Source organism: Pan troglodytes, chromosome 19 (genome assembly GCF_028858775.2).
Source record: "Pan troglodytes isolate AG18354 chromosome 19, NHGRI_mPanTro3-v2.0_pri, whole genome shotgun sequence".
NCBI lineage: Eukaryota > Metazoa > Chordata > Mammalia > Primates > Hominidae > Pan > Pan troglodytes.
Window position 1 is genome coordinate 95730671 of NC_072417.2, and position 252796 is coordinate 95983466.

Consider the following 252796-nt stretch of genomic DNA (forward strand, 5'->3'; position numbering starts at 1 on the left):
ACTGATTCTTTCTTCTGCTGTGATTTCTGAATTTTAGATACTGTACTTTTAAAGTTATAAAATGTCCATTTGACCCTTGTGAGAAAGAAACTCATCCGTCCAAATCCAAAGAACTGACTCAGGGACCTGGAGAACAGCGAAAGCGAGGCTTTTAATGACGGCAAGATCGGGTGTCTGGTGGGCAGGCACACCCAGCAGTTTCAACAAGCAATTTATCCCCTAGTGCACAGATCTCTCCCCCGGTTCCTCATAGGCTGAGTACTCTGGGGTCACAGTCTTCCCGCATGTCGCCTATTGGTTGTTGGGCAGGGGCTGTAGGGCGCAGGTCCCTCCCCAGCTTCCTCATAGGCTGAGTACTAGGGGATCACAGTCTTCCTGCATGTCGCCTATTGGTTGTTGGGCAGGGGCTGCAGGGTGCAGGTCCCTCCCCAGGTTCCTCATAGGCTGAGTACTCTCGGGTCACAATCTTCCCGGATGTCGCCTATTGGTTGTTGGGCAGGTGCTGTAGGTGTTTTCTTCAGGGTTGTCCTGCTGCATTTTGTTGCAGCCCACAATGCATTGCAATCCTAGTTAGCTCAGGGGCTCTTTAAGTATTTGACTTATGACCTAAGTAGCTGGGCAGGCTGATAAGAATAGATCAAACCAGCTATTTTGCAGGCTAGTAAAATTTCATCTTAAACTTCTTTGATTTGGGTGAGGGCAACTAAGAGGGGGTTAAAAGGGGAGTGGATGAGGCCGACAAGCAGGCATCCACTATCCAAGCTGGGGCCTAGTATATCCTGTTCTTCTGTAGTTTGCTGACCTAAGCCGATTCAAGGCACACTGTCTTGGAAATGGACCACTGTATACATTATTTCCTTCACCCTTTAAAAAATTTTTTTAGAAATAGAAATGGAGGGTCTCATTATGTTGCCCAGGCTGGTCTCAAACTTCTAGACTCGAGTGATCCTCCTGCCTCAGTTTTCAAAAGTACTGGGATTGGCCAGGTGCGGTGGCTCATGCCTGTAATCCCAGCACTTTGGGAGGCCAAGGTGGGCAGATCACGAGGTCAGGAGTTCAAGACCAGCCTGGCCAAGATAGTGAAAGCCCATCTCTACTAAAAATATAAAAATTAGGCTGAGAGCGGTGGTGGGCACCTGTAATCCCAGCACTTTGGGAGGCCGAGGCGGGCGGATCACGAGGTCAGGAGATCGAGACCACCCTGGCTAACACAGTGAAACCCCGTCTCTACTAAAAATACAAAAAATTAGCCAGGCACGGTGGTGGGCACCTGTAGTCCCAGCTACTCGGGAGGCTGAGGCAGGAGAATGGCGTGAACCCGGGAGGCAGAGCTTGCAGTGAGCTGAGATTGCGCCACTGCACTCCAGCCTGGGCGACCAGCGAGACTCCGTCTCAAAAAAATATATATATATAAAAATTAGTTGGGTGTGGTGGTGGGCACCTGTAATCCCAGTCACTCGGGAGGCTGAGGCAGAGAATTGCTTGAACCTGGGAGGTGGAGGTTGCAGTGAGCCAAGATCACGCCACTGCACTCCAGCCTGGGCGACAGAGCGAGACTCCACCTCAAAAAAAAAAAAAAAAGTGCTGGGATTACAGGTGTTAGCCACAGTGCCCAGCCTGGGAATTTCTAATAAAAGAGTCAAATGGGGTTGGGCGTAGTGGCTGGGCAACATGGTGAAACTTGTCTCTACAAAAAATACAAAAATTAGCCAAGTGTAGTGTAGCGGTGCATGTCTGTAGTCCCAGCTACTCGGGAGGTAGGAGAATTGCTTGAGTGTAGGAAGTCAAAGAAAGCTGCGGTGAGCCACGATCACACCCCTGCACTCCAGCCTGGGCGAGCCTAGGCTAGACCTTAGAGCGAGACCCTGTCTCAAATAAAGAAAGAAATACATTCCCATTTTCTGGTGAAAATTTCCATCTTTTCATGCATGTTGCCCAGGTTCTTCTGCTTGCTTTACTATATTTTAACAGTTTTTGTAAAACAGAAACTCCTGGTCTGCTAATTCCAATACTTGTGTCACATATGGACCTGCTTCTATTGGCTATGTTTCCCCATCAATTACGGATCACATAAGATATGAAGCAGCAAGGAAACAATAATCAGATTATTATTTCCTTGCTGAAGCATTTTATACATAGCAACTGTCAAAGTCCAAATATACAGACAAATCTTTAAGTTTAATGTTTAATTTTAGGAAGAATTTCAATTAGGTATGTTCACGAACAAAAGAAAATTGGGATTCTTTTGGAAAGAGAAACGTTATCTATTGCTTTGAAAGAAAGCCCGTTGGCACTGGTAGTTCTGGGGAGCTGGCAAGCTCAGGCGAGTGGCCTCAGTGGTAAAACCAGCACTGGAGGCCAGGCACGGTGGCTCACGCCTGTAATCCTAGCACTTTGGGAGGCTGAGGTGGGCAGATCACCTGAGCTCAGGAGTTCGAGACCTACCTGGCCAACATGATGAAACCCCGTCTACTAAAAACACAAAAATTAGCTGGGTGTGGTGGTGGGTGCCTGTAATCCCAGCTACTTGGGAGGCTGAGGCAGGAGAATTGCTTGAGCCTGGGAAGTGGAGGTTGCAGTGAGCCGAGGTTGCAGTGAGCCAAGATCGCACCACTGCACTCCAGCCCGGGTGAAAGAGTGAGACCCCATCTCAAATAAATAAATAAATAAATAAATAAATAAATAATAAAAAATAAAACAAAAAACCGGTGTTAGTGTCAGGGCAGGTCGTTTCAGCAGCTACTCGGTGAACTGGCTCAGGTGACAGCAGATCGTTTCGGCAGCTGGCTTGCGGGAAATTTAATTCTTGGAGCAGGCATTCTGGGTCCTGAGTGCTTTTCCCCAGCCCCAGCCCCTAGACTCCAGCTTAGTAATCAGCTCTCACAGAACCATCACGTCGGAGGCAGCCTTCCACCCCCTTTCCTCCCGCACACAGGCAGGATGAGCTGCTCCCCTTTCGGGTCGGAAGCTGCAGCTGCAGTTGGTTTCAGTTCGGCTGTTTTCAGCTCACAGAGAATGAACTGTCTTATTGTGTGACCCTTGCTCCGTCCAGCGGACGCTTGGAGACCAGAGGGACTTTTCCCGCCCTCTCCAGCCCAGCCTCGCCTCCCCAGCACGTGGCAAACGTCCCATGGAGGGGACTGGTGGGCATCTGGGGCTCCCCCGGATCCAGCTCATTGCAGGAGCCTCTCGGCCATTCACACTTGGCCACCTCCTCTCCCCCAGCAGAACCCCTTCAGCTTTAGGGGCCGGTCCACGGCCTCAGGCAGCAGATGAGCCCCGGGCGGAGTGGAGTGGGCGAGGCCAGCTCCTCGCTGGGGGCCCTTTAGACCCCGTGTTCACAGCTCTCCAGCTCTCCTCTAGCCTAATTTATTAATGTTCTGTGTCTTTTTCTTTCAGGGGTTCAGCATGAGTGAAGGCCCACATCCTACCTCCGAGCAGCAAGTGAAACCGAGTGGGGGCCAGCACCCAGCTCAGGGGCTCGAGGGTGAGGCTGTGGGGTCCTTCCTCCTACCCCGCGGAGCCCTGCAGCTCCCAGCGTCACTTCCGTGGATGTGGCCACCACGAGTCCCTGCCGAGGCCTGGAGAGGCTGCGTGGGCTTCGAAGAGCATCTGTGGGAGACCCGCAACAGGGGCGGGGGTCGTCAAGGACCCCAAAGAGCCCGTCCCCGCCTGGGCGGGTGACTCCCTCCCTCCCCTAACCTCCTTTCTATGACCCTCTCGGGGTTTAGGGGTGTTCCTGCCCCCCACCTGCGCGCGGGCGGGTCCAGGGCTTGGTGGACACGGAGAATCCCAGGCTCCGTGCCCTGAAAACACGGGCGTGAGGGGCGCTGGGGTGAACGCTGGAGGCGGAGAACCCAAGAGGGGCTGCGGGGTCAGCCTCGGGGCAGCCGGGCTGGAGGCAGCTTCGCTCCGCAGACGCAGACGCGAGACCCGCCTGGGACCCTCCGCCGACCCCGCTGCGGCCCCGCGCCCCCCGCGTCTTCCCGGCGCCGCGCGGTCAGCGCCGCCCCCTAGACACCCGGCGCCGTCCTCTCCGCGCGCCTGCTGCCCGCTGGGGTTATTTTAATACCGGGCCCTGGCGCGGGGCCGCGGCGCATTCCCAGCTGGCGGCGGGCAGGTGGCGGCGGCGCAGAGACCCGGCGCGGGGCGCGGTGCGCGGCTTTGGTGGCGGGACTGGCGGGCGCCCCTGCCGTGTGCCTTGGAAGCCGAGGCCACCGCGGAGCCCCTCGCGCCCCCTCTGCGCTGGGACAGGGGAGCGCGCCTCGGAAAGTTCCCCGCGGCCCCGCTGCGCGAGGAGTTTGGAGCCGCGAGCGGCTGCCCCCACGCGCGACCCCAGGCTCGGCGGGCGGGTCCGGCCGCTCAGTGACCGGAGGCAGGTGGGTCCTCCGTGGGTGACCGGGAGCGCGCGGGGACTGCCGGGTCTGTGCCCTTCGGGGCCCTCCGCAGGGCTGGGCCGGGGTTTCGCGGTGGGAACCCACCCTGGGCGAGGGGAGCGGGGTCCAGCGAGGCGGCTTCTCCCGTGCCGTGGAACTTTCGGCCCCTCCCCTTCCCTCCTAGCGACCCTGGAGCAATCCTAGCGGCCCGGCGGCCGCTGTCCCCCTGCCCGTGACTCGGGCTCGCGCACAATTGGGGAGCCCGGTGCCCCCTCGGCTTCTGCGCCGTCCCCTGGGTGAGGGCTCTGGAAATGCCCCGGGTGGGGGCAGCAAGGGGGTGAGGGTCCTCTGGACAGACGGAGCTGGGAGCTGCTCGGCCTGGTGGGAAAGGGCGGACAGGGCACATTTCCAGGCCCTGGAAGGCCCCCAGCGCCCCCACCTGTTGACAACTCCCCACCCCAGCCAAGACTGCTCCCTGCGCAGCCATGAGTGTTCGGCCTAAATTCAGCGTGGCTCGTGGAATCAGGCAGCCTCCTGTGTCTTGTTTCTTCAGCCCACCACCATCCAGGCTGCTGACCCCAGCGGCGACTCCTTCACTGGCTTCATGTCACAGTTTGCCTGCCCCGTCCACTGGGGACATTTGAGCTGTTTCCAGCTTCTTAGGAGTCAAGCTGCCGTGAACTTTCGCACGCTTGTCATTTTCTGGACCTTGGCAGCCCTTTATCTAAGGTACTAACCCGAGAGTGGAATTGCCGGGTGAGAAGGTATAGCCGGTCAGCTCTGCAAATCGTGCCAATGGTTTTCCAAAGCGGCGGCACAGTCCAGGTTCCCAGCAACAGGAAACGGCAGGGCCAGCTCCTCCGCAGCCCCCACGCCTGTTGACAAGGATGTCTGCCTTTTCACGCGTTCATCCTTGTCAGCACGCAGGGGCTCCTGTGGCCCTGACTGGCATTTCCCTGCTTGTTGGCTGCGTGGGTGTCCTTTTCAGGGAGTCCCCGGTCACGGTTTTGGTCTCTTTTTTTCAAATGGGTTGTTTGTCTTTTCCTTACTAATTTGCAGTTCTTCCCTATATTTTTCTCACCAGCTTTTTGTCTATGTTTCTTCTTTTTTTTTTTCTCTGAGACAAAGTCTCACTTTGTTGCCCAGGCTGGAGTGCAGTGGCACAATCTCAATCTTGGCTCACTGCAACCTCCACCTCCCGAGTTCAAACAATTCTCCTGCCTCAGCCTCCCGAGTAGTTGGGATTACAGGCGTGCGCCACCATGCCCGACTAATTTTTGTATTTTTAGTATAGACGGGGTTTCGAGATGTTGGCCAGGCTGGTTTCGAACTCCTGACCTCAGGTGATCCACTTGCCTTGGCCTCCTAAAGTGCTGGGATTACAGGCGTGAGCCACCGCAACCAGCCTGATATATGTTTTCTGATGATCTCTTAGCCTGTGGCTTATGATTTCGCTCTCTTGGTAAAGTTCTTAATTTTAATGAAACCCATTTGCTCAGTCTTTTATTGAAAGTATTTTTTGTTCATTTTTTAAGAAATATTTTCCCATCCAAGGTCACGCCAGTATTCCCATTTTCTTCCAGAACCTCGACTGACTGATTTAACCTTTCACACTTAGGCCTGCAATCCATCTTGAATTCGTTTCCCTGTATGAGAAATGGAGATTGCAGAGGTCTTCCTCTCCTTACCTTACATGTTTTTCTATTTGGACTTTTAAAGTCAGTAGCTACTAGTTTTGCAATCTGAAGAAAACATTTTTTTAAATGTACAAGTCAAATACATATGAGAAAGGACTCAGGAGTAAGTGGGCCCCACCTGTGCATAGACAAGAAAGTGAGGCCTGGGGGGGCGCACTGGGCAGAGCCCAGGACTCCCAGTTCTGTCCACTGCCGACCTCTGCCCCAGGGGCTGCCCTCCTGTGTTCCGGCTTTCAGAAAAGCCCAGTCCATCCCAGAGGCCATGGGACCTACAGTGAGGGGGGGGCAGGGGTCCTGCTGGGGCATGCGGGGGTCGGGGAGGGGGGTTGGGGCAGCTCGTCTGGTGGCTCTCGAGTCCTCCTGCAGAGCTGGTGGCTTCCAGAGAGTCCCGGGAGTCGGAGGGCACTGGGGAGCCCACGTGACTCTGTGGGAACGAGGCCATCACAGTGGCCTCGTGGGAGCGGAAGGCGTTGCCTGATTTGCTTCTTTCCCCACAGGCTGAGCTGGTTGACCACAGGGGCCCCCGCCCCATCTCGGGGAGTGGCCACCCAGCCCTGAGCCCGTCGTGAGGGGTCAGAGATGGCACTGACCCCCGAGTCCCCGAGCAGCTTCCCTGGGCTGGCCACGACCGGCAGCTCTGTGCCGGAGCCGCCTGGCGGCCCCAACGCAACCCTCAACAGCTCCTGGGCCAGCCCGACCGAGCCCAGCTCCCTGGAGGACCTGGTGGCCACGGGCGCCATTGGGACTCTGCTGTCGGCCATGGGCGTGGTGGGCGTGGTGGGCAACGCCTACACGCTGGTGGTCACCTGCCGCTCCCTGCGTGCGGTGGCCTCCATGTACGTCTACGTGGTCAACCTGGCGCTGGCCGACCTGCTGTACCTGCTCAGCATCCCCTTCATCGTGGCCACCTACGTCACCAAGGAGTGGCACTTCGGGGACGTGGGCTGCCGCGTGCTCTTCAGCCTGGACTTCCTGACCATGCACGCCAGCATCTTCACGCTGACCGTCATGAGCAGCGAGCGCTACGCTGCGGTGCTGCGGCCGCTGGACACCGTGCAGCGCCCCAAGGGCTACCGCAAGCTGCTGGCGCTGGGCACCTGGCTGCTGGCGCTGCTGCTGACGCTGCCCGTGATGCTGGCCATGCGGCTGGTGCGCCGGGGTCCCAAGAGCCTGTGCCTGCCCGCCTGGGGCCCGCGCGCCCACCGCGCCTACCTGACGCTGCTCTTCGCCACCAGCATCGCGGGGCCTGGGCTGCTCATCGGGCTGCTCTACGCGCGCCTGGCCCGCGCCTACCGCCGCTCGCAGCGCGCCTCCTTCAAGCGGGCCCGGCGGCCGGGGGCGCGCGCGCTGCGCCTGGTGCTGGGCATCGTGCTGCTCTTCTGGGCCTGCTTCCTGCCCTTCTGGCTGTGGCAGCTGCTCGCCCAGTACCACCAGGCCCCGCTGGCGCCGCGGACGGCGCGCATCGTCAACTACCTGACCACCTGCCTCACCTACGGCAACAGCTGCGCCAACCCCTTCCTCTACACGCTGCTCACCAGGAACTACCGCGACCACCTGCGCGGCCGCGTGCGGGGCCCGGGCAGCGGGGGAGGCCGGGGGCCCGTTCCCTCCCTGCAGCCCCGCGCCCGCTTCCAGCGCTGTTCGGGCCGCTCCCTGTCTTCCTGCAGCCCACAGCCCACTGAGAGCCTTGTGCTGGCCCCAGCGGCCCCGGCCCGACCTGCGCCCGAGGGTCCCAGGGCCCCGGCCTGAGCACGCGGAGGGGCGGCTGGAGTCCAGGCGGGGACGCCGCAAAGCCCCAGCCACTCCCGGGAGCCCCTCCACAGAGCCCCCCCACAACTCCCAAATCACAGGCCCTGCCCCTCCTCCGTCCCCTTCTGGAAAGATCCTGCTCGCTTCCCCTCAGCGCCCTTCCCGTGATGCCCAGAAGCGCCCACCCGCCTCCCTGAGGGTCTCCAGGAGGCTCCAGCGCAGTCCCGGCTTCTGGAGACCATGGCTTCGTCACAGAGGGCAGCAGGCGCCAGTGCCCGGCCCGTGTGGAGACCATAGCGAGGCTGCCGCCCCCGGGACCCTCCTCCTCTCAGCCAGCGGCCCTGTGACTCCCGTCCCTGCCTGTGTGGCTCCATCCCTTGTGGCTTTGCCACTGGAACAATCAACCCTGAGCTGGCTTCCGTGTCCTGCCTCGGCGCGGAGGACGCCACGTCTGAGGGGTGGGAGGATCGGCCGGCAGGATCCCCAGGACGACAACGGCAGCTCAAGGGGGAGGCTGTGGGTCTGGCTGGGGTGGGGGGTGCACCTGCCTTTGAGGCCTGTGCAGGCGGCTGGTCTGGCACCTGACGTGGGGCGGGGAAGGTGGCCAGGAGAGGAGGCTCCGGCTGAGGGGTGGAGCAGGGAAGGCACTGCCCAGCAGAGGCCTGAGGCTTCGGGTGCAGAAGGCAAGAGGACAAGGTCACTGGCTGCACCTACAGGCCTCCTGGCCTCTCATCCACGTCTGGCTCAGGTCTGATCAGAAAGGGAATCCAGGTCCCACCTCACAGTAGCATTGGCAGTCTCTGCCCCACTCACCCCTCACTGCTTCCTGGACAGACTTCCTGCCCCAGCTCCCAGCTTAGCCAACCATCTTCTCTGGCGACTGCCCCCCTCCAGCCCCCAGCCCGGCCCCGGACCCTGCACGGCCTCCCCCAGCCTGGCCTCCCCTCCCCATGGCCATGCCCAGACTACCAGCCCCTTGGGGCTCCATCTGAACACTGGGGCAAGGGTCATGCCCGCTTGGTCCCTCCAGTGCCCGCCCCTCAGTGGAGTGAGCACAGCTCTGCTGGCAGGACTGTGGCCGGCGTCGGGAATAAGCATGCAGTGCTCTCCCCAGGGCCTCCCGGAAGAGGGGCAATGCTTGCAGTTCCCCCCTGGAGTTACGAAAGTGCTCTGGAACTAGACGCTGGTGACTGGGCGACGCTGTGAACGAGCCAGTGCCACAGAACTGTGCACCTGAATGTGTGAGTTCTGTCGTGGGTGTTTAAAAACAAAAGGATCCCACTCCCCGACCTTGTCCCTCTGTTAAAATTGAAATAGAGACTGATGTACGTCCCACTCCTGAATACATGTAAAATGGATACAAAAATATCTTCCATGAAAACGGTTTGTAATCTGTAGATTGTAATCTGGGATTTGTAATCTTGGAGATGTCTTAGATGTAAAATCCCATCTTTGGGTTGGGGGTTTTTTGCTTTCTCCAAATAAATCTGATCTTTAAAATTCAAAAAAAAAAAAAAAAAGAAAGAAAGAAAGAAAAGAAGGCCAGGCACGGTGGCTCACATGCCTATAATCCCAGCACTTTGGGAGGCCGAGGCGGGTGTATCACAAGTTCAGGAGTTCAAGACCAGCCTGTCCAAGATGGTGAAACCCCATCTCTACTAAAAATACAACAAAATTAGCCAGGCGCAGTGGCAGGTGCCTGCAATCCCAGCTACTCAGGAGGCTGAAGCAGGAGAATCGCTTGAACCTGGGCAGCGAGGTTGCAATGAGCCGAGATCGTGCCATTGCACTCCAGCCTGGGCAACAGAGACTCTGTCTTAAAAAAAAAAGAAAGAAAGAAAGAAAGAAAAGAAAAGAAAAAAATAAACAGCGATTTGCTGGTAAAATCACCCGGGGAGCAGGCAGCTCTGCGGAGGGTGGGACAGGGCTGATGACACCCCTTCCAGAGGCTCCCAGGAGCCACCCGAGCCATGCGTCCTTGCAGGGGTGCACCTGCCTTTGAGGCCTGTGTAGGCGGCTGGTCTCTTGAGGCATCCTCGCAGCTTCTCTGATGCAGAAGGAGAGCTTTGGGGGTTGGAGGTGCTTTCTCTTTCCCAACCGAAGCCTGATTCCTAAAGCTGCTGTCTTTGTAGAGAAGCAAAATCAAAATTAAACATCTGACAGCCAGAGCTGGTCCCTGGCTTGGTGGTTCCAGCTGGCACTGTCCTCGCCTGACACGCAGACTCTCGGCGGCAGCCCAGACGGCGGGGCACAGGACATGGGGAGACTCCACGCTTAACCTCTTGCCCACCGCCTTCCGGTCTGCTCGCGCCAACACGGCTTCTGCGCTGAGCACCTGCATGTGGCACGGGGCCCAGGGTGGTGACCGGCAGTGACTGCCTCACAGCAGCTGCTCACTGCTCCTGGCCCCCCGCTTTTCCAGGAGACCCCCCACTTCCGTGGAAGGCCCCCCACATCTCCAGAGCCAAGAAGCTCCAAAAGGGAATTTCTGGAGCAACATGGTCCCATCCATGACCCCCTGACTCCAAGTCAGAACACAGCTGAAGACTCGAGTCCCAGGAGGGGCCCTGCAGCCCCACGACCCAGAGAAGACCACCCCAGAGCCACCCTCCACCCAACTCAGCGGGCGACCTGCTGTCCCCAAGGGGCACGGAGTGGGTCCCCTCCTCCCACCTGGGTTTGGAGAGGGCGGGTAGCCCCCATGATGTGAGGCACAGTTGCTGGAGGTGACCATGCAAGCATCTACAACCACGTGTGTCCTCCACGGATGTCAGCACGGGGCTGATGCGGACAGAGTTCCCCAGAAAGGCAGAGCTTCAGGGCAGGGCTGGGTAACATGAAGAAAAGGGTGGCACGGGCACGCGTGTGCATGTGAGCGTGGGCTGCGGGAAACCCCTGGACAAAGGAGAAAGCAAAACAAGGGGTGAATGATTCAGGGACAGGAGAGAAATTAAATAAAACCTAAGTAATGGGACAACTGGGTGCAGTGGTTCACGCCTGTAATCCCAGCACTTTGGGAAGCCGAGGCGGGCAGATCACAAGGTCAGGAGATCGAGACCATCCTGGCTAACACGGTGAAACCCCGTCTCTACTAAAAATACAAAAAATTAGCTGGGCGTGGTGGCGGGCGCCTGTAGTCCCAGCTACTCCGGAGGCTGAGGCAGGAGAATGGCATGAACCCGGAAGGTGGAGCTTGCAGTGAGCCGAGATTGCGCCACTGCACTCCAGCCTGGGTGACAGAGCGAGACTCCATCTCAAAAAAAAAAAAAAAAAAAAAAATCTAAGTAACGGACTCTGAGAAACCGGAGCAGGTAGAGGCTGGGAAAGGAAACCTGGAGACCTGGGCGCTAAAACAAAGCACTCGCTGAAAGGTTGGCAGATTGATCCGCAGTTCCTCCGGGAGGAGCACATGGTTCCGGGAGGGAGTCCCCCAGCCCTGATCCCCTCTCTCCTTTCCAACGCCTCTTATTAAAGAACCGTGAAGATGCAGAGGTGGGCACACACAGCACAGTGCACCCCAGATCACAAGCGGGATGTTCTCTTCGGTGCCCGCTTCCCCTGCCTGGGTGTGGATGGGGCAGCAGTGGGCACCCCTGTGCAACCCCCAGCCCCGGCCCCGTCCTCATCAACACATCATCCAGTCACCATGAGCCGTGTCTGCGCATCCCCCCGCCCGCTGGCGACCCTGCAGCGCACCTGCCTTCCACCCAGGGGGCCTCCATAAGCAATGACGTCAGTGACAAGTAGCTCTGTAAGCAGCAGCACCGGCCCCCTGCCTCCCGGAACACACATGGTCCCACACACCACTGCAGACTCACACCCACTCAAACTCACACACACCACTGCAGACTCACACCCACTCACACACCACTGCAGACTCACCACTCACACACACCACTACAGACTCACACCCACTCACACACACACCACTGCAGACTCACACCCACTCACACTCACACACACACCACTGCAGACTAACACCCACTCACACACACCACTGCAGACTCACACCTGCTCTCACACACCACTGCACTCACACCCACTCACACACACCACTGCAGACTCACACCCACTCACACTCACACACACACCACTGCAGACTAACACCCACTCACACACACCACTGCAGACTCACACCTGCTCTCACACACCACTGCACTCACACCCACTCACACACACCACTGCAGACTCACACCCGCTCACTCACACACTGCAGACTCACACCCACTCACACACACCACTGCAGACTCACACCTGCTCTCACACACCACTGCACTCACACCCACTCACACACACCACTGCACTCACACCCACTCTCACACACCACTGCAGACTAACACCCACTCACACACACCACTGCAGACTCACACCTGCTCTCACACACCACTGCACTCACACCCACTCACACACACCACTGCAGACTCACACCCGCTCACTCACACACTGCAGACTCACACCCACTCACACACACACCACTGCAGACTCATGCCCACACCCACAGCTGGGCCCTGCCCTGCCAAGCCTCCATTGTTGCAGGGTCCCCGGAGCCCGTCAGGCCTGGCAGCTGCTCTGTGTCTCGTTCTCTCTTCTGCACATTTCCTAAGCACCAAAGGGCTCTGCCAAGAACCCTCTGGCAGGGGGTGCAGCCCAGGCAGCGTTCTGTCCCGGGGAAAGGGCACTGAGGACAGCACCCTCAAATCCAGATGGAATTTTATATGTAAATGCCGGGTATAAAGTCATAATCAGTGAAGAGGAAGTAGCAGTGAATGTATTCTAAAATGAGAAGCAGGGGCTGGGCGCGGGGGCGCATGCCGGTAATCCCAGCACTTTGGGAGGCTGAGGCGGGTGGATCACCTGAGGTCAGGAGTTTGAGACCAGCCTGGCCAACATGGTGAAACCCCGTCTCTACCAAAACACAAAATACAAAGATTAGCCGGGTGTGGTGGCGCACGCCTGTAATCCCAACACTTTGGGAGGCCGAGGCAGGCGGATCACCTGAGGTCAGGAGTTTGAGACCAGCCTGGCCAACATGGTGAAACCCTGTCTCTACTAAAAATACGAAAAAAATTAGCAGGGCATCGTGGCGTGTGCCTGTAATCCCAGCTACTCGGGAGGAGGAGGGAAGAGAATCGCTTGAACCTGGGAGGCAGAGGTTGCAGTGAGCCAAGATCACGCCATTGCATTGCACTCCAGCCTGGGCGACAGAGCAAGACTCCGTCTCCAAAAAAAAAAAAAAAAAAAAGAAGAAGAAGCATAAAGGTTATTGAAAGATTATTGAAAGTATGACCTAGACACGGTGAGAAATGTGATTTCAGGAGTCAGAATTCCGATGCAGAAAGGACGACTCAACACCAAACGCAGAAACCGCGCAGGATGGAGCCCCTGGCTCTGCTGTAACTCTCTCTCCAGCCATTTCACTTCTAGGATTTTATCTGAAATTTTAAATTCAGACGTGGATCAAGACGTATGCACAAAGGTGCTCGCTTCAGCATTACTTTAAAAACCACAGGCACCGCGGAATTTTCCACGGTTGGTAAATAGATTATGACGTGAGCAGTGGAGGATTTTGTGTATCTTCAGAGAATAGCAAAGGTCCGTTCCAAAGTGTCCTTAACGATCCAAGGCATGACGGCCAATGAGGAAAGCTGGAAAGTGAAACCGAGTGACCTAATCCAGGTTTCATTTGAAACAAATAAGAATGTGTGTGTGGATGTGTGGTGAGTGTGGCATTTCGAGTGTGGCTTGTGAGACTGCGACCCTGTGTCATGTGCACACGTGGCTGTGTAGGCGCGTGGCGTGTGTGTGACTGGGACCCTGTGTCGTGTGCACCCGTGGCTGTGTAGGCGCGTGGCGTGTGTGTGACTGGGACCCTGTGTCGTGTGCACCCGTGGCTGTGTAGGCGCGTGGCGTGTGTGTGACTGGGACCCTGTGTCGTGTGCACCCGTGGCTGTGTAGGCGCGTGGCGTGTGTGTGACTGGGACCCTGTGTCGTGTGCACCCGTGGCTGTGTAGGCGCGTGGCGTGTGTGTGACTGGGACCCTGTGTCGTGTGCACCCGTGGCTGTGTAGGCGCGTGGCGTGTGTGTGACTGGGACCCTGTGTCGTGTGCACCCGTGGCTGTGTAGGCGCGTGGCGTGTGTGTGACTGGGACCCTGTGTCGTGTGCACCCGTGGCTGTGTAGGCGCGTGGCGTGTGTGTGACTGGGACCCTGTGTCGTGTGCACCCGTGGCTGTGTAGGCGCGTGGCGTGTGTGTGACTGGGACCCTGTGTCGTGTGCACCCGTGGCTGTGTAGGCGCGTGGCGTGTGTGTGACTGGGACCCTGTGTCGTGTGCACCCGTGGCTGTGTAGGCGCGTGGCGTGTGTGTGACTGGGACCCTGTGTCGTGTGCACCCGTGGCTGTGTAGGCGCGTGGCGTGTGTGTGACTGGGACCCTGTGTCGTGTGCACCCGTGGCTGTGTAGGCGCGTGGCGTGTGTGTGACTGGGACCCTGTGTCGTGTGCACCCGTGGCTGTGTAGGCGCGTGGCGTGTGTGTGACTGGGACCCTGTGTCGTGTGCACCCGTGGCTGTGTAGGCGTGTGGCGTGTGTGTGACTGGGACCCTGTGTCGTGTGCACAGGTGGCTGTGTAGGCGTGTGGCGTGTGTGTGACTGGGACCCTGTGTCATGTGCACAGGTGGCTGTGTAGGCATGTGCGGGTGCATGCGTGTGCATGTATGCTTCAAGGCTTCACAGGGACACTTTAAAATAGCAACAGTGGGCCGGGCACAGTGGCTCATGCCTGTAATCTCAGCACGTTGGGAGGCCAAGGCGGGCAGATCATGAGGTCAGGAGTTCGAGACCAGCCTAGCCAACATGGTGAAACCCCATCTCTACTAAAAATACAAAAATTAGCCAGGTGCGGTGGCGGGCACCTGTAACCCCAGCTACTCAGGAGTCTGAGGCAGGAGGATCACTTGAACCCGGGAGGCAGAGATTGCAGTGAGCTGAGATCACATCACTGCACTCCAGCCTGGGCGACAGAGTGAGACTCCCATCTCAAAAAAAAAAAAAAAAAAAAAAAAAAAAAAAAGCAACAGTGTTAGCCCTTGGTGGGGAATTTTAGGTAGGTTTTTTTTTGTTTTTTGTTTTTTTACTTTTTATACTTTTGAGTCTTTTCCAGATTTCTCCCAAAAGGTATACGCAGCTTTAAAATCAGGATTGTTACTAAATTTTTTTAAGATGGGGTCTTGCTCTGTTGCCCAGGCTGGAGTGCAGTGGTGTGATCTCAGCTCACTGCAGCCTCCGCCTCCCAGGTTCAGGTGATCCTCCCACCTCAGCCTCCTGAGCAGCTGGGATTACAGGCACGCGCCACCACACCCGGCTAATTTTTGTATTTTTTGTAGAGACAAGGGTCTCCCTATGTTGCCCAGGCTGGTCTCAAACTCCTGGGCTCAAGTGATCCGCCCACCTCAGCCTCCCAAAGTGCTGGGATTCCAGGCGTGAGCCACCACGCCTGGTCTATTAAAAAGTTTGAATGTCTGAGGCCTTCACGGTTGCCTCAAACGTAGCCAGGCCTGGGGTCGGTGAGTGCTGTGCGTCTCCTGCACACGGGGCTGTCGGGCGCCTGCCTTGGAGGAGGAGGACATGGCACGTGAGAGGCCTGCAGCTGGGGAGGTCAGAGCTGGGCCCAGGCCTGCGTGTCCATCTACGCGTTGCCCCCCGTCCCCTGGGCCACCCCTGGAGGCCCTTCTCCTCCTCTCCCCTCCTCCCCTCCCACCCCAGGCCCTGCCCTTCCCTGGCACCCAACTCCCTTACTCAGACCTCATCCAGCCCCACCCTGAGCCAGGCGTGGGGGTCCCGGGGCTCCAAGCCACCAGGCTGTGTGGACAGCCCCTCTCCTCAGGAGTCGCCGTGGCCACCCCAGCTGTGTCCAGGGCTGGAGTCAGAGCCCGCTCAGGTAGGAGGGACACGGCGCCAGGGGCCGGTCGGGGGCGGCGACAGTGGAGCGCATGGCACAACCCACCACTATAGGGGTCGAGTGCCCCGCTGGGGATTTCAGCAAAAGTCCTTTCCGCCCTGAAAGCAAGAGTAAGACCCCGGCTCTAACAGGTCCTAGTTGACGTTGTCCATGGCTGGCTGCCCCCAGCACCACAGCTCTGCTGTGCCCACGGCCCCGACCACTGCCAGGCTCCCCTGGACCCTCCCTGCCATGTCCCTCCACCCCCCACAACGCCCCCTGGACCCTCCCCACAAGGCTCCCCACCCCCGCTGCAAGGCCCCCTGGACCCTCCCCACGAGGCTGCATCCCTGCTGCAGGCCGTTGGCAGGTGTTGCTGGTTCCAGCATTCCTTACAAATGGGAGCCTGCAGCCTGCGGTCCTGCATGTCCGGACTCCAGTAGTTTGCAGCACAGCTGCCTCCCTTCTGCTGCCGGGGCCTGGCCGAGGGATCGCTGCCGCTGCCGAGGGGCGGCAGTCTGGGTCCAGCGCTGGGTGGGCAGTCGCTAAGGAAGTTTCTGTGAACGCTGCTGCCTCAGCCTCTGCTTTCGTTTGCCCTGGGTAGAACCCAGGGGCGGAATCACTGGGCAGGTGGAAGCTGTCTCGCTGTCTCCCTGTTCCCCAAAGCAGCTTCAGCCATGCCGCGGACACTCACCAGCAAGGGACCGGCCCTCCCGTTGCCCCCCTGCAAGCACCTGGAATTTACTGGATATTAGGTGCACTTGGGAAAGGCATTTCTTTTCATAAAAGGCGACTGAAAATCCCTTTGTGAGACACTGACTGTGCTGGATCGGAGGTTTTGTAAATTTGGGTTTGGCCTATGGGGTAGATGGTACGGCCTGTGCTGGAGAGGCCTTTGCTGTGTGGGGTGTGCAGCTCCCCTGGAAGGCCCTGGGCAGTTGAGCAGCCGGGATGGGGCCCCCCCTGCATCAGGATAGGGGCTGGGTTCCAGCACTGTCATATCCCCCCACCATGCCCACCCCTGCTACCCTCCACCCACACCCCCAGCTGCTTCAGCCCAGAGCAAAAATGGCAAGGGAGAAGGTGTCCTGGACAGGCCTCGGCCCGAGAACAAGGCAGCAGGTGGCCCATGCCTGGGGGGCGAAGGAACGCATGAATGAACTGTGTTCCCGGCTGGGGGTGGATGTCTGGCGGCAGGTGCCTGGCGGCGGGTGATTGGTTTGCCAGGCACCCTCACAGACTGCCCCACATCTGGTCTGTCTCCAGGCGGCTCTGGCGTGGCTGGGGTTTGGTTTCTGATCGTCGCTCCCTGACCAGGGCTGCTGCAGGGCAGTGGGGGTGGACGCCACGTTCCCCAAACTGGCCTCAAGTTCAAAGGGGCTTTTTCAGACACCCCCAGGTCCCACCTTCCCGCCTTCCCAATAGTGAGCGTGGGGACATGGTCTTCTGGGGTCCACGGCGGGGAGGGTGGGGTGCACCGGCGCGTGGACACAGGGGTCTCAAGGCCCCAAGCTGCACTTCACATGAGTTATTCCTCAACAAAGAAGCACCTGCCATTTAGAGCTGCTGAACTCCCAGGCATTCCAGGAACAGTGTGCTTCAGGAAGTGGGTCGCACCTCCAGCCAGCAGGCTCCGCTGTTTACCTGCCCGGGCGCTCTCTGCTGTGGGAGGCCGTCCCCGTGGAATGGACCTCAAAGCGGCCCGCCGCTGCGGGTGGCAGCAGTGACTGCGCTTGCGGGGTGAGGCGGCCCTGGCCGGGGAGGATGGCTGGAGCTGCTTGGCAAAGACTTGCGCTCTTCCTGCCCTGAACCTGCACAGCATCACAGGTGCGCTCCTGGCCACCTGGAGGGTCAGCCCCGGGAGGTGGCAGGGTGCACGGGCCCCTTTCTGCCCCTAGGAAAGCACTTGGTGCAACCCATGCTGTCTGGCACCTTCCCTCATCACTCACAAGGGCAGGTTTTTCCATCTGAATTCCAGACAGATGACAGTCCCAGCTGGAAGCGAGGCTGCCAAGGCCAACAGCCAGGCTGTTCCAGACTCCGGCTTTTCTCAGGCCAAGTGCCCAGCCCCATGCAGGGGTCAGGGGAGGCCAGTTCTCCTGGGACTGACCCAGGGCCCAGAGGCGTCGCGTGCCCCAAGCCACCGGGACAGGTGCACAGGCTGGCACTGGCCCAAGGCTGGGTAGCTCTGGTCTGTCACTTTTGCCCACCTGCAGCCAAGGAGACCCAGGCTGGGAGGGCCTGGGGAGCGAGTGAGGTCACAGCAGGACACAGCCCCAACAGTCAGCAGCCTGGAGACTCCAGTCCAAGCCCCAGCCCCCTCTGCCCTCCCCGCATGGGGCCCCTGCAGACCCCACTGCCAGCTAGGCCTGGGATCTTCCTGTCACCTCCAGCCAGCCCAACGGGACCTCCTGGCAAGCCTCCCCCCCACCCCCGCTTCCCTGAAGCCCACAGCAACCCACAGGCCGAGCGGCCTGGGCTGTTGGGTATTTCATGGCCCTGACGGGAGCCCCCTTGGCAGAGCCCACCACTGGGCTGCTCTCCGACCGAGTGCTCTCCTGTTTCACAGCTAAGGGACCTCGGCTCGAAGAACCACCCAGGCCGCGCCTGGGGCCCAGTGCTGGAAATCCCGGGAGTGGACACATGCAGGTGCCTGGGACTGACAGGTCCTCGCAGGACGTCGGGCCGGGCTCCGTCCGTCCAGGTGGCCTCCAGCACCCCACAGCGTGATTAAAAACACAGAGCTGTGTCTCACCCCAGAACTAGGAGTTGGCGGGAAACTGGAGCCGCTGCCCCCCCGCCCTTCAGCCAAACCTGGCCACCCTGAGCCAAAATTCCTCCCGGGGGCTGGGAGTCAGGCCGGGGCTGGGCCTGGGGCCTGATGGGGACGGGGTGTCTCTGTCCCAGGCTCTCCTCCCCATCCTCCCTCCGCCTTCCCCTGGCCTGTAGTGATGGGGAGGGGCTGTCTCTGTCCCAGGCTCTCCTCCCCCATCCTCCCTCCGCCTTCCCCCGGCCTCTGGTGATGGGGAGGGGCTGTCTCTGTCCCAGGCTCTCCTCTCTGTCCTCCCTCCGCCTTCCCCTGGCCTCTAGTGATGGGGAGTGGCTGTCTCTGTCCCAGGCTCTCCTCCCCATCCTCCCTCCGCCTTCCCCTGGGCAGCTGGGGGCCAGAAGCCTTCTCCCTGGGACGCTAAGAGGCAGTCCCGGGGGGTGTGGGTTCAGGGGTGGAGGGAGGGGCCCAAGGAGAGGCAGGAGCCAGCGTACCCACCTCACCATGGGCAGGACTCCAGGGCCAGCGGGCGAGAGCACGGGAAGGGGGCTGGGCGGACAGCGAGGTAGGGATGCCAGCAAGTTCTGACCCGGGCTGAGGGGTCTGGGCTCCCCTCTGAGGACTGCATGCTCCAGAGCCCTGAACACGGCGTGGCCACCCAGGGAGGGCCCAGAGCAGGGAGGCGGCCACACACGCCAGCCGAAATGAAGATGCAGGGCAGGACTGGCTAGCAGGAGGGCCTGGGTGCGGGGTCCCAGGGCCGAGGGGCACGTGGGGACAGTGAGCCTGGCCTGGCCTCACAAGGGGCTACGGGGGAAGGAAAGCCCAGGTAGGGTCTGTCAGGGGCCCGAGCACCCACCCTGGTCTCCAGCCACAGACGCTCCCCGGAGCACCCGCCCTGGTCTCCAGCCACAGACCCTCCCCGGAGCACCCGCCCTGGTCTCCAGCCACAGACCCTCCCCTGCCCTCTAGGCAGGGCATGCTGGCAGGCGGGGTGGGGCAAGCCCCCAAGGGTGAGCCGCCGGAGGTTCTGCTGGGAGCCTGGGGTCCGTGAGGGAGCGGCTGCTGCCTGGCATTGCCCTAAACCGGCCAGGACCTGATCCCCACCCTACGCTGGGGCTGGGAGCAGACAGGAAGGACAGAGACACACGGAGAAGGGGCCCAGACCATGCAGAAAGAAGGTGTGTCTTGGCAGGGTGTGGCCGGCTCCCGGGACGCTAGACAGGAGCCACGGGGCCCCTTCCTGGGGAGGAAGGTGCAGCCATGCAAAGTGAGTCCAGGAGACGGCGAGGGGCCTGACCCGCTCTTCTCCTGAAACTCGGATATTTCCAGTATGTGTCTGGCGTCCCCAGAATGACACGGAGATGGACTGGCTTGCGGGGGACCCCACGCCCTCTTCCCCAACACGAGGAGCCTCGGGATCCATTTTCACTGCTGCAGGCACAGGGGCCTCCTCAGCCCCTCCTCATCTGCTGTTCCTGTTTCGTCCTCTTCCTGCCTCGTGCTTTGTTGATGTTCCGCAAATTATTTAGATGTGTAAATGGAATAAATGGAAAATAACTCTCATTGCTCCCAGCTGGCCTAGCTCCGTCCCTCACCCACCTGCCTTGGGGGCCAGGAGGCTCTAAGATGTGAGGACGCTGGACAGAGATCAGACAGAGGCTAGACAGAAACAGCAGCCAGAGGGGTACAGAGAGCAGGAAAGAGACTGGACAGAGATGGACAGACACAAGACAGAGGGGACAGAAGGGGACAGAAACTGGACAGAGATGGACAGAGGGGACAGAGGGGGACAAAGATGGACAGAGACAAGACAGGGGACAGGGGGACGGAGACTGGACAGAGATGGAGACAAGACGGGACAGAGGAGGACAGAGATGGACAGAGACTGGACAGAAACAAGACAGGGGGGTGGGGTACAGAGACTGGACAGGGGACAGAGGAGGACAGAGACAAGACAGAGGGGACAGAGACCGGACAGAGAGGAACAGAAAATGCATGGGCCGGCCAGGTGAGGGGCAATGCTTGGGCACCCCCAGATCACAGGGCGAGGACCAGTACTGGGCAGTGCCACGGTGTGACAGACAGAGTGACGTGCAGGTCAGGGACAGCGTCCAGTGTGGACGGAGCCTTCCTGATGCCTGAGCCACCCCTGAGCTCGCGGGGCCACCCTCTGGCCGCGGGTCCTCCAGCTCCCCAGCCCAGAGCTGTCCAGCAGCGAGCGCTGACCTGGGAGACGTGCCAGGTGGCGAGTGGGCGTGGCACACACCGCTGGTGTCTCAGGCCCTTGGCTCCCATCTCGGTGATAAGCACAGCAGGGCTGGGCAGAGCCGGGCCAAGGTCCCCATCAAGAGAGAAGGTGGAGGGAGCAGAGGCCACCACGCTCCACTCCAGGGCTGTGACCATGGGGGGGTGAGAGGTGGCTGCCATGTGGGTTCCTGGCAGTGACCCACACACCACGCAGAGTCAGCTCCAGGCTGGCCGTGGTGACGAGTCTTCCGGGATGGGACCAATGATGGGAGGGTCACGCCCGTTTCCCTTCCTTTGAAAACGAGTCTCCCATACATAAAAATGGACGGCTTTCCTTGCTCACCCTGTGGCCTCACAGGCCCCGGCCACACACCCACACGGCACCAAGGCCCTCCCGGCCTCGGCCCTGCAGAAAGCCGGAGACCTCCCGGAACCCTCCCCGGAACCCCTCCCCGGAACCCTCCCCGGAGCCCCTCCCCAGAATCCCTCCCCGGAACCCTCCCCGTAACCCCTCCCCGGAAACCCCCCACCCACTTCACCGTCGTGGCCTCTGCTTTCGTGGCTTCCTCCCCTTCATTCGTGAGAACTCGGGACATGTACACGGAGCTTTCCGCACAACTCAAGAAACCCAGCCTTGGGGCTCTGTACTCCCCAGGCTGACATACGGCGACCTCGTGTTTCGGCTTTGCTTTCGCAATGCACGGCTGTGCGCTCGGGCCTGGCTCTGGTGGCTGCCGCGTCTTGGAGACTGTCCACGCAGGTAGCAGGGACAGGGCCACCGCCAGGCCAGGAGCACGGACGGAAGCAGGAAACGTCTCCCTTCCCGACAGCAGGACTCGCCCTCTTAGATTCTTTATTTTGAAAGGAATAATCATCTTTGACTTTAATGAAACACTTTTACTTAAAAATAGATCACTTATCAGAGGACACACCTGAGACTCCAGTTCCTCCCTGGAACCTTCTAGCGGAACCAATCACCCCTCGTGGCTCCTGGAACAGCCTCACGTCGGCCACACCCGACACTTTCATCAGGTTCACGAGCACTTCTTGGGCAAAGCCCAGGGTGTGAGGATTCACTGCTGTGCCCACGTGTTTTCCCACCTTTTTATTTTTTAAAAATGCCCAGGCTTCAATGATAAATTTTTTTTTGAGACAGTATCTTGCTGTCTCCCAGGCTGGAGTGCAGTGGAGCCGTCACAGCTCACTGTAGCCTCGACCTCCTGGGCTCAAGCAGTCGTCCTGCCTCAGCTCCAAGTAGCTGGGACCACAGGAGCACGCTGCCACGCCCAGCTACATTTTTAAAAAGTTTCTTGTACAGACAGCATCTCACTATGTGGCACAGATGGGTCTCCAACTCCTGGGCTCAAGTGATCTTCCTACCTTGGCCTCCCAAAGTGCTGGGATTACCAGCATGAGCCATATGTTCCCACTTCAGAAGGAAATTCTTCATTCTGGCTAACACGGTGAAATCCCATCTCTACTAAAAATACAAAAAAAATTAGCCGGGCATGGTGGTGGGCGCCTGTAGTCCCAGCTACTCGGGAGGCTGAGGCAGGAGAATGGTGTGAACCCAGGAGGTGGAGCTTGCAGTGAGCCGAGATTGCGCCACTGCACTCCAGCCTGGGTGACAGAGTTAGACTCCGTCTCAAAAAAAAAAAAGAAGGAAATTCTTGCTTTTGCCCAAATATATTTCTTTGTCCAAGTACCTCTGTGATTATCATGAATAGTATAAGTAGCCAAGAATGAAAATCAAACTAATAATTTACTTATTTCAAAAGCACTTTAACCCATAACAAACCCAACACCCACTTTCTTCAAATGCATTTATCCTTTAGACGTGGCGAGAAGCCGGCGACATCATCATTTACTCCAAGGTGACAGGATCAGGTTTCCATGCAGCATTTTCCACCTGCCCCGACCATGACCACAGCCACGGACCCTCCGGAAAGTCAAGACTGGGAGAAGCTCAAGGGAGGCCCAGGCTCAGGCGACTTCCCACCCACGATGGGGCCCACCGGCCCGACCCGGAGAGCGTCCGTGAAGCAGCCGGCCCCGCAAGGACGGCTTTGGCCACCAACCGGAGATGGGCCTCATCCTCCCAGATCCATGGAGTCCTTCAGAATCATGCCTCGCTCCAGTGTCCCATGTCAGAGGCCATGGGAGGGCGCGGGAGCCTCAGGGTTCCTGCCCCATCTGCCCAGAGCCCGCAGCCCTGACCAAGGAGGGTTCCCCATACACGGGCAGAAGCTGTGGACCCAGGGAGCCTATCCCACGCCGTCCTCCGCATGTGGCCCGTGGTGCAGGAGGGGCCCTGGGCAAACCGAGGTGCGGCCCCCAAGTCCCCCGTACCCAGGGGTCACCATGCCTCAGGTGGCCTCACGCCCGCTCCTTCCCAGGGGTCACCATGCCTCAGCTGGCCTCACGCCCGCTCCTTCCCAGGGGTCACCATGCCTCAGCTGGCCTCACGCCCGCTCCTTCCCAGGGGTCACCGTGCCTCAGCTGGCCTCACGCCCGCTCCTTCCCAGGGGTCACTGTGCCTCAGCTGGCCTCACGCCCGCTCCTTCCCAGGGGTCACCGTGCCTCAGCTGGCCTCACGCCCGCTCCTTCCCAGGGGTCACTGTGCCTCAGCTGGCCTCACGCCCGCTCCTTCCCAGGGGTCACCGTGCCTCAGCTGGCCTCACGCCTGCTCATTCCCAGGGGTCACCATGCCTCAGCTGGCCTCACGCCCGCTCATTCCCAGGGCCCAATAACGCTGCCCTTTCTTTATCAACCCCCAGAGCAGCTCCTGGGCCACAGGTGGGGCCTCCTCCAGCCAGAGGCACCTGTGCCAGGGGCTGGGGAACATGGATCTATGCCAGACAGGCTGAGAGAGGAGGGACCGAGGCAGGAGGGGCTGAGGGAGGAGGGGCCCAGGGCTCTCCCCAGGCAGCTGGGTCAGGGCATCCAGGCGAGCCCGGCTTCAACACCACTCGGTGGGCAGCCGTCCCCCTCCCGGGAAGGTGCCCAAAGCCTTGGACAGTCACCTCGAGGTGACTGTGGGCAGAAACTGGGCTTGGCCTGCCCTCCCTGCCAGCCACCCCACCCAGGCCTCTCCACAGCTCGTCTATTTGGGGCTTCTCTGACCACCACTTTATTTTTATATTTTTAAGATGGAGTCTCACTCTGTCACCCAGGCTGGAGTGTAGTGGCACGATCTCGGCTCACTGCAACCTCTTCCCCCTGGGTTCAAGCGATTCTCCTGCCTCAGCCTCCCCAGTAGCTGGGATTATAGGCTTGCGCCACCACGCCTGGCTAATTTGTTTTTGTATTTTTAGTAGAGACGGGGTTTTGCCATGTTGGCCAGGCTGGTCTTGAACTCCTGACCTCAAGTGATTCTCCTGCCTCGGCCTCCCGCAGTGCTGAGATTACAGGTGTGAGCCACCGCGCCCAGCCTGACCATCAGTTTAATGCCTGACCATCAGTTTAATGCCAGGGCAAAGGGGGAGGAGACGACCTACCCTCAACCCAGCAGAAGGCCCATGGGAGCCGGCACAGCGACGCCAAGAGCCTCCTTGGTGAGGACACTCGGACCCTGGCCCTCGGGATGCTGGCTGCTGACAGGGCCAAGCCTGGTGTGGTGGGGCCGTGGCCCACGGTGATTTGTGGGCCAGCAGCATTGGGGGTGCACGCAGGGCTGTGGGAACGGCAGATGTTCACCTCCACCTGAATCCAGCAGAACTCCCACCCACCCCAAAGGACCCCGTTGCTGCCTCCAGAGCCGCCACTCACGGACCCTTCTCCAAAGCTGCTGCGGTTTGCTGATGCCGAGACCCCGAACAGAAGCTGCTGGCCCCACGTTTGTCCCCATTTATGGCTGATGCTTTAGCCAGTCTTTGATGGGCCGGGGGGTTGCTGAACCTCGACGAGGCCTGGGTGGATGAGTCCCGTCCGTTCACAGATGGGGACTTGTGCCCCGTCCTGCTGGGTCCCTTTCCTGAGGGAGGAGCTGGCCTCCACCTCAGGCTCCCAGGCCTACAGCCCAAGCACACATGATGCTGGAGAAGTGAAAAGCTGGTTCCCTTCATTTACTCACGGATGAAAAGATTAACATGTCAGCAAATCAAAATCAGAGAATTCCTAAGGCACTCTGTGCAACGGGAGCGGGTGGACGTGGGGGCGGGCGCACGACTGGTGCGGCTGCCTCCACACGGGCCCTCCTGAAGTTACCTTGGCCCAGCTGCCGGCTACGGGAACGCTGGGTCCTCGATGCCATGGTCGGGGTTGCAGCTGAAGGCGATGGTGATGGCGTAACGGGTGCCCCAGTGGACCTTTTCCACGCGGTGTAGGTTCTCGGACCCCGAGGTGAAGAAGGAGACGTGACCTGGGAGAGGAGAAGAGAGAGAGGTGGCCATAGAGCCACACCCACGGCCACAGCCTTCAGAGGGTCTGCGGTCACCTGAAAGAGCAACTATAACCAATCAACACAACCAACCAGGCAGGCTGGAGAAATTGCCCCTCTGGGAACTGCTTCTGCAGGAAGCAGGAGGAGCTGGAGAAACAAACCCAGCAATGCTCAGGGGCCCTGTGGCGGAGGAGGGGCCCCCCGGGGCCAGCAGGGACTCTGTGGTGGGCGGGACAGAGGAAGGAGCTGCAGACGAGGCCACCACTGGCTCCAGGCACCCCAGGTCATCTGATCTCCCGAGCTCCAGGCATTTGATCTCCTCAGCTCTCATGGGCCTTCCAGGTCTGACGCTTTAGGATCTTATTTCTAATCACAGGTTGAGAACAAAAACCAAGCCCTGGGGGTGTTCTAACAAAGAATCAGGAAAGACAAGTCAAGATAAAACATCCAACTCGCAAACACCTCTCCGGCTCCCTTCAAGGGGTGATGGAGATGACGTCTGAACAGGCAGCTTCCACCGCAGCAACCAGGGCCCGGGGCCTGAGAGGTCCTGGAGGCAGGGGCCTATCTCAAGAGACGCCAGTTCATTTGTCTTCACACTGAAGTGGCGCTGCCTACCCCACCGTAGAGTTCTGTGGTAAAGCGTTCACCGCCGGACACAGCCATCGACCGTCACCAAGCGGGAAGCAAGGGGCGTTGAGACCCAGAGGACACCACGCTCCCCCACGTGGCTCCTGACGTCCTGTGACAGTTTCATTCCCCTTCAGAGGTTTCCACTGGAAACGCAATTCCTTCCTTTCACATTTGCAAACGTCACTCGATCTTTGAAAGGGGAGAGAAGTCCATCCCGGGTGTGCAGGGCATTCTAGCTTCAAGAGGGAGTCAGTCGTACTGTGCCTGGAAATATCGGAGCAAAAGAAATCACGTGGATGCAATGGTCACCTCTTAATGGAGGCCGGGAAGCGCCCTGGGATGCAGGCAAGGCAGCCGATCTTTCCCGGACCGTGTGGGCCACCTCCAGATAGGCAGGACACGTCCTTTTCCAGGTCGGCTGGAGTCAGGGCACCTTCTGACCTTACACTTTTAAAGGACACATTGTCCTTGGTTTCTTCCAGCTTCAATCGAGCCTGAGACATCGGCACCAAGCAGGAGGGCCCAGCGGCTCGCGCCATTTGGGACCTCAGTCGCCCATGCTCGTCCACACTCTCTGCTCTCCACTGCTGGCAGACATGGTTCTCAGGAGGCTGCCAGCATTCAGTAAAAGGGTCTCCTCTGGCCCTCTGGTGTTTCTGCACATCTTGCAAACAGAGGCACCAAAGGACAGGGGGAAGGATGGAGGACAGCTGAGCCTCGTGAGCTGTGGGAGGACAGGAAACCACCCACCATCCACACTACTGAAGGCTTAGACGGAGATGAGATCAATACGGGGCCAGAAAAGGACTTTTTTTTTTTTTTTTAGACAGTCTCGCTCTGTTGCCCAGGCTGGACTGCAGCGGCATGATCTTGGCTCACTGCAAGCTCTGCCTCCTGGGTTCACGCCGTTCTCCTGCCTCAGCCTCCCTAGTAGCTGGGACTACAGGCGCCCGCCACCATGCCCAGCTAATTTTTTTGTACTTCTAGTAGAGATGTGGTTTCACCGTGTTAGCCAGGATGGTCTCGATCTCCTGACCTCATGACCCGCCCGTCTTGGCCTCCCAAAGTGCTGGGACTACATGCGTGAGCCACCACGCCCAGCCTAAGATGCACTTTCTTTAGTAAATGACTATTAGATTATCACCTGCTTCCTTAAAGCAGGACTCAGCACGGCAACCAAGGAATCAACAATAAGCAATGACGGCAACCAAGGAATCAACAATAAGCAATGCTCTCAGCTTCCAGAATCGCATGTGTCTCTCCCCTCTCGGGCGGGTGGTGAGTCCCCGGAGGACACCTGACTCCAGCCTTCGCACCAGCAGCTTCACTGGCTCTCGGTCCATTAACTTCTTGGAACCCACAAGACATCACCCGGAAACAAAAACATCCTGGGGACACAGGATAGGGATTGTGTGGTAAAGGGTTGACTCCAGGGGCCTGGGCGGTGCACACCCTACACCCTCCAGAGAGAGGCCTGGCCTTTGCCCCGGCTCCCAGGGGGGACCTCTGAGCCCTCAGAACATCCTGCCTGATAGGAGAACCTCTGTTTACTGGGGACCTAGGGCCACACGAGATGGTCCACACTGACAGTGTCACTTATGGTGGGACGTGGGCCACAGAGCAGCAGCTCAATATCCAGAGGGGCTGGGGACAGAGGCCAGCCGTGCCTGCACCACCAGCCCCCCAGTAAAAACCTGGACACCAAGGCTCGGCCGAGCATCCCTGGTCAGTGACACCCCCGAATATCATCACACATCACTACTGGAGAACTAAGAGCTGTTGACCCAACTCCGGGAGAAGACAGTGGGAAGCTCACACCTGGTCACTCCTCAACCTGCCCCACGGCCTCTCCCCTTGCTGGATTGTTTTTTGTTTTTGTTTTTGTTTAGACAGGGTTTGGTTCTGTTTCTCAGGCTGGAATGCAGTATGCAATGGTAGGATCTTGGCTCACTGCAACCTCCTCCTCCCAGGCTCAAGCAATCCTCCCATCTCAGCCTCCTGAGTAGCTGGGACTATAGGTGCACGCCACCACACCCGGCTGCTTTTTGTATTTTTTGTAGAGACGGGGTTTTGCCATCTTGGCCAGGCTGGTCTTGAACTCCCGAGCTCAAACGATCCGCCTGCCTCGGCCTTGCAAGTGCTGGGATTACAGGTGTGAGCCGCCCCACCCGGCCCCCTTGGTGGATTTTAATCCATTTCTTTTCACTGTAATAAACTACAGCCAAGGGTATAATGGCTTTGCTGAGTTCTGTGAGTCCCAACAGTGAGTCACTGGACCTAAGGGTGGTCTTGGGAACCCCCGAACACAGGACTCTGCCTTCCTCGATAAAGTTGCCCTACAAAGAAAACTAGCATTTGCCACTCATGGTAAGAACTGCGACACGGCCGGGCGCGGTGGCTCACGCCTGTCATCCCAGCACTTTGGGAGGCCGAGGCGGGTGGATCACGAGGTCAGGAGATTGAGACCATTCTGACTAACATGGTGAAACCCCGTCTCTACTAAAAATACAAACAATTAGCCGGGCGTGGTGGTGGGCACCTGTAGTCCCAGCTACTCGGGAGGCTGAGGCAGGAGAATGGCGTGAATCCGGGAGGCGGAGCTTGCAGTGAGCCGAGATCGCACCACTGCACTCCAGCCTGGGCGACAGAGCAAGACTCCGTCTCAAAAGAAAAAAAAAAGTCTCCAAATCACAGGTAAACACATAGATACACACAATTAGACAGATGTACAACATCGAATCACAGGTAAACACATAGATACAATTAGATATATGACATCAATCACGTAAACACACAGATACACACAATTAGACACGTATAACATCAAATCAGGTAAACACATAGATACACACAATTAGATGTACGACATCAAATCACAGGTAAACACATAGATAACACACAGATGTACAACATCACAGGTAAACACAGATACACACAATTAGACAGATGTATGACATCAAATCACAGGTAAACACATAGATACAATCAGACAGATGTACAACATCAAATTGCAGGTAAACACATAGATACAATTAGATGTACAACATCAAATCACAGGTAAACACACAGATACACAATCAGATGTATGACATCAAATCACAGGGAAACACATAGATACAATTAGACAGATGTACGACATCAAATCGCAGGTAAACACATAGATACACACAATTAGACAGATGTACAACATAAAATCACAGGTAAACACATAGATACACACAATTAGACAGATGTACGACATCAAATCACAGGGAAACACACAGATACACACAATCAGACAGATGTACGACATCAAATCACAGGGAAACAGATACACACAATTAGACAGATGTATGACATCAAATCACAGGTAAACACATAGATACAATTAGACATATGTATGACATCAAATCACAGGTAAACACATAGATACACACAATTAGACAGACACATGCAGGAGACAGGTTGTTTTAATTATCTGAAAGAAGATCGTGATACAAAATGTTTGACTCAAGTATTTATCATGCTTAAAATGACTAAGATCAAAATATGCTAAAAAGTTGTGTAATTTCGAGTCCCAGGAGGCTTCAGCTGCTTGACTTCTCAAGAAAACGCCTGTCTTGTGCTCTGTGAGTTTTTCATTTTCCCACAAAACTGCTGTGACTGGGACTTCTGGGGTGAGGGCAGACAGGCTGGGCTCTTGCTTGCAGAGGCTGGACGTCCAAACCCTTCCCCTAATGCAGAGATGACTCAGAACGACTGACATGAAGGCAGAGCGAGGCCAGGACGCAGTCAGGCCAAACGCCCCCAGTCCACACCAGGGGAGACTGTGCCCAGGGCTGCGGCACACACGGCCTGAAGCCGGCTGCAAGGAGTGGGCTTGGCCAGCCACTGGCTACAGCAGGAACTGTCCAGCCTGTGGTCAGGGAGCAGCTGAGGGAGGCAGGATGGCAGGAAGTGGCCGGGCAGCTCAGGCCACCTGCCACAGGTGGTCGTGGAAAGAGAGTCCCTCAAACTGAGCTTGCAAACTGAAGTCGTAAACTAACCTGAGAAAGGCAAGTACAAATAACAGGAATCTCAAAATAAACAAGCTGGAGATCTTAAAAGAGATAAAAGAAAAAAGTCCTGACTGTCACACAGTCCCTGGTCTGACTGAGCGGCCAGGCAGGAGGAACACCCGTGCTGAGAGGCCACCCCATAGGTGAGGGCAGTGCCCTGGGGACGGGTGAGGCAGCAGGGGGTGAGGGCAGTGCCCTGGGGACGGGTGAGGTAGTGGGGGGTGAGGGCAGTGCCCTGGGGACGGGTGAGGCAGCGGGGGGTGAGGGCAGTGCCCTGGAGACGGGTGAGGCAGTGGGGGGTGAGGGCAGTGCCCTGGGGACGGGTGAGGCAGCGGTGGGTGGATGGCGCTGGCACAGTCCAGAGGGCTCCCAGGCCTATGCGAGTTTCGGCTGCATCTGGGGTCAGGGCCGTGGGCTCCACCTGAGGAGGCCCCTAACAGGGGTTCCCCACTCCCCACACCCTCCCACCCCAGGATCTGGGCTTGTGTTACCCACAAGTTCAAGGAGCAGAGGACGACTGTCCGCTCAGCAAATGCTCACTGGCACTGCTGTGTCTGCAGCAGGCTGGGCATGGCTGGGGCTCTGGGGCTCTGGGACTGCAAGGTCCAGCGTGATGGGTTCTGAAGCCGGCACCGCAGAGCCACCCGGTGAGGTTCCAGCCACCAGCGAGGAGGGCACTCGGTCACCGACACTGGGCTGGGGCCTCGTCTAATCTTAGGTTGCGAGTCTCTGAGAAGGGTACAGAGGTGAACGCACTCCAGAGAGGGAGGGAGGGAGACCCTGACCGCCAAGGTGACACACACCAGGGAGGGAAATGGATGGTGCCTGTCAAGGTGACACACACCAGGGCGTGGAGGGGGGCTCTGCCGCTGACTGACAGTGACCTCAGACATGTGGCCCCATAGACACCGGCCTCCTGGGTGTTGGGACTGGCGCTAGACCTGGGAATCACTCAGCACCGGCCCGGCACACAGCAGGTGCTCCGTGAACTCAGCCTCGCTCCCAGGGACACACCCCCCACACCCACGGTGCTTGCCTGAGCCGGGAGCCCCACGCCCAGGCCCCGCTCGCGCCTCCTACCAGCTCTCGGCTCCACCGTCTTGTTGGCACCCTCCTCCATGAACACGAACCGCCCTCCGCCGAAGTCCTCCAGGTAGTTGGAGAGGTACAGCAGCGAGGTGTAGTCGAAGGAGCCGTAGGTCACCTGAGGGCAGAGCCGGGAGGAGGGGGCAGAATGGGCTCTCAGCATGCGACCAGGGCAGGTGCTGCTTCTCTCTCTTATTTTTTGTTTATTTATTTTTTGAGACAGAGTCTTGCTCCATCGCCCAGGCTGGAGTGCAGTGATGCGATCTTGGCTCACTGCAATCTCCACCTCCCAGGTTCAAGCAATTCTCCTGCCTCAGCCTCCCGAGTAGCTGGGGCTACAGGCACCCACCACCACACCCAGCTAATTTTGTATTTTTAGTAGAGACAGGGTTTCACCTTGTTGGTCAGGTTGGTCTCAAACTCTTGATCTCAGGTGATCCACCCACCTTGGCCTCCCAAAGTGCTGGGATTACGGGCATGAGCCACTGAACCCAGCCTCTTTTTTTTTTTTTTAATAGGGTATTGCTTTTTTTACAGACAGCATCACTCAGGCTGTAGTGCAGTCACAGCACTGTCATTGCTTACCATAACCTTGAACTCCTGGCTTTAAACAATCCTCCTGCCTCAGCATCCCGGGTAGCCAGGACCACAGGCGCACGCCACTACAACCAGCTAATTTTTTCTTTTCTTTTTTTTTTTTTGTAGAGATGGCATCAGTCCACCCACTTTGGCCTCCCGGGTGCTGGGATTAGAGGCATGAGCCACTGTGCCTGGCTGATTTTTGTATTTTTTGTAGAGGTTGGGGCGGGGTGGTGGGGGCGGGGGGGGCGGGTCTCGCTATGATGCCCAGGCTGGTCTCAAACTCCTGGCCCCAAGTGATCCTCCCGCCTCAGCCTCCCGGGTGCTGGGATTACGCGCGTGAGTCACCAACATCTGTGCTTCTTATTTTCCAGAAGGTAAATTAACAACATGTGTCGGCCCCATTAATGAGGCCATTTGTTCCTTTGCAACTTTAAAAACCCTCTGCAGAGTCTCCAGCCTCATGCATTGTTGCCCAGGATTTCCCGTAAGCTCAAATGTTGGAGCAGCCGTGTTCCAGCAAAGGCTGCGGGCAGCAGGCCAGCCAGCAGGGTGTGCACGCTGGGCTGGTCCCCCAGTGCCAGCCTCGCTGCCCACACATGGGAACCAGAGGCAGCGGTGGACGCGCTTTTCTCCTTTCTTCAGAAATGGAGCAATCCCAAACTTTTTAAAACTTGTAATAAAATGCAGAACCTAAGATTTACCAGCTTAACTGTGTCTTCACTGTTTTTAAGCACAGTTCAGTGATGTTAAGCACATTCCCAACGCTGTGCAGCCACCGCACCGTCCTCTCCAGAACATCTCATCCTCCCGGGCCGAAGCTCCGTCCCCAGGAAGCACTGACTCCCCACGCCCCCCAGTCCTGCCCTCTCCATTCCGCTTTCTGTCTCTGTGAACCTGGCGACTCTAGGGTCCCCACGGACGTGGGATCAGGCAGGATCTGTCCCTCCGTGACTGGCTTACTTCACTCAGGGGTCGCAGCACTCAGCTTCCATTCCAGAACCCAGCTGGGGCCACGCCCTGGGGGTGAAAGGTGCAGCTGCCAGGACACCGGCTGCAAAGGGGAGGGCGCGTCTCACCCAGCTCAGCTGTCATAAGCACACCCAGAGCATGGAGGGAAAGAGACACTCTGGGGAGGGAAGGGGGATGGAGCCGCACCAGCGCAGAACTGGACACCCACTGTGCGGGCGCTGAGCTAGGTACATCACACACAACAGAGCCTCTGTGCAGTGGAGAGAGCCCAGGCTTGAAGGCAGACACCGGGCCCCCAACCTGGGCAAGGTGGCCTCCTCTGAGTCCTCCTGGGAAGGAGAGCAGGATCACGCTGGGGCCCAGCCCCCAGTCCGTCCCGCCAATATCCACCTCACATAATCCGCTGTAAGGAAGCCCAGTCTCAGGTGGTGCCCTGGGCGGTGGGTCAAGCTCCCTCCCCCCTGCCCCTCCCAGCTGCCAGGAGGCCCCTTGGGCTCAGCTCCCGTGGGCTTTGCCCCCTCCAGGCCTCACGGATGCCCCCCGGAGTCCCCCCTTAAAAGCTTCCCAAACACAAGTCAGTGACAGGCTCTGATTCTGGGGAGACCAGAGTAAGACAGACGTCAAGTGAGCAAAGCCGCGTGCGGACTGCACTGCCTTCTGTAAAAAGGAAACCACACCAGGGTCCATGATCTGACAGCCACAGCTGCCTTATGTTATGCAATGGCAAGAAGGAACAATTGCCAAAACTGTTTTAAATGTGATTCTTTACAACTGACAGAATGCGGTATTCTTATGCATTCGTTTTTATACACACAGAGAAATTCAAGAAGGAACTCTGAGATCTCAGGACTGTGGTTACCTGTAGGTGAGGGGGTTACTGGTTTGCCTTTATTTATATACATATATATATATATGACTTTTAAATCTTGTAGGATGCATTACTTATTCAAATATTCAAATTTTGATGCATGATTTATTCAAAACTAAATTTAAAATAAAGTACACTGGCCAGAAGTCATAGCAAAATAGCTCCCCACAGAACAACACGAAAATCACCCAGGTTTCTAAACAGTTCTGTTTCACTGAAGTAAAGTCTCTGCTAATTAGAAAAACACTGATCTTCAGACGCCACTTTGGTTTCCTGATGAGCAGACAAAATTCGGTCGGGGGCCATGGAAGGAGCCGGGAGCGACCGGACCAGGGCGAATCCGCTGTCTGTGCCGGCGGAAGGCCGGTGAGTGCCGTGCAGTCGTGAAAAAGGAAGTGGTTAAAGTGGTTACGGCAAAGCGGTGGCGCCGGCTGCTCCCGACACTGCAGCCCGAGAGGGAGAGAGGAGGACTGAAGGCAGTCCCAGGCCTTGGGTTCCTTCGCTGTTCCTGTTCCCTTGGGTTTACCTTTTTTTTTTTTTTTTTAGATGGAATCTCGCTCTGTCACCCAGGCTGGAGTGCAGTGGCGTGATCTCGGCTCACTGCAACCTCCACCTCCCGGGTTCATGCCATTCTCCTGCCTCAGCCTCCCGAGTAGCTGGGACTACAGGCGCCTGCCACCACGCCCGGCTAATTTTTTGTATTTTTAGTAGAGACAGGGTTTCACTGTGTTAGCCAGGATGGTCTCGATCTCGTGACCTCATGATCCACCCGCTTCGGCCTCCCAAAGTGCTGGGATTACAGGTGTGAGTCACCGCACCCGGCCCTGGGTTTACCATTTTAATGCCAAGTAGCAGAGCGCCAAGATGGCAGATGCTGATTGCAGATTATAACTGCAATCTCTGTCTCCTTCTGATTACAACTGAAACTGCACAGAGTGCACTTTGGGAGGCAGAGGCAGGTGGATCACCTGAGGTCAGGAGTTCGAGACTAGCCTGGCTAACATGGTGAAACCCCGTCTCTACTAAAAATACAAAAATTAGCTGGCCGCGGTGGCACGCACCTGTAATCCCAGCTACTCAGGAGGCTGAGGCAGGAGAATGGCTTGAACCTGGGAGGCAGAGGTTGCAGTGAGCTGAGATCGCGCCACAGCACTCCAGCCTGGGTGGCAGAGCAAGACTCCATCTCAAAAAAAAAAAAAAAAAAAGACTGCCCTTGAAGAATAATTTAGTAACAAATGTCACACGGCACAGAAAGCTGGTCATCTAACTGCCATTCCTTCCTCTGTCACAGCAGGCACGGTGGGGCAGCAAGAGTCCTAATCTCCCCAGCCATGTGCTTTCTGGCTTTAACCTTCTATTTGAGCTTCAGCTCCAGGGCTCACAGTGCCACTCAACCACTTCCATTCAGGTTGACTGTATGAAGGGAACTCATGGCTTCTACACCATAAAAATCAACCTTAAAGAATTACTATAATACCATTCTTTGTATTAGCTGTGCTTTACTTTTATCTTCTAAAATCTTTTATTAAGGGCCAGGTGCGGTGGCTTACACCTGTAATCCCAGCACTTTGGGAGGCCGAGGCAGGTGGATTGCTTGAGGTCAGGAGTTTGAGGCCCGCCTGGCCAACATGGTGAAACCCTGTCTCTAATAAAAATACAAAAATTAGCTGGGCGTGGTGGTGCATGCCTGTAGTCCCAGCTACTTGGGAGGCTGAGGCAGGAGAACCGCTTGAACCCAGGAGGCAGAGGTTGTAGTAAGCCAAGATCACACAACTGCACTCCAACCTGGGCAACAGAAGAAGACTGTCTCAAAAAAAAAAAAAAGAAAGAAAGAAAGAAAGAAAAGGCTGGGCATGGTAGCTCACGCTTGTAATCCCAGCACTTTGGGAGGCCAAGGTGGGCAGATCACCTGAGGTCAGGAGTTTAAGAGCAGCCTGACCAATACAATGAAACCACATCTCTACTAAAAATACAAAAATTAGCCGAGCGTGGTGGCATGTGCCTGTAATCCCAGTTACTTGGGAGGCTGAGACAGGAGAATCACTTGAACCCAAGAGGTGGAGGTTGCAGTGAGCCGAAATCGCACCATTGCACTCCAGCCTGGGCATCAAGAGTGAAACTCCATCTTAAAAAAAAAAAAAGAAAGAAAAGAAATGAGATGGGTAATGGCTCTCGCCTGTAATCCCAGCACCTTGGGAGGCCGAGGCGGGAGGATTGCTTCAGCCCAGGAGGTCAGGCCAGCCTGGGCAGCATAGTGAGACCCTGTGTCTACAAAAATAGAAAAATGAGCCAGGCATCGGGCCACGCACCTGTGGTCCCAGCTATAGTCTCAGTCCCAGGCTGAGGCAGCAGGATGGCTTGAGCCTGGGAGGTCAAAGTTGCAGTAAGCCATGACTGCACACCTGCACTCCAGCCTGGGTGACAGAGTGAAGCTGTAACTCAAAAGAAATAAAAGAAAGAAAGATAGAAAGTGGTAAAAGAAGGCTCCCAGAGACAACACAGAGACCTGGGCCACAGAGAGCATGAGTGGCTGAGCAGAGACCATCTGCCGTAAGAGGTTAAGCATCAGTCTGTTAATAAATAACAATGGGGTAACCACAGGCCGTGTGGGCCGGGTTCTCCACTTCTTCTTGTCACCATCAAATGAGAAATTTTATTTCTCCAACTCCATCAGTGAGATTGAGGGTGTGCCCTGAAACCTCAGAGAGGAAGACATCTAAATGCTTACACCCACCGGGCATGGTGGCTCACACCTGTAATCCCAGCACTTTGGGGGGCCGAGGAAGGAGGATTGCCTGAGCTCAGGATTTTGAGACTATCCTGGCCAACATGGTGAAACCTCGTCTCTACTAAAAATACAAAAATTAGCGGGGCCTGGTGGGGCGTGCCTGTAGTCCCAGCTACTCGGGAGGCTGAGGCAGGAGAATCGCCTGAACCCGGGAGGCAGAGGTTGCAGTGAGCCGAATCGCGCCACTGCACTCCAGCCTGGGCGACAGAGCGAGACTCTGTCTCAACCAATCAATCCTAACACCATGCACACAGCAGGCGGATGCTGCAAAAGACAGCCCTGTGGTAGGTAGCCCCAGGCCACGGGAGAACAGGCCTCACCTTGACCACATGCGCGCTCACCCTGCCCACATGCGCGCTCACCCTGCCCACGTGCGCACTCACCCTGCCCACGTGCGCACTCACCCTGCCCACGGGCACGCTCACCTTGTCCACGGGCACGCTCACCCTGCCCACGGGCGCGCTCACCTTGTCCACGTGCGCATGCCAGTACTCGTCGTGCGCCGTCCGCGCTTCCGTGCTGTTTATGCGGGAGAAGAAGGTGGGCTTGGTCAGATGCAGCGAGGACGCGCTGATGCCGAAAGCCTCAGCAATGGTGAGCTGGACCTTCTGCCGCACCTCCCTGTAGAGGACACAATAGCTGTCAGCGCAGCCCCAGGCAGGAGGGGACGCTCGTGGGTCCCAACCCGTGGGCGGCAGGAAAGGAACCAGCCTTCGTACGGCTCCGGACCCGCGGGGCGGGGGCTCCCAAGCACACCGGGAACAGATACCGGCTCCGCCTGGGAACGACGCGGCCCACAGCCCACGCGCAGAGCAGCCAGAGGCAGGCGCAAGACCACAGCAGCAGGACTGGGGAGGCAGAAGGGCGCCTGCAGGACCAACGCTGGGGAGGCTGGTGTGGAGTCAGGCCCCAGATGCCAGAGCCTCCAGGCTTCACTTGCAGGGCCTGGAGCCCAGCCTCCTATTCAGCAACGAAGAGGCTGCTGTCCCCCAACGTGAGTGTGCGGGGTGCGTGGACGTGGGGAGAGGGGAGTGGGTGTCGAGCCTGCTAAGTGTGGATGGGGTGTCTGTACTGGGGACAAAGGGACTCTCACTCAGAAGACCCCACGTGCCAGGCCAGAGCAGCTCTGAAATGGATGTCTGGGTGGGCATGGGCCCATGTGGGGGGCTCGAGGGGGGCACTCGTGTGTCCTGGGATGGTTGCGTGACTCTTAGCTCCTTTGCCCTCATCTCAACCTGGGCTCCTCCAGCAGAATTTTTTCTTTTTTTCTTTTTTTTTTTTTTGAGATGAGACTTGTTCTGTCACCCAGGCTGGAGTGCAGTGGTGCAATCTCAGCTCACTGCAACCTCCACCTCCGGGGTTTAAGCAATTCTCCTGCCTCAGCCTCCTGGGTAGCTGGGATTACAGGCACCCGCCACCACACCCAACTAATTTTTGTACTTTTAGTAAAGATGGGGTTTCACCATGTTGGCTAGGCTGGTCTCGAACTCCTGACCTCAGGTGATCCACCCGCCTCGCCTCCCAAAGTGCTGGGATTACAGGCATGAGACACCGCACCCAGCCTCATCTGGCAGAATTTTAAAAACTGGGCTGATTTTACACAGCAGAAAACAAGAGGTTCTGACCAGGATGCAGCCACAGGATTCCAGATCTGTTTCACCGACCCGGGAGCATCCTGGCCACGCTGGGCCTGCCCCGGCCTTTGCTCCATGAGAACTCACTTCTGCGGGCCTGGCCCTGGCCCCTGGGCCTCTCCGTGGGGCCTCCCCGGACCGGCCAGCTCTGCCACACCCCTCAGCCCCAGGCCACCCCGCCTGCGAACCCCCACCCGCCTCACTCCTCCTTACCGGTATAACCGGAAGTCCTCCTCTGAGAAGATGTTCTGCATTTTATCCCCGAAGTATCTGTGAGAAAAGGAGTATTCACAACGGTCACAACACTTCATTAATCTGTTGTTCATCTCCTTTCAGTTCAGCCATTCCTCAAGTCCCCGAAAATCAACTCACACACTCAGAGCAACTCCATTTCCACAATGATAACTGCTATAAAGAAGGAGCCGGGCCGGGCGCGGTGGCTCATGCCTGTAATCCCAGCACTCTGGGAGGCCGAGGCAGGTGGATCACCTGAGGTCAGGAATTCGAGACCATCCTGGCCAACATGGCACAACCCCATCTCTACTAAAAATACAAAACTTAGCTGGGCGTGGTGGTGCGTGCCTGTAACCCCAGCTACTCAGGAGGCCGAGGCAGGTGGATCACCTGAGGTCAGGAATTCGAGACCATCCTGGCCAACATGGCACAACCCCATCTCTACTAAAAATACAAAAATTAGCTGGGCGTGGTGGTGTGTGCCTGTAATCCCAGCTACTCAGGAGGCTGAGATGGGAAAATTGCTTGAACCCAGGAGGCAGAGTCAAATGAGTCGAAATTGCGCCACTGCACTCCAGCCTAGGCGACAGAGCAAGATTCCATCTCAAAATTATAATAATAATAATAAAAACAAGGAGCCAGCCGGGAGCGGGACCCAGGGCTAATGCATGAGGCTGACACGGATCCACGCAGGGAGGGTCTCTTTGCTCTCCTGGCCCCTCATGGAGCGTCAAAGGCCCCGTTGGATTCTTGGGAGCTGCTCCTGGGAGCCTCCCACCTCTGCTGCCTCTTGCTCCCATCCCTTCTGTCCCTGGGCCCACAAAAACACCAGATTCCCCTAAAGCTTCATGAACAAGCCCCCTGCCCACAGGCTGTGGAGAGTCCACACCTCCCAGCTCTTGCGTCCCAAAGAACCAGGAAGGACCCGGCCAACATCACAGCCACTGAGGCCCTGAGGCTGCACCGAGCCGGATCCCCCCTCACATGTCCACATGTCCACATGTCCATGGCTAAGAGGCACGGAGCCGCTCACTCGGCTTTCAGAGCCAGCACTGAGGTCACGCTGCAGCACTCACCTGTACAGGTTCACAAAGTGCTTCCCGACAGACAGGGCCCCTGAGTGCAAGTCCAGAATGGATGCCTGGAAAAGACGTTCTGGAGTAAAGCGTGCAGCCGCAGCAATGGCAATGGCTGTTAAAAGTCATGGATGGTAAATGCGAGTTTCCAAGGTCTGGCCAGCACACACCTCAGGTTTTTTTTTTTTTTTTTTTTTTGTAAAAAGGATCTTACTCTGTTGCCCAGGCTAGGGTGCAGTGGGACAAACTCAGCTCATTGCAGCCTCAATATTCCGGGCTCCAGGCCAAACAATCCTCCCACCCTCTGCCTCCCAAGTAAAGGTGCTTGCCACCACACCCGGCTAATTTTTCTATTTTTTGTAGAGATGTGGTCTCACTATATTACCTAGGCTGGTCTCGAACTCCGGGGCTCAAGTGATCCTCCCACCTCAGCCTCCCAAAGTACTGGGATTACAGGCATTAGCCACTGCACCCAGCCTCAACCCAGGACTTTCTTAAAATCCTCCCAGACCGGCCAGACGTGGTGGCTCACACCTGCAATCCCAGCACTTTGGGAGGCTGAGACAGGTGGATTGCTTGAGGCCAGGAGTTCAAAACCAGCCTGGCTAATATGGTGAAACCCCATATCTACTAAAAATACAAAATTAGCTGGGCATGGTGGCGGGCTGTAATCCCAGCTGTAGCTGGGACACCTACAGAGATAGCCTCCCAAGTAGCTGTAATCCCAGCTACTTGGGAGGCTGAGGCAGGAGAATCACTTGAATCTGGGAGGCGGAGGTTGCAGTGAGCCGAGATCGCGCCACTGCACCCCAGCCTGGGCTACAAGAGCGAAACTCCATCTCAAAAAAAAAAAAAATCTTCCTGGACCAAACACTTTTGTTCCCTGTGACCTAAAGGATGGTGGCGCGTGTGGGCTATTTTTAGTCTGGAGCCATCTCCGTGCAGCTCCGTGCCAGTCAGTCATGTGTCCCTGTGGGCAAGTGTTGACTTCTCTCGAGTAAACGCCTCACAGCGGTGCTCCCACCTTGGCCTCCTGGGCGGCTGGCACCACAGTGCGCGGCACGCCAAGCCTGAGTCATCACTTTGTAAGCCACTGCTGAAGTGTTTCCTGCCCGACCACCCACCTCTCAGTCCTTCCCTACGTCCTCAGAGGAAGAGGCTTCCAGCCCACGTTAGTCATCCCACCTGTGACCCCAGAGGAGCCCCACTGCTGCCCCTTCCTCATCGCCACAGCCACTGGCCCTGCGGCACTAACCTAGCTTGGGCCCGCTGAACGGTAACTGAACCCAAAGCAGCGGCAGCGGCCCAGCCAGCTCCATGCAGGACAACTTCCCATGTGAACGTGGAGGAGCTGTGAAACAGAAACCCACTCACTCACAGATCTTTAACAAATAGCCCCCGAACTGAACCAAACCAAACTGAAATAAAGGGAGGAACTTAGGCCGGGCACGGTGGTTCACGCCTGTAATCCCAGCACTTTGTGGGGGTCAAGGCAGGTGGGTCACCTGAGCTCTGGAGTTCAAGACCAGCCTGGCCAACATGGTGAAACCTCGTCTCTATTTAAAATGCAAAAATTAGCTGGGCATCATGGCACATGCCTGTAGTCCCAGCTACTCAGGAGGCTAAGGCAGAAGAATGGCTTGAACCCAGGAGTTGGAGGTTGCAGTGAGCGGAGATCGCCCCATTGCACTCCAGCCTGGGCAACAGAGCGAGACTCTGTCTCAAAAAAAGAAGAAAAAAAGGAACTTAATTTTCAGAATTCAAGAGAAAAGAGTTTGCAGAAAAAAGTCACACAGACCATCACAGAAATACTTTGAAATTCTCGAAGAGTCTATAAATTAATTTTCTAGAAGTTTCAAATATGCAGAAAGACTCAAGTCTATTCAGTGATTATAATTCAAAGCGATCACCAAATAAACAGAGAGAAACAGATCTTCAGACAATTCCACACACCGAGCAAGAAAACAACCCTGAGGAAACCACATGGGAATTGGAGCTAACACCAGCTGCACCAGACTGACTCCCAGCCACTGCCCATCAGGAGGGCGAGGCCACGGCCAGCGGTGGCTCCATGATCCCTGCGGCTGCGGTAACACAAACCGGGGCTTTAAAACAACACAAGTTTATTCTCTCACAGTTCTAGAGCCCAGGAGTCTAAAATCGAGGTGTGGGAGGGGCCCTGCTCCCTCCCAGGGCTCCAGGGGAGGTCCTGCCCGCCTCTTCCATGGCCGCACTGCTCCCATCTCTGCCTCCATCATCACAGGACCTTTTCCTCCTCCCTCTCAAATCTCCTCCTGCCTCTGTCTCCTATAGGCACTTGCCATTGGATTTAGGACCCTAAATCTGGGATGATGTCATCTTGAGATCCTTAAGTTAATTACATCTGCAAAGGTCCCTTTTCCAAATCAGATCATGTCCACGGGCTCCAGGTGAACACATTATCCGAGGCCACTAGCTGACCCCCTGCAGCCTCACATGGGACGACAGCCCCACAGGGCGTCCATGGAGGCGTCCAGCTCGGAAGTTGCAGGATGCGTCGCAGCGTGTCTGTCCCACGGAGGCCCTGCTGTTTCCCGGCAGCTCCACGGGCTCTCCTGTGTCCAGCACGCGCAGCCGTCTCCTCGCTGGGCTCCCACCCCGCTCCCTTGCCGGCTCCCTGCTTCCGACCCCCTCTATCCCCCAGTGTGAACTGGAGCCAGGCAGGCTGTGACATGCCATGAATAGATGGCCACGCACATCTAAGGACACACTCTTCCCAACGAGGGGACGCCGCATGGGTTTCAGTCAGGCGCAGCTGCTGCGGCTGGTGCTGAGAAACACCACGGCAGGCCCCACCCACATTTGGGGGCACGCAGGGAACCCTGCATGTCTGTGCCTTCCCCTTCCCATCCAAGTGAGAGCAAAGTTAACGGGTAAAAAAAGGGGGGCAGGGACTACATTCAACTCACCCCTCCGTCAGATCCTCCCAGGGAGAGCCCCTTTTCAGCTATGCTGTAGGGAGAAAATAATTCAGAATTTAGTTGCTAGAATAGTCTATAATGTATAATCTAGGCAAACATCAATCAGCAAAATTAATGCAATGTTAGTGGGTCCTGCCTGTTTAATGTTTATGATGTAAACAAATGTTTAGACCAAAGGACTCAACTTTCAAAGTTCAGTGCATAAGCGACAATACTGCCATCGTTGTCTTGTCAATATTTGACTCAGCTTAGAAACGACTGGGCTTCAGCACCTTGGGAGGCCAAGGCGGGTGGATCACGAGGTCAGGAGTTCCAGACCAGCCTGGCCAACATGGTGAAACCTCGTCTCAACTAAAAATACAAAAATTAGCCAGCTGTGATGGCAGGTGCCTGTAATCCCAGCTACTCTGGAGGCTGAGCCAGGAGAATCGCTTGAACCCAGAAGGCAGAGGTTGCAGTGAGCCAAGATCGCGCCACTGCACTCCAGCCTGGACAACAAAGCAAGACTCTGTCAAGAAAGAAAGAAAAAGAGAGAGAGAGAGAGAGAGAAAGGGAGGGCTGGGCTTAATCTCTCATCTTCAACATCGAAAGCCACCTGGGCCAAGCTCAGGAGCCTGGGGAGCATCTAGGGGAGGGCCCACTGCTCCCCATCTCTCCTGGAACCCCAGGCAGGTGGGGGAAGCTTTGAGATTCACCAGCTCAGGAGATAGGGGCCCTGACCATGGTGGGAGAAAGACACCCACACGCCAGCTGTGCTGGACCACAGAGGACCACCCTGAGCTGCCACAGGTGCTGGGAGCTGCCTGTGGACACCAAGTGGGGACACGCCGGTGCCTCAGTCAGACAGCAGTAACCCCACTGGAGCTAGGCAGCAGTAACCCTGCGTGGAGCTAGGCAGCATCCTCGGGGGCAGGCTCCCTGGGGAGAATCTCAGGGCAGGGCACGTGGCCCAGGGCTGCACACCATTCCACATGCTTATCGTCTCAACAAGTGGTTGGAAAATCAAAACTTTCTTTTAAGATCTCAGTAAGAAAAGTCCAGCACCAGTAGCCTCTGAGTGGCATCCTGTGCTGCCACAAGTCATAGCCAGGTGGGCTGACGGGCTCCCTGGAGGCAGTTTCAGAGCAGACACTGAGCGGTCATTGAGCAGTGTCCCGGAGGCTCCGTGGGGAGCATGGGGCACTCAGCAGCAGCCCCCAGAGGCGGCCACAACCCCTGCAGAGGAACCTGGGCCTCTGGGTACTCTCCCAGCTACTGCTTCGCTGAGGGCCATGGTCTCCTCTCCTGAAATCGGAAAATCTGAGCTTGGCCCTTGAAAGCACATAATTCTTTTTTTTTTTTTTTTTTTTTTTGAGATGGAGTCTCACTCTGTCACCCAGGCTGGAATGCAATGGCTCAATCTCGGCTCACTGCAATCCCTGCCTCTCAGGTTCAAGCAATTCTCCTGTCTCAGCCTCCTGAGTAGCTGGGATTACAGGTGTGTGCCATCACACTCGGCTAATTTTTCATATTTTAGTAGAGACAGGGGTTTCACCATGTTGCCCAGGCTGGTGTCAATCTCCTGAGCTCAGGCAATCCACCCGCCTTGGCCTCCCCAAGTGCTAGGATTACAGGCATGAGCCACCGCACCCAGCCTGGAAATTCTTATAAAATTATAATAAAATCTTTTTTTTTTTTTGGAGATAGAATCTCGCTCTGTCGCCCAGGATGGAGTGCAGTGGTGCAGTCTTGGCTCACTGCAACCTCTGCCTCCCGGGTTCCAGCGATTCTCCTGCCTCAGCCTCCTGAGTAGCTGGGACTACAGGCACATGCCACCACACCCAGCTAATTTATTGTATTTTAGTAGAGACAGGGTTTCACCATGTTGCCCAGGCTGGTCTCGAACTCCTGAACTCAGGCAATCTACCCGCCTCAGCCTCCCCAAGTGCTGGGATTACAGGCGTGAGCCACCACGCCTGGCAATAAAATCCTTAAAACCACTTTATTACTAACAATGCTCTGCTTCCCGCCCTGGCCCCACTCCACGTGTGTTTGTTTAAATCCCACCGTGCTCAGGGACAGGCGGTTACCTGCGAATCCGCTCCGCTTCCTCCCTGGTGATGACAACATCGGTGACACCTCTGCCGCACTTTCGGGGAGTGCAGCCTGTGAAGGGACAGCCAGGGTGAGACGCAGTTTCCAAGGCCACCAGCGCATGCCCTTCCAGGGAATCAGGGCCAGAGCCAGCTAATACGCCCGGTCAAATGTGAATTTCAGACACACACAACCACAGCTCTCCAGGGTGCATGCGCTTTGTGTGGTGCATCTGGAGTTCACGTCTCACTGGGCCACCTTGGCTTCCAGTGGCTCCAACTGGAGATTTAATCCAGAGGCACCTGTTGCTGCCCCAAACCCTGGGAAAGTCACAGAAACCCCAGACACGGCGTCAACAGCATTCCTGAACCATCACTGACTGCAGGTCCAGACACCCACAGGCACCATCAGAAAACCCTTCTGAGACCAGAGCAGAAAACCCTCCTGAGACCGCCAGAGAGAAAAACCCTCCTGAGACCACCAGGGAGGAAAACCCTCCTGAGACCACCAGAGGGGGGAACCCTCCTGAGACCACCAGAGCAGAAAACCCTCCTGAGACCACCAGAGAGGAAGACCCTCCTGGGACCACTGGCGCAGAGAACCCTCCTGAGACCGCCAGAGAGGAAAACCCTCCTGAGACCACCAGAGAGGAAGACCCTCCTGGGACCACTGGAGCAGAAAACCCTCCTGAGACCACCAGAGTGGAGCTTGTGGGTCTAGTCCCAGTCCTTCCCCAGGGCACAGCGAACTGCTCCCCACATCCCCCTGTCTCTCCCCGTACCTTGGTGACCTGCGGAGGCTGAGAGGGAAGAGGAAGCAGCAGCTCAAATGGGGGTCAGGGTGGTCAGGGCAGGGGCAGGGTCGTTGGGACAGGAGCAACATGGTCGGGGCAGGGGCATGGTTATCGGGGCAGGGGCATGGTTATCGGGGCAGGGGCATGGTTATCGGGGCAGGGGCAAGGTGGTTTGGGGCAGCGGCAGTGTCGTTGGGACAGGATCAGAGTGGACAGGAGTCAGGGTCATTGGGGCAGAGGAAGGGTGGACAGGGCAGGGGCAGGGTGGTCAGACAGGGTTAGGGTGTTTGGGGCAGGGTGGTCGGGGCAGGGGCAGGGTGGTCGAGGCAGCATCGCACAGATGCACAAGGTACAGCAGAGTGTCGGAGAGGGGCCCAGGGACCCGCCCCTGTGGTTTGGTACGAAGTGCAGCTGGCTTCATGCGCTGGAAAGGCGTCAGGCCATGCCTGACTGATCAGACAGCAGCCCACAAGCACCAGGACACGGGGCAAACCGGGACTCCACAATATGCTTTTCCTCCCTCTCCCTACATCCTGCCTAAAAAGCCAGCCCTGAGCCTGGACGTGGAGCATCCCTCCCGGGACCATGGGAATAAAAGCCTCGCACTCAGTGCTGAGCGCCAGCATCAGGGGCTTGGACCCAGGGATCACAAGGCACCGAGATGACCTTGGTTCCTTTCTCTGGGCCTTGTGCCAGGAGATAAACAGAGCTCCACTTGGCTGAATATCAGGGAAGGGGGGCTGTAGTTACATGTGGTTAAATGATCTAATGGACATAGGTGTTGTATTTCAAAAACAAAAAGTCATTTTATGCTTTTTTATAAGGTTTACCCCACAAAACACGAGGACACAGGAAAGCGGAAAGCAAACAGCAAATGCAATGAGAGCCACATAGGCCCGTGGCGCAGCCTCTGTACTAGCAAAGAGAATCACTAGAGGGAAGAGAGGGTCCCCCGCGGCACAGGAGCGACTCGGCAGGAAGGGGAAGGGGCAGCAGACAGCAGACAGCATCGCCCCATGACACACGTGGCAACCAAAGCACAGACGCTGCTGGGTCCATGCTCAGTGGAGGTTCTGACGCCCCTTTCCATAGCCGGTGGGTGAAGGAGACAGAAGCTGGTGATGAGAATTTGTGCACACGAGCGTGGGTCAGGAGAAATACCCACAACATTGTGAAAAGGGACCAAAAATCCCACGCATTTCCAAATCTTTTAAATTTCCAAGTAATTCATGAGTTAAAAAACAATAATAATAAAAATTAGAGGCCAGGCGCAGTGGCTCATGCCTGTAACCCCAGGGCCTTAGGAGGCCAAGGCAGGTGGATCACCTGAGGTCAGGAGTTTGAGATCAGCCTGGGCAACACAGGCAAAACACCGTCTCTACTAAAATTACAAAAATTAGCCAGACATGGTGGCAGGTGCCTGTAGTCCCAGCTACTCAGGAGGCTGAGGCAGGAGAATCACTTCAACCCAAGAGGCCTGGCGGAGGTTGCAGTGAGCCGAGATCATGCCACTGCACTCCAGCCTGGGCAACACAGTGAGTGACACTCTGTCCAAAAAAAAAAAAAAAAAGAAGAAAGAAAGAGAAAGAAAATACATCAAACCATTTGTTTTATTGTAAAACATATACAACATAGAATTTACCATTTTAGCCAAGTTTTTTAAAAAGTGCGGTGTGGTGGCATCGGGCACAATAGCATCGTGCAGCCGTCACTAGCACCACCTCCAGAACTTTTCCGCCTCCCACAGGTGAAACCCCAAATCTATTAAACATGGACTTCCATCCTCCCTCCCTCATTCCAGCTTTTTTCTTTTTTGGCAGGGGCTCAGGATCTCGCTCTGTCACCCAGGCTGGAGTGCGGTGGCACATTCTAGGTTCACTGCAGCCCTGACCTCCCGACCTCCCAACCTCCTGGGTTCAAGTGATTCTTCCACCTCTGCCTCCTGAGCTGGGGTTACAGGCGTGCACCACCACACCTGGCCCATTTTTTATTTTGTAGAGATGGGGTCTCACTGTGTTTCCCAGTCTGGTCTTGAACTCTTGGCCTCAAGCGATCCTCCTGCCTGGGCCTCCCAAAGTGCTGGGATTGAGGATAAGCCACTGCTCCAGGCCATTGAAACTATTTTTAATGTCGATAAATTATTAATGATAACATGAAAAATTGCTGCTCCATGCTAGCATTCAAAAAAGAGTTTTGGAAAGCTGGGATGTTAGAGAGAGAACTTCTGCTAAGAAAGAGAGAGCACCCACAACAACACACAACAGAAACACGTTCATTTTCTTGACTCCGAGGCGGTCCCGTCCCTCCCTGCGGCGCGGCTGGGACCACGTTCACGTGCGTCACAACGGCGCCCCTTTGTGGAAGAACTTGGCAATCTTTTCTTGGTTCAAGTGCAAAGCATTGAATTGAATTTTTAAAACCTGAATTCTGCCTCAAAAACCCAGGGGCGCATGCTGGACTTTTAAAACTAAGAATATATCCAGGTGGCATGGAATGTTCAAGAAAACAGAAGCGACAGGAGGCCTACAGGGGGTGTGCGGTGGCCGGCCCGGTCAGACCTGCTCCGAGGCCGTGCGCTCTCCAAGGTGCTGAACCCCGGCCCGGCCAACCGCAGCGCTGCTCCAGGCTCTGGGCTGCCCTGGAACCACCACCTCCCGCATCTCTCAGGCCCAGGCAGAACGGGAGCGGGGGAGGGGAGCTGGGGCACAGGACGGCAGAAGGGCTGCTGGTCGTTTCTTGTTACATTTTCCCCAACATTCTCTGACTCTACCACATTCTCCAGTCAAAAAATCTTTCTGGTTTTGACTTTCTCATCCCTATCTTTCCAAGGCAAACCATCTCCTCCGCTAGACCGCACAGCTTACTAAAACGCCAACCGTGGCCGGGCAGTGATGGGCAGGGCCCGAAACACCTGCACTCCCAGTCAGATGTGGACTAGCCAGCCTGCAGGAGGGGAGAGGTTGTCTGCTACCCCCAAGCATACCACATCCAACCCAATTCCCACCCCTTCGTCGCAGCCAATGTCCTTTAACCACACTGAGTCTCATTTTAAAGTGTTGCTTTCCTGAACTACCTTCGAACCTGCGGTGACTGTCGTAGTCCTCAGAGCAGGGCACCTCGATGAATCTCCCTGCCACGACCTCGCCACGGCGGGCCAGGACCTCTGCGACCCCGTCGTCGGCCCCCAAGCTGCTCCAGAGCAGGAGTGCGGTGAGCACAAGGCCGGCCCCCAGGCCCGCGGTCCTTAGCCACGGCCTCTGCCACAGCCTCTGCACCTCCCGCGGGGCTCGGTCCTTCTTGGTGCTGAGAAGAGAAAACAGGCCACGTCACCCAAACACGGAGTGAGGCCAGAGAAAACGCTCCCCGATCATCAAAGTGCATGCACCATGACCCGGCCTTCACTCACACCTCACCCCTGAAACGAGGGCTTCCTGCCTGGGGCCAGCGCTGTCCACTCAGGAAACACGGACTCTTCCCTCCCTTTCCCTTCAGGGATCTCCAATACACACTAACTGCCTTCTGAGCCTGGGAGTTTGAGAAATATTGCAATAGAGACTCATGAGTTTTAAGCAGAAGAAAAAAAAAAAGCCAGACATGCTCCTTATAAAAGCCACTTCAGACCCGGCGCAGTGGCTTATGCCTGTAATCCCAGCACTTGGGGAGGCCAAGGCAGGCAGATCACCTGAGGTCAGGGTATCGAGACCAGCCTGACCAACATGGTGAAACCCTGTCTCTACTAAATACAAAAAAAAAAAAATTAACCGGGTGTGGTGGCACATGCCTGTAGTCCCTGCTATTCAAGAGGCTGAGGCAGGAGAATCATTTGAACCCGGGAGGTGGAGGTTGCAGTGACCCAAGATTGTGCCATTGCACTCCAGCCTGGGCAACGAGAGCAAAACTCCATCTCAATAAATAAACAAACAAACAAACAAACACACACCACTTTAATGTGAGATGTTTCACAACAAAATAAGGATGTTTAAAAGGGTTTACTTAGCAAAATGGGACAGGATGGGGTGCCCTGTGGTGCAGCTGCTCTAGGACAGGCTGGTAGTGATGGGGGCCTCCACACAGGGATGAACACTAAGGACGGGGACCACTGGAGGAAGGTTGTTTCCAGGGTGGGGCGGAGGTGAGCCCCCTACAGCTCAGGTTATTCCATCAGGGCCGCACTCCCTCCCCTCCTGTAAAATAAGCTTCTCGTCTGTTCCAAGGAGCAGGTATTGGGCCTGTCCCAACAATGATAAGAGAGGGGCTTTGGACACATGTATTTCCAAAACTTGAATAGAGACTCATTTAAGGCATATTAGGACAATATTTCTTTTATTTTTTTATTTTTATTTATTTATTTATTTTTGAGACAGCGTTTCACTCTTGTTGCCCAGGCTGGAGTGCAATGGCACGAGCTTGGCTCACTGCAACCTCTGCCTCCTGGGCTCAAGCAATTCTCCTGCCCCAGCCTCCTAAGTAGCTAGGATTACAGGCGTGCACCACCACCCCCAGGTATTTTTTTGTATTTTTAATAATAGAGACGGGGTTTCACCACGTTGGTCAGGCTGGTCTCGAACTCCTGACCTCAAGTAATCTAACCGCCTCAGCCTCCCAAGGTGCTGCAATTACAGGCAAGCACCACCAGGCTCAGCCTCAAAAGTCTATATTTCTATATTAACCATTCAGTGCTGACAAAAACTGTTACTCGGTATTTCAGAAAATGTACAAGCTTACTGGAAATTTTTAAAATGTATTAATTAAATAACTTCTCATATTACTATTGAAGGAAATAGATACATGTATGTTTATACTTGAAATATTCTTTTGGAGAGATTTGGTTTTTGGGAGAAGGTAGAATACTTATAAATCATCACTAGGTCATTCATTTGTAAAATTATAGCTGCAAGCTAGTCTGATGGTAGTGGATCCCCAGAACTTATTAACCTTAGTGTCACCAATGTTGGTATACAACCCCCCACAGCTAAATTTGACTGGCTTTTAAAAAATGATAGCTGTGGCCAGGTGCAGTGGCTCACGCCTGTAATCCCAGCACTTTGGGAGGCCGAGGCGGGTGGATTGCTTGAGGTCGAGAGTTCGAGACCAGCCTGGCCAACATGGTGAAACCCCATCTCTACTAAAAATACAAAAATTACCCGGGCATGGTGGCGGGCGCCTGTAATCCCAGCTACTTGGGAGGCTGAGGCAGGAGAATCTCTTGAACCCGGGAGGCGGAGGTTGCAGTGAGCCGAGATTGCGCCACTGCACTCCAGCCTGGGCAACAGAGCGAGCCTCTGTCTAAAAAAAAAAAAAATATATATATATATATAGTATATATATATATAGTATATATATATATAGTATATATATATATAGTATATATATATATAGTATATATATATATAGTATATATATATATAGTATATATATAGTATATATATATATAGTATATATATAGTATATATATATATAGTATATATATATATAGTATATATATATATAGTGTGTATATATATAGTATATATATATAGTGTGTATATAGTATATATATATATATATGTGTATATATATATAGTATATATATATATAGTATATATATATATATATATATATATATAGCTGTGAACTAGCATGAGGCATTTAAGATCCTATCTAGTAGACTCCAAAAGCAGCTGAGATGAAAAAGGGATAAAAATCTCAAGAACAAACTATGAGGTTTAAAAGTTATTGCAGTCTATCCAAACCTGAGGTGTCCTCCTGATATTTCTAAACTGACGACTTCAATGTGCAAATCGTCAATAGAGGGGAATTGGGCACTCCCCAAAAGAGCAAAATATTAATATCAAGCAAGCGAGAAGCTGTATTCTGCACGTTAGAGGCTCCTTCACTAATACCTGCAAACCAATGATCACCTGTAACATTTTAAAATCCTAAAACTAAGCCATTCCTCCATGGCACCCGATCCTCTAGAATTCCACGGGGAAAGCAGGTTTCGTGGTTTAAAAGTGAAGGCGGAGGCACGCTCCTGGCTCAGGCGGACTTTCCAGGCTGCTGGGTGGGTTATTCCACGGGACAGCGACAGCCAAACGGCAGGTTCCCGGAGCAGCAGCAGCAGCTCATCAGGCTGGGAGCAAAGCCCCCTTCTCTTTCTCTTGCCCCTCTGGGATAGGTGGGCCTCTGCCGTCGGCTACCGCGGCTCCCGCACGCACCTGCCCTGCTCCCAGCATGGGCTGCGGTAGACCCCGCCCCCCGCGGCAGACCACGCCCCCACCCCCACCCCCCGGTCGGGCCAGGCCCCGCCCCATCAGCCCCAGTCCCGCCCACTCCATGGCCCTGTCCGCCGCCGCAGCGCGCGCCCTTCCCCTCCTCACCGCTACCTGCTCCGGTTCCGGCGCTCGGCCGCTCCGTTGCCCTCGGGCGCCTTGCTTGCGGCCCTCCGCTGAGGCGCCATCGGACCAGGCCGCCGCGGAGCCGGGCCGGACGCGGGCGCCAGGCCCGGGGACGAACGCCGTAACAGGGAGCGCGAGGCAGGCACGGCGCAGGGACGCGGGTGCGACGCGCTCGGCCATCGGCCCCTGGGCTGGCAGCCAGGCCCGAGCAATCGGCGGCCGAGCGGGGCGGGGCTCAGAGCGGAGGCGGTGGCCGCGAGGGCGGGGCGGCCGGGCCTGGCTGCGCCCCCGGACCTCGCGGGACCGCGGCGGCGCAGGTGAGGTGCGGGTGCGGCTCTGGCTCTGCGCGCTAGGCCGGGCGGCTCCTGGCTGGAAGCGTTTCCCCCGCGCCAGTACCTGAAGAGGGACGGCCGGGCTCCCGAGCGACGCCTCCCAGCGTGGCTGTCCCGCAGCGGCGATGCGGGGCTGCTGAGAGAGGCTCGCACCGAGCCTGTGGGTGAAAATTGTGTGTAACTGGTCGTATGTACAAACTGAAAGTGCTTGGTGTCCGTGTGCACCACCGGCCTGCCCTGCTGTGTGACAGAGCCCTTAGGGTCAGCAGCCTCCGAACCCCTGCACGGAACCAGGGGTTGGATTACTGAACTGAGTCTGTCTCACATGCAAAGCTTTCCTTTCCTTTTCTCACCCAATCCTTTGTGCTTTCATAGTAGATAGGAAAAATAAATTAAAAATACATAAATTTTACCCTTCCCCAGCTGCTTCGTTATCCCTTGGATGCCGCCTTTATTCAATATAATACTACTGTCAGCTCTGATGCACTTGGGGGCTTTTTCAAAATTATCAGCTTACCTTAAATCCTAGGCAGTTTTCTCCAACCTGGAGTCAGTTTTGCAGTTTCTTCCTCTTTATAATCAAGCTGATCTGAGCTCTAGAAATGCAAATTAGTTTTAATATTACCTAAAATTAGGATACATTTCCTACAGAAGCATCATATTGTGCGGCCTGATAAGAAAATGTGTAGAGGCTTCTGCCCGACTGTTTTCACTAGCATAGTACATCTAGTTTAACAAGGTCTTTAAAACAAGGTTGTTTGGCAGTTATTTGTGTTATTATAGATCATAACCATCTTATAAACAAACCAGTGCTGTTTTGTTTTAGCAACAAATCACACATAGCAGAGGTCTCTATATCTTAACATGGAGGTAGACTTCCGGTTCATTTTCATGTTAGCAAAATGAGTTTCCTCCAAGTTAATCTATCAAAACTGGCCAGTATCAGAACTGAAACTGAAAGTATAAGGAGAAAGGCAAAGGGAGAAGCTTCTGCCCCTGTTGATAACTCTTGATTTTCTCCACTAGGAAGAAGTCCCCAAGGAGACTTCGCCGTAGGAGTTCACAGGAAATATTGAAATGTCAGGTTCCACGCCATTTCAGATGAGATTAGTTCATTTAGACCTTAAAGGAGCTCCACCAAAGGTCTCGTACCTCTCAGAGGTAAGGACTCCCTTTTACCTCTAGAGCATTACTTTTTGCCTTGGCTTCATTCTTTAAAGTTTTGAGCAGTGTTCTGTGGAAATGGGTACCTAGAACACAACCACAGGGTTCTCGGTGGAGCAAGATGGTGGCAGCAGCATTGATTTTGAATTTCCTCCATAGCCTCTCACAAAAACAGAACAACCAGGATGACAAAAGGGAAAAAAAAAAAAGACAGAGAACAAAAGAAACTCACAGCTTCTTTCTTGTGGGTTGAAGTGTATCTTTCCAAAAAGATATGTTCAAGTCTTAACCCCTGGGACCTGTGAATGAGACCTTATTTGGAAATAGGATCTTTGCAGATGTAATCAAAATAAGATGAAGTTGTACTAGAATACGGTGAACCCTAATCCAGTGATTGGCATCCCTATGAGGAGAGGGAAATTTAGAGCCTGAGACACACGGAGGGAAGGCAGTGTGAAGACCCAGGAGGATGCCCCGCGGTGCCAGCAGCCAAGATGGTCATGACGCGCCACGAACCCTGGGATGCCGAGGACAGCTGACGATCACCAGAAGCTAGAGAGAAGCAAGGAAGGGTCCTCCTCTTCAGCCTTCAGGGAGAGCTGGGTCTGCTGACACCTGGATTTTGGACTTAGGGCCTCCAGAACTGTGAGAGAATAAATTTCTGTTGTGTCAAGCCACCCAGTTGTTTGTTTGTTTTTTGAGACGGAGTCTCACTCTGTCATCCAGGCTGGAGTACAATGGCGCAGTCTCGGCTTACTGCAACCTCCACCTCCCGGGTTCAAGCAATTCTCCTGCCTCAGCCTCTGGAATAGCTGGGATTACAGGTGCCTGCCACCATGCCTGGCTAATTTTTGTATTTTTAGTAGAGACGGGGTTTCACCACGTTGGCCAGGCTGGTCTCGAACTGCTGACCTCGTGATCCACCCGCCTCAGCCTCCCAAAGTGCTAGGATTACAGGTGTGAGCCACCGCACCCGGCCAAGCCACCCAGTTTATGGTCATTTATTACAGCAGCCCTAGAAAACTAAGACACTCTTCAACAAAATTAGGTATCAGGGTGTCCCCGTGGATCCCAAACTACAAGTGGGTGGGACCAAACCACAGACAGAATAACACCTGTATGGGGTTAGCGGCCAAGCAGGAGGTAACAGAGGAAAGAGGGAAACTCCAACAGTGCTATGACCAGAGGACCCAGAAAATAGCCTCAAAAGTAAGTAAAGGTCTCCCATAGCGAGAAGCGGGGCAGAGTTTTAATGGCTCCCGTCTGAGATTGAGTGCAAAGAGACTTAAAGGAGGGTGCAGGGGAGGCCGAGGCTGCAAGGCTGTCAGAAATACCTAATGAAACATCCAGGAGGGTGCAGGGGAGGCCCAAGGCTGCAAAACTCTCAGAAATACGTAACAAAACTTCCTTCCAGAGGAACAGCGCCCCCCACTAAGGACAAAACAGGGAAAGCATCCACATTGAACTGGGCAGGAACAGCGAAGGGAAAGGTCCCGGGGAAAGGCGTCCAGAAGAGGTGGAGGTCAAAAAACACTGCAGGAGCAGCTACACAGAGCCTGCGGTTTCTAATACCGCGTGGCAGCAGTAGAGGAGGGGGCCTTGAGGCTGGCCTGTCACCCTTGCAAACACAAGAGCCTGTTCTTAAAAATGAGCAACAGGCTGGCCGTGGTGGCTCACGTCTGTAATCCAGGCACTTTGGGAGGCCAAGACAGACAGATCACCTGAGGTCAGGAGCTTGTGACCAGCCTGGGCAACATGGAGAAACCCCGTCTCTACTAAGAATACAAAAATTAGCGAGGCATGGTGACACATGCCTGTAGTCCCAGCTACTTGGGAGTCTGAAGCAGGAGAATTGCTTGAACTCAGGAGGCAGAGGTTGCAGTGAGCCAAGATTGCGCCACTGCACTCCAGCCAAGGTGACAGAGCAAGACACCATCTCAAAAAAAGAAAAAAGAAAAAAAGAAGCAAAAAAGAGTGTTGTTTAACATACAAAGATAGGTAAGAAAAAAGAAGGCCAGGCACAGTGACTCACGCCTGTAATCCCAGCACTTTGGGAGGCCGAGGAAGGTGGATCACAAGGTCAGGAGTTCAAGACCATCCTGGCTAACACAGTGTCTCTACTAAAAATACCAAAAATTAGCCCCGTGTGGTGGCATGCGCCTGTAATCCTGCTACTCGAGAGGCTGAGGCAGGAGAATCACTTGAACCTGGGAGGTGGAGGTTGCAGTGAGCCGAGATTGTGCCACTGCGTTCCAGCCTGGGTGAGAAGAGTGAGACTCTGTCTCAAAAAAAAAAAAAAAGAAAAAAGAAGATGATCTGAATAGCATTGCAGCAGTGAAGGTGCTCCAGACACACAGGCCCACCCAGCAGGAAACACTGTTCCATAATATTTCATAACAAGATAAAAGATACTCAGAAGATGACAGAAGCTGTGAAAGAACAGCATAAATCAGAAATAGAAAAGCCCAGGCCAGGCTCAGCGGCTCGCAACTATAATCCCACCTACTTGGGAGGCTGAGGCACGAGAATCACCTGAACCTGGGTGGTGGAGGTTGCAGTGAGCCGAGATCGTGCCACTGCACTCCAGCCTGGGCGATAGAGCAAGACTCAGTCTAAAAAAAAAAAAAGACAAACCCAGAAATGTGGTAATTAGACAAAAGGAGGTTGTAAAAAATTGCCTGTGGAGCTCAGAATGAATTATAAGGAGAAAACAATGTTTTTAATGAAGACTAAACTATAAGAAGTGTAAAAGTGAGTAGACACCATGGAAAGTGCAGTATTTGGAAACAGATGACAGAAAAGATAAAAGCAAACAGATGAAAAGGCGTTCTGACAAATTGAATATGGCAAAGAAGACTGAACTTACATACAGCTGATGAAGAGGCGTTTTGACTTGGGCCAGGCGCGGTGGCTCACGCCTATAATCCCAGCACTTTAGGAGGCCGAGGAGGGTGGATCACCTGAGGTCAGGAGTTCAAGACCAGCCTGACCAACATGGTGAAACCCTGTCTCTACTAAAAATACAAAAATTAGCCAGGCGTGGTGGCAGGTGCCTGTAATCCCAGCTACTCGGGAGACTGAGGCAGGAGAATTGCTTGAACCCGGGAGGCGGAGGTTGCAGTGAGCTGAGATCGTACCACTGCACTCCATCCTGGGGGACAAGAGCAAAACTCCATCTCAAAAAAAAAAAGAAAGGAAAGGCGTTCTGACAATTGAATATAGGCAAAGAAGATCCAACTTACACACAGCTGGAGTCCCTGTTTCCGTCATCTGTTGCTGCGTGACAGATCTCCCCAAACTTGAGGTCCCCATTCATCACCCCTTGTGTTTCTGTGGGTTGGCTGCGTGGTTCTGCTTTTCTGACCGAGGTGCCCTCAGGTGGTCACAGCCCCGTAACATCTAGAAACATCTGATGGTCCGCGTGGCCTTCCACGTCCGGCAGTTCATCCCAACTGTCAGCTGGGGCTCCTTAGTTCTCCTGCATGTGTGTCATCCAGGAGGCCTAGCATGTGCCTGTAGTCCCAGCTCCTTGGAAGGCTGAGGCTGGAGGATCACTTGAGCCCAGGAGTTGGGTGCTGCAGCGAGCCATGATCATGCCAGCACACTCCAGCCTGGGCAACAGAGTGAGACCCCATCTGTTAAAAAAAAGAGAGAGGCCGGGCACAGTGGCTCACACCTGTAATCCCAGCATTTTGGAAGGCCGAGGGGCAGATTACCTGAGGTCAGGAGTTCGAGACCAGCCTGGCCAACATGGTGAAACCCCGTCTCTACTAAAAATACAAAAATTAGCTGGGCATCGGGGCGGGCGCCTGTAATCCCAGCTACTCGGGAGGCTGGGGCAGGAGAATCGCTTGAACCCGGGAGGCAGAGGTTGCAACGAGCCAAGATCACGCCACTCCACTCCAGCCTGGGCGAGAGAGCGAGACTCTATCTCAAAAAAAAAAAAAAAGAAGAAAGACAAGGAAGTGAAGAGGAGAATAAGGGGGAAGGGACCCCATGAGTACAGACCAGGAACGAATGAGTTCTGCACCCCTCTCTCACCTCCCCCAGGTGCTGACCCCAACCCTTCAGAGCCCTGCTCCCCCTGCCCCAGCTCCTCCTGCCCCGTCCCCCATGCCTTGCCATTCTCCTTCAGCCTGGCTGCCCTGTCCCCCGTGCCTTGCCGGTGCCCCTCAGCCTGGCTGCCTTGCTGGGCCGCCGTGCATGAAGAGCTGCTTCTTGGTGGCTCCCTGCTGGCCGGACCCGTCCCTCCCAAGCTGAGCCACCAGCGCGTTGAGTAGCAGCCCTGTTTCATAGCATATCTCCCCTTCTGTGCAAAATAGTCACTGGAACGGGGAGTTTCATTTGGCATAACGTAAAGTACACATTCCGGATTTAAGGTTCCCAGGAGAAATAGAAGTAGCAACTCCCACAGTCTCCACAGGCTGAAAGGGAAGGCGTCTCCCCGCTGTGGACTTGCCACATCGTGCTCCAGCAGCCACTTCTTCCTAACCCCTCCCTGTTTACCCCCCAGATTTTTCCTCTGTTCCGTGCACTAGGTGCAAACGGCCTCCTCATTGAGTATGAAGACATGTTTCCCTACGAGGGCCCTCTGAGGCTGCTGAGGGCCAAGTACGCCTACAGGTAACACTGCCCGTGGCAGGTACAGGGGCGCGGCGTGAAAGCGGGGAAGGGGGGGTTCCGCAGGGCAGGAGGAGCAGCAACCTGGAGGTGCGGGTGGAACAGTCAGGAACTGAACAGTGGTGGGTACATTCCTTTTTTGTCTTTTTAAATTCATCTCTTTAATTGTATGAAAACAAAGTTTCATTTCAAACATTCACTGGAGAGAATTTTGAAACATTTAAAGGGAAAGTAAGCATCAGCAGCGCCCCCTACAGGGAAGAGCTGCAGTTCCTGTCTCTGTCCTGCAGGCGTTTCTTCTGTTGATGGGAAGGTTTGGAGAAGGCTGGGCTAGAGAAGGCTAGAGAAGGCTGGAGAAGGCTAGAGAAAGCTGGAGAAGGCTAGAGAAAGCTGGAGAAGGCTGGACTACAGAAGGTTAGAGAAGGCTAGAGAAGGTTAGAGAAGGCCAGAGAAGGCTGGGCTAGAGAAGGCCGGAGGAGGCTGGAGGAGGCCAGAGAAGGCTGGAGAAGGCTGGGCTAGAGAAGGCTGGAGAAGGCTGAGCTAGAGGAGGCTGGAGAAGGCTGGAGGAGGCTGGGCTAGAGGTTAGAGAAGGCTAGATAAGGTTAGAGAAGGCCAGAGAAGGCTGGGCTAGAGAAGGCTGGAGGAGGCCAGGGAAGGTCAGAGGAGGCTGGAGGAGGCCGGAGGAGGCTGGGCTAGAGAAGGCTGAAGGAGGCTGGAGGAGGCTGGAGAAGGCTAGAGAAGGCTGGAGAAGGCTGGGCTACAGAAGGTTAGAGAAGGCTAGAGAAGGTTGGAGAAGGCCAGAGAAGGCTGGGCTAGAGAAGGCCGGAGGAGGCTGGAGGAGGCCAGAGAAGGCTGGGCTAGAGAAGGCTGGAGAAGGCTGAGCTAGAGGAGGCTGGAGAAGGCTGGAGGAGGCTGGAGAAGGCTGGAGGGGGCTGGAGAAGGCTGGAGAAGGCTGGGCTAGAGGTTAGAGAAGGCTAGATAAGGTTAGAGAAGGCCAGAGAAGGCTGGGCTAGAGAAGGCTGGAGGAGGCCAGGGAAGGTCGGAGGAGGCCGGAGGAGGCTGGAGGAGGCCGGAGGAGGCTGGGCTAGAGGAGGCTGGAGAAGGCTGAGCTAGAGAAGGCTGGAGGATGCTGGAGGAGGCCTCCGCGCAGGGAGGGGCTGCTCTTCAGGCCACAGTTGAGCCTTGAGTTAGAGAAGAGAAGAATTAAAGGGGAGAGAATCAAAATCAATAAAATCAGGTGTGGTGGAGATGGGAGGCCCCTGCTTAATGCTAAAATCACAGGTCTCTGTGAAAATCAATAACGGCCCCAAAGATAAATGCGCAATGGACATTAACTGGCCAATCCCAAAGGAAGAAACAAAAAAGGCCAATAAGCATATAAGAAAATGTGAAGGCCAGGAGCAGTGGCTCACGCCTGTAATCCCAGCACTTTGGGAGGCCGAGGTGGGCGGATCACTTGAGCTCAGGAGTTCGAGACCAGCCTGGGCAACATGGTGAAACCCCATCTCTACATAAAATGCAAAAAATAGCCATGGATAATGGCATGGGGCTGTAGTCCAAGCTACTCAGGAGGCTGAGATAGGAGGATGGCTTGAGCCTGGTGTTAGGTTTTTTAAAGGGAAGGCGAGGGTTAAAGAAAGACAGAGAGAGAGAGGGCAGCTCTACAGCAACAGAGGTATAGTGCAGAAACCTACAGAGGTGGGGGACCAACTTAATGCCAGAGCCCACCGCCGCTTACAGGCTGGGGTACTTACAGGCCTGGACGGGAGGGGTTTGGGCAGTAGGGCTTCTGCCTGGGAAGATGTTGAGAGATGTTCCCATGATGAGGCAGTTGGGTCCTTGTTCCCAGCAGAATACGATCAGGATGTTCCTTCAGCTGGGCCTTTGCCCGGCAAGGTATGTTCGGGATGTTCCTGGGCCGTGTGGTCAGGATGTTGGGCAGGATGTTCCTCACAGCCCAAACCCCGTGGAATGTTTCACTTCAACCTGGGTCTGGAAAACGGCAGGGGGCTTACAAAATGGTGCAGTTTGGATTAACACCCAGGAGCCAGAGGCTGCAGTGAGCTGAGATGGCGCCACTGCACTCCAGCCTGGGCAACAGAGCCAGAGCCTGTCTCAAAAAAAAAGGAAAGAAAGAAAGAAAATGTTAAACCCTCATAGTACTCAAATCAAAGAAACTAAATCAACAATGCAACACCATCCTGGCTACCAAACTGGTAAGCCTTTTTTAAAAATTATAAGACTCGGGCTGGGCGCTGTGGCTCACGCCTGTAATCCCAGCACTTTGGGAGGCTGAGGCAGGCGGATCATGAAGTCAGGAGTTTGAGACCAGCCTGACCAACATGGCAAAATCCTGTCTCTACCAAAAAAAATACAAAAATTAGCTGGGCGTGGCCAGGCGCGGTGGCTTAACGCCTGTAATCCCAGCACTTTGGGAGGCCGACACAGGCGGATCACAAGATCAGGAGATCGAGACCATCCTGGCTAACACAGGTGAAACCCCGTCTCTACTAAAAATATAAAAAATTAGCCAGGCATAGTGGTGGGCACCTGTAGTCCCAGCTACTCGGGAGGCTGAGGCAGGAGAATGGCGGGAACCCAGGAGGCAGAGCTTGCAGTGAGCTGAGATTGCGCCACTGCGCTCCAGCCTGGGCGACAGAGCTAGACTCCGTCTCAAAAAAAAAAAAAAAAAAAAATTAGCTGGGTGTGGTGGTGCGCACCTGTAATCCCAGCTACTCAGGAGGCTGAGGAAGGAGAATTGCATGAACTCAGGAGGCAGAAGTTGCAGTGAGCCGAGATCACGCCACTGCACTCCAGTCTGGGTGACAGAGCAAGACTCTGTCTCAAAATAATAATAAAATAAATGAAAAATTGTAAAGACTCTGTGTTGATGAGAATGAGAAAGAGGAAAACTACCTGCTGATGAACATAACATGACATCTGTTCTGGAAGGACTTCGGTTCCATGTGTCAAAACTCCAAAATGCCTGCACCCCATGCAGCCCACATGTGGTTAGACCAGAAGTGATGAACGGTGAGCCAGGGTGTTGGCCTGCAATGAGATAATCAGGTGCGATGAGATGATCAGGTGCGATGAGATGATCAAGTGCGATGACATGATCAGGGGTTTGCATTTTCTTCATACTCTTCTAGTTTTCTTCCTACAGTGAAGACATTTTGTCTTTTGATGTGAAAAAGTAAAGTACCAGGGTTCCTTCGAAGCTTGAAACAGGAATGTTTAAAGACTTTATGTAACTCATAAATCTATAGAACGGATTAGCCTAAAATGGTTCAAACACATACAAAAACTAGAAATAGCTTTTTTTTAGATAAATTCATAAATGACAGCTCATGTACAGCTTGTGAAAAACGAAGAGGTCGACCCGGGACAGTCAGCCCTTCCCAGGATGTGGCCCTTCTGCAGAGGACGTGCGCCCCAGGATTGTTTCAGGTTGAGGGCCCTGTGGTGGACCTGCCCTCGGGCAGCTGCTGACCCGGCTCTGGATGGAGTGTGGCTCCTTCTGTAGCATTTTTATTTTTTTTTGAGACAGAGTCTTGTTCTGTCTCCCAGGCTGGAGTGCAGTGGTGCGATCTTGGCTCACCGCGAACTCTGCCTCCCGGGTTCAAGTGATTCTCCTGCCTCAGCCTCCCGAGTAGCTGGGATTACAGGTACATACCACCAGGCCTGGCTAATTTTTGTATTTTTAGTAGATACGGGGTTTCATCATGTTGGCCAGGCTGGTCTCGAACTCCTGACCTCAAGTGGTCTGCTGGCCTTGGACTCCCAAAGTGCTGAGATTACAGGCGTGAGCCACTGTGCCTGGCCTTGAGTAGTTTCTTGTAAAATGTGATGACTTCATTCTCTTGTCGTGGGTTGAAAAGCGAACCATTACTTGAGGACGTGCTAGAACATCATCTTCCCAAATTTTGGAGCAGGCACCTTTCCAGAAATCAGGATACCTGTCAAGCTTTGTGGAGTTTAGGGCCTTACTGTTTCCCAAGAGCCCCCCAGGGCCTGATGAGGAAGGGCTGGGGGGGGGGGTGGACGTCACGTGCTGCTCACGTGACCCTCTCTCTATGAATTTTGTCTCTCCAGCCCCTCTGAAATCAAAGAGATCTTGCATCTGGCTGGACTCAATGAGCTGGAGGTGATTCCCTTGGTGCAGACATTTGGACACATGGAGGTGAGTGGCAGAAATGGAAGTTACCTGGTGCCAGGTGTGGGGTCCAGGGGCTGCAGGCTGGGCCAGGCTTGTGCCCAGGGGTGGGTGCAGCGGGCCCGTGGTTGGGGTGCAGGCAGCGCAGCTCAGCACAACATGGAAAGGCCTTTGGTCTAGGAAGTCCCTGCCTGACTCGGCCAGAGCTGCAGGTTGGGGCTGCCTGTCTGCCTGAGGAATGGAAGGAAAGAGCCAGAAAAGGGGTCCTGGAGGCTGGGAGGCAGTTTCCTTTTTAACTTGTATTCATCAGAATATTATTATGTGAGGTAAAATACAGTATTAGGGAAAGAAAAGGTGCTTTTCAGGCCAGGTGCGGTGGCTCACACCAGTAGTAATCCCAGCACTTTGGGAGGCCGAGGCTGGTGGATCACCTGAGGTCAGGAGTTCGAGACCAGCCTGACCAACATGGCGAAACCCCGTCTCTACTAAAAATACAAAAATTAGCCAGGCATGGTGGCGGGCACCTATAGTCCCAGCTGCTCGGGAGGCTGGGGCAGGAGAATCACTTGAACGCAGGAGGCAGAGGTTGCCGTGAGCCAAGATCGCGCCACTGCACTCCAGCCTGGGTGACAGAGCAAGACTCCGTCTCAAAAAATATATATATACACATAATTCTTTTTCCTGTCTGCATCAAACAGGAAGTGATGCGGCATTAACCACCACACCGATTTAATGGCTCTTAGGTTCCATTTATTTCTCTAACAGATACACCATTCTGGCTTCTATTTCCACACACCGCGGGAAAGAAGGTTGTTTTCACTTACACATGTCGGTGTTCTGGGCGTGCCACCGGAGTTCCTTCCCACAGCTCGGTCCTCCAGCCTTTCTAGTTGATTCTCTCCATCGTACTCTGCTCTGGGACCTGGCCTGCGCTCTTAGCCTCCTGCCACCTCTCCACAGAATGTCTCTGCCAAGGCCACCAGGGTCCTCCAGGTCACTGAGTCCAGGGACGGTTTTAGTCCTTTCCTGCTGGGCCCCTCGGTAGCTTCTGGCATCCCCAGCCGCTCTCCTGAGCCCCACACTTTCTGGCTTCCCTCTGCCTCTGACTGCACCTCCTCGATATCCATTTGCATTTGTCTCTCTGTAGCTGGCGGTCCCCAGGGCTCCTCTCGGTCCCTGTCCCCACCTCCCACTCTCTCTCTAGATGGTGCCATTTCTGCTCCTGCTTTCTCTTTGTCCTCCTCTTCGTCTTCCTCTTCCTCTTCTGTCTGCACCTCAGCAACTCCAGACCTCCTGGGTTACAGACCCTCATCCCCAGCTGCCTGCTGGTCGCTTCCATTGAGGGCCCTCCTCCAGCCTCTGGTGTGCAAACCAGAAGCAGACGAGCCACAGTCAGCACCACCACCCGCCACGCCCTGACCCATGTTGGTCCTGCTGCTGCTCCTCCTCCTCTTCCTCTGTCATGCAGGCACCACCCCTGTCTAAACCACTACGGACTCACCATGAAACTCTCCTAACGGGTCCCCCAGGGCCACTCTGCCCCTCCGTGCCCCTCTCCCCACCACAGCAAGTCACAGCACAGCCCTGACCACTCACACTCGCCATCTCCTCAAAGGACACTGCTGTCAGGGCAGAAGTGATCGCCACAAACCAGGTGGCTTAAGACAACAGAAATGTTCTCTCAGTCCTGGAGACCAGACATCCAAAATCAGCGTGTCAAAGGGTTGGTTTCTTACTGAGGAAGACCCTCCATGTGTACATTTACTATTAGTATACCCTTTTTGTGTGTTTGTTTTTGAGACAGGGTCTCACTCTGTTTCCCAGGCTGGAGTGTAGTGGTGCAGTCTTGGCTCACTACAACCTCTGCTTCCGAGTTCAAGTGATTCTCCTGCCTCAGCCTCCTGAGCACCTGAGATTACAGGTGCACCCCACCACGCCCGGCTAACTTTTTATCTTTTTATTAGAGATGAGGTTTCAAGATGTTGGCCAAGCTAGTCTCAAACTCCTGGCCTCAGGCGATCCGCCTGCCTCGGCCTCTCAAAGTACTGGGATTACAGGCGTGAGCCACGGCGCCCAGCCCAGTATACCCTCTTGGTATACTAGAAATAACTGCTCAGGTGTTTTGCCCATTTTTTTTTCAACTTGAGTTTTTAAAGTTCTTTATATGTTCTAGATGCAAGTCCTCTGATGGTATGTAATTTGCAGGTATTCTCCCCCAGTGTAGAGCTTACATGCTTCTGATGTCATTTCTAAAAACTCTTTGTGATCACCAGATCACAAAGATTTTTCTTGTATTTTCTTCTAAAGTTTAACTTGTATGCATTTTTCATTTAGATCTATGATCCATTTTTAGTTTGGTATTTTTATTCTTTCTCCAGAACCCTTGAACATCCAAGTTATTTGTCTTGAGTCACAGACTCACTCTGTCACCCAGGCTGGAGCGCGTGGTACAATCACAGCTCACTGCAGCCCTGAGCTTCTGGGCTCAAGCTTCTGGGCTCAAGCACCTCAGCCTCCTGAGTAGCAGGGACCACAGGTGCGTGCCACCATACCCGGCCAGTTTTTTTATTATTTGCAGATACCAGGTCCCACTATGTTGCCCAGACTGGTCTCGAACCCCTGGCCTCAAACAGTTCTCCCACCTCAGCCTCTCGGAGTGCTGGGATTATAGGCATGAGCCATTGCACCTGGCCCCATTTTGAGTTAATTTTTTTTTGTTCATTTTCCTTTTTGTGAAGAGTGGGGTCTCACTATGTTGCTGGGCTGGTCTCAAACTTCTGGGCTCAGGTGATCTTCCCGCCTCTGCCTCCCTAAGTGCTAATTTTTTTTTTTTTTTTTTTTGAGACAGAGTTTCACTCTGTCACCCAGGCTGGAGTGCAGCGGCGTGATCTCAGCTCACTACAAACTCCACATTCCAAGTAGCTTCAGCCTCCCGAGTAGCTGGGATTACAGCGCCCGCCACCACACCCAGCTAATTTTTGTCTTCTTAGTAGAGACGGGGTTTTGCCAGGTTGGCCAAACTGATCTCGTCGAACTCCTGACCTGAAGTGATCTGCCCGCTTCGGCCTCCCAAAGTGCTGGGACTACAGGCATGAGCCACCATGCCCGGCCTCCTTTCATTCTTACAATATATTCATAGTAGTTTTCTTGAAATATTTGATAAATTCTGCATGTGGGCCCTGAGAGTCAGAGTCTGTGAACTGGATCCTACTTTCCAGTTCATTTGCACATCTCAAAATTTTTGGTTGAGAACTGAACATTTCAGTGAATACATTATAGCAAAGCTGAATGTTTACTCTTTTCCCCAGTGGCTGATGGTGGTCTTTTATTGTTTTCTAGCAAATGGCCTGCATTTAACCTGCAGGACCTGCCCCCGGCTGTGTGCACTCACTGATGTCTGTGCTGAGATTTTTTGGTTCTTATTTTTACGTTTTAGCCTGGCTTCCTAGGGTCATCCCTCTGTCTTCATAGTTGGTGGTCAGCCAAGGGTTTGGGCAGAGGTTGTGCTCCCACACCTTGAGCCCACAGGCCTCCTCCCCTTGCCACGGGGCTGTGTGTGGGCGGTGGGGGGTGCATCCCTAGGTTGGCGCAGTTCCCACCTGGCCCTCACAGGTCCCTGCACGTGTGTGTGGCCCCCATCAGCCAGGCCTGAGGAGAGTGTGCAGCACCATCTGGCTTTCTGTTTCCAGGGTCACCCATTAAATCTGCAGCCAGTCTTGGCTCTCCCCAGCAGGGACTGCACCCTCTGGCAAGCGGAAGACAGGGCCTCTTCTCCAGTTGCTGCTTCTACTGACAGCGCCCCCACAAGGGGTGGGTTTTTAACCCAGCCTCAAGTTAAGTCTGCCCCTTTGGCAGCAAAGCTGTGGTTTCCACAGTGAGGGGGAAGGGGGCAGTGAGTAACCCTAGGCCGAGGCCACAGAGTGTCTGTTCTTATGCAAAGTTAGAGTGGTCTTTCATAGATAAACATTTTTCTGTTTTTTTCTTTTCAGAGACAGGGTCTCACTCTGTCGCCCAGGCTGGAGTGCAGTGGTGTGATCATGGCTCACTACAGCCTCAACTTCCTAGGCTCCAGTGATCTTCCCGCTTCAGCCTCCCAAGCAGCTGGACCACAGGCAGGTGCCACCACACCTGGCCACTTTTTTTTCTTAAACCGATTTGGTTTTTAAAAAATGTATGGCTGGGTGCAGTGGCTCACGCCTGTAATCCCAGCACTTTGGGAGGCCAAGGTGGGCAGATCACAAGGTCAGGAGATCGAGACCATCCTGGCTAACACGGTGAAACCCTGTCTCTACTAAAACAAAATACAAAAATTAGCCAGGTGTGGTGGCGGGCGCCTGTAGTCCCAGCTACTCGGGAGGCTGAGGCAGGAGAATGGTGTGAACCTGGGAGGCAGAGCTTGTAGTGAGCTGAGATCATGCCACTGCACTCCAGACTGGGCGGCAGAGCGAGACTCCATCTCAAAAAAAAAAAAAAAACATTTTATATATATATATATATATATATATATGTATTTAGTCTGGGCGTGGTGGTTCACGCCTGTAATCCCAGCACTTTGGGAGGCCAAGGAAGGCGAATCACTTGTGGTCAGGAGTTCAAGACCAGCCTGGCCAACATAGCGAAACGCCATCTCTGCTAAAAATACAAAAATTAGCCAGGCGTGGTGGCACATGCCTGTAATCCCCAGCTACTGGGAGGGCTGAGGCGGGAGGATCACTTGAACCTGGGAGGCAGAGGTTGCAGTGAGCCGAGATTGTGCCACTGCACTCCAGCCTGGGCAACAAAGCGAGATTCCATGGGGTTTCACCAGTTGTCCAGGCTGGTCTCAAATTCCTGAGTTCAAACATTCTACCCACCTCAGCCCCCACAAGGTGCTGGGATTACAGGACTGAGACTCTTTGCCTGGCCTAATTTTTTTGTATTATCTGTAGATTTGAAACAGAAGCCCCAGGTGGGCAGAAGGAGATCAGTCCAGCTCCTCCGCCCCCAACGCGAACTTCTCTGTCTCTCCGCAGTTTGTGCTGAAGCACACGGCCTTCGCCCACCTGCGGGAGGTGGGCTCCTTCCCCTGCACCCTGAACCCCCACGAGGCAGAGTCCCTGGCGCTGGTGGGCGCCATGATTGACCAGGTCCTGGAGCTACACCCAGGCGCCCAGCGGCTGCACGTCGGGTGTGATGAGGTGGGTACTGTCACCCCAGCTCTGCGCAGGACACTCTCCCCTATCATGGCTTGTCCTTTTAAATAGGAAAATATTCCAGGCACTGAGGCCTAGAGACAGGCTTGTTCCCCTCAGGGCGCCCCATCCAACATCTTCTCCGGGTGGATGGGCGGCCTGGCACGGGACAGCCTGCGGAGCCCGAGGGAGGCACCCTCGTGTCAGACGCGTCCAACATCTTCTCCGGGTGGATGGGCGGCCTGGCACGGGACAGCCTGCAGAGCCCGAGGGAGGCACCCTCGTGTCAGACGAGACCACCCCGGGCGGCTGGGCTGGCGGAAGCCTGTGGGTGATGGGCAGGTTCACGCCCCAGGACCAGCAGTGAGCATAAGTCAGGGTGTAACTCGAGGGACACCCTTTTGTTGCTGAGAGGAAGGAAGTTCTGCATTTGGACCCTGAAACACCCAATGGAAAAGGTGGTCCCCAGGGGGTGCCAGAGATGTGCCCCCTCCAACCCAGTGAGCCCCCACCCTTGCCCCTCCTGCCACTCACTGGACTCCAACTCAGTCAGGGCCTGGGCAGGATGCGGAACTGAAAGGGGCGGGGTTGGTGCCCACGGGGCTGGGAGGTTCTGCAGGGCTGTGGCTCACAGGGAACCCAAGCTGAACATTTTAGCCCCAGAAGTTTCCTTTTTTTGAAGGAAACCTGAGTGTGTAAAATACACATAAGCTTTACCATTCTAACCATTTTAAAATATAGGCTGGGTGTGGTGGCTCACGCCTGTAATCCCAGCACTTTGGGAGACCAAAGTGGGTGGATCACCTGAGGTCAGGTGTTTGAGACCAGTTTGGCCAATGTGGTGAAACCCCGTCTCTACTAAAAATACAAAAATCAGCCGGGCGTGATGGCGGGCGCCTGTAATCCCAGCTACTCAGGAGGCTGAGGCACGAGAATCGCTTGAACCCAGGAGGTGAAGGTTGCAGTGAGCTGAGATCACGCCACTGCATACCAGCCTGGGCAACAGAGTGAGACTCCGGCTCTAAATAAATAAGTAAATAAATAAATAGGCCAGGCACGGTGGCTCACACTTGTGATCCCAGCACTTTGGGAGGCTGAGGCAGGTGGATCACCTGAGATCAGGAGTTCAAGATCAGCCTGGCCAACATGGTGAAACCCCGTCTCTACTAAAAATACAAAATTAGCCAGGTGTGGTGGCGGGCGCCTGTAATCCCAGCTACTCAGGAGACTGAGGCAGGAGAATCACTTGAACCCAGGAGGTGGAGGTTGCTGTGAGCCGAGATTGAGATTGTGCCACTGCACTCCAGCCTGGGCAACAGAGCAAGACCCTGTCTCCAAAATAAATAAATAAGTATAAACGTCAGCACCTCTTCCAGACATTCATGGTGTGGGCGATCACCCCAGGGCAAGCCCCGCACCCACCCCCAGGCCCTGGCGACCACGGTCTGCTTCCTATCTCGGTGGATTTGCCCGTCTGGGCATTCCACGGGTACCGAGTCACACAGTGTATGACCTGTGCTCCTCCGGGCTGTCGGCTGCCAGAGCTTGGCTGTCTGCTGAAGCCGAGCCGTGTTCATGGTGGGGGATGCTGCCCTATGCTGGTCCATCATGGGGGATGGACCCCTGTGGTCTTTGCTTTGTCGGCTATGAGAAGAGCTGCTGTGAACATTCACAGGAAACCTTGAGTAGAAGTTCAGGGCTCAGTGAGGAAGACAGGGACACGCTGGGGGTGGTAAGCAAAGGCTCCGAGCCCCTCCCTGGCCTCCTCCCCACAGGCAGCGGCCCCTCTCCTTCAGGGCATGGCGTGAACCCCGGACCCTCCCACCGGTGTGCACGGCTGCCAAGGCAACCCCGTCCTGCTCCTTCCTTGCAGGTCTATTACCTCGGAGAGGGGGAGGCCTCGCGCCGGTGGCTACAGCAAGAGCAGAACAGCACGGGGAAGTTGTGCCTGTCACACATGCGGGCGGTGGCCAGCCGCGTGAAGGCCCGGCGCCCCAGCGTGACACCCCTGGTGTGGGACGACATGCTCCCAGACCTGCCTGAGGACCAGCTCGCAGGTCGGCCAACAGGGCGGGGGAGGGGGTGGGCCACTGAACTGCCCAAGACCTGCGGCTTCAAAGAAAGCAGGTGCTGTAGGAAGTGGGCCCCGGGGTGAGCCCCAGCCCCGCACAGACCCGCCCCAACCACCCCCTGCATCCCCTTGACGCCAGGCCTGAGTCGTTTCCCTAGAAGCTGTGGAGGTTTGGGCAGGAGAGCACAGGCCTGCCTGGTGGCCCAGAGGGCTTGGGAGTGTCCAGCACTCGCAGCAGCCTCCTCCAAGGCCATCCCTGCTGGGACTGGGGGCCGAGGTTCCCGCTGGCTGCTGCTCCAGCCCCTGGGCCCTGCTCACTCTGCCTGAGGCTTTGGGACGAGCTGCTGAGCGCCTTTCTGGGCCAAGAGGTGGTACTCAGACACCTGGCCTGGTTCCACACAGAGCCCCGAGGCTCAGTGAGCTCCACAGCAGAGCTGGGAGCCAGGGTGTCCTAGGGCCGTGCCGGCCTGGCAGCTCCCACCCATGCATGGCCACATAGATGACTTAGAGTGACCTCCATTCAGCCGCGTGCTCCAGCTGTGCCTGTGGCTCATGGCCTGGTAGAGCAGCAGTGGGAGCATGGTCGCTCCAGCGGGCGCTGGCTTGGAAAGGCACTGTGTGTGGTTGTGGCATTCATTGTCAAAACCCAGCACGGTGCCAAGTCTGTCTTAAAAAGGTATCTGTGCTCACACTTTCAAGCAAAACGAGAACAGGTGGGTCCGAGGGGCTGAGAGTGTGGTCCAGGTGTCTCACCAACCTCACGTCCACTCTGTCTGCAGCGTCCGGGGTGCCGCAGCTGGTGGAGCCGGTGCTCTGGGACTACACGGCCGACCTGGATGTGCACGGCAAGGGTCAGTGCCAAGTTGTGGGGGGTGTGTTGTTGTGGCCATGTGCCTGGGAAGGCCATCCCTGGCCCTGTGACCCTGCAGCCGGAACTGCCCAGCCTGAAGCCTGCACGGGTAGAGGCCAGGGCACAGCCCCGGCAGACCCCAGCCCATGGCGCCTCGGGACGGCCACCGTGCACCGGTGCCTCACCTCCCTGTTCCACCAGTGTTTTCCTAGTGAGCAGGTGAACCAGGGGCCACGTACGCTCTGGAGTCTCCCCGACTGGGACCCGGGCCGGCCACATACACTCTGGAGTCTCCTATACTGAGACCCGGGCCTGGCTGTCTCAGGCGGCTCCCATGTCAGCTCTGGGTACAGCCCTGGGAGGCGTGTCCGGGGCCGTGTTGGCCGCCTCCCCGGGAGCCACTCACCTGTTTGCTTTCTCACCCAGTCCTCCTCATGCAGAAGTACCGGCGGTGCGGCTTTCCGCGGCTGTGGGCAGCCAGTGCCTTCAAGGGTGCCACGGGGCCCAGCCAGGCCGTGCCCCCTGTTGAGCACCACCTCAGGAACCATGTGCAGTGGCTGCAGGTGGCGGGCAGCGGGCCCACGGACTCACTGCAGGGCATCATCCTGACCGGCTGGCAGAGGTAAGTCCTGGCCATTCTGTCCTCAGAGGGTCCAGGGCAGCTCTGGTGGCCACCACGTCGGCCTGTCCAGCGTCCGCCAAGGGCCTTCCCAGGTTGGTCAAAGGGGAAGCAGCCCGGGCCTCCAAGAGGAGCTGCAGAAACAGCCACGTGGGGTTGGGCCCTGCAGGCCAGAGCGGCCGCTGAGGGACGCTGCTCCCGTGTTCAGGGTCATGAACACGTGGCCCCCAGCCCCCATGCTGCCCATGTGCGCCGTACCTGAGGCTGTGTGTGTGTGTGTGTGTGTGTGTGTGTGTGTGTGTGTGTCTTGCTTGTGGCACGAGGAGGGGTTTCGGTTCTTTCAGGATTTCACTCTGTTGCTAGAAATGCCGTCTCAATTCGGACCCCATGAGAAGGTTCTTGGGTCTCACACAGGAAAGAATTCAAGGCCGAGTGCAGTGAGGGAGGGTCACCGAAAGGTGCCCAGTGACAGAGGTGGGGCCCTCAGAAGGCCAGCATAGGCGTGCCCAGCTCTGTTTTCCGTTTTTCTCATATCAGGGTCTTGTCTACGTAAACACTAAGCTGTGCTACCTGTGGGTGGGCCAATAGTGTGACAGAATTTATTACTCTAGGGGCTGAGTGCGGTGGCTCAAGCCTGTTATCCCAGCACTCTGGGAGGCTGAGACGGGTGGATCACCTGAGGTCCGGAGTTCGTGACCAGCCTGGCCAACGTGGTGAAACCCCATCTCTACTAAAGATACAAAAATTAGCCTGGCGTGGTGGCACGCGCCTATGATCCTAGCTACTCTGGAGGCTGAGGCAGGAGAATCACTTGAACCCAGGAGGCGGAGGTTGCAGTGAGCCAAGATCACACCGCTGCACTCCAGCCTGGGTGACAGAGCAAAACTCTGTCTCAAAAAAAAAAAAAAAAAATGTATTACTCTATGATTTAAAGAAAACTGTCCTGGACATTTCAGTGTGTAGCCTATGGAAGCCTAACTCTGGTGACCTAGAAGGCACATGCTGTTGTGGGTGTGGGGATGCCAGGACTGTCGGCTGTTGTAGGAGTGGCCCCTGCAGGTATCTAAGCACTTCCTCAGCTGTAAAACTCCTGTGACTGTGGGTCCTGCCTGGCAAGAATGGGCCTTGTTAGTCCCATGAAGGAGCTGGGCCTCCGTGGCATCACCCTGGCGCTCCCAGGCCCCTGCTCCCCTGACGACACTGTGAAAAGCAGAGCTAAGATGAACCCCTGGTCGCCGGCCAAGTCCTGACCTCGGGTCTCGTCTCAAGTTAGAGGGTTGGGGGGCAGGTGGCGCAGGTGATGTGGGCCAGGCGAACGGCTGGAGGCCAGACCCACCAGGGGCCCCGTGCCCTCACCCACAAAGCTCAGATTGAGATGGAGTCAAGAATTTCATGGTGGGGACCGCAGAGCCTGGTGGGCCAGCCTGCTAGAGGGGCAGCTCACAGCCACCATGCATGTCCGGAGCTGGCAGCGGCTCTGCAGAAGCTTCTAGATAGTTCCCTCTGTCCTATTGGGATACAGCTCTGTCTGCATAAACCAGGATCGTCCATAGAGCGGGGCGAGGCTCCTCCTCCCCCAGAGCAGCGGCGCATCCTTCAGGCGAGCCTGGGGCTGTGGCGTCAGGCATTGCCCAGCCTTCGCCTGTGCTCACACCTGGAGCAGCGTCTGTCACCCACCTCACAGCTGAAGAAACTGAGGCACGGGCAGGTGGAGGCACCCTACCCAGCAGTGGGAAGCCCAGGCCAGGCCAAGGCCCCCCAGCCCTCGCTTGGGACAGATGCTGCCCCTGACCTGCTGCCTGCCACGCCTGATCTCTCGCCCTCCTCATGGGGCCTTGGGGAAAAGCTGCCACCCCCACCAGCCAGACAGGAGGCAGCCGAGGGAGAGGGTGGGGCAGGAGGGGCCCGGAGGCCCTAGGAGGGGGGCGTCAAGGGCAGCCCCCAGAAGCAGGAGCCCTTTTCTCAGAGGCCAGAGGTGCTGGGGGGAGGGACAACGACCGGCCACCCACCCAAGGTCCACCCAGAGTTCCCATGGCTCCGGAGAGCATCACAGCAAGGAATCCCCACGCTCTTCACTTGTCCGGTTTCTAGAACGGAGTTGACGTGAGAGCCCTGCCGCACAGAACCTGTCTTGGAAACCCTGGGCCCCATGGGTTGAGGGGGTCGGGCTGCCCCCAGCGCTGATGTAGCCTAAGGCCCTGGAACAACAGCAGGGACGTCCGAAGTCAGGGCGCCTGCGTCAGGCTGCTGGGGGCGGGCTGCGGAGCTGAGCGCCCCTCTCATGGACCCAGGTACGACCACTACTCTGTGCTGTGCGAGCTGCTGCCCGCAGGAGTCCCGTCCCTGGCCGCCTGCCTGCAGTTGCTTCTACGCGGTATGTCTGGTCTGGCCACCCCAAGCCCCACCGGCCCCTCCCCGAAAGACCCGGAGGGCAGGAGGCCAAGCACCCAGTGCTCCAACCACCCTGCTGGACTGTGGTGGTCCTCACAGTCGGAGGATGGTCTCACCGCCCCAGCTCAGCCACCCACCTGCCCTGAAGTCCACCCAGGCTGGGCCTGTGTCCGGGTCTCCAGGCCTAAGCCCAAAGCAGGCTGGAGAGTGACGCGGGAAGCACCCCTCAGACACAGTGAATCCGCAGAAATGCACGCAGGTCGGAGGTGGGGAGCGGCTCCACCTTTGCTGCACACACGTCCTGCCCACCTGGCTGAGCAGGTGTGGGGCTCAGGTGCTCGGCCCTGGAAGGCCCCGCACCCTGGACCCAGCACTCACACTTCCAGGTCTCCTGAGGGAGCAGCGGGACCCATAGGCAGGGGCAGGCACCGGGGAACCCCTCGGGGTCGGCAGGGGGCTTGGCCAGAGGAGCTGTGTGTGTGGAAACTCGCAGGCCACACAGGAAATTAGCGACTGCGTGGTGCTGACGCAGAAAGAAAAATGGCCGAGACGCGCGGAGAGCGGGACCCGCAGGCGCGGTGGCCCAGGGACGGGGACACGGCCGGTGAGAGGACGCAGAATGAGATCAGATTGACTTCTCAGTTGCTGACTCTCAACTGCTTAGAAAGGGGCAGAAACAATAAAAACAGACACCCATGTGCCCCACACTAAAGAGCTGTGTTAATATTGACAGTATTTGCAGTGTCCCTTGCCCACGGCCCCATCCGCCACCCCTGTGACTGGGGCACTTCCCTCCTGCCCTCTGGCCATCAGCCTCTTGCAGCAAGCATTTCCATGAACACCAAGTCGGAGATTCGTCCACGCTGGTGCCTGCAGGCCTCATGGGTTTGTTTTGGGTGCTCTAGAATATTCCATCGATTGTGTAAAACACAGTGGCAAACTCTGCATGAGCCCTGGACACCTGTGTGGGTTGAGCTGTGCCCAGCAGGAAGAGCCACTTGCTGTCTGGGTGTTGCTGCTGGCAACACAGTCTTACTTCTGTTTTCTGATTTTTAAAATAAGGAACGTATTTCACGTGTTTAAAGAGAAGCAGCAGGCCCATTTGCCCCCAGGTCCCCTTGGGGCCGGCACACGCGGGGCTGGGCCTGGCCAGTGGCTCTCCATTGCCGCCCACCCACTGCCCCAGTACCTAGGCCTGCAGGTCCCAATGTAGCCCCCTCCCCTCCTCCAGAGGCCCCTCCAACCGCCCCGCTCATTTGTGATTTCAGGAGGATTTGATGAAGATGTCAAAGCGAAAGTGGAGAACCTTCTCGGGATTTCCAGCCTGGAAATAACGGACCCTGTTAGGCAAGCACCCTGCAGCCCTCCCTGTCCCCTTCTTCCCCTCCCCTTCCCCCACCCGTGGAGACAGCTGTTCTCAGCAGGGCTCTCCGCAGGGAGGGGGCCGGCTCTTTCCCTGGCAGCAACATCCTTGCCCTTGTCACACAAGTCAGCCTCCATCTGCGCAGCTCTGTGGACGCGCTGCTGGAGGGCAACAGGTGAGCGTGTGGGTTAGGGGCAGGTGTGGGTGAGCGGGCAGGCATGGGGCGGGTGCAGGTGAGGGGGCAGGTGTGGGTGGGAGGCAGGTGCGGGTGAGGGGCAGGTGCAGGTGAGCGGGCAGGCATGGGGCAGGTGCGGGTGAACAGGCAGGTGTGAGCGTGCAGGTGTGGGTGAGGGGGCAGGTGCGGGTGAGGGGCAGGTGCGGGTGAGGGGCAGGTGCGGGTGAGGGGCAGGTGCAGGTGAGCAGGCAGGCATGGGGCAGGTGCGGGTGAGGGGCAGGTGCGGGTGAGGGGCAGGTGCGGCTGAGGGGCAGGTGCGGGTAAGCGGGAAGGCATGGGGCAGGTGTGGGTGGGAGGCAGGTGTGGGTGAGGGGGGTAGGGGCAGGTTCACAAGTCCCCCCACTCCCAGGCACAGGAGGAGGCAGCCTCATCCTTCACAAAGACTTTCTGGGGGACATAAGACTTAGAAATGTCAACCCCATTCTTAAACATTTTCTGTATTACTGCAAAGCCGCCCCACGGCTGCCTTGGTAGCCCCCGGCACACCCCTATGTGGATTTGCCCCAGGTATGTCACTGGCTGGTTCAGCCCCTACCACCGCCAGCGGAAGCTCATCCACCCGGTCATGGTTCAGCACATCCAGCCCGCAGCGCTCAGGTGAGGCCCTGGGCTCTTACAGGCCGTGCAGCCATGGGTTCCCTGAGAACTGCTGCTGTTGCTGACATGTCCCTCAACTAGAGAGCAAAGGGTGAGCCCCTAGTTGTAAAAGGCCCTCTGGTCTCAAATGTGCAGCTGTCACCGACTTGTTCCTCCCGACATGCTGATGAGGTAGGGTCAGTAGCCCCATTTCACAGGTAAACTGAGGCACAGGGCAGTACTGACCGTGGGGCTGAGGGCAAGTCCCGAGTGTGCAGACTGTGCGTTCATGGCGCCCTCACCTGCAGCCTCCTGGCGCAGTGGAGCACCCTCGTGCAGGAGCTGGAGGCTGCCCTGCAGCTGGCTTTCTACCCGGATGCCGTGGAGGAGTGGCTGGAGGAAAACGTGCACCCCAGCCTGCAGCGGCTGCAAGCTCTGCTGCAGGACCTCAGCGAGGTGTCTGCCCCCCCGCTGCCACCCACCAGCCCTGGCAGGGACGTTGCTCAGGACCCCTGAGGGGAGAGCTCATGCCAGGGGGCTCCTGCTGGAGGCTGGGGGGGGCTCTGCGCTGCCAAATGGCCCGGGCAATAGGGGCCCACGTGGGCGTCGTGCCCTCTGGCCCGGCAGTGTCTTGCCCACACTCAGTTCCTGAGGCCCCTGGGCAGCCCCTGGGGGAGAGACTAGAAAACACAGAAGGAAGCAGCACAGGGAGACCCGCTTTGTGATCTGCATGTGTGACACTGATTCTTTGGAAATAAAGAGTGGAAGCTGCGGGTGACATGCGAAGGGTTATTTATGGTTACGATGACCATGTCCTGCAACGAGGGACTGGCAGCCACTGCTGAGTAGGAGGGTCCCATCTCTCTCCTGTCGGCTTTCACCGAGGTCACAGCCAGACGTGGGGCAAAGGTGTTCCCTGTCCTACCCAGCCATTCCTGGGCCTGCCACCTAGGGGCTCACAGGGCCCAGGAGTCCCCAGCTCACAGGCCAGGGCATCAGGCCAGGCGCGCTCGGTGCACACCGCACCTGGGAGGACCTGGGTGCACTCAGGAGACCAAGAGCACTGGCGGGTCAGGATGGTTGGCGTTCAGCTCCTACGGGGTGGGGAGAAGTCTGTAGCCGAGAGCCCCTCCTGCCAGGTCTTCCCAGGTTCGAGAGAGGCTGGAACTCAATTTCTGCAGAAAATCTCCCAGTTTTTCCTGTTTGGTTAGTTTTTTTTACAAAGACAGGAGCTTGCTGTGTTGCCCAGGCTGGTCTTGAACTCCTGGCCTCAAGCAATCCTCCCACCTCGGCCTCCGAAAGTGCTGGGATTACTGGCATGAACCACTGCGCCCGGTCGGAGCTCCCAGTTTTTAAGCACTGCACGATACTAGAAGAGCTGACCTTTTTTCTGGCCTCACAGCTTATGCTGAGGCTGAGTGTGAGGAACAGAGAGACCTTTCTGTGACGACCACTGGGGCAGAGTGGTCTATGCGCCGAGATCCTGGCATCAGCAAGGGAGGCGGGTCCTCGGGGAGGGGCAGCTTCCACAGTGTGGCTGCAGCGTGCACAGCCAGGTAGGCCCTGGATGTTCACCCCTCACTGCCCTTGGGGAAGCACCTGACCGCTGGGGATGTCCACCAGGGAGAGGACGCTGTGTTGGGGACAACATGCAGCATCAGCACCCACAAGGGCCCGGCCTGGCCCCGCCTCTCCACTCACCCGAGGTCTTGCTGTGGCCCACAGCAGGAGTCCAGGGCTGGCGAGACCTCCGGCTGCAGAAAGGCAGGCCCAGGCCTCACGATGGAGAAGGTCTGGGTGTCCTGGTCTGGCCTGCTGTTTCATGCAGTGTGCAAGCAGCAGCATGAGCAGGCAATAGGCCAACTCGGCTGGAGGCACCGACTGAAGCCAAGGCCACGGGTCCTGCGGGCGGTGCACAGGCTCAGGCACACCGGGAATGTGCCACGGATCCTGCGGGCGGTGCACGGGCTCAGGCACACCGGGAATGTGCCACGGGTCCTGCGGGCGGTGCACGGGCTCAGGCACACCGGGAATGTGCCACGGGTCCTGCGGGCGGTGCACGGGCTCAGGCACACCGGGAATGTGCCACGGGTCCTGTGGGCGGTGCACGGGCTCAGGCACACCGGGAATGTGCCACGGGTCCTGTGGGCGGTGCACGGGCTCAGGCACAGTGGGGCTGTCAGCTCTGGCTTGCAGGGTCACCGGCCTCACTGTCGCTGCTCTGAGACAGCTCTGTGGGGCTCTCAAGGCAGTGCAGCTCCAGGAAGCTGGTGATGAGCTTGGCGATGGCTTCCACATCACTGGGCGAGGCCGGCAACGGGAGGAAGGTCAGGTCACCTCGGCACAGGGCACCGTGAGACCCCACAGCAGTCTCCTCCTCGACCACCTACCTCCAGCAGACCCTGGGGCTCCCAAACTGGACCCAGCACTTCCTGGCCTGCTCCCAGCCTCCCAGTCACAGTGGGGCTGCCCCTGAGCCTGCACACGCTTCCCGTGGGCCCCTCTGTGTCCCGTCCACAAACTCATCTCCTCTCCCAGCTGCCCCATAGCTCTGGGCGGTCAGGAACGGGAGTGACCTGCTACGGCTGCAGCTCCGGCCAGATCAAAGTCCCACAGCCTTACCTGCGGTGGCCCATGACTGCACTCTGCGTGAGGGGGTGGGAGAAGCCCGTCGCAAGCCGGAGCACCACCATGTAGCCCTTCCCGAAGTACCGGACCTTCTCCTCCTCCACGCTCACATCACGGACATCATGGAGCAGGACCACCACTGCGGGGAGACGGTCAGTGGCTGAGCCATCCCCGCCCACACATGCTGCCCGGCAGTCGCACCAGGGCCACTGGCGCCATCGAAAGCGACAGCCACACCTGGTTGGCAGCAAAAGCATTTGCTGTTTTCTGCCTGAGGCTGGGCCCCGGAGGACTGCTGTGGCCCTGAAGGCAGTGCAGGGTCCTCTGGGTGGGAAGGACGTGCCCGCGGTGCAGGCTGGCGGGCCACATGCACAGCCTGCTGGTTCTCCTGGGAGTGCCGACTGCGGGGACCCGCTCAGTGCGAGGCCGCCATCCTTACACTGCACTGTTCCTCCAGGTCTCCCCAAGGTTGGCTGCTGAGCCAGGGCCACCCTGCAGTTTCCCGTGGCAACTCAGGGCAGCCACCTCTTCGGGTACTGGGGCGGTCCCAATGGCTGTCAGAAAACGGCACAGCTGCCTCCCACAGCCCAGGCCAGCCCTGCAACTGCTCTCCCCAAAGCCACAGGTGACCTGGGGCCAATGCCCTGGCCAGGTCCCTGCAGGGATCCAGGAAGCAGCCTGTCAGAAGTGCAGCATTGCGGCACTAAACCCAAGACTGCCCAGCAACTCTGGTCGCCAGAATCTGTCCCCTCTGGGGCTATGCATGGGCGGCCAGACCCCGGGGCCTCTCTCTGTCTGTGCAGCAGCATCTACAGGAAACTGGTACTGACCACAGCTGGGCCAGCACCCAGGCTCAAGGGTGGGGAGTTCCTCGGACCATCCAGCCCCTACTGCAGGCCCAGTAGAACCCACAGGAAAGCTGGAGCAGCGCCAAGGCCCGCAAGAAGCCAGGTGGCCCCACTCCAGACCCCCACTCCAGAGCGCCCACGGGCTGCCATGGCTCTCCCTGCCCCGTCCTGTGACCTGCCACTGGGGCCAGACTGCACCTGCGGACAAGTGGCTGCCAGGCAGGCGGGAGAATGCAGCTAAACAGAGGCTGCCCGAGCCCGGGTGGGCCAGACCCCTGCTCCTCAGACCCCTGCTCTGCCAGACCTTTGCTCCTCCAGACCCCTGCTCCTCCCACTCTCCCCAGGGGCCAAACCTCTAAAGAACCCAGGAGGCTCTAGGACCCCACTGAGCAGGTGAGCAGGTGGGGCGTATCCGTGGGATCCTGCTTCCAGCGGGCAGGACACAACCCTGGTCACCAAGCAGGTGAGCTTGGACCAAAGGCACTTCCAGGCCCCCCTCTAGGCCCCGTGGGTCACCCAGACGCCCAAGTGCGCCGCCTCTGTGGCCCACTGTGTCCCATGTCCCCATGCTCCCCACGACTCACCCTGGTCGTGGCCAGCTCTGAAAAGAGTCAGCAGCTTCTTGTAGAGGCTGAACGTCTTCAAAACAACCTTCCCTGTGCTCTTGTCGAAGATGGCTTCCTGGAAACCGACATGCACTGACCACCATGAACCTCCAGGAACGGGGGCCCCGTGGCCGCTGGGACCTCACCCCCACCCTCACCAGGGTGGACACTCAAGAAGGGGGGCTGGGGCCCCTCCCAGTCAGAACCCAAACCCCTGAAGCCACAGGTGCTGCTCTGTCAGAGCCGGATATCTGCAGCCAACCCGACTCCTGTTGGGAAATGGAGAGGTGGGCAGGTGCAGCAGGCGCTTGCTCCACCCTGCAGGCAAAACAAGCGCAGGGAGGCAGTGGAACCAGCAAACGAGGGCATGGAGGTCAGAGGGCAGCACTGGGCCAGGCTGAAAGGACTCATGAGGGGCTCCGAGGTGGGAGGGCCGGCCACGGGGAAAGCTGACTCGCATCCCATTGTGGCAACTCTGGGAAGAAAGCACTTTGGTGAAGACAGTCATGGAGAGCTTCTAAGAGAAAAATGCCTTCGGGGGATTCCTTGGTCAAGAACGGTCCCAGATGAGTGCAGGGGCCATGTCCTGATGAACGGAGACCTCCAAGCAGGGACCAACGCTTCAGGACGGGGAGGCGCTAGGCCACCCAGGGCCCTTCCTCTTCCTTTCATTCCCATTGCAAAAAACCCAGGAGCTGAACAGCCCTGGACTCTGTCCCGCACCCGAGCCGGCCTTACCTCCCAGTCCTCCAAGTTCTGCACAGCCACAAACAGGCAGCCTGTGACGTAGAAGAGCTTCCAGCCCAGGCTATCTGGAGATGGGCATAGGGCGCCAGCCTGTGAGCTCCAGGGACATGCCCACGGGAGGCCCCGCCTAGCACAGCCTCCCCCAGACGCTGGCCAGAGCCCACGCTTGCAAGGACCCCCTGGGCAGCTTCCTGTGCTGCTGACCCTGCCCTGGCCACTCAGGACCCACACGCGACACACCCCACCCAGCTCTGACCCCCAGAGTCCACGTGAGAGAGGCAGGTGGGGCGCACAGGGCCTCTGCCCGTCTGGGCAGGCCCAGTGATGGTGGCAGGGTGGGAAGTACACCTCATCCCACAGATGGATCTTAGCCAGATCCTCAAGAGCATCTCTCCGGGAATATTTGATGACCCAAAAACACAGAAGACTTAAGAAGTGAAATGTGGGCTGAGTGCTGGGCAGGATGGGCGTGCGGAAGAACAGCAGCGCGTGGAGGGCGCGGTGCCCGCCAGCAATCAAGGGGCAGAGGTGCCAATCCTAAAGGCCGCCCCATGGACAGTCACAAATGACAGTTTTTCCTTCTTTTCTCTGTTTTCCAAACAGCTGAGACAGTCATGGGGGGGTGGGGCGGGGGGTGCTTTACCTCCGCTGTAGTAGGCAGCAGCCAGGCCAATCGACAAGATTCCTATGAAGAGAAAGTGACTGCCTGCCTATTGATCCCGGTAAGACCCCACCTCCCCGGTGCAGCGGGACCAGGAGCCACAGCCCCTGATGAGCAGGCCCTTCCCACTGTAGGAACAGCTGTGGTCAGGGGTTACAGACCACCAGGTTCAGAGTAGGGGAAACAGCCAGGAAGTTGGTTCACTAATGCAGTATAGCTGGGCGTAGTATCACACACTTGTAATCCCAGCTCCCTGGGAGGCCGAGGAAGGAAGATCGCTTGAGCTCAGGAGTTTGAGACCAGCCTGGGCAACATAACGAGACCTCATTACTAAAGAAAACAAAAGCAAAACACAGTATACACTATTCACAGTATTTACTAGACACATCTGCTGTGTGAGGCTCCATAACTGACACGGGTGTTACTCCAGTAGCACGTGGTGAGGCCTGAAGACTGTGCACAAAGAAATTACAACACAGCGAGCGTGTCATGCAAAACACACAGGAGGCTGTGGCGTGTCACAAAAAAGGTGGGCCCCAGCTGCTGAGGTACAGCCAGCACCACTCCTCACACGGTGTCCCGTCAACACAAGTGCAGCTGTCCCCAAGGGTACAGGACCCTACTGGTGGGTAGGGATGGAGGACAGGAGGCTAAGTGGACTGTGAGTCCTATGAAGAGGTCTGAGGACCAGGGAAGAGGAGACATGGGAACCCACGATCACCCATCACGTGGTTCAAAACAAGTACAAAGGAAAATATGGTGACCTCAGAAAAGCTCATAGAGTATATTAAATACTCTGGGTGTTAGTGATTAAAAGGGGACAAAACAGACATGCATTATCTGTAAAACCAAGTACACCAGATAGAATTTGAATGGATACGAAGAAACAAAATAGCCATTAGATTTCAAGGTAATAGAAAAAAGAGAAAATATTTTGTTTCATTTTCATCCTTTTTGAAAGTCAGGCTTCCGGTTTTGGGGTTCTGGGGAGGGACGTGGAGAGCCTTACCAACCAGCAGGGACCAGGACCGGATGCCTGGAGCCCTCTTCAGATGGAGGCGGGAGCTGGTGCGGGTCTCCACCTGCAGGTACATCCCGAGAGGGCAGCACCACTCTCTACAGGAGGAGGGGTCTGGGGACAGACAGAGGCAGCTGAGCCCTTGGGCCTGCACACAGGCAGGCGCCCACGCCATCAGGCCCAGTCTGGAGGCCAAGAGCAGGTCCCCCAACTAAGTCACCTGCAGCCCCAGACACCATCAGCCAGTCTCACCTGGTCTCTGTGGTCGGGCACGTCACTGGATCCCCCAGAGACCCCGTTTCCTGTGTAAGGAAGGCCCTTTTCCGTTCACAGCGACACCGACTGTGCGGGGGCTGTTTCCCGCTCAGACTCACGAGCTACAGCTGCATCACCACCTGCCCCGTCCTGTCTGGAAACCTTATGTCTTGAGGCCGCTAGCCCCCAGCAGCCTTTAAGCTTCTAGCATCTATGGGCACCCCCTCTCCCCTGTGCTGGCCTCCACCAAGAAAGGAACTGAAAGTCCCATCATGGCTTCCGGCCGTACTGGCTCTCGCACTGGCATGGACCAACAATCTCAGCTCTCTCTCTGCCCTCCTCCACCTGCTGAAAGTTCAGACTGCACAGTAGAGGGTCCCAAAGCGGCCAGAACCGACGAGTCACCAAACGGGCTAATCTTCCACAGGGGAGTTCCGCACGGGCGCAGCAGCCCTGCCCCTTCACCGTACGCTCCCAACACTGGCCCCAGGGACCCCGTTCTGGTAGTTTCTCAGGGCTTTCCCTGTGAAGTCAAATCAAATTTCTGACATTAAGTAGGAGGTTCAGGCTGGGCGCGGTGGCTCAGGCCTGTAATCTCAGCACTTTGGGAGGACTAGGCGTGCGGATTGTTTGAGTCACGGAGTTCAAGACCAGCCGGGGCAACGTGATGAAACCCTGTCTCCACAGAAAATATATAAAACAGCCCGGTGTGGTGGTGTACGCCTGTGGTCCTAGTTATTCAGGAGGCTGAGCTGGGAGGATCACCTGAGGCCGGGAGGTGGAGGCTGCAGTGAGCAGAAATCGTGCCACTGGACTCCAACCTGGGTGACAGAGTGACACCGTGTCTCAAAAAAATAAAAAATAGTGGGTTCAAATCACACAAACCAATCCTAGATGCTGGTATATGACTGGGCTCCCTCCCGGGCCTGAGTTACCTCATTGCTCCCGAAACACCCGGCATTCCACATCCAAATGCACACACACACGCACACTCGCGGACACAAGCACACGCGCGCTGGCAAAGCCGCCCGCGCCGCTGGTCGCACCGAGCGCTCGTTTCTTTGTCCGGATCGGGGGCGCTCCCGCCGCCGGGGCCAACCTGCAGCGGAACAGGCGCGAGGCCGCCCGCGACGGGCACGGCGGGACACGGAACAGCCGGCAGGCGGGCCCAGGACGCAGACCCCTCCCGGAGTGGGCCTAAGGGTGCCGGGACGCGCGGCACGGAGCTGGAAGGAAGTGCGGAGCCCACCCAGCCCAGCCGCCTACCGAGAGCACAGCGGTCCCCGCGCCGCAGCAGAGAGACGCGAACCGGCGGGGGCGGGGCCGCGCGCACTTCCGGGATTGGAGCGGAGCCGAGCCGACTTTCGGGGGCGGGGCCGCACGCACTTCCGGGATTGGGGCGGGGCCGCGCGCGCTTACGGGATTGGGGCGGGGCCGCAAGCATTTCCTGGATGGGGCGGAGCCGAGCGGATTTCCGGGATCCGGGCGGAGCCGCAGGAGGAGGCGGGTGGTTCCTGCTAAAGAAGCCACTTTTCTTGAAAAAAAGAAACGTGCGGGGAAACGTATCCGACAGCAAAGAACTTACCAAGGACTATGAACGTCTTGCTAACATAGAAGCGAAACTGAAGCGGTTCTCATTGCCAAAAAAGAAGAAGATTTGAGCATGAATAAGAACAGTAATTCGAGTGAATTTAAAATCCTCAGATGCTCCAGTCTGTAATTCATAATAATGTATTTTTTAACTCTGTTCACTTTTGGAGGATGCTGGCAAGCTCACCCCAGTTTGTGGCCTGGTTAATAAAAGGAAAGCATCAAGCATTTGTCCTGCCTTTATGAAATTTACAGCAGAGTAACCAAATACTGCATGAGAAGAATTTCTCATTATAGAAGTTTTCCCGCTAATAAATGAAGAAGAAACAGTAGGATTAAAACATCACCCTATGAATTAACGGACCTAGGCAATGTCATCAATGACTGCTAATTAACATCGCAAAAAGGTCAGTTAGATATCAGAAGTACACACCACTATGAAGTAGTCTTGCCAGAAAAAATTTAACCTGAATGTGAACAAGCTTCTAGAGTGAATTACTGGAAATGTGGAAGACAAGACTGTACTAAAGGATTCTACAAGGACACAGTCAGCAATTCGAAACCTCAACCATCTGAATGGACCCCTCCGCTTGGCCAAGAGCATTCCCAAGTTATCCTGAAAAACTAGCTCAGGCAGTGATGGGAAGGGGGAGACAGACATACCTCACTCCCTCCTCCCTTTTGGAATTCAGGCACACAGCTGACCAGCATTCACATTAAAACAGATCTTGAGGTGGCCAGGTGCGGTGGCTCACGCCTGTAATCCCAGCACTTTGGGAGGCCAAGGTGGGCAGATCACGAGGTCAGGAGATTGAGACCATCCTGGCTAACACAGTGAAACCTCATCTCTACTAAAAACACAAAAAAATTAGCTGGGCGTGGTGGCGGGTGCTCGTAGTCCCAGCTACTCGGGAGGCTGAGGCAGGAGAATGGCGTGAACCCGGGAGGCAGAGCTTGCAGTGAGCCGAGATCGTGCCACTGCTCTCCAGCCTGGGCAACAGAGTGAGACTCCATCTCAATAAAAAATAACAAAACAAAACAAAAACAGATCTTGAAGTTGACAAAGTAGACGCTGTAGCAATGACGCCAAATTCCAGCCTGACTCTCCTATAGGACTACATGACAGATAGGAAGCCTTGGAAGAAATGGAAGTACTTTACCTCACATTAAATTTCTTCGACTTATTTTGAAATAGCCCTGCAAAGCTGTCCCTTGTGAGGAAAATCTACATTCTGTAGCGAATCCCCGTTCCTTTCCAGGTCTTTTTCCTGCTTCAGGGAGAACTCTGATAAGAAGCACTTACAATCTATTCTCTCTGAAGCCTGCTACCTGGAGACTTCCTCTGCTTAATGGAAATCTTGGTCTCCACAAACCCTTATCTTAACCTAAAAACTCCCTTCTGTTGATTCTAGGTCTTTAGACAGTAACTTAACCTTTTCAACCAATTGCCAGATAGAAAATCTTTGAATCTACCTATGACCTGGAAGCCCCCCCGCTTCAAGTTACCCCACCTTTCTGAACCAAACCAATGTACATCTACGTGTATTGACTAATGTCTTATGTCTTCCAAAAATGTATGTAGCCTAACCACCTTGGGTACGTGTTCTTAGGATCTCCTAAGGGCTGTGTCGCTGGCCCTTGGTCACTCATATTTGGTTCAGAATCTCTTAAAATATTTTACAGTTTGACTCTTTTTGACAACATGGGAAATCCTACAGGCAAGTGACCTGATTTTTTAAATGATATATACAAAGAGAAGGATATGGATAGAACCTACAAATTTAAAAAATGTCAACAACTTTAAGATCAGGAACTCTGCAACTTTTTTTTTTTTTTTCCCTCTGGACAAAGTCCCACTCTGTCGCCCAGGCTGGGGTGCAGTGGCACCATCTCAGCTCATTGCAACCTCCGCCTCCTGGGTTCAAGCAATTCTCCTGCCTCAGCCTCTCAAGTAGCTGAGACTACAGGCACACACCACCACGTCCAGCTAATTTTTTTATTTTTAGTAGAGAGAGGCTTTTGCCATGCTGGCGAGGCTGGTCTCAAACCCCTGACTTCAGATGATCCACCTGCCTTGGCTGCCCAAAGTGCTGGGATTACAGGCATGAGCCATCATGCCCAGCTTGAACTCTGCCACTTCTAAGTAGGCCTCAAGTTATGTCAAAATCAAGTTTTTATTTTATTGATTTATTTATTTATTTTAGTATTTATTGATCATTCCTGGGTGTTTCTCAGAGAGGGGGATGTGGCAGGGTCATAGGACAATAGTGGAGGGAAGGTCAGCAGATAAACAAGTGAACAAAGGTCTCTGGTTTTCCTAGGCAGAGGTCCCTGCGGCCTTCCGCAGTGTTTGTGTCCCTGGGTACTTGAGATTAGGGAGTGGTGGTGACTCTTAACGAACATGCTGCCTTCAAGCATCTGTTTAACAAAGCACATCTTGCACCACCCTTAATCCATTTAACCCTGAGTTGACACAGCACAGGTTTCAGAGAGCACGGGGTTGGGGGTAAGGTCATAGATTAACAGCATCCCAAGGCAGAATAATTTTTCTTAGTACAGAACAAAATGGTGTCTCCTTGGTCTGCTTCTTTCTACACAGACACAGTAACAATCTGATCTCTCTTTCTTTTCCCCACATTTCCCCCTTTCCTTTTCGACAAAACTGCCATCGTCATCATGGCCCATTCTCGATGGTCACTGTCTCCCCGGAGCTGTTGAGTACACCTGCAGAAAGGCTCCCAGATGGGGCGGCCGAGCAGAGGCGCTCCTCACATCTGAGAAGGGGTGGCGGCTGGGCAGAGGCTCTCCTCACTTCCCAGACGGGGTGGCGGCCGGGCAGAGGCTCTCCTCACTTCCCAGACGGGGTGGCGGCCGGGCAGAGACGCTCCTCACTTCCTAGACGGGGTGGCGGCTGGGCAGAGGCTGTAATCTTAGCACTTTGGGAGGCCAAGGCAGGCAGCTGGGAGGTGGAGGTTGTAGTGAGCCGAGATCACGCCACTGCACTCCAGCCTGGGCAGCATTGAGTGAGTGAGACTCCGTCTGCAATCCCAGCACCTCGGGAGGCCGAGGCGGGCAGATCACTCAAGGTCAGGAGCTGGAGACCAGCCCGGCCAACACGGCAAAACCCCGTCTCCACCAAAAATACAAAAACCAGTCAGGCGTGGCGGCGCGTGCCTGCAATCCCAGGCACTCGGCAGGCTGAGGCAGGAGAATCATGGCAGCCCGAGGCAGGGAGGTTACAGCAAGCCGAGATCACGGCAGTACAGTCCAGCCTCGGCAACAGAGGGAGACTGTGGGAAGAGAGAAGAGAGGAGAGGGAGAGGGAGAACAAGTTTTTATTTTTAAAGAGAGACTTTTCAATGTCTTCCGTAAGTTCATAGAAAAAGAGACTTAAGAAACATATGAACCAATTGTAACATAGACTATTAGAACATACTAGACCTTATTTAGATCCTGATTTAAACAAACTGTAAAAAAATATGAGACAATGGGGAAAACTGGACATTGGCTATTTGATAAAAAAAAATTAAGTGATTATAATTTGTTCTTTTTTTTTTTTTTTTTTTGAGACGGAGTCTCGCCCTGTTGCCCAGACTACAGTCGTGCAATCTCGGCTCACTGCAGCCTCTGCCTCCCAGGTTCAAGCAATTCTCCTGCCTCAGTCTCCTGAGTAGCTGGGACTACAGGTGCGGGCCACCATGCCCAACTAATTTTTTGTATTTTATTAGAGATGGGGTTTCACCATGTTGTCCAGGCCGGTCGCGAACTCCTGAGCTCAGGCAATCCTCCCACCTTGGCCTCCCAAATTCTGGGATTGCACGCATGAGCCAACACACCCGGCCGTAATTTGTTCTTTCAACCATATTACACTTATGTTTTTATTTCATTTTTTTTTTTGTATTTTAGAGATGGAGTTTTGCTCTTGTTGCCCAGGCTGGAGTGCAATGGCATGGTGCTGGCTCACTGCAACCTCTGCCTCCCAGGTTCAAGTGATTCTCCTGCCTCAGCTTCCTGAGTAGCTGTGATTACAGGCACCCACTATCACACACAGCAAATTTTTCTATTATTAGTAGAGATGGGGTTTCACCATGTTGACCAGGCTGGTCTCAAACACCTGACCTCAGGTGATCCACCCACCTCAGCCTCCCAAAGTGCTGGGATTACAGGCGTGAGCCACCACACCTGGCCAGTTATGTTTGTAAAACATTAACAAAAAAGCTATACAAATGACAACCTAAAATTATCCTTTTATCTAAGCTGAAGTTGAGGGGAGATATTTTCTGAGAGATGCTGACTTGAATTTGAGTAATCTAGAGGGTTAAGACTTCCAGAATTTCATTGTTGCATTTGTAAAAAGCTATACAAAATGAAAACTATAAATAAGAATTTTTTTTTTTTTTTTTGAGATGAAGTCTCACTCTGTCGCCCAGGCTGGAGTGCGATCTCGGCTCACTGCAACCTCCACCTCCTAGGTTCAAGCGATTCTCCTGCCTCAGCCTCCCAAGTAGCTGTGATTACAGGCACACACCACCATGCCTGGCTAATTTTTGTATTCTTAGTAGAGATGGGGTTTCAGCATGTTGGCCAGGCTGGTGTCAAACTCCTGACCTCAACTGATCCACCTGCCTCGGCCTCCCAAAGTGCTGGGATTACAGGCGTGAGCCACCACACCTGGCCAGTTATGTTTGTAAAACATTAACAAAAAAGCTATACAAATGACAACCTAAAATTATCCTTTTATCTAAGCTGAAGTTGAGGGGAGATATTTTCTGAGAGATGCTGACTTGAATTTGAGTAATCTAGAGGGTTAAGACTTCCAGAATTTCATTGTTGCATTTGTAAAAAGCTATACAAAATGAAAACTATAAATAAGAATTTTTTTTTTTTTGAGATGAAGTCTCACTCTGTCGCCCAGGCTGGAGTGCGATCTCGGCTCACTGCAACCTCCACCTCCTAGGTTCAAGCGATTCTCCTGCCTCAGCCTCCCAAGTAGCTGTGATTACAGGCACACACCACCATGCCTGGCTAATTTTTGTATTCTTAGTAGAGATGGGGTTTCAGCATGTTGGCCAGGCTGGTGTCAAACTCCTGACCTCAACTGATCCGCCTGCCTCGGCCTCCCAAAGTGCTGGGATTACAGGCATGAGCCACCATGCCTGGCCTCAACTTTGAAGTGTCAACTTGAAACTGCCTTTGCAAAGATTAAGGCAGTGATAGAGGCTGGGTGCAGTGGCTCACACCTGTAATCCCAGCACTTTGGGAGGCTGAGGTGGATCACTTGGGCCCAGGAATTCAAGAACAGCCTGGGCAACATGGGGAGACCCTGTATCTACAAAAAATTTAAAACTTAGCCATGCACAGTGGTGTGAGCCTGTAGTCCCAGCTACCCCGCGGGGCTGAGGTGGAAGGATTACTTGATCCAAGGAGGTTGAGGCTGCAGTGAGCTGTGATCACGCCACTGCACTCCAGCCTGGGTGACAGAGTGAGACCCTGTCTCAAAAAAAAAAAGACAGAGAAATTTCACACAGTTAATTCCGTCTTCCTTCAGACATCCAAGCTGTCCTTGGTTGTTCTTTTGGGAGCTTTGGGAGGAATTTACAGTTTAACCTTGAAAGAAGGATGATAATAGTCCCTTCCTAAAACGATCACCTCCCACTTCTGGGGCTGAAATTGCCTTTGTAAAGCTAGTGAAAGGCCACAAGGTTAGGATTGTGGGAGTGGCCTGAACTCTGCTGAAATGCAGGCCTGGTTTCTACAGTCCCTCACTGCTCAGGACTCACGTGGCCAGAGGTCACAAAACTTGCAACTTCCCGAATTGCACTATAGATAATATCAGTATTGCAGGACCTAAGAATGGCTTTTTGAGATGTTTTTCAGAGTGAACCCACCCCAACCTGCGACTCAGGACTCAACTGGTTTCTGTGGCCCCACCCAGAGGCAGACTCAGTGCTTGAGGACCGTTTTCCACACACGCTTTTGATTTCATTCCCAATCAGCAGTATCCATTCCCTAGCCCCCTGCCCACCAAATTGTCCATAAAAACCCTAACTGCGGCCAGGCGTGGTGGCTCATGCCTGTAATCCCAGCACTTTGGGAGGCCGAGGCAGGCGGATCACAAGGTCAGGAGTTCAAGACCAGCCTGGCCATTATGGTGAAACCCCATCTCTACTAAAAAATACAAAAATTAGCCAGGCGTGGTGGCGTGTGCCTGTAGTCCCAGCTACTTAGGAGGCTGAGCTAGGAGAATCGCTTGAACCTGGGAGGTGGAGGTTGTAGTGAGTCGAGATTGTGCCACTGCACTCCAACCTGGGTGACAGAGTGAGACTCCGTCTCAAAAACAAACAAACAAAAAAAACAAAAAACAAACTCCTAACTGCTGAGCCTTTGGAGAGACTGATTTGAGTAGTAACTGTCTCCTGTGTGGCCTGCCAGGTGTCAATTAAACTCTTTTCCTGGCCTGCTGCAATCTTGATGAATTGACTTTTTGTCTGTGCAGTGGACAGGAAGAACCCGATGGGCAATGGCAAGCTGAAGAATGATGAGATTCATAAATCTGGAAAGGAGAGCTTTACTTCTCATAAAGGGTTTCAGCCTGCAGGGTGGCCATTCTGACAGACAGGGAAGCACTGCCTCTGGCCAGAAGCCAGAAACAGACACTTCCAGGGAGGGGCAAAGGGAACAGGAATCTATGAGGAGAAGTGTGTAAATATACATATTTATCAAGGTACAGGAGAAGTCATGAATATTTTTGAAGAGAGAAACATACACAAGCACAATGAAGCTTCAGGCCCCTTCACGAGGGTCATGTCATCTCACCAGAACCACTCCATGGTCAGTATCTCTTATCAGTAAGGAATACTGGTCAATTGGGCCGAAACTGCACGAGAGGGTTGTTATCAGCGGTGGAGTCTTTCGAAAGCGCTGGTTTCCGTTAAGCTCTTAGCCAAGAAAACCTAATGGTAGTTAGCCAACGGTTGGCCTTAATAACAGGTGTCTCACCTCCCATCTGTCATGGCTGAGAACTGCCTTCAAGGCAACCCTGGGATCTCCTTAGCCAGTAGGCGGTTCGTGTAGTCAGTTGGGGGTCTTTGGATTTCATTTTCATTTCTCAGAGGACAGGAAGGAAGGCTCTAACATGGGGAATCCTGAGAACTGCTGCTGTCTGTTAAATACGCCTACAAGTTATTTTTCTTATGTCACACTCTCCCAGGCATGTTCTTACTTCTCATTTCTGATTTCTGTAATACACACACACTGATTTCATAAAACGTTTATGAGTCCAACACTTCCATTATAGCCCTGTATCAATGTTTTGCTTAGCTGAAATCAATTTCTTGGAGGAGTAAGTGTTATCTTTACTTTGTAAGCTGTAAGGGCCCAAATCAATGTACTTGGTAAAACTATCCACAGTGAACACACGCAAATGTCAAAGGGCCATCATTCAGCATCTGCCCTCGGGCTTCCGGGTCCATCACGTGGTTACTGACAGGCAAGCCGCGCATGCGCGCTGCTACTCCGCCGAGCCTACGTGACACGACGTCAAGTGGCAATGGCGGCGGACGAGGGCTGTGCCCCCGGCCCGCCCCGTTAGGAGCCGCGAGTAAGGCGAGTGTCCAACGCCGAGCTGGCTGACAGAGCCCGGCCGCGGCCTCCGCGGGCCCAGGGGCCTCCAGGCCCCGGGACCACCGGACCGAGCACCCTGGAACGGCCCCAGCTTGGCCTCGGGACAGTCCGCGCGCTCACCGACTCCCTGGTGAACGCCGCTTGGCCGCCGCCGCCGCCGCAGGACCCACGAGAAGCGGAAACCGGCGCAAGGACCCGGTCCCCGCGGCGCCGTACCTGGAGTGAGGCTGCGCTCCGCCCCGCGCGCTCCGATTGGCTCTGGGGCCTGGCCCGCCCCTTCCCAACACTGTCATTGGCCTAGGCAAAGCCGTAAGGGTGGGGAATCCTATTGGCCCAGGGGTGCGGCTTGTCCTCTCCCGGTGCTCTCATTGGCCGAGCGCGGCCGTTGGGGGTGAGGCCGCGTCGGGGGAGGACAACAAAGGGCCGCGGGCGGCGGGCAGTGGTGTCCCAGTCTCCCGGTGCTTCCCTCAGGCTGAGGCGCCCGGCCTCCCGCCCGCCGCGCTCCAGATGAAGTGTGAGCACTGCACGCGCAAGGTGAGCGCCGCGGGCCGGGGAGGCGCGCGCCTGGTGCCTGTCCTGTGGGGCTCTGGGCGGCCGAGGTTGGCGGTCCGGGCCCGCCGCTCGCTTGCTTCAGGGCTCTTCAAGGCGCCCCCGGCCTCGGCACCCTGGGCCCGCTCGGCGTGGAGGCGGCCGGCACGGGGTCCGCTGCGCTCTGCAGGGCGGGTTCGGTCTTCGCGGTTCTCCCTGAACTTGTCCATCTTTCCCACGCCCGCGAAGCGCGGAAACGAACGGAGACCGAGCCTCTCGTGCCGCGCACCACAGTCCGAGTAAACAGCGGTCGTGGCGGGAATGATCAGAAGCGTTTCGAGGGGGTTTTAGGCGTTTTCGGACCTGCCCCTCTGAGGGTCACCGAGCAGCCGGTGCAGGGGCGGAAGCGGGTGACGGCTGCTGACCGGCGCCTTCCGCGCTTGTCTCCAGGCCATGGCAACAACCGCGCAGCGCATGCAGGGGGGTTTTGTAGCTCTTATTGCCGGAATGGGCTCCTGTGGATGCTGCTCTGTGGCTGGCACTTCTGCGCGTGACGCCGTGGCAGGAGGCTTCCTAACATTCCATGGGTCGTTCATCCCCGGTGGTGGCTGCGTCCTATTCTAAGTACACCTGTGTCCAGGGGAATTCGCCTGTGGGGGGAAGGCTACAGTTGCTTCTGCTTTTTCATTATTGCAAACAATGGAGATGTGTGTGTGTCCTTAAGTACCTGTTTCACTAGAAGGGTTAGAAGGATAGAAGGCCAGGCACGGTGGCTCAAGCCTGTTATCCCAGCACCTTGGGAGGGGAGGCCGAGGCGGGTGGATCACCTGAGGTCAGCAGTTCAAGACCATCGTGGCCAACATGGCGAAACCCCGTCTCTACTAAAAATATAAAATTAGCTGGGCGTGGTGGCGCACACCTGTAATCCCAGCTACTCAGGAGGCCGAGGCAGGAGAATCGCTTGAACCCGGGAGGTGGAGGCTGCAGTGAGCCGAGATTGCGCCCCTGCACTCCAGCCTGGGTGAGAGCGAGACTCCGTCTAAAAAATAAATAAATAAATAAACTAAAAGAAAGGATAGAAATACATGAGCTTCATTGGTCAGAATGTGCACATTTTCTTAAGGGAGACGAAGTAAAAGTTCATTAATAATGTTCCTTTCCTTTTTTAAGGAATGTAGTAAGAAAACAAAAACTGATGACCAAGAGAATGTGTCAGCCGATGCACCGAGTCCAGCCCAGGAAAATGGAGAGGCAAGTAGATTTTTCAGTTTTGTATCAGCCCAGAGTAAACTACTGCTGCTGTTTTTCTCTTTGGGGGCTCACAGCACCGTGCACATCACTGCTTTAAAGAAGACTGAAGTACGCGGGCATGGTGGCTCACGCCTGGAATCCCAGCACTTTGGGAGGCCGAGGTGGACGGATCACTTGAGGTCAGGAGTTTGAAACCAACCTGGCCAACATGGTGAAACCTTATCTGTGCTAAAAATACAAAAATTATCCAGGTATGGTGGTGTACGCCTGTAATCCCAGCTACTCAGGAGGCTGAGGCAGGAGAATCGCTTGACCCTGGAAGACAGAGGTTGCAGTGAGCTGAGATTGTACCACTGTACTCCAGCCTGGGCAACAGAGTGAGACTCTGTCCCAAAAAAAAGACTGAAATAGGCCGGGCGTGGTGGCTCATGCCTGTAATCCCAGAACTTTGGGAGGCCGAGGCAGGCGGATCATGAGATCAGGAGATTGAGACCATCCTGGCTAACACAGTGAAACCTCATCTCTACTAAAAATGCAAAAAATTAGCCGAGCGTGGTGGGGGGCGCCTGTAGTCCCAGCTACTCGGGAGGCTGAGCCAGGAGAAAGGCGTGAACCTGGGAGGCGGAACTTGCAGTGAGCCAAGATCGCGCCACTGCACTCCAGCCTGGGCAACAGAGTAAGACTCCGTCTCCAAGACTGAAATAAACTTGAAGGGGCTAATAAAGACATGTGTGAGACAGTCCATCAGTGGCACAAGGCCTGTCTTCTCAGAACACACTACACCAAAACACACTGCATTGGGAACAAAGAAAACGCGGTGTAATACTGGATTTCTTCTTTTAATTTTTTTTTCCCCTTTTGAGACAGGGTCTCACTGTCACCCAGGCTGGAGTGCAGTAGCTCACTGTATGGCTCACTGCAGCCTTGACCTCCGAGGCTCAAGTGATTCTCCTGCCTCAGCCTCCCTAGTAGCTGGGACTACAGGTATGCACCACCATGCTCAGCTAATTTATTTTTATTTTTATTTTTTTGTAGAGATGGAGTTCCACTATGTTGCCCAGATTGGTCTTGAACTCCTGGGCTCAAGTGATCCTCCTGCCTCGGCCTCCCAAAGTGCTGGGATTACAGGCGTGAGCCACTGTGCCTGGCCTCTTTTCTAATTCAGTTCTTGTTTTTAAATTCCCCTTAGCTAGTAGCTATGGTCTCTGTTTATTGGATACATAACCTGAGCCTGGCTCTCAAGAATGTGATTTTACGGCCAGGCATGGTGGCTCACACCTGTAATCCCAACACTTTGGGAGGCCGAGGTGGGTGGATCACCTGAGGTCAGGAGTTCAAGATCAGCCTGACCAACATAGATAAACCCCATCTCTACTAAAAATACAAAATTAGCTGGGCATGGTGGTGCATGCCTGTAATCCCAGCTACTCAGGAGCCTGAGGCAGGAGAATTGCTTGAACCTGGGAGGTGGAGGTTGCGATGAGCCGAGATCACGCCACTGCACTCCAGCCGGGGTGACAGAGCGAGACTCCATCTCAAAAAAAAGAATGTCATTTTACATGCAGTCTCATTTCACGCCCAGAAGAAACATTACATGTAAGCCTGGCCATTATCCCTGTTTTACTGAGTGAAGGGTTTTGGGAGAGGTTAAGGTCAGTTTACCCTTAGAAAGTACTAGTACCAGTTTATAAATGGAGAGTTGGCAATATGGCAGAAGCATATTTTTTCCTTAAGTTTAGTAGTCCTGACATGTTTAATCTGACAGGTGTTCTCCCAGTTGCCCTGTGTGCCAGTGCTGTGGGGACTGTGGGGCTTAGGGAGCAACAGGGCCTGAGACAAGCAGCCAAAGAGCTGGCCACAGGCAGAAGAGAGGTAGGGTGCATTGGAGCCCTGGAGGCAGCTGGGGCCAGTGCGCCTGAGTGGCCAGCCCCAGGGGCCTCCCTCACCTGCCCTCTGGTTGTGTCGTTGTAGACAGATATCTAAGCCCTGTGAGCCTCGTTTCCTTATCAGAGGCCTGGGGAGTAGGGTTACTTCCCTCCCAGGACTGTGGTGAGGATGAGATAACGTGTGTACACAGCCTAAGCGGGCGCCCTGCCAGGTCAGTGATGGACACAGGGTGAGAGGAGTTGGGTTGGGGTTAATGGAGTGGACCCTGACGAGTGGTCAGAATTCAGGGTGGGAGTGTAGGGAAGGGCACTGGCACACCAGGCAAGAGGAGGGTGTGGACAGACGTGCTCTAGGGAGAGACAGTGGCTCCCCTTGGCCAGGTCAATGACAGTGCAGAGCTGTGGAGACCGTGAGGGGGTGACTCAGGTGTTTGTTTTAGGGCAGGTGATGGAGGTAACCAACTTAAGCTGGCTAGAGTAGGGGAAGAATTGCAGGAAGCCATTTGGGTGGCAGCTTTGAGAGCCTAGGCAGAGGTGGTGGGCCTGGGCAAGTCTACCAGAGTGATAGAGACAGAACAGAGGACGTAGTGCAGGGAAGGGAGTGCAGTTTTAGCTCCACAGACACTGGGCCTTCTACAGTGTGTGAGTCTGGGGTTTGGTGAGGAGAGCACTCCGCTGGAAGTGCAGGTGGCAGGGCTGCCCTGGGCTGAGTGAGGCCAGTGGGCCTGATAAAAGGGAACAGGACTTCTGTAGAATGCATCAGTGTGGAAGGCAGGAGGAATAAGAAGAAAGAATGTGAGGGGTGAGGAAAGAATGTGAGGGGTGAGGAGGGAATCAGACCTGGACCATGAAAACTTATGGAAGGACTGGGTTATACACAGCATGTCTGGTGGCAAGGCAGGGAGGAGGCACTGCTGGGTGAGGGGGGCAGTTTGGTCATAGGCATCTCAGTGGGGATGTGCTGTGGAGTCACAATTCATGCAGCTATGGGCACCAGATGTTTGGAGTGGAGCTGTGGCTTTGACCCACTGGGAACTTGTTAGAAGCACAAACTCTTGAGCCCCATGCGGACCTCCTGAGTGCCCATCTGCAGCAGAACAAGATCCCAGGGTGAGTGGGCTGCACAGAGACGTGGGGTCATGTGTAGGCAGGAGGCAGAGGTGACACCCGAGCTGCGGTTCGTAGCACGCTGTGGAAGGAGGCACATCCATAGCCGTCTCCTGTCAAATCATGTTTTAAAGAAAAACGAATGCATGGACTACCTGAGGAGCTTCTGTAATTTATTGACATTACTCCTGTAAGCTTCAGAGTATTCATATGTTCATCCACCAGTTATTTATTGAGCACTGTCTGTGTGCAGTACCTCTTGGAGGTGCTGAGGAACAAGAGAACAAGACAGTGTTCAAGCTCTCATGAGCTTACATTTTAGCGAGGAGGGACAGACTCCTGCTAGCAGTCGGCAACATAAGTACAGATGGGTGGGGAGGGAAGAGACGGGTGAGGGGGTGGTGCTGTTTTAGCAGGTGTTGGACATCGTCTCTGCTGAAGGCCACCCAGGGTGAGCCTGGGGCTCTTCAAGGTTGCTTCATGCAGAAGGATGGCGAGAGCAGCAAGGGCCAGTGGGGCTGGACGTGTGGAGACCAAGGGGGCTGTGATGGGACCCGGGCAGACAGGGGCCACTGGCTTTGCCCAGGCCCTCTGTGTGAGGGGCAGCTGTCTGAGCAGAGCAGAGGTGTGGTTTATGTTTTAGCAGATGTCGGGGGGCACAAGGGCCAGTCAGGAAGGAGAGGGTGGAGGGGATCAAAGAGTGACTCTACATCCAGGTCAGGATGAGCATCCTGTTACATGTCCGAGTGCAAACCCAGAGCCAGCACTGAGTTGTAAAGTTCTGAGCCTCAAGGGAGAGGCCAGGGCTGTGGGTGGCCTCAGGGAGCCGTGGGATGGTAAGAGGGAGCACAGAGCTAGAGGAGCAGTCAGAGGGCTGGATCACAGGCACCAAAGAGGAAGGGGTCTAGGAGGAAGGAAGGGCCAGTGGGGTCGCTTCCAGAACACAAGGGTCATTTACTTCCTACCACGTGACAGTGCTAGGGCTGGGTTCCACCCTTGTCATCTGCATGGTTCCCTAGTGTCATTGTGGGCTGGGCTCTGTGTCCTGTGTCCCTTCACCACCTTGAGCTGCTCAGTGGCAGAGACTGTCCTGCTTCCAGCCCCTTGAGCACCAGGCCTGGACCCTGGTATTATCTCCAATGTTTACTGTGAATTCTGTATATGGGTGTTACCCTCTCTAAAGAAGCACATTAAAGAGTATTTGTTGAATAATCATGCTGAAACGTCATCTTTTATAGAAGGGAGAATTCCACAAGTTGGCTGATGCCAAGATATTTTTGAGCGACTGCCTGGCATGTGACAGCTGTGTGACTGCAGAGGAAGGAGTCCAACTTTCCCAGCAAAATGCCAAGGATTTCTTCCGCGTTCTGAACCTTAACAAGGTAAGGCATTCGGGGCATTTACTGATGCTGGGGAGCTGACCTGGAGGAGGTGGAGGTGAGGCCTGGCTTCCTGCACAGAAGCCTCTGCTGGGACATCGGATGCACATCTCAGCCTTTTCCCGGTGTTGCTAACGTCCTGCTTTGACCTTCCAAACCTCTCCATCAAGAGCAAAATCCCCGCACAATTTCCTGCTCCCTTAATAATGCTCAGGCAGTGGTGGGGGGCTGGCACCACCCCTCAGGCTCCTGTGGCTTAAGTGGGGCCTCTGCCTGGTGAGGTCAGGTAACACGGGTGTTGTTGATCATGCGGGCAGCACAGAGCCGGAGCTCCTGCTGTTCTGCCTCGGCTGCACGTTTTCGGACACAAGAGTTATGTTCTAATAGACCGATCAGCTTGGGGCAAGGCAGAGACACTCCAAGGAAGTAAAAATTCCCAAAGCTCCTTCCTTCAGCTCATCCCTGCAGACCTCCTATACAGAACGAGAGGTGCCACTTGTCTTTCCGTGAGACAGGTTGTATTAGTCCATTCTCACATTGCTACAAAGAACTACGTGACACTGGCTAATTTATAAAGCAGAGAAGTTTAATTGACTCACAGTTCCACAGGATCTACAGGAGACATGGCTGGGGAGGCCTCAGGAAACAATCATGGCGGAAGGGTGAAGGGGAAGCAAGCATGTCTTCACGTGGCAGCAGGAGAGAGCAAGTAAAGGGGGAGGTACTGCACCCTTGTAAACAACCAGATCTTGTGAGGACTCACTCACTATCATGAGAAGAGCAAGTGGGAGATCTGCCCCCATGACCCAGTCACCTCCCGCCAGGCCCAGCCTTCAGTTTCACATGAGATTTGGGTGGGGACACAGAGCCAAACCATATCACAGGCGAAAGAGAAAGAAAGAGACAAAGGCAGATGAGGCTGAAAAGCACTTCTTGGTTTCCATGCTGTCACCTCCACGGGAAGCACCGGCATCCTACCCTGCCCAGGGTGTAGGAGCCCATTCACAGTAGGTAGTGTGCTAGAGCAAGGTAGGGGCCTCAAGAAACACTGACTGGCACAAGTGTAGTGGCATAGGGGACAGCCAAGGAGCCTTCTCAGCGTTTGCCATTCACCCCCATGGCATCTTCTGGACAAGTCATCCAGCAGCAATTAGATCACAATATTTTTCTTTCTGAGACAGGGCCTCACCCAGGCTGGAGTGCAGTGGAGCAGTTTTTCTTTCTGAGACAGGGTCTCACCCAGGCTGGAGTGCAGTGGAGAAAGTCTCAGTGGGGAGACTCCGGTGATCCTCCCACCTCTGGAGGCTCCCTGTAGCCTCCAGAGCAGCTGGGACTACAGACGCGTGCTACCACACCTGCCTAATTTTTGTATTGTTTGTAGAGACAGGGTTTTGCCATGTTGCCCAGGCTGGTCCTGAACTCCTGTGCTTAAGCGATCCTCCAGCCTCAGCCTCCCAAAGTGTTAGGATTACAGGCATCAGCCACCACACATGACTTAGATCACAATTGCAGATAGAGACACATGTCCTCTGTGTTGCCAGCATTAGTTGTGTCTGGGTGTACCCTGACTTATATGCACTTGCACGGGAGCTCCATTAGCAAGCAGCAGGCTGCCTGGATAGGATGGTCTGAACCAGGAGATGCCCCCCACCCATCAGCCAGGTTCGCCATGCATACCCGTCCCCACCTGCTCACCCTTGGCCTTTCAGGGAACAGAATGGCTTCAGCCATTTTGTTACGTTGAACAGACTTAGTGCATACAGCTTTGCAGACTACTAGAGACTTAATTCTGTGGTGTCAACGGTTTTTGCAAAAACCCTTGAAAGTGTCTGTGTCACTTTATGCTTCCCTAAGTGATAGGGGCAAACAGCTATGTGCAGCCATCCTGGTCACATTCAATATCAAATTCAGTTTTTTCCCACCTGACGCGTAGGAAATTGTATCTCATTTGCATTTTCTTGCTTATTTAGAGAAGTTGGTTACCCTAGATGATGTTTATTGACAGTTTATATTTTATCTTATGCTGCTTGTCCAGTCTACAACTTATATTTTAGTACGGTGTGAGATGTGGATACATTCTTTTTCCTTTTTTTTCTTTTTTGAGATGGAGTCTCTCACTGTCTCTCAGGCTGGGGTGCAGTGGCGTGATCTCAGCTTATTGCAACCTCTCCTTCCTGGGTTCAAGCAATTCTCCTACCTCAGCCTCTCAAGTAGCTGGGGTTACAGGCAGGCACCACCATGCCCAGCTAATTTTTGCATTTTTAGTAGAGATGGGGTTTCATCATGTTGGCCAGGCTGGTCTCGAACTCCTGACCTCAAGTGATGTGCTCGCCTCGGCCTCCCAAAGTGCTGGGATTACAGATGTGAGCCACCACGCCCGGCCAGATACATTCTTTTCTATTTGAAAAAATCAAATTGTTCCAGCATCTTCTGTTCTTCCCCCGTTGACCTGAAATATTATCCCACCTCTCTCATATATTGATAGATGTGCATCCATTTGTTTCTTTTTTTTCGGGCTTTGCCATGTTGGCCAGGCTGGTCTTGAATTCCTGGCCTCAAGTGATCACCCGCCTTGGCCTCCCAAAGTGCTGGGATTACGGGCATAAGCCACCGTACCTGGCCTTCTTTTTTTTTTTTTTCCCCCATTACTTCCACCCCACCCTCGTGCTGCATGTGTATTTCTTGACCCTTTTTTGAGATGGAGTCTCGCTCTGTCACCCAGGCTTGAGTGCAGTGGCACGATCTTGGCTAACTGCGACCTCCACCTCCTGGGTTCAAGCAGTTCTCCTGCCTCAGCCCCCTGAGTATCTGGGATTACAGGTGCACACCACCATGTCTGGCTAGCTTTTGTATTTTTAGTAGAGATGGGGTTTCTCCCTTTTGGCCAGGCTGGACTCGAGCTCCTGACCTCAGGCTATCCACCAGCCCCGGCCTCCCAAAGTGCTGGGATTATAGGCATGAGCCACCACGCCTGGCCCTTGACTCTTTTATCTGAACCTATCTTTTATTGTGCTGCCAACATCTAGTTTATGCTAGTTTATGCAGTATTTTTTTAGAACAGTTTGTAGATGAGGCTTACTCACAAAACATCTTGGGCCTGGTTACTTTTTTTAAATTTTTTTATTTTTTATTTTTGGAGATGGAGTCTCACTCTGTCGCCCAGGCTGGAGTGCAGTGGAGCAATCTCAGTTCACTGCAACCTCCATTTCACTTCAACCTCCACCTCCCGGGTTCAAGCGATTCTTCTGCCTCAGCCTCCCGAGTAGCTGGGATTACAGGCACATGCCACCACACCCAGCTAATTTTTGTATTTTTAGTAGAGATGGGTTTCGCCATGTTGGCCAGGCTGATCTTGAACTCCTGACCTCAAATGATCCGCCTGCCTCAGCCTCCCACAGTTCTGGGATTACAGGTATGAGCCACCATGCCCAGCCGGGCTGATGACTTTTAAGAGGCATCTCTGGATACCATTTTAGTGTGTGTGTTTTTTTATTGTTGTGTAGTAATTTCACTTATTCATTGGCCAATGTTGTAATTTGTATTTTCCCTTTAAAATTATTTATTTTTTCCAGATATTCACATTTACTGATATAACATTGTTCTTGAAATTGACAAAGTCTCTTAGATCTGTAGTCATGTCTCTTTTAAGACAAGTATCGGCCAGGCTAGGCGGCTCACGCCTGTAATCCCAGCACTTTGGGAGGCCGAGGCAGGTGGATCACAAGGTCAGGAGTTTGAGACCAGGCTGCCCAATATGGCAAAACCCCGTCTCTACCAAAAAGACAAAAAATTAGCTGGGTGTGGTGGCAGGTCCCTGTAATCCCAGCTACTTGGGAGGCTGAGGCAGGAGAACCACTTGAACCTGGGAGGCAGAAGTTGCAGCGAGCTGAGATCGCACCACTGTACTGTAGCCTGGGCAACAAGGGTGAAACTCTGGTTTTTTTTTTTTGAGACAGAGTATTACTCTGTCACTCAGGCTAGAGCGCAGTGGCTATGGCTGTTCCTAAGTGTGATTATAGCGCTCTGCAGTCTCAAACTCCTGGCCTCAAGTGATCCTCCTGTTTCAGCCTCCTGTGTAGCTGGAACTGTAGGCATGCACCACTGAAGCCAGCTCATGTTTCATTTTTTAAATCCTGACTTTTAAAAAAATATTTACCAGAAGCCCAAACCTCACCATAATCCTGATTTTTTTTCTCATTTTTCTTAATTATGTTTGCCAGTGTTTGTCTATTTTATTAGTCTTTGCATAGACCATCTATTACGTTGCTCTGAATTTCTCATTAAGGTGTGTAACTTTTACTCCTTGTGTAATCAGCAGATACCTGACATTCTCTATTTCTCCTTCTAGAAATGTGATACCTCAAAGCACAAAGTGCTGGTAGTGTCTGTGTGTCCTCAATCTTTGCCTTATTTTGCTGCTAAATTCAACCTCAGTGTAACTGATGCATCCAGAAGACTCTGTGGTTTCCTCAAAAGTCTTGGTGAGTCATCTTTCGATAAATTGGGAATATATAACTTGAGTTTATAAGCGCCCTTTTTAATCTCTAAAGTTCGTTTTTCAAGGACGCAGGGTAGATAAGCAACTTCCAAAAGAGTCTCTTGGAACGTAAAAAGACCATGTCCCGTGTGTCATGAAACCCAGCCTCTGATCGATGGTAGACGAGTGTCACTTTTCTCCTTTGCTGTGCACAGACGGGTGTTTTGTTACACAGTGGGAGCTGACCCCTCTGGGACCAAATAGTGACCACCTTCTGACAACACAGACAGGACACTGGGAGATTCCCACACTGGCCCAGCAACCTCCAAGTCACCCCTTACCCCCAGAGGGTGTGTATTTGATAAACAGTCACTTCTGAAATGATTAGTATCTGGTTTCCCAAGAAGCTCTCTGAAGAGCAGAGCAGAAAGGGAATGGGCTTGTGTTCTTTACTTGAGGAATGAAAGGTAGAAATTTAAGAATATAATAAAAGAACTCGGATGTCAATGCTGGAATAATACTGCCTGAAATGTTGATGGATGATGCTTCTGCGTCTTCTGCTTTGGTCAAACTGGAACTGCCTCCCTCCATTGCTTATAGAGGGGCTTTTACAGCCTTGAGCATCCTCATAGCATGATGGTCAATGTGCAAGTTCAGAAAGGGAAAACTGAGCGAGTTGCCAAATAAGAGGTTTTTTTTGTTGTTTGTTTGTTTGTTTGTTTTTTGAGCTGGAGTCTCGCTCTTGGTGCCCCAGGCTGGAGTGCAATGATCTCTGCTCACTGCAACCTCCGCCTCCCGGGTTCAAGAGATTCTCCTGCCTCAGCCTCCCAAGTAGCTGGGACTACAGGTGCGTGCCACCACTCCCGGCTAATTTCTGTATTTTTAGTAGAGATGATGTTTCACCATGTTGGCCAGGATGGTCTTAATCTCTTGACCTCGTGATCCACCCGCCTTGGCCTCCCAAAGTGCTGGGATTACAGGCATGTGCCGCCGTGCCTGGCCAAGAGTTTTTATTATTCTACAGCGGCTTTTAAAAATTGTAAATATTGGTCAGGTTTGGTGGCTCATGCCTGTAGTCCCAGCACTTTGGAAGGCCAAGACCAGAAGATTGCTTGAGGCCAGGAGCTCGAGACCAGCCTCGACAACATAACAAGATCCTATCTCTGCTAAATAAGTACATAAATGTAGATATACTGGGGATTACTGGTGAAATAAAATGATATTTGGAATAAGGATCATCAGGACAGGCTTGAGGTCTAAACAGCAGCCTGGGGGTCCTGATGCTCCCTGTGCCCTAGGCGCCTGGGCTTTAACAAGGCCTGGTCATCTAGCACATAATGTGCTGCAGCTGAAACCCAGCTACAGCGACAGATGCCCACACGTTAGGTCGCTCCTTCATGCTTGTCATCATAAAGCCTCGGGTTAGGTTAGTTACACTGAAGATCAGAGTTGTCAAATGCTATATTTTCTCACGATGAAAGCCCTTATTTGGGGCTAGATTGTTAAAATGATGTAACGGAATATTATATGTCAATAAAATGTATCCACAGTAAAATGGATTTCTTAATGTAATATTTTAAAATTTATAATATTTCTTTTTTTGTTGTTCATGAGACGGAGTCTTGCTCTGTCGCCCAGGCTGGGGTGCAGTGGCGCGATCTCAGCTCACTGCAAGCTCCACCTCCCAGTTTCACACCATTCTCCTGCCTCAGCCTCCCGAGTAGCTGGGACTACAGGTGCCCGCCACCACGCCCGGCTAATTTTTTGTATTTTTAGTAAAGATGGGGTTTCACCATGTTAGCCAGGATGGTCTCCATCTCCTGACCTCATGATCTACCCGCCTTGGACTCCCAAAGTACTGGGATTACAGGGGTGAGCCACCACGCCCAGCCTAATATTTCTTATAGCTAGTTGCATTTTCTCTCAGCTTTGTTACCTGGGGAGCGGGAGAAACAAAAAATTTAAAATTAAAAAAATCAGGCCGGGTGAGGTGGCTCACGCCTGTAATCCCAGCACTTTGGGAGGCCGAGGGGGCAGATCACCTGAGGTCAGGAGTTTGAGACCAGCCTGGCCCAACATGGCAAAACCCCATCTCCACTAAAAATACAAAAATTAGCCTGGCATGGTGGCAGACACCTGTAATCCCAGCTACTCGGGAGGCTGAGGCACAAGAATCGCTCAGACCCGGAAAGCAGAGGTTTGCGGTGAGTTGAGATTGCGTCACCACACTCCAGCCTGGGTGACAGAGCAAGACTGTCTCAAAAAAAAAAAGACTGGGTATGTTGGCTCATGCCTGTAATCCCAGCACTTTGGGAGGCCGAGGTGGGCAGATCACGAGGTCAGGAGATCGAGACCATCCTGGCTAACGCAGTGAAACTCTGTCTCTACTAAAAATTCAAAAAAGTAGCCAGGTGTGGTGACGGGCGCCTGTAGTCCCAACCACTTGGGAGGCCGAAGCAGGAGAATGGTGTGAACCTGGGAGGTGGAGCTTGCAGTGAGCCGAGATCACGCCACTGCACTCCAGCCTGGGCGACAGAGTGAGACACTGTCTCAAAAAAAAAAAAAAAAAAAAAAAAAATTCAGTATAAAAATTTAAACCGTTATAAAAGTATGCCCAGCCATTCTATACTTTTACTGTATGTTCTGCTTTTAAACACACCAAGAACCATCACAGACTGAAATTTAATTTGCCTGTGAATTGGAAGGGAATGCTGTGGGTACGTTGTAATATTTCATTAATTTATATATGGAGTAAGGTGTTTTAAAATGTAGATGTAGAGAGGGAAGAAGCATGAGAGAGAACATACATATTTCGTTGTGAAAAATCCTACACGCTCATTGTTTACAAAATAAAAGGTAAAGCGCACGGTCTTGAACTTAGGCCATTAGGAATAGATAAGAATCAAGACTGATTTTGTTATCTTAGGAGAGATGCCTGTAGAATCTGTGCTTTAAGTTTGTCTCTTAAACGTGAGAAAGCAAAAATGAGTAAGAATGAAGAAGTATTGGCTGGATGCAGTGGTTCACGCCTGTAATTCCAGCACTCTGGGAGGCCAAGGTGGGTAGATCACTTGAGGCCAGGAATTCAAGACCAGCCTGGCCAACATGGTGAAACCTCATCTCTACTAAAAAATACAAAAATTGGCCAGGCATAATGGCGGGCACCTGTAATTCCAGTTACTCGGGAGACTGAGGTGGGAGGATCACTTGAACCTGGAAGGCGGAGGTTGCAGTGAGCCGAGATTATGCCACTGCACTCTAGCCTGGGTGACAGAACGAGACTCCGTCTCAAAAAAAAAAAAAAAAAAAAGAGGAAGCCTAAAAGTAGATCTTTTAGTACGTGATTTAAGCTGAATATGCTCCTCTCTCCTGCAGGGGTGCACTATGTATTTGACACGACAATAGCTGCAGATTTTAGTATCCTGGAGAGTCAAAAAGAATTCGTGCGTCGCTATCGCCAGCACAGTGAGGAGGAACGCACCCTGCCCATGCTGACCTCTGCCTGTCCTGGTGAGCCCCTGGACCCCCGCTCTGTTGGCCTGAGGTGCCAAAAGAGGTTTCACAAGATTCTGCAGGCTCTAGATGAGGTTGGAGGCAGACAGACCCATCCCACCCAGCCTTGTAGACCAGGAGGGAGGAGCTTGGCCTGATTCACAGCGGGTGTTTGATGTTTTGGGACAGCCAATTTAGTTTTTCATCAGAGGTGCCACACTGGAAAGGCCAGTATGGTTATTTATTTTATTTTATTTTATTATTATTATTTTTTTGAGACAGAGTCTCGCTCTGTCGCCCAGGCTGGAGTGCAGTGGCACAATCTCGGCTCACTGCAAACTCCACCTCCCGGGTTCAAGCAATTCTCCTGCCTTAGCCTGCCAAGTAGCTGGGACTACAGGTGCACGCCACTGCACCCAACTAATTATTGTATTATTAGTGGAGATGGGGTTTTGCCATGTTGGCCAGGCTGGTCTTGAACTCCTGATCTCAGGTGATCTGCCTGCCTCGGGCTCCCAAAGTGCTGGGATTACAGGCGTGAGCCACTGTGCCCAGTCTAGGCAGATCTCTTGAGCCCAGGAGTTTGAGACCAGCCTGGGCAAAATGTCTCTATTTTTTTTTTTTTTTTGGAGACGGAATCTCAGTCTGTTGCCCAGGCTGGAGTGCAGTAGTGTGATCTCGGCTCATTGCAACCTCCACCTCCCAGGTTCAAGCAATTCTTTTTTGTTGTTGAGACAGAGTCTCGCTCTGTCGCCCAGGCTGGAGTGCAGTGGCACGATCTCGGCTCACTGCAAGCTCCGCCTCCCGGGTTCATGCCATTCTCCTGCCTCAGCCTCCCGAGTAGCTGGGACTGCAGGCGCCTGCCACCACACCTGGCTAATTTCTTTTTGTATTTTTAGTAGAGACGGGGTTTCACCGTGTTAGTCAGGATGGTCTCGATCTCCTGACCTTGTGATCTGCCTGCCTCGGCCTCCCAAAATGCTGGGATTACAGGCGTGAGCCACTGTGCCTGGCCAGATTCAAGCGATTCTTATGCCTCAGCCTCCCCAGTAGCTGGGATTACAGGCTAGTGCCACCACGCCTGGCTAATTTTTGTATTTTTAGTAGAGATGGGGTTTCGCCATGTTGCCCAGGCTGGTCTTGAAATCCTGACCTCAAGTGATCTGCCCGCCTTGGCCTCCCAAAGTGCTGGGATTACAGACATGAGCCACCACACCCGTCCTCTAATTTTTTAAATAAATATTTTTTAAAAGGAAAAGAAAAATAGGCCAGGCATGGTGGCTCACAGCCGTAATCCCAACAGTTTAGAAGGCTGATGTGGGAGGATTGCTTGAGCCCAGGAGTGTGGGACCAGTCTCGTCAACATAGTAAGACCTCGTCTCTGCAAAAAAAACAAAAAAAAGCCAGGGGTGGTGGCAAGTACCTGTAATCCCAGCTACTACGAATCCTATCCTGAGGTGTTTGAGCCAAGGAGTTAGAGGCTGCAGTGAGCTATGACTCCTCCATTGTACTCCAGCCTGGGCGAAAGACTGAGGTCCTGTCTCTTAAGAAAATCCGTTTTCTCTTGAAAGTACAACATATCTCAGATGTACAAATAATTATGGAATAACATGGCAAATGTGCATGTATCTTTTGCCAGCTTAAAAAAAATACAGAATAAGAAAATTTCTTTACATTGATAATCAGATACTCTCAGGGCGCACTGTTTAAACCACTCTTTAATTAGTTTTTGGATGCCTGAGTTATAGAAGAGATTTGTCACATGCTTTTCAATTCTGGAAAAATAGAGAGTTTGGGTTAAGAAATCTTCGATGATGCATAAGGGAATAAGGAAGGAATGGCTATCCTGGCAAACAACACTAGTTAAAAATTATTCTACTACATGAGGCCTGTGGGAGCATAGGAGAGCTCTATCTAAGCTAGTCGTAGGCTGTATAATTTTTAGGGTTTGGTTCACGTTTCAGTTCTCAATTTATGCTCCCCCCACAATGGTTTCAAATTTTTCTGGCATTTTACATGTCAACCTTTAGTCATTACGATTATGAATTAATAAGATGGAACATTGACATCGTGGTTGCTTAGAATACGGACTTACTCTCTAGCCATTTATAAAATATAAAGAGGAAATTTACCATCTGTTCCATGGGCTGCATTGGTTGGCTCGTTATTTGAGCTGTGTTGTTCACCAGCAACCCACAGCCTGCTGTGATCTCAGCTCCAGATGGGGACAGGGATGTTAGTGACTTCTTTCAGCTGTATGGTTTGCCTTACTGTAAGTGATTCACAGATTTTTGTATCAGAGGTCTAAGTATAAGCCATTTGATGCCAGATACAGCCTTTTACTAGATTGTGGGTGTTACATTCAGCTCTTGTGGCATTTTGGGTGTGTTTCCAGGTGTAAAGGGATAATTTCCACACCTGATGGTTTCAGGGGCTGCCTGGGCTCCAGCAACCTGGGAGTACCTGGTGTTTGTGTGCTGAGCCTGAGCCTGCCTCTGTGGTCCCCTTGCAAGAGTGCTTTCCTTTTGGGACCCCGTTACATGATGCCACACACAACATGGCTTCACAACACCAGTCACACTTGCTTAGTTCCACCCCCAACCAAGGAAGAGGCCGTGTAAAATGACGACGAACTAAGGCCCATGCCCCTGGAGCAGTGGTTTTTAAATTATAAAAAATTTAGGCCGGGTGCGGTGGCTCACGCCTGTAATCCCAGCACTTTGAGAGGCCGAGGTGGGCGGATCACAAGGTCAGGAGATTGAGACCATCCTGGCTAACACGGTGAAACCCCGTCTCTACTAAAAATACAAAAAATTAGCCAGGTGTGGCGGGCACCTGTAGTCCCCGCTACTCGGGAGGCTGAGGTGGGAGCTTCACTGGAACCCAGGAGGTCGAGGCTGCAGTGAGCCGTGATTGCACCACTGCACTCCAGCCTGGGTAACAGAGCAACCCTGTCAATCATACATATATACTACATACATACAGCAAATCTCAAGCTAAAATAGGAAGCAAGGGGCTGGTCTGCAGCCGGTGGCTGGAGAAGAGAAAGGATTTGGTGACACATTTCTCAGAAATGCCGTCACTGAGAAGAGACCTCTCAGGGCCCCTACCTAGCATTGTGTTCATTGCCACAGGCGGAGGGATCACCGTTTCTGTACAAATCAGCAATCTGCTCAGGATTCACATCAGCAGAGTTAGTTCCTTCAGTGACTTGAGAAGGTTCCATCCCAGTAGGACCTCTCATAAGGAAATCAACAAATGCAAGGAGACTGCAAAAAGTTTGTGGAAGAACAGAATTAAAAGATAAAAAGTATAAACTTTATTTCTCAACATAAGCTCCATCCTGGTCAAGACACTTTTTTTATTTTTTATTTTATTTATTTATTTATTGAGACAGAGTCTCGCTCTGTCACCCAGGCTGGAGTGCATTGGTGTGATCTTGGCCCACTGCAACCTCCATCCCCCAGGTTCAAGTGATTCTCCCAACTCAGCCTCCTGAGAAGTTGGGATTGCAGGTGCATGCCACCATGCCCAGCTAATTTTTGTATCTGTAGTAGAGACAGGGTTTTACCATTTTGGTCAGGCTTCAAACTCCTGACCTCAGGTGATCGCCTGCCTCAGTCTCCCAAAGTGCTGGGATTACAGGCACTTGCCACCATGCCCGGCTAATTTTTGTATTTTTAGTAGAGACGGGGTTGCACCATGTTGGCCAGGCCAGTCTCAAACTCCTGACCTCAGGTGATCCGCCTGCCTCGGCCTCCCAAAGTGCTGGGATTACAGCAGTGAGCCACTGCGCCCAGCTAACACTTTTTTGTTTGTTTGTTTGTTTTGAGACGGAGTCTCGCTCTGTCGCCCAGGCTGGAGTGCAGTGGCGTGATCTCGGCTCCTCTGCCTCCTGGGTTCAAGTGATTCTGCTGCCTCAGCCTCCTGAGTAGCTAGGATTAGAGGCATGCACCACCACGCCTGGCTAATTTTTGTATTTGTAATAGAGACACGGTTTCACTTTGTTGGTCAGGCTGGCCTCGATCTCCTGACCTCGATGATCTGCCTTCCTTGGACTCCCAAAGTGCTGGGATTACAGGCATGAGCCACCACACCTGGCATTTTTGAGACGGAGTTTCGCTCTTGTTGCCCAGGCTAGAGTGCAATAGCAAGATCTCAGCTCACTGCAACCCCCACCTCCCAGGTTCAAGCCATTCTCCTGCCTCAGCCTCCCAAGTAGCTGGGATTAGAGGTGCCTGCCACCACGCCCAGCTAATTTTTATATTTTCAGTAGAGACAGGGTTTCACCATGTTGGCCAGGCTGGAATCGAACTCCCGACCTCAGGTGATCGACCCGCCTCGGCCTCCCAAAGTGTGCTGGGATTAGAGGTGTGAGCCACTCCACCCAGCCAACAGTTTTTTAAGCAGGATCTTACTTTGTTGCCCACGCTGGAGTGCGGCAGCTCACTCATGGCTCACGAGAGCTTCAACCTCTTGGGCTCAAGTGATCCTCCCACCTCAGCCTTCCAAGTAGCTGGGACCACAGGCGTGCGCCACCACACCCAGCTAATTTTTATATTTATTTTTTTTTTTAAGACAGAGTCAGGCCAGGCAGGGTGGCTCACGCCTGTAATCCCAGCACTTTGGGAGGCTGAGGCGGGAGGATCTCCTGAGGTCAAGAGTTCGAGACCAGCCTGACCAACATGGTGAAACTCTGTCTCTACTAAAAATACAAAAATTGGCCACACACGGTGGCGCACACCTGTAGTCCCAGCTACTCGGGAGGCTGAGGCAGAAGAATCGCTTGAACCCGGGAGCCAGAGGTTACAGTGAGCCGAGATCATGTGACTGCACTCCAGCCTGGGTGACAGAGCAAGACTGTCTAAAAAAAAAACAAAAACAACCAAAAAAACAACACAGAGTCTTGCTCTGTCATCCAAGCTTGGAGAGCAGTGATGCAATCATAGCTGACTCCAGCCTCGAACTCCTGGGCTCAAAGCCATCCTCCTGCCTCAGTCTCCCAAGTAGCTGGGACTACAGGTGTGCACCACCACGCCTGGCTGATTTTTTTATTTTTGTAGAGACAGAGTCTCACCGTGTTGCCTAGGCTGGTCTTGAAATCCTGCCCTCAAGTGATCTGCCTGCCTCACAGTCCCAAAGTGTTGGGATTACAGGCGTGAGCTACTGCGCCCGGCCCTGGGGCATTTCTCTCTGTGGCTGCTTCTGTGTCTCTGTGGGCGTTTCCCGAGCACACACGGGCGTGTTTATAGGTGAAACTTTGATTGTTAAATGGGATTGTCATGTCTGACTGTGGGACATGAGCTGCCTCTCACCCTCTGGGCGACCTTCCCCGCCAGGAGTGGAGTCTACCAAGGTATCTACCCAGCCCCTGTTTGAGGGCAGGTTGCGTGGCTGTCATGTACACAGGTGTGCAAGTGTCTGTGGGGTCAGGGCCTAAAATCAGTTGCCAGGTCAGCAAGTTCTGTGATGTTCTTATGCGCTCTGACTGGGCTGTGCGCCTGCGGGAAAGGAGTAGGCAGGGCTCCTGTGGTGGAATTGCTGTTGTGTGGTCAGCTGCAGTGGTGACTTGTGTTCACCCTGGAAACCACAGCAGCACTCAACCTCAGGAAAGTGCTCAGATTGTGCGGGCATGTAGTGACACTACAGATTTTGCTATTTATTATGACTTGAGGAGTATAGATTTCTTATATTTTAAAAAGCGTGCACTTATTGGGCTGTTAGTTTCTCGTCGGTGAGAGAAGTTGGGCAAGCATGTGGCTGCTCTCCCCTGAGCAGTAGCTACGTGTCCTGGCTGTAAGGACGCTGCAGCTGGCCAGGCGATTTTGCACGGTGCAGCCTGGGCCGCTGCTCCTGCTGCCTTTCAGTGCTTGTTCCCCTTCACCTTTTTGGGGGACCTGTTACTCCGACTCTTACTTGTCTGTCAGCCTTGCAGGGACGCTCCCATTTCCCAGTAGCCTCCAGGCCTGCAGGTTCCCATGACCCACAGCCGGGCCACTGAGGATGGGTTTTGGGTCCAGCACGAGCTCCTGGTAAGGCCTGGGGAAAAGGTGTCCTGGCTTCACCCTGGGGCAGCAGGGACTCGAGCTCAGCATTCCCTGGTGTGTTACAGGAAGACCAGAGGAAGCAGTAAGGAGCTGACCGTGGATCCCTTCTCTCCCCAGGCTGGGTCCGATACGCCGAGCGGGTGCTGGGTCGCCCCATCACTGCCCACCTCTGCACCGCCAAGTCCCCCCAGCAGGTCATGGGCTCTTTGGTGAAGGATTATTTCGCCAGACAGCAGGTAAGCTGATCTCTCTCTGGAGGGCAGGAAGGGCAGGTGAGGGAGGACCATGGCACAGGGGCCCAGGAAGGGGAGGTTCCCCATCTGTCCAGCATGGTCACGGCCCCCCAGGTGAGCAGAAAGGAAGCTGTGGCTTCAGGAAACATCAGCAGTGCTGTTTCTCACCAACGCCCGTCTCTATTCCTCCCTTCCTTCCTCTTACAACCTTTTTCTTTCTTCTTAACCTTTTCTGTGGCATCTGGTGGTTTTCCTGGGCCCATTCGGGGTGGAGTAGAAATGCTGCCCACCCTGCTGAGAATGAGGCCCCGGACCTTGCCCAGAGATGCTGCTGCCTGCCTGCTGTTGGGATGCCTCACCCAAGGAGGCCTAAAGTGGCCTGTGCCTGGAGGCTGAGGGCCGCTGTCATTTAGGGAGCCAAACCTGGCCTCTGCCCTGGCCTTTCCCTCAGACCACGGGGATCACATGACTTCCTTAGCCACTTCTGTGAGATTCCACAGTGGCCATGATGCTGTCCTCCACTTGATGGAGTGAGTCCCGGCCTGAGGCTCCTGCGTGCCCCCTGCCTCGGCCCATCGTGTTCTCCCTTCCCACAGCCCTCTGCGGCCCCCAGGTCCTCCCAGAACTTCCTGATGTCTCCAAGGCCACCCTCAAAGGGACCCTAATCCCATGGTTTATTCTCCAGCCGCTGGCATGCCCCACACTGCTCTTCTCAATCAGACTTTACACCTCCCTCCCGGGAAGCAGCCATGTCCAGGCACTGTGGTAACTGGAGTAGAGGGTAACATCAGGATCTTTCAGACATTTGAAGTCAGCCTAAAAAGGCACGCACATTTGGCAGCCTTGTTATTTTAGCAATAGGCAGTGTTTTCTTTCTACCTAGTTTCTTTCTACCCATAAAGTCATAATTTGGCAAATTATAAACATGATGTCAGAGTATACACGTTCAGTTTAGGCAGGACCGAAAAATGAGCTATGGGACTTTCTCGGGCCCCACAACAGTCCCAGCCCCAAGAAAGTGCTGCATGCAGCCAGGCTCGATGGCTCACGCCTGTAATTCTAGCACTTTGAAGGCCGAGGCGGGCAGATTGCCTGAGCTTAGGAGTTTGAGACCAGCCTGGGCAACACGGTGAAACCCCATCTCTACTAAAGTACAAAAAATTAGCCAGGCGTGGCGGCATGCGCCTGTAGTCCCAGCTACTCGGGAGGCTGAGGCAGGAGAATCGCTTGAACCCGGAAGGCAGAGTTTGCAGTGAGCTGAGATCACGCCACTGCACTCCAACCTGGTGACAGAGCAAGACTCCATTTCAAAAAAAAAAAAAAAAGAGTGCTGCATGCAGTGTCTGGAGGGCAGCAGCAGGGGGCATTCGGTCTCCCATCCCTCTTGTCCTGGGCACCAAGCGTAAGCTGCCGTCACCTCTTCACCAGCCCTAAATATGGGTGCCCCTCTCCCACAGAACCTGTCTCCAGAGAAGATTTTCCACGTCATTGTGGCCCCTTGTTATGACAAGAAGCTGGAGGCTCTTCAGGAAAGCCTTCCCCCTGCTTTGCATGGCTCCCGGGGCGCTGACTGCGTGTTAACATCAGGTGAGAGGTGGGCGGGGGTGCACCTGGGCGCTGGGGGAATCTCCGACTGGCCAGTACACACCAGAGCCAGGCAGATCTGTGTCCCAGAGCCATCTCAGTGCCTGCCAATGTGGTCGCTTGTCTGAAGTTATTGACAGCTGAGGGTCCTAGGGGCTTAACTGCAGGTGAAGAGAAGGGTCATGTTCGATCTAGCCTCCTGCCTCCTCTGTGCATCTTCCTCAAGATAAATCAGGTCTCAGCTGGGCGCAGTGGCTCACGCCTGTAATCTCAGCACTGGGAGGCCAAGGCAGGTGGATCACCTGAGGTCAGGAGTTCGAGACCAGCCTGACCAACATGGAGAAACCCCGTCTCTACTAAAACTACAAAAAACTAGCCGGGCGTGGTGGCACATGCCTGTAATCCCAGCTGCTCGGGAGGCTGAGGCAGGAGAATCGCTTGAACCCGGGAGGCAGAGGTTGCAGTAAGCCGAGATCGCGCCATTACCCTCCAGCCTGGGCGACAAGAGTAAAACTTTGTCTCAAAAAAAAAAAAGATAAATCAGGTCTCTGGGAGAACCACTTGGGCAGTATGGTGGCCCTAACTTTACATTACAGTCCATGTAAGCTACTTATCTCTTGGTGGGAAAGTTGTCTATAGCCATAGTGGGTCTCCTAATCACAAACCAAGTCTGCACTTAAAACACAAGTGAAGTTTTTTTCATTCAGAATAAAATGAAAAAGGCACGTTTGCTCCAGTGATATTGCCTTTACCACGGTATTGGCCACTCCTTTCAGATGTTAAGAGCCTACAGTGAGTTCTGTGTGTGTTGTGGATGGAAGTGATTCCCTGGAATTATGTAGAACCCATTCAGAAGAATGTTGACATCAGTTGGTGGGGGAAGCTTAAGACTTTGTTAAAATTCTGGCGGAACTGTTTTAATTGGTCTCTGAAAACAGGTCCCTGCAGGTATTTAGATCAGTGGTAGATGAGGCAGAGAGGTCAGCTCTCAGGGACAATCTTTAAGGGCGCCTATGTCCCTCACAGGCCCCTGACTTGAAATTCTAGCACGCAGACGCCTCTGGAAAGGTCCCCACCCCATAGGCACAGGCTCCCTGTGGGGTGATGTGGCAGGGGTGTTGAAGGATGAGGGATAGAAGGGTCCTCAGCACTGCCATCCTTCACTCTCAGAGGAAGGGCCCAGGGGCCATCTGCTTATGTTGACAAAATAAAACATGCGCGGTGGGCTGTTGACAAAATAAAAACATGCGCGGTGGGCTGTCAGAAGAACCATGTCCAGCCATCTTTTTTCTGAGTGCAGATTTATAGGAAATTACGCTATTTTCTTACCTGTGTTTCCAGCCATCTCACAGCATCTAATGTGATGCCACAGCCATGGTTTTAGAGGCTCAGTTTTTCTATTAAGGGTTTTTTCAGGCATCCTCATGTAAAAGGAAATACAGAAAGTGGTTCTCACTTTCAGTTGATCTCATTGCAGAATAAACAATTGTCATATAAATGTAGCTGGGTACAGTGGCTCAGACCTCTAATTCCAGCCACTCAGGAGGCTATGGCTGGAGGATCACTTGAGCCCAGGAGTTTGAGACCTTGCTGGGCAACACAGTGAGACCTCGTCTCTTTTTTTTTTTTTTTTGAGACGGAGTCTCACTCTGTCGCCCAGGCTCTGCAGTGGCTCCATCTTGGCTCACTACAACCTCCATGCCTCCCAGGATCAAGCGATTTTCCTCCCTCAGCCTCCCGAGTAGCTGGGATTACAGGTGCGCCCCACCACACCAGGCTAATTTTTGTGTTTTTAGTAGAGAGGGGGTTTCGCCATGTTGGCTAGACTGGCGACTTTGTTTCTTAAAAAAAAAAGGGGCTGGGTGCAGTGGCTGACACGTGTAATCCCAGCACTTCAGGAGGCTGAGGCAGGCTGGTCACCTGAGGTCAGGAGTTCGAGACCAGTCTGGCCAACATGGTGAAACCCCCGTCTCTACTAAAAATACAAAAATTAGCCAGGCGTGGTAGTGCACACCTGTAATCACAGCTACTCAGGAGGCTGCGGCAAGAGAATCACTTGAACCCGGGAGGCAGAGGTTACAGCGAGACAAGATTGCACCACTGGACTCCAGCCTGGGCGGCGGAGGTGAGACTCCATCTCAAAAAAAAAAAAAAAATGCAACCAGTGTATATTTCATCATCCTATCTCTGTGAGCTTGTTATACACAAAAGTTTTCTGTTTGTTTCATGCAAAGTAGGCCAAAAAAGTTTACAGATTTTCCACATGGGAAAATCATGGAGAGATTGTTTACATAAATCCCACAGTTCAAGGGCAGAAAGAGGAATGGAAAGAGGAGTTAGAATTGAATTCTGCTTACGTTTTGTTAGTGTTTCATTTTATTGGCCTCACTTTGCCCTTTAGATGGACTCCTGCTGTGTGTGATGGAGATTTCATAAGAGGGAGGTCACCCAGGGTCACTAATGTCAAATCTCCTGCAGGGGAAGAAAAGTTCCTGTGGCCACCTGTGTCTTTTCAGTGTCTTACTTCGTTTGTCTGCAGGTGAAATTGCTCAAATAATGGAGCAAGGTGACCTCTCAGTGAGAGATGCTGCCGTCGACACTCTGTAAGTGGCTTCTCTGGGGAGAGTCCTCTGGGGGGCAGGACCTCTCGTCAGCCCTGCCAGCCACCTGCCAGGCCCAGGGCTGCCCTGCTTTATGACGAGGCCATGTGAAGCACTGCGATGCAGTCCCCCAGGCCCCTGCCACAACCCTCAGCCACCCTATAGCTGTTGAATGGGATACCATTCACCAGGGCTGCCAGGGAGTTGAAGGCTTGGCGGGCTTCCATGGTGTGATTGCCACCCTAAACCCTTGAGGAAGGACAGAATGCACAAACAGCTTTGTCCTCGCTGGCGCAGGGCTGTTCATGTGTGCACCAGCCCCCTTCTTCCTGAGTGCCGTCTGTGCCTCACATTCCGTGTGGTCTATGGGGCAGTGGGGCAGCTCCCTCAGGCCCCTTTGCACCAAGAGTGGCAGTCTGGGTTCTGCTGGGGGCGGTGACCTCGATACCCAGCAAGGCCCAGGGCTCCTGCTGCACCCCAGGCACTGGGCAGAGAGCACCACAAAGGCAGTGGCGTGTGTCCTCGCCAACAGTCTGCATCCCAGGTGCTGCATTCGTGCCCTTTTGGGGGAAGGTAAGATAGAAGTTTACAGAATTTAAGCATCTGTGGGGCCAGGCGTGGTGGCTCACACCTATAATCACAGTACTTTGGGAGGCTGAGGTAGGAGGATCGCTTGAGTCCAGGAGGCTGGGGCTGTAGTGAGCTATGATTGTGCCACTGCACTCCAGCCTGAGAGACAGAATAAGACCCTGTCTCCAAAAGAAAAAGACCATAAGCATCTGGAGCACCTGCAAGAGCCTGTGCATGGGCTCGGCGTGACTGAGAGTCCTCCGCCTGGCCCGAGCATCAGGCAGGCCCTCCCGAGACCCCTCAAGATGCTAGAATGGGACTTTCTGCAAAGTTTAAACATCTGTACAGGATTTAGCTTCTTTGGTGGCAAACTTGGATTGTGATGCCCTCAGGAAGTCTGGTTTCACTCTTTCTGTCACTGTACGTCGGCATTCATGAAGGACTTGTATTTTCTCTGCCTGGTGAGGTTTGGAGACTTGAAGGAGGACAAGGTGACGCGCCATGATGGAGCCAGCTCGGACGGGCACCTGGCACACATCTTCAGACATGCGGCCAAGGAGCTGTTCAACGAGGATGTGGAGGAGGTCACTTACCGAGCCCTGAGGTGTGGGGCAGCATCCACAGCCTGTCTGTGCCTGTGGTTAGCACGTGTGCATGGTGTGCCTGTATGGATCTGTGCATGTGGCAGTTCTATGTATGGAGTTTACACTAGTGAAAATCAAAAGGACTTTTTTGTGTTTATTCAGACCTTTTATTTTGCTGACATTCCAAACTTACATTAGAAAGTGTTCTTGGCCGGGTGCGGTGGCTCGTGCCTGTAATCCCAGCACTTTGGGAGGCCGAGGCGAGCGGATCATGAGGTCAGGAGATCGAGACCATCCTGGCTAACACGGTGAAACCCTATCTCTACTAAAAATACAAAAAATTAGCTGAGCGTGGTGGTGGGCGCCTGTAGTCCCAGCTACTCGGGAAGCTGAGGCAGGAGAATGGCGTGAACCCGGGAGGCAGAGGTTGCAGTGAGCCAAGATGGTGCCACTGCACTCCAGCCTGGGCAACAGAGCAAGACTCCGTCTCAAAAAAAAAAAGAAAGTGTTCTTAAGTCACAGATAAATGACTTGATGGATCAAAATTCTCTGTGTTCATTTTGTAGAAACAAAGACTTCCAAGAGGTCACCCTTGAGAAGAACGGAGAGGTGGTGTTACGCTTTGCTGCAGCCTATGGCTTTCGAAACATCCAGAACATGATCCTGAAGCTTAAGAAGGGCAAGTTCCCATTCCACTTTGTGGAGGTCCTCGCCTGTGCTGGAGGTGAGGCGCCAAGAGCAGCACCTGGCTCTGTCTCCCACGGGTGCTCAGGCCACACTGGTCCTGCAGCTGCCAGAGAGATGGTGCTCTTGGCCACCCAGAGCCTCTCTCAGCCCTGAGAGCTTTGTAGGGTATGGATGCTCCCGTGGGGCTTGTGCTGGGACATTCTAGGCTCCATTGGTTTTGCTCTTTTCCTCACCCCACGTAGCATGTGGGCATTCTCTTGGGGACGTGCCCTCAGGAGCCCCAACATGGCACCAGGTGAGAGTCAGCCCGTGGCGGCTGGCTTAGAGAACAAATCACAAGAGTTGAGGCTGCCCTGCCTAGGAGAAACACCCCTGCCCCGTGCCAGGCACCAAGGATGAGCCTTCTCTGTCCTGAGTGATGGGAGAGAGCAGTGAGAGGTGGAAGCGGGAAGGGGTGTGACCCAGCCTGGGCCTGAGGGGCTCCCTTGTTGCGTGGAGGGAGGGTGGGCCACTGTGGGCTGCGATCATCCAGACAAGTGAGGAAGGATCCCCACCTGGGGCAGGGGGAGTGAGAGGATGAGAGGAGGCCAGGACACGGTGGGGGTCTCCGGGAGGGACTTGCTGAGGGTGTGTCAGGGAAGAAGGGGACCCTCTGCCCCTGACCCATGGTGGGGAACTGAGGACCTTTGTGCCATTGTGAGTCGGGGGGGCACCACGAGGGACTCGAGTGGAAATGCCGGGTGCAGGTCAGTTGGAGGAGCGGCTCCACTGATGTTAGACAAATGGGACAAGGTGTGAAGCCACAGGATGGGAGGGGCCCTTGGGCAGGGCACAGACAAGGGTGTGTCCTTCAACACAAAGGATCTCGTAGAGGAGGGGAGGCCCCAGCCAGCACTGACAAGAGGAAGGTGAGGGCAGAGAGGCGAGCATGTGGCCTTGGAGGCCTCACCGAGCATTCCAGGGGCACGGAAGGGTCAGTCCCACAGCTGGGCTGAGGAGCAGCCGGGAGGTGGGCCGTGAAGCAGGGCCTCTGGGAGGGCCTCTGTGTGCAAGCGGGTGGAGCTGGGGCCTGAGGAAGGAGAAGGTGCAAGCCCAGCCCCCTGGGAAAGTGGAGGTTGGAGACCAGCTGGGGTGCCACCCTGGAACCCATGGGGAGTGAGGTTTAACCAGGGAAATTTGCTCCAGATTGTTTTAAATGAACTCTTACACTACTAAGAGTGACATCATCTAACACGTTGGAGAGTAAGTAGCATTAATAGATAGGAGACACATTTTTACTCAGGCCAGTGTTGGGTGTGTGGGCTCATGGCTGGGCTCACAGCTTAGCTGCCTCCGGTGCAGCCTCCAGGCAGGGCCCAGCACACTAACACGTGTGGTGCAGGCAGGAGTGGTTTAACTGCTTGTTCACAATTCCTGTGCTATCCTGGTTTTGCCAAATTCCAAGAGAAGTTGGAAATCGGGATTTGCATATGAAGCCACCCAGTTCTAAAAGGTTGGCAACTTAGGTTTTAGGTAAAACCATTTTATGGGTGATGTAAATGGGTAAGAATGAGAGGCACACGGGTCCAGGCACGGTGGCTCACGCCTGTAATCCCAGCACTTTGGGAGGCCGAGGTGGTCAGATTACCTGAGGTCAGGAGTTTGAGACCAGCCTGGCCAACATGGTAAAACCCTGTCTCTACTAAAAATATGAAAATTAGCCGGGCATGGTGGCACACACCTGTAACCCCAGGTACTTGGGAGACTGAGGCGGGAGAATCGCTTGAGCCCAGGAGATGGAGGTTGCAGTGAGCCGAGATTGGGCCACTGCACTCCAGCCTGACCAATGGAGAGAGACTCTGTGGCGGAAAAAAAAAAAAAGAATGAGAGGCACACGGGGCTGTGAGTCTGGGATCAGTGTCCCTGACAGCCTTGAGGAAGACCCTGGCCTGTGCAGCCAGCCCTAGCCTTAGGCCACACAACATTCCACGTCCCCTTTATTCCTCTCCTGCTTCCAAACTCTTCCCTGTGAGGCAAAACTTCCTTAAGACTATCCCGGCTGGGTGTGGTGGCTCATGCCAGTAGTCCCAGCTCGAAGTAGGATTGCCACTTGAAGCCAGGAGTTCAAGACCAGCCTGAGCAACATAGCGACACCCGCCCCTACCCCCCAATCTCTACAAAAAATTTAAAAATCAGCCGGGCAAGGTGGTGTGTGTCTGTAGTTCTAGCTGCTCAGGAGGCTAAGGCAGAAAGATCGCCTGAGCCCAGATAAACTTACCTGTGTTTATCTTTCAGGATGCTTAAATGGCAGAGGCCAAGCCCAGACTCCAGACGGACATGCGGATAAGGCCCTGCTGCGGCAGATGGAAGGCATTTACGCTGACATCCCTGTGCGGCGTCCAGAGTCCAGTGCACACGTGCAGGAGCTGTACCAGGAGTGGCTGGAGGGGATCAACTCCCCCAAGGCCCGAGAGGTGCTGCATACCACGTACCAGAGCCAGGAGCGTGGCGCACACAGCCTGGACATCAAGTGGTGAAGTGAGGCCAGGGCCTTCCAGCTGCTCTTGGGGCCAGAGCCAAGAGCCTCTCAGTAGAGGGAGGGGCTGCCCTGAGTGGAGTATTAAAGACACTTAAGAAAACCGCTCAATGGGTTACTTTGGTTTCTCCGAGTTCCCTGCTACCCCATTCATTGGAGGCCCCTCAGGCAGTTTCATGTGGTGCTATCTTCATAATAGGTGTGGGATTGGAACTTTTTTTTCTTTTTTTTTTTTGAGACGGAGTCTCACTCTGTCACCCAGGCTGGAGTGCAATGGTGCAATCTCAGCTCACTGCAACCTCTGCCTCCCGGGTTCAAGCGATTCTCTTGCCCCAGCCTCCCGAGTAGCTGGGACTACACGCGCCATGCCCAGCTAATTTTTGTATTTTTAGTAGAGATGGGGTTTCACTATGTTGGCCAGGCTGGATTGAATTCCTGACCTGATCCACCCGCCTTGGCCTCCCAAAGTGCCAGGACTGCAGGCGTGAGCCACGGTGCCCGGCAGATTGGAACGTTTTAACATGGGAGGAGCACCTCCCCAGTTTATCCCTTCATCCTAAGATTGTGAAAAAGTCCCAAAGAGTGGGAATGGAGACAGACGACTGTATTTTAGGTTTAAAAAGAAAAATCCAGAAAGTGTCCTGTGAAGAGCTAGGACCCCCAGAGGTTCTAACGCACATGACTTGGAGGTGATTTGATGTGGGAGTGAGGGCAGAGGGTGGGGTGGCTGTGCCTGTGGACTCCTGTGGCCCTGGGGTTGTTAGGGCAGGCAGTCCACAGTCCCAGATCCCTGCCCATTTTGGCTCTTTCTTTTACCCACTCATATTTTCCTTGAAAATGTTTTTGCCAGAACATTAATAACTGTCAGCCTTTTAGAATCAGGAGACTTACATACAAATCTGAATTTTCAGCTTTTAGAAAAACTGTAGTTTCTGACAACAGTAGGCCCCATTCCTCACAGCCAGTCACCACCCTCCTCCCATTCCTCACAGCCAGTCACCACCCTCCTGGACCATACTCAGGGCCCTGGAGGCCTGGCAACCCAGGCCCCAACTCAAACTTGTACATTCAGTCTTTCAGTCGGACTCGCATTGGGGCAAGGGTGACAGACACGAGAATGGAAAATTGAGAAGGCTGCCCGCACAAGCTGGGTGGGTGCAGGGGGCCCCAGCTCATCATCAGCACCGTCGTGGGGTGGGAGTCGGGGGTAAAGGTTCCGTCTGACCCTGAGGGGTTGAGGATGCTCAGGTGGTCCAGCCTCCCGCAGAACACTTCCCTGTCACCCTTGGCAGACAGGTTTCTTCTCACACGGCCCTGGCCCATCCACTCGCCATGAAGCCCTCTGTGCTCAGGGTGATGGAGCCCCCTCCATTCTGGCACTGCACTGTGGGCGTGAGCTTGCCTTAAAAAGAAAGGAGAGGCCAGGCACGGTGGCTCGTGCCCTATGATCCCAGCACACTGGGAGGCCAAGGTGGGAGGATTGCTGGAGTCCAGGAGTTTCTACATTGGAGACTCCGTCTCTACAAATTTTTTTTTTTTTTTGAGACAGAGTCTCACTTTGTCACCCAGGCTGGAGTTCAGTGGCGTGATCTCGGCTCACAGCAACCTCCGCCTCCTGGGTTCAAGCGATTCTCCTGCCTCAGCCTCTGGAGTAGCTGGGATTACAGGCGCGCGCCACCGCGCCTGGCTAATTGTATTCTTAGTTGAGACGGGTTTCGCCATGTTGATCGGGCCGGTCAGGCTGGAATTTCTGACCTCAGGTGATCCGACAACCTCAGGTGATCCGACCACCTCAGCCTCCCAAAATGCTGGGATTACAGGCGTGAGCCACTGCACCTGGCAAAAAATTTTTTTTAAAAAAGGAGAAAGCAGTTTAACCACAAACAGTGAAACAGAGCTGGCAGACGCCTGAAACTCCATGGAACCATGCAGCTGTACCCTAGGGCTCCTCCCAGGAAAAGAGAGATGTCAACGTGGCCCGAGGTGTCCTGAAGCACTGGGATTGGATTAACTCGAGCGATGGCCTTCCCAGCCCTCCGTGCTGCAGAGCCTCTGCTCGCTAGGCTGCCTTCATCTCACTCTGTGTGCTGTGCCTGTGCACCTGTCTTGTCAATAACTGCATATATTGTGTTGCGTTGCCTGTCTTGCTGGATAACTGCATATATTGTGTTCAGTTGTGTATTTGTTTTGCTTTCAGTCTATATACAGTTGGGTTTCCAACCTCTGATTCTGGAATAAACAGTTGCAGCGTGTCTGAGTGAATGGTTGAGTGAGCCGAGCCACCTGCTGCCCCAGCAGGGCCACATCTTGTGGTGTGTTGCCGTCCTCACCGCGGCCACGCCAGGTGGACTTGCCCTGTGCTTTCTGAGCCGCCACCTGGTGTGGAGTCAGGAGAGTCCTCTGTCTCCCTCCAGGAAGCTGCTCACCAGGCCTAGAACACCAGAAGTCGGTAGAGGGCCACCCTCGTCCAGCTACAGTGAAGAGATCACCTCCTGCAGTAACCACTGCGCAGGGCACCACAGCTGGCCTGCCGTGAAGCCGCCCCTGCAGGTCGCGTGGGGAGGCCAGGCTGAGGCACTGGGCACCAACATGAGACACCAGGGGTCCCCCGTGCCTGCTGGTGGGTTATAGCCATGGGGACTGTGTGCATTTTCTTCTGCACAGGAGAAAAGTGGCGAGATTTCCTTCATTGTAACCGGAACGATATTAGCCGTCAGGCCAAGGCGCCTAGATGTGGAGGCAGCACACTGGTCGGGAGGGATGGTGTGCCCGGCCCATGCCCACTAGTGAGCCAGGCTGGTCCTGGTGTGAGGAGGAGCAGGAGGACGAGATGAGCCCTGGGTGGCATCCCGTGCTGGCACCACCATGTAGGAACATGGCCATGTGTGCTCTGGTGCTGCCATGTACTGCAGGGGACCCGAACACGTCTGAGCTGATAAACGTGTTGCCGTCCCAGTGAATAGATCTGCTGTTCGGTGCCTGTGGTCTGATGGGCAGCGCCCAGGTTTCTCAATTCCATTTCCACCTGGCCTGAGAGCTTGTACTCGTCGCAGCCAGTGTAGACTGTCCACACTGGTCCTTAGTGTTGCTGCAGTTGCAAATGGGCTCATCCACTGTGCCTGCCTGTTGGTTTGCCGCTTGCCTGGGATGTGGATCTAGGGTGAACTCTTGGGTGTGTGCCGGCTTTGAGGGTGTCCCATGGCCTCATCTGCGGGCCCAGAGCTGAGCAACTGAGGCGTCTGGACACATGGCCTGCCACAGTCGTGTGACCTTCACGCCGAGTCTAGGCCAGAGATGTCAGAGGAGGGAATTGCGGCCCAGGCAGGGGCTGACTTGCCCAAGGCCACTTGGCCTCCAGATGGGGCCCGGTGTTTAAGTTTCCACTTCAAACAGAGCATCTGTCTAAAGCAGATCAACCCTCAACTCGTGGTTAGGAGCCCTCAGTCCGCCGCTGCAGGGGGCGAGCTGTCGGTTTTGGGTAGAGGCGGGCTCTGCGTTCTGAGGATGAGCCTTGTGGATTTTGGGTAGAGGCCGGCTCTACTTTCTGAGGATGAGCCTTGTGTTCCGAAATCAAGGAGAGCAGGTGCCAGGGCTGAACACTTCAAAGTTGTAATGCGAATTGTCCAATAGGCAAAGATTTTTATTAAGTATTCAGCTGAGTAAGAAGAGGGGGTGCTCACGACTGCTGGCTGGAGTGCAGTTTGGCAGTAACGCCCCAGCTTGATGAAAGTCGTATAGTTTAGCTGTTAGGAACTTTCCCTGGAGCAGTCCACCTCACAGGTGCTCAGTGCGCAGGACCTGGAGGATATCTGTTCTATGTCTGCATTGGTGTAAACAAGCTACAACACCGAACTAAAAGCCCATCGGGGCAAGTGTCAGGACATCCTGGGGGTTCTAGGAGTGGTTAAAGTATAAAATAGATGTTTATGTCCTGACATGGACTTTTTTTTTTTTTTTTTTTTTTTTGAGACAGGGTCTGGCCCTATCACCCAGGTTGGAGTACAATGGCACCATCATGGCTTACTGCAGACTCAACCTCTCAGACTCAATCAATCCTCCCACTTCAGCCTCCTGAATAGCTGGGACTGCAGGCATGCGCCACTACTCCCAGCTAATTTTTTGTACTTTCTGTGGAGACAGGGTTTTGCCATGTTGCCCAGGCTGGTCTCGAGCTCCTGGGCTCAAGTGATCCTCTCCCCTCAGCCTCCCAAAGTGCTGGGATTACAGGCGTGAGCCACCACACCAGCCTGATTTGAAATTTGGTTAGAATAAGAAAGAAAACCTGGCAAGCCAGAGTGACAGACATGGCATCTGCATGGTGAGTGTGGACGAGTGGCAGTGGATTTGGGAGGGGGGACTGGAGCGGGAGCAGTGGCTGCCAACCATGGGCCTGACCCGGCGAGCCCGTCACCAGATTCCAGATACTCCCACCCCGACTGCTTGGACGTATTGCAAATATAGTGACTCATAGGATTACTGTCCTTTGATTTATGTTAATCATAGCCTTGAATGCTTTCTTAAAGTGTAAAAGTTACAGTTAAAAAAACCTCCAACCTTACTTTTCATAACTCTGCCAGCTCTTTGTGGTGGGTTAGCCTTCTGCTCTGGGTGGCACAGTGGCGTCAGCGTCTGTTTTGCTAACTCTGGGCATCTCATCCTAACTGTGCCCAGCCACATGGAGGGCCTCAGAGAGGGGCACAGAAGTGCATTTTGGGTGGCTGCATTTGCCATCCAATATCCTAGTTGGAATCGGGAGACCTTGCATCAAGCCAGGACACAGGACCGCTGTTGGATGCCATGGTCTGAGCAGCAATGTGGCCCTCATCTGAGGTGTGTGCTGGGTCTGCCTCTGCACCAGCTAGGTGTCCTGGTAAGTTAAGTAACACTTCGCCTCCTCTCTGTTGCCCCTGAGCCTTTGTCTCGCATCGATCTTGGCAGAATCCTCCTGTTCCTCTGTCTTCGGCTTTAGCCACCATCAGGGCGTGTGTCCTGCTATTTCCCCACTCGTTTTTGCCCTGTAAAGGAAAGACCATGTAGCAGCTGGCACTCCTTCCCCACTCCAGGCCCGGTGTCCTGGGCTGTGGTACCTGAGGATTCTGTCCCTGAGCCAGTCTGGACACAGCCAGGCGGCAGCACTGGCACTTTGGGATGTCAGTGCATCCTCATGGGCACTGTGTGTCCACGTGGGATGCCAGGACCTGGTGCTGGGATGTACAGGGAGTGAGTACTGCGGCTGCATTTCTCTCCTGTTGGAGGGAGGTTCTCACCTCCGGCTTCTGATGATGTCAGTGGAGCGAGAATGCCAACCCAGAGGGCCATGACACTCCAGCCCTTTTTTTTTTTTTTTTTTTTTTTTTTTGAGACAGGTTCTCGTTCTGTCACCCAGGCTGGAGTGCAGTGGTGCAATCTCAGCTCACTGCAGCTTCGACCTACCAGGCCCAAGAGATCTCTCACACTCCGAGTAGCTGGGACTACAGGCGCCAGCCACCACACCCAGCTAATATTTTTGTATATTTTTGTAGAGACGGGGTTTCACCATGTTGCCCAGGCTGGTCTCCAACTCCTGACCTCAAGCGATCCACCTGCCTCAGCCTCCCAAAGTGCTGGGGTTACAGGTGTGAGCCACTGCACCTGGCCTTGATCTTCTAGCGAAAACTAGAGAGAGAGAGAGAGAGAGAGAGAGAGAGAGAAACGTTAAGAGGGAAAGAAAAGGCAGGAACCCCTAAGCCCACTCCCTCAGGAGAGGAAGGGAAGAGAGGATGGGGATCCAGCCAGACCCTTTTGTCAGGAAAACACTTGCTGGGTTCCTTACCTGGAGGGGTCTCTAGTGAGTTGGTTGATGGCAGGAGGCTCCCTGGCAGCCAGACAGGGAGAAGAATGCCAGCCTCTGCAGGCACCTTCGGCCACGTGGAGGAGCAGACCTAAGTGTGGCCAGGGGGGTTTCAAAGCCTCAAAAATGCTGCAGACAAAGGATGCATGTCCTGTGCCAGGCCCTGTTCTCTAAGCCACGAGCAGGTACTGATGGGGGGTCCCGGGCCAGGTGGACACACAGAGAAGAGGACTGAGGAGTGCAAAACCCCTCCCTTGCTCCCAGGGAGGCATTTTGCCCAAGCCAGGGAATGCGGAGGGCAATGAGCCCACAACTGCCACGATTTCTGGGACCAAGCTATGAGGCAAGGTAGGCTCACATCAAGATTTGAACTCAGATTGCTGCTGTTGCCTGTCCTCCGTGCCTTGACACAAACAGGGACGTTATTGGGGCCTGGAGAAGAATTATGGGCCACAGGCTGCCCAGTCAGGAAAGAAAAGGGAGTCTATAGCAGAGGATGGTTTCGATCCATCGACCTCTGGGTTATGGGCCCAGCACGCTTCCGCTGCGCCACTCTGCTGGCTATAAGGGTGAAGCCTGAGTCAGATCATGACCACAGGAGTCATCTCCCTGCAGGCGGCGACCCCTACTGGCCAAGAGGGGCCAACAGAGGACCGGCTGGGCAAGGCACATGCTCAATTACAAGCCTACTCCTCCTCTCTCAACTTCTTATAGATAAAACTCTCTGAATTCATGTCCTTTTCTGCTGTTAAAACGTTGGCTGGAGGCCGGGCACAGTGGCTTATGCCTGTAATCACAGCACTTCGGGAGGCCAAGGCAGGCAGATCACATGAGGTCGGGAGTTCGAGGCCAGCCTGACCAACCTGGAGAAACCCTGTCTCTACTAAAAATACAAAATTAGCCGGGTGTGGTGGCGCATGCCTGTAATCCCAGCTACTCGGGAGGCTGAGGCAGAATTGCTTGAACCCAGGAAGTGGAGGTTGCGGTGAGCCGAGATCGCACCACTGCACTCCAGCCTGGGCAACAAGAGTGAAACTCTGTCTCAAAAAAAAAAAAAAAAAAAACGTTGGCTGGGCATGGTGGCTTACGCTGTAATCCCAGCACTCTGGGAGGCTGAGGCTCAGGAGTTTGAGACCAGCCTGGGCAACACAGGGAGACCCCCTCCGGCCTCTACAAAAAATAAAAATAAAAATAAAATAGCCAGGGGTTGGCAGCCAACGCCTGTAGTCCCAGCTACTCAGGAGGCTGAGGTGGGAGGATCGCTTGAGCCCAGGAAGCAGAGAGCAAAGATCGTGCCACTGCGCTCCAGCCTGGGTGACAGAGCCAGACCCCAGTCTCAAAAAACAAAACAAAAAAAAGACTGAAACTCCTGGGATCCAACTGAAAGTATGAGCCGGGACACTCAAAGGAGACAGCTGCAGCTAGTCTAATGAACTGTCTGTGAGGAGCATCTCGACACAAGCCACGGTCAGCACCGAGGCCTGAGCCCTCAGGGCAGGGTGCATCCTTCCCAGGAGCCCGGACCCTGTGAGAGCTGGAGCTAATGGGATGGGCCACCAAACAGGAGGCATGGCTCCCCTGAGAGAAGCCATCGACCCTAGGCCAGGCAGAGAAAGAGCTGGGGAATACCCAAGCCTCTCTCTCCTCCACCCTCCAATCTCCTTGCCCGTGCCTCCCATTGGCTGCAGCCGCTTAGCTGTCTTGCCCTCTGCCTTCCAGGCGGCCTCAGGTAAGAAAGGCGGAGGTGGCCGCCCGGCAGCCACCCCGTCTGGGAGGGAGGTGGAGGGGTCAGCCCCCCGCCCGGCCAGCCGCCCCGTCCGGGAGGTGGGGGGCGCCTCTGCCCAGCCGCCCCTACTGGGAAGTGAGGAGCCCCTCTGCCCGGCCAGCCGCCCCGTCCGGGAGGGAGGTGGGGGGGTCAGCCCCCCGCCCGGCCAGCCGCCCCGTCCGGGAGGTGAGGGGCGCCTCTGCCCGGCCGCCCCTACTGGGAAGTGAGGAGCCCCTCTGCCCAGCCACCACCCCGTCTGGGAGGTGTACCCAACAGCTCATTGAGAGCGGGCCATGATGACAATGGCGGTTTTGTGGAATAGAAAGGGGGGAAAGGTGGGGAAAAGATTGAGAAATCGGATGGTTGCCATGTCTGTGTAGAAAGAGGTAGACATGGGAGACTTCATTTTGTTCTGTACTAAGAAAAATTCTTCTGCCTTGGGATCATGTTGATCTGTGACCTTACCCCCAACCCCGTGCTCTCTGAAACATGTGCTGTATCCACTCAGGGTTAAATGGATTAAGGGCGGTGCAAGATGTGCTTTGTTAAACAGATGCTTGAAGGCAGCGTGCTCGTTAAGAGTCACCACCACTCCCTAATCTCAAGTACCCAGGGACACAAACACTGCAGAAGGCCGCAGGGCCCTCTGCCTAGGAAAACCAGAGACCTTTGTTCACTTGTTTATCTGCTGACCTTCCCTCCACTATTGTCCTGTGACCCTGCCAAATCCCCCTCTGCGAGAAACACCCAAGAATGATCAATAAAAAAAAAAAAGGCGGAGGTGGGCCTAGAGGACACATCCCAAAGCACTACAGGAAGTAGCTGTGGCCCTACATGTATGACCACGTTGCCAAGAGCACGGGAGGGAGGGGAGGCTGAGGCAGAGCCTGCAGCCAGGGAGCTCCGTGATGTTGCTGGCACCCGGCAGGGCACAGGGTGCAGCCCTGGGCCCTGAACCTCCAGACTGGGGGCTGCCCATGGGGTGAGGCTCCCTGTGCTGCACCTACAAGCCTGTACTGCAAACCTTCACCTCCGCAGTCTAATGGGTGTTGTGTGAGTCTTACAAACCCAAGCACACGGGTACAGGCACAGAGGTGAAAAGGTGTCGACTGGGAGAAGACAGAGGGAACCTTCTGAGCAGCTCAGAACTGTCCTAGGGCTTGGCCAAGCTGCTAGGCTCAAAACCAGATTGGAGGGTTGGTGTCAAAGGCTTGCTGATGAGGTATGTGGATGGACTTCTTGGAACAGGCCCAGAATTTGAGAAGAGATGGTCCCCACTCTTCTGGGTGTACGAAGCAATCTAAACATGACGGCCAGACTCTCCAGCCACCTTAGTGATGCTTGTTTTATGGCCTCTGACCAAAATGGTCATGAGAACACGGAAGGAGGGCACGCCCAGGCTTCTTTCTTCGTCAAGCCTGCCCGGGCAAGGGCTCCTGCTAAAATGTTTTAGCGACCAACCACACATCGCAATACTAGTGGGGTGGGGCAGCCCGCACCTGGTGACAGGTGGCCTCACTCATCCTTCTGTGGAAGGCGCAGGGGCCAGGCTGGAAAAGACCCTGAGGCCGGACCTGGTCGTATCTGCGTCCCTGCAGGAACCCACTGTCGCTGCCCCTGCACGACGCCCGCCAGCCCACGATGGCAGCAACAGGTGATGGGCCCGTGCAGGTGGGAAACCGATTTTCCTCTCAGCTGCTCGCCCTCCGGAGGCAGCTGGCCCAAAAGAGTGGCATCGGGCGTCCTCCTCCACACAGCCTTAGAGGGGGAGGTCGGCACCAGCATCTTTCCCACGCTCCTGGCAGATGCGCCCACGGCTTCTACCTGGGATGCCCGAGCGTCAGTCGGGCCAGCGCCAGCCGCGCGCGCCGGAAGCGTTTACTCGTGCAGATCCCCGGCGCGGAAGCCCGACTACGAAGCTGCGGCATCGCGGGCGCCGCCTCAGGTCCCCACCCGCTTCCCCCCGGGTTTGCGGACGGAGCTGGCGCCTCTGAAGGCGGAGGCGAGGGCCCCGCTCCTTGACCGTTCTTGCTCCTCCGCGGGAGCCGCCGGCCGTCACGTGGGAGGTCACGTGGGTGGCCTGTCAACTGCTCGGAGACGCCTTCGCGCGCAGCCCCGGCCCTCACGGGGGCGCGCAGTCCGAGCATGCGCAGCAGGAGGCGCGAGTTGTCCTCCACAGCGCGGCGGGGCGGGAGACCTCCCTCCCACCCAGACCCCGCCGGCTTCCCTCCCACCCCTGCCGACCTCCCTCCACCCCCGGCCCGCGCCGGCCTCCCTCCTACCCCCGCCGACCTCCCTCCACCCCCGGCCCGCGCCGGCCTCCCTCCTACCCCCGCCGACCTCCCTCCCACCCCGATCCCGCCGGCCTCCCTCCTACCCCCGCCGACCTCCCTCCACCCCCGGCCCGCGCCGGCCTCCCTCCTACCCCCGCCGACCTCCCTCCACCCCCGGCCCGCGCCGGCCTCCCTCCTACCCCCGCCGACCTCCCTCCCACCCCGATCCCGCCGGCCTCCCTCCCACCCCGATCCCGCCGGCCTCCCTCCTACCCCCGCCGACCTCCCTCCACCCCCGGCCCGCGCCGCCGGCCTCCCTCCTACCCCCGCCGACCTCCCTCCACCCCCGGCCCGCGCCGGCCTCCCTCCTACCCCCGCCGACCTCCCTCCCACCCCGATCCCGCCGGCCTCCCTCCCACCCCCGGCCGCCGCCGCCCTCCCTCGGCGCTCGGGACAGGCTCGGGACGCTGGGGCCGCGTCCGAGCACGTGAGGGCTGAGCAGCCCGCGCCTCTCCTTAGGAAACCCAGTGAGACGCTGGGTATTCGAATGTGGTCGCCGGGGAACGGGCGGCGCCCACACCCCCCGCGCTCGGAGAACTCCCCAGTCCCGCCTGAAACGAACGCGGTGCCCTAAAGTGCGGGCTGCAGGCTCTGCCGCTTGACGCGGCAATGATTGAAGGTACTGCTTTTAGGAGAGAATAGAAAGGGCCTTCTTTCCTTTCCCCCGGTGGATGTAAACGTGCTTGTTATTATGGGGCATTTAGAAAAGCTTCTGCCCACTGTGTATTCTCTTTGGCAACGCTCTAGACACTTTGAGGGTTGCTGTCAGATCTGGCCCAACCTCTCCTATGTGAGGGGAAGGATTTCAGGCATTTCAAGTGCCCCGCGCAGGGACTGGCCCGGAATTCCGCGCGTCTTCCCGGTGGCGTTTTTCCTTTGTCTTTGGTAGAGGACTGGGCGGGGGGTGGGGGGGGGGTCTCACACTGTTGCTCACGCTGGTCTCGAACTCCTGAGCTCCGTGGATCCTCCCGCCTCGGCCTCCTACGCGCTGGGAGTGCAGGTGTGAGCAACCCCGCCCGGCCCAGAGCAGCTTAATACCAGCTTTCCAGCGTTGTGATTTCCGGAGAAACGCAGGCTGACTTCCATGTTTACTATTCACTCTTCTTCACTAATGACACCACGTACATTCTGTTCATGATTTCTGTGTGACTCAAGTCAACAAATGCTCCGTGTGCTCTGCGGAGCCTTTGTGATTTTTGAGGGTTCTCAAGATACTCACTGATGGGGCCGGGCGCGGTAGCCCATGCCTGTAATCCCAGCACTTTGGGAGGCCGAGGTGGGTGGATCACAAGGTCAAGAGATCGAGACCATCCTGGCCAACATGGTGAAACCCCGTCTCTACTAAAAATACAAAAATTAGCCGGGCGTGGTGGTGTGTGCCTGTAATCCCAGCTATCGGGAGGCTGAGGCAGGAGAATCACTTGAACCTGGGAGGCGGAGGTTACAGTGAGCCGAGATCGTGCCACTGCCCTCCAGCCTGAGTGACAGTGAGACTCTGTCTCAAAAAAAAAACAAAAAACAAAAAACACCGGTATTCATTGATGTGAAAGACTCCCTGATGTAGGTAATGTTGGTCTGGTTTAAAAACCTATACAACCAACCAACATAGGCAATGTTTAGTCTTAGGAAAGACTAACCAACATCAGGTGGCAGTTTTTCTGTTTAAAAAAACCTATTTTGGCCGGGAGTGGTGTTTCACCCCTGTAATCCTAGCACTTTGAGAGGCCTACATGGACAGATTGCCTGAGTTCAGGAGTTCAAGACCAGCCTGGACAACATGGTGAAACCCCACCTGTACTAAAATACAAAAAATTAGCGCGGCGTGGTGGCGCCTGTAATCCCAGCTACTCGAGAGGCTGAGGCAGGAGAATCGCTTGAACCCGGGAGGCGGAGCTTCAGTGAGCCGAGATGGTGCCATTGCACTCCAGCCTGGGTGACAGAGCGAGACTCTGTCTCCAAAAAAAAAATGGTTTCAAAATGTTTTGAGAAGCATCTGTTTTGTCTGATGTGTTTTAGTTGATTAAGTACAAGTTGCAGGATCGGAATCTTGAACAATAAATCTTCCACTAAAAAGTGTTGGGTGGAATTACTGCTCGTCGTAACAGGTGTAATGAGACAGCGTGGTACTGAAACCAGCAAATTTGTGGGTGTGTCTGTGGCCAGCCCAGTGTGTGTCCTGCTGACTGGACCAGCTGTGGTTTTCCTGTCTGTGACCTTCAGCTTCCTTCTGCATCTTTGCTTTCTGTTTGGTGTGTTCTCTCATAATGTCTGTATCGTCATTTTCATTCTCCATATTTTTTTAGTTACGACGATTCTTTTCCTTCATGGTTTTGACCATTAGTGTTTTTAATTTCTGTTGTGATACAGTACTTTGTCTTGAGCTCCTCAATTGTGTAATAAAATAACAATACACTGGCCGGATGCGGTGGCTCACGCCTGTAATCCCAGTACTTTGGGAGGCTGAGGTGGGCGGATCACGAGGTCAAGAGATCGAGACCATCCTAGCTAACACAATGAAACCCCATCTCTACTAAAAATACAAAAAATTCACCGGGTGCGGTGGCTCACGCCTGTAATCCCAGCACTTTGGGAGGCCGAGGCAGGCGGATCATGAGGTCAGGAGATCAAGACCATCCTGGCTAACATGGTGAAACCCCGTCTCTACTAAAAATACAAAAAATTAGCCGGGTGTGGTGGTGGATGCCTGTAGTTCCAGCTACTTGGGAGGCTGAGGCAGGAGAATGGCGTGAATCCGGAAGGCGGAGCTTGCAGTGAGCCGAGATCACGCCACTGCACTCCAGCCTGGGCGACAGAGCGAGACTCCGTCTCAAAAAAAAAAAAAAAAAAAAAAAACAAAAGTTTAGCCGGGCATGGTGGCACGCACCTGTCGTCCCAGCTACTCGGGAGGCTGAAGCAGGAGAATCGCTTGAACCCAGGAAGTGGAGGTTGCAGTGAGCAGAGATCATGTCACTGCACTCCAGCCTGGGCGACAGACAGAAACTCCGTCAATAAATAAACAAAATAACAATACACCACACATACTGACTTGCGAGTGTGTGAAGGGGTTCTGTCCTGAGAACACACATCTCTTCAGCTACTTTTGCTGTGTTATTAGCAATTTGTGTGTTATTTCTTCTGGAACTTCCAGAATTTCTCAGGACAATTGCATATGTTTCAGATGTGCAAAGCCTTGATGTGACTTCACACTCCAGGGATCACAGTTGGTGCTGCCACAGGCGTGTGCCCTGCAAGCACAGGCATTCCAAGAAATGGTTCACTGCAGCAAAATTTCTGCTGCGGGGCAGGGACCAGCTCCATAGAATCTGCCCTCCAGGAGGGATTTCCCATCCTGACCAGCATTCAAGAGTAGGTTCTCTGCTCACACTATGGGAGTCAGATGTTCGGAGAATGTTCCAGACTGTGTGTTGGGAAGTATTTCAAAGCTTGATCTCCCCGAGCCTTGTGTGCTCCTCTTGCCTGGGGCTAGTGGTCAGGAGCCCCGTGGGTCAATTTCTGGCCAGGTGAGCACGTGGCAGCTGGCCATAGCATAGCTGGGTCGAAGGGACTGCAGAGCCCAGCACACCCCCCATGCCTCCTCCAGTGCTTCCCCAGGAGGCAGTGGACACTGCCCTACCTGGGGCCCTATGGCTGGGCCTCAGATCTTCCCAGCCAGCCTCTTTGGCCAGGTGAACTCAAACTCCTGGACTCCAGGGATCATCCCACCTCAGCCTCGTGAGTAGCTGGGACTACAGGCATGAGCCACTGTGCCCAGCCAAAAAAAAAAAAAATTTTTTTTTTTTGAGAGGGAGTCTTACTCTGTCGCCCAAGCTGGAGTGCAGTGGTGTGATCTCGGCTCACTGCAACTTCCACCTCCCAGGTTGAAGCGATTCTCCTGCCTCAGCCTCCCGAGTAGCTGGGATTACAGGTGCTCACCACCACGCCCGGCTAATTTTTGTATTTTTAGTAGAGACGAGGTTTCACCGTGTTGGCCAGGCTGGTCTCGAACTCCTGACCTCAAATGATCCACCCTCCTCGGCCTCCCAAAGTGCTAGGATTACAGGCATAAGCCACTGCGCCCAGCCAAAAGATTTTTCTAAAATTATGGCTGTGGAGGTGTGGAGTCACTGGTAGCAGGAGCAAGAGGTGTAGACTTGATCATGCAGTGTTGGCAATAGCCAGTGGAGACCTGGGTCCCAGGTCCTGCCTCCCCACCCTCTACCTCCACCCCCAGTGGAGGCAAAGGCCTTGACTCTCAGTCTCCAGCTTTCTTCCCTCTACTAAGTCCCCTAGCCTGGACACTCACATTCTCTGATTCTGTAGACAGCGGGGACTAAAAAACCTGTGCTGTGATCGTTGTTAGTCAACCCATGAAAAGATGCACAGGCCGGGCAAGGTGGCTGTCGCCTGCAACCCCAGGACTTCGGGAGGCCAAGGCTGGCGGATCACTTCAGGCCAGGAGTTTGAGACCAGACTGGGCAGCATGGCAAAACCGCACCTGTACAAAAAATACAAAATTTAGCCAAGCGTGGTGGTGCACACCTGTAGTCCCAGCTACTTGGGAGGCTGAGGTGGGAGGACTGCTTGAACCTGGGAGGTTGAGGCTGCAGTATGCCGAGATCATACCACTACTACACTCCAGCCTGGGTGACAGAGTAAGACCCTGTCTCCAAAAAAAAAAGATACCCAGCGTAACACCACAATAAGATGCCACCACGTACCCACTGGAGTGACTGTGATGAAAGAAAAGGGTGGTCATGGCCAGGCGCGGTGGCTCACCCCTGTAACCCCAGCACTCTGGGAGGCTGAGGCAGGCGGATCACCTGAGGTTGGGAGTTCGAGACCAGTCTGGCAACATGGTGAAACCCCGTCTCTATTAAAAATACAAAAATTAGCTGGGCTTGGTAGTGGGCGCCTGTAATCCCAGCTACTCGGGAGGTTGAGGCAGGAGAATCGCTTGAACTCAGGAGGCAGAGGTTGCAGTGAGCTGAGATTGCACCACTGCCCTCCAGCCCGGGCAACAAGAGCGAAACTCCATCTCAAAAAAAAAGAAGTGTGGTCATGCCAAGAGTTGGGAAGAGCAAGTGGGACCCTGCTACATGGCTGGCGGGGTACAGAATGGGGCAGTCACTTTGGAAAGGTTTGGCAGTTTCTTGACATTTGTCCAAGGAGCACTGGCGATTTTGTTGAAGAATGGTGTTAGGAATCAACATCTGGGCACTGGCCGTGCACGTTGCTACTGGAATGTCATCATTTCTCGGCATCTCAGGGGACTGAGCCAGGAAACGTGTGTGCACTTGGCCCGTGTATGCAGGCATGTCTAGAACTGTTTGGTTTCTTTCTTTTTCTTTTTTTTTAGAGACAGGATCTCATTTTGTCATCCAGGCCAGGCTGCAGTGGTGTGATCTCAGCTCACTGCAGCCAGCCTCAAACTCCTGGGCTCAAGTGAGCTCCTCCCTCAGCCTCCCAAGTAGCTGAGACTACAGGCACGTGTCACCATGCTCGGCTAATTTAAAACAAACTTTTTTTGGTAAAGACAGTGTCTGGCCAGGGGCAGTGGCTCACGCCTGTAATCCCAGCACTTTGGGAGGCCGAGGTGGGTGGATCACGAGGTCAGGAGATCGAGACCATTCTGGCTAACATGGTGAAACCCCATCTCTACTAAAATACAAAAAATTAGCCGGGCATGCTGTCGGGCACCTGTAGTCCCAGCTACTCAGGAGGCTGAGGCAGGAGAATGGCGTGAACCCGGGAGGCGGAGCTTGCAGTGAGCTGAGATCGCGCCACTGCACTCCAGCCTGGGCGACAGAGCGAGACTCCGTCTCAAAAAAAAAAAAAAAAAAGACAGCGTCTTACTTTGTCGGCCAGGCTGGTCTCAAACTCCTGGGCTGAAGTGATCCTCTACCTTGGCCTCTCGAAGGGCTGGGATTACAGGCGTGAGCCGCCACGCCCAGCAGAGGGATTTTCATCTTGATTCTCTGTGCTTCACAGAAGCTCAGAATAGGTTTTTGCACGAGTCAGTGAATAGTAACTGCTTGGAACGTTAATTTTTTGTGAAATTTCTCCAGCCTGATTCTGCATGTGACAAGTGCTGACCCTGATCCCAAGCCCCACTCAGGGCTCAGAGCCTGTTGGGGAGAACGTGTGTGTAAATAAATGACTGTCGCAGACTCTCAGCTGCAGAGGTGATGCTAGGCAGGGCAGCCACTCAGGAGAAGCAGTAACCCTCACTGTGCAGTAGCAGGTGGTCGGGTGGCTGACGGAGGGGCTGTGGGAGCAGGTCTTGCAGGCTGGTGGGCGGGGTCACGAGCTGAGGGGCACAGGTGGGCAGGGGGCCTGGGGAATGGGGCTGGCAGTGTGTGAGGAATTTGGGTGCAGGTCCCGGGTGATGATGACCCAAGTCACGGCTGCTTTCCCCCTGGCCTCATGAAGGTGGGGTCTGTGCCCCTCTGCTCAAGTGGGCCCTGGAATCCAGCCCAGTGCCCAGCATGAGAATGGAGGAGGGAAGTGTCCTGGACGAGCAAATGAGTACATGGCAGCCCTGAGCTTTGGAGCCTAGGAGGTGGGAGGAACAGGGACGCCACCACAAACGCGAAGCATCCGCGGGAGCACCCGGGGGTGCAGGTTCTGGGGAGCGGAGGCCCCGAGCTGAGGTGACACGGGCCGCTCCGTTTAAAAACAGCCTTTCACTGTCAAGCTAGAGTCTGTCCGACTGTCTGTGTGCTGCATGTGGATCTGTTTTTCCATGTGAGCTTTGGGGAACACCAGTTTGAGCACAGAGATTCAGAAGGGCAGCCCAGACCACCAGGCTGAAGCAGCTAGAGAACTCTGTACGTGGTCACCAGGGGACGCCTGGCGCTGCGAGGGAGGCCCCGAGCCTCGTGCCCCCGTGAAGCTTCAGCTCCCCTCCCCGGCTGTCCCTGAGGCTCTTCTCACACTCAGATGCACGTGGCTCAGAACACAGAGGTTGCAGGGGAGCTCCTGCTGGGCCTGCCTGCACTCCAGGACACATCCTGAGGAGGCTCTTCCAGACACGGTGCATTCACTTAGAAGGTCAATTTGTGTAACCTGAATATGACTGGAGTTCATCTGTGTGCCTCCTAGGACACAGCTAAAATTGGGACACTGGGGTCAGCCTCCTCCTGGTCCCTTGGAGGGCACACGTTACGAACAGGCTCTCCAGCTCCAGGAGCTCCTGAAGCTCTGCGGAGAAGTTCAGGTGCAGGAGGCCTCAAAACCATAGTTCCTTTCAGATCCAGTTAATATCAATAAATTTAAACATTTTCTTTTCCAAGCAAGATGGCTAATGCCTGTAATCCCAGCACTTTGGGCGGCCGAGGCAAGCGGATCACTTGAGCCCAGGAGTTCAACTCTAGCCTGTGCAACACAGTGAGAACCCATCTCTACAAATAATAAAAATAAACAACATTGTCTTAGTATATTCTTTTAAAAATAGGTATTATGAGATTTATCGCTGAAGCTCTCATTTGTTTAAAGTGAAATTCAACTAGAAATATATGTATTATTCGGCTGGGCGCGGTGGCTCACCCCTGTAATCCAAGTACTTTGGGAGGCCGAGGCGGGCGGATCACAAGGTCAGAAGATCAAGACCATCCTGGCTAACACAGTGAAACCCCGTCTCTACTAAAAATACAAAAAATTAGCCAGGCACAGTGGCGGGCGCCTGTAGTCCCAGCTACTCGGGAGGCTGAGGCAGGAGAATGGCGTGAACCCGGGAGGCAGAGCTTGCAATGAGCTGAGATAGTACCACTGCACTCCAGCCTGGGCAACAGAGCGAGACTCTGTCTCAAAAAAGAAAAAGAAATATATGTATTATTTATCTATAAATCTCACTTGTTCCTGAAATCTGGTGAGATTTAAAAGATCTCACTGGCCAGTTGCAGTGGCTCACGCCTGTAGTCCCAGCACTTTGGGAGGCCAAGGCAGGAGGATCACTTTAGCTCAGGAGTTTGAGAGCAGCCTGGTCAACGTGGTAAAACCCTGTTTCTACTAAAAATACAAAAAAAGAAATTAGCTGGCTGTGGTGGCGGCGCCTGTAATAGGAGGCTGAGGCAGGAGAGTCGCTTGATCCCAGGAAGCAGAGGTTGCAGTGAGCCAAGGTCATGTCCTTGCACTCCAGCCAGGGCAACAAGAGCAAAACTCCATCTCAAATAAATAAATAAATAAATAAAAATAAAACATTTACCAATTTTTAACTTTTTAATTTTTATGTATTTTTTTTTTGAGATGGATGGCTGACTTAGTCCATTTTGTGTTGCTATAACAATACTGGAGACTGGGTAGTTTATAAAGAAAAGAGGTTTATGTAGCTCATGGTTCTGCAGGCTGGGAAGTTCAAGGGCATGGCCCTGGTTACTGGTGAGGGCTTTTTGCTCTTTTTTTTTTTGAGATGGAGTCTCGCTCTGTCGCCACCCAGGCTGGAGTGCAATGGCGTGATCTCAACTCACTGCAACCTCTGCCTCCCGGGTTCAAGCGATTATCTTGCCTCGGCCTCCCAAGTAGCTGGGATTACAGGTGCCTGCCACTGTGCCCGGCTAATTTTTGTGTTTTTAGTAGAGATGAGGTTTTGCCATGTTGGTCAGGCTGGTCTCAAACTCCTGACCTCAGGTGGTCCACCCGCCTCGGCCTCCCAAAGTGCTGGGATTACAGGTGTGAGCCACTGCGCCAAGCCTATTTTTTATTTTATTTAATTTATTATTATTATTATTATTATTATTATTATTTTGAGACAGAGTCTCACTCTGTCGCCCAGGCTGGAGTGCAGTGGTGCCATCTCGGCTCACTGCAACCTCCGCCTCCCAGGTTCAAGCGATTCTCCTGCCTCAGCCTCTGGGGTAGCTGGGACTACAGGCATGTGCCAATGCAGCCAGCTAATTTTTTGTATTTTTAGTAGAGATGGGGTTTCACCGTATTAGCCAAGAGGGTCTAAATCTCCTGACCTCATGATCTGCCTGCCTTGGCCTCCCAAAGTGTTGGGATTACAGGCGTGAGCTACTGCACCTGGCCCTATTATTATTATTATTATTATTTTTGAGATAGAGTCTTGCTCTGTCACCCAGGCTGGAGTGCAGTGGCATGATCTCAGCTCACCACAACCTCCACCTCCTGGGTTCAAGCAATTTTTCTCCCTCAGCCTCCTGAGTAGCTGGGACTACAGGCACGCACCACCATGACCAGCTAATTTTTGTATTTTTAGTAGAGACAGGGTTTCACTATGTTGGTCAGGCTGGTTTCAAACTCCTGACCTCGTGATCCGCCCACCTTGGCCTCCCAAAGTGCTGGGATTATATATGTGAGCCACCGCGCCCGGCCTGTTTTATTTTATTGTTTGTTTCGTTTTCTAAGAGACAAGGTCTCACTCTGCTGCCCAGGCTAGAGTGCAGTGGCACAATCATAGCTCACTGCAGGCTTGAACTGGCCTCAGTGATCCTCCCACCTCATCCTCCCGAGTAGCTGGAACTACTGACTGGCTCCACTGCACCTGGCCTTCCTGTGGTTTTAATTTGCATTTCCCTGGTGACTAATGACATTGAACATCTTCTCATGTGTTTATTGGCTATTTATATATATTCTCTTGTGAGGTAGCTTTTCAAGTCTCTTGCCTATTTTGAAAATTAAGTTGTCTTTTCATTACGGAGTTACAGGAGTTTTTAAAAATTCCGCTTAGATACTTTTGTCAGATACATGTACTGTGAATATTTTCTCAATGTGTGGCTCATGTTTTCATATTTTTCATTGTTTTGATGAGCAAAATGTATTTTTTCTTATAAAATTATCATTTTTTTCTTTTATAGTTATCACTTTTTAGGTCTTAAGAAAATTTTTCCTATCTCAAAGGAACAAAGACAGTCTCCTATGTTTTTTTTTTAATTTTTAAAAAACTTTTTACTTTTTTAGAGATGGAGTCTCTCCCTGTCACCCAGGCTGGATTGCAATGGCGCAATTTCAGCTCACTGCTAACTTCACCTCCCAGGTTCAAGCAATTCTCCTGCCTCACCTCCCAAGTAGCTGGAATTACAGGCACTCGCCATCATGCCCAGCTAATTTTTATATTTTTATAGAGACGAGGTTTCACCATTTTGGCCAGGCTGGTCTTGAACTCTTGACCTCAGGTGATCCGCCCACCTTGGCCTCCCCAAAGTGCTGGGATTACAGGTGTGAGCCACCATGCCCAACCAACAGTCTCCTGTGTTTTATTTTTGGGAGCTTGATAATTTTAGCCTTTGCATATAGGTCCATCTGAATTTTATTCTTATGTATGGCATAAGGCAGGGATTAGTGCTTTTGTTGTTATTATTATTGTTAAAACAAGCCCAATTTTCCCATAGAACTGTTTACAGTGTTTTGTTTCGTTTTGTTTGGCGAAGCATAGACATTGGCCCTCTTGGTCTTGAAGCTTGAGAAAATTAACATTTGTTTTATCTGAATTCCTTTCTTAGGAATCCAATCCTCAGGCCTTCCAGATAGTATCGGGGAGCTGAAACTTTCCAGAACACTAAATCCGACCACCCCCAGCTGCCTGTTGACCACCTCCTCTTCCTTACCCCTTCCTACTTCCTAATTTCCCACCCATAGTTACCTTCCTTCCCTGCTATCTAAAACCCTAACTTCAGTGGGTTGGGGAAGTGGATTTGAGACTGGTCTCCTGTCACCTGCTGACATCACGACATCACTTGCAATAAAGCCTTCTTCCCTGGCAATACTCGTTGTCTCCGTGATTGGCTTTCCATTTGGTGAGCAACTGGACTTGGCCGAACCCCTGGCATTGGGCAACATTGGTAATCAGATACCTCGTACTGTTTATTCAACACACTTTGCTTTCCCTATTGAGCAACCTTGGCACTATTGTCAAAAATCAATTGACTCTGTATTTGGGGGTCTATTTCTGGATTTTTCATGCTGTTCCACTGATCTAGTTCTTTTCTTTTTTTCTTTTTTTTTTTTTTTTGAGACAGAGTCCCACTCTGTCGCCCAGGCTGGAGTGCAATGGCACAATCTCGGCTCACTGCGACCTCCCCCTCCCAGGTTCAAGCGATTCTCCTGCTTCAGCCACCTGAGTAGCTGGGATTACCGGCGTGCACCACCACCCCTGGCTAATTTTTGTATTTTTAGTAGAGACAGGGTTTCACCATGTTGGTTAGGCTGGTCTTGAACTCCTGACCTCATGATCCACCTGCCTCAGCCTACCAAAGTGCTGGGATTACAGGCATGAGCCCCTGTGCCTGGCCTCACTGAGCTAGTTCTTATACCAGTATTATTATACCATTCTTATACCAGTATTCCACAATTTTAATTACTATAGCTTTACATTAACTCTTAAAATTGGGTGCTGTACTTTGGGAGACTGAGGCAGGGGGATCACAAGGTCAGGAGATCAAGACCATCCTGGCTAATACTGTGAAACTCCATCTCTACTAAAAATACAAAAAAATGGCCGGGTGCAGTGGCTCATGCCTGTAATCCCAGCACTTTGGGAGGCTGAGGCGAGTGGATCACGAGGTCAGGAGATCGAGACCATCCTGGCTAACACGGTGAAACCCCGTCTCTACTAAAAATACAAAAAATTAGCCGGGCGTGGTGGAGGGCACCTGTAGTCCCAGCTACTCAGGAGGATGAGGCAGGAGAACGGCGTGAACCTGGGAGGTAGAGCTTGCAGTGAGCCGAGATCACACCACTGCACTCCAGCCTGGGCGACAGAGCGAGACTCCATCTCAAAACAAAAACAAAAACAAACAAACAAACAACAACAACAACAAAAACAAAAACAAAAAAATGAGCTGGTGGCCAGGCACAGTGGCTCACACCTGTAATCCCAGCACTTTGGGAGGCCGAGGCGGGCAGATCACGAGGTCAGGAGATAGACCATCCTGGCTAACATGGTGAAACCTTGTCTCTACTAAAAATATAAAACAATTAGCCGGGCACTGTGGCCGGCCCCTGTAGTCCCAGCTACTCGGGAGGCTGAGGCAGGAGAATCGCTTGAACCCGGGAGGCAGAGGTTGCAGTGAGCCGATATCGCGCCACTGCACTCCAGCCTGGGTGACAGAGCAAGACTCTGTCTCAATTAAAAAAAAAAAAAAAAAGTAGTCCAGGTGTGGTGGCTCATACCTATAATCCCAGCATTACTTTGGGAGACTGAGGCGGGAGGATTGCTTGAGCACAGGAGTTCAAGACCAGCCTGGGCAATATAGTGAGACCCCATCTCTACAAAATTTTTTTTTTTTTTTTTTTTGAGAGGAAGTCTGGTTCTGTCTCCCAGGCTGGAGTGCAGTGGCGCAATCTTGGCTCACTGCAAGCTCCGCCTCCCGGGTTCACGCCATTCTCCTGCCTCAGCCTCCTTAGTAGCCGGGACTACAGGCACCTGCCACTACGCCCGGCTAATATTTTTGTATTTTTTAGTAGACACGAGGTTTCACCGTGTTAGCCAGGATGGTCTCAATCTCCTGACCTCGTGATCCGCCCGCCTTGGCCTCCCAAAGTGCTGGGATTACAGGCGTGGGCCGCCGCTCCCGGCCTCTACAAAAAATTTTAAAAATGGCTGGGCATATGGTGGTGGGCACTTGTGGTCCCAGCTACTCGGCAGGCTTGAGCCCAGGAGTTCTAGGATACAGTGAGCTATTACCATGCCACTGCATTCCAGCCTTGGTAAGAGAGAGAGACCCTACTGCTAAAAAATAATAATAAGGCCAGGCACCGTGGCTTATGCCTATAATCCTGGCACTTTGGGAGGGTGAAGCAGGTAGATCACTTGAGCCTAGGAGTTCAAGACCTGGGCAACATAGCAAGATCCTGTCTCTACAAAAAAAAATACAAAAATTAGCTGGGTATGGTGGTGTGCTCCTATAGTCCTAGCTATTCAGGAAGCTGAGGTAGGAGGATCACCTGAGCCCAGGAGGCGCAGGCTGCAGTGAGCCATGATTGCACCACTGCACTCCAGCCTGGGTGACAGAGTGAGACTGTCGAAAATAATAATAATAATCGGCCGGGTGCGGTGGCTCATGCCTGTAATCCCAGCACTTTGGGAGGCCGAGGCGGGCGGATCACAAGGTCAGGAGATTGAGATCATTCTGGCTAACTGGGTGAAACCCCGTCTTTACTAAAAATACCAAAAAATTAGCTGGGTGTGGTGGCGCGCGCCCGTAGTCCCAGCTACTCGGGACGCCGGGGCAGGAGAATCGCTTGAACCCAGGAGGCAGAGGTTGCAGTGAGCCCAGGTCGTGCCACTGTGCTCCAGCCTGGGTAACAGAGTGAGACTCTGTCTCAAAAAAAAAAAAATTTTTTTTTTTGCTTGAAGCATTCATTCAGTAATCTTTAAAATAATTATTTTTATTTTATTTTTTATTTTTTGAGACAGGATCTTGCTCTGTGACCAGGCTGGAGTATAGTGGTGCGATCTCGGCTCAATGCAGCCTTCACTTCCCACATTCCAGCGATCCTCCACCTCAGCCTCCCGAGTAGCTGGGACCACAGGTGCTGCCACCATGCCCAGCAATTTTTTTTTTTTTTTTTTTTTTTTTTAGTAGAGATGGCATTTCGCCATGTTGCCCAGGCTGGTCTCAAACTCCTAAACTTAAGCAATCCACCCACCTTGGCCTCCCAAAGTACTGAGATTACAGGCATGGGGCGCCGTATGGCCAATTATTATTATTATTATTTTCGAGATGGAGTCTCACTCTGTCGCCCAGGCTGGAGTGCAGTGGCATGAACTGGGTTCACTGCAGCCTCCGCCTCTGAGGTTCAAGTGATTCTCCTGCTTGAGCCTCCCAAGTAGCTGGGATTACAAGTGCCCGCCATCACACCCAGCTAATGTTTATATTTTTAGTAGAGATGGGGTTTCACCACGTTGGGCAGGCTGGTCTTGAACTCCTGAGCTCAAATGATCCACCTGCCTCGGCCTCCCAAAGTGCTGGGATTACAGGTGTGAGCCACTGTGCCCAGCCTATTATTATTTGAGACAGTGTTGCTTTGTCACCCAGGCTAGAGTGCGGTGGTGTGATCACTGTTCACTGCAGTCTCCACCTCTCAGGCTCAAGTGATCCTCCTGCCTCAGCCTCCCGAGTAGCTGGGATTATAGGCGTTACCTGTGGTTGTCCAGGTTCTTGGCGTTTTGAACAAAGAATCGGACAAAACGCACAGCAAAGCAAGGATAGAATGAAGCAGACATTGATTGAAAATGAAAGTACACTCCACAGGGTGGGGGCGCCCAAGCAGCAGCTCGAGGGCCGTGGTTACAGAATCTTCTGGGGTCCGGTACCCCTTAGAGGTTCTCCATTGGCCACTTGGTGTACACTCCACACAAATGAAGTAGCAGCCTGTGATCAGTTTGATCTGTTTCAGAAAGCAACCAATCAGAAGGACTTTCAATTTTCCATCTGCCACGCAGAAAGCGGGGAAGGGTTTGCAAAGGGAGTAGCCGCTGGTCCTTTTGTTACTCAGGTGTGGGAAGTTGGGGTTTTACTTTTGATTTAGTTCTAGGAAGTCAGCATGAATCAGCCTTAGGTTCCCTGCCTCCGTCCCCTATTCTTCTGCCTCACAGGCACACACCACCACACCTGGCTTTCTATTTTTTAGAAATGGGATCTCACTATGTTGCCCAGGCTGGTCTCAAAGTCCTGGGCTCAAGCAATCCTCCCGCCTTGGCCTACCAAAGTGCCAAGATTATAGGCATGAGCCACTGTGCCTGGTCTAAATAAATTATTTTTGGCCGGGCACGGTGGCTCATACCTGTAATCCCAGCACTTTGGGAGGCCAAGGTGGGCAGATCACAAGGTCAAGAGATCCAGACCATCCTGGCTAACATGGTGAAACCCCGTCTCTACTAAAAATACAAAAATTACCTAGGCACGGTGGCGTGCACCTGTAGTCCCAGCTACTCGGGAGGCTGAGGCAGGAGAATTGCTTGAACTCGGGAGACAGAGGTTGCAGTGAACTGAGATCGCACCACTGCACTCCAGCCTGGCAACAGAGTGAGACTCCATCTCAAAAACAACAACAACAACAAAACTCTTTTATAGTTACCCACATAGCCACTTTCCCAGGCGTTCTTTATTTCTTGGTGCAGCACTGGGATTCCACTGGAGATCATTTTCCTCTAGTCTGAAGCATTTCTGTTCGTTGGCTGGCCACCATGGTGGCTCATGCCTGTAATCCCAGCACTTTGGGAGGCTAAGGTGGAAGGATCACTGTAGACCAGCTTGGGCAACATAGTGAGACCTTGTCCCTATAAAAAATAAAAAATAAGCCGGGCGTGGTGGCTCACGTCTGTAATCCCAGCACTTTGGGAGGCTGAGGCGAGCGGATCTACGAGGTCAGGAAATTGAGACCATCCTGGCTAACATGGTGAAACCCCATCTCTACTAAAAATACAAAAAAAAAAAAATTAGCTGGGCGTGGTGGCAGGCGCCTGTAGTCCCAGCTACGGGAGGCTGACGCAGGAGAATGGCGTGAACCCAGGAGGCAGAGCTTGCAGTCAGCCGAGTGAGCCACTGCACTCCAGCCTGGGCAACAGAGCGAGACTCTTGTCTCAAAAAAAAATAAAAGGGCCGGGTGCGGTGGCTCATGCCTGTACTCCCAGCACTTTGGGAGGCCGAGGCGGGCAGATCACGAGGTCAGGAGTTTGAGACCAGCCTGACCAACATGGTGAAACCCTGTCTCTACTAAAAACACAAAAATTAGCCAGGCGTGGTGGCAGGTGCCTGTAATCCCAGCTACTCAGGAGGTTGAGGCAGGAGAATCGCTTGAACCTGGGAGGCGGAGGTTGCAGTGAGTCGAGATTGTGCCATTGCACTCCAGCCTGGGCGACAAGAGCGAGACTCCATCATAAAAAATAAATTAAAAAGGAATAAATTACATAATAATTTCTATTAGTATTTTTTTGAAGGCTGAGTCTTCTGGTGATAATTTTCAGCTTTTGTTGATCTGAAAATTTCTTTCATTACCGTTCCTTAATTTTTTCTTTTTTCTTTTTAATAGAGACGAGGTCTCACTATGTTGCCCAGGCTGGTCTTCAACTCCTGAGCTTAGGTGATCCTCTCACCTCAGCCTCCCAAAGTGCTAGGATTACAGGAGTGAGCCACTGCACCTGGCCACCTTTCCTTAATTTTTATTTTTTTTGAGGCAGAGTTTTGCTCTTGTCGCCCAGACTAGAATGCAGTGGCACAATCTCTGCTCACTGCAACCTCCGCCTCCCAGGTTCAAGTGATTCTCCTGCCTCAGCCTCCCAAATAGCTGGGGTTACAGGTGTGCGCCACCACGCCTGGCTAATTTTTGTATTTTTAGTAGAGATGGAGTTTCACCATGTTGGGCAAGCTGGTCTCGAACTCCTGACCTCAGGTTATCCACCCACCTTGGCCTCCCAAAGTGCTGGGATTAAAGGCCACTGCGCCTACCCAATTTTTTTTTTTTTAAATTTTTGAGACCGAGTTTTGCACTGTTGCCCAGGTTGGAGTTCAGTGGTGTGATCTTGGCTCACTACAAGCTCTGCCTCCTGGGTTCACACCATTCTCCTGCCTCAGCCTCCTGAGTAGCTGGGACTACAGGCACCCACCACTACGCCCGGCTAATTTTTTTTTGTATTTTTAGTAGAGATGGGGTTTCACCATGTTAGCCAGGATGGCCTCTATCTCCTGACCTCATGATCCACCCGCCTCGGCCTCCCAAAGTGCTGGGATTACAGGCGTGAGCCACTGCGCCCGGCCAAATGTAATGTACCTTTTAAAGTCTGCCTCTTTTTAGGACTTTTCTCATTATCATTGGTTTTCAGCAGTTGGACTATGATATGCTTTTATGTAGTTTTCTCTGACTGTATCTTTTTGGGAGTTTGCTGAGCTGTTTGGATCTGTGGGTTGGTATATTTTCACCAATGTATAAACTTCTTACATATTATCTCTTTAAATATTTCCTCTGCCCTATTTTCTTTCTCCCTACTTCTTGGCAGTCAAATTTCACATTTATTCAACCATTTGATCTTGTCCCACAGGTCTCTAATATTCATTTCTGTTTTCTTTTTTTCTCATTTTCCTTCTTTCTTTTTATCTTGGAATTTTGATGCAGATTATTTCAACCGATGTAACTTTGAGTTGAAAAATCTTGTCTTCAGCTGTTTCCAGTTTGGTGTTTAGATAATTCGATAAATTCTCCATTTCATATATTTTAGCTTTTTCTTTATACTGGTGAACTTAACACTAGTAAAGTTTACACACCCCCTAATCCTAAAGCCCTTACTCCTAAGGTGTTCCCTTTCTGGGGTCTCAACTGAGTGCCCAGGTTGGACCAAGATGCTTTACCTTTGCTGCCGTGTATCCCAGTCCTGTGTCCTCTGCGATCGCTTTTCAGCTCCCTTGTAAAAGCAGCAATCAAAAGAGGTTCAAAAATCAGAGTTAGGTTGTTGTAATAAAACTTCCTCTCGTTCTATTTATTTCTATGTATACATTAATGAAATAACAGGGATAATATTTATATACACCTGCCTCATTATAGCAATAAGCACTTTTCATCAGTGGATACATGAGTGAATTGTCAGCGGGGAAAAGCTCCAGACATGTTATTAAAAGATATGTCTCCAATGTAATTCAATTTTTTGGTCTTAATAAAAATTTACAGGCTGGGCACAGTGGCTCACCCCCGTAATCCCAGCGCTTGAGGAGGCTGAGGCGGACGGATCGCCAGAGCTCAGGACTTCGACACCAGCATGGGCAATATTGCAAAACCCCGTCTCTGAAAAAATTCAAAAATTAGCCGGGCGTAGTGGTGCACACACCTGTAATCCCACCACCATGCCCGGTATATTTTTAGTACAGACAGGGTTTCTCTGTGTTGGTCAGGCTGGTCTTGAACTCCCAACCTCAGGTGATCCGCCTGCCTTGGCCTCCCAAAGTGCTGGAATTATAGGCGTGAGCCACCGCACCTGGCCCTAATTTTTGTTTTTGTTTTTGTTCTTGTTTGAGACAGAGTCTTGCTTTGTCGCCCAGGCTGGAGTGCAGTGGTGAGATCTCAGCTCACTGCAAGCTCTGCCTCCCAGGTTCACGCCATTCTCCTGCCTCAGCCTCCCAAGTAGCTGGGACTACAGGCACCCGCCACCACACCCGGCTAATTTTTTGTATTTTTAAAAGAGACGGGGTTTCACCGTCTTAACCAGGATGACCTCGATCTCCTGACCTCATGATCCGCCCGCCTCGGCCTCCCAAAGTGCTGGGATTACAGGCGTGAATCACTGTGCCCGGCCAATTTTTGTATTTTTAGTGGAGATGGGGTTTCACCATATTGGCCAGGATGGTCTCCATCTATTGACCTTGTGATCTGCCCACCTGGGCCTCCCACAGTGCTGGGATTACAGGTGTGAGCCACCATGCCTGGCCTGCCCATCTTTTTTTGTTGTTCTTTTTTTCTTTTCTTTTTTTTTTTGAGACAAAGTCTCACTCTGTCACCCAGGCTGGAGTGCGGTGGCACGATCTTGGCTCACCGCAACCACCGCCTCCTAGTTAAAGCAATTCTCCTGCCTCGGCCTCCTGAGTAGCTGGGATTACAAGCATGCGCCACCACGCCCAGCTGATTTTTTGTATTTTTAGTAGAGACAGGGTTTCACCATGTCGGGCAGGCTGGTCTTGAATTCCTGACCTTTAGTGATCTGCCTGCCTTGGCCTCCCAAAGTGCTGAGATTACACGTGTGAGCCACCACACCCGGCCTGTTTTTTTTTTTTTTTTGGTTAAATGATACACTTCCTATTTATCATTTCCATAGTCATCTCAATGTCCCCTAAAATCCCTCTAATATGGCCGGGCATGGTGGCTTACACCTGTAATCCTGGCACTTTGGGAGGCCAAGGCGGGCGGATCACTGGAGGTCAGGAGTTTGAGACCAGCCTGGCCAATATGGTGAAAACCCGTCTCTACTAAAAATATAAAAATTAGCTGGGTGTGGTGGCACACGCCTGTAATCCCAGCTACTCGGGAGGCTGAGGCAGGAGAATCGCTTGAACCCAGGAGGCGGAGGTTACAGTGAGCAGAGATTGGGCCACCGCACTCCAGCCTGGGCAACAGGGTGAGACTGTCTCAAAAAAAAAAAAAAGAAAGAAAAGAAAAAAAAATTCCTCTAATATATAAGTGAATATTTAATGAAACAATTTTTTCTGTCTAGGAAATCCTGCCAGAACACTTTGCACCTGTAGGAATTTGTACTATAATTACAAACACATATATGGCAATTAAGACATGTAAATGTAGGTCGGGCATGGTGGCTCACGCCTGTAATCCCAGCACTTTGGGAGGCCCAGGCAAGCGGATCACGAGGTCAATAGATCGAGACAATCCTGGCCAACAGGGTGAAACCTCGTCTACTAAAAATACAAAATTAGCCAGGCGTGGTGGTGAGCACCTGTAATCCCAGCTACTTGGGAGGCTGAGGCAGGAGAATCACTTGAACCTGGGAGGTGGAGGTTGCAGTGAGCCAAGATTGCACCATTGCACTCCAGCCTGGGCAACAAGGGCAAAACTCCACTCAAAAAAAAAAAAAAAAAAAGACATGTAAATGTTACATTCAGAGGGACACATTAATTTCCATTTCTTTTAGAAAAAGTTTTTACACATTGAAGGAATAAAAATGCATGAACTGACCCTGATGTCTCCTGCCTGGGGCCCCCAGTTGGTGGTTCCTGTTCAGGATCTCCACTTTATCCTGCTCCGTTTAAGTCCAGTCTCAAGTCTTTCTACTCACACTAAACTCCTTTTGTACCTACATTATGATGATGATGATTATTTTCGAGACAGAGTCTGGCTTTGTCACCCAGGCTGGAATGCAGTGGTGCAATCTCCGCTTGCTTACTGCAATTTCCGCCTCCCGCGTTTAAGCGATTCTCCTGCCTCAGCCTCTCAAGTAGCTGGGATTATAGGCACATGCCACCACACCCAGCTAATATTTGTATTTTTAGTAGATATGTGGATTCACCATGTTGGCCAGGCTGGTCTCGAACTTCTAACCTCAAGTGATCCACCCACCTTGGCCTCCCAAAGTGTTGGGATTCAATCATGAGCCACCGTGCCAGGCCTCTGTACCTAAATTATATCATTTCTCTCTTCTAATTGTTCTTTGCTATTTAACAAGCAGCAAATAGAGGAACCCTGGGGTGTTTGCTATAACCTGTATATATAGGCTATAATAGGATCTTCTCCTCACACACCCTGCAGGAACCACCATGCTGAAAGAAGTGAGACAATTCAGGGGGCAGTCCCTCCCCAGCAGAGACTAAATTGGTACCATTTGTTGCTATTTCAGTTTTGCGAAGATGCGCGCTTGGAGCCCAAGCCATGGTTTCTAGGGCTGACACTGACTTCCCACGGAATTCTTCCTGTTTAAGAGGTTGTAGACTTTTCATGATCCTGAACCTTGAACGTCTCCACAACTGGTTAAGTACCCGTGAGATACATTTACAGGATTTTTTCTTTCTTTTCCCAATTTTTTTTTTTTTTTTTTTTTTTGAGACGGAGTCTCCTCTGTCACCCAGGCTGGAGGGCAGTGGCGTGATGTCTGCTCACCACAACCTCCGCCTCCCAGGTTCAAGCGATTCTACTGCCTCAGCCTCCCAAGTAGCTGGGACTGCAGGCACGCCCCACCATGCCTGGCTAATTTTTGTATTTTTAGTAGAGACGGGCTTTTACTATGTTGGGCAGGCTGGTCTTGAACTCCTGACCTTGTGATCCACCCGCCTCGGCTTCCCAAAGCGCTGGGATTACAGGTGTGAGCCACCGCGCCCGGCCACAGGATTTTTTCTTTTTAATGTTAGGAGTTTCATTGATTAGTAAACATCTGGACTATTGATCATCTTGATTTAGATGGGATCTTGTAATTTTTTAAACGGTGGCGAAATTCTTTTTTTAAAAAGTTAGTATCAGATTGGTTAAGATATTAACTATTCGTTCATGAGAGTTCATATATATATAGTTCATATATATAGTTCATATATGTATATAGTTCATATATATAGTTCATATATATACAGTTCATATATATAGTTCATATATATACAGTTCATATATATATAGTTCATATATATACAGTTCATATATATATATAGTTCATATATATATAGTTCATATATATACATATGAGACGTAGTTTCACTCTTGTTGCCCAGACTGAAGTGCAGTGACGCGATCTCGGCTTACTGCAACCTCCACCTCCCAGGTTGAAGCAATTCTCTTGCCTCCGCCTCCTGAGTAGCTAGGACTACAGGTGTGCACCACCACACCCGGCTATTTTTTTTTTTTTTTTTTTTTTTTGTATTTTTAGTAGAGCTGGGATTTCACCATGTTGGCTAGGCTGGTCTCGAACTCCTGACCTCAGGTGATCCGCTCGCCTCGGCCTCCCAAAGTGCTGGGCTTACGGGCGTGAGCCACCGCGCCCGGCCTCGTGTATATTTTTAAACTGTGTGCTGACGACAGTTAAGTAAATGTGATTCAGAACTTCTGCGTATTTTGCAGGACAGTTTTGACACAATGACATGACTCGCTAGCTAGGAAAGATAACGACATCCAGTCCTGGAGCTGCTGGTTAAAAACGAACGTGTCACCGGGTCCCCTGGGTCTGAGGCCACGCGGCACGCGGCCCCTCCGCGATATTCCCGCACCTCGCGGGGAAAAGGCCGCTCGGCGGCCGGGCCTGGGCTCGCGGGCCGCCGCCTATCCGCACCCCGGCGTCCACGCCGGGTTGGGGGCCGCTGCGTGCCTGGCGCCCGCTGTGACCTTGGGCCTGGTCCCGCCCGCCGCGCCTAAGGCGCTGCCAGGCCGGGCTCAGACCCCCGAGCTCCCGCGCCCGCGCCGACCCCGCGCCAGCCCCGATCCCGCGCGGGCTGCCGACCGTCCGCCCCGGGTTTTCCGCGGCGCCCGGAGTCGGGACTGCGTCGGGCGCCGCCGCCGGACGTGCCGGCAGCTTGGTGCGACGTGTCTTGCCATTGGCCTGCTTCGGTAGCCCCACTGCCGTACGCCGCCCCCATTGGCCGGCGTAACCGTCCGTCAGCGAGGGGCGGGCCCGGCGTGCCGGCTCGGTGGCGCGGCCGCGCGTGCTCCCGCCCCTCGCCGCCGCCGCTCGCTCGCTCGCCGGCCGGCGGCCTCGGCTCGGCCCCCTCCCTCAGCTCCGGTGCGCGGCGGCCGACGACCCGCGCGGCCTGGGCCTCGGCCCGCGCCACCGGCGCCCGCGCGGAGCGGCCCGGGGGCCCTCACGCAGGCCCATGGCGGCGGCCGCGGCGGCGCTCTCGGGCGCGGGCACGCCACCCGCGGGCGGCGGGGCCGGGGGCGGCGGGGCCGGGGGCGGCGGGTCCCCGCCGGGCGGCTGGGCCGTGGCGCGCCTGGAGGGCCGCGAGTTCGAGTATCTGATGAAGAAGCGCTCGGTGACCATCGGCCGCAACTCGTCGCAGGGCTCGGTGGACGTGAGCATGGGCCACTCGAGCTTCATCTCCCGGCGCCACCTCGAGATCTTCACGCCCCCGGGCGGCGGCGGCCATGGCGGGGCCGCTCAGGAGCTGCCGCCCGCGCAGCCCAGGCCCGACGCCGGCGGCGACTTCTACCTGCGCTGCTTGGGCAAGAACGGGGTATTCGTGGACGGCGTGTTCCAGAGGCGCGGGGCGCCGCCGCTGCAGCTGCCGCGCGTGTGAGTGGCCTCGGGGCGGGGCGGGCGGGGTCTGCGGCCTGCAGCGCCTGGCAGGACGGGACGGGACACGCGCCCAGGCCCGGGATCACCCACGAGCGGGGGCCCGACTCTCCCACAGCCGGGACCACCAGCGGGACCCAGGCCCCGGCTGGATCCCAACCCTCGACAGCCCCTGGCCCCGACTCCCGTCCTCTCGGTCCCCCTCCTGGCAGGTGCAGCCCCCCGTCTTTCCTCCTTCCTGGAGCGGGGCTGCGGGCGGCTGCGCGCGCGGGTCAAGGTTTCTGGGTTCTGTGCGTGCGGGGAGTTCACGTGTGCTGTTTCTATTCTGCAGCGAGGTCGCGCTGAACAGAAATGTGAAAACGGTGTGCGGTGGGAGGAACTGCCCCGAACTAAAATCTGTGTCTCTTAACCGATGAAGGGTTGTCTGTTGTATTTTGTTGTTGTTGTTGTTGTTCAGTCGTTTTCAGTAGTGAGCTGTTTCAAGAGTGCGGTGTTTTAAGCAGGAAGGACTCCTTTTTCCCTGCCGTGTTTTCAGTAGCCCAAATTGGAAGACGCTTCAAGCGTGATGGATTTTCAATCTGTGCTCTGAACCTTAAAATTTAGGGAAAACTAGATGCTTTTCGCGTAACTTCTACAAAAAGACAGTTGATTAGGAATTATTACAAGGTCGTGTAGAGTGTTAAGTCAGCCTGATAGGGAACTGCCTATCCTGCTACAAAACAATTTAGCTTGGTCCTGTGGTTTTATGAAGTTATCGTTTACTCTGCTTGAAACACAAACTTGCTGTCTAGGAAATGCTAATTATTCCTCAGGGGCTCACTTCTAGATCATTGCAAGTACAGCCTTTGTCCACACAAACGAATTTTTTTGTTTTTTGAGACGGAGGCTCACTTTGTCGCTCAGGCTGGAGTGCAGTGGCGCGATCTTGGCTCACTGCAATCTCCGCCCTCTGAGTTCAAGCGGTTCTCCTGCCTCAGCCTCCCGAGTAGCTGGGATTACAGGCGCCTGCCACCGCGCCCGGCTAATTTTTTGTATTTTTAGTAGAGACGGGGTTTCACCATCTTGGCCAGGCTGGTATTGAACTCCTGACCTTGTGATCCACCCGCCTCCGCCTCCCAAAGTGCTGGGATTACAGGCGTGAGCCACCGCGCCCGGCCTACAAATTGGAATTTTTAACGCTTTCGGTTGTTGGAGATGCTGGTAAGAGCTGTTGCTTTTCTTCTTGACTTGCCTGTTGTGTGTGTGTGCATGCGCTGTTCTGTTTCTTAGCATGGAAAAGTGCACCAGCATATTCCTTAAACTTTGGTAGTAGCATTTTAAAGAATGTTATTTTCAGGCCGGGCCCGGTGGCTCACGTCTGTAATCCCAGCACTTTGGGAGGCCGAGGCGGGCGGATCACGAGGTCAGGAGGTCGAGACCATTCTGGCTAACACGGTGAAACCCCGTCTCTACTAAAAATACAAAAAAAAAAAAAAAAAAAAAAAAAAAAAAAAAAAAATTAGCCGGGCGTGGTGGCGGGCGCCTGTAGTCCCAGCTACTCAGGAGGCTGAGGCAGGAGAATGTGAACCCTGGAGGTGGAGCTTGCAGCCAGCCGAGATCGCACCACTGCACTCCAGCCTGGGGGACAGAGGAAGACTCCGTCTCAAAAAAAAAAAAAAAGAAATTTTCAAATGAAAATGCTATTTATGTGTGTTTATACTGTAGACGGTATGAAATCAATGGTAGGGTCCTAATGGCTACCCTTTAATCTGACTTTTTTTTTTTTTTTTTTTTTTTTTTACAAAATACTGTGTCACAACAAAGGAAGTTTGCGTCTACTGTGGGGATCTTGAGTTTTTGTTCGTTTTTGATTTTGAGACACGGTCTCTGTGACCTAGACTGGAGTGTACTGGTATGATGACAGCTCACTGCAGCCTCAAACTTCTGGGCACAAGCGATCCTCCTGCCCCAGTGCTCAGGAGTTTGAAGTTGTTGTGAGCTATGATTGCACCACTGCATTCCAGGCTGGGATTACAGGTGTGAGCTATAATCTCACCACTCCTCCCCACATACCTGGCCAAGATTTTGAGTTTTTTGGAATTTTTTTTTTTTTTTTTTTTCCTGAGACGGAGCCTTGCTCTGTCCCCCAGGCTGGAGTGCAGTGGCGCAATCTCGGCTCACTGCAAGCTATGCCTCCCGGGTTCACATCATTCTCCTGCCTCAGCCTCCTGAGTAGCTGAGACTACAGGCGCCCGCCACTACGCCCAGCTAATTTTTTTTTGTATTTTTAGTAGAGACGGGGTTTCACCATGCTAGCCAGGATGGTCTCGATCTCCTGACCTCATGATCTGCCCGCCTCGGCCTCCCAAAGTGCTGGGATTACAGGCATGAGCCACCGTGCCTGGCCCGATTTTGAGTTTTTAAAGAAAATTCTCCTCACCATTCAGCCAGAACGATTTGTATTGAATTGAATTCTGCACATGCTAACATGATAAACATGGAGATAAGTTGACCTTTCAGTGAGGGCCAGAATTCAGACCTTATTTTTTTGAGACGGAGTCTCGCTTTGTTGCCAGGCTGGAGTACAATGGCGTGATCTTGGTTTGCTGCAACCTCCGCCTCCCTGGTTCAAGCAATTCTTGTGCCTCAGCCTCCTGAGTAGCTGGGATTACAGGCACACGCCACCACACCCAGCTAATTTTTGTAGTTTTAGTAGAGACGGGGTTTTACCATGTTGGCCAGGATGGTCTTGATCTCCTGACCTCGTGATCCACCCGCCTCGGCCTCCCAAAGTGCTGGGATTACAGCTGTGAGCCACCACGCCTGGCCGAATTCAGACCTTTTGAACAGTAGGAATGAGTCTTGCAGTAGAGATGAGTAAGAAGGGCAGTGAGATGGAGGCTGGGCCTCCCACTTGTGCTCAGGGAAGAGTCTTGTGGCCACTGAGGCGAACATGTATCCTGGACTTCTCACGGGCCTGGGACTCTCTACCCGTACTGAGTACACAAGGGGATGCGTGGCTTTTTTCACAGAGGGGAGCTTAGCATTTGTGCAGTGTGAATTAAATTATTAACCTAGAGGATATTTCAGCACTTCCTTTTTTGTAAGGTATCATTTCCAAATTTGTGGTGTAGGGCAGTAACACAGGTTAATGGAATAAATCATAAAGAATTGGTACCAGTGAAATGCAGATACATTGTTTAAAATCTTTTTTTTTTTTTTTTTTTTTTTAAGACAGAGTTTTTCGCTCTTGTTGCCTAGGCTGGAGTGCAATGGTATGATCTCGGCTCATTGCAACCTCCGCTTCCTGGGCTCAAGCGATTCTCCTGCTTCAGCCTCCCGAGTACCTGGGATTACAGGTGTGCACTACACCACCGCACCCAGTTAATTTTGTATTTTTAGTAGAGACAGGGTTAATCCATGTTGGTCAGGCTGGTCTTGAACTCCTGACCTCAGGTGATCTGCTCACCTCCGCCTCCCAAAGTGCTGGGATTACAGGTGTGAGCCACCACACCTGGCCCTAAAATCTTTTTTTCTGAATTTAAGCTCAGTGTTCAGGTTGATGATACAAGTTCTTTTTAAGTTTAAAAATCAAATTAAATGTATAAGCTTGAAAGCACACGTAACTTAGAGTAATTATGTAAAGGCCAAAGTATTATTACGAGTCTCTGTTGTCCAGGCTGGAGTGCAGTGGCGTGATCTTGGCTCACTGCAACCTTGGCCTCTTGGATTCAAGCCATTCTCCTGCCTCAGACTCCCCAGTAGCTGGGATTAAGGAGCCCACCACCACGCCTGGCTTTGTGTTTTTTGTAGCAACAGGGTTTCACCATGTTGGCCAGGCTGGTCTCAAACTCCTGAACTCAGGTGATCCGTCCCGCCTCCGCTTCCCAAAGTGCTGGGATTATAGGCGTGAGCCACTGCGCCTGTCCTAAGGCTGAAATACTATTAATGCTTATTTCAGATTTGTCTACTAAATTTAACATCACTGTAGAGTTAGAAAATAATGTAACAACCCGTCGTTGGTCTCTTATTTGAACCACAGTGATTTTATTCAAATTCCAACTTCAAAATGAATTTATGTTTTGAATTTATATTAAAAATTATCAGAAAATTTGCAAGAGTACATAAGTAGTTTAGGTTTAAAATTTGGCTCATTTCATTGAAATAATAATGTATTAATGTGGGGGAAGAGAGAAAGATGAGGACTATGATCCTGTCCTTGTCTGCTGTATTTTAATAATTTGACTAAGATGTGGATCCAAGTACTGTTTCCACAGTGGCTGGGGAGCCTCGAGCCCAGTGTGGTTGGTGGGGGCTCAGTGTGTACAAAGATTGTCAGGGTGTGTGGTTTTCTGGAAAACAAATGGCTTCTTCAAGTCCTTGATTTTTGGATACACAGGATGCAGGGCTGTGTGTAAAGAAAGGCAGCGTTTTCCTCTCTTAGAGCCTCTGACTGACCTGAGGCGCAGGTGTTCCTGGGAGACTGGAGGGTGGGCTCCATGGGGGTGTCTGGGCCCCACCTGGCAGGGCTCTTGGCGGTGAGCCAGTGGAGGTTGCCTCCCACGTGTGGCTGGCCCTGTAGCCTGGCTCTGGAGAACCTGCAATTCAGGCTGGAAGAGACTTTGGAGCAGCTGGAGCGTGAGGTCTGCCTGGGTCTGGTGGGGAGTGTTTTTACTTTGCCAGTGATAGACTGAAATGCCCTCTTTGAGGACAAGGTGGCTTTTTTTTTTTAAATCGGTCTCTGTCTGTCGCCCAGGCTGGGGTACAGTGGCACGATCTCGGCTCACTGCAACCTCCGCCTCCCGGGTTCAAGTGATTATCCTGGCTCAGCCTCCCGAGTAGCTGGGATTACAGATGCCCGCCACCATGCCCGGCTAATTTTTGTATTTGTATTTTATTTACTTATCTATTTATCTATTTTTTGAGATGGAATCTTGCTGTGTTGCCCAGGTGGGAGTGCAGTGACGCAGTCTCAGCTCACTGCAGCCTCCGCCTCCTGGGTTCTGGGTTCAAGCAATTCTTCTGTCTCAGCCTCCCAAGTAGCTGGGACTACAGGTACGTGCCACCATGCCTGGCTAACTTTTTTTGCATTTTTAGTAGAGACGGGGTTTCACCATGTTGGTCAGGCTGGTCAGAACTCCTGACCTCAGGTCATCTGCCCACCTTGGCCTCCCAAAGTGCTGGGATTACAGGCGTGAGCTACTGCGCCCGGTCGAGGACAAGGTTCTTATTTGTCCAAGGGCCTGGTCTGGAGGCTATGATTAGTAAAGTGTTTTTTAGAAAGATCAATTGGACAGGACAGTTTGGGTTTGTTGTTGCTATTTTTGTTGCCATGGTAACAAACTAAGTATAATTTATGAATAAAAATAGGCAACTCTTTAACAGTTGTTTATACTTTGAAAATGTCAAATGAATTTGACACATTCTGATCCGTAAGATCCCAGAATATCTAATAGTCAAATATAAATAGAACAAGTTGAATTTACTATTGCCTACAATTATTTAACATGCTAAATTAAAACTCTGTTTATTTAGAAAAGTGACCCCTGTCCTATGCCAAATGAACTCTATCAGTTTTACCCAGTGGTAATTCCACACTTTCTTTCTTATGTGGCCTGAATCCCACACTTTCTTTCTTATGTGGCATAAATTCCACATTTTCTTTCTTATGTGGCATGAGTCCCACACTTTCTTTCTTATGTGGCCTGAATCCCACACTTTCTTTCTTATGTGGCCTGAATCCCACACTTTCTTTCTTATGTGGCATGAATCCCACACTTTCTTTCTTATGTGGCATGAGTCCCACACTTTCTTTCTTATGTGGCCCGAATCCCACACTTTCTTTCTTATGTGGCCCGAATCCCACACTTTCTTTCTTATGTGGCATGAGTCCCACACTTTCTTTCTTATGTGGCCCGAATCCCACACTTTCTTTCTTATGTGGCCCGAATCCCACACTTTCTTTCTTATGTGGCCCGAATCCCACACTTTCTTTCTTATGTGGCCCGAATCCCACACTTTCTTTCTTATGTGGCCTGAATCCCACACTTTCTTTCTTATGTGGCATGAATCCCACACTTTCTTTCTTATGTGGCATGAATCCCTCACTTTCTTTCTTATGTGGCATGAATCCCACACTTTCTTTCTTATGTGGCATGAATCCCTCACTTTCTTTCTTATGTGGCATGAGTCCCACACTTTCTTTCTTATGTGGCATGAATCCCACACTTTCTTTCTTATGTGGCCTGAATCCCACACTTTCTTTCTTATGTGGCCTGAATCCCACACTTTCTTTCTTATGTGGCATGAGTCCCACACTTTCTTTCTTATGTGGCATGAATCCCACACTTTCTTTCTTATGTGGCATGAATCCCTCACTTTCTTTCTTATGTGGCATGAATCCCACACTTTCTTTCTTATGTGGCATGAATTCCACACTTTCTTTCTTATGTGGCATGAATCCCTCACTTTCTTTCTTATGTGGCCTGAATCCCACACTTTCTTTCTTATGTGGCATGAATTCCACACTTTCTTTCTTATGTGGCCCGAATTCCACACTTTCTTTCTTATGTGGCCCGAATCCCACACTTTCTTTCTTATGTGGCATGAATCCCACACTTTCTTTCTTATGTGGCATGAATCCCTCACTTTCTTTCTTATGTGGCCCGAATCCCACACTTTCTTTCTTATGTGGCCCGAATCCCTCACTTTCTTTCTTATGTGGCCCGAATCCCTCACTTTCTTTCTTATGTGGCCTGAATCCCACACTTTCTTTCTTATGTGGCATGAATTCCACACTTTCTTATGTGGCCCGAATCCCACACTTTCTTTCTTATGTGGCATGAATCCCACACTTTCTTTCTTATGTGGCATGAGTCCCACACTTTCTTTCTTATGTGGCATGAATCCCACACTTTCTTTCTTATGTGGCATGAATTCCACATTTTCTTTCTTATGTGGCATGAATTCCACACTTTCTTTCTTATGTGGCCCGAATCCCACACTTTCTTTCTTATGTGGCATGAATCCCACACTTTCTTTCTTATGTGGCATGAATCCCTCACTTTCTTTCTTATGTGGCCCGAATCCCACACTTTCTTTCTTATGTGGCCCGAATCCCTCACTTTCTTTCTTATGTGGCCCGAATCCCTCACTTTCTTTCTTATGTGGCCTGAATCCCACACTTTCTTTCTTATGTGGCATGAATTCCACACTTTCTTATGTGGCCCGAATCCCACACTTTCTTTCTTATGTGGCATGAATCCCACACTTTCTTTCTTATGTGGCATGAGTCCCACACTTTCTTTCTTATGTGGCATGAATCCCACACTTTCTTTCTTATGTGGCATGAATTCCACATTTTCTTTCTTATGTGGCATGAATTCCACACTTTCTTTCTTATGTGGCCCGAATCCCACACTTTCTTTCTTATGTGGCATGAATCCCACACTTTCTTTCTTACGTGGCCTAAATTCCACACTTTCTTTCTTATGTGGCAGATTGTGTTTGGTAATGTCACATTTGAAGACTTGCTTATTAAATCAGAGACAGTATCTTCCAAGGTGAAGACTGGAGAGAGATGAGGACAGTCAGTGGCTTCTGGAGCTTTCCAGGTGGAGACTCCAATAAATGAATTGAGGGAACTCACAGTGATTCTGTCCTACTCAGAATGCAGATGGGCAGAACTGAGCTTCCCGGAGAATCCCAGTACCAGAAAGAAGAAGTAAGAAGGAGGGGGTCCTGGGAAGGAGATGGCCCAGGGACATGGCTTGGCAATCAGGAAGTCTTGGGCAGCCTTTGAGAGGGCTGTTGTCTCCAGGATAAGGAAGGAGGCTGGACATAGGGCTGGAGAATAAGGAAGGAGTGGAGGTAGAAGGAGTGCATGTAAAGTGGGGACCTTGTAAGGAGAGCAGAGTTGAGATTAGGGTTAGGAGGAGCGGAAACCTTATCACTAAGGTGAAGTGGCTGAAGGAACCACCAAGAAATGGGAGTTGAGGCTGGGTGCGGTGGCTCACACCTGTGATCCCAGCACTTTGGGAGGCCGAGGCAGGTGGATCATGAGGTCAGGAGATTGAGACCATCCTGGTTAACACGGTGAAACCTCATCTCTACTAAAAATGCAAAAAATTAGCTGGGCATGGTGGCGGGCACCTGTAGTCCCAGCTACTCGGGAGGCTGAGGCAGGAGAATGGCATGAACCCAGGAGATGGAGCTTGCAGTGAGCCGAGATCGCGCCACTGCACTCCAACCTGGGCGACAGAGCGAGACTCCGTCTCAAAAAAAAAAAAAAAGAAAGAAATGGAGTTGAGGCCTGGTCAGCTCTTTGCCGAGTAGACAGCAGACGATGTGTGAAGGAGGACAGCTCCCAGTGGAAAAGAAAACGAGATTGTCTTGTTTGAAGAGCTGAGCAGAGCGGGTCGGAACGGAGCTACTAGGAAAGTCTGGTGTGTTTCCGTATTGAAGGGCTGCAAGGGTGGCTGAAATGCCTTCGTTTTGCGACCTGAAACTCCTGACAAGCTTGTAAGTGGAGCTGAGCCTGGGACACAGGAGTTGGCATGTGTTGGCATAAATAAAGGGATGTTCATAGCAGAGGGCAAATGGCGCTTTGCACTTTGAAAAGTGTTCAGTGTACAAATCAGTTGCCTTTAATAACTACTCTGTATTTAAGCTCCGCCTCCTGGGTTCAAGCGATTCTCCTGCCTCAGCCTCCCGAGGAGCTGGGATTACAGGCATGCACCACCATGCTGGCTAATTTTTGTATTTTTGGTAGAGATAGCTTTTAAAGAAATTTTGGCTGGGCCTGGTGGCTCTTGCCTGTAATCCCAGCACTTTGGGAAGCCGAGACAGGTGGATCACCTGAGGTCAGGAGTTCGAGATCAGCCTGGCCAACATGGCGAAACTCCGACTCTACTAAAAATACAAAAATTAACTGGGCATGGTGGCGGATGCCTGTAATCCCAGCAACTCAGGAGGCTGAGGCAGGATAATCACTTGAACCCACAGGGTGAAGGTTGTGGTGAGCTGAGATGGCGCCACTGTACTCCAGCCTGGGTGACATAGCAAGACTTTGTCTCAAAACCGAAGATATTCATTTGGCAAATTGAGATACATTGTTATCACTGATTTGTAGACACAGAACACGGTGCAGCTATTTTAGCATAATTGTTACTTTAAGTTAAAAACCCAGTAACCAACTTACTCCTGCCTCACCTTAGTGTTTAGTACTTCTTCCAGTGGTAAAACTCTGTGTTCCTTTTATTTTATTATTTAGAGTCTCACTCTGTCACCCAGGCTGGAGTACAGTGGCGCCATCATAGCTCACTGCAGCCTTGAACTCCTGGACTCAAGCGATCTTCCCACCTCAGTCTCCCGTGTAGCTCAGAGTACAGGCCTGCATGGCCATTCAGGGCTAATTTATTTTTTTTTGGACGTGGGGTCTCGCTATGTTGCCCAGGCTGGTCGCAAATTCCTGTCCTCAAGCAGTCCCCCCACCTCAGTCTGCCAAAGTGCTGGGATTACAGGTGCGAGCCACCCCGCCTGGCCTATACATGTTTTCAAGTGCTGATCATTTATTAATAGTGAAGTGATTGTAGTCAGGCGTGGCTCCCCCATTTACTGGCAGGTCCCATTTAGACCTGTGGTTGCAGAAGTACAGCACAGCTCCGTGCATGATTGGTGGAAATATTCCAGGAGATGAGGCTGTTATAGTAACAGCAGATTTTTCCATTGTGAAAATGTAACTATTCCTGCTTTGTTGAAGAGAAAGATTTTTTTTGGAAAATGAAGAAAAGAGGGTTTCTAAATTAAGGAAGCTTTTAATGAAAGCAGTTGGCATTTGGGTAGTAGTATTCTTATCTGTTTAACATTTTTGTGGGGCTCTTGTTTTCTTTTATGTTTGGTTTTTGGAGCAATTTATAATATCTTAAATAATGACAGTCATAGTAAATCAACCTCCACACTTTTTCATGAGGAATTTTTGAATTTGCTGCTAAAATGCAGTACAGGAGGGCATGTTTAAGGCACACATTACCATCTCTACAATGTGAAGCGGGCTTTGAGCACGGAACAAGGTGTTACAGCTGTACCTAGGAAGTGGTGGCAGGGAGACCAGGAAGTACCTCGCGCCAGAGCCACAGCCCCTGCGGCCCTGCTTTCCTCGTGCACGTCAGCTTAGAGTGCACATTGGGCTTCAAACGCCTCTGCTGATTTGTTAGGAACAGAGAAGGTGCTCTGCTGAGAATTCCATAGATTTCTAGACAGTATTTGGTTTTTGCTGCAGTTTGTCATTTGAGATGGAATGCTTGTATTCTTTGTCCTGTGAAGGGCATTGGAGTATGACACCAGGGCGAGTCTGCCTCCTTCCCCTCCCTGGGACGTATGACAGTGTCTGGAGACACATTTGGTTGGCATAGACTGGGAGGACTGGTGCTACTGGCATCTAGTGGACAGAGGCCAGGGATGCCGCTAAAAAATCTTACAGTGCACAGGACACAGGAGGGGAGAGCCGCCTGGTGCATAGCAACCTAGCAGTTGATCATATAATAAAAGTTGGTTATGACTCTTGGTCCTACTGCTGGTAAGTTTTGATAATTTTTTTTACAGATGATTCCTGCTTAAAACCTTTATGCTACCAAAGCATCTGTTCAAATTATACTTGAAAGCGCCTTTTTTTTTTTTTTTTTTTTTTTGAGACAGGGTCTTGCTCTGTTTCCCAGGCTGAAGTGCAGTGGTGTGATCTCGGCTCATTGCAGTGTCCACCTCCCGGGTTCAAGCGATTCTCCTGCCTCAGCCTCCTGAGTAGCTGGAATTACAGGCACGTGCCACCACGCCGGCTAATTTTTTTTTTTTTTTTTTCCAAGATGGAGTTCTGCTCTGTCGTCCAGGCTGGAATGCAGTGGCACGATCTTGGCTCACTGCAACCTCCGCCTCCCAGGTTCAAGTGATTCTCCTGCCTTAGCCTCCTGAGTACCTGGGATTACAGGCGCGTGCCACTACTCCCAGCTAATTTTTGTATTTTTAGTAGACAGGGTTTCACCATGTTGGCCAGGCTGATCTTGAACTCCTGACCTCAGGTGATCCGCTTGCCTCGGCCTCCCAAAGTGCTGGGATTACAGGCGTGAGCCATGGCGCCCCACCTGAAAGTGCCTTTTGTAAAACAGAGCCTGGAGGTTGAGACTCATTGCGGAGTCACTAGATAACTCCTCCCTTTGCAGCTTTGAAAGGACACTCTCGGAATGCAGTTCTGTCTTGCTATCCCTGGTTGTAAGAAGATACAACTAGGTCCCTTAAGGCAGTAGTAGCCTAACATTGTTACGTTTGTAATGTGTTCTCTTAGTCGTATTTATTGACTTAATTAGGCTGATACAGATATTCTGAGAACTAGGAATACCTTAGTTACATTGATACAGATATTCTGAGAACGTTTATCTTTAGTGGGAAAAAAGACAATGAGCTGTAGCTGAATTGTTCCAGTTTTTTGTGTTCCTGGTTCCACTGGAGAATGAACTGATGATGTGACGTCATTGTTAGCACAGCCACGCTGGGAAAGATGGCTCTCAAGGTGCTGTTTTTAATGGTGTTTAGTCATTAATAATTGGCAGTAAGAAAACTCATCTTTTGACTTTCATTTGGACAGATGGAATATAGAAAACCTGAAATAGGCCGGGCACGTTGGGTCATGCCTGTCATCCCAGCACTTTGGGTGGCTAAGGCAGGCGGATCTCCTGAGATCGGGAGTTTGAGACCAGCCTGACCAACATGGAGAAACCCCGTGTCTACTAAAAATACAAAATTAGCTGGATGTGGTGGCGCATGCCTCTAATACCAGCTACTCGGGAGGCTAAGGCAGGAGAATCACTTGAACTCCAGCCTGGGCAACAAGAGCGAAACTCCATCTCAAAAAAAAAAAAAAAAAGAGAAAACCCGAAATAAGGAAATTTAAAACTACTGATGTGTTTTTTTTTTTTTTTTGAGACAGAGTCTCGCTCTGTCACCCAGGCTGGAGTGCAATGGCGCCATCTCAGCTCACTGCAACGTCCTCCTCCCGGGTTCAAACAATTCTCCTGCCTCAGTCTCCCGAGTAGCTGGGATTACAGGCGCCCACGACCACGCCCTGCTAATTTTTGTATTTTTAGTAGAGACGGGGTTTCACCATGTGGGCCAGGCTGGTCTCAAACTCCTGACTGCAAGTGATTCCCCTGTCTTGGCCTCCCAAAGTGTTGGGATCACAGGCCAAAGTGTGAGTCACTGTGCCCGGTCTACTGTTGTGTTTTCAAAGTGGCTTTTTTGGTCTTGTATTTTTCAGAATATGATAGCATTTTGAGTGTATAGAGAATGTTTTAAAAATTCTGTGTTTTTGCCATTTCTGAGCTGTTGGAGGATGTTAGGATAATGAACATCATTTTGATAGCCATTTGAGCTGGGTGGAAGAAGATGTAGTTTAAATATAAAGTGTCTGTTCTGGGTCCTCCTTGAGGACCTGTTCCCACTTTGCCAAGCTTCCCCCTGGACTTGTCCACACGTGATTAAACACAACTGAAATCCTGTACACTTGAGTGAACTGCATGTAAGTGTTCTGTGGGCTGGGCTGATTCATCTTTACGTTGTACACTTCCTGGGGTTGTAGCCTTTGACCCCTGGGTGACCTCCTCCAGGAATTCTGGGTACTTGATAGGACTCAAATGTTTATTGCTGAATTGGTTGGATGTGGGCTTCTGAGTTTGGATTGGGTGACTACTGTACCATAGGAAACCATGTAAAACAGTTATAAATGTAAGTCAGATTAAATTCACTTCTCATTCTACAGTTGCTCCCACTTTTTTTTGTTTTTGTTGATGGTAGACTCCCCAAAGTGACTTTTTTGGCCTTGTACAGTCATGCATCACTTAACGGTGGAAATCATTCTGAGAAATGCGTTGTTAGGTGATTTCATTGTTGTGCGAACATCATAGAGCATACTTGTACAAACCTAGATGACACAGCCTGCCGCACACCCAGGCTGTGTGTATATCCTGTTGCTCCTACAGCCACATGCTGCACAAACTTAAGCAACGTGTGACCGTATTGAATGCGGTAACATGGTGTTTGTGTATCTAAACATATTAAAACATAGAAAAGGCACAGTAAAAATAAGGTACAAAAGATGAAGGTACAGCTCCCTAGAGCACTTAGTGTCAGCAGAGCTTGCAGGACTGGGTGAGTCAGTGAGTAAATGGTGAGTGAATGTGAAGGCCTAGGACATGACTGTACACCGCTGTCAACTTCATAAACACTGGACATTTAGGCTATACTTTATTTATTTGAGAAGGAGTTTCGCTTTTGTCGCCCAGGCTGCAGTGCAATGGTGTGACCTTGGCTCACTGCAACGTCTGCCTCCCAGGTTCAAGCAGTTCTCCTGCCTCAGCTTCTCGAGTAGCTGGGATTACAGGTGCACGCCGCCACGCCCGGCTAATTATTTTATTTTATTTTATTTTATTTTAGTAGAGATGGGGTTTCACCATGTTGTCCAGGCTGGTCTCGAACTCCTGAGCTCAGGTAAACACCTGCCTTGGCCTCCCTAAGTGCTGGGATTATAGGCGTGAGCCACTGTGCCCATCTTATTTATTTTTTTGAGATGGAGTTTCGCTCTTGTTGCCTAGGCTGCAGTGCAATGGCGCGTTCTCGGCTCACTGCAGCCTCAGCCTCCTTGGTTCAAGCAATTCTCCTGCCTCAGCTTTCCGAGTAGCTGGGATTACCAGCACCCGAGACCAGCCCAGCTAGTTTTTGCATTTTTAGTGGAGACGGGGTTTCACCATGTTGGCCAGGCTGGTCTTGAACTCCTGACCTCAGGTGATCCACCCACCTCGGCCTCCCAAAGTGCTGGGATTACAGGCGTGAGCCACTGCGCCTGGCCTAAATGTATTTAAAAAGAGTTTTCTTGTCAGGTAAAAGAAAAAAATTGTAAATAATCTATTAGTCTTAACATACTATAACTTTTTTTTACTTTATAAACTAATACTTAGTTTAAAACACACATTGTGCAGACATAAAAAATATTTTTTGTTGTTTTTTTCTGAGACTACGTCTCACTGTGTGGCCCAAGCTGGAGTGCAATGGTGTGATTGTGGCTCACTGCAACCTCTGCCTCCCGGGTTCGAGTGATTCTCCTGCTTCAGCCTCCCGAGTAGCCACCTTGCCTGGCTAATTTTTGTATTTTTAGTAGAGATGGGGTTTTGCCGTGTTGACCAGGCTGGTCTCGAACTCCTGACCTCAGGTGATCTGCCTGCTTTGGCCTCCCAAAGTGCTGGGATTACAGGTGTGAGCCACCGTGCCTGACCACAAAAATATTTTTGTATTCTTATTTGATAAGCTTTTTTCTGTTTGTAAAATTATTTTTTTTTCTTTTTAAACTTTTTTTGTTTAAAAACTAAGACTGAAACACACACTAGCCTAGCCCTACATAGGGTCAGGACCAGCAGTATCACTGTCTTCTACCTCCACATCTTGTTCCACTCCAAAGTTCTTAGGGGAAGTAAAGTGCATGGAGCTGTCACCTCCGGTGATAACGGCTTCTTCTGGATACTTCCTGAAGGACCTACCTGGGGCTATTGTATAGTTAACTTTTTAAAAATAAGTAAAAGCAGTATACTCTAAGTTAACAATAAAACGTATAGTGCTGCCGGGCGTGGTGGCTCACGCCTGTAATCCCAGCACTTTGGGAGGCCAGGCGGGTGGATCACCTGAGGTCAGGAGTTTGAGACCAGCCTGGCCAACATGGTGAAACCCTGTCTCTACTAAAAATGCAAAAACTTAGCCAGGCATGGTAGCACACGCCTGTAATCCCAGCTACTCGGGAGGCTGAGGCAGGAGAATTGCGTGAACCCAGGAGGCAGAGGTTGTAGTGAGCCGAGACCGTGCCACTGCACTCCAGCCTGGGTGACGGAGTGAGACTTTGTCTCAAAAAAAAAAAAAGTATAGTGCAGTGAATACATAACCATTAACTGTCATTTATTATTATTAAGTATTACATATTGTACGCGATCGTATGTGCTGTACTTTCATACGGCTGTTCGCGTAGTAGGTTCGTTGACACCAGCATCACCCCAGACTCATGAGTAATTCATTGCACTATGACATCACGATGGCTAGGAATAGGAATTTTTCAGCTCCATCATAATCTTAACGGGACCCTCATATATGCGGCCCATCATTGACTTGAAACGACGTGAATTTTGTTAGCCGGGCATGGTGGTGCCCAGCTGTAGGTTAGCCGGGCGTGGTGACGCACAGCTGTAGGTTAGCTGGGCCTAGCACAGCTGTAGGTTAGCTGGGTGTGGTGGTGCGCAGCTGTAATCCCAGCTACTCGGGAGACTGAGGTTGGAGGATCACTTGCGCCCAAGAGGTGGAGGCTATAGGGAGCCGAGATCACACCGGTGCACTCCAGCCCAGGCAACAGAAGGGGAGACCCTGTCTCAGGTCGATAGGTAGATAAGATAGCCGGGCATGGTGGCACACACTTGTAGTCCCAACTGAGTAAGACCCTGTCTCAAAAAAAAAAAAAGAAAAAAAAAGAGAAAAATAGCCAGATGTTGTGGCGAGGGCCTCTAGTCCTAGCTACTTGGGAGGCCGAGGTGGGAGGATCACTTGACCCTCGGAGGTTGAGGCTGCTGTGGACTGTGATTGCACTGTTGCACTTGAGTCTGGGCAGCAGAGCAAAACCTCGACTCGAAAAAAAAAAGAAAAGATGGCTGATATGTAGAGGGGTAACCTGTGGAAGCCTGGCTGCACGTGGACAAAATTTCTTGTAATTGAATAAAAATGTTCTAATAATGTGTGTCAGGGCACATGACTTGTCGTACTGCTTGATAGTTGTTGCGGCTCTAATATAGGAACAAGTCAGACCATGAAGTTGGTGGCTTGTTGTTCCCGAGTCTTTGCACCGGGTGCTGCTCTTCTGCTTCTCCTGCAGAGCATGTGCACAGACCTGGCTCTGGGTCTCATGCCTCAGGCTAGAGGAGGGGCCAGGCTCCTTCTTGCTGAGAACTCTAGCAGAGCTCTGGAGGAGACCCTCCTGGGACTGCGCTACTGGAGCGCATCCTTACCGCACATGAGATGGTCTCTAGCTCTGATCCTTCTCACCACACACTTCAGCCCATCCAGGTTTGACTTTAGTGACTGGGTGCCTCAGCACTCACTCCTGTTCCTGTCTCCTCTTACAGATGGTAACGAACTCGTTGAAACATGTCCCCAGAAGTAATACTTATTTTCCATGGATCTTTTATCTTGTTCTCTCTTAAAAGTTGTTTTTCAGGCTATGCATTTTCTTGTTGACACAAATCGACCTGTTAATTATTGAGTGCTGAAAAACACACATTTTTTGGGGGCAGGTTCTTGCTCTGTCGCCCAGCTGGAGTGCAGTGGCACCATCTTGGCTCACTGCAACCTCCACCTCCCAGGTTTAAGCGATTCTCCTGCCTCAGCCTTAGGAGTAGCTGGGATTACAGATGCCTGCCACCACACCTGGCTGATTTTTGTATTTTTTGTACAGATGGGGTTTCCACATGTTGGTTAGGCTGGTCTCGAACTCCTGACCTCAGCTTATCCACCTGCCTCAGCCTCCTAAAGTGCTGGGATTACAGGTGTAAGCCACCGTGCCCGGCCTTGGCCTTCCTGATTTCTGATGAGAAGTCAGCTGTTAACAGTTATCCAGTCGCTTATCTCTTGCTGCTGTCAAGATTCTCTCTTTTTTGTCTTTTGTCTTTCAACACTTTGATTAAAATGTGTTTCATTTTGGGTCCTGTGAGTTTATCCTACTTGGAGTTTGTTGAGCTTCTTGGATTTGTAAAATTCTTGTCTTTCATTAAACTCGAAAAGGTTTTGGCCATTATTTTTTCAGACATTCTTTCTGCCCATTTCAAACTCCCATGGTTGGTTGGTGAGCTGACATCTCACAGGTCCTTTAGGCTCTGCTCGTCTTCTTTGTTCTTTCTCCTTTCTGAGGAGACTTGCGGGAGCAGAATCTCAGTCTTCCCATCTTCAAGTTTCCTGATTCTTCTTGTGCCTGCTCAGATGTGCTATTGAACTGCTAGCATGAGCTTTTCATGTTTGTCATTGTACCTTTTAAAAGCTCCAGGATTTCTGTTTCATTCCTTTTTATGCTGTCTCTGTCGATAGTCCTGTTTGGTTCACACACACGTTGTTTTCCTTATCTCTTTTAGTTGTATGTTTTTGTTTTTTTTTTGAGACGGAGTTTCACTTTTGTTGCCCAGGCTGGAGTGCAGTGGCGCGATCTGGGCTCACTGAAACCTCTTCTGGTTCAAGCGATTCTCCCGCCTCAGCCTCCCGAGTAGCTGGGATTACAGGCATGCGCCACCATGCCCAGGTAATTTTGTATATTTAGTGGAGATGGGGTTTCTCCATGTTGGTCAGGCGGGTCTGGAACTCCTAACCTCAGGTGATCCGCCTGTCTCAGCCTCCCGAAGTGCTGGGATTATAGGTGTGAACCACCGTGCCTGGCATTTTTTTGTATTTTTAGTAGAGATGGGATTTCACCATGTTGGCCAGGCTGGTCTCAAACTCCTCACCTCAGGTGATCTGCCCATCTCGGCCTCCCCAAGTGCTGGGATTACAGGTGTGAGCTACGGTGCCCGGCCTGTGTTTTTATTTAAGTTTTTGAGCATATTTAAGGCAGTTGTTTCAAAGTCTTTGTCTAGTAAATCCAGCATCTGGCCTTCCCCAGAATAGTTTCTGTCAGTTTTTATTTCTTTGAGTCATACTTTCCTGTTTCTTTGTGTGCCTTGTGATTTTTGTTGTTGTTGCAAACTGGACCTGTGATGATTAGAACGCAGTAGCTCTGGAAATCAGATTCTTCTCCTTTCCTTGGGTTTGGTGGGGTTTTTTGCTTGCCAAAGGATATAGGGGCCCTTTTATTTAACGACTTTTCCAAGCTATTGTTATTGCAGACTATCTTCCTTCGTTATGTAGTCACTGAAGTCCTTGTTCCTCAGCTTGTGTTTAGTTGGTGTTTTGACAAAGATTTCCTTGAATGCCAGGAACTCTTCCAGTCTTTACGAACTGGCTCTGTGCCTGAGCCCTCCTTGAACTCTTGATGGGCTTGCCCTTGGCCTAGGGATCAGCCCAGAGTGAAAGCAAGCTCGAGGCCCGAGGAGGTCTTCGCAGAGGGGGCCTTTTGCCCTGGGCATGTGTGTAGCTTTCTGAATTTTCCAGCACACACTGAGGCCTCTGAATGTCCTGATTTCCCAGAAACACACCCAGGTTTTCGCCTTAGGCAGTCTGTTGTATGTTGGGACTGTAATCTTCTGCCCCAGGCATCTGAGAGTTAAATGGGTTTGAAATGTTTTTAAGCTTTTTTTGGCCTTGGATCTGACTTAGGCAAAACAGAAGAGGAGTGCCTTGTGTCAGTCAGACTCCAGACATGTTAGAACAGACACACAATACATTTTGAATGAGGTCTCCAGCAGCTTCTGGTAGGCACTTAAGGTTAGAAAACATTGTTTAGGAAAAGAATAGAATATAAAGCTTAGCGGTTGGTTGTAGAAGGTTCTTGCTGCTGGATCCACTCAGCTCCTGGGCAGTTGGTGGGGGCCAGCCTCCAGCTGACCAGTGAGTGGGACGCTGGGCTGGAACTGCTGGTATTATGTTAGGAAGGTTATTCCTGAGAAGTTCAGGTACTTGTTGACTGAATTGGTATGATGCTTATAGTCTTTCTTAAATGATTAAAGTTTAACATATTATTAAATTTAAAAATATTGTGAAATAATACTTCTTGTAGAACATTTAGACCGTAAAAGTGGGTGTGAAAAATTATCCATTGCCGGGCGGGCACGGTGGCTCACGCCTGAAATCCCAGCACTTTGGGAGGCTGAGGCGGGCGGATCATGAGGTCAGGAGTTTGAGATCAGCCTGGCCAGCATATAAAAAATTAACCGGGCATGGTGGTGTGTGCCTGTAATCAGCTATTCAGGAGGCTAAGGCAGGAGAATTGCCTGAACCTGGGAAGTGGAAGTTGCAGTGAGCTGAGATCACGCCACTGCACTCCGGCCTGGGCGACAAGAGTGAGACTCCATCCAAAAAAAAAAAAGGCCAGGCACATGGTGGCTTATGCCTGTTTGCCAACACTTTTGGAGGCCGAGGCGGGCAGGTCACAAGGTCAAGAGATTGAGACCATCCTGGCCAACATGGAAACCCCATCTCTACTGAAAATAAAAAAATTAGCCGGGCGTGGTGACACACGCCTGTAATCCCAGCTACTCTGGAAGCTGAGGCAGGAGAACCCCTTGAACCTGGGAGGTGGAGGTTATAGTGAGCTGAGATCGCACCACTGCACTCCAGCCTGGCGATGGAGACTCTGTCTCCAAAAAAAAAAAAAAAAAAAAAATCCGTGGCCAGGCACAGTGGCTCTCACCTGTAATCCCAGCACTTCTGGAGGCTGAGGCAGGTGGATTGCTTGAGGTCAGGAGTTCAAGACTAACTTGGCCAACATGGTGAAACCCTGTCTCTACAAAAATACAAAAATTAGCTGGGCATGATGGTCGGTGCCTGTAATCCCAGCTACTTGGGAGGCTGAGACAGGAGAATCGTTTGAACCCAAGAGGCAGAGGTTGCAGTGAGCCGAGATCGTGCCATTGCACTCCAGCCTGGGCGACTGAGCAAGACTCCATCTGAAAAAAGAAAAAAAAGATATAGGCCGGGTGGGAGGTGGGAGGATTGCTGGAGGCCAGGAGTTCGAGACCAGCCTGGCCAACATAGTGAGACTTCTTTCTCTACAAAAAATTTAAAAATTAGGTGTGGTCGTGCATTCCTCCAGTCCTAGCCACTTGGGAGGCTAAGATGGGAAGATCACTTGAGCCCGGGAAGTTGAGGCTGTAGTGAGCCATGCTCGTGCCGCTGCGCTCCAACCTGGGTGACAGACCAAGATCCTGTCTCCAATTAAAACAACATTAAGCTTATTTTGTCAAAGGAAAAATTACCGTCCTCGCATTTGCCTTCGTTGTTGCAGACAGAAGAATGCCCTTGTCCTCTGCTGGTGGACACAGTCCCCACAGGAGCCGCGTGGGGTTTTTCTGCGTATCATGTATGGTGTAGAAGAGCAAAATACTCTGCACCGTGTTTTATAGGGAATGAAAAAGAACCCCACCAAACTTAGGATGCATCTTTCCAGCCGGGCCCTTCCTCAAGCCCCTCACTGTCACCTCTGGCCCCAGGGCAGGCCTGGGGCTCACCCCTTGGACAACACTGAGGCCCAGCCCAGAGAAGGGACTTGTACCCTACGCCATACCCACAGCTCACAGCCACTCAGCCCAGCGTGGGTTGCCCCAGCCAGATCTCCTTCCAAAGCAGTTAGAAGAGTAATGATGAAGAGTCCTTCAGAATTTTGATTCTTCTTCCTCTCCTGGTTTATCTTCTGGTGGAAAGAAAAACACGTTTGGAATGTTGAAGACTGAGAGGTGATGGGATTTCTTTTTGAGCTAGAAAATGTGGTATGAGAATGGGAGGGAGAAATAGAAAAGTATTGAAGCTTTTAAAACTGTAAAGTGGCCGGGCGTGGTGGCTCAGGCCTGTCATCTCAGCACTGTAAGGTGGCCGGGCGTGGCGGCTCAGGCCCGTCATCTCAGCACTGTAAGGTGGCCGGGCGTGGCGGCTCAGGCCCGTCATCTCAGCACTGTAAGGTGGCCGGGCGTGGCGGCTCAGGCCCGTCATCTCAGCACTGTAAGGTGGCCGGGCGTGGCGGCTCAGGCCCGTCATCTCAGCACTGTAAGGTGGCCGGGCGTGGCGGCTCAGGCCCGTCATCTCAGCACTGTAAGGTGGCCGGGCGTGGTGGCTCAGGCCCGTCATCTCAGCACTGTAAGGTGGCCGGGCGTGGCGGCTCAGGCCCGTCATCTCAGCACTGTAAGGTGGCCGGGCGTGGCGGCTCAGGCCCGTCATCTCAGCACTGTAAGGTGGCCGGGCGTGGCGGCTCAGGCCCGTCATCTCAGCACTGTAAGGTGGCCGGGCGTGGCGGCTCAGGCCCGTCATCTCAGCACTGTAAGGTGGCCGGGCGTGGCGGCTCAGGCCCGTCATCTCAGCACTGTAAGGTGGCCGGGCGTGGCGGCTCAGGCCCGTCATCTCAGCACTGTAAGGTGGCCGGGCGTGGCGGCTCAGGCCCGTCATCTCAGCACTGTAAGGTGGCCGGGCGTCGTGGCTCAGGCCCGTCATCTCAGCACTGTAAGGTGGCCGGGCGTGGTGGCTCAGGCCCGTCATCTCAGCACTGTAAGGTGGCCGGGCGTGGTGGCTCAGGCCCGTCATCTCAGCACTGTAAGGTGGCCGGGCGTGGTGGCTCAGGCCCGTCATCTCAGCACTGTAAGGTGGCCGGGCGTGGTGGCTCAGGCCCGTCATCTCAGCACTGTAAGGTGGCCGGGCGTGGTGGCTCAGGCCCGTCATCTCAGCACTGTAAGGTGGCCGGGCGTGGTGGCTCAGGCCCGTCATCTCAGCACTGTAAGGTGGCCGGGCGTGGTGGCTCAGGCCCGTCATCTCAGCACTGTAAGGTGGCCGGGCGTGGTGGCTCAGGCCCGTCATCTCAGCACTGTAAGGTGGCCGGGCGTGGTGGCTCAGGCCCGTCATCTCAGCACTGTAAGGTGGCCGGGCGTCGTGGCTCAGGCCCGTCATCTCAGCACTGTAAGGTGGCCGGGCGTGGTGGTTCAGGCCCGTAATCTCAGCACTGTAAGGTGGCCGGGCGTGGTGGCTCAGGCCTGTCATCTCAGCACTGTAAGGTGGCCGGGCGTGGTGGCTCAGGCCTGTAGTCTCAACACTTTGGGAAGCTGATGCGGGAGGATCAGTTGAGGACAGGAGTTCGAGACCAGCCTGGACAACATAGATGGACCCTGTCTCTACAAAAAAAATGAAACAGTTAGCTCTGTATGGTGGCACATGCCTGTGATTCCAGCTACTTTGGAGGCTGAGGTGGGAGGATTGCTTGAACCCAGGAAGTCAAGGCTGTAGTGAGCCATGATCATACCACTGCACTCCAGTGTGGGTAACACTCGAGACCTTGTTTTAAAAAAAAAAAATTAATTAAAAAATATATGTAAATGGGCCGGGCATGGTGGCTCACGCCTGTAATCTCAACACTTTGGGAGGCTGAGGTGACTGGATCACCTGAGGTCAGGAGTTCGAGACCAGGCTGGCCAACATGGTGAAACCCTGTCTCCGTTAAAAATACAAAAAATTAGCTGGGCATGGTGGCAGGCACCTGTAATTCCAGCTACTCAAGAGGCAGAGGCAGGAGAATCTCTTAAACCTGGGAGGTGGAGGTTGCAGTGAGCTGGGATCATGCCACTGCACTCCAGCCTGGGTGACACAGCAAGACTCCATCTCAAAAAAAAAAAAATATCGATAATTGAAAGAGCTTGTTGGACGCGGTGGCTCACGCCTGTAATGTCAGCACTTTGGGAGGCCAAGGAAGGCGGATCACCTGAGGTCGGGAGTTCAAGACCAGCCTGGCCAATATGGTGAAAACCTGTCTCACTAAAAATACAAAAATTAGCCGAGTGTGGTGGCAGATGCCTGTAATCCTGGCTACTTGGGAGGCTGAGGCAGGAGAATTGCTTGAACCTGGGAGGTGGAGATTGCGGTGAGCCGAGATCATGCCATTGCAGTCCAGCCTGGGCAACAAGAGCGAAACTGTCTCAAAAAAAAAAAAAAAGAGTTACCTTTCAGAATGGGCTCAACCGCTTGAATGATTTGGAGAATTGGAGGTAAGAGATTTTGGTGTTAATGACTTTAACTTCCCTGTCTTATGTCCATTCTTCCTGCACGATTGTTGTTTGTGGGTATGCGTCCTTCTGCACGTAATCTGTTTGAAGCCTTTCCAGTGATCCCATGTCTATACCCCCTTTCCCCTGTGTAGCCATCCCATTGGCCTGGATGCTTGGGGATGGTTTGTCTACTCATGCCCCTGTCTTTTCTCCTGGAGTTGGCACACTCCAGTCCAGCACCCACCCTCAGGCATAACCCTTTCCTTCCTCCCACACGCCTGCCCACCGGATGCTACTCTGCAGCTGCCTCTCCTGTAAGACCAGCCATGAAGGTTCCTGCTCAGATGCTTTCCCTATGTCTGTCTCTCAGTGCCATCTAGGGAGGGAGCAAATAGTTATCAAGTTAGCACTTTATTCTGTCTTGAATTCTCTAATTGTTTTATGCCCAGTAACAAGGTTGACAGCTGAGGTCCCATATCAGTAAGTGAGCATTTATTATTTTTTTTCCCAGCGCATCACACCTGGGCTTGTTGAACAGAAAAGCCTTTTTATGTGTTAATACTGTGTTGGCTTGAAATGGAGTGGCACCTTCAGGGGCTGACAGTGGCATAGCTTGGAGTGTGATCTTTCTCAGACAGAGGGGTCCACAGTGGGTGTGTGTGGTGTGTGGCTGCTGCTTCATTGTCCTTGGAGTAGGCCCTCCCAGCGTTGGAGGGTGTTTGAGACCAAGCACATTCCTGTGTGGGCAGCTCCGTCTTCTCTGGTTCTGCTGATGGATTCACTTTTTAGCGTAGGTGTCAGTGGGCCAACCTCAGGGGCGTGCAGGGACAGGGATAAAGGGTGTGGTATAAGCACAAGTAGGCCTGAAATAGACAGGTTTTTGGAGTTAGAATTTTAAAATAGTTGTAGATTCTAAATAACTAATGATTTACAGTTTTGTTTTTGTTTTTTTTTTTTTGAGACAGAGTTGTGCCGTATCGCCCAGGCTGGAGTGCAGTGGCACGATCTTGGCTCACTGCAACCTCCGTCTCCTGGGTTCAAGTGATTCTCGTGCCTCAGCCTCCCAAGTAGCTGGGATTACAGGCGCCTGCCATCACGCCCGGCTAATTTTTGTATTTTTAGTAGAGACGGGGTTTAACCATGTTGGCCAAGGCTGGTCTCGAACTCCTGACCTCCTGCCTCAGCCTCCCAAAGTGCTGGGATTGCAGATGTGAGTCACCACGCCTGGCCAAATTTTTAAATGTATTAACTTGTATCTGTGTATTACAAATTGATACTTGTGTGACAATCAGATATGACACTCAAATGAAAACTGATAACTTTTTTTTCATACTTAACACACTGTGAACTGCATTGTACCTGTTTCAAGAGGTAGGAAGGGTGATTTTTTTTTTTAATAGATGGAGTCTTACTTTGTTGCCCAGGCTGGAGTGCAGTGGTGCGATCATGGCTCACTGCTCCCTCGAATTTCTGGGCTCAAGGGATCCTCTTTACCTCAGCCTCCTGAGTAGTAGGGACTAGAGGCACAAATCACTGCATCCAGCTAATTAAATTTTTTTTTTTTTTTTTTGAGATGGAGTCTCATTCGGTTTCCCAGGCTGGAGTGCAGTGACACAATCTCAGCTCACTGCAACCTCCACCTTCCCGGTTCAAGTGATTCTTTTGCCTCAGCCACCCTAGTAGCTGGGATTACAGGCATGCACCACCACGCCTGGCTATGTTTGTATTTTTTGGTAGAGACAGGGTTTCGCCACGTTGGCCAGTGTGGTCTTGAACTCCTGGCCTCAAGTGATCCACTTGCCTCAGCCTCCCTCCACAAATTTTTTTTTTCTTCTTTCTTTTTTTTTTGAGACAGTTTCGTTCTTGTCGCCCAGGCTGGAGTGCAATGGTGCGATCTCGGCTCACTGCAACCTCCGCCTCCTGGGTTCAGGCAATTCTCCTGCCTCAGCCTCCCGAGTAGCTGGGATTACAGGTGCACACCACCAGGCCCAGCTAATTCTTTTTGTATTGTTAGTAGAGACGGGATTTCACCATGTTGGCCAGGCTGGTCTCGAACTCCTGAACTCAGGTGATCCGCCCGTCTCTGGCCTCCCAAAGTGCTGGGATTACAGACGTGAGCCACCATGCCCTTCCCCAGTTTTTTATTTTATTTTATTTTATACAGACAGGGTGTCACCGTCCTGCTCAGGTTGGTGTAGTACTCCTGGGCTGGAGCAATCTTCCTGCCTTGGCCTCCCAACCTTGAATTACTGGGATTACAGGTGTGAGCTGCCACACCCGGCAGAAGGGCAGTTTTGGTGTTGATAGGAGAAACAGCAGAGGACCCTGCTGGCAGGAGAGGACAGGTGCAGAGTGCGGCCAAAGCAGTATTACCAAGGGCTTGGTCAGCTTTAAAAGTCGTCTCTGGGCCGGATGCAGTGGCTTATGCCCAGTACTTTGGGAGACTGAGGCAGGAGGATCAGTTGAGGACAGGAGTTCGAGACCAGTCTAAGGAACATAGTAGGACCCTGTCTGTACAAAAAATAAAAAAAATTAGCTGGGTGTGGTGGTGCGCACCTGTAGTCCCAGGTACTCAGGAGGCTGATGTGGGAGAATTGCTTGAGCCCAGGAGGTTGAGGCTGCAGCGAGCCGTGATTGCAGAGTGAAACCCTGTATAAATGAATAAACGAATGAATGGTCCCTGGTACTTAACAGGTTATTTACCTGGAAAGGAAAAGTAGAATAAGTTAAACTTCTTTAGTGATGTTGCCAGAGTGGCCAGTGGGTCCTCAGCAGAGGACATTTCCCACGTGGGGGTTTCGTTTGATACTGTGATTTTTGTCTTAAAACTGTTTTCTAAATCCACTTCACAACTATTTTTAAATGCTTAGTAAATAAAACTGGATGTGCTATCAGAATATTTTGAGATACCTTTTTTATTGTGTTGTGTTGTTTTAGAAATAGGGCCTTGCTCTGGTACCCAGGCTGGAAGTGTCAGTGGTGCAGTCATAGCTCACTGCAGCCTGGAACTCCCGGGCTCATGTTATCCGGGGAGGCCGTAGGTGAGAACTTTTGGCATCTAAATGAAGGCTTCTTTTAAGGGGCAGACTGATCGCTCAGTGTTGTGTGAGCACCTGCTGTGGGGGTGCCACACCCAGGAGCTGAGCAGAGGCCCACCACAGCTGCCCACTTGGAGCCCAGAGCTTTTGCCTCTTCTGGCAGCTTCTCTTTGCTTGTTTGAATAGTTCTGGGCTCTGCTCTGAGAATGGTCATGAGAAACCGGAGCAGTAGGAAGGCCATGATAGGGAAGAGTCTTTCTTTTATTTTTATTTTTTAGTGAGACAGGGTCTTGCTAGAGTGCAGTGGTGTGATCATGGCTCACTGCAGCCTTGAACTCCTGGCCTCAAGTGATCCTGCTGCTGCAGCCTCCTAAGTAGCTGGGACTACACGCCAGCATGCTTAGCTTTTTTTTTTTTTTTTTGAGACGGAGTCTTCTTCTGTCACCCAGGCTGGAGTGCAGTGGCACAATCTTGGCTCATTGCAAGCTCCGCCTCCCGGGTTCACGCCATTTTCCTGCCTCAGCCTCCCGAGCAGCTGGGACTACAGGCGCCCGCCACCACGCCTGGCTGATTTTTTGTATTTTTAGTAGAGATGGGGTTTCACTGTGTTAGCCAGGATGGTCTCGATCTCCTGACCTCGTGATCCGCCCGCCTCAGCCTCCCAAAGTGCTCGGATTACAGGCGTGAGCCACCGTGCCCGGCCAAGCTTTTTGTTTTTTTTATAGACATGAGGTCTCACTATGTTGCACAAGCTGGTCTTGAACTCCTGGGCTCAGTTGATCCTCCCACTTCGGCTTTCCAAAGTTCTGGGATTATAGGTGTGAGCCACTGCGCCCGGCCAAGCTTTTACTTTGAAAATTCTTTGGCTTTTACATTTTATGCCATGTGCATTTATCATCTGTTAGTGACAACAACAAAAATACTTATTGATCATCTTCTCTGGACAGTAGTTAAATGGATTTATTCTTTTTTTTATGTAAGCCACCTAATCTTCTCCTTAAATAAGAATATTTGTGGAGAAAGTCCTAGGGAAATGGCACTGTGCTGGTACAGTACACACACACACGCCACCCAAAACCGTGGGCCCAGAGATGCTTTGGAATCAGAGCAGACTGGATTTTACAACAGTAGCACAGCGTGTGTACTGGGTGTGATTTCTTATTCCCAGCACTGCGTCATCCAACATGTGAGCATTTCTGTTGCTGAACTCATGAATATTCTCACTAAGTGGGCTAATTGAAGGGTATAATTAGCTCTTTCTCAGTTTAGGTCAGAATTGGCTGCCAGATGATTTCAGGTCAGATTTTTTGGAGCTTTTTTGCTTTCTGGAATTGTGGAAAAGGGATTGTGGACCTTTATGGGGCATAGAGCGACTCCAGGCAAGTCGCTGTGGGAGGGGTGTGCAGAGTGAAGTGCTGGCGGGTGGCCGTCCTCAGTGGCTTTGGGACCTGGCTTCCGTCCAGCTCTGTGTCTGCAGTGCTACTGTCTGTCCCCCTTTCCTCTTGGGAGCCAGTGCTGCCCACCCAGGTCCCGGGGGCGCACCCTCTCCATGGTGTGCTCTGTTGCTCTGCGTTTACGGAGATGGAAAAAAATAATTTAAAAAAAAAAAGAATTGTCGATCTGCCCAGTCTGTCCTACTTGAGCTTTTCTCGGACCTGTCACCTGTTCTTCCTTCTTCCCCATTGCTGCTGACCTAGTGGTTTCTCACTTGGACTTCTGGAGGGGTTTCTTAGTTGGTCTCCATTCCTCTCCACTTTGTAAAAGTATCATCTAGACACAGAAAAGTGCACAGATTCTAAGTATAGCTCAGTAAGAACCACTGGCACGGTCTGTTCTAGTGAAGACGTGACGTCATCAGCATCTACCTCTCCCAGCCAGGGCCTCCCACTCCTCAGCTCGGAATTCCTATCCCGAATTCTAAACCATAAATTAGTTTTGTTTGCTTTTGAACTTCATATCCATGAAATTGTACAGAGTCCTTTGTAGGAGACGGTGTTTGTTTTTTATTGAATACTGTGTTTCTGAGGTTAGTCCATATTTTTGCACGTAGCTATTGGCCATTCTCATTACTGGAAAGTAGTAACGTGGATATACAATGATTCAATATTCTGCTATAGGTAGACATTTAAAGTAATTTTATTTGGGGCTATTATGAATAATGCTGTTGTGAATATTCTTATAGTTTTTTTTTTTTTTTTTTTGATGTTGGAAGGCTTTTTTTTTTTTTTTTTTTGAGACAGAGTCTTGCTCTGTCTCCCAGGCTGCACGATCTTGGCTCACTGCAACCTCTGCGTCCCAGGTTCAAGCGATTCTCCTATCTCAGCCTCCTGAGTAGCTGGGATTATAGGTATGCACCAGCACACCTGGCTAATTTTTGTACTTTTAGTAGAGACGGGGTTTCACCATGTTGGCCAGGCTGGTCTAGAACTCCTGACCTCACGTGATCCACTTGCCTTGGCCTCCCAAAGTGCTGGGATTACAGGCGTGAGCCACCGTGCTTGGCTGATGTGTTCAGCTTTCTTACCAACATGTTGGAAAGCGCTTTGTGCAGTTTATAGCCATTTACACTGTGTGAGATCCAGTTCAGGGTGCCTCAGAGCTGCCTCAACTTTTGACATTTTCTCTCTTTTTTATTTTAGGTATTTTAGCAGGTATTGTGGTTTTAATTTGCATTTCCCTAATGACTAATGATGTTGAAGATCCTTCTATGTGCTTACTTGCTACCAAGCATGGTTGGTTTTTTTTTTTTTTTTTTGAGATGGAGTCTCGCTTGGTCGCCCAGGCTGGAGTGCAGTGGTGCCATCTTGGCTCACAGCAACCTCCGCCTCCTGGGTTCAAACAATTCTCCTGCCTCAGCCTCTTGAGGAGCTGGGATTACAGGTGCCTGCCACCACTCCCGCCTAATTTTTGTATTTTTGGTAGAGACGGGATTTTGCCGTGTTGGCCAGGCTGGTCTCAAACTCCTGACCTCAGGTGATCCACCTGCCTCGGCCTCCCAGAGTGCTGGGATTGCAGGCATGAACCACTGCACCCAGCCAGCGTGGTATATTAAAAATACTTTCCTGCACATTAGCAAATGTTCACCTCTCGGTGCAGCTCGCCTTGTAAGTGTGGTGGGGAAGCTAGGAGTCTGAGTGCACATGCAGGAGCTCTTCGCTGCAGGTCCTGAGTGGAGGGAGAGGTAATCTGTAGAGTGCCCCAAGAGTGAAGCGCTGCGTCCCAGTGTCAAACAGAGGTAACACCTCGCTTTTCTTTTCCTTTTTTTTTAAACGGTGACGGGGGTCTCACCATGTTGCCCAGGCTGGTCTTGAACTCCTAGGCTCAAGTGTTCCTCCCACCTCAGACTCCCAAGTTCAGGGATAATAGGTGTAAGCCACTGAGCCCAACCTAAAACTCGCTTTTAAATAAAGAACTCAGGCCGGGCGCGGTGGCTCACACCTGGAATCCCAGCACTTTGGGAGGCCGAGGCAGATGGATCACCTGAGGTCAGGGGATTGAGACCATCCCGCCCAACATGGTAAAACCCTGTCTCTACTAAAAATACCAAAATTAGTCGGGCGTGGTGGTGGGTGCCTGTAGTCCCAGCTACTCTGGAGGCTGAGGCGGGAGAATCACTTGAACCCGGGAGGTGGAGGTCACAGTGAGCCGAGATGGCACCACTGCACTCCAACCTGGGCGACAAGAGCAAAAACTCCATCAAAAAAAAAAAAAAAAAAAAAAAGGAAGGAGAAAGAAAGAAAGAATACACTGATCTCTCTTATAGTGTATACTGTCTATTACTACTGATTTTAAAGCTACAACCTTAAGCATCATACGCCCTGTGTTTAGAATATTCAGGGTGTAGTATTGTGGTTCACATTGTAGTATTGTGGTTCTCCATTGTGGTTCCCCGGAAGTGATCAAGGTGATACTTTACATTCAGGGTGTCCAGTCTTTAGGCTTTCCTGGGCCACATTGGAAAAAGTATTTCTACACTAACAAGAGCTGGTAAGCTGAAAAAATCACAAAAATCATAATGTTTTAAGAAAGTTTATGAATTTGTATTGGGCCACATTCAAAGCCATCCTGGGCTGCATGCAGCCCACGGGCCGTGGGTTGGACAAGCTTGTTTTAAGAGTTTAGGAAGAAAAATAATACTTCTGGTTATTTTTTTCATCCTGCTTAGTTGCTATTTTTCTGTTTTACAGTGTGCAATACTGTAATATAACTTATACATATATTAATATATTGTTGCCAGCTTATTTTTACTTTAAACTTTTTTTTGAGGAATATTTCACATAAAACAAACTTAAGGGTACCTTTCAAAGAGTTTTGACAGCTGTATACACCATGTAGCCGAAATCACAATCAAAATAATAGATCCAGATATTACCCCTCACCCCAAACCTTCCTCTTGCCCCTTGGCAGTCAGCCTCATCCCCCTGGAGAGTTCCAGACACTCAACTCTGTGCCTCCCCTCCCATAGAAGTGTTTTCTTCCAGGGTTTCATAGACATGGAATCATGTAGAATATACTGGTGTTTGGCTCGCTCTTATTCACATGGTATATTTGAGGTTCATCAATGTTACTTGTGTGGGCAGTTTTCCTTTGCGATGGCTGGGCGGCAGCTGAGTGGATTCTCTTCTATGGATGTACCCCCATTTGTGGATCCATTCACCTACGGCTGACTGTCTAGACAGTGTCCAGTCTGGGCTGCTGTGCATCACGCTGCTGTGAACGTCTGTGTAGGAGTCACATTTGTGTGAACTGGTGCTCTCACTTCTCTTGGCAGATAACTACAAGTACGAGTGGTGGGGCCAGGTGGTCAGTGTGCATTTATTTCACAGAAAAGCTGACCCACTTTTCCAGAGCAGTTGCACCAGTTTGTATTCTTGCTGGCAGTATGTGACAGCTAGTTGCTCCATATCCTTGTCAGCACTTGGTTTTGTCAGTCTTCTTATATTAGCCATTATCTGGGTGTGTAGTGGTATGTCAGTATGTGTATTTTTTTTTAATACTTTGGATCGTTTACATCAACCGTGGTTTAATTTGCCTTGCTGTTGAGCATCTCTACATGTGCTTTTGGCCATTTCTATGTCATCTGTAGTGAATGACCATTTTTAATGGGTTGTTTACCTTCTTACTGAATATTAAGCTTTGTTTATATACCCTGAACAGAAGTCCTTTGTGAGATAGGTGTATTGTGAATATTTTCTCCCATTCCATCCTTTGCCCTGTTTCTTGATACTGTATTTCATATATTCAAATATTGATTTCTACTTAATTTTTCACTTAGAGGTGTACAGTCAAAACCATTTGGAGGCTACTGCTCGGCTGAATTAGCAGAAGGAATTGCTGTGGACTGAATAGAGGAAGGAAAGGACCCAGGCGCTGTCCCACAGCCCCTCCCGTGACCTCACCCTGGGGGAGGCATGGGCGTTTGGCGGAGAGCCCTTTTTGGTTTTACGTGAATGTCATTTGGGCGGGTGTGGGGTAGAATGATCTCAAGAGCATTCTCACCTCCGAGGAGCGGTTGCGTCTCGATGCGTCGGCACAGGAGGGCTGTGCACTTTCCACTGCCACCACCCGCGAGACCTCCAGAGAGCCTGACCCCGCCATCTGCACTAAGATCCCCAGCTGTTGTCTGCTGATCCAGATGAGAGGACCAGCGTGATAGTTACTCACAGCAGCCTCTGGCAGGACCTGGAGTGGAAATCTTCCTTAGTCTAAAACACATCCCGAATGACTGAACATTATAGGAGAATGTGTCTTTGTTTTACGAGGCCACTTGAAGTCAACCTCCCTCCTCTTCTGGGTGTGGCCCTTGCCTGTAGCTCCGACTGTGAGGATCTTAAGTGTGAGGGTGTGTGCTCCTGAGCCAGCCTTTACCCCAACAGCAAGTTGCCACACCGAACTGCAGACCTGGCAGCCCTGTCCAGCAACTTCCTTATCACAGTTACAGTGCAGCAAATGGGAGAGGGGCCAAAACCCCCAAAATTATTCTCCTTATTACAGTTGCAGTGCAGCAAATGGGAGAGGGGCCAAAACCCCCAAAATTATTCTCCTTATTACAGTTACAGTGCAGCAAATGGGAGAGGGGCCAAAATCCCCAAAATTATTCTCCTTATTACAGTTACAGTGCAGCAAATGGGAGAGGGGCCAAAACCCCCAAAATTATTCTCCTTATTACAGTTACAGTACAGCAAATGGGAGAGGGGGGCCAAACCCCCAAAATTATTCTCCCTATCATAGTTACAGTGCAGCAAATGGGAGAGGGGGCCAAAACCCCCAAAATTATTCTCCTTATTACAGTTACAGTGCAGCAAATGGGAGAGGGGGGGCCAAAACCCCCAAAATTATTCTCCTTATTACAGTTACAGTGCAGCAAATGGGAGAGGGGGGGCCAAAACCCCCAAAATTATTCTCCTTACAGTTACAGTGCAGCAAATGGGAGAGGGGCCAAAACCCCCAAAATTATTCTCCTTATTACAGTTACAGTACAGCAAATGGGAGAGGGGCCAAACCCCCAAAATTATTCTCCTTATTACAGTTACAGTACAGCAAATGAGAGGGGGAGGCCAAAACCCCCAAAATTATTCTCCTTATTACAGTTGCAGTGCAGCAAATGGGAGAAGGGGGCCAAACCCCCAAAATTATTCTCCTTATTACAGTTACAGTACAGCAAATGGGAGAGGGAGGCCAAAACCCCCAAAATTATTCTCCTTATTACAGTTACAGTGCAGCAAATGGGAGAGGGGGGCCAAACCCCCAAAATTATTCTCCTTATTACAGTTGCAGTGCAGCAAATGGGAGAGGGGGGCCAAACCCTCAAAATTATTCTCCTTATTACAGTTACAGTGCAGCAAATGGGAGAGGGGGGCCAAACCCCCAAAATTATTCTCCTTATTACAGTTACAGTGCAGCAAATGGGAGAGGGGGGCCAAACCCTCAAAATTATTCTCCTTATCACAGTTACAGTACAGCAAATGGGAGAGGGGGGCCAAACTCTCAAAATTATTCTCCTTATTACAGTTACAGTGCAGCAAATGGGAGAGGGGCCAAAACCCCCCAAATTATTCTCCTTATTACAGTTACAGTGCAGCAAATGGGAGAGGGGCCAAAACCCCCCAAATTATTCTCCTTATTACAGTTACAGTGCAGCAAATGGAAGAGGGGGGCCAAACCCCCAAAATTATTCTCCTTATCATAGTTACAGTGCAGCAAATGGGAGGGGGGCCAAAACCCCCAAAATTATTCTCCTTATTACAGTTCCAGTGCAGCAAATGGGAGAGGGGCCAAAACCCTCAAAATTATTCTCCTTATTACAGTTGCAGTGCAGCAAATGGGAGATGGGGGCCAAACCCCCAAAATTATTCTCCTTATTACAGTTACAGTGCAGCAAATGGGAGGGGGGCCAAACCCCCAAAATTATTCTCCCCCCCTTATTACAGTTGCAGTGCAGCAAATGGGAGATGGGGGGCCAAACCCCCCAAAATTATTCTCCTTATTACAGTTACAGTACAGCAAATGGGAGGAGGGGCCAAACCCCCAAAATTATTCTCCTTATTACAGTTACAGTGCAGCAAATGGGAGAGGGGGGCCAAACCCCCAAAATTATTCTCCTTATTACAGTTACAGTACAGCAAATGGGAGGGGGGGCCAAATCCCCCAAATTATTCTCCTTATTACAGTTGCAGTGCAGCAAATGGGAGATGGGGGGCAAAACCCCCAAAATTACTCTCCTTATTACAGTTGCAGTGCAGCAAATGGGAGATGGGGGCCAAAACCCCCCAAATTACTCTCCAAGCCAAAGGAAAACTCTGGATGCTCGATAGCTGCTTACAGAGCTGCTCATCACATGCGTTGTTGGAACACCTAACACCAGCCTCCTGGTTATGAATGTTTCTGGAATCGAGCCTCCCTGATATGTGCCTACAGAAGCGGATCTGCCTGAGGACATGCGCCATTTCCTAATATTTATACCTTAGAATATAGAGCCAGCTTCATAACATGTGGGGTCCAGTGCAGAATGAAAACGTGGGACCTGTAGTTGAGAAAGCGGGAAAAGGCCGGGCCCAGTGGCTCATGCCTGTAATGCCAGCACTTTGGGAGATTGAGGTGGGTGCATCACTTGAGCCCAGGAATTTGAGACCAGCTTCAGAAATACAGTGAGACCCCCATCTCTACAAAAACAAAACAGGCAGGTGTGGTGGTACGTGCCTGTAGTCCCAGCTATTCAGGAGGCTGAGGCGGGAGGATTGCTTCAGCCTGGGCTTGCAGTGAGCCATGATTGTGCCACTGCCTTCCAGCCTGGGCGACACAGCAAGACCTTGTCTCTAAACACACACACACACACACACACACACACACACACACACACACACACACACACAGAGCTTCTTTATGTCTTCCGTGGATTCCTGGCCTGCCATAGTGTTTTTAATTTGCCACTTGACTTCAAGCTTTCCCAGGAATACGTGTCTGAAGCAAGGCACCCCTGTTCACACCCCACCAGGGACATTGGACAGTTGTGGGGGAAGAAGGGGGTGCAGGAGCAAGATGGGCTGTGTCCCATTGAACTTCACTACAGAACACCAATTTAAAGATAAATGATTAGGGATTTCAAGATGTTGGCAGTAAAGCATTAAACTCCATGCCTGGCCCTTCTGAGGCGGGCTTTTTTTTTTTTTTTTTGAGATGGAGTCTTGCTCTGTCCCCCAGGCTGGAGTGCAGTGGTGCGATCTCGGCTCACTGCAAGCTCCGCCTCCCGGGTTCACGCCATTCTCCTGCCTCAGCCTCCCGAGTAGCTGGGACTACAGGCACCCGCCACCACGCCCGGCTAATTTTTGTTGTATTTTTTAATAGAGACAGGGTTTCACCATGTTAGCCAGGATGGTCTCGATCTTCTGACCTTGTGATCCGCCTGCCTCAGCCTCCCAAAGTGCTGGGATTACAGGTGTGAGCCACGGCGCCCGGCCCTGAGGTGGGCTTTGTGCAACTGTGCTGGCCACACAAGCCTGAAGCCGGCCTTGTCTGTATGGAAAAGTTCTGTGTCAAAACTAGGTGGTTTCTAAGTCACTGTGAAGCATTGCGTGCAGTAAGCGTGCTTCACTGAAAGATGACACTTGCCAGCCAGTACTGAGCCGGGTCGTTAGGTGTCAAAGCCTGTTTTAAGCTTCGGAGGCTTAGGTTAGAAGATTTGTGCTGAAAGGCCGGAAGTGGTGGCTCACGCCTGTCATCCCAGCATTTTGGGAGGCCAAGGCGGGCGGATCACAAGCTCAGGAGATTGAGACCATCCTGGAATAACATGGTGAAACCCCATCTCTACTAAAAATCCAAAAAATTAGCCAGGCGTGGTGGCGGGCGCCTGTAGTCCTAGCTACTCGGGAGGCTGAGGCAGGAGAATGGCGTGAACCCGGGAGGCGGAGTTTGCAGTGAGCTCAGATTGCACCTCTGCACTCCAGCCTGGGCGATAGAGCGAGACTCCGTCTCAAAAAAAAAAAATTAAAAAAAAATGAAAATAAACATGATGGCGTGTCGTGAGTTTTGAAGGATAAGAAGTTAAAGCTGGCCGGGCACGGTGGCTCATGCCTGCAATCCCAGCACTTTGGGAGGTCAAGGCGGGTGGATCACCTGAGGTCAGGAGTTTGAGACCAGCCTGGCCATCATGGTGAAACCCTGTCTGTACTAAAAAAAATTACAAAAAATTAGCCAGGTGTGGGGACATGTGCTTGTAGTCTTAGCTACTTGGGAAACTGAGGCAGGAGACTCACTTGAACTTGAGAGATGGAGGTTGCAATGAGCTGAGATCACGCCACTGCATTCCAGCCTGGGCAACAGAGCGAGTCTATCTAAAAAATAAAAATAAAAAACATAAAAATTTGAGGCTGAGGTGATAGTTGCTGCTTGAGGTTTATTGCTGATGACAAAGTGTGGGCTATTTAGGGTTTCTAATGTATTTCTCATTGTCTTAAACGGTCTTCAGCTCTGTCAAGCTGTTTATTTGTAATTTGTGTGCTTTAAGATGACACTTGCCACTCAGACCTCCTCCAAGGAGGGGCAGGGGAGCCCATTCCTGGGCCTGGCACGGTGCTCCACCTCCTGCACACCCCTTTCTGGGGCAGGTCCTTGGACTGTGGGGAAGCACCCGCTGCACTCTGGGTGGTGGCAGCCTTGGGCCCTGGGCTCCCCCTTGTGGAGTCCTCAGGGTGTGAGGCACCATAAAATTATTCAAAAAATGAAGTGGCTTCCAAACACTCTCCATGTCCACACTCGCCTCGCGGTGGACCAAGGCACACGCTCCCAGCCTGGCCACAGGCCTAGACTAGTGTTGAGGTTTGCATTGGACATGTTGAAGGCTTACAAATGTTTTTCTTTTTCTTTTGAAATTACTTCAGAATTAAAGCAAAATTGCAAAAATAGTACAGAGAACTTCCGTTTTCCCAGATTCCCACTCCGTTACTGTTTCACCAAACCCGCATGTTCAGTCTCTCTCCCTCTCCTGAAACATTCGAGGGGCAGTTGCAAAGGTGACGCTTTCCCTGCAGGCATCCTCTTCTGTGCCTGCCCCAGTGAGAACTGCTACGGCAACTGTGGCCTAATGGCCGACTTTCTCCAGGCTTCACCCACCGTCGCTCCTGCCCTTCACTGATGGGCCCTGTGTCACACTGAACCCTCCTGTCGCTTTAATCCTCTTCTATGTGTGGCCATCCTCAGCCTTTGTCTTCTGTGACATTGATATTTTTGAAGAGCACAGCATTAGTGATTTCGTCGAACGTCCCTCAGTTAGGATTTGTTGGATGTTTCCTCTTGATTAGATCTAGGTTAGTTACCTTTGGCAGGAACTCTAGAGGTGAAGTTGTGTCTCTCAGGGCACCATGGCCGTGTCACCCTGGTGTCGTTTTGTGCTGTGGACAGTGATGCTGGCTGTGAGCACTTGGCTGAGGTGGTTGAAGAGCAGCATCCCAAACAGGGCTCTGGAGTGCAGAGTGACCTCTGCAGCCACTCTGGTCAAGCGTCTCCGCGTGCTCTGCAAGGCTCCAAACCGGAGAGGTGCTCTGTAGGTCACCCCGTTACGTAAAATCACAAACTGGAAAGAGTTTGTTAGATTTTCTTTCTTTTTTATTTTTGGAGACAGTCTTGCTCTGTTGTCGAGGCTGCAGTGCAGTGACATGATCTCGGCTCATTGCAACCTCTGCCTCCTGAGTTCAAGCGATTCTCCTGCCTCAGCCTCCAGAGTAGCTGGGATTACAGTCACGCGCCACCACACCTGGCTGATTTTTGTATTTTTAGTAGAGATGGGGTTTCACCATGTTGGCCAGGCTGATCTCGAACTCCTGAGCTCAGGTGATCTGCCCGCCAAGGCCTCCCAAAGTGCTAGGATTACAGGCGTGAGCCACCGTGCCCAGCCAGACTTGTTTTTTAAATAGGCAGAAAGGAGCTCACCCATGGAGCATTTTTTCTGAGTCGCCTGAGTTATCTGTGTCACGGCAGAAAAGGACGTCAGGAGTCTGGGGGAAGCAGGGCCATCCTGGAGGCCACAGCCCGGGCAGGTGCCAAGGCCAAAGGCAGCTCTTCTGTGCTTGCCTCTCAGAGTGGGACTGCCTGGGACCAGACCTGCTGCTCCTGAGCTGTGTTGGCCCTGGCCTTGTCTCCTCTGCATGTCAAGGACACATGGCCTGCTCGAATGGCAGGGGCTTTTGTTATGCAGGTTCCCAGCCATGCCGTCACTCCACAGAAGCACAAACATGGTTTTTGGGGACTCTGGATGTTTCTGGAGGGGTCTGACTCTGGGTCTGTGTTCATGAGATCCACATTCACAGGCGTGGCTGCGAAGAGGCCCCTAGACCTTGGGATGTGTGCTGAGCCCTTAGGACATGAACCACCACTAGAATCGGCTAAGCTCCAGGGACACAGCAGTTGCGCCTGTGGTGGAGATTGTCCCAGACGGACGTTTGTCCCATTGCTGTGGCACAGATGGTGGATGGGCTGTGGGGCTGCTTTCAAGTACTTTTTTTTTTATTTCCCGAGACGGAGTCTCGCTCTGTTGCCAGGCTGGAGGGCAGTGGCGTGATCTCAGCTCACTGCAGTCTCCGCCTCCCAGGTTCATGCCATTCTCCTGCCTCAGTCTCCCGAGTATTTGGGACTACAGGCGCCCACCACCACGCCTGGGTAATTTTTGTATTTTTAGTAGAGATGGGGTTTCACCATGTTAGCCAGGATGGTCTCGAACTCCTGAGCTTGTGATCCGCCCACCTCGGCCTCCCAAAGTGCTGGGATTACAGGCGTGAGCCACCGGACCTGGCCTCAAGTACTTTTTCGAAACTGGTTGTAGGGAATAGTTTGACAAATCGGCTAGTTGGTTGAACTTGCTTTGCATAAAGAGACATCACTAAATATAACTCTCCTTAAAGTTGGGGACTTATTTAAATCTGATTCATTTCTGTGGGGCTGTATGATGTTGGTTAATACTGAAGTCTTGCAACAAAGTCTGGCTTTGTTCCTAAGGAACCCGTCTTTGGAGTCCTTAGAGCTTCTTCGTGAGTCTGTTAATTCATAAACTCCAGACCATTGGCCTGCACGTTGCATTTGTAATAATTTCCATTCCCACAAGAAACTAGAACAGGAGAATGAGAGAGCCAGGCTGGGAGAAGGATGTTTGCGACACTGAATCCAGTTTAAGTTGTTGGTTTGTTCAAGTGAAGGAAATGGAATTTTTATCAGGGCCCTCTGAACAGGTTTGAAACTTTACTTAGGGATTTGCCGTTCTGCTTTCTGCCACCTAGTGTTCCTTTCGTGTAGTGCATCTCTTAACCTGTCCCTTCCTTCCATTTTTGGTCAGACGTCTCAGGCTTGTAAACAGATTCCTAGTCTATACTGAGCTTCATTACAAATCTTGCAGAATCCAGTGAGGTTTTTTTTTTTTCTTTTTTTCCAAGACAGAGTCTCGCTCTGTCGCCCAGGCTGGAGTGCAGTGGCTCGATCTGGGCTCACTGCAACCTCCGCCTCCCACGTTCAAGCAATTCTTCCTGCCTCAGCCTCCCAAGTAGCTGGGATTACAGGTGTGGGCCACCATGCCCGACTAATTTTTTTTTTTGTTTTTAGTAGAGGCAGCGTTTCACCATATTGGCCAGGCTGGGTTCGAACTCCTGACCTCAGGTGATCTGCCCGCCTCGGCCTCCCAAAGTGCTGGGATTACAGGCGTGAGCCACTGCTCCCAGCCCCAAATAAAGTACTTTTAGGAACACACAGTGCCAGGAATTGGGATGGGCTGACTGTGTGAGACAGCCCCCTCATCAGCCTAGTGTCTTCCAGACACTTAAACTTCATCATTGACCCCAAGTGCTTCTGTGGAGGAAAGTTGCAGGGCCAGGGAAGAGGCACCTCAGGCCTTGGGAAGTCAGGGGCCCTTCTAGCCAAGACACCAGCTGCATGTGGACCTGCACTGAACTCATTGCCCTGCAGCCATGTGGGGAAGACACAGGTCCCAGGAGGATCTAACCCCCGGCATCTGGTTTCGCCCCCACCTCCGTTCTGTTGTAATATTTTGCGGCTCTTTTTAGTGTCATGAGGCAACTCATCCAAAATTATTCCACAGTTTTTAATTTCTAGTTTTGAAAAGGGGAACAAGGATTTCCAAGGTAACTGAACTCCATAGAGAACCTGAAAACAGTTTTAATGTATCTTGTTTCGAATGTAACCTACATTCAAATAAATTATAATTATAGTGTGGGTATCCATGCAGTCACAACCCAGGTAAAAGAAATAGGTCACTGTCACTGGGCGCGGTGGCTCAGGCCTGTAATCCCAGCACTTTGGGAGGCTGAGGCGGGCGGATCACAAGGTCAGGAGATCGAGACCATCCTGGCTAACATGGTGAAACCCCGTCTCTACTAAAAATACAAAAAAAAAAAAAAAAAAATTGGCGTGGGGGCGGGCGCCTGTAGTCCCAGCTACTCGGGAGGCTGAGGCAGGAGAATGGCGTGAACCTGGGAGGCGGAGCTTGCAGTGAGCCGAGATTGTGCCACTGCACTCCAGCCTGGGCGAAAGCAAGACTCTATCACACACACACACACACACACAAAAAGAAATAGGTCATGGTCAGCACAAAAGCATAGAAAATGGCACAGTGAACCCCCACGCCTGTCATATGATCCACATTTTGCTCATTTCTACATCCATCTGCATGGACGGCTTTTATTTTTTTAAACTGTCTATTGAAGTATACTGTCTATACAGAAAAGTGTGTGTATCGTGCGTATGTAACTGATGCATTTTTACACACAGGAACTCTCACTGACGCAGTCAGAATCTAGATGAAGAAAAAGCAAGTTGGCCGGGCACGGTGGCTCACGCCTGTAATCCCAGCACTTTGGGAGGCCGAGGTGGGCGGATCATGAGGTCAGGAGATTGAGACCATCCTGGACAACATGGTGAAACCCCATCTCTACTAAAAATACAAAAATTAGCAGGGCATGGTGGCGGGCGCCTGTAATCCCAGCTACTCAGGAGACTGAGGCAGGAGGATCGCTTGAACCAGGGAGTCGAAGGTTGCAGTGAGCCAAGATTGTGCCATTGCACTCCAGCCTGGGCAATAGAGTGAGAATCCGTCTAAAAAAAAAAAAAAGCAAGTTACCAGGACGTCTGGATAGCTTTTAAATGTATTTCATGGCTCATCAACGTGGAGAGGCTCACACTTAGATGAAAACACAGAGCACCTCCCTCACCTTGCTGGGGCTGGGGCAGGGGCTGGGGCTGGGGCTGGGGCTGGGGCTGGGGCTGGGGCTGGGGCTGGGGCTGGGGCTGGGGCTGGGCTTGTTCTGTGGCAGCCAGGATGGAGGACGAACAGCACATCCCCATGCTTTTGGTCAGGCTGTGAGCAGATGGCCAGCAGCACCTTCCTGTCTCTCTCTTTTTTTTATTTTTATTTTTATTTTTTTTTGAGACGGAGTCTTTCTTTGTCACCCAGGCTAGAGTGCAGTGGCAGGATCTTGGTTCACTGCAGCCTCCACCTCCTGGGTTCAAGCGATTCTTCAGCCTCAGCCTCCTGAGTAATTGGGGTTACAGACACGTGTCACCACACCTGGCTAATTTTTGTATTTTTAGTAGAGTCAGGGTATCACCATGTTGGCCAGGCTAGTCTTGAACTCCTGACCTCAGGTGATCCACCTGCTTCGGCCTCCCAAAGTGCTGGGATGACAGGCGTGAGCCACCGTGTCCAGCCTCTCTTTTATTTTTATTTTATTATTATTTTTTTTTATTTTTTTTTTGAGACAGAGTTGCTCTTGTTGCCCAGGCTGGAGTGCAGTGGTGTGATGATCTCAGCTCACTGCAACCTCCACCTCCCAGGCTCAAGCAATTCTCCTGCCTCAGCCTCCCAAGTAGCTGGGATTACAGGCATGTACCACCACGCCTGGCTAATTTTGTATTTTTAATAGAGATGGGGTTTCTCCATGTTGGTCAGGCTGGTCTCGAACTCCTGACCTCAGGTGATCCTTCCGCCTCAGCCTCCCAAAGTGCTGGGATTACAGGCGTGAGCCACCGCGCCTGGCCTGTTTTTATTTTATATATATATATTTTTGAGACAGAATCTCACACTGTCGCCCAGGCTGGAGTGCAGTGGCACAATCTCAGTTCACTGCTACCTCCGCCCCCCAGGTTCAAGCGATTCTCGTGCCTCAGCCTCCCAAGTAGCTGGGATTACATGCGCATGCCACCATGCCTGGCTAATTTTTGTATTTTTAGTAGACATGGTGTTTCACCGTGTTGGCCAGGCTGGTCTTGAACTCCTGACCTCTGGTGATCTACCCGCCTTGGCCTCCAAAAGTGCTGAGGATTACAGGTGTGAGCCACCGTGTCTGGCCTCTGCCTTTTTTAAAAAAACTAGAAATGGGATCTTGCTCTGTTGTCCAGGCTAGAGTGCAGTGGTATGATCACAGCTCACTGCAGCCTCAAACTCCCAGGCTCAAGCAATCCTCCTGCCTCAGCCTCTGAGTCACTGGAACTACAGGTGTGCACCACCATCCTGGGGAAGTTTTTAAACATTTTTTGTAGATATGTGGGGGTCTTGCTATGTTACTGATGCTGGTCTTGAACTCCTGGGCTCAAGTGATCTTCCTGCTTTGGCCTCCCTCAATGCTGGGATTACAGGTGTGAGCAACCGCGCCTGCCCCCTTTCCTCATTTTAAATGCCCTGTGCTCCTCAGGATCCTCTGCAGTGGAATGTCGTCACAGCACTGATTGTCTGTTGTCTTTAATTGGAAACATTGGGGTTGGGTACAGTGGCCCATGCCTGTGCTTCCAGTACTTTGGGAGGCCAAGACGGGAGGATCACTTGAGCCCAGGAGTTTGTGACCAGCCTGGGTGACATTGGGAGACCTTGTCTCTACAAGAAATGATAATAATAAAAGTTAGCTGAACATGGTGGCGTGTGCCTGTAGTCCTAGCTACTCGAGGCTGAGACAGGAGGATCCCTTGAGCCTGGGAAGTTGAGGCTGCAGTGAGCTGTGATTGCGTCGCTGCACTCCAACCTGGGCTACAGAGCGAGACCCTGCCTGAAAACGAAAAGGAAACAGAACCGATGCAAGGGAAGGATGGCTCAGTGTGGCAGTGCCCTGTCCGCGGAGAGCACTCAGCCAGGCCTGGACGAGGACGTTGTGCATAACTCTACGGAGAAGTGCGAGCTCACAGATAATATGGGGGTGTGGCCCTGTTGTGTGAAAAGCAGACGAAACACTAAGAGGACATTGGGTTCCCTATCGTTCCAGGGCTACTGCCCCCACAGGGGAGGAAGAGCTCGCCTCTTTCCCTGTTGGAATTGTGCACACTGCTGGAGCCCTCTCCTGGGAGGACCGGCGGGGAGTCTGTTCTGCTGGTCAAGGCTGGGCTTTCTGCAGAAGTTCAGGGTGGACATGGAATAAATACAGCACAGTGGACACCAGGTGTGTCTGTGGGAAGAAGTCACTGTTCACATCTTTACATCTTTTTTTTTTTTTTTTGAGAGCTCTGTCGCCGAGGCTGGAGTGCAGTGGCGGGATCTCGGCTCACTGCAAGCTCCGCCTCCTGGGTTCATGCCATTCTCCTGCCTCAGCCTCCCAAGTAGCTGGGACTGCAGGTGCCTGCCACCACGCCTGGCTAGTTTTTTGTGTTTTTTTCAGTAGAGACGGGGTTTCACCGTGTTATCCAGGATGGTCTCGATCTCCTGACCTCGTGATCTGCCCAACTTGGTCTCCCAGAGTGCTGGAATTACAGGTGTGAGCCACTGCGCCTGGCCCACGCTGGTTAATTTTTATGTTTTTAGTAGCAATGGGGTTTCACCATGTTGGTCAGGCTGGTCTCGAACTTCTGACCTCAGGGGATCCTCCTGCCTTGGCCTCCCAAAGTGCTGGGATGACAGGCGTGAGCTACTGAGCCTGGCCTAGTAGTACAGTGTTTGATTTGGTGTCCTGAGTGTCTGTATGTGGATGTGGAGTGCGGTTTTCCACTGAGCTTCAGTCTGAGGTTGCGCGGTTGGTGCTCGCTGTTCTTCCCATCTCTGTTACTGGCTGGCGACCGTGCGGACTCCACAGCTGCGCTCAGCTCAGAGCCAGCTTCGTGTGCGGAGCCCAGCAGGGATGGCGGAGCCGCTTGGCATCCAAGCACCTTGCCCTGTTTGTGTCCACCTGGTTCTGCTGTGAGAACCCCTGGGTTTTAAGCCGTTAGGCTGGTATGAGAGGGTGGGTGGTCCTGGGAACACGCCCCCACGTGGGACGGGCTGCTCATTAGCAGTGAGGAGGACTCAGGAGATGATGGGTGGGAGTCTAGGGTGGCTTTCAGATCCTGCTGGAACCTCGTGCCAGGCTGGTCTTCCTTGTTGTCCTCAGAGGAGGTGACAGCTGTACACACACACCACCCCCCACCCACCCCCCTGGTTTGCAGACTCTAGAAGTAATGTCTGTGTAAAGGGAGCTGAGCTCAGTCGGATCTCAGATACATGGCAGGTGATCAGTTTTATTATTTATTATGTATTTATTTAGAGCAGCACTGAAAGCTTATCAAAAAGCTTTAGAGCAGGAAGGAAAAGAGGTAAAGTACACCTGGAAGAGGGCCAAGCGGGTGACTTGAGAGATTAAGTGCCGGTTTTTTTTAAAAATGTAGTGATAAACAGGTGTTTGCATCTGGGAAGTCTAAAGCCAGCAGTGAATGCCACTGAATGTGAAGTGTTGCAGATCTTTGCTCTGGATAGACTTTTTTTTTTTTTTTTTAAATGGAGTCTCGCTCTGTCGCCCTGGCTGGAGTGCAGTGGCAGGATCTCGGCTCGCTGCAGCCTCTGCCTCCCGGGTTCAAGAGATTCTCCTGCCTTAGCCTCCCGAGTAGCTGGGATTACACGTGTGTGCCACCATGCCTGGCTTATTTTTTTTTTGTATTTTTAGTAGAGATGGGGTTTCAGTGTGTTAGGCAGGATGGTCTCGATCTCCTGACCTCATGATCTGCCTGCCTCGGCCTCCCAAAGTCCTGGAATTACAGGCATGAACCACTGCGCCCGGCCCTTCTCGCTGTTATTTAAGGGAAGCGGTCTTACTGTGTTGCCCAGGCTGGTCTCAAACTATCCTCCTGTTTTGGCTTCCCAAAGTGCTAGGATTACAGGAGTGGGCCACCGTGCCCGGCCCTTCTCCCTGTTATTTAAGGGAAGCGGTCTCACTGTGTGGCACAGGCTGGCTTTGAGCTCCTGGGCTCAAGTGATTCCACCCCTGGCGTTGTGGTGCAGCTGGAAGCATTTTGCTATCTTTTGTTTTACTGTTTCTTTTTCTTTTTTCCTTTGTTTCCTTTGGTTTCGATACCAGTGGTCTGTTTCTCTCTTGGTCTTAGTTGATTCAGTTAATAATTTGCAAGGATGTAAAATAAAATAGAGCTTTATAGACCAAAAGATCATTGTCTTAAATATATCATTTATAGACGGGATCAGGCATAGTGGTTCACGCCTGTAATTTCAGCACTTTTGGAGACTGAGGTGGGTGGATCACTTGAGCCCAGGAGTTTGAGACCAGCCTGGGAAACAGCCTGGCATGGTGGCATGTGCCTCTAGTCCCAGCTACTCAGGAAGTTGATGTGGAGGATCGCTTGAGCCTGTGAGTTCGAGGCTGCAGTGGGTCAGTGATCGTGCCACTGCTCTCCAGCCTGGGTCATAGGGGTCTTTGTTGGCCAGGCTAGTCTCAAATTCCTGCACTCAAGCAATCCTCCCTCCCCAGCCTCCCAAAGTGCTAGGATTACAGATGTGAGTCACTGCCCAGCCTTCAGACGTTTTCTCCTGAAGGTGAACAAGAAAAGAAGGTGGCTTACTTTTTCAGTGTCTTAACAGGGGTTTTGGCAGAGAAGCTTTTTCAGTTTTCATGATGGGCGCGTTTTGAAGGCCAGAGCTGATGGCACTGGTGGATGGACTCCTGTATTTCTGGCCTGAGCACCTGAGTGCTGCCTGTCACTGCTGAGGGGAGTCCTGGGAGAGGAGCGTGGGCTGGGAGTCTTGTTTGAGACCCCCAGTGTTGATGCATATGAGGGGCCAGAGTGTAGGGAGACCCTGGAGCTGGAAGTGGGGATTTTGGAGCCATTTGGGTATGTGTAGAGTTCAAGGTCTGAGGCCTGGATGAGCCAGGAGTGAGGGTAGAGGGAGAAACTGGAGTCGAGGCCTGGAGCATTGAACATTGAACATCGGGCGGTAAAGAGAGGAGGCTCCGGTAAGGGATTGAAAAGGAGTGCTGCAAAGTGGGAACCAGAGAGTCTGGTGTCCTGGACACCCAGGCGGTGGTCACTCTGTGAGGTTCTGCTCTGTACACCAAGACCGTGGGGAGGACTGGCCGTCCTGCGTGTGCCTCACAGGGAAAGGAGAAGGGCAAGGGGAGGCAGCGGCAGCACGGCAAAGAAGCGAGTGTTGAAACCCTCGGGTGCTGTCCTTCCCGACCCCAGCTAGAGGGTTGGGAAGTGTCTTCTTGGAGACGTCCCTGAAGCGGGAGGGCCATGGCGTAGCTTCCAACCTCCACAGGCTGGACCCTTCTTGGGCAGGTGCCTGAAGCGGGAGGGCCATGGCGTAGCCTCCGACCTCCATAGGCTGGAGGTGCCCCTAGGGCAGGGTGGTGGACAGAGTCTTCCTCTGTGGGGGGGGTGCCCGCACTGGGCGCACAGATGTGAGCCGGGCTGAGTCCCGCGCCGGGTGCGCGGATGTGAGCTGGGCTGAGTGTGGCCGGCCACTTGTTTGCGTTGTTTGTAGACAGACAAATAGGCTGTTGTTGAACTGGGTTTGTGGTGGGGACTTAGAGACTCTCAGAGTCTATGGCTATTTTTAAATTTTATTCTTTGAAGGTATTTGGCTTGCATGACCTTTGGTTATGTTTTACTTGAGTCATGTCAAGGAAGCTACATGAAGTGTGAACCAGAGTGTTCACTGCAAACCTTCTCCCCTGTAGCTTAATGTCCCTGGCTCTTTGTTTGCCAGAGCCAACAGTGAAAAGGGTGATAGGATTTTTTATTTAAAGAAAAGGAGGCCGGGCGCCATGGCTCACGCCTGTAATCCCAGCACTTTGGGAAGCCGAGGTGGGCGGATCACGTGAGGTCGCGAGTTTGAGACCAGCCCGACCAACATGGAGAAACCCCGTCTCTGCTAAAAATACGAAATTAGCCAGGCGTGGTAGTGCGTGCCTGTAATCCCAGCTACTCGGGAGGCTGAGGCAGGAGAATCGCTTGAACCTGGGAGGTGGAGGTTGCAGTGAGCAGAGATAGCACCATTGCACTCCATTCTGGGCGACAAGAACGAAACTCCGTTTCTAAAAAAAAAAAAAAAAAAAAAAAGGAAAGGAATTATTTTTCTTAAATAAGAAAACTACCACAAAGTTATTGCTTTGTGACCCAGATACATTTGTATGTTTATTTTGAAAGGAAAAATAGACACTGGGTGGTATTTGAGTTTTGTTTTCAGTCTACTATAAGACCCAAAACATATTCAGGCACTTAGTTTAAAAGGAGTCATGTAAACTAAGTAGTATTTGAGTCTTTTTGAGTCTATGCTTTTTTTTTTTTTTGGTCGGGGGAGACAGGGCCTCTTGCTCAGACTGAAGTGCAGTGGCACTATCATAGCTCACTGCAGCTTTGACCTTCTGGGCTCAAGCAGTCCTCCTGCCTCAGCCTCCTGAGTATCTGGGACCACAGGCACGCACCACCACGCCTGGCTAATTTTTTGTAGTTTTTGTAGAGGTGGGGTCTCGCTGTGTTGCCCAGGCTGGTCTTGACCTCCTGGACCCAAGGGATCGGCCTGCCTCAGCCTCCCAAAGTGCTGGGATTACAAGCATGAGCTACTTTACCTGGCCTTGTCTGTGCTTTTTATTTTCCTGTATGGCTGGTCTAAGTAGCGTTTTCTTACTGGTGTTTTTAAAGTCATGAAGCACCTTAATTGTGGTTTTGTTTGTTTGGCGACTTGTAATAACACGGTGAGCTGAGCTTGGAAGTGTTGCATCCATGTCCTCAGCTGCTCCAGTGTTGTGGGGACACGTGGGGACTCTGCCCTGCCCCGGCTGGGACAGCAAAAGGTGCTGATGGTGGGCTTTTCTTTTCCAGGTGCACATTCAGGTTCCCGAGCACAAACATCAAGATAACGTTCACTGCCCTGTCCAGCGAGAAGAGAGAGAAGCAGGAGGCGTCTGAGTCTCCAGTGAAGGCCGTACAGCCACACATCTCGCCCCTGACCATCAACATTCCAGACACCATGGCGCACCTCATCAGCCCTCTGCCCTCCCCCACGGGAACCATCAGGTGCGGCCATGGGGATGGGGGACTGGAGCATCCTTAGTTCCAGTGGCAGCCCCAAGTAACGCCTTTCTCCTTCCCTGGTGCTGACTCATGTGGAGAGAGAGAATGTGAGGTGGTGTTTAAAATATCATTGGATTTCTGCTCTGAATTTCCTGCATTATGAAATGCAGTTCCTAAAGGTTCCTGGTTTTTATTTACTCATTCCTTTTTTTTTTTTTTTTTTTTTTTTGAGAAGGAGTCTCTGTCTGTTGCCCAGGCTGGAGTGCAGTGGTGCTATCTTGGCTCACTGCAACCTCCGCCTCCCAGGTTCAAGCGATTCTCCTGCCTTAGCCTCCTGAGTAGCTAGGACTACAGGCACCCACCACCACGCCCACCTAATTTTTGCATTTTTAGTAGAGACAGGGTTTCACCATATTGGTCAGGCTGGTCTTGAACTCCTGACCTCAAGTGATCCGCCCACCTCAGCCTCTCCAAGTGTTGGGATTACAGGCTGAGCCACTGCACCTGGCCTGTTTACTCATTCCTTAAAAGATGTTTTTAAAGTGGTTTTTTTTTTTTTTTTTTTTGGAGATGGAGTTTTGCACTGTTCCCCAGGCTGGAGTGCAGTGGTGTGATCTCGGCTCACTGCAACCTCTGCCTCCCAGGTTCAAGTGATTCTCCTGCCTCAGCCTCCTGAGTAGCTGGGGCTACAGACATGTGCCACCATACCCGGCTAATTTTTTGTATTTTTAGTAGAGACGGGATTTCACTGTGTTGGCCAGGCTGATCTCAAACTCCTGACCTTGTCATCCACCTCCCAAAGTGCTGGGATTACAGGCGTGAGCTACCACAGCTGGCTGGTTTTTTTTTGTTTTTTGTTTTTAAGAGATGGATTCTGGCTGTGTTGCCCAGGATGAACTCAAACTCCTGGACTTAAGTGATCCTCCCGCCTTGGCCTTCTGAGTAGCTGGGACAACAGACGCGCTCCACTGTGCCTGGCCTGGATTCTTTTTATTGGAGTATAAATGAAAGGGCAGACAGTGGTCTAAAGTCTGAGATAGATTTTAATTTTAGTTTTGAATTTTTTTAGAGAGCCCACAGCCTGAAGAACCATGAGCCAATTTAAAAAAAAAAATAAAGAAAAAATGTTTAGGAAGAGTAGAGAGCCCAGAAATAAACCCTCACATAATGTAGTCAAATAGTTTTTTTTTTTTTTGAGATGGAGTTTCACCCTTTTTGCCCAGGCTGGAGTCCAATGCGTGGTCTTGGCTCACTGCACCCTCTGCCTCCCAGGTTCAAGCGATTCTCATGCCTCAGTCTCCTGAGTAGCTGGGATTACAGGCATGCACCACCACGCCCGGCTAATTTTGTATTTTTAGTAGAGATGGGGTTTCTCCACGTTGGTCAGGGTGGTCTTGAAATCCTGACCTCAGGTGATCCGCCTGCCTCGGCCTCCCAAAGTGCTGGGATTACAGGCGTGAGCCACCGCGTATGGCCTCATCAAATGGTTTTTGACGAGGGTGCCCACATGCCCACACCATTCATTCAGACTTCCCAACAAGTGGTACCAGGTAAACGGTATGTCCACATGGAAAATAATGAATTTGGGCCCTTATCTTATACCATGTGCAAAAATTAACTGAAAATGGATCAAAGACCTAAATGTAAGGCCTGAAACTGTAAAATTCTTAGCAGAAAACATAGGCAAAACCTATGACATTGGATTTGGTACCAAAGGCACAGGCAACAAAAGAAAAAGACAAATTGGAACTTCTTGAAAATTTAAAAAATTTCTGCATCAAAAGACAACATCAGTAGTAAAAAGGTGTTCTACAGAATGGGAGTAATGATTTGCAAATCATACATCTGACAAGGGATTAATATCCAGATTGTAGAGAGAACTCCTAAAACTCAACAACAAAGAAACAAAAGACCCAGTTCAAAAACGTGAAAGACATTGTTTCAAAGAAGATATAGAAATGGCCAATAAGGACATGAAAAGATATTCAGCCTCAGTAGTTATTAGGGAAATGCCAATCAAAACACAATGAGATCCCACCTCACACCCATTGGATTGGCTGCTATTAAAAACAAAAAACCCAGAAAATAGTGTTAGTGAGGTTGTGGAGAAATTGGAACTGTTGTGTGCTGTTGCAAGGAATGCCAAACCGTGCAGCTGCTGTGGAAACAGACTAGCAGTTCCTCACAAAACTGAAAATAGAATTACCATGTGATCCAGCAACCTCACTTCTGGATATAGACCCAAACTGAAGGCAGGGTCTTGAAGAAATATTTGTATGCCCGTTTTCATAGCAGCCTTATGCACAATTTCCAGAGAATAGAAGATACAATGGAATATTATTCAGCCTTAAAAAGGAAGGAAATCCTGACATATGCTGAAACATGAATTAACCCTGAGGTCGTTAAGCTCAGTGAAATAAGCCAGTCATTGAGATTCCTAGAGTATCACATTCACAGAGACAGAAGGCAGAATGGAGAGGTGGCCAGGGGCTGGGGGCGGGGAGGGGGAGCCGGTGTTTCTTGGGGACAGAGCTTCAGTTTGGGAAATGAGAACATTCTGGAGCGGGGTGGTGTGATGGCTGCACCTCTGTGTGAATGTGCTTCATCCTGCTGAAGTGTGCAGTTTAAAATGGTTAAAATGGTAAATTTTATGTTGTGTGTATTTTACCACAAAAGAAAAAAAAAATAGGCCCCCTGGAAAAGCATCCGTCGTGCACGTGTTTGTGAAATGGAGGTGTGGCCAGTGGACTCTGGCCACCATCCTGTGCCTGGTGCTGTCTGAGAGTCGCCCCGGCTGGCATCAGGGCCTTCTCGTTGCTGCCCTCTCTCCCATCGCTCCTTTGCTGAGAGGCTGCCCTCTCTTTTGGCTGAATTTGGCTGAACATAACTGAGCGGGCCAAATAGTAAGTGTGCGAGTGGGTAGGCACAAGTCAGTCCTGCCACCCGGTGCTTATTAAGCACTGCCTGAAAAGGACACAGAATCCACTGGAGTAGAATGTGCCCGGGTTTACCTGAGTCACATACAGCTCACTGCCAAGCAGCAGCCTTCAAGACCCCCACTTCAAGTGTGACTGACAGCAGCGGTGGGTGCAGGGGAAGGGTCGGTCACAGCTGCAGCCCTGAGGTTGGGTTGGCTCCCAGCTCCGCCTCTCCTCCCACCTGTTGCTTTCTTTTCATCCTGCGTTTCCTTGCTTGCCCCTCCCCACACCTGCACAGACCTTTGTCAGGGGGAACCCAGGTCCCCGGGGCCTCCAGGTGGAGCGAGCCTGAGCAACCTGACTTTCCAAACCTGCCGTCCAGCCAGCAGGTCACTTGCCTTCCTCGGGCCACACTGGCTGCATCCTCCACTTGTTAAAAGTTGGCTCTTTAAACTCATAAATTGTAGATGCTTTTTCTCCAGTGCTTTAAGGATGGTTGCTGGCATTGAGTAAATACTTGTTGAATGGGTGAGTGAGTATACCAGTGGTGCATATTCATGGCAGAAAGTCTAAGAAGCACTGCAGAGGGTACAAGGCCACTGGTGTGTTGCCCTTTCCCTCCTCCTCCCCACTTCTCCATCTCCCTGGCCCTCCTTTTGAGTTGTTTCTCAGAGGTCATGCCTTTAGGTTTCTTGGTTATTTTTTCTAGACCTTTTCTATGCATTTGCAATGTTTTTCCCCAAAAACATCTCTCTAACTTATAAAATAATCATATCTTGATATTGTTCCATTTCAGTGGCTCGTTCTTTTTATTGAAGTGCAGAAAATGAGGCATGGAGAGAATCTGCAGCTCCTTGACTTACCGGAAATGCACGTGCCCTTTAATCGGCACAGAGATCAAGAATCAGAACACTCCCTGTGCCCCCGTCCAGCCCGGTGGGGAAAAGTGCCTGTTTGAAAACGGGCCTGATTCTGTGTCCCGGGCGCCCCCAGCTGACCCGCTGCTGCGTCCCGGGCGCCCCTAGCTGACCTGCTGTTGTGCCTTCAGCAGGTGTCCATGTCCACGGCTTCATCTTCAGTGGAACCGCTTGCTCCACTTCAGCTCCAGGGGCCTTGGCTGGCAGACCCCTCCCCTCCCCCACTGCCCCGACTTTCCCTGTCTTTTCTGTGCCCCCTGTCACAGCTCCTCAGTGAGGACCTCTGTGCCTATCTTGTGTCACTTTGTGTCTTCAATAAGTTCTGGAACCATCCGGAGCCTCAGTTTCCTCACTGGTGAAATGAGTGGGCCACTGCCTCCCCTGAGAGCTTGTGTCACATTTCATGAGCTGACGTTTATAGAAGCAAATACCCTATTTCCACATTGCTTCTTGGGACGATCTTAAATTTCACAGATCATTTATAAGAATCTGTGTTTCCATAGGAAATGCTCATATTCTCTTCCTTTTTTTTTTTTTTAACATTTCTGTATTTGTTATCCCTGTAATTAAAGCCAGTTGCTGAAGCACAGTAGGATGCGTGCACTGTGATAGACTAATAGGAACAACTTTTTCTTTTCCACAGCGCTGCAAACTCCTGCCCCTCCAGCCCCCGGGGAGCGGGGTCTTCAGGGTACAAGGTGGGCCGAGTGATGCCATCTGACCTCAATTTAATGGCTGACAACTCACAGCCTGAAAATGAAAAGGAAGCTTCAGGTGGAGACAGCCCGAAGGTAAAGGCTTTGTAGCCTTGAAGCCGCCCCTGGGGGACAGTGTGTAGCCACAGGGCCCTCAGTGTCACCTGCCTGTCACTCACCTGCCTGTCCAGTGACAGCCCTGCCAGGCATCGGTGGGGATGTGGGCTTGATTCTGGTGTTTCTGCTGTGTTCTTGGTATTGGGGCTTTGCAAGTGTACTCGTTTAGTCATTCAACGCACATCTTAGGGTCTCCCTAATAGCTGTAGGCCCAGGTGCTGAGGGCTGGGCAGACAGCGGAAGATGGAAGAGTGCTTTGGTCTTTGTGGAGCTCATGTGTGTTTGTGCCGGAGTTTATCCCCTTGTCCCAAACTCTGAAGGTTATGCAAACGCACACCCTGCCACTCATGTTTGTATAGGGCACGTTTGTCACTTGTTTGGACAGCAGTTGTTGAGAGTCACACTATGACCTGGCACATTTGTATTCTTTGACCCAGTAATTTTCCTTTTAGGACTTTGACCAAAGGAAATGGATGAAAGTTTGTATAAAACAATGGAATGCGGCTGGGTGTGGTGGCTCATGCCTGTAATCCCAGCACTTTGGGATGCCGAGGCGGGGGGATCACTTGAGGTCAGGAGTTGGAGACCAGCCTGGTCAACATGGTTAAACCCCGCTTCTACCAAAAAAAAATTCAAAAAGCCAGGCGTGGTGGCACGCAGCTGTAATCTCAGCTGCTCCGGAGGCTGAGGCGGGAGAATCACTTGAACCCCGGGAGGCGGAGGTTGCAGTGAGCTGAGATCACGCCACTGAACTCCAGCCTGGGTGAGAGAGTGAGCTCCTGTTTCAAAAAAATAAAATAAAAAATAAAAACGCAACCTCAGTGTCCCTAGGGAATGGTGATTAGGATATTGTGCTTCCACTTAGGGAATAGCATGCAGAGTATTTGCTGATATGGAAATATTCCAGATGTAATGCTGAGTGGAAGAAAGAGAGTAAGAACCATGCATGGTATTACTTGACATATTGAGGAAGTGTGATCTATCCCAGCAGAACGCAGCACAGCCATGAGAATGAATAAGCCACAGCTGTGCATCCCCCACCTGCGGCCGGCTATGGCGTCTAACACAGGGTGCTAGGCAAGGAGGGCGCATCGCATGTGGTGCCGTTTCTGTCAGGCTTACAATTGGACAGATCTAAGTTGTATTGTTTAAGGATGCAGCCAAGTGGTAAAACGTAGTAAATCCCAGCAAAACTGTGGTCACTCTAAGAAGTCAGTAGTAATGGTGGCCTCTTGGAGAAGTAGAGGTAGTGGGCTGAGAGGGCCCATACGAGCATGTTGGGGATGCTGGTGGTGCCCTGTCTCTTGACCTAGTATACTGATGTTCACTTTGCAAAAATTTGTTCAGCTGACATAAATGTATCATGAGCTTTTCTGTCTGTTTTATATGTTTTTCAATTTAAAAAGTTTTTAGAAACATAGAAAAAAAATCACAGGGAAGTCAACAGCACAGGCACAGTGACGAAGGCTTTGTTAGCTGTTTAAAGGAAGAGACGTAGCGGGCAGTGTGGCATGCACCTGTAGTCACAGCTGTTCGGGAGGCTGAGGCAGGAGAATCACTTGAGTTCAAAGCTGTGGTGAGCTACGATCAATCCTTGAATAGCCACTGTCCTCTAGCCTGGGCAACATGGCAAGACCCTGTCTAAAAAGAAAGAATTAGGTATGTGGAGGGTCTTCTTGTGATTACATTTTTCTGTTTAGAAAAAAAAAGTGATAGGCTGGGTGCAGTGGCTCACGCCTGTAATCCCCAGCACTTTGGGAGGCCGAGGTGGGCGGATCACAAGGTCAGGAGATCGAGACCATCCTGGCCAACACGGTGAAATCCCGTCTGTACTAAAAATACAAAAAATTAACTGGGCGTGTTGGCAGGCGCCTGTAGTCCCAGCTACTCGGGAGGCTGAGGCAGGAGAATGGCGTGAACCCGGGAGGTGGAGCTTGCAGTGAGCCGAAATCGCGCCGCTGCACTCCAGCCTGAGTGACAGAGCGAGACTCTGTCTCAAAAAAAAAAAAGAGACAAATTTGACTTTGGGAGGCCAAGGTGGGCATATCACTTGAGCTCAGGAGTTTGAGATCCGATTGGACAAAAAAGCAAGATCCTGTCTCTACAAAAATACCAAAAATTAGCCAGGCATAGTGGCATGCACTTGGAGTCCCAGCTGCTGGGGAGGCTGAGGTGGGAGGATCACCTGAGCCCTGGGAGTTCAGGCTTCAGTGAGCCGTGATCACACCACTGCACTCTGGCCTGGGCGACAGAGTGAGACCGTGTCCCCAGAAAAGAAAAGACAAACGTCCCTCTGCCCACTCTGAGCTGTCAGCGCTGAACGCGGCCTGTGCTGTGGAAGCCCATGTGGGCGCCTCTGATATCCTTGCCTCCTGTCTGTCAGCCTGCCTGTTTCCCATTCCATTTGTGTTTATCCTTGAACAGTATCTATAATTGTTCATTGTAAAACTCCATGTATATAGTATCATCTTGAATGTATTTTTTCATCCAACATTATCTGTTGCTCTTCATCCATGTTGACAAGCGTGTTGCCCAGAAGTTCACAACCAGGAGTGATTCCCTTTCCCAGTGGGCTCGTGCCTGTAAGTGTGGGTTTCAAGTTGTCACTATGACAGGGAGCCACCAGTGGCCTTGAAAGAGCCAGGACCAGGGATGCCAGCCTGTCAGCGGGGCACTGAGCAGCCAGGATGTCTCCAAACCCAAGGTGAAGCCTCCATGGGGCTCTTCGTGGGCCAGGGGGCTCCTCCTCATGGACGGCAGGGGCTCCTTGTGGACGGGTATTTGGTGAGTCCCAGGGGCTCTGAGCAGCCCTGGCCACCCCTGGTGCTTATGCCTGGGGAGGGGTGCTGCTGGCTGTGAGCCCTCAGCCAGCTTTACCCACCCCTTGCCTGTACCCCTGGGGTAGCTGACAGGATCTGGTCGTGGTTGAGGTGCTTTGCCTTGGACTCCACTGAGGTCAAGCAGCCTTTATGTCTTCATTTTTGACATTTGGATTTTTTCCTTATGTAATTTTTAATATTCTTTATAGTTTTCCATTTGTTTCCTCCATGTTTTCGAATTGTATTACTTTCATAGTAAGAAAAATGAGGTATCAGGCTGGCGCAGTGGCTCACACCCGTAATCCCAGCACGTTGGGAGGCCGAGGCAGGCGGATCACCTGAGGTCAGGAGTTTGAGACTGGCCTGGCCAACATGGTGAAACCCCATCTCTACTAAAACCACAAAAATTAGCCGGGCGCAGTGGCAGGCGCCTGTGATCCCAGCTACTCGGGAGGCTGAGGCAGGAGAACCGCTTGAACTCAGAGGGCGGAGATTGCAGTGAGCCAAGATCGCGTCACTGCACTCCAGCCTGGGCGACACAGCGAGACTCTGTCTCAAAAAAAAGACAAATGAGGTATCAGAGGAACACTTAAAAGCACTGAGAATCTTTAAATCTAGTAAATTTAATACAAAATGTGGTAACTTCAATATTCCTTTTGTGTTTGTTTTTTAAATACAGGATGATTCAAAGCCGCCTTACTCCTACGCGCAGCTGATAGTTCAGGCGATTACGATGGCTCCCGACAAACAGCTCACCCTGAACGGGATTTATACACACATCACTAAAAATTATCCCTACTACAGGACTGCGGACAAGGGCTGGCAGGTAAATGCCTTCAGTTTGTTGTTAAATAGAGGCTGATGGATACCAAGAAGAAAGTGGAGCGGCTGCTGTCTGGAACGCAGGCACAGGTTAGGAAGGTAGAAGCGGGGGTTGGAGCCTCCCGTCCTGAGAGGAAGAGGAGCTGGGGGCTGGCGCTGCCATGCTCTGCCTCACCTTCGTGTGGAGCAGAAGGAAGCGTGGTTCTGGAGGAGCATCTAGGCCTGCGTGCTTTACTGTTGTGGAAATTCATGTGTCTGCATAGGATTTGTGAAGTGTGGATTGTTTGAGGTATTTCCCTTTGACCAATGCAGTTCATATTTGAAATGTAGGAGAAATTTAAAACCCAGCCTATCCTTCCCTTTGGCATTCTCCTGTCTTCCTCATCTAGTCCTGCTAATGGACAGAAGTTTTGAAGTTTGCAGAGACAGTTTTCAAACCACGTTTTACCAAGGAACACTTAGAAGACATCTTAACCAGTTGGCCGGGGTAAAAAACAGATGAATGTGGTGTGCCCTGTCTCAGCCAGGGAGCCCACCTGGTCGTGGAACCCCGGGGCTACCCCCAAGAGACACTTTGAAATCTGCAAAATATTCCCTTGGTCAGCTCACACACCAATAATTTTTTTTTTTTTTTTTGAGTCAGAGTCTCGCTCTGTTATACCAATAATTTTAACCCTTTAGACTATGTAGGTTTTTTCTCTATGTGTCTGTGTTGTGTTGGCTGTTTACTGGATGTATATGAGAATCTTGCTATTTGAAATAATTTGGCAGTGGGTAGGTTTGAAATATAGAATATTAAAAACATAGAGAAGAAATGTATGTATGCTTATAGTCTTTTAATTCATTAAGTAACCAGGAACATCTATAGAATTTCTTTGAGGCTTTCATTTAATGAGTAAATGATCCTTAAAAAAACATCTAAACTACGTGGCTTAGTGGTGAGGGTGGTGCAGGGGCAACTGTTTTCTATTTATTGAAGGGGAAAAACCTTTTTTCTTTTAACCACAGATGTATAAACATGTTATATTAAAAAATAGCCTACCAGCCGGGCACAGTAACTCATGCCTATAATTCTAGCACTTTGAGAGCTGAGGCAGGTGGATCGCGTGACTCTAGGATTTCGAGAGCAGCCTGGGCAACATGGCGAGACCCTGTCTCTACAAAAAATAAAAAAAAATTAGCTGAGTGTGGTGGCTCACGCTTCTAGTCCCAGCTACTCCAGAGGCTGAGGTGGGAGGATCACCTGAGCCCAGGAAGCAGAGGTTACAGATACCTGTGATCACACCACTGCACTCCAGCCTGGGTGACAGAGCAAGACCCTGTCTCAAAAAGGAAAAAAAAAAAAAGCCTACCAGCCACGTCTTCCATATTTCCTTTGTGGAGGGGCTTGGGGGTCTTTAATCATGGAAGGTACAGAATGAGACCCAGCCTCCCCTCTGGCCCACCTTGTGCCCACCCGTCCCATACCTGGAGTGTCTATACCCTGTCCTGCCTGCCTTCCTGTCTACAGCAAGGGGGTATCTCTTAATTGACCATTAGGAAAATGCTGGATTTGGAGAGTAGTTCCATATTCAGTTACATGTCAGGGTCTCTTAACATATTGCATCCTAAATTCTGGCCGTATTTACTCTATAAAACTGAGGCTGTGCTTCAAACTATATACATACACACACACACATACACTCTCTCTCTCTCACACACACACACACACACACACACACACACACACACAACCAGACAATAACTTCTACCCATGTTCCAGTGACTATGGCTTTATGGCTTTGTCAAGGAGAGAAACTCCACATGGGGTCCAGCTTGCTCTGTGGGAGTGTGTGAGGGTCCCTCAGAGTTTACAGCTTATTCTGATGGTTTGAGATACCAGTTACCTGGGGCTTTGTGAGTGTGTTTCTAAGAAGCTTTATTAGACTCTAATGTGTTTCTCTTAAGTGGTATTTCTGTGTGTTTTTTCTAACATCCATTTATTTGAGAACTACCTATGAACAGGACAAGGCTTTCTTGCTAAAGAGGGTGGGTGGATAAAGGCCTGGTCTCAGTTTTGGGGGGGCCCAAGTCAGGACAGGCCTTTTGGGGAGCAGAGCCCTTGGAGCAAGGCTCTCTTGGACCGCAGTCGTGAAGTGGCGAGGACCCCACGGGACCCCTCATGCACGCCCTGCTTTCTGTCGTCTATTGCAGGTGCCTGCACAGCTCACGTCGGCAGAGAATGACAGACTAGCACACGTCAGGCACCCTTCTCTGCTGAACTGCTATTAAACTTGTTTCTGTTGAAACATTTTCTCTCCTGTCTAGATGGAGGTCTGTAAGTCTACAGCTGCATCTGTTTCCCCAGTAAGGCCACTCCTGTGTCATTTCACGCCTCGTGGCTCCAGCTAATTAAGCGGGAGAGGGATTAGTTTCTCCAGATTCCCCCTAGTTCATGGACATTACTCTCTCTCTCTTTTTTTTTTTGAGACGGAGTTTTGCTCTTGTTGCCCAGGGTGGAGTGCAACGGCGCGATCTCGGCTCACTGCAACCTCCGCCTCCCAGGTTCAAGCGATTCTCCTGCCTCAGCCTCATGAGTAGCTGGGACTACAGGCTTGAGCCACCACACCCGGCTAATTTTGTATTTTTAGCAGAGACGGGGTTTCTCCATGTTGGTCAGGCTGGTGTTGAACTCCCGACCTCGGGTGATCTGCCTGCCTCAGTCTCCCGAAGTGCTGGGATTACAGGCGTGAGCCACCGCGCCTGGCCAATGTACTTTGAATTTCTTTCTGTCCTCAGCTGTACCCTTGGCTGTCGGAATACTGACCCTCACGGGCTCTTCCTGTGCCATGAGATTCTCTGAGCCGCCCTTCCCAGTGCCTCAGACCTTATTCTGACTTCGTCCCTCCTGGCTTACAACAAAAGCCAGGTGTTTTGTATTGTCTACCTATGGTATAGCTTTTTGGTCAATCCACAGAGGACATCTGAGGGTGAAATGAGATGGTCTGAGGAATCCTATTTGAAAAGATGCCATATGTCTTTCCTTTGTTTGCATTTACGTCCTATGATTCGATTTTTTCATGGTACAAAAGTATTTAATAAGTGACACTTCAGTACAGAAAACACAGAGCTTGTAGCTTGTCTTTTAAAACCAGGACGGCCAAGTGAAAAGTCAGTACAGAGTCTGATTTTTACTATTAAACAAATCAAAGGGACACACTGGGCATTGAACTACTATGCTTTTTCTTCTTTCTAGAGATGACATACGTGTTTTCTGATAAGTAATGTACCACACATTGCACTAAAGCAAAGCAGCAAACAGCCAGTAAAGCTGTGCCCTGCCTGCTGCTCCCGCCGGGCTGGACCAGTGGAACACCATCTCGGTAGGAGAGGAAGAAAATGCAGAGTCCCTAACCCAGAGAGCCTAACAAACTGGTTTATACCGAAGTGATCTTCGGCAAACACGCAAACACACTAACATGCTGTAAGAATGTTTTAGTCTATTTCTAGCACACAGCATACATTCATAGGTGCCCAGTCAAATAGGAAGGAACGCCATTGTAGAAAGCATTTTTGCCTTCACAGCACTAACACCTAAAAAGCACACGGCATATAATACTTTGATCTTTAAGTGGATAAGCATGGAAGTCCCAAGATCATATCCACTACATTAGCCTGAGTATTCATCTATAAAAATATATATTTTTAAAATAATGCTTAAAAGAGACTTCTAGAAACAGTGGGACTACATCAGGAGCAGAAGACAGCGACACAAGGACTGCAAATGTTAAGACTAGGAGTAGCTTTTCACGTGGAGCTTTTATGTAGAGGACGTCTCTTTCTGTTGATTGCTACAGCTGAGACAAGCTGTGATCACAGGAGATTCTGAAATCTCAAGCTGGGCTTGAGTAACACCCTAGATAGACATCAGGAACCCCATTGAGGCTGAAGTACTGAAACTGACCCATGTGAGGAAGAGATAAAGAGATGCAGATGCGCAAAGATTCACGCAGAGCCTGCTGGGACAGAGGGTGGCGGCGGGTTCGTCCACACCAGCGTGTGCGCTCGGGTGGCGGCGGCGGGTTCGTCCACACCAGCGTGTGCGCTCGGGTGGCGGCGGCGGGTTCGTCCACACCAGCGTGTGCGCTCGGGTGGCGGCGGCGGGTTCGTCCACACCAGCGTGTGCGCTCGGGTGGCGGCGGCGGGTTCGTCCACACCAGCGTGTGCGCTCGGGTGGCGGCGGCGGGTTCGTCCACACCAGCGTGTGCGCTCGGGTGGCGGCGGCGGGTTCGTCCACACGTCCACACCAGCGTGTGCGCTCGGGGAAGGACCCCCCCAAGTGGAGTGCTGGACATGGGCTCGCTCCAGAGGCGTCTGACTCAGAAGCTCCTGAGAGAAGTGTCTCCTTGAGGAGGGGAGGAATACTACGGTTAATGAATACAAGAAGGTGTTTCAGGAGAAATAGGTCTAGGAGGGTTAGGTCATTTTGGTTTTGACCTGTCAATACTTAACATAAATGAAGAATTACAAAACAGAGTCAGTCTTTTTCCAAGATGTATTCTGTCATCATGAGCTGAGCCTGTTGGGCTGGTGACATCCAGAATGTTCCAATTCATTGGCTGGAAGGAGGACCCAGTGCCGCAGATTGTTCTGGGAAGCTGGCACAGAAGATGATTGACACAATGAAGTCACCACTAAGCCACTGCTTAAGTCTAGTCCTCGGCCTTCTTTTGCTGCTCTGTAGTCCAAAACTGTGAAGGTAGCAGCATGTCGAATATGTCACCAGCTGCTTCATTTTTATGGTGCTGTAATGTGGTGGTGAAAGCTGCCATGTTGAATCCAGAAATCCGCTCCAGCAGCTGTTCTTCAATATATTTTTCTACCAAAAAAATGTATGCAGGCTGGGTGCGGTGGCTCACGCCTGTAATCCCAGCACTTTGGGAGGCTGTGGCCGGCGGATCACCTGTGGTTGGGGGGTTCGAGACCAGATGACCAACACGGAGAAACTACGTCTCTACTAAAAATACAATATTATTAGCGGGGCGTGGTGGTGCGTGCCTGTAATCCCAGCTACTCAGGAGGCTGAAGCAGGAGAATTGTTTGAACCCACATGGCGGAGACTGTGGTGAGCTGATATCGCGTCATTGCACTCCAGCCTGGGCAACAAGAGCAAAACTCCGTCTCAAAAAAAGAAAAAGAAAAAAAGAAATGTATTCATTAAAAATAGGTGTGTAGGTGAGTTTCTTCTCTTCCATGTCTTCAAACTCCAGGTAGTACTTGTCCATGAAATTTCTCTGTAATAACTGGAACTCCTTATCCATGATAACGTTCTCTAAATATCCAACCACAACAGCAAATTCATCAGAGGTGGAGGAGAAGGACAGCACAAAGCTCTCTTCTTCTGAGGTGTCCATCACTGCAGCCCCGAACAGGCTCCCACCCTGCCTGTGGCCCGACCTGCATGCAGGGCGTGGCAGGCGGCCGGGTTAAGGTCTTGCAGCCAAAGCTGCGGCCTGCTCACTGCCCAGTCACGGCAGCACCTGCGTGCCAGGCCCAGCCCTGGGTTAGGGCCCCGCCGGGCCCTCTGTGCGTACCGCCGACACTGCGGGTCAAGGTCTGGGTGACTCCAAAATGATTTTTTATGGTTTTATAATTTTACTTAACCCAGAATTGAGATAACTGTTGTGACTATGAGAAGTTTGAAAGGACGGGCCTCTCAGCCTCCAAAGGGACTAGAGCTGGTTCCTTTTATTCATTTTTGTTTTATTTTATTTTATTTTTTTGGGACAGAGTCTTACTCTGTCGCCCAGGCTGGAGTGCAGTGGCGCGATCTCAGCTCACTGCAACCTTTGCCTCCTGGGTTCAAGTGATTCTCCATCCTCAGCCTCCTGAGGAGCTGGGACTACAGGTGCATGCCACCACGCCCAGCTAATTTTTGTGTTTTTACTAGGGATGGGATTTTGCCATGTTGGCCAGGCTGGTCTCGAACTCCTGACCTCAAGTGATCCACCCGCCTCGGCCTCCCAAAGTGCTGGGATTACAGGCGTGAGCCACCGCGCCCGTCACTTGATCTCTTTTAAAGGGAGGACTGTACTCTGGACTCACCCTCACCCTTGCACTTTTGGAAGCGTTCCTGGACATTAGACCCATCCTCTGAAAGGAACTTGTCCTGTTCCTTCTCCTCAGTTTCTGTACACGTCCTTACTGTGCAGAGTGCACACGGGAGCGCGCTCAGGGCTGGGTGAGGTTAAACAGACAAACCGTCCTTGAGAAACGTGAGGTCTGCTTAGGAAGGCTGCAGGAAGGCACAGAGGAGAGCCCCGGAAGGGAGGGAGCTGGTGCTGAGGGAGGGCTGATTTTCAGCAGACGCTCAATTTGGAGCATTTGGGGGAAAGGTAATTGCTCAGAATTGCAAATCCTTTTCTTCATGTTTAGCGTTAAAGAATAACAGCCCACGTTTTCTCTGAAAGCTTTAAAATTTCTGAATCATTAGAGTCCAGTCAATGTGGTTTTAATACATGTAGCAACAGAATGAAGGAACATCCATCCTGGGTTTGATCAAATTACAACGGCCTTAAATTACCTTAGAAACATAGTTACTTTATTCTATTTGTGTCTACATTAAATGTCTCATTAATTCCTCATATTTTCCGGAGTCTTGTTGGCTGGCAAATCACAAGTAATCTTTCTTCATTTGCCCTTGGAGTTGTTGTCAGGGAGATGGATTGGAGAGTGAAATAGGTTACAATCTATTCTGATGCTGCGGACTGGGCTCTTTTACGTTTTCAGGACAGAAAATAGCAGCGCCCCAATTCCACAGACTGACTTTGCGTCTCGTAAGTGATGGTGGTGGTGACGCAGGGGCAGGGCTTCTGGCCCGTGTCACGTTCTTCTGCTCACATGGCTGGAGTCTGGCCCCAAAGTCACCTTTTCTGCTTCCAGATTCCCACTGTGCTAACCTTCTTTCCTTCTAAGAGCATGCAAATTAAATGACTCCACATCAGTCAGTACAGCCACAGCCTTCACTTCGGGGCTTGTTGACTGTTGTCTGTTCTTCAGCCTCGGACGCTGCGTGGGGCAGCTCTTTCTGAGTCCCCGCTTAGGAGGACTGGTCCTGGTAGAACAGCGAGAGGGGAAGTCGTCCTTCTCAGGCAGTGGCTGGGATTGCCATTTGCACTGCTTGAGGGTTTTATATTACCATCGTGTGGGTTTGCTTTTCTTCAGTCCCAGTCTCAGAATCTACCTTCTACTTCACACTTAAAATTCTGAGAGCAGTTGGCAAAGCTTTGCCTTCTCTGTCTTTGTCGGGGCACCAATAACAGTCATGTTTGATTTTCTGGAGGAATTGATAGAAAGATTGGGTGTCAGCTAAAGCCAAATAAAACATTATAGCAGTATCTGTGGTTATTAGAATATTTGAAATCTCATCTGATGCCCTTACCTATAAACAGTTTCACAAATCCCACACATGGCCTAGCCCACCTCTTCATGTCGCCCATGAAGTAGCTCCATCCACAGGGCCCAGATCCCTCCCACACATGGCCTAGCCCACCTCTCCATGTCGCCCATGAAGTAGCTCCCATCCACAGGGCCCAAAGGCATTAGGATGGCACTTGAACAGCCCCTGAGATGGGTTGTAAAGTGTTATTTTATATGTTGGATTTCTTAGTCACCTTTGACGATTTGAAATTCAGGCTGAGGCTTGCAATTCTAATAAGGTTAATTGGGGAATTTAGAAATGATTTTTTGGATAGCTCCAGATTTTGTTTTGAGTGATCACCATTTTCACACTTTAATAGCTTAATTTTAAATCTACACATTAATGTAAATGCACGAAATGTTTCTATGAACCCATGACGTTCGGTCCGGCTTTGGCTGTGACAGTGCGGCCTGAGTCAGGTCCCAGCGGGGGCTTTCTTCAGGGTGTCTGTCAGCTCTTAGCTGGGCTTTTTTTTGAAATGGAGTCTTGCTTCTATTGCCCAGGCTGGAGTGCAGTGGTGCGATCTGGGCTCACTGCAACCTCCTCCTCTCGGCTTCAAGCAATTCTTCAGCTTCAGCATCCTGAGTAGCTGGGACTACAGGTGTGGGCCACTGTGCCCGGATTATTTTTGTATGGGTTTTTTTTTTTTTTTTTTTGAGATGGAGTCTTACTCCGTCGCCCAGGCTGGAGTGCAGTGGCGCAATCTCGGCTCACTGCAAGCTCTGGCTCCCGGGTTCACACCATTCTCCTGCCTCAGCCTCCCGAGCAACTGGGACTACAGGTGCCCGCCACTACGCCCCGCTAATTTTTCGTATTTTTAGTAGAGACAGGGTTTCACCGTGTTAGCCAGGATGGTCTCGATCTCCTGACCTCGTGATCCGCCTGCCTCAGCCTCCCAAAGTGCTGGGATTACAGGCGTGAGCCACCGCGCCCGGCCGATTTTTGTATGTTCAGTAGAGACGGGGTTTCACCATGTTGGCCAGGCTGGCCTCCAACTCCTGACCTCAACTGAGCCACTGCGCCCGTCCGGCTTTTTGTAATAGAAAGAATGATGCACTGATGAGGAGCTGGGAGGGAAATTTTTCCTGTGTACGTTACGAAATTATTTCAAAGATCAAATAAAAAAACAGGTACTTTGCCAAGTCCTCTCTTCCTGGAAGATGGTGTCCATCCTGATTTTCAGCCTCCTGCTCATTTTTCTATTTTGCTGGTTTACCAAATACTTTATACTGGATTAATTTACTTTTAATGGCATGACAGATTCTGTAAGCTAATTCTGTGCGAAAAAGTATTTTAACAGAATGGCTCACATCAGCTCTGTTTGTCTCCAAGCAGGGAGAGGTTGGCAGCTAAGTCATTGCCTCCACCTGGAATGCTCAGTGCTGACAGTTGCAGTCCTGGGTTTCCCACCTTGAAAGGAGATGGAGTCAGAAATGGCCTCTGTCCGCGCTGTGCGGATTGCTCATCCCTCCTGTTGCCAGCTCTCCACCCTGCCTCCCGGGGCCCGTTCTGCCACAGAGTGCGGTGTCCTTTCCTCTTTGGAAGCCCATAGCAGCCTTGGGCTGAAGGGCTCAAACCCCAGGCTGCTACTTCCCTTGAGAATTGCTCACCAAGGCGGGAGGGCTGCTCCTTCCACACAGCACAGCCTGTAAACGTCACTCTCTGTCATCGTTTATAAGCATGATGACTGGGTTTTCACGCTTCCCCATAGGATGGGCCTTCCTCAAATCTTGTTATGTTGTCAGCACATTACTTGTGTGACGCAAAAGAAAAAAAATTCACTCTTGCAGTCTGCCAGGCCCAACATGTAGGTTTCTGCTTTTTAGAGCACTAAAACGAGGACACATTTTTATTTCTCAGCAAATAAATATATGAATTCTACGTATTTTTTTATGTTTCATAGAATTCAATTCGCCACAATCTCTCTCTGAATCGTTATTTCATCAAAGTGCCGCGTTCCCAGGAAGAACCAGGCAAAGGCTCGTTCTGGAGGATAGACCCAGCCTCTGAAAGCAAATTAATAGAACAGGCTTTTAGGAAACGACGGCCTAGGGGCGTGCCCTGCTTTAGAACCCCTCTGGGACCGCTCTCTTCTAGGTAAGGAAAAAGAAGAACAAAAGGCCTCACTTCATGCTTACTAAACTTACCTTCAGTGTATTGGGAAAATTTCGTTTTGAAAATGAAGGAACTACCAAATGCATTATGATTAAATGTTGGGGTGGGGATTTGAGCAAAAGTGTTGGGTGCTGCCCAGGTGTTTCTGGTTCTAGTGGCTGAAACATTTGAGACGATTTGCAAAGTTTAAACTGCACTCGACGCAGTGATTGTTGCTTCATGGGGCTCATCGCATGTTGTTCATACCAGTGCCACGTCGACGTTTTTCCTTTCTTTTGGCACAGGAAAAGTTCTTTAAAACTACTTTTTAGGCCGGGCGCGGTGGCTCACGCCTGTAATCCCAGCACTTTGGGAGGCCGAGGCGGGCGGATCACCTGAGGTCAGGAGGTCGAGATCAGCCTGGCCAATATGGTCAAACCCCGTCTCTACTAAAAATACAAAAAAATTAGCCGGGCGCGGTGGCGCGCGCCTGTAATCCCAGCTACTCGGGAGCCTGAGGCAGGAGAATCGCTTGAACCCGGAAAGGCAGAGATTGCAGTGAGCCGAGATCGCGCCACTTCGTTCTAGCCTGGGCAAAACAGCGAAACTCCGTCTCAAAACAAAAACGCACTACTTTTTAGCTGTTTAAGTTCGAGTTGACTTATACAGTGTTAATTTGCCTGAGTTTAAATACTTATTTTTAGCTTCACTAATACTGTTTTTAACCAAGAAAAATGAGCGTAACGTAAGTCTTAAATGCCCACGGACCTGCCCGCTGCCGGCTCCACCGTCAGTGCACGGGAGCTGCTTAGAGAGGGCAGCTGGCTCCGCCCCACAGCCGTGCCGCGTATGTGGGTGAGGGCCCGTGACGGCCCTGTCCCACACAGGCTGAGTCTGTCTACCCGAGTGTCCCGCTCAGTTCACAGGCGTAGGCGTGCAGAGAAGTAGAACTTACACAACAGTACTTGGTTGTCAGGAGACAAATGACACCCCCTTTGCAAAGTGCACTTATTAAAACAGCAAGTGCTTTCTGAGTGCGTCAGCTGTAAACATGCAATGTCTTCTTCTCGGTGACACAGGAGTGCCCCAGCCTCTCCCAATCACGCGGGAGTGCTGTCTGCTCACTCTAGTGGCGCCCAGACCCCTGAGAGCCTGTCAAGGGAAGGTTCGCCGGCCCCCCTGGAGCCTGAGCCTGGCGCCGCACAGCCCAAACTCGCTGTCATCCAGGAAGCCCGGTTTGCCCAGAGCGCCCCAGGTGAGACAGCGGGAGAGGAAGCGAGGGCCCCAGTAGCGTGAGCCAGACGCGGAGGCCTGGGCTCCACAGAGAAGAAACAGCCGGACTGGAGGCCTGCCTGTCCCTCTGTACCTTATACTAGTACCTGATTTTATAGGCCTTGGAAAACTAATAGCACTGGGAGTGTTTTTTAAAAGTCAATGAACGTTCTTTAAACGACACTGAGTAGATGCCTGAAATAACTTAGAATTAACCTGTTTCTTAGTTTGTCATTCAAAAATCCATGAAACAGCCCCCGCACCCCCACCCCCCGCCAAAAAAAAAAAAAAAAACCCATGAAGTAGACAAACTAGACACTGGAAGCAAAAACATGTCCTTTTTTTTTTTTTTTTTTTTTTTTTTTGAGACAGAGTCTCACTTTGCCACGAGGCTGGAATCTTGGCTCGTTGCAACCTCTGCCTCCCAGGTTCAAAGAATTCTCCTGCCTCAGCTTCCCGAGTAGCTGGGACTACAGGCACACACCACCACACCCAGCTAATTTTTGTATTTTTAGTAGAGACAGGGTTTCACCATGTTGGCCAGGATGGTCTCAATCTCTTGACCTCGTGACCTCATGATCCACCCGCCTTGGCCCCCCAAAGTGCTGGGATTACAGGCGTGAGCCACTGCGCCCGGCCCAGTTTCCTCTTTTATTGAGTATTGACATTTTCTTTTTTATAAAGAACTGTGGGAAGAGGGGTTACCAGATATCTAAATAGAGCCAAAATTGCATTTTTAGCAGTTAGAGATAGGAATTAAATACCCCTTTTAAAATACTACACCTCCCTCATTATTAGTAACTTTACTATCGTGAGGTGAAATAGGGCCATATCCTGTATTTTAAATTAAAGTTTGTATGTTGCTTGTCAGTGCTGAGTGTGAGAACCTTTGTTTGTAGAAGTCAGTATCTGTAAGTGTCAGTCCTGCTGTGTCTTTCACCAGGGTCACCTCTGTCCAGTCAGCCAGTCTTAATCACCGTCCAGCGGCAGCTACCACAGGCCATCAAGCCTGTCACCTACACTGTGGCCACCCCAGTGACCACCTCGACCTCCCAGCCACCCGTCGTGCAGACGGTTCACGTCGTCCACCAGATCCCAGCGGTGTCGGTCACCAGTGTGGCCGGACTGGCCCCAGCGAACACGTACACTGTCTCTGGACAAGCTGTGGTCACCCCGGCAGCCGTGCTGGCCCCTCCTAAGGCAGAGGCCCAGGAGAATGGAGACCACAGGGAGGTCAAAGGTAGGCAGCGGGGGAAAGGAGGGAGGGGAGACCACAGGGAGGTCAAAGGTGGGCAGCGGGGGAAAGGAGGGAGGGGAGACCACAGGGAGGTCAAAGGTGGGCAGGGGGGGAAAGGAGGGAGGGGAGACCACAGGGAGGTCAAAGGTGGGCAGGGGGGGAAAGGAGGAGAGGGGAGACCACAGGGAGGTCAAAGGTAGGCAGCGGGGGAAAGGAGGGAGGGGAGACCACAGGGAGGTCAAAGGTAGGCAGCGGGGGAAAGGAGGGAGGGGAGACCACAGGGAGGTCAAAGGTGGGCAGGGGGGGAAAGGAGGGAGGGGAGACCACAGGGAGGTCAAAGGTAGGCAGCGGGGGAAAGGAGGGAGGGGAGACCACAGGGAGGTCAAAGGTGGGCAGGGAGGGAAAGGAGGGAGGGGAGACCACAGGGAGGTCAAAGGTGGGCAGGGGGGGAAAGGAGGAGAGGGGAGACCACAGGGAGGTCAAAGGTAGGCAGCGGGGGAAAGGAGGGAGGGGAGACCACAGGGAGGTCAAAGGTAGGCAGCGGGGGAAAGGAGGGAGGGGAGACCACAGGGAGGTCAAAGGTGGGCAGGGGGGGAAAGGAGGGAGGGGAGACCACAGGGAGGTCAAAGGTAGGCAGGGGGGGAAAGGAGGGAGGGGAGACCACAGGGAGGTCAAAGGTAGGCAGCGGGGGAAAGGAGGGAGGGGAGACCACAGGGAGGTCAAAGGTGGGCAGGGGGGAAAGGAGGGAGGGGAGACCACAGGGAGGTCAAAGGTAGGCAGGGGGGGAAAGGAGGGAGGGGAGACCACAGGGAGGTCAAAGGTAGGCAGCGGGGGAAAGGAGGGAGGGGAGACCACAGGGAGGTCAAAGGTGGGCAGGGGGGGAAAGGAGGAGAGGGGAGACCACAGGGAGGTCAAAGGTAGGCAGCGGGGGAAAGGAGGGAGGGGAGACCACAGGGAGGTCAAAGGTGGGCAGGGGGGGAAAGGAGGGAGGGGAGACCACAGGGAGGTCAAAGGTGGGCAGGGAGGGAAAGGAGGGAGGGGAGACCACAGGGAGGTCAAAGGTGGGCAGCGGGGGAAAGGAGGAGAGGGGAGACCACAGGGAGGTCAAAGGTGGGCCGGGGGGGAAAGGAGGGAGGGGAGACCACAGGGAGGTCAAAGGTGGGCAGGGAGGGAAAGGAGGGAGGGGAGACCACAGGGAGGTCAAAGGTAGGCAGCGGGGGAAAGGAGGGAGGGGAGACCACAGGGAGGTCAAAGGTAGGCGGGGGGGAAAGGAGGGAGGGGAGACCACAGGGAGGTCAAAGGTGGGCAGGGAGGGAAAGGAGGAGAGGGGAGACCACAGGGAGGTCAAAGGTGGGCAGGGAGGGAAAGGAGGGAGGGGAGACCACAGGGAGGTCAAAGGTGGGCAGCGGGGGAAAGGAGGAGAGGGGAGACCACAGGGAGGTCAAAGGTGGGCCGGGGGGGAAAGGAGGGAGGGGAGACCACAGGGAGGTCAAAGGTGGGCAGGGAGGGAAAGGAGGGAGGGGAGACCACAGGGAGGTCAAAGGTGGGCAGCGGGGGAAAGGAGGGAGGGGAGACCACAGGGAGGTCAAAGGTGGGCAGCGGGGGAAAGGAGGGAGGGGAGACCACAGGGAGGTCAAAGGTGGGCAGCGGGGGAAAGGAGGGAGGGGAGACCACAGGGAGGTCAAAGGTGGGCCGGGGGGGAAAGGAGGGAGGGGAGACCACAGGGAAGTCAAAGGTGGGCCGGGGGGGAAAGGAGGGAGGGGAGACCACAGGGAGGTCAAAGGTGGGCAGCGGGGGAAAGGAGGGAGAGGGGAGACCACAGGGAGGTCAAAGGTGGGCAGGGAGGGAAAGGAGGGAGGGGAGACCACAGGGAGGTCAAAGGTGGGCAGGGGGGGAAAGGAGGAGAGGGGAGACCACAGGGAGGTCAAAGGTGGGCAGCGGGGGAAAGGAGGGAGGGGAGACCACAGGGAGGTCAAAGGTGGGCCGGGGGGGAAAGGAGGGAGAGGGGAGACCACAGGGAGGTCAAAGGTGGGCAGGGGGGGAAAGGAGGGAGGGGAGACCACAGGGAGGTCAAAGGTGGGCAGCGGGGGAAAGGAGGGAGGGGAGACCACAGGGAGGTCAAAGGTGGGCCGGGGGGGAAAGGAGGGAGAGGGGAGACCACAGGGAGGTCAAAGGTGGGCAGGGGGGGAAAGGAGGGAGGGGAGACCACAGGGAGGTCAAAGGTGGGCCGGGGGGGAAAGAAGGGAGAGGGGAGACCACAGGGAGGTCAAAGGTGGGCCGGGGGCGAAAGGAGGAGAGGGGAGACCACAGGGAGGTCAAAGGTGGGCAGGGGGGGAAAGGAGGGAGGGGAGACCACAGGGAGGTCAAAGGTGGGCAGCGGGGGAAAGGAGGGAGGGGAGACCACAGGGAGGTCAAAGGTGGGCAGCGGGGGAAAGGAGGGAGGGGAGACCACAGGGAGGTCAAAGGTGGGCAGGGAGGGAAAGGAGGGAGGGGAGACCACAGGGAGGTCAAAGGTAGGCAGGGGGGAAAGGAGGGAGGGGAGACCACAGGGAGGTCAAAGGTAGGCAGCGGGGGAAAGGAGGGAGGGGAGACTACAGGGAGGTCAAAGGTGGGCAGCGGGGGAAAGGAGGAGGGGAGACCACAGGGAGGTCAAAGGTGGGCCGGGGGCGAAAGGAGGGAGGGGAGACCACAGGGAGGTCAAAGGTGGGCAGGGAGGGAAAGGAGGGAGGGGAGACCACAGGGAGGTCAAAGGTGGGCAGGGAGGGAAAGGAGGGAGGGGAGACCACAGGGAGGTCAAAGGTAGGCGGGGGGGAAAGGAGGGAGGGGAGACCACAGGGAGGTCAAAGGTAGGCAGCGGGGGAAAGGAGGGAGGGGAGACCACAGGGAGGTCAAAGGTGGGCAGCGGGGGAAAGGAGGGAGGGGAGACCACAGGGAGGTCAAAGGTGGGCGGGGGGGAAAGGAGGGAGGGGAGACCACAGGGAGGTCAAAGGTAGGCGGGGGGGAAAGGAGGGAGGGGAGACCACAGGGAGGTCAAAGGTGGGCAGGGGGGGAAAGGAGGGAGGGGAGACCACAGGGAGGTCAAAGGTAGGCAGGGAGGGAAAGGAGGAGAGGGGAGACCACAGGGAGGTCAAAGGTGGGCAGGGAGGGAAAGGAGGGAGGGGAGACCACAGGGAGGTCAAAGGTAGGCAGGGGGCGAAAGGAGGAGAGGGGAGACCACAGGGAGGTCAAAGGTAGGCAGGGAGGGAAAGGAGGGAGGGGAGACCACAGGGAGGTCAAAGGTGGGCAGGGGGGGAAAGGAGGAGAGGCTGCCCCATCAGCCTCACACTCTTGGAAGTCCATAAGATTTGCTCATCCTTGGCCGGGTACAGTGGCTCACACCTGTAATCCCAGCACTTTTGGGGGCTGAGACGGTCGGATCACCTGAGGTCAGGAGTTGGAGACCAGCCTGACCAACACGGAGAAACCCTGTCTCTACTAAAAATACAAAATCAGCTAGGCATGGTGGCGGGTGCCTGTAATCCCAGCTACTCGGGAGGCTGAGGCAGGAGAATCACTTGAACCCGGAAGGTGGAGGTTGCAGTGAGCTGAGATTGCGCCATTGGACTCCAGCTTGGGTAACGAGCAAAACTCCATCTCAAAAAACAAAAAAAGATTTGGTCATCTTTTTCTAATTTGCTGTTTGTTTTAGAGACATTTTCTAGCAGGTGTGATAGCCATCTGGTTATTATGTTTTAAACTGGCAAGATTTTTATTTGCTTTCCAGTAATATTAATGTCGTTTCTTTTCCTTTAATTTCAGTGAAAGTAGAGCCTATTCCCGCCATTGGCCACGCCACGCTCGGCACTGCCAGCCGGATCATTCAGACGGCACAGACCACCCCGGTCCAGACGGTGACCATAGTACAACAGGCACCTCTAGGTCAACACCAGCTACCAATAAAAACTGTAACACAAAACGGCACTCACGTGGCATCAGTCCCCACTGCGGTCCACGGCCAGGTGAACAATGGTAAGACATGCTGGTCGGTGGCTCCCCGTGGCTGTGGGTACTGGGAGCAGAGCCCCTTCTCACTCGTGGTTTTGGTTCTGACTGTAACAATTTTAGCTTTTGTCTGAGGCAATGTTTGCATTTTGAAGCTGCAGGAAATCTAGTCATGCTGGGGAAGTGGTCGTGGAGTCGGCCATCACGGGATTCCCGTGGGAGGACCTGCCTGAAAAGAGATGAGAGTTTCTAATACATTGAGAGGGAAAAATACTCTCGCCTCTTGTAGATTTCCTGGGTGTGGCCTGGAAGCGGCCTGAAACGGCGGGAGCCGCCGCGTGTCTTTTCCCTTGGCCTCGCGTGCCCTGTGGCCTGTGGCGGTGCTATGCTGCTGAGGGTGGGAGAGAGGCTGCTTTTCTGTGCGCTTTGCTCTCAGAGTCCGTCCGAGGCTGGTGCACAGAAAACCGCACGGATGTTCTGACATTGACAAGTAGAGACACCAGAACCTCCGCGCCGACACCGGGTTATCTGCCTTCGCCCTGCCCTGTGGAGTGTGGAAAGGGTGGGAGTCCCTGCCGGCTGCCGAGTCAACTCTGGCGTTGGGGCCTGGCTCAGGTGTGGGCTCCTGTTGCTCTGGGTTGGGTACATGCAGGCTGTTGCCGGCTGCGTGGCTGATCCTGGCGCTTGCGGGATCTCAAGCAGGCAAATCCGAAGCTACCAACTAAAACTGTCTCTGTGCCCACGACACGCTTTCTTTGAAAGAGGGTACAGGTCAGAAGGCTTTATCACGACGTTTGAATCCTTACCGAACGCTACGAACAGAGACCTTGAAACCTGCAGGTACCTCCTACTCTGACTCAGCACCACCCTGCCTCTCCCCAAATTTATGGAAGAACAAGGTCTGGAACCTTTTCCAGGGAAGACTGACTACCTGGGGTTTTTTTTTGTTTTTAAGTAATAGCAACACTTGCTGCCTGTAGATAGATCGCAAAGTTTGCAGTCATCAGTTACCTGTTTGAATGCCTTCGTCCCCAAGCCCTGTGTCTCCTCCTTCTCTTCTCTCTGGGTAACTGTGGCTGTGGATGTTCTAAGGTGATAAACCTGGTGGCACTGCAGGTAGCTGGGAGGACATGGAAGCCGGGAGGGCTGGCGGTTGGAGGGCAGGCGGTTGGAGGGCAGGCGGTTGGCTTTCTGGTCTTAGTCATTCCCAGTCTGAAGACAGGGCGGAGGCCTAGTGATTCCCAGATTCGATATGTGTCAGAATCACCCAGAAGGCTTGGCTGTTAGAGGCCAGAGTGCTGCGTTCCCCAGAGTTCCCGACTAGGCATGTCTGGTGTGGGGCCCAAGAATGCATTTCTGAAACAGTCCAGGTCTGCCAAGAGCCTCCAGTGCAGGTCAGAGGCTTTCTGGGTCCACCTCTCTTAGAAGCAGTTTGAAAAACCGTATCCCTGCCTGGTATAGTGGCTCACGCCTGTAATCCCAGCACTTTGGGAGGTCGAAGTGGGCGGATCACGAGGTCAGGAGTTCAAGACCAGCCTGGCCAACATGGTGAAACACCATTTCTACTAAAAAAAACAAAAACAAATTAGCCGGGTCTGGTGGCGGGTGCCTGTAGTTGTAGCTTCTCGGGAGGCTGAGGCAGGAGAATCGCTTGAACCCGAGTGTGGAGGTTCCAGTGAGATGAGATCATGCCACTGCACTCCAGCCCAAGCGACCGTGCGAGACTCTGTCTCAACAAAAAAAGAAAAACTGTATCCTTTTTATGTATTTAAGTTATCTGGAATTTTTCATTATAAATTTAAGCAAGTGTTTTAATTTTTCACTATTGAAAATATTGATGTTTTAAAATAAAGCTTTTACGGGATTATTTTCAGTGTACTACTGGACTCCAAATACAGACATCATGAGATGTCCACTTGCCCACGTGTGGACACACAGGCAGGAGCGGCCCAGATCCTCCCTTGTCTGTGGCCTGGTCTTTCCATCTCACATTCCCCAACAGGTTTTGTACGAGTCACATACTTTAGGCTTAAATGTCATTTATTAGTCATATCTTTTCTCTGCAGCAATAAAATATAGATATAAATATTAAAGTCTGTCTATGAGTAACAAAATTGATAAAACCCAAAAATATAACAAATTCTTATAAAACCAAAAATTAAAATGTTACTGAAGATGCCTTTCTTAGTGTATTTAGCTTTAAAGGAAACCACCTGATTGGTTCTGTATTCACTGATGGTTGCACAGTCCTAGTGTCAGCACTGAGGGCCTGTTTCCACTCAGGAAGGAGAGGACAGTGTCAGCACTGAGGGCCTGTTTCCAGATGAACGTGAAAGTCTGTCAGTGATCTTGGCTGGGTGTGGTGGCTCACGCCTGTAATCCCAGCACTTTGGGAGGCGGAGGCGGGCGGATCACTTGAGATCAGGAGTTGGAGACCAGCCTGGCCAACATGGTGAAACTCTGTCTCTACTAAAACTTTTACAAAGATTAGCCGGGTGTGGTGGCACATTCCTGTAATCCCTGCTACTCTGGACGCTGAGGCAGGAGAATCGCTTGAACCTGGGAGATGAAGGTTGCAGTGAGCCGAGTTCAGACCACTGCACTCCAGCCTGGGCAACACAGCGAGACTCCATCTCAAAAAAAAAAAAAAAGTCTTGTCAGCACCAGTATTTCCTATTATTGCTTTCATGCTCCATCCCATAGTTTTCATCCCCAAAGCCAGTGCCCAGTTGAGCAGATGAGAGAGGCTGTTCAGAGAGAGGAGGTGGCAGATAGGCTTTAAGAAAAGACTTCGGGACCAAGAGGAGATTCTGGAAATGATTTTCCTTAAAACAGTGTCGGCTACAGCCTGGATGCTGAACACCTAGGATGAGAACCACTGCACAGGTGCTCATAATTTTGGCCTCTTGTAGTCTTTTATTTTTTATTTGAGAGGTAGTGTCTCACCATGTTGCCCATGCTGGTCTCAAGCTCCGGGGCTCAAGTAGTCTGCCCACCTCGGCCTTCCAACGTGCTGAGATGACAGGGTGAGCCACCGCCTCTGGCCAGCACGTCTTTTCATGTACTTTATGGTTATTTGTGTATCTTCTTTGAAGAAATTTTTTTTAAGTCCTTTGCCCATCATTTAATTGGGTTGTCTTTTTGTTGTGAAATTTGTAGTTCTTTATTCATATGTAGAGATTTCAGGCCTTTTCAGACATGTAGGTGTAACTCAGAGACATTGCAGGGTTGGTTCCAGACCACTGCAAAAAAATGAATATTGCAGTAGAGCTGCCAGTCACATGAAATTTTTGGGTTCCTACTATATTAAGCAATTATGTTTATACTAAATTGTAGTGTAGTGTATTACCCCAAGGAAAATGTAGTATTTTTACTGAGGAATTATGTGGATGTGGCCGAGTTTTCTGACCCAAGCATGGGGTTAGAATGTTGTGTGCAGGGAGGGACTGCACAGGCTGCCTGAGACTCCCCCAGGGGCACCAGAGGGCTCAGCACCACGAGCAGATAGGCCATGGCTGGGCTGCCTGCCCTAAGGGGGTTCCATCCGCACCCTGGCCCCAAGGGCAGCCTGGGCCGGTTCTGCCTCTGCCACCAGCTGCTGTGGGACCCGGGGCTCAAGGCTTGGCCTCTGCGCGTGTCGTGAAGACAGTGCTGACAGATGGGAGGTGGGGCTGACAGGACGAGGGGTCAGGATGTTCCGGCTATGCACTGTAGCCCTGGCCTTGCAGGACAGCAGGTGGCTTGGTGGGATGATAGGTGAGTTCCGTGGGCAGGCGCAGGGCCTGAGCTGCCAGTGTCTTCCTGGAAGGTGACTCTGGGGTTGTCGCTCCAGCTGGAGTGTGCCCTCATTCCTGCTTCCATAGGGGTCTCCACGGAGGCCTCATTCAAACACAGGCGAGCCCATCCCTGGCCTGTCAGGTTCACCAGGGTGGCCCCTGGTCCCGTTGTCGCCGTCGTCCACACCCTGCCCACCTGCCAATGCTCCTGTGTCCCCTGCTCTGCTCCAGGGCCCCAAACCCTGTGCAGAGCTGGGGTGCATCATGCTGCCGCCCCATGGAGAAGGCCTGGAGGAGATGGAAGCCGGGAGGCTTCCTCTTACAGGAAGGGAAGCCCCAGAAATGTGCCTGGCACCAAGAAACTGCTCCAAGCTTGTTCCAGAGTGTGGGGAGGGCTTGAGGCCTCCCCTTTTTGAGTACATGGAAAGGAAAGCCTGGCATTTTCTGGAAACGCTCCCAAGTCTCCCTGGCAGGGAGATGTGGGAAGAGTCCAGGCGCCCAGGCTCATGCATATTCACTTCCTCCCATCACACGTGCTGTGTACAAGCACCCTCAGAGCTCGCTTTGGGAGACCCCTGCCTCAGGGCGGCGGGTGCCGCCGTCCACACCACAGGCCCTTCTGCTTCCTGTTTCCAAAGCTCATCTCCTGTCTCTGGGCTGCAGGCGCTGTTTCTGGTTTACTGGCACAACTGTGGTTGTGTTTTTGTCAATGACTTCATCTTTGCTGCTGTTGTTTTGAGATACTGTCTTGCTCTGTCACCCAGGCTGGAGTGCAGTGCCGAGGTCTCAACTCACTGCAGCCCCGACCTACTGGTCTCAAGCCATCCTCCTGCCTCAGCCTCCCAAGTAGCTGGGACTACAGGTGTGCAGCACCACATCCAGCTAAGTTTTTGTATTTTTTGTAGAGACGGGGTCTCACTATGTTGCCCAGGCTGGTTTCAAACTCCTGGACTCTGGTGATCCTCTAGCCTTGGCCTCCCAAAGTGCTGGGATTACAGGTACGAGCCAGCATACCCAGCCAGTGTTGTCGTTTTGATTTGGGAGTTCGGGGCTGAGCTGTGTTTGGCCAGGGCCTCGCCTGCTCAGTGTGCTCCTGGGCTGAGCTGCGGTCCTGGAGCATCTCTTGGCTCACACATTGTCTCCTCCAGCCTCTCTACTGTCCTGGTCCTTCATGGGGCTCACATGTGTGTCCTCTTGTTTTCTTTCTGTCACCTTCTTAAGGGTTCACAGATCACTGTCAGTGGAAGGTGTTGCCACAGCTCAAGCCTCACAGTGGAGGAACCTCATGAGGCCCTTCACGGGGCCACTCCCTGTCTGGACAGACCTGCTTGACCAGCCCTGCTGGGAAGCCTGGGCCCTGCTGCTGCTTCACCCTGCGACGTTCTCCTCAGGCCCTGCCTTTCGCTTCTTTCGTTAACATTGTTCCTGCCTTGATCGTTTGCCCCCTCCTGCCTAACTCTGCTCTTCTTCCTTGTGTAGCAGTTATGTGGTCCTCAAATATCATTTGTTGACTCCAGTGTTTCCTGGGGCATCTCCTCAAGCTGGCTGGGGTTCTCTGCATCTCAGCTGTGGCCCCTGGTGTGAGGGCGCACGCTTCGCAGTGAGAGTGAAATGCCCAGTTCGCGCTGGCAGAGGGAGACCCTGTGAAGGTCTCCCTGTACCGGGCAGAGGCTCTTATTCTGAAAGCAGACCCCGTGAATGTCTCCCTGCGCCGGGCACAGGCTCTTATTCTGAAAGCAGACCCCGTGAAGGTCTCCCTGTGCCGGGCACAGGCTCTTATTCTGAAAGCAGACCCTGTGAAGGTCTCCCTGCCCCGGGCACAGGCTCTTATTCTGAAAGGGTACGCAGCAGTTTCTGGAAGGAAGGAGGGAGGGAGGGAGGGAAAGAGGAAGGAAGGAAAGGCGAGCGATAGGCACAGAGGAAGGTAGATGAAGCCCTGCGCCCCCCGGAGCCCAGCCCTGTTCACCGCGTGCTGTGCGGGTGCCTGTGCCAGGATCAGCTGACTGGACGGCTATAGCCCCACGCCTGCAGGCCACATACCTGGGAGAGTGTGGGCCTTCCGAGCCTTCTGGCTCCCGGCCCCACAGAGGAATTACGGTCCCATGTCCCTCACAAGGACCCTTGCAGAGGGAGCAGCCGGGCTGAGGCTGCGGGTCCCTTGTGGCCGCCAGGTGCTCACGCGTGCCTCGGTGGGGATCTGGCAGCCAGATTTGGGGTGAGGATTTGATGATGTGGGTATCCCTAGCTGGTCCCACAGTGACGATGGGTGTTGCGTTGTGAGCATGTAAAACGGCAGTGACGTCTGAGGGTCCCTGGACGTCTTTCGCACCCAGCCTCAAAGCGGAGCCTTTCCAGGCAGAGCAGCAGCTGCCGCCACTGGATTGACAGCCCCAGAGCAGTGGGATCAGGCCACGCGGACGAGGAGGTGCGAGGCCTCGGGTCGGGGCCTGTGTTCTGCGGGAGCCGCACCCATCATCGCTGTGGCGGTGGCAGTGGAGCAGCTGCTCTCGTGTCTGAGCTGCTCCGGCGTCTCTGTCCACAGTACAGGGTCTTCTGATGCTTCCTGGAGGTCTCGGAGGGGCTTGCTGCGTGTAGTACCCACACAGCCCACAACTGGGGTGTTGTCAAGTGTTATGACATAGGTTGTCTGTGGGGTAAAAGTTGCCCGCTAAGAAATGCTCTAGACAGGCCGGGCGCGGCGGCTCACATTTGTGATCCCAGCACTTTGGGAGGCCCAGGCGGGTGGATCACCAGGTCAGGAGATTGAGACCATCCTGGCTAACACGGTGAAACCCTGTCTCCACCAAAAATACAAAAAATTAGCCGGGCGTGGTGGCGGGCGCCTGTAGTCCCAGCTATTCGGGAGGCTGAGGCAGGAGAATGGCGCGAACCCGGGAGGCGGAGCTTGCAGTGAGCTGAGATCGCGCCACTGCACTCCCGCCTGGGCGACAGAGTGAGACTCCGACCCCCCCCACACACAAAAAAAGTACAAAAAAATTAGCCGGGCGTGGTGACGGGCACCTGTAGTCCCAGCTACTCGGGAGGCTGAGGCAGGAGAATGGCGTGAACCCGGGAGGCGGAGCTTGCAGTGAGCTGAGATCGCGCCACTGCACTCCCGCCTGGGCGACAGAGGGAGACTGTCTCAAAAAAAAAAAAAAAAAAAAAAAAAAATGCTCCAGACACTTCAGTTTGAAAATATTGGAATTTATGTGGGGAGGATTAGTGTGCATGGAAGGCCAAAAATGTGAATGCATCTCCACAATCATCTTTCCAAAAGCCACCCTCTGATTCAGGACCCTCAGGGTGGGGAACGTCCCCTTGTGAGCGTCTGGAGATTGGAGTAGGCAGCAGCGGAGCCCGTCTCTGTAGATGGACTCGCAGAGGAACTTAGTTCTTTCCCTAAAGGAGTAGGAACAGCTGGGCGCCGTGGCTCACGCCTGCAATCCCAGCACTTTGGGAGACCAGGGTGGGCGGACTGCTTGTGCCCAGGAGTTCAAGACCAGCCTGGGCAACATGGTGAATCTCTGTGTCTACAAAAAATCACAAAAGTGGCTGTGGCGGCAGCACCTGTAGTCCCAGCCACCAAGAGGCTAAGGCAGGGAGATGGTTTGAGCCAGGGAGGTTGAGGCTGCAGTGAACCGTGATTGCCCCACTGCACTCCAGCCTGGGAGACAGGGTGAGACCCTCTCCACATAGTAAGTAAATGGAGGAATAGAAACGCAAGCCGGCACACATCGTCTTTGACAGCATTTTGTGGATAGGCAAGTTCTAAGCACGGGGGCAACGTGGGATGCAGCAGGGTTTGGTGTGCCGTGGGGCAGGGGTAATTTGCTTATTTCTCTAAGACTTTGTACAGCTCTATAAACAGATTCCCATTAGGTCGTCCTTTCCTTGTGACAGGTAATAGTGGAGGTGTCACAAGGTAAGTGGCCTCTCTTGCCTGGTTTTCAAGTTCTACGGCTTTTGTCTTGTTTTTTGAGAAAGGGTCTGTCACTGAGACTGGAGTGCAGTGGCGTGATCACAGCTCACTGCAGCCTTGAACTCGTGGGCTCAAGTGATTCTCCTGCCTCAGCCTCCTGAGTAGCCAGGACTACAGGCACGTACAAACATGTCCAGCTAATATTTTTTTTCTTTTGTAGAGATGGGGTCTTACCGTGCTGCTCAGGCTGGTCTCAAACTCCTAGGTTCAAGTGATTCTCTCGCCTCTGCCTCCCAAAATGCTGGGACTACAGGTGTGAGCCACCGCGCCCGGCCTTCTCCTTGTGTTTGAGCTGGAGAGGACAGAGTGCTATACATGTGGTCATGGTTTTTCTTCGTTGAAAGCTGTAACAGTGGGGTCGGTCCCTGTTATTAAGCCTGTGTCACTATTCCCTGGGCCCTAAAAGTGCGCCTGGCTCCTGTGACTCGGGGTCCTTTCCCACTCCTCTCCCCAGGGCCCCTTGGCCTCAGAAGGCCCCCATGTGCCAGCTCAGACTGGAGTTGCCTCAGTTGACACAGCAGGCCCCATCCAGACAGACCAGCTTCTGGAGACAAGAGCAAAGCCTTTTCCGGCAGCCCGAAACCTGGGATAAGAAACGACAGGTGGAAGGTTGTCCAGAGACACCTACAGCGTGGATGCTGTTCCGAGTCAGCGTAGGAGAAGGGCCACTGGAAACCAGAGTCACACTGCGCGTCTGTGCATCTCTGGCCCACCGCAGTGGCCCCGGCTGTCTGCACATTTTTTGTAGACACATTAGAGTCGGTTGAGGCCACACCTGCGGCCACAGACTGCGACCGCGATTGCAGGGAGGAGCATCTGAGGTGGTCACGGGGTTTGCCCAGCTCACACCAACTGCAGGTCAGTTCCTGCTTCGCCTTCAGTAGCCTGAGTCCTTTCTTCTTTTTCTTTCACGTTACTAGGGCAGTTGTTCGCTGACGCCTTAATTCTGGGACACGTTCCTTGCCCAGATTCTTGGTGGCTGCTTGTTCCCTTGTCATCGTTCTTGCTGTGTTTTCCATGCTTGGTGTAGGGGGAGCCTCAGAGCTTGGTGTAGGGGGAGCCTCAGAGGTGGCGTCAGGACGTGCCTGCCCCACCGGTTGCCCTGGTGCCCTCGTCACGCCCCGGGACCGCGCACACGTGGGGACTGTTTCCAGACGCACTTTCTGCCCTGGTGCCCTCATCACGCCCCGGGACCGTGCACACGTGGGGACTGTTTCCAGACGCACTTTCTGCGGGCAGTCTGTGTGGCAGGGCTCCCTGCCCAGCTCCTGCAGCCTCATCAAGTCTCCCACTCAGGAGGTGTCGCTCCTCCAACTTTGTTCTTTTTAAAAATCGCTTCAGCCATTCTAGGTCCTTGGCATTTCCGCGTGAACTGTAGAATTCCTACACCAAGCCTGCTGGCATCTTGATTGGGACGGTGTTGAATCCAGAGTGTGTGGCAGAGCTGGCGGAGCCCCTCTTTCTTTGATCTCTGCCGATCTCCTTGATTTCACGTTTGTTTTATTCCACAGACCACCCCCTCCCCATCTTCTCACCTACTTCAGGTTCCATTTCATGGTAGGAAATTCCTGTAGTCCTCCCGGGCTTGCTGAAGTGATGCTCCAAGTTACAGTCCCCGGGTTGTCAGGCGTGGTGAGAGCCCCTTGTGCTCAGAGCTCTCACGGAACACAGAGCAAGCCTGTCTACGAGTTCAGCTGGTGAGGGGCAGGGGCTGGTGAAGGTGGCGCCGCCTCTGGTGTGCCCAGGGGCAGGGTCGCCTCCAGGCCCCACGTGCTAAGCCGTGACTCCCTGTAACACGCCCGTGTCGACACAGGTCACGTGGGCCCGAGGTGCTCGTACATCACACTCCTTGTCCAGGATGGTCCTTCCTGGCACCGTGTGGTCCTCGGTGCCAACCAGAGTTTGTAGTGCTCGCTGGACAGACCCTTCTGCCTTACTCAGCATCTTTAGATCAACAGAGTCAGTGCCTTCCCAAGAGAGCACGTGTGGGCCTCATCAGGAGCATGTGCCCAACTCGTGTGCGTGTTCCTTCTCTGCCCTGGAGCAGAGGGGTCGCCCTCTCTTGTGGCCCACCCCGGGGCTGCAGGGCTGATGGCTGCTCCCTCCCCAGCTCCGGCACCTCCAGGGCTCTGCCGCCTTTAGCCTTCCTTGCGTGCCCTCCACCTCCCTCCGCGCCTCTGCTGAGACCTCTGCTTCAGGGCCGGGCGTGTTAGCACAGCCCCTCTGCTGTTACAGGGCTCCATATGGGGTCTCCACGTGGCGGAGTACCTCGCGACAGAGGCTCTGTGAGGGCAGGGCTGGGTGGATGAGAGTCTTTAAGTGTCACCATTTCTTTTCTTTCTTTCTTTCTTTTTTTTTTGAGACAGAGTTTTGCTTTTGTTGCCCAGGCTGGAATGCAGTGGCATGACCTTGGCTTACTGCAACCTCTGCCTCCTGGGTTCAAGCAGTTCTCCTGCCTCAGCCTCCTGAGTAACTGAGATTACAGGCGCCCGCCACCACACTTTGCTAATTTTGTATTTTTAGTAGAGACGGGGTTGCACCACGTTGACCAGGCTGGTCTCAAACTCCTGACCTCAGGTGATCCGCCCACCTTGACCTCCCCAAGTGCTGGGATTACAGGCGTGAGCCACCGTGCCCGGCCTCCCAGTTTCTTTTCACTCCAGGCCTCTCACTGCTGTTCTCTAATTGACACAGAATAATTGTGCAAGTGTATGGGGCACACAGTGATGTTGGGAAGCATGTGACTCGTGATCGGCACATCCGTCATCTCATTGACCATTTCTAGGTGTTGGGAACCTTCTGGCTGTTTGAAACCGTATTGTTGACTCCCATCATCTCACAGTGCTGCAGAACACTAAACTTATTCCTTCTGTCTAGCTGTCGTTTCTAGTTTTACGTCTTTTTAAAAATTATTCCTCCTGTCCAGCTGTCATTTCTAGTTTTATGTCCTTTTAAAAATTATTTATTTTTTATAGAGACGAGGTCTTGCTATGTTGTCCAGGCTGGTCTCAGCCTCCTGGCCTCAAGGGACCTGCCTGCCTCAGCCTCCCTTGGGATTGCAGGCGTGGGCCACTGTGCCCGGCCTACGCCTCTTGTATTCTCTGGGTCATCCAGTCAACTTGAGCCCTGGTGAGGGTGAGGCTGTTGCGTTGGGTGAGTCAGCCGTGTTGTGCTGCCGTAACAGAACACCCAAGATGGAGTACTTTAGCATGAATAGAAACGGATTGGCTTGCAGTTCTGGAGGCTGGCAAGGGCCTTCTTCCTGTGTGCTCATGTGGTGATGGGGTGAAGGCATATTCACCCTTTTAGAATGAACTCACTCCTGGAATCATGAACCTGTCCCTTGGTGACAGCATTAAGCTGTTAGTGAGGGCAAAGCCTTCATGGTCAAGTCACCTTCTGAAGATGCCACCTCCTAATTAGGCTGCGTGGGCAAGTGAGTTTCAGCATTTCAGGAGACAGATGCCCACACCATAGCAGTGACCTCATCTCATTCAGGGTATTGGTGCTTGTCAGACACTGGCTGTGACTCGCGTCTGGGTGCGTGTGCCTCTCTCTGTGGGGGCCACCCTGCCATCAGGCGCCAGGAAACCGACGTCAGGGAATGTGGGGGTCTCCCTGAGAGGGTGCCGACCTAACACAGCTCCTCCGGGTCACGTGGGTGGGCTCAGCGGCCTCCCGTGCCTCCCTTAGGTCTGGAGTCTCCCCTGCCCTCTCGTTGGGCTCCAAGTCTCTTCCTCAGCCCAGCTCCCTGCTTTGTGGCAGCCGTGCTTTCTGGAAGCTGAGCAGCTTCTTTTTTTTTTTTTTGAGACGGAATTTCTTTGTCACCCAGACTGGAGTGCAATGGCACGATCTTAGTTCACTGCAACCTCCGCCTCCTGGGTTCAAGTGATTCTCCTGCCTCAGCCTCCCGAGTAGTTGGGACTATAGGCCCCCACCACCTCGCCCGGCTAATGTTTTTGTATTTTTAGTAGAGATGGTGTTTCACCATGCTGGCCAGTTCGAGACTGGTTTTGAACTCGTAACCTCAGGTGATCCTCTCGCCTCAGCCTTCCAAAGTGCTGGGATTACAGGCGTGAGCCACCGCACCTGGCCTCTTGTTCATGTTTTATGTGTAAATTCGTCCTCTGCTATTTCTGTTGCTCAGAGGTGGAAAGGAGAAGGGAACACGATAAAGTCACACATCCACACTGTTGACAGGGGTTTGGCTTCCAGGGAACACACCTCTGTGGCCTCAGGGCTATGTCCTGAATTCTAAAACGGGGCTCTCACGGCCGACCCGATGTCACTGGGTCCCCGTTTGCTGCTTGAGTCTCTTCGGAGCCCAGTGTTGACTCCCGCTCTTTGTGGCTGCCCCGGCTATCTGGCCATGAGCTGACCACGCACCTGGCTGAACTCACATCCGCTCCGCTAGGGAAGACCTGGGGGCGGAGGTCGGTCCCTGACCAGCCAGCGTCCCTGAGCATCTGGCCGAACTCACATCCGCTCCGCTGGGGAAGAGCTGGGGGCAGAGTTCGGTCCCTGACCAGCCAGCGTCCCTGCAGGGGACTGCGAGTAGGAGGCGGGTATTGCCCACGCCAGGGCCTGTGGTCTGAGAGGGCTGGCCCCTGACGGACAGGTGGGCAAGTCCCCCTCCCACATCTCTAGGCACCAGGGCAGAGCGTACCATGTGTGCTGTGTTTGTGGTTGGGTTCAGGTACTGCCCTGTAGACGTGTCTGCTCTGAGCCTCCTGGGACAGCCTGAAGGGGTTGCTGCACAGCTGCGTTGGGGCCTCCCGGGGGTGTGTTCCTGCTCCCGCCCGGGGGTGTGTTCCTGCTCCCGCCCGGGGGTGCTCTGAGTCGGTCAGAGGTTAGAGAAGTGCAGTGGCTGGTGTGTGCGCAGCCTGGGGGCCTAGGGCCTGCTTCTCAGAGCATCACGGGGCCCAGCAAGAAGTGCCCCCTGGGAGGTGACAGCGTCTTCCAGAAATGCCGCCGCCCACAAGGAGGACTGGCCTGTGCCGGAAGCTGGAGATGGTGGGGTCCCGATGGCACCTGGTAGGTGAGGGTGCCCCAGAGAAACAGAGCCAAGGCGGCGGCCTGGAGACAGATTCTGTGGAATCTGCCCGCTCTGTTGTGGGGCCTGCCAAGCTCAGCATCTGCAGGGTGGACCGAACCCCAGGGAAAGAGTCAGTGCTGGATTCTCAAGAGTCCAGAGGCCATCCAGGGCAGAGTGCTGCCCTCAGAGGACCTCAGTCTTTTCTTAGTCCTTCACCTGATTGGATGAGGCCCACCCACTCATGGCGATCAGCTGATTTACTCAGAGCTGACTGATTTAAATGTTAATCTCATCTAAAGAAGTAACTATACAGAACCATCCAGAGTAACGGTTGACCAAAATCTGGGCACTGTGGCTCAGCCAGGCTGGCACATAACATTACCCATCGCATGTTAGTTGGAAGCTTGGCCTTTGGAATTAACTCAGTCTGGTCAGCCGTTAGCAGCCAGCAGTCTCTGTTCTGCCCACACACCTCTGTGGACTGACCCAGGACACAGGTGAGCAGCATCCATGAGAAACTGTGGTGCTTCTCTCCTATGGGACAGATGGAGCCCTGCTCCCTTCTGTGTGGAAATGGTCCAGGAGCATCTTGTGTGGGTGGTGGGGGGCGAGGGCAGGGCCTCCGCATGAGGGAGAGCAGCGAGCGGCAGCCACTCCTTCGCCGAGCCAGCAGGGCCATCTCCTGTCTGCCTCAACCATTACTGGACTCAGCCTTTCTCCCCCAGCAGTGACATCAAAATAGCCTATTTATAGGACATAACAGAGATGATGCCAGCTGTTAATAAAAATGTCCGCTAATCAGGCAGTTCACTTGCTGCAGTTTTTTGGGGTCCCAAGGGCCCAGCCCAGGCTCCTGTGCCCTTGGCCACCGTGGGCCAGTCCCTGGGGTCTTGTGGGAGCCTCTGCGGGCCTGGGAGTGGCAGGACCCTTAGAGGGCGAGGGTTCACGTGACAGCGTGGGGTTCTGACTCGCGAGGGTTCACGTGAGAGCGTGGGGTTCTGACTTGCAAGGGTTCACGTGAGAGCCTGGGGTTCTGAGTCGCGAGGGCTCACGTGAGAGCGTGGGGTTCTGAGTCGCGAGGGTTCACGTGAGAGCGTGGGGTTCTGAGTCGCGTGGGTTCACGTGAGCGCGTGGGGTTCTGAGTCGCGAGGGTTCACGTGAGAGCGTGGGGTTCTGAGTCGCGAGGGTTCACGTGAGCGCGTGGGGTTCTGAGTCGCGAGGGTTCACGTGAGAGCGTGGGGTTCTGAGTCGCGAGGGTTCACAGAGCGTGGGGTTCTGAGTCGCGAGTGTTCACGTGAGAGCGTGGGGTTCTGACTCGCGAGGGTTCACGTGAGCGCGGGGTTCTGACTCGCGAAGGTTCACGTGAGCGCGTGGGGTTCTGAGTCGCGAGGGTTCACGTGAGCGCGTGGGGTTCTGAGTCGCGAGGGTTCACGTGAGCGCGTGGGGGTTCTGAGTCGCGAGGGTTCACGTGAGCGTGGGGTTCTGAGTCGCGAGGGTTCACGTGAGCGCGTGGGGTTCTGAGTCGCGAGGGTTCACGTGAGCGCGTGGGGTTCTGAGTCGCGAGGGTTCACGTGAGCGTGGGGTTCTGAGTCGCGAGAGTTCACGTGAGCGCGTGGGGTTCTGAGTCGCGAGGATTCACGTGAGGGCGTGGGGTTCTGAGTCGCGAGGGTTCACCTGAGCGTGGGGTTCTGAGTCGCGAGAGTTCACGTGAGCGCGTGGGGTTCTGAGTCGCGAGGGTTCACGTGAGGGCGTGGGGTTCTGACTCGCGAGGGTTCACGTGAGCGCGTGGGGTTCTGACTCGCGAGGGTTCACGTGTGCGCGTGGGGTTCTGACTCGCGAGGGTTCACGTGAGAGCGTGGGGTTCTGAGTCGCGAGGGTTCACGTGAGAGCGTGGGGTTCTGAGTCGCGAGGGTTCACGTGAGAGCGTGGGGTTCTGACTCGCGAGGGTTCACGTGTGCGCGTGGGGTTCTGACTCGCGAGGGTTCACGTGAGAGCGTGGGGTTCTGACTCGCGAGGGTTCACGTGAGCGCGTGGGGTTCTGACTCGCGAGGGTTCACGTGAGAGCGTGGGGTTCTGAGTCGCGAGGGTTCACGTGAGAGCGTGGGGTTCTGAGTCGCGAGGGTTCACGTGAGAGCGTGGGGTTCTGACTCCCTCGTGTCATTGCAGCCGCGGCGAGTCCTTTGCACATGTTGGCAACACACGCGTCCGCATCGGCCTCCCTGCCCACAAAGCGCCACAACGGTGACCAACCAGAGCAGCCGGAGCTGAAGCGGATCAAGACAGAAGACGGCGAGGGCATCGTCATTGCCCTGAGTGTGGACACGCCACCGGCAGCCGTAAGGGAAAAGGGTGTCCAGAACTAGCGACTGGGAGAGCTTTTCTTTAACAATATCAACTCTGTGGTGCCAAAAGGAGACGCGGCCTCCCGCCAGCACTTGGGGGTGCAGGGCCCTGTGGTTGGACTTCACCTCTCAGCACTGAAAACAGAAAACCCAGCTGGCCTTAACACTCCTTAAAGACAGAAGTCACACTTGAACAAAACCCACACACAACAAAACCTGATTTGGGAGACGGTGTCTCCACTGAGCACCTGCTGGGCTGAGCTTCTACCTACAAGTGAAACTCTGTCCTCCCGCGAGGACCAGGCATCGCTGTGTGAGGACGGCACGGCCAGCGCCTGCTGTGAGTGGGTCTCCCAAGACTAGGCCTCAGGACGCGGGGGGAGCCGTCCCCGCCGCCCTCACAGGACCCACCAGGCAGCGGAGACATGTGGAATTAGAGTATTTTGAGGTGTCCTTTCTTTACAAAATAATGGGGTCTTGGGCATTTCACATCACTCCATTTCTACTCAGACTTTCGGAATCACACAGGCCCTTTCCGTGGATTTCATTTGGGGCAAAGAAACAACGTAGTTTTGTTTTTGTTTTCAGCCTATGGAATGATTTCCTTTTGTCTGTCTTGTTCGAGTTCAGACGAAGCTACTCTGGCATCTGCACATTTCCGTGTTACAGCAGCTGCCTGATGAATTTTATCCACCTCCATTTCAGCATGTGGCTCGCGTGGACAGGTGGACGGACGCTGTGGCCGCATGGAACCTTGAGAACCCAGGGACGAGCCAGTGCCGGGAAGGAACTGCCGGGACTCACCGAGCTGCGCTTCACTGTTCTCTTTCTGGCTGTTTTCTGTTGCTTGTTTCTTTGTGTTGACTTTGTCCCTGGCAAAATTTTCCACTCTGAGTAAAACAAGTCTCCTAAGTATTGTGTATGTTTAAAACGACAGAACCATTTCTACTTCATTTGGAAAAAAAGATTCAGTCTTGTATCACAGGCCCTTTTGAAACTCAGATCCCAGGTCTCTCCGTGGTATGTTTGTATTTGGGGTGTCCCTCCGGCTCTAGGCGGCCTCTGACCCGCTGTCTAACTAACTCCCCACCTTCGGTGAGCGGCCGCCATGGTGGAGCAGGGTCCGAGCCACGTCCTGCAGGGGACGTCTGGGGGCATTTCCTGTTTTGTGGTAAGAAATGTCCCTGACCTTTCAGAACCGAACCCAATCCTGAGGCTGACTCCTCTACGGAAAATGAGGACAGGACGGGGGTGAGGGAATGAGAGTGGGAGGTCCCCGCACCTCCTCGCCCAGCTCCTCAGGAAGAAAACTGCTCGCCCTTCCCGAGTGTGCCGGCCGAGGGCCGCGGGCGGTGCACATGGGGAGAGGGCGTCAGCCTGATGCTGAGCTTTTAAATGTCATCATCATAACATTATTTATTTAAATGTAGTTATTTTGGTATTTAATTTTTTTTTAGAGAGGAAAAAACCTGTATTTTCCTGGTGGGATGAAATTGGGATGAAATGGCTCAGAATGGTATATTTAGGCAATTTAAAAACATTTATTATTTACATAAAGACCAAATATGATGAATCTGTTCCGGGAATTGTGTCGGCCTCAGCATGGGGCTGTGGCAGCGTCACTGCGGTGACGCCCACTGAAAGGTATGAAATGACTGCACACTAGCTGGATTATCACTCAGCCGTTTAAGAAATAAAAGCAAAACCATCACGTGACTGAGACCGTGTGTGTGACCGCAGCAAAGCGCAGCATGTGGATGGATCAGAGCCCCTCGGTGCAGCTGTCTGCATCTTCCAAGCACTTTACAGATACCTTGGAATGTATATTTTTGTCTTCTTACTCAGAAGGTTTGCAGTTTGTAAAATAATCAGGATTCTGCTCTGTCCTGTGTGTGGGGTCAGCTCCCTCCACAGAGGGCTCCAGCTCTGTTGGTCACAGCTGATGGGGTTCTCTGATTGATTGATAGGAGACGAGCTCTCGAGCTCTGAGTCAAGGAACAGTGAGGTCGCCGGTGGGGAGTTTGGCTGGGACACCAAGCAAATGCATCGTATGTCCCCTTGGAGACGTTTTTATGCAGTTGTGTATGTTACTATCCAGAAGGAGTCGGGGGTAGACTTTCCCGTGTAAGCTCAGTCCATAAACTGGTTACTTCTGATCCTGGAATGTGGACTTCACATGATAGGTCTGGATCTGTTTCTGTTGGGATCACAGGTAAGGAAAATGTCCATTCAAATGGTAAAGAAGGGAGGAGGGTGGTTTTTTTTTTTTGCTGTAGGCACCATTCTGCATCTTGAACCCAGACTGAAGTGTGCCTCTCACAGATGGAAGGTGCACACGCTCCTGTCTCCTCCTCACTCTGCCACATTCACTTGGCTTTTTCATTGGTACCTAGGAATTTAAGCAGTAACAAACCATAGATGAGCAGACTCCCACACCGGGTTTTCTTGCCCGTCTTTAAGGCACTGTTTCTAAATTTTGAACTTAGCTCTGAATCCCCAAGAACTTGAGCACAGCAAGGGTTGCTGAGCTGCTGTCGCCGCAGCCCTGGCCCCGGTGCTGGAGCTGCAGCACCTTTGGGAGAGGTCCTGCGTCGTCCTCAGCTGCGTCGCTGTGAACTCCCGCTCTCCACTGTGTTCCTCAGTGTCTGGTTTTCAGGAAGTCTGCTGTGACCTTTGCCCAACTTCTGAGCTCCTCAGGGACTAGGAACAATTTCAGTAGCTTTGCCCTGAACCAAACGAGAAAACAAAAGGGAACTCCCGTATGACCCACGTCACGTGGTGCACTCGGTGTGTGCGCGGCATGATCCTCGGTTGCTCCTCCTCTCACTTCAGTAGAGTACGCGGTGGACAGCTGATCTCCTTCAGTCGTCTACCCACTTCCGTCACTGTCCTCCGCTAGAATAACAGAGTAGTTGGTAGTCATGGCCAGAAGGGGGGTGGGGGCAGTGTGAGGACTTGGGGTTTCTGTGCTGTGTGACACAAGGAGATAAGTGACAATCTTGAAGTCCTAACTTCCACTATTCTAGAAAGTATAGTGGTGATTTGTGTGCAAAGATTTGAAATTTTAAAAAAGTACCAAGTTCCTGAAATTCAATAAAATATTTTTATTAATTTTAATGGAATGCAGAGTATCATTTTCATTTTGATTGATTGACTTTTTAACTTCATGCTCTCTTCTGAGCACACCGGAGGCCTAGCACATTGGCAAGAACTTAACCAGGGAGCTGCACTGAGGACCAGCACTGCAGGCCCTGCCAGTGGGACAGCGGGTTGAGCGTGCAGGCAGAAAAGGCGCCGTGTCACAGGCAGTGGTAACAGGGTCTTGATTGACTGATCTATGATGTCGGAGTGTTAAAGTTACTTGGAGATTGTGGCTGCCACTATTTCTTCTGCAGACTTTCTCTCCAACCTGAGAATGAAGATCACTGCAAAGCACCTTGAGGGACATTTTCTCAGAAAATGAAAAAGCAGCTCTTGGCCGGTGCAGTGGCTCATGCCTGTCATCCCAGCACTTTGGGAGGCCGAGACGGGCAGATCATGAGGTCAGGAGATCGAGAACATCCTGGCTAACACGGTGAAACCCCATCTCTACTAAAAATACAAAAAAAATTAGCCGGGCGCAGTGGCGGGTGTCTGTAGTCCCAGCTACTCGGGAGGCTGAGGCAGGAGAATGGCGTGAACCTGGGAGGTGGAGCTTGCAGTGAGCCGAGATTGCGCCACTGCACTCCAGCCTGGGCGACAGAGCGAGACTCCGTCTCAGAAAAAAAGAAAAAGCAGCTCTTCTGAAGAGGTACTTGGGTATTCAAGTTCCCACAAAGAAACACTTTGATCTTTCAGCCCCTGAAAATCTGGTGTGGATCGCTAATGTCTGGAATCGTGACGACATTATCAGTACTCACCCGAGGGTAGCAGAGGGAAGAAACCGTGCTGAAAATGACACAGAGGCCTTTGGGAGCTAAATGATGTTCACGGACAGAGAGTTCATAATGGAGTGTTTTGTTCCTTACACTGATCCCCTAATTTAAAACAGTTCATACTGGCATAAAAGAACTGTTTATCACACCCTGCGAGACTGCCTCTTCCAGCAAAGTGAAGCAGTCATTTGTAATTTGTTTCTGCCAGGTCTGCGTCTGCAGTGCACCCGGGCTGCGTTGATGGGTGCTGGGAAATTGTCACTGTTTGTTGCCCCCTTTCTGAGCTATGTCCACAGCAACACAAAATTACAATTCAGAGTGGGTCTCAAGTGACCTCTGATGACTAAACTGGCTACAAAGATCCCAGTGGACTCCTCCACCCGTGTCTCCTAGGGGTTATGACTGACTAACTGTGGACCTAACAAACAGAGCAACTATCTCAGTCCTATGGAAAGTCAGTCGTAAATACAGAACAGCAGGCAGACTAGAGCCAGAACAAGGACCGGTGTGATGGGTTTTTCCTGGGTTTTCCCCTCCCATTGCTGAGCCTAGTCCGTTGCTGGGCCTAGTCGGGGGTGGTCTATCCGAACCGCACATTAGGGATGAACATTAAAATCTCCAAGAGAAGCCCGCTTCCCTCTCATCCTGGGCAGAGACGGTCGTGGGAAACTCCTGCAAGCAGCAGCCCTGCAGACACTGGCGACTCCCACAGAACCCTTCACGCTGGCGACTCCCACAGAACCCTTCACGCTGGCGACTCCCACAGAACCCTTCACGCTGGCAACTCCCACAGAACCCTTCACGCTGGCGACTCCCACAGAACCCTTCACGCTGGCGACTCCCACAGAACCCTTCACGCTGGCGACTCCCACAGAACCCTTCACGCTGGCGACTCCCACAGAACCCTTCACGCTGGCGACTCCCACAGAACCCTTCACGCTGGCGACTCCCACAGAACCCTTCACGCTGGCGACTCCCACAGAACCCTTCACGCTGGCGACTCCCACAGAACCCTTCACGCTGGCGACTCCCACAGAACCCTTCACGCTGGCGACTCCCACAGAGCCCTTCACGCTGGCGAGAGGAATTGGAAAACAGGCCCCTGTAGTCCAAAGAGCATGAGGGAAATCCCTGCTCCACTTTGGCCCCAAGCTGGACCTAGTCATAGGAATGGGAACAGCACAGAGAGGCTGAAACCTGGGCTTTTAAGTCAAAGGACACAGCAGAGGAGTTAGAGACCCCCTAAGGCTCCACATGAATGGCACTGACGTGGGGAAAACAGCAAAGGCTATTTGAGCTCAACTCCTGTGTAGACTGGCCCCTGGGTGAACAGCATGACACAGACTTGGAAAACTAGCCTGACACCAGAGTCACGGCTCCAGGAGGCAGGCTGGCACGTGCAATCAGAACATAAGTGGGTTACTTGCCTGCTGAGACACAACTCAGCATCCTACAGAGGGTTTCATGGACTTGGAGTCTCAAGGTATGCCAAATGTCTAGAATACAAAATTACTAAACGTAAAAAGAGCCAGAAAAATCTCAGCCCTAAAGTGAAAAGACCGAATGCCAACTCTCACATGACCCAAATATTGGGAATATCAGATAAAGAACAGTTATTATAACCATGCTCTGTGAAATAAGGGCAAATGCTCTTGAATCAAAGAAATGAAAAAATTCAGTGAATAAACAGAAAAACATTTGGAAACAAAAATGAACTGGGACTTGTAGGACCAGATTGAAGGGTCTACTGTGTGTGTCACTAGATTCCTATAAAACAGAGAAACAACGTATACAATTTTTTTTTAAAGAAATATTTTAGTCCGGGTGGGCGCGGTGGCTCATGACTGTAATCCCAGCACTTTGGGCGGCCGAGGTGGGTGGATCATGAGGTCAGGAGATCAAGACCAGCCCGGCCAACATGGTGAAACGGCATCTCTACTAAAAATACAAAAATTAGCCGGGTGTGGTGGCACGCACCTGTAATCCCAGCTACTCGGGAGACCAAGGCAGGAGAATCGCTTGAGCCCAGGAGGCAGAGGTTGCAGTGAGCCCAGATTGCACCACTGCACTCCAGCCTGGGCGACAGCGAGACTGTCTCATTTAAAAAAATATATATATATATATTTTTAAATTTATTTTTATTTATTTATTTTTTTGAGACAGAGTCTCGCTCTGTCGCCCAGGCTGGAGTGCAGTGGCACGATCTCGGCTCACTGCAAGCTCTGCCTCCCGGGTTCAAGCGATTCTCCTGCCTCAGCCTCCTGAGTAGCTGGGACTACAGGCGCCCACCACCACGCCCGGCTAAATTTTTGTATTTTTAGTAGAGACGGGGTTTCATCGTCTTAGCCAGGATGGTCTTGATCTCCTGACCTCATGATCCGCCCACCTCGGCCTCCCCAAGTGCTGTGATTACAGGTGTGAGCCACCGCGCCTGGCCTGTGTGTGTGTGTGTGTGTGTGTGTGTGTGTGTATTTTTTTTTTAATAAATACTTTAAAGATTCACGAAGGTCAGTGAATTCCAATAAGATCATCTCAAGGAAAACCATGTTGAGGCAATAAACTAAAGAAAACACATTTTTTTTTTAACCTGGAAAGCAGCCAAAGAAAACTGACTTATCCAGGTTGAGTATTCCTAATCTGAAAATTCAGTAATCTAAAATCCGAAACTTTCTGAGTGTTGACACGATGCTCAAAGGAAATATTCATTGGAGCATTTTGGACTTCAAATTTTTGAATTAGGAATGCAGGGCGGGGCACAGTGTCTCATCCCAACATTTTGGGGGGTCGAAGTGGGAGGATCACTTGAGCCCAGGAGTTGGAGACCAGCCTAGGCAACTTGGCAAAATCCTGTCTCTACTAAAAATAAACCAAGTGTGGTGGTGTGCACCTGTAGTCCCAGCTACTCAGGAGGCCCAGGCGGGAGGATCGCCTGAACCCAGGAAGCTGAAACTGGACTCAGCCGTGACTGCACCACCACACTCCAGCTTGGGCAATGGGAGTGAGACCTTGTCTCAAAAAACAGACAAACAAGGATGCTGAAATGGAAAGTACATTGCAAATATTCAAAAATAAAAATTAAAAAAATTGCATTCTGAGGCCAGGCGTGGTGGCTCACGCCTGTAATCCCAGCACTTGGGGAGGCCGAGGCGGGTGGATCACGAGGTCAGGAGATCGAGACCATCCTGGCTAACACGGTGAAACCCCGTCTCTACTAAAAATACAAAAAATTAGCCGGGCGTGGTGGCAGGCACCTATAGTCCCAGCTACTCAGGAGGCTGAGGCAGGAGAATGGCGTGAACCCGGGAGGCGGAGCTTGCAGTGAGCTGAGATCGCACCACTGCACTCCAGCCTGGGTGACAGAGCAAGACTCTGTCTCAAAAACAACAACAACAAAGTAAATGTAAAGCAAGCAGGCAACAAAATTGAAAAAAGAAATCAAAATTGAGGGGAAAAAATAAAACTTTTTTTTATTTGTAGAGACGGGTCTTGCTATGTTGCCCAGGATGGTCTCGAACTCCTGGACTCAAGCTATTCTCCTGCCTTGGCCTCCCAAAGTACTGGGATTACAAGCATGAGCCACCATGCTTGGCCACTTCTAATTAAAAAAAAAAAAAAGAAAACAGGCTGGGTGTGGTGACTCACGCCTGAAATCCCAGCACTTTCGGAGGCCAAGGTGGGTGGATCACCTGAGGTCAGAAGTTGAAGACCAGCCTGGCCAAGAAGGTGAAACCCCATCTCTACCAAAAATACAAAAACTAGCCAGGTGTGATGGCACGCATCTGTGATCCCAGCTACTCAGGAGGCTGAGGCAGGAGAATCACTTTGAAGCCAGGAGGCAGAGGTTGCAGTGAGCCGAGACCTCGCCATTGCACTCCAGCCTGGGTGACAAGAGTGAAACTCTGTCTCAAAACAGAACAAAACGAAACACACAAAGGAATAAGAACAATGAGCCATTCATGAGGTTGGGGCAGGGGACATAGTGACAGAAACCATCCTTGAAGAAGCCTGGAAATTGGACTTACTAGACAAACACTTTGTCTTAAATATGCTCAAGGGGCTGAAGGGAACCAGGGACAAAGAAGTAAAATAAGAACAAAGCCAGGTGTGGTGGCTCACGCCTATAGTCTCAGCACTTTGGGAGGCTAAAATGGGGAGACAGCTTGAGCCCAAGAGCTCAAGACCAGGCTGGGCAACATAGTGGGACTCTGTCTCTACCAAAAAAAAAAAAAAAAAAAATCAGCTAGGCATGGTGGCATGTGTCTGAGGTCCCAGCTACTCCGAAGGTTCAGGTGGGAAGATTGCTTGAACCTGGGAAGTTAAGGCCTCAGTACACCGTGATCACACCACTGCAGTTTAGCCTGAACAGTAGAGCCAGACACTGCCCCTCCCTCTGCCCCAAAAAGAAAGAAATATGAATAGTGTGAAACATTTGGAAATAGCAGAAAATAGAAATTATAAAAAGAGACTAAAAAGAAAGTCTAGGCCTGAAAAGTAAAATAGCTAACATAAGAAATTCACTAGAGGAATTTGGATTTCAGCAGGCATCAGAAAGCAGCCGTGAACTTGAAGGTAGGTCAGTGAAATTACCCAGTCTAAGCAGCAGAGAAAAAAATGCAGGGAAAGTGAACAATAAGGGGCCTATGGGATACCATCGAGCATAACAACATAAGCATTATGAAATTCCAGAAGTAGAGAAAGAGAAGAAGACACACTTCAGGAAATAATCAGTGAAAACTTCCCTGATCTGATAAAGACATGAATCTGCACATCCAATAAGCTCAACAAAATCCAAGCAGGAAAAATGCAGAGACCCAGAGCTAACCGTATACATACTCAGCAGTAAAAGACTGAAAGCTTTTCCTTTCAGATCAGGAACAAGAATACCTGCCTTCACTACTGCTGGTCAGCACTGTACTGGAAGTCTTAGCCAGAGGCATTGACCAAGAAACGCAGGCATCTACATTGGAAGGGGTGAAAACTCTCCTTGCAGGTGGAATGATTATGTATAGAAACTTCCACAGAATACACACACACTCAACCTACTAGAGCCTGACACATGAATTCAGCAGTGTGGTAGTGTACGAGATCAAGACAAAAATAAGTTGTATTTATATGCACCAGCAATAAACAATCAAAAAGGAAATTAAGGCCGGGCGTGGTGACTCACGCCTGTAACAGTTTGGGAGAGCAAGGCAGGAGGATCGCTTCCGCCCAGGAGTTGTTTGTGTGTGTGTGTTTCGTGTTTTTTTTTTTTTTTTTTTGAGATGGGAGTTTCGCTCTTGTTGCCCAGGCTGGAGTGCAATGGCGCAATCTCGGCTCACTGCAACCTCCGCCCCCTGGGTTCACGCTATTCAGCCTCAGCTTCCCAAGTAGCTGGGATTGCAGTCATGCACCACCACACCCAGCTCATTTTGTATTTTTTTAGTAGAGATGGGGTTTCTCCATGTCGGTCAGGCTAGTCCCGAACTCCTGACCTCAGGTCATCCGCCCACCTTGGCCTCCCAAAGTGCTGGGATTACAGGCGTGAGCCACCACGCCCAGCCCCGCCCAGGAGTTTGAGATGAAGCTGGGCAACACAGGGTGACCCCCACCTCTAAAAATCATAAAATTAAGAATTAGCTAGGTAGGCTGAGTGCAGTAGCCCACACCTGTAATCCCAGCACTTTGGGAGGCAGAGACAGGCGATCACCTGAGGTCAGGAGTTTGGGACCAGCCTGGCCAACATGGTGAAACCCCATCTCTACTAAAAATACAAAAAATTAGCCGGGCGTGGTGGTGCACACCTGTAATCCCAGCTACTTGAGAGGTGGAGGCAGGAGAATTTCTTGAACCCGGGAGGTGGAAGTTGCAGTGAGCCGAGGTTGAGCCACTGCACTCCAACCTGGGAGACAAAGCGAAACTCCGTTTCAAAAACAAACAAACAAAACATAAAGAAATTAGCCAGGCATGGTGGTGCATGCCTATGGTCCTAGCTATTTGGGAGACTGGAGCAGAAGGATCACTTGAGCCCAGGAGGTCGAGGCTGCAGTGAGCCTTGATTGCACCCCGGCACTCCAGCCTGGGTGACAGAGCCAAAAAAAAAAAAAAAAGAAAAAGAAAAAGAAGCATGGCTGGGCATGGTGGCTCACACCTGTAATCCCAATACTTTGGGAGGCTGAGGTGGGAGGACTGCTTCAGGCCAGGTGTTCAAGACCAGCCTGGAGAACACAGACACCGTCTCTACAAAACAATAACAAAAATTAGCCGGGCGTGGTGGTGCACGCCTGTAGTCCCGGCTACTCAGGAGGCTGAGGTGGGAGGATCACGTGAATCCAGGAGACAGAGGTTGCAGTGAGCTGAGATTGCATCACCACACTCCAGCCTGGAGTGAGACCCTGTCTCAAAAAAAAAAAAAAAAAAAAAGGATAGGCAGCTGTCGTATATGCTGATAACGGGAAAAATAATGTGAGACATGAAGTTCAAGTCCCTTGTGCAAATACTGAAACTGAGGTAGAAAAATGCTGATTTTCTGGAGTTACACTCTGCTATCAAGGTCAGGAGGACACCTTTTCCACAGTATCTGGCCAGATCCTTGCCTGTTTTTTTCCACATACCCGAGAGAGACTAGGAGATAATTAGCCCTCAGCTCGCATGCCCCAGAAGCGTCGTCAGACTCACCATCTGAAACATCTTACACAGATGACAGGCTTCTGGCTGGCAGCCAGCATGGACAACTCAAGATGGAGCCGCAGGTGTCTGTGGGAGGCTCAGAGCAAATGTCGGGGGATTCACGGCCTCTACAGACGGTGGCGTTTCTCTTGAACAGAGCTACAAAAGAAATGACATTTCACTAGATGCCACCTCAGTCTCAAGTCTACATTTGCTTTTGTTAAAACCCATTGTATGTCTACATTTTGGTGGATGTTGCGTAAGACAAATCATTTTAAAATTAATGCCAAAACCACAAAATCACTAACCTGATCTGAAATTCCAGAATGCGGCAAGAATATTACAAGCAAAATTAGAAATAAGAATCCTCTATACATATACATCCAAAAAAAAAAATCCCCAAGTATTAGTAGAATTTTTTTTTTTTTTTTTCCTGAGATAGAGTCTCTGTCACCCAGGCAGGCATGCAGTGCTGCGATCTCGGCTCACTGCAGCCTCCATCTGCCCGGTTCAACTGATTCTCCTGCCTCACCCTCCCAAGTAGCTGGGACTACAGGCACGTGCCACCACGCCTGGTTAATTTTTGTATTTTTAGTAGAGACAGGGTTTCACCATGTTGGCCAGGCTGGTCTCGAGCTCCTGACCTCAGGTGATCCACCCACCTCAGGCTCCCAAAGTGCTGGGATTACAGGCGTGAGCCACCGCGCCTGGCGAATTCAGCAGTATTTAAGGATAACACACTATGACCAAGTGGGCTTTCCCGCAGGACAGCAAGGTTGGCTGAACATTCAAAAATCAACGTGATGCTCCACGTTAACGGAGTAAAAGATAGGTGTGATCATCACAATAGATGCAGAAAAGTCACTTAACAAAATTAAACAGCCATTCCTAGCAGCAGGCAGGGTCACCCCCAAGTCCCCACTCAATAAAGGAAAATCAGGAGGCATCCTCCGAGAAGACCCAGATGCTGGAATCGGCAGACAAGGATTTGAAAGCGCACAGGGCGCGTACAAATGGGCAGACACAAGTCATCAGCCACGAATTAGAAACCAACTTTAGAACTGACAAATGTATCTGAAATAAAAAAGGCGGCCAGGCGTGGTGGCTGTAATCCGAGCACTTTGGGAGGCCAAGGTGGGAAGATCGCTTGAGCCCAGGAGGTGGAGGAGAAACCCCGTCTCTACCAAAACAATTTTTTAAATAAAAATAGATGTTACATTCAGGTGTGGGGTTGTCTGAGAGTGATCTTCTCTGGAGGTAGAAACACGGGGCAATTTTGCTTACAAATTTATATTTTTCTATTATTTTATAAGGAACTTTTTTTTCATTGTATTCTCTGATCCATCTGGAAAGAAAAATTTTGGTACAAGTTTCAACAATGTCATCAACCAAATGCCTCTGACACAACAGAAGAGAGATGAGGACTAAGTCACGTGAAAGAGCTCTGGCATTCAGGGGCTTGGTTTGGTTGCAGAAAGAAAACACAAATATAAAACTCTTTGATCACAGAAGGCTGCAGACGGCCAGCGCCCCCGACTACAGTGGTGGGAGCGGGAGAGGGCCAGGGGTTCACACAGGCATCACCGCCAAACACAGGGTGGGTATGGGTCAGGGCTGCGTTCCACAGGGCACAAGCCGCCTGTCCCCGCAAGACATCCCAGGGCCACAGGGGAGGGAGGACAGACCAGAAACGCAGCCGGAGTCATCCATGCCCACGCACCTGTACGATCAGACACGAAAGCTGCTGAGTAGGCACCGTCTGAGGCAGTCACTCTGGAGTCCCTTCGCACCCACGTCCGGGGCGCAGGAGGTTCGTGGGGGAGGCAGCAGCCCGGCCTTGTTTCCCATACACTGCGCTTCCCATCAGTTCCACTTGAAAAGCAGCTGCGCTCCCCTGAGTCCGCCGGCCTAGGGACACCGCGTCCTTGCCGCTCTACAGTGATTTTTAAAAAGCACATGCCTGGGGAGGGCCGGTGCCGCCAGGGCCTCCCATGAGGCACGTCCGTGCAGGCCCTCACCACGTTCCTGGTGAACGGGCCTGTGACACAGCCCCACCGTCTGCATCAGTTCTGAGGCTGTTCAGGTGCACTGCGAGAAAACCCACCCTTCTTGCATGCATTTCCCCCAGACTCATGTTTATCAACTGGTAATTACGCTCCTACTCCCCCACCCAGAGTCAGATCTCAAGTGTTAGACAAGCCAGGGTGACGCCGGCTCACTTGAAGCTGCCACTTCAACATGCAGGGACATTGCCGCTGCCAGCCACCCTCCACCTCCGCAGGCCAGCAGGAGCCTCAGACCTCCCAGAGCCACACAGGCCTCCTACAGATGCATTTCCTCCCTCCCTCCTCCAGAGATGCCCTCGGGGCACAGGGAGAGAGGAGGGCAGGCCACCCCTTCCCGACACAGGGAGTGAGGAGGGCAGGCCGCTCCGTCCCCCGAAGCAGGGAGAGAGGAGGGCAGGCCGCCCCTTCCCGACACAGGGAGTGAGGAGGGCAGGCCGCCCCGTCCCGACACAGGGAGAGAGGAGGGCAGGCCGCCCCGTCCCGACACAGGGAGTGAGGAGGGCAGGCCGCCCCGTCCGACACAGGGAGAGAGGAGGGCAGGCCGCCCCGTCCCGACACAGGGAGTGAGGAGGGCAGGCCGCTCCGTCCCCCGATGCAGGGAGAGAGGAGGGCAGGCCGCCCCGTCCCGACACAGGGAGAGAGGAGGGCAGGCCGCCCCGTCCCGACACAGGGAGAGAGGAGGGCAGGCCGCCCCGTCCCGACACAGGGAGAGAGGAGGGCAGGCCGCCCCGTCCCGACACAGGGAGTGAGGAGGGCAGGCCGCCCCGTCCGACACAGGGAGAGAGGAGGGCAGGCCGCCCCGTCCCCCGATGCAGGGAGAGAGGAGGGCAGGCCGCCCTGTCCCCCGACGCAGGGAGAGAGGAGGGCAGGCCGCCCCGTCCTGACACAGGGAGAGA

The 252796-nt window shown here is 52.6% G+C and overlaps 7 protein-coding genes, 1 long non-coding RNA gene, 1 other non-coding gene and 2 pseudogenes across 39 annotated transcripts; 6 read left to right on the forward strand and 5 right to left on the reverse strand.

Annotated features, from left to right (window-relative positions):
* The first annotated feature begins 4076 nt into the window (after positions 1-4076).
* Positions 4077-9590, forward strand: UTS2R (urotensin 2 receptor). Its single transcript, XM_016930981.3, has 3 exons — positions 4077-4379; positions 4930-5105; positions 6571-9590. Exon 3 carries the CDS (start codon positions 6653-6655, stop codon positions 7820-7822), a length of 1170 nt encoding a protein of 389 aa, XP_016786470.1. The 5' UTR covers positions 4077-4379; positions 4930-5105; positions 6571-6652; the 3' UTR covers positions 7823-9590.
* Positions 9591-22516: 12926 nt separating this feature from the next.
* Positions 22517-51384, reverse strand: OGFOD3 (2-oxoglutarate and iron dependent oxygenase domain containing 3). 6 transcript variants are annotated; one of them, XR_675565.5, is made up of 10 exons: positions 51253-51384; positions 47961-48190; positions 44091-44166; positions 42010-42052; positions 39062-39126; positions 37965-38021; positions 36585-36738; positions 30905-31028; positions 26932-27175; positions 24823-25133 (listed from the first exon to the last, which is right to left on the reverse strand). XR_675565.5 is itself a non-coding variant. In XM_511762.8 (9 exons), exons 1-9 carry the CDS (start codon positions 51324-51326, stop codon positions 24997-24999), a joined length of 960 nt encoding a protein of 319 aa, XP_511762.3. In that variant the 5' UTR covers positions 51327-51384; the 3' UTR covers positions 22517-24996. The 6 variants fall into 6 exon arrangements, 5 of the variants coding, with proteins under 5 accessions (XP_511762.3, XP_009431845.1, XP_009431847.1 ...); XM_511762.8 differs by lacking the exon at positions 26932-27175 and having other exon boundaries at positions 22517-25133; XM_009433570.4 differs by lacking the exons at positions 24823-25133; positions 26932-27175 and adding an exon at positions 29219-29500.
* Positions 51385-51442: 58 nt separating this feature from the next.
* HEXD (hexosaminidase D) lies at positions 51443-75590 on the forward strand. 12 transcript variants are annotated; one of them, XM_024350776.3, is made up of 13 exons: positions 51443-51581; positions 52623-52757; positions 57274-57383; positions 61476-61563; positions 66549-66713; positions 68581-68764; positions 69558-69629; positions 70055-70250; positions 72539-72621; positions 73907-73985; positions 74075-74176; positions 74688-74833; positions 75121-75590. In XM_024350776.3, exons 2-13 carry the CDS (start codon positions 52674-52676, stop codon positions 75462-75464), a joined length of 1653 nt encoding a protein of 550 aa, XP_024206544.2. In that variant the 5' UTR covers positions 51443-51581; positions 52623-52673; the 3' UTR covers positions 75465-75590. The 12 variants fall into 12 exon arrangements, 11 of the variants coding, with proteins under 11 accessions (XP_024206544.2, XP_024206545.1, XP_024206546.1 ...); XM_024350777.3 differs by having other exon boundaries at positions 74744-74833; XM_063799455.1 differs by having other exon boundaries at positions 51549-51581; positions 57299-57383; positions 74744-74833.
* On the reverse strand, positions 75588-82938 carry CYBC1 (cytochrome b-245 chaperone 1). Of its 6 annotated transcripts, none has more exons than XM_063799465.1 (9): positions 82510-82917; positions 81572-81621; positions 81311-81433; positions 80284-80325; positions 79632-79705; positions 78873-78969; positions 77435-77579; positions 76950-77112; positions 75588-76906 (listed from the first exon to the last, which is right to left on the reverse strand). In XM_063799465.1, the coding sequence occupies exons 3-8, from the start codon at positions 81393-81395 to the stop codon at positions 76992-76994; spliced, it is 564 nt and encodes a 187-aa protein (XP_063655535.1). In that variant the 5' UTR covers positions 81396-81433; positions 81572-81621; positions 82510-82917; the 3' UTR covers positions 75588-76906; positions 76950-76991. The 6 variants fall into 6 exon arrangements, with proteins under 6 accessions (XP_063655535.1, XP_063655537.1, XP_063655538.1 ...); XM_063799467.1 differs by having other exon boundaries at positions 82621-82911; XM_063799468.1 differs by having other exon boundaries at positions 82674-82905.
* A 2397-nt stretch (positions 82939-85335) lies between these two features.
* Positions 85336-91010, reverse strand: LOC134808915 (uncharacterized). Its single transcript, XR_010153172.1, has 2 exons — positions 89931-91010; positions 85336-86454 (listed from the first exon to the last, which is right to left on the reverse strand). It is a non-coding gene; the product is annotated as an uncharacterized LOC134808915 (long non-coding RNA).
* On the forward strand, positions 90674-119838 carry NARF (nuclear prelamin A recognition factor). 9 transcript variants are annotated; one of them, XM_016930987.4, is made up of 11 exons: positions 90674-91321; positions 92486-92566; positions 96798-96941; positions 101287-101419; positions 104791-104925; positions 111072-111190; positions 112645-112774; positions 115311-115374; positions 116408-116545; positions 117092-117249; positions 119487-119838. In XM_016930987.4, exons 1-11 carry the CDS (start codon positions 91295-91297, stop codon positions 119726-119728), a joined length of 1371 nt encoding a protein of 456 aa, XP_016786476.1. In that variant the 5' UTR covers positions 90674-91294; the 3' UTR covers positions 119729-119838. The 9 variants fall into 9 exon arrangements, 7 of the variants coding, with proteins under 7 accessions (XP_016786476.1, XP_063655529.1, XP_063655528.1 ...); XM_063799459.1 differs by having other exon boundaries at positions 90677-91008; XR_010153170.1 differs by having other exon boundaries at positions 90682-91321; positions 116408-116581.
* Positions 119839-126044: 6206 nt separating this feature from the next.
* Positions 126045-126116, reverse strand: TRNAM-CAU (transfer RNA methionine (anticodon CAU)). The gene has a single exon. It is a non-coding gene; the product is annotated as a tRNA-Met (tRNA).
* A 2770-nt stretch (positions 126117-128886) lies between these two features.
* LOC112206098 (uncharacterized) lies at positions 128887-140373 on the forward strand. The gene is made up of 2 exons (XM_063799462.1): positions 128887-130274; positions 140113-140373. Exon 1 carries the CDS (start codon positions 128980-128982, stop codon positions 130084-130086), a length of 1107 nt encoding a protein of 368 aa, XP_063655532.1. The 5' UTR covers positions 128887-128979; the 3' UTR covers positions 130087-130274; positions 140113-140373.
* Positions 140374-151733: 11360 nt separating this feature from the next.
* On the forward strand, positions 151734-242389 carry FOXK2 (forkhead box K2). Of its 2 annotated transcripts, XR_002940310.3 has the most exons (10): positions 151821-152312; positions 199618-199812; positions 204288-204435; positions 207955-208101; positions 217460-217653; positions 218730-218905; positions 219866-220162; positions 223958-224167; positions 232350-232753; positions 239097-239172. XR_002940310.3 is itself a non-coding variant. In XM_024350787.2 (9 exons), exons 1-9 carry the CDS (start codon positions 151894-151896, stop codon positions 239291-239293), a joined length of 1983 nt encoding a protein of 660 aa, XP_024206555.1. In that variant the 5' UTR covers positions 151734-151893; the 3' UTR covers positions 239294-242389. The 2 variants fall into 2 exon arrangements, 1 of the variants encoding a protein (XP_024206555.1); XM_024350787.2 differs by lacking the exon at positions 232350-232753 and having other exon boundaries at positions 151734-152312; positions 239097-242389.
* Positions 211296-216206, reverse strand: LOC104003052 (ADP-ribosylation factor-like protein 2-binding protein; annotated as a pseudogene).
* LOC112206197 (small nucleolar RNA U13) lies at positions 217224-217319 on the forward strand (annotated as a pseudogene).
* Positions 242390-252796: the final 10407 nt, after the last annotated feature.

What these genes read in the sequence shown, in the direction of transcription:
- CYBC1 (XM_063799463.1), bottom strand. Translation starts at nt 81,395, where the DNA reads ATGTACCTGCAGGTGGAGACCCGCACCAGCTCCCGCCTCCATCTGAAG. An exon ending in TGCTGCCTACTACAGCGGAG is followed by an intron (nt 79,706 to 80,283) that starts GTAAAGCACCCC and finishes GCCCATCTCCAG; the next exon opens with ATAGCCTGGGCTGGAAGCTC. An exon ending in AGAACTTGGAGGACTGGGAG is followed by an intron (nt 78,970 to 79,631) that starts GTAAGGCCGGCT and finishes GTCGGTTTCCAG; the next exon opens with GAAGCCATCTTCGACAAGAG.
- HEXD (XM_024350776.3), top strand. Translation starts at nt 52,674, where the DNA reads ATGTCAGGTTCCACGCCATTTCAGATGAGATTAGTTCATTTAGACCTT. An exon ending in GCCTGAGGACCAGCTCGCAG is followed by an intron (nt 68,765 to 69,557) that starts GTCGGCCAACAG and finishes CTCTGTCTGCAG; the next exon opens with CGTCCGGGGTGCCGCAGCTG. An exon ending in CCTGCAGTTGCTTCTACGCG is followed by an intron (nt 72,622 to 73,906) that starts GTATGTCTGGTC and finishes TTGTGATTTCAG; the next exon opens with GAGGATTTGATGAAGATGTC.
- LOC112206098 (XM_063799462.1), top strand. Translation starts at nt 128,980, where the DNA reads ATGGGCCCGTGCAGGTGGGAAACCGATTTTCCTCTCAGCTGCTCGCCC.
- UTS2R (XM_016930981.3), top strand. Translation starts at nt 6,653, where the DNA reads ATGGCACTGACCCCCGAGTCCCCGAGCAGCTTCCCTGGGCTGGCCACG.
- FOXK2 (XM_024350787.2), top strand. Translation starts at nt 151,894, where the DNA reads ATGGCGGCGGCCGCGGCGGCGCTCTCGGGCGCGGGCACGCCACCCGCG. An exon ending in TCCCCCACGGGAACCATCAG is followed by an intron (nt 199,813 to 204,287) that starts GTGCGGCCATGG and finishes TCTTTTCCACAG; the next exon opens with CGCTGCAAACTCCTGCCCCT. An exon ending in CCACGGCCAGGTGAACAATG is followed by an intron (nt 224,168 to 239,096) that starts GTAAGACATGCT and finishes GTGTCATTGCAG; the next exon opens with CCGCGGCGAGTCCTTTGCAC.
- OGFOD3 (XM_009433569.5), bottom strand. Translation starts at nt 51,326, where the DNA reads ATGGCGCCTCAGCGGAGGGCCGCAAGCAAGGCGCCCGAGGGCAACGGA. An exon ending in GAGCGCCGGAACCGGAGCAG is followed by an intron (nt 48,191 to 51,252) that starts GTAGCGGTGAGG and finishes TTCTCTTCTCAG; the next exon opens with CACCAAGAAGGACCGAGCCC. An exon ending in CAGTCACCGCAGGTTCGAAG is followed by an intron (nt 44,167 to 47,960) that starts GTAGTTCAGGAA and finishes GTCCCTTCACAG; the next exon opens with GCTGCACTCCCCGAAAGTGC.
- NARF (XM_016930987.4), top strand. Translation starts at nt 91,295, where the DNA reads ATGAAGTGTGAGCACTGCACGCGCAAG. An exon ending in GATGCTGCCGTCGACACTCT is followed by an intron (nt 115,375 to 116,407) that starts GTAAGTGGCTTC and finishes CTGCCTGGTGAG; the next exon opens with GTTTGGAGACTTGAAGGAGG. An exon ending in GTCACTTACCGAGCCCTGAG is followed by an intron (nt 116,546 to 117,091) that starts GTGTGGGGCAGC and finishes TTCATTTTGTAG; the next exon opens with AAACAAAGACTTCCAAGAGG.